This window comes from Notamacropus eugenii, chromosome 1, assembly GCF_028372415.1.
Source record: "Notamacropus eugenii isolate mMacEug1 chromosome 1, mMacEug1.pri_v2, whole genome shotgun sequence".
NCBI classification, from domain to species: domain Eukaryota; kingdom Metazoa; phylum Chordata; class Mammalia; order Diprotodontia; family Macropodidae; genus Notamacropus; species Notamacropus eugenii.
Window position 1 is genome coordinate 518,224,400 of NC_092872.1, and position 274,689 is coordinate 518,499,088.

The 274,689-nt window shown below is 42.3% G+C and overlaps 1 protein-coding gene across 2 annotated transcripts; it reads left to right on the plus strand.

The window, feature by feature from the left end:
• Positions 1-1,609: 1,609 nt before the first annotated feature.
• On the plus strand, positions 1,610-228,952 carry PREX1 (phosphatidylinositol-3,4,5-trisphosphate dependent Rac exchange factor 1). Of its 2 annotated transcripts, none has more exons than XM_072633625.1 (40): positions 1,610-2,008; positions 85,257-85,328; positions 89,937-90,059; positions 99,707-99,811; positions 103,042-103,143; positions 117,595-117,756; positions 123,836-123,969; positions 131,744-131,862; positions 132,535-132,684; positions 144,541-144,688; positions 149,467-149,567; positions 151,987-152,090; positions 153,433-153,482; positions 156,418-156,493; positions 173,178-173,250; positions 175,514-175,656; positions 180,122-180,214; positions 183,518-183,666; positions 185,733-185,818; positions 186,563-186,699; positions 193,585-193,726; positions 197,189-197,376; positions 199,435-199,596; positions 200,861-201,071; positions 201,835-202,111; positions 204,262-204,468; positions 206,060-206,148; positions 206,685-206,767; positions 207,986-208,076; positions 210,143-210,271; positions 215,652-215,693; positions 216,813-217,030; positions 219,656-219,755; positions 222,089-222,232; positions 222,332-222,455; positions 222,847-222,913; positions 223,951-224,120; positions 225,355-225,457; positions 225,992-226,059; positions 226,715-228,952. In XM_072633625.1, the coding sequence occupies exons 1-40, from the start codon at positions 1,775-1,777 to the stop codon at positions 226,755-226,757; spliced, it is 5,019 nt and encodes a 1,672-aa protein (XP_072489726.1). In that variant the 5' UTR covers positions 1,610-1,774; the 3' UTR covers positions 226,758-228,952. The 2 variants fall into 2 exon arrangements, with proteins under 2 accessions (XP_072489726.1, XP_072489727.1); XM_072633626.1 differs by lacking the exon at positions 1,610-2,008 and adding an exon at positions 77,171-77,185.
• Positions 228,953-274,689: the final 45,737 nt, after the last annotated feature.

Below are 274,689 nucleotides of genomic sequence, written 5' to 3' on the forward strand. Positions count from 1 at the left end.
ATTTCAATACTCCGTGGATTGGTCTCTCTGCCTCAAGTCTCTTCCCACTTCATTTCATTTTTCACTCTGTTGTCAAAATGATCTTCCTATAGACTGTTTGACACTGCATGTCAGCCTTCTATTCAGTCAGCTCCAGTGATTACTAATTACCACCGAGATCAAATATAACACCTGTTTGGTTTTTGTAGCTCTTCATGACATAGCCCCTTCCTAACTGTGTGGTCTTCTTACTCCCCTCCACGTGACTCCACAACCCAGGGCCACTTCCCTTTTGTTGGTCTTTGCACAGGACTCTCCATCTCCATCTCTGCTAGCTGCGCTGGCTGTTGTCTATGCTGGGAACTCTCCCTTCTCAACCACCTCCCGGCTTCCCTGGCTTCCTTCAGGTCTTAGACAAAATCTCATCTTCTACAAGAAGCCTTTCCCAGTACTCCTTACTCTTGGTGCCTTCCTTCTATTGGTTATCTCTAATTTATCCTGTATAAATCTTGTTGGCATGATAGTTGTTTGCATGTGAATCCCCATTAAACTGAGGTCCTGGAGAGCAGGGTCGGTTTTTTCCCTTTGTATCCCTATGGCTTGGCACAGGGCTTGGCCTGTAGTAAGTGCTTAAGAAATGGCTAACTGAGTTTTCTGCAGATAATCTGAGAGTAGAAACCCTAGGAAAACAGGATTTAGAGTTTGGGTGGAACTCCGAGGCCATGTAGTTAAATCCCCTTATTTTCAAAAGGAACAGGTCATAAAGGTAGCAGAGTCAGGAAGCAAAGCCCCAGACTGGTCCTGCCAGAACCCCGTCGTGGTCTGCTGTATGATGGAGTGGGACTGGGGAGTCCCAAGAACCAAACACTCCGGCAGAAGCCTTTCAGTCCAAGTCCATGGGCAGTTTTGCATTGGCAGCAGTCTCTAAAGGGCGACGTGTGTGTGTGGGTGTGTGTGTGTGGGTGTGGGTGTGTGTGTGTGTGTGTGTGTGTGTGGCGGGGGCGGGGGGAGGCGCGGGTGGGAGGACAGGCATCGCCACCTAGGGCTGCGGTGCTGGGCCCGGGGGAGGGGTGGGGTGTCTCCCGTTGCCCCCGTGGGCGCGTGTGCAGCCCCCGTGGGCGCGTGTGCAGCTCCCGGAGTTCTCCGTCGCCGGCAAGCCCTTCTCACGTGGGCGTCCACAGCTGAGACTCGGGCTTCACGCACAATTCTAACTCGGCATTTTGTATCTTTCCCGATCCCTTGGGCGTGGGGGGCGAGGGGTGCTGCTGGCTCGGATGCGCTAGCGAAGGTTGCCGTTCGGGCCTGGGGCTTCCAGGACTTTACACCTTTAAATCATTCCCAGCCACCCAGAGGAGAAGGCAAGTCGGAGCCCGGTGAGCGCCGGGTGTTTCGGAGATCGAGCCGCTGAAGACGGAGCCTCGGGCAGCGTGTGCACTAGAGCGCCGGAGAGATCGCTTCTACGGCTGGAAGTCGGAGCGGAACTTGGCAGACGCTCCCTCGGCGGCCGTGGGGGCCGAGCTGTCTGGGAGCCCCGAGGGCCAGCCCCTCTCCCGGGCCGCCTCCTCCTCCTCCTCCTCCTCCTCCTCCTCCTCCTCCTCCTCCGCCACCTCCTGTTCCTCCTCCCCCGGCCCGGGCCGCCCGCCCCCTAGTCTTGCTCGCGCCTCTGCCGCCACGGCACCATGCACTGGAGTAGCCGCTAGCCGGGCCAGCCGGCGCGCCCCGTCCGGGATGGGGCAGCAGAGCTCCTGACTTCTCCTTCGCTCCCCCACCAGGGCCACCAGCTTCCCGATCGAGCATGGAGCCGCCCTCGGGCGGGAGCAGCTCTTGCCCCCCGGAGCCGCCGGTCCCCGGCCCCGCGGCCGCCCCCGGCCCTGGCCCTGGCCCTGCTGTGGTCAGCGCTGGCCCCGCCGCCGCCGCTGCGGCCGCGGCTCGGGACTCGGAGCGCCAGTTGCGGCTCCGGCTCTGTGTCCTCAACGAGATTCTGGGCACGGAGCGGGACTACGTGGGCACCTTGCGCTTCTTGCAGTCGGTCAGTCGTGGGGCTGGGCAGGGCGGGCGAGGGACGTCTGTGTGTGTGTGTGTGTGTGTCTGTCTGTCTGTGCACACACGCGCGCATATGGGGACAGACAGGGCAAACACAGCGGTCCGGACAAGCACCTCGGCTGGTCCGGGTTGGAAGTCACGGAACTGGGCAGGGGACTGGGCAGTGGCAAAGACGCGAGGCAGAGCTGCATCTGGGCTGCAGGCTGAAGTGGGGTGGTGGTGGTGGAGAGGGTCATTGTGCCGCAGATTGGACTGGGCCCGGCACAGTGAGAAAGGTGCACAGGGGCCTGGGAGGTCATCGCAGAAAAGCGGGGAGCCGGAACCGGGAGATCGGGGGGAGGATCTGAAGCACTGGGTTCCCCCGGACCACATGGACTCACACAGTACAGAGCGGGTGGCTGTAGGGCAAGCCGAGCACGGGACACAGACCTTATCGGAAGAGAGGGGAGCGCTGCTTCCTTTAGGAGCCTGGGGCCGGGGTTGCTAATTCCCAGTCGGAGCCATCCCCCTACTTTCCCCTAGTCTTTGCTGCAGTCCTGTCTGGCTGTGGACTTTTATTGGTAGCAAAAGGCCGGGAGCCCCTGGAGGGGCAGGCGAGAGGCAAGCTTTTCTCCAGGTTTTTTGATCGTCCTGGTTTGTGTTTGTGATTACCTTAGGGTCATGGTGGAAATCCCAGGGGGGAAGGAGAGAGGAGGGTGGAACAGACTTTCTTAGCCGACTCTAGATCCTGTGGTTCGTATCGACAGCGAAAAAGACAGAGGTCTTGCTGAATATTTGACAGGATTCTTGCCTTTTTCTCTTTTCTCTCCTCTCCTCCATTCAAATATTTTAAAAATAGTCACATCCGAGAGGCCAGTCCTCACGGTTACTTCTTGGAATGGTGATTCAATGTAACCCTTTCATCTTACAGATGGAGAAACTGAAGGGGTGTGTGTGTGTGTGTGTGTGTGTGTGTGTGTGTGTGTGTGTGTGTGTGTGTGTGTGTGTGTGTGTGTGTGTGTGTGTGTGTGTGTGTGTGTGTGTGTGTGTGTGTGTGTGTGTGTGTGTGTGTGTGTGTGTGTGTGTGTGTGTGTGTGTGTGTGTGTGTGTGTGTGTGTGTGTGTGTGTGTGTGGTTGGTGGTGGGGCGGTGAGGAAAGTAACTCGTCCAAGACCACAGAGCTAGCTAGTGGTGATCCGGGAACTAGAAACCTCGGTCAGCTGGCTCTGAATCTCATTCACTCTGATGTCCTGCCTCTGGACGTCTTATGATTGATCAGTTCTTAGCTGCCCAGCTGAACGTTCTGAGTCCGGAGTTTGTTTAAGAGATCACAAGAGGGTACTTGTTTAGCACCCTGAGGAAGTATGTGTTTATGCATGAGAGACAGACAAGCCGACAGTAAATGCCTGGATGGAAGCTTTTGGAGTTTAATCTCCAGCCTTCCTGACTTTTCTGTTTGCACTGTTCCCCCAGCAGGGACCTTTGCTACTTTACTTCCCCCTTTACCTCCCAGGAAGCCTTAGTCTCTTTTAATGATGGGCTTAGAGGAGGTAAGGGGTGGGTCTTGCTCTTCATACCCACCCACCTCTTAGTTGGGTCCAGAACTAGGGAGCTGCAGCTGCAAGTTGGAAGGATGGTTTTCTTGGGGAAAAGCAAAAGACTTTCTTGAACCCTTGAGGCTTAGGTCTGAGCCAGTCTTGAATGAGGAGGCAGATCCTTGCTGCTTGGGGGTGGGGGAAGGAGGAGCAGTAGCTTTTCAAACCTTGGTATTGGCCATCTGGCAGGCAAACAACCTCCCATCCTTGGACCTGTTTTTATTTTCAATTCTTGACCAATCAATGCTAGGAGCCACCAACTTCTTCTGAGAGGCATGGGCTCAATTAAAGGCCAGGAGGGCATGGGAGTTGGCATCTCTTTCTCTCCAGAAACAACAACAACAACTCTTCTCAATTTAAAGTTGGCTGTTTCCAAATAAAAAATTCAGCCAAGTTTCTCATTAATGGTGAATTTTAAATCCCAGGATAGTTTTTGGAATTATAGGACTATAGAGGAAGAAGGAACCCACCTTAAGAGATGATTTAGGCAGTTCTTTCATTTTATAGATCAGGAAAGGGTCAGAGCAGGAACTTGACTAAGGTCAAATAGTGATCAATGTTGAGACTCCCCTCCTAGCTTTTTGATTCCTAGTCCAAGGCTCATTATATTTTAATATGTTGTATCTCTTGTGAAGAAAGAACAGGGAGAATTTTGAAAGGCAGTCTTGGACATAGAATTTAAAATTGGAAGGGATCATCTGGTCTTCGCCTTCTTATGGGGGGGGGGGGAGGGAGGAGGGGAAGAACTACTTAGAGTCTTGAAGACCTGAATTCAAATCCATTCCCAAGATACTTGCTAGTCCTGTGACCTTGAGCAAGTCACTTTACCTCAATCAGCCCATTTGTTCATCTGTAAAATGGGGCTAACAGCATGTACCTCTCAGGGTCATTTATGAGGATCAATGAGAAAACATATAAAGCACTTTGCATATCTGAAAGCTAGCTCTGTAAGATCTGGCTATTATTGATTTATAGATGGGGAAAACGAAGCTCATAGTGGCTAAGTGATTTATACAAGGCCATTTAGTAAGTTTGTGGCAGACCTCTCCTACAATACCAGTTTCCACCTCCCTGTCCAGTTTTCCTTCTCTGCCTCTCACCCTTTCCTTCTCTGCCATCCTCATTCTCCTATTCCTTACATCTCTCTAGGGGCCAGTCTGGAAGGAACCAGGGAACACAAACCAATTTCTAAATTCATTCAGTTAGCAAGCATTTATAAGGAACTTTTCCTATATGCATACCAGGCATTAGGGATGCAGAAACAAAGTGAGACAGTCCTTGACCTTACAGGGCTTCCGAACACACTATTAATTCTCAAGGTAGTGACAATAGCTACAAGATACTTGGCTTTTGTGTAATACTTTAAAGTGCAGGAGCACACTATACATTATCTCATTTGAGCCTGATAGTCATTAAACATTTATTGAGCACTAACTGTGTACTAGACATCATGATATAAGTGCTTGGGAATCACCCTGTGAGGTAGGGTACACTCCAAGAAACAAGCAAACAAAAACCCCAGATGGATCCCAGGTCTCATTGCTGTAAGTATTTCCTCCTGCAATTCATATCTCTGCCCACCCTTCCTGTCTACTTCCTTCCAGAAGTTAACTACAGGGAATCTATCTGAGAATCTGGGGTGGGATGAGAGGAAGTTTTCTTCCTCCTCTTTTTATGAGACCCTGATATCCTAATTGGTCTCTCTGTTGTCACACCACATAACCAGCCCCTCTTCTTTTTCTGATAGATTTCTTTGATGAAATATTTTTTAGCCTTTTCTTGTTTGTGATGTGTTACAGTTGGCTTAGCTCAACCTTTCCCCTCAGGCAAATATTCTCAACTTTAATTCTTCAGACATTTTAGTATTAGCATGTCATGTAGACACACCACCCCAAGAGTATTGCTATTAAAAATATTGGCCTTTATTTCAGAGGAGAAGCTTAGGATCATTAATGTAACTTTGTATTTTGGGTTTTACAGGTGTTATTATTCCCATTTTATAGAAGAATAAACTGAGACCTTGACATGGAGTCATTACACAGCTAGTAAGGGTCAGGATTTGAATTCAGATCCTTTATAGCTCTTAAGCATTCTGCCATGCTTGTTTTTTAATTTAGTTCAAGCAAAGCATAATTAGGAAAGTGAATTTTAACCTTTCAAATTTTGGAATGCTTTACTAAGGCAAATGTAAATTGATTTCTTGTGTAGAAGATCAGATACTTTTTATTTAAAAGGATACTTGGGTATCATCCTATCCATGTAAGTTATTTCCTCCATACATTAGATGGAAGAGAGGAAATAAATGATGTTTTTTTTCCCCATACCTTCCCTTTTTCTAGCCCTTTAAATTCTGTTACTCAATCCTGAATTCTCTCAGTCCAAGCTTTCTGAGCTCATTCCAGGGGTGGGGGGTGGGGGGAGTCAGACTGCATCCAGAACACCATTGCCAGTTGTTCTTAGCCAGAGAGATTTGCCCTTAAACCAACCTGCTCTTTGTCTTCATTAACGGGATTTTATTATCAGTCCTGCTAATTATGGTGGCTCTCTAATATAACCAGCACTGACTTTGGCCCCACTGCAAGTTAATTCCATTCCCTTGTCTCTACCCTGGTGGCTTCCTGGTCTTTATAATTGCTGGTGGCTGCTTGGAGGATTTGCCTTCTGTCTCCTGGTGTTATGTTGGAACAATGTATGGGTAATCCCTCCCTTTAATGACTGGGCAGAGATTAAAGAGCTGAACTGGTGTCTTCCAACTTCTATTAGCTGATTTTGTAAAAAATAGGTATTGATCAGAGATTTATTTGAACATCCACTTTTATGGAGGCCTCTGTGTTTGGTTCCACTTTGGGGACAGAGGACTGTGACATGGTCCTTACTATCAGCAAGCTGGGAATCTAATTGTGGAGGTATAAACACAGGAAGAGATAACTAACTACGTGAAGCTAAATTAGAAGGAATTTCAGGACAGTGAGTGGTATCATTCTTTGGGAGAGAGGAAAGAGCCCTGGGCTCTGGTTTAGACTAGGAAGACTTTGGATCACCTTCCAGTTGTATGCAGGGAGAGTATTCCTTGCCTGTCATATATTAGGTGCTTAATAAATGCTTGTTCACTTGACTTAGGTTGCTGTGAAGATCCCAAAAGATGTAGGTCTATAGAAATTCAGGATTACCAATTTTAGTGATGGGGTTTCTAAAGAGAGCATTTTTGGCTGATTGAATCAAGGAAAGCTTCACTGAGCAAGTGAGATTTGAACTGAGTATTGAAGGACTGGGCACATTTGTTTGGATTGGATGGATTTTGTGTGAGTGTCTGAAAGCTAGGTGCATAAGGACTAAGTTTGATTTGTCTCAGCATGGTACTGGTATCCACCCAAAGTTTGGTAGTCCATTAAGTCAAGACCTATTTTCCCCATTGACAGGGATGTGTGTGTATGTTTGTATACTTTCTCCTGTTTGTATATGCATTTGAGTCATATCTGGCTCCACAGAGTCACTCTGGAAGAGAATGAGGCAAACCTGCATCACTTAAATTCAGTTTGCTTGTAAGACATCTCCTCTTGATGTCTTTGGTCCTTGAAAGAAAGTTCCAACTACAAACAAAGCTCAGTAGAATAAAAGTTCCCTGAGGGCAAGAAGTATGTTATTTTTAAATCCCTTGACTTTCATATGGTAGTGCTAAATAACTGTTATTCCAACTGAATTGCTTGGAATTGAATTCTGACTTTTTATAATTTGAATAACAATCGAACAGACTCACACTTGAGTATAACTATACTAATAGGCTTTAAAAATAAAGTAGGAACCCAGCCTTTTTAAGTCCCTCACCATCAAGCACAGTCCACTGAACACAGACTATGAGAAAAGTGGACTTAGAGAATGGCGAAAGGGGCCACTCATTTTATAGATTTAAAAGTTGTGATCTGGAGAGGTTTACTGACTTGTCCATCACAGGAGGAAATAGCAGAGCCAGGTCTCCTGACTAAATCTAGTGTCTTTTGCTGTTGTACCTGGCTACTTCTGCCCAGTCAGTTGTTGAAGAGTCGTACAAATATTGCCAGTTGGTTAGAAAAAAAGCTTGGACTAGAGAGTTGCTTCTCCATGCTTTACCTTCAGGTTGGACAGTGAGGATGGTATCCTCTTAAGATAAATGATTAAAAAAAATTTTTTTGAATGGGATAGGAAGAGGGCAGTTTGTTTTTTATAAGTGAAGGTTCACAGATATGGGCAAGTGGGGAAATCATGAAATCCCAGAATGTCAAAATTGGAAGAACTCTTCGAATATTCTATGCTTGAACTGGAAGGGACCTCAGTAGGGGGTAACTGTAAGCCTTAGAGAATTGAAGAAACTTGCTTAATTCCCTACAGCAAACGTTGGCATTAAAATGGGACCATTTCTTTGAACAGTTTGGCAGGAGAGAAAAATGGAGAGAGGTGAAGGTGAGAGGTCATAGGTCATAGGTCCATGGAAAGATTTTCCAGTTTGAGGCTTGCTAAGTCCTTTTCAGGGATGCTTATCTACCTTTGATGTCCATCTATCAACCTACTCTTACCTGTGGCTCACAGAAGCTGTAGCACTTGCAGGGGTGGTGGTCATTGGACCCAGGATACATGGGAGGGTCTTAGCTGTCTTGGGGGGAATAGTTGAGCTTCTCTCCTTCCCATTTCTGTTTGTACTAACTGGGTTTCTGTCAAAACAAGTCACAATAGTGACAGGAGCACAGAGTGGAAAAGTCCATCCGTGCCCTTGCCTCTGACCAGGGCTGAGCCACAACCTTCTGCGGGAGTGCAGACCTGGGAGAATCTTCAGAGACATTGGCATGGAATAGTATGAGAGCTCAGGATCTGCAGGATGGGCAGGTGACAACAGAGCATCATAGGTTTACAGCTGAAAGGGTCTTCAGAGGTCATTTTATCTAACCTCTCCCATCCCATATTTTGTAAATGAACAGACTGAGGTCCTGACAGGTTTTTAAAGGGCATGTCCTAGGTCACATAACCATTAAGTGGAAGGGCTGGGATGGTCAGCTTCTCTGAATCCAAATCCCACACTCTTTCCATTGCATTATAAATGGGGATTGTAATGTCATTATTACAATGTAATAATGTATAAATGTGGGCAGTTCTAGTTCATGATGATAAGAAAAAGAAAAATTCAAGATGCCCAAATCCTGAGTTTGTTATATCAGTGGCAAACTTTCTTTATACATTTTAAAATTGTTGTTTTTAATAACAATATTAACAAATATATAACAAATAAATGATAAATATTAAAAACCTTCCCCCAAGAACTTTGTTCATGTAGATTACATCTATTGCTATTTGCCATATTAGAAATTAGAACATTTTAATATTATTATAAAAAAAATTTTGACCTGTAGGACATTTTGAAAAGGTCTTGTGATTCCCAGAGGTGTCTGGACCACCTTTTGAGAACCTTGTGAGAGGACTAACTTCAGTCTCTCTGAACTTGTGTTCTCATCCATAAAATAGGATATAGATACCTGTCTCAGGTTTGTAAGATGGCATACATGAAAATATTTCTCTGAAACTTCACAGTTTATGAAATGTTTTCCCTCATAACAACCCAGTGATGTAGGCAGGGTATCATCCCCAGATAAAGCTCACTGAGGCTGAGTGGTCAGCCCATAGTGGCTCAGCTGGGTTCCAGAGCTGGGTCTACAACTCCTGTCTTTTTGACAAGATGCTCTATAAATAGGCTCCCAACAAATGCTCTTGGAAGTGTTATATACTATAGGAGAGGAGGGAGTTCTTACTGTTCTTCGTTATCTGGGGAGACTTCCTGGAGGAGGTGGGACTTCACATGGGTGGGGCCCAAGGAGAGCCAAGCCTGTAGGTTGTGGTTGGGGTGTGTGTGGGGGGGTGAGGTGTGCCAGCCACAGGCCTGAAAAAGGGTTTGTTTACTTTTACTTTGGTCCTCCCTTCCTGTGTGGGGGTAGGACATAGAAGATGTAGGGTGAAAGGAAAGTTTTGAAGGGGTCATAGATCTCTAAGTTTTTGGTCCCTGTTTTGGAAGGACTTTTATTAAGAATCCCTCCTTGCAGAGCTCTGTGCTCTTTGCTGGGGGTGGAAAAGAGTCTGGAGCCAACAGTTGAGCACACAAGACACAAGCTCAGAGAACAAGATCACATAATGATAATGTTAGATTTAGCATTAGAGAGTTGAAGGACAAAGTACCTTGTGAGGTTATAGGAGGAAGGTTTTTATTTACCAGGAGGCTGAAGAAAGACTTCTCTGAGGAGTTTTGACTTTTAAGAAATTCATTAGATGAGTGATGGAGGCAGACAGGGCAGGCTGGGAGTGAGGGCATTCTAAGTATTAGGCAATAATGTGAACAAAGGCATGGGTCTGGTGGAGTGTAATGCTCTGGTGGTTGCCTAGCATAGGGAAGGTAATTAGATGAATTTGGAAAGGTAGAGGAGTTAGTGCAATTTCAACTTAGCTTCCTAGGTAGGTGATAGTGAGACACAGAATTTTGTAGCAGAAGAATGTTGTGACTAGATGAAGGATTTGTTATGACAACATTTGAAAGGTGGATTGGAGGGATTTGTGAGTAGGGGTGACATAGGTACTCAAAACCATTGTCATCAGATTTACTTTTTGATTTTTTCCTAAGCTCCATTTACTGGCAAGTATAAGATCATAGCTCTAGAGCAGGGAGGGACTTCAGACCTGATCCATCCCTCCCTACTACTACTGAAGCTCAGTGATGTTAAATGTTTGTAAAATGATGTTAGATGACTTGACTTAGGTCATCCCAGTAGAAAATGATGGCAGTGGAATTTGAACCCAGATCCTCTGACTCCAGAGCCAATACTTTTTCCACTGGCCTACACTACCTCCTTGAAGCATTGTAGGCTGATATCTGTTTGTAGTTCTTCAGTATTTTGTTATAAGACTTCCTGACCAAGGCAGTGGTGGGATGAGACCCACAGGACAAGAGAAGCCCCTCTTAGATCCCAGGTCACTAAAACTCTGATCTCTTTTGGGAACACTTACTATTATTTTTATTTTTTTATTCTGTTATTACCATCCCCTATTTTGCAGATGAAGAAATTGGCTCAAATAAAATACTATTAAAAGAAGAAGGAACAGACTCAGGGAAGTTTTAACTCTTTAGGGTTACATAGGAAAACTGAGTCTGTCAGGATTAAACAAAATATATAACTCCCAGCTTTTGACTGCTTGACTCCTCACCTCTTTTGAGATTTCAGTGAATCTACCTGAGTTCAAGTCCTGAGCGTGCTGCTTCTTACTTGCCAAGCAACTGGGCTCACATCAGGGAGCAAAATGAGTATAATGTTACCTGTCCTAGCTTGGAATGGTAGTGAGAATCAAATGAGATAAAGTTTTGGAAGAATTTTGTGCACTATGAAGAGCCATACAAATTCAGGCAGTTACTATTATTTGACCTATGGCTCTGGCTACCAGGAATGCACAGTGGAGGTTAGACCTGTTGAGTAGTTCTCGTTTGGTTTTGAACTTGTTCAAGTTGGAATCTTTAGATTTAGGGAGAAATAGAGAAGAAAAAGGGCCAAACTTTGATCAAACAAAACAGTTGTACTTCCTGTGGTCTTTGATTGTAGTTGAGGACAGATACACTTATGTAGGGGGAAGATAAGGTTATATAAAATGTTCAGACTGAAAAGTAACATAAGATTATGGAGGGATGGGAGCTGGAAAGGAGCCTTTAAGCACAAACAGCGTTACCATTCTATCTTCAGCCAATATCATTGAGGAAGATGCTATGCTGGGTGTTAATAGTGGAAGGGAGGTCAGATCATAAAACATAGAACGTCCTAAGCTGTTAAGGACCGGCCCTTGTCTAGTTTATTTAAGGGCACTAAAATTTGTTCAGCTGTTTTTTTAAGTTAATTCAGTTCAAGAAGTATTTACTAAGCATTGTATAAGGCATGATGCTGGGTGGCTAGGAATTGTTGTTCAGCTGGTTTTCAGTTGTGTCTTACTCTTGGGATTTTCTTTAGCATGTTTTTGTTGTTTCAGTCATGTCTGACTATTTGTGACCCCATTTGGGTTTTTTTTTTTTGGTCAAAGATGCTGGAGTGGTTCTCCATTTCCTTCTCCAGCTAATTTTACAGATGAGCAACTGAGGCAAGCAGGGTTAAGTGACTTGCCCAGGGTCACATAGCTAGTGGAATGTGTGAGATCACATTTGAACTCAGATTTTCTTGATTTCAGGCCTGGTGCTGTGATTACTGTCCCGCTTAGCTGCCCATAGGTTAACCAGACCAAGTAAAAGAAAGGTAGTGTAGACAGTAATAATATTCACATGCTAACAAAAATGAAAACTAATTCTTTTCTATCCCCTCCAAACCCGTCCACCCCTAAATGAACCCAATAACCCTAAAACTGAAATCTACCAAGGGGGCTCTTCTTCAGAATTTAATTTGAAAAACCCTGTGTACCTAAGCCTCAGGAAGCTGTTCCACAGTCAGTGATGACCAATATCTGATTAGCAGTTGTAAGTTCGACAAAACTAATTTAGTTCACTTTTGGTGGCCAGTAGGTATATCTGCTTCCTGTTGAGTCTCTAGATTAACACTGGTCTCTTTTCCTCTATGTTGCTCTGAACTCAGCTCCCTGAAATCTCCAAAGTCTATTAATGAGGGTCCAGGCCAAGGGATTGCATTGCTAATGAGGAAATTAGAGGGTCTCTCCTTAGGTAGCTTATGAAAGGGGTGGGGTGGAGGTTCAGCCCAGATTCTCTCCATGGGCCTCCTGCTGATACCTGCATCTGTCTGTCGCCACATTTCAGGAACCATTTGTCAACAGATGTTGCCAGATGTTGTAGGCTAGGTATGGGGGTGGGGAGCAAGATTGGGGAAGCCCTTCCTGTTTGCTTTGATGGGGCACTAGCAACAGAGTCATAAAGTGTAGGTCACGGGATGGTGTTTTCTCTTTAACTGAGACAGCTGGGATCAGGACCCAGCAGCAGGTCACAGGTCCTCTTCTTAATGCAGACCTTTAAATGGAAAGAGGGGAAGGGAGAAGGGAGCAACAGGGAATGAGGCTAGTATGGATCTTCCGTATTGGAGAGGGCTTGAGGGAGTAGTTTGCTGATATCCTAGGACTTGAGAAAAAAGTACAAATATTGCAGGGTTGAGGTGACCTAGTATTTGAATATTTCTTGAGGGTGAGGATAGGATCTTATTTAGTCTTATTTTGAGGAAGTGAATTGTGGTAGGGAGAACACTGGATTTGTAGTCAGAAAAAAGTTTAGTAGCTGTGTAACCTTGAGCAACTCACTTCAAGTCTTCAGGGCTCCAGCTTCCTCATTTGGGGACTAGATGATGCCTACAGTTTCTTGAAGCCTTAAAGTCTGCAATTCACCCCCTTCTCCAGCACCTTTCCCCACAGTAGGTGCTTAATAAATGAATTAATGGAGATATTCCTTAGTTTAGGCAACAAGGACTGCGAGGGTTCCCCATGGGGAGGGTTTAAGACAGTTCTATTTTCAGTGTGAAAAACCTCCCTTCTGTTCACAAACAGAAGAAAAGGAGAGGGAGTGAGGAATACAGGTAAGGCCTGTGGATAGATGCAGAGCAAGGGGATTATTTCATAGGTTTGTAGGAGCTGGAAACAAGTCTTAAGTGATTGCCTTGCCAAATTCTCCTTGCCCCTATTTTATAGATGAGGAAATTTAAGCTTGTAAAAGGGAAGGGACTTTCACACAGGTGAATTAGGGCCAGTCCTAGAACTAGAACCCAGAATGCCCCATTTCTTATTCCAGGGCTCCATCCCCCTGACATGGAGTCAGTCTAGAGTCTCTGGCTAAGCCTTATGGAATGTTAGGGACCTTAGGCACATCTAACCTGACCACATCATTTTACAGATGAAGAAATAGACTTATACCGGGGATGTGACTTGCCTAGGAGCACACTTAACCTGAGGTCTGTTAAGGCTCCTCATTTTGCAATGAGTGTTTGCAATTCAGTGTTCTTTTCCATTTCACCAATTCAGAGCAGTAAGGGATGAGGCTTAAGTCACATCCAGGTGGTTGGAATTAACCTTTTGGCACCAGGCTAGTCCCTGTGGCCCCTTCCTATTGGTTACTTTCTCTCCTTAGTTTGCTGGTGGCGGTAAGTTTTTCTGAGAAATCTGTAGCCAGCGGTTGGAGGGTGGAGGGGTCTGGTGTCTGGGAGAAGCCCCATTCTTTGACCTAGGAGTAGAATAAGGTTTGTATACCTGTCCAAAAGTGTCATAGGGATGGGGGGCAGGGGAGTTTAGGTAGCTTTGTTTGTTCCCTTTTCTCCTCTGGAGGGTGTGGTTGGGGGAGGGGGAGGAAAACAGGCTCTGACTGTGAAGAGGAGGAGGAAGAGGAGGAGGAGGAGTTAGTTCCTCTGAGTTCCTGTTTAAGTGGGGCAGAGGAGGACTATGGTGGGAAGCCCTTGCAACATCAGCTGCTTAACTGGAATTTCCCATATCTGTCTGTTCTACTTCCTAAATCTTGTATTTTTAACTTCTTGTAGGTTACTCCATGGATTTTTGTGTAGGGGAAAAGGTTTTGGAGTTAGAGGTCTCAGCTCAGCTACCTACTAGACCTCACTGTGAAATTGGGCTTCCCTAGGCTGTGTCTCATTTTCTTATTCATCAGATGAGAGGGGTTAGATTAGATGACCTCAAATATTCTTCCCAGTGCTTGATCCTGGGGCTGCCACAGATTGTCCAACCTGTTACAGGGTTGGGGTGCCACCCCAAATGTCACAGGACCTGCTTCAGCTCAGGTTTCTGCTGGTCATCTTATCACTTCTGTACTATCCATTGATCTTAGCTCAAACATAGGGTATCTCAGACTCTTCTGCCAGCTCCTTTGGTCAGTAAGTTAGGAAGCTTGAAAGGCAGGAACACTGCACTCTGTTTTTATCCCAGATTTGACGGCTTAAGTCTTCCAAACCAGACTCATAACCTGGGACCCCGAAGTAGTCATTGTACCTACACTTCTCCCATTCAGCTATGTCCTCATTTTTTTCTGCTGTTGAAATCCCTTTAATCCTTAAGTCCTTACCTGCTCTTGGAAGCCTTGAGTTACCCTAGACAATACTGCTTTATCTCTCTATTGCACTCTAATAGCACTTTTAGGCAGAATTAGAGAAGATTTGAGTCAGAAAGGACCTTTCAACATAGAATGTCAGAGCTTGGAGGGACTTGCAGAATGTCAGCACTGGAAAGGACTCTCCAACCTTGAATATAGAATGTCAGAATGTAGAATGAGGGACCTGGAAGAAGGATGTTAGAACCTAGAATGTCAGGGCTGGGGAGGGATATTCATATACAATGACAGAGCTTGGAAGAACACTGAAGAATTGAGAGTTAAATATAGAAAGAGTTGAGAGAGCTAGAAATGGCCTTATTATGGGTTGCATTATCTAACACTCAAATCCATCCTCTCCTGTATAATTCTCTGATGTTGCTACCTGTCTTGTCTCCCTGACTAGACAAGACAGTAAACTCTTAAGGAAGGGTTGGTGGAGCCTGGGATCTGAGATACTGCCAGAGAAGAGCAAGGAAGTCTTAGTTGCTTTGCCAGCACTCCCTCCAGCCCCCCGCCCCCAGCTCTCCAGTTCTGGTTCCTTAGGTTCATCAGCACCTTTTCCTCTTTCCCTCATCTTGCTCCCTTCTCCCATGGAGACCAACCCACTTTCTTCAGTGGTCATATAATACAAATCTCCAAGTGTAGGCCTGGTCTAAGCCCCAAGGTCAGGGTGTTTCATTCCACTATATCTCATAATTGTTCTCTCTTTTCAGACTGAAAGCACAGATAGTCCTAAACTTTTGGAGACCAAGGCCCCTGGGGAACCAGTTACTCCTTTTCCTGGAGTGAATCCAGTCTTCAGTATTGGAATGAGAGATCACAAATAGGAGAAAGGGAAAGGATGTAGGAAAAACAAAACTCATCTACTAGGTGTGGGTTCCTGGAAGGGGAGTTCTACTTCCTCTGCAACATCTAGCTCAGTAAATTAAGTAGGCATATTGAGCCAATTTGAAGGAATTTTTTCTTTGGGCTGGATGGACACCTGTCCTTCTGGGTGAGGGGTAGTTTTGTTTGGTGGCAGAAGGGACTAGAAGGAATATTTGTACCCTTAGGGAAAGGGCTGTAACCCATTTTGGTATCATGGACTCCCTTCCCTTCTGGTACTGCCTATGGACAACTTCTGAGAATGATTTTTTTAAATGCATAAAATAAAAAGGAATATTCCTCAAAAAGGAAACCAGTTACTGAAATATTAATCAGGATATTAAAATTTCCAGAGTCCCCTCTGAAATCTCTCTATGAACCCTGCCTTTGAGGGACTTGAATCCTTCCCAAATAAGGATTTCAGGATTCCCTCCAAAAGATTCAGTGAGCAGGACATGGATGCCACAGGAGAGGCTGTTGCTCAGTTCTTAGTAACAAAGGCTTCTCTGTCCCAGGGCCTGGTGTGAAATTTATTTCAGCAATGAATCTGGTGCTGGCTTAGGAGGGGTGTGAGAGTTAAGGGAGGAAAGAGGGAGACTGAGTTTCTCTATCAGTCCTACATCACTCTCTCATTAGGAGCTTGGTGACAGTCACCCTGAGGCTTGTGGACTAGTATGGCCGGTCATACTTAGGAGTGTAGAATGAATGTCAGATCTAGATGAGTATTTAGAACATAAAATCATGCTATGCTATAGATTTAAAGCTGGAAAAACTTTTAGGAGTCCTTCATTTAAGTTGCCTCAGGGTCACTGATGTCTTCAAGTATAAGGATTCCCCCTTTAAATGTTTTTGTAAAATTTATTTTGGCATCACCTTCATTTCCACATTTTTATTCTTTCCCCCTCCTCTGCCCCAAGTGTCATCCCCCATAACAGAAAATGAGAGAAAACAAAGCAGTTGTAGAACTAACCAGTATAAACAATGTTCTGCTCTCATAGTCTCCCACCTCTGCAAAAGGAAAGAGGGAGGTGCATTTTTTTATTTTATCAAAATTTTTCTTTGGGACCAAACTTGGTCATTAAAATTACTGAGTGTTGAGATACTTTTAAAAATCTAGACTTATAGTATGTATTGTTTCCATATTTCTGATTATTTCACTTATTTCACGTACTTTTCTTTGTTTCTTATTCATCATTTCTTGTAGTACAATAATATGCCTTACATTCATAGGTCATAATTTGTTTAGCTTATCCCCAGTTGTTGGACATCTACTTTCTTGTCATTAAAAAAGGTGCTGTTTGACATATTTTGGTGCATATGGGGCCTCTCTTCTCATCTTCAACCTTCTTGTGGTTTATACCTAGCAGTGGAATCTCTGGGGCAAAGGGCATAGATGTTGTAGCCATGTAGCATGAGAACCCCTTTTTAATATAGAAAAATTTCATGTATCCCCACATGATAACATGTTGTACTGTTGCTATTTGTTGATGGAGAAGACATGTACTGATGTGCACTATGAATTCAAGAATGAATTTAATTTTGGTTTGTTAGAATAAATGTCTATATATTTGAAGAATAGTAATCCATATAAATATAATGTGGAATGATTTAGTCTTTAGAATGTATGTTTGCTGAATGAAGATGAAAATACTTGGTATATATATGAATTTGTGAGCCTCTGCGGGCTCACAGTAGCAGCTTGACAGTTGGCCATTCTTCTGTTGTCCTGATCCCTGGTGTCCACTGCCCACTGGTTGGGAACTGCTGAACTAACAGAATCCCCTCATTTTACAGATGAGGAAAGAAAACCTAGGTAACAAGTACCAGAGTAGGGATTTGGACCCATGCCCTTTAATTATAAAATAATTGTCTTTTCCACCATGCCAAACGTATTACCTCTAACAGAGACTGTCAGTCAGAAGGTACTGTAGAATATAGACATAAGAATGTTAGAGTATAGGATGTTGTGGTTGTGTGGTTTGACCATGGCATCAGAGAGATGATGACATGACTTACAAGTGAATTGGATTTGAGTGAGGGAGGGCAGTGCCAAGTCACCAGTCTTTCTTTCTCCTCTCATAGGATGTTCATATTCATAGAAACCGTCAAACAGAACATTTTTAAAATGTTAGAGCTGAAAGTACCCTTAGAGCATATAAGGGACCATAGAACATAGACTCCCTGAATCTGCATGATGCTGAAAGAATGCAACCTGTATTCAAATCGTTGGCTCTGCTACTTACTGCCTGTGTGACCTTGGGCAAGTCATTTCTTCCCTGTGGGACTCACTTTCCTTATGTGTAACATGAAGGAGGGTTTGGGATTGGACTGGTTGACTTTTCAGGTCCTTTCCAGCTCTAATCTCTGATCCACAGGTGAAACTTCAGAGGTCTTCTAGTTGAGCCCTAACAGAAATGTTTTGTCCAACACACTCTGGACACATTAGTGGTCCTCCAGCTTCACTTTGAAAGCCTTCATTGAAAGAGAGCCTAGTACCTCCAGAGTCAGTCCGATCTATTTTTGGGCAGCTCTTAACTGTGAGGAATATGTTGAATATGTTTGCCTCTGAAGTTTCTCCCTCTTGTTCTTAGTTCTGCTGTCTGAACCCAATCAGAGCAAACTGAATTCCTGCTCCACACGATATCCTTTCAGATATAGTAATCATGTGTTCTCTTTCCTCATTCCATGATCATAGCTCTGACATAGGGTATCTCATAGAGCATAGAGTGTCAGAGCTGGAACAGAGTATAGAATGTTAGAAAGGAGAATGATTTTACATATTGTCTGGTCCAGGGTTCTTAATTTAGGATCTGAGACTATTTTGTAAAAAATACTTTGATAATGATTTCTGAAAATTTTATGTATATGTGTATATATATATATATATATATATATGTGTGTGTGTGTGTGTATATGTATATATATATATATATATAAAATTTAATCAGCAAGCATTTATTTCCTCTCCCTCCCTATCCATCTTCCACTGCAGTATTAATTAATATATTTCGATAAAATTGGCTTCCTTTATAATCCTAAGTATTTTATAGGTTTAAAACTATTCTTTTGCGAAGGTGTTCATGGTACAGAAACAACTCCTGGGCTAGGTCAGTTCTTTTGTCCTAGAGTAAAGGACAAACAGATGAAGTAATTTGCTGAAGGTTCCTGATCAAGTCAGTGGAGAAGTACCCTAGGGTCTGTCACAATTTCTCCTGTGGGTCTGCCTTAGTATAATTGTTGCCCTAATACCCAGCTGTTGAATAGCTACATATAATTGTGGTCTTACATCCTATGAAGGAGGGGTATGATGTGAGAGATCGTAGGAAGGTGCTGTATCCCCCATTGATGTTTGAAATTCCTCTGTAGAAGTTTATCATAGAGGAGGAAAGGACCTTAAAGTACATCAAGTCCAACCTCATTTACAAATGAGGAAACTGAGGCTCAGTTAGGTTAAATGACTTACTCAGGCCTGCACAAATAGTAAGTGCCTGAAGTAGGATTTGAACACAGGTCTTGATTTCCTATCCATTACATTCCGTTAGGTTAAGCATTGGCATCCTTGAGTTTTTCTTTTACAGCATTACTGTGCCCTGGGTTATGGCATCTATTGTCTTTAATATCTTTATGTGAAATAAATGATTTCCAGGGAGGACACAGTTGTGTGTGTATGTGTGTGTGTGTGTGAGAGAGAGAGAGAGAGAGAATGTATGTTTGGGGATCATGATAGCTAAGAAGGGGTCTTTTGGGACAGGATCCAAATCCTTGTAGTTTGTTTGCTTGGAGCTTTCTAGATGAAATGCAGAGAACAGGCTTGGAACAGAAGGGGACAAGGGGTGGGTGTGGTGATGATGATAAAGGAGACAAAATCAGAGAGAGTGGGTAAAGGGAGAGGAAGATGAGATGGCCAAGGGACAAGAGACCCATGCTGCTTCTCCCCAGCAATCTCTCACTCTATTATTTATCCTCGTACCAGGATCCTTCATCCATCAGTCAAGGAGATGGCTTCTGGCCAAGATACTGTTCACAGCTCTGCCTGGCCAGTGCTGACTCCTAGCTCCCCAGCTTTCTCTCCGTGTGTTATGTCTTTGTTGCTACTTAGCACCAGCTGCTGCAGACGCTGAAATTCCAGTTACTTTTTCTCTTTCAATTGTCCAGAGCTCCATGTAAGTAGTCACAGTGCCTTAGGACTCAGCGTTAGTGTTGAAAGTGAGCTGACAATCTAGAACCTAGAGTGGAAAATGCTAGAGCTGGGAAGAAGGTGTAGGACTGGGGAAAGAGCCTGACTAGACTTAGGAAACCCAGGCTGAAATCCTGCCTGGAGCAAGTGATCTGTGTCTTCCTTTGGCAAATGGGGATAATAATACTTAGACCAGCTGCTCTCACAGGAATGTTGAAAAGAAAGTACTTTATAAACTTTAACGTGCTCATAAATTGAGTTTATTTTTTATTTAAAAATATTAGAGTTGTGTAGGAGACCCTTGAATGGTGAATATGATCTTGTAAATGCCCTTAGAACATGGAACATAGGATATAACAACTGGAAAAGAATTTAGAACATTAAATGTTAGAAGGAAGAAGATCAATTTCTACCTTTTCATGCCATAAGAGGGATCATTAAATTGGTTAGTGGCAGAGCTGGCATTAGAATCTGAATTCCCAGGTCAGTGATTTTTTCTTTACTCTATAATCAGGAAGGAGTAAGGTAGAATAATTGCTGCCCTTATCACTGGTCCTAGAAACTTTCCCTGGCTGTGTTCCCAAACGTGGGGTTCTGGTTAGATCTAGTTCTTGGTAGGTTGAATGTGGAGGCAGATGAAGTGCTGGACCTGGAGTCAGAATCCAGTCTTATAGTTCCTAGCTATCTTACCCTGGGCAAGTCACTGAACTTCAGTTTCCATTTGTAAAATGGAGATAATATAGCACGTGCCACCCGCTGGTACTGTGAGGACCAGATGAAATAATATCTGTAAAATGCTTAGCTTAGGGCCTGGCACATAGTAGGTGATCAGTAAATCCCTGTTTCCTTTCTTGAACAACTTTGATGCCAGCCAACTGCAGATGACCTTGCTTCCTCCTTGGTAGAGGGTAGCTACCCTCTACTTATGTCCTTAGTCCCTTCCACACCCATCTCCTTTGTTCTGTCCATCTTCAATTTCTCCCATATGGATTCCCTTGATTTTGTCAATTTCTTGACCTATTGTCAAGAATTTTTCCTCTTTTCCTGTCATATTAATAGAATAATTTACACTTCTAGCATCCATATTCATGCTACCTATTTATTTCTTTCTCTTAAAATCTGGTTTCCATCCTTTCCACTCAACAGAAACTTCTTTCTTCAAGGTTGTCAGCAGTCCCTTTACTGCTGAATTCAATGGGTTTTTTCTTGTTTTCTTTTTTCTTGACTTCTCTAGCTTTAGACACATGTTGGCCACTTTTCCAAGATCAGGAATTCTTAACATTGGGTCTCCTTACTTGTTTTTTTTTTAGAAAATATTTAGGTAAATTTTAATAAATTAACTTCCTTTATAATCCCATTTATTTTTTTTTTATGAACTTAAAAACTTTATTCTGAGAAGGGTCTGAGAAAGGGGTCTATGACACAACTAACAATAAAGAGACACAGGCCTCGATGTTCTCTCCTAATTTTCTTCTTTCCTCAGGGTTTGTTCATTTCAGTTTGCTCTGCTATACCGTCAGTCTTTTGCCCCTTAAATACAGGTATTTTCACCTCTACCCTTCATGGTTCTCCTCAGGACCCTTTATTTTCTTTCCTTTTCCTCTTTGAGTTGGAGTCAAGAAGATATGGGTTCAAATCCCCAGGAACTTAACTAGTTTTATAAGCCTGGGCCAAACTCTTACAATCTCTCAGCTTCTTATTCCTTATTTGTGAAAATGGGGATAATAGTAGTACCTACTTGTAGGATACTCAAATGCGGATCAAATGAGGTCATAGGTATATAGGGGCTTGGAAACCTTTAGTACTGTATAAAATGCAGACTATTACTATCATCTCATTTTCTTCATCTTTTTGGATGGGGGTAAGTGGAACCAATCCTTGGGCAAGTCTGTATCCTATTACTTAATATTCTATGGACTGTTATACAGGTAGACAAAACATCTGAATTTTTATGGTTGAATAAAAGCATTAGGCTCCAAGCTCCTCTTCTGAAGGCTCACTGAGTGTATCCTCACCTTCAGCAGCAGACAGGTAACAGAGATGCACCTCCTTGGTCCCCGCATGCTTTTAATTGGCTTAGGAGAGAAAACTTTTTGTTTCATGTAGTTTGAAGATTATGAATATTTGGGTTGGTGGCATCTATTAAAAACATTATTGTTTCTCTTGTCTCCAAGTAGCTCTTTAAGAACATATTTATATCCACACTACCTAAGAGAATGCCTTTTATAGAATATGTACTTGTTGAAATTATATCATGGGCTTTTTGAAATGTTTAAATGAATGCAAAAGTCATATTTGGAATGAAGAGACATATTTGATGTCCTGTAACGTGTTGTTTGCACCACTCTACTGGCAGTGAGCACCTTTTGTTTCTTGATGTTATTATTTGTGCATATTTTATCTCCCTTTGCTTTGCAGCAAGCTTCTTGGGGGTAGAGACTGTCTTGTTCATCTCTGTGTGACCCCCAGTACCCAGCAAAGACTGTTACAAATAGTAATACCTAAGAACTGTTGAATGAATGAATTTGTATTCTCAACTGGAGGTTTCTGGGAATGCGAGCCTCATTTGGTGAGGTAAGATGGTATTCCCTTCCTGTGGTATAGTGGAAAAGGTGCTGGTTTTGGAGGCAGAGGACTTGGGATTCAAGTTCTGGACCTGCCATTGACCAGCAGATCATTGAGTAGATCATGTTTTCTCTTTGGACCTCAGTTTCCTACTCTGTAAAGTGAGATAGTTGGATGATATCCAAGGTTCCTCCCCTTCTTGCATTCTGGGATCCTGGGAGACAGAGGGGCTTTTGCTGTCATGGTCCATGGTACACCTGGGGCCAGATTCCCATCATCCTGCTTGCAGATTGGACTAAAGAACAGCTAATGGCTCTGACATTTTAGGAAAGGAATTGGTTTCTTTGCTCCCTGAGGGACCATGTATTGGAACTTGGGAGTTTCAAGTGGGCATTACATCTATTTAAACCACACTTCAAACAAAGAACAAAACTATATTATTTAAAATAACTTCTGTTTCAAAGCTGGGCTTAGGATCTAAACCTCTCTGGAAAGAAGCTCTCAAATTCTGAATTCTGGGGTTTTTGCTTTGTGTTAGTGCTGAAGTGTGTGTGTGTGTGTGTGTGTGTGTGTGTGTGTGTGTGTGTGTGTGTGTGTGTGTGTTTTCTTTCTTTTTTTTAAGACTACCTCTCTTTAGTAGCCATTCCCAGTTGTGATTGGCTCGGGAGCTTTAACCTTCTGTGTTTTGCCAACCTGAGCCAGTTTCTTTCCCCTTAGGCAACTTAGTTTTGTTGGTTTGTTTGTTAGCTTTAGCTAACATTTATTTATATGGAGATCCCTATGTGCCAGGCACTGTGCTAAGTGCTTATTTGAGCCTCAAAATAACCCTGGGAGGTAGGTACTATTATTGCCCTCATTTTGCAGTTAAGGAGACTGAGGCAAAGAGTTTAAATGATTTGCCTGGGGTCATACAGCTAGTTAAGTGTGCTGCTTACTGCAACTCTGCTCCTAGGGGCTGGCCTTATTGGTTCTCAGACCTAGTGTGGATACCTGATCCCTGATTGGCTTTAGCTCTAGGGTGGGCCAGAAGTCTCACATTCAGGCAGTCCTAGCCTTAGGACTAGTCTGATAGGCTCATAGTCTTAGCCTCACCTAGTGGCATGACAGACTCTGGAGTTCTAAGGTTTTTGCAGTAGGGTTGGGTATAGTGCTGGCACCACTGGAAGTTTCTGAGTGCTTGGACAAATCAGGATGTCAGTTTCCTCTGAATCTCTGAAGTCTCTTTCAGTTCTCATATAAGAGGTCACTTCTCTAGGCTCAGTTTTGCCCCTTGTATTCATATAGGGGGAATAATACCTGTTGTCGGGCTGCGGTGAGGAAGCTTTTTAAATGTGAGCTATTATTTCTCTCTGTGCCTTTTCCTTTTCCTGGTTTTGCCACATAGTATAAATATTCTGTTTTGTGCTCTAGCATCTCCCTCCTTCATGGCCCACCTTCCAAATGGGATGCAGATGGTGTTGCTCAGAGAGAATCTGCTCCTGAAATCTATCAGGTCTGGATCCCCCATCTTCCCTCTGCTCCCCCTCTCCTCAACATATGCCAGCTCTTGGCATTAGGGAGATCTTATTTCCAGACTTAGGGGGAGGTATGTATGATTTGAACCTGCTTACCTGCTCCTTGTTCTTCTCTGACTCCTGACATTTGGAAATTCCAGAGACTTTGGGTCCCCAGTCCTTGAGGATGCTCCAGGCTTTGCTGTTTATTTTTGTGTGGGTGACTTGGAAATTTCTATGTAAAACCCCCTGATGTTATCCCATCAGGTAGCCCTGATGCCAGACTCAGGCTGTCCAGGCATTTGAGACTCTCTACAATCTGGACTTCACAGCTGCTTGGGTTTCCAAGTTTTATGCATAGCTGGACGAGACTGTAACGTGTGTGGGGGCTGTGGTGTTCTCTGCTTTTTAGGGAGCTGCCATTCAGGAGAGACAAAACTAAAATCTTTTTTGGTCCTTGGAGAACTTCTGGGAACTTTGTTTCATAATTCTGGATTCTTTCTTGGGTGCCCCCATACCAATTCTCAGTTGCTGCCTCCACAGTGGACTTTTTTTTTTTTTGGTCTTGGAGCTAACGCTTAATGAGATGTCTGTGGAAGACGGAAAGAGAGACCTTCTGGGTTAGGCAATTCAAGTTCTGGGTTAGGCAATTGGCTCAAGCTTTCCTTGGGTGGTGACTGCCTTGCTTACTGTGCCTGGGTTTGTCCTCTGCATAGTTAACTGAAGTCTTTCTCCTTATTCACTTTTCCTTCTCGGATTTTCATATTTAAGGTTCCCATTCCATAGTTATCTGATCCAAGGTTGGAGTAGTAGACCAGTGTTCATTTTGGACAGGATGAGGAGCTCACAAAGACTGCCCTGCCTGGAACATTAGCTTTGGAAACTTCTACTATGGGAGTGGAGTTTTATATATATAAACAGACTGAGTCTTGCAAAATGTGAGCACCTCATGCCAGTAAGTTGTCTTTTTTTGACTCAAGAAATACATGAAAGAAAGATAAATACAAGGTGGCCCATACCCAGGAGTAGTGCAGTTCTCAGTGCTGGGGCCAATGGGTACTGAGAATTATACATGTCTTAACCTGTTAAATGTTTAGTTTAGCTATTGTGCTCTAAATGTGAGGGTCTTGTCAGGGGATTGAAGAGTAGATTTACTACTGGGTCATGTAATTTTTGACATTTGTTGAATCCAGAAGACAACAAAAAGTTGCCACTGAGTGGAAGGATGGATCTCAGAGGTAAGGTCTTTAGAAAGGCAAGTAAAGGGATTGGAGGAGTTGGTTTTATTATGCATTCAAAAAAGCAATCAGAAGTATTTCATGGGGTGTTTGGTCATTTCATATTAAAATGATCATGATAAGCCCTTGCAAAAAGTCGATGAGAATTGGCAGCTCATGCACCAACACCTGTTGCAGAGGATCTGGAGGCAGAGAAATTGTATGAAAAACTTGTTAAGACACTGTAAATTAAGTCACCCGGTGGAGAGGAGGGTGAAAAAATTTTATGCTTGACTTTATCTTGACTATACAGGAGATATATATATGTATGTATTGAATGATCTTCAGTTCACATAGCTTTTATCCCTATTTCCCCCAGCACCCCTCCCCAATATTGCAAATAGCTTCCTAATTGGTCTTTCTTCAAGTCTGTCTCCCTTTCCTACCCCAATCCAGCCTCCATTCAGCAGCAAAAATGGTATTCCTAAGGCATACTTCTGACTTTGTTATTACTTTGCTTAGTAAGCCCCAGCCACTCCCTCTTGCCTTTTCGGTGAGGCAAGGGGATTAAATGACTTACCCAGGATAACACAGCTAGTTAAGTGTCACCAGTCTGAGGTTGGATTTGAACTCAGGTCTTCCTGACTTCAAGGCTGTTCTGGTACTTTATCCACGGTGCCACCTTACTGCCCCTCCCTTCTTGTCTTTCCCATCAAATACAGACTCCTAGCATTTAATGTCCTTTACAACCTGAGTACGTCCTATTTTTCTAGGTTTATTGCACATTCGTCATTCTGTCATCCAGTTAATTTGGTTTTTGTTATATTCTCATACAAGGCATCCTGTCTTCTCTCTATCTTTTGACAACCTATTCCTTATACCTGGAATGTACTCTCACCTAACCATGTACCAGAAATCCTAGGTTATAAACTCTACTCTAAAGCCACCTACTCTATAAGGCTTCTTTGGATTCCCTCTAGATGTTGGTGCATACCCATGAAATCAGCTTTACATTTACTTTTGTATATAATTATTTGTCTACATGTGGCTTCTCCCAATAAAATAAAAGCATCTTGAGGGCAAGGGCTGTGTTTCATTTTTGTCTTTGTATCCCCAAGATTTAGCACAGTATTTGACACGTAGTGGCATTTAATTAATGCTTTTTGATTAATTAAATATGACAAACACTAAGTACATAATAAATGAAGTTGATTCTAGGCTAATAGACATGAAACATCCAAGTTACGATTGTGAGAATTATTTCCAAGTTAGATGTCTGTGTAGTCAGATCATTGACTTTTTAGAACGCAGTTAAATATTAGTACCAAATTGGAAGAGAGATTGACTTGACACCCAAAGAAAGGGAGATGGATAAATGAATATTGACAGAGCCTTTCATCATTTTCTAAAGTAGTTTAACTAATGTAAAACAGTTGCCAAAATGAGGGCAACATAAGAGCTTTGAAGCTTTCATAGGCAGCAAACCTTTATAATTGCCGAGCAAACAGAAGACAACCAAGGGCCAGACCAGTAAAAAAGATAAACTTTATAAAACCTTTCAAAGGAAGATGGTATGGTGTACAGTTACAAACATCATTGTTTTATAAAATAGTGGAGAGAAATAATTTTACTGAAAGCTTAGAGACTCAATTAAGCCAGATCTTTTCCAGAATGCAATTGGAAGAGGTCAAAGAATAAGTTATAGAAATGTTATTAACTATGTGAAAGACAACGATAGTGGACAACATGCCATCATTCCTGGTATGTAACAAAAGGAAACTCATTATATCCTATATGTTAATATAGATAACATAGAAAAAGGATTTTAATGAATTGAGTATGTAATAACAAATTAACCTAAGATAAGCACAAAAGAGGAAAATTTTAAAAATTAGAAGAAAAAAATCTAAAAGCTAATTGTTTAAATATAAGACAAAGTAAGATAATGCCATATAGAGATCTTAACCTAGTTTTAAAAAAGGAAATTGCACCAATTAAAGGATCTACCTAGGTTAAAAAACAAACCTGGTTTTAATTTGAATGTAAAACAATTTTTTAAAATCCACCTAAAATGTAAATTGTAGGAGAATTCATTCAAAATTTTAAAGACAAATTATTATTTATGTTAAACATATTCAAGAAAACACTCTACCAAATTTACAGGCCAATGATAATTAAATTTTAAAATCTCAGCAAAAGAAAAACTTATTTTACAAAAGTTGTTTATTCTAGTTGAGTTAAATGTAAGGATTTGGTTAATATTAGGAAAACTCGTTAAAAATACCATCCAAAACCATATAATTAATTATATTACTAGATGAAGAAAAGCCATCGACAAGGCACAGCTTTAAGTTATGCTAAAAACCTCACCGAACACAGGCATTTTTAATAAGATAAAAATATCTAACTAAAACCCAAAGCTGTATTTATATATGATGAGGAAATACTAGAAATTTTCCTAATAAATATAGAAGTAAAAGAATGATGCCCCTTTCCTTGCAGTTATTTCACATAGCTATTGAAATGCTATTAACAGCAATAAGATGTGAAAGAAATTAAACGCCTAAAGATAAACAAAGAATAGACAAACCTTACCTTATTTGCCACTAATATGATTAATGTGTTAGAAAATCCTAGGATATATGTGAAGAAACTAATTGAGACAGGAATTTCAGTGATTCAGTGGGTTACAAAATAAACTTACAAAAATCACTAGCATTTCTATACAGCAATAACAAAATTCAGGCGGTAATAATAGAAAGGGAAGCTCCACTTAGAATAGCTAGAAAATACATAAATATCTGGGAATAAATCTACTATATATACCTTTATGGATACCATTACTCCTTAAGGAAATAAAGATTATCAATAATTTTAGGGATATTCATTGCTCATGACTAGACTGTGCCAATATGATAAAAATGACAGTATTACTGAAATTAGTTTGCATATTTACTTCTATATCAAACCACTAAGATGATCCTTTGCAAAGCTAGGCAGAATACTTATTAAATTCATTTGTAGAAACATAAAATCTAGACTATAAGGGAAAACTGAAAAAACTAGGAATTAATGGGAAGAGTATTTCTAGGTTTCAATTTACAAAACTTTGGTACTGGCTTAAAAAAAACAAACTAGGTTACTGGGATAAAGAAAAATAAGAAAAAACTGAATTTAGTATCTGGTGTTGGATAAATTTATGCTAATCAAAGTACAAAAGGAATATGTAACAGCTAGACAAAATAATAAAAAAAATTTGGAGGAACAAAAACTGGAATATTAATGGAAATTTTTAAAGGGGGGCTAACACTGTTATTTGGACAAGTATTCTTAGTTTTTTTGGGGGATCATGGACTTTATTGAATGAACAAAATTAATGCAGCAAAAGGAAATCTACTGGAAATAATATTTCATAAGGGTGTGATAACCAAGATAAAGAGACCACAAACAAAAATACAGAAGACCAATAGATAAATAATGAAAGGATATGAACAGTTTCAAAAGAATTGCAATTATGAAGTCATGTGACAATGCTCCCTAATAACTAATAAATGAAATGACAAATCAAAGCTCAAAACTGGTAGAAATGACAAAAGATGGGAATAATTAATGTTAATAGTTAATAGGAAGAGATGGATAAAACTAATGCCTTGGTGGAGGTGTGAATTGTTTAGACTATTCTGGAAGGCAGTTTGGAATTATGTGGAGAAAAAAAGATTATTGCCTAGTTGGCTCAGAGGTTCCATTGCTAATCATATACCCTAAGGATGTTAATGAAAAAAGAACTATACCATAGCTTTAATAATACTTTTCGTAGTAGCAGAACTGAAAACAAAGTAGATGCCAGTCAAGTGGGGAAATAGCTAACCGAGTTGTGGCTAAATGAATGTCATGGAATATTACTATAGTAGCAGAGAACTGAAAACGAAGTTTATGCCCATCTGTTGGGGAATGGTTGACCAAGTTGTGGTGTGTGAATATGATGGAATATTACTGTGCAGTGAGAAACTATGAAGCTGATGAATTCAGAGGAAAATGAAAAGACATGAGGTGATGCAAAGTGAAATAATGAGAACCAGGAGAGCAGGAAGAGCAGTAATAAACACAAAGGTTAAAATTCATTGTTGTGGAACCATCAGGACCAAGCTTGGTGCCCAAGAAGCAGTTCCCTCCTCTTAGCCCATCTCCTTTCTTTGCAGTGGTGTGTTCTCTGGGTATGGAATAGGGAAAGGGACACTGGGAAGAACAGTTGGAGTAGCCCAAGTATATGTGAAGTAGGTTCTTGCTGGAAAAAAGTTTTGTGGTCATTGAGATAAGTGAAAGAAGAGAGACTGCCAGAGTAATAGATCTTATTACTGAAAAAAGACTGTAGAGAAGGTCAATAATTACATGGTTAGATATATCTATTTTCCATGACAACAAACTCTTTGAGAACAATCTGTACTCACACTGAGGGAATCTTCAATAAAAGTATGAGAAGGGAACCAGCAAGGAAGTAATTAATGTTTCCTACTTTTCTTATAGATCTTTATTAAAATAGCTACAGAAATGTTAGTTAAGTATTAGTGCAAGTACAATATATTGTGCATTGTATTGTACATTGCTATACACACACTAATATTTGCATAGCAAATTTAAGGGAAGTTATATATTATAACTTACATTTTTTGAGTAACAATGATCCAAGTAGAGATAGATACATTTTCCAATCTTAATAATTTTTTCTTTAAAATTTTTTAAAAAGACATAGTTCTGCTTTTTTTTTTAATATTAGAGTCATTCTGGATTTACTACATTCATCCTCCCACTCTCACTTCTAACCAAAGAGACCTTCCTTATCAGTTAATCAAAGTTAATCAACATAATGACAAAGGATTACAGGGGATCACACTTTTTATAGGCACATGTACTAGACTGAAAAGTGCAAAAGATGTACAATTCCACTGTCCTAAATGTTCAGGAATTTGGTATATAAGCAAAACATTGCCTTAAAGGGTTTCCATCCAACAAAGTATCTTTCCCATATTAATATCAGGAGATTTCTTGAATCGTGTAATAGTAACAATAACTCTGTTTGACCCTGTGATTATAATTACCAAGTGAAACATAAAAACATGGGGACATATGCTTGCCAAAGGTGTTTGCCACTATTATTTCAGATGTCTAGCTCATAGTCCAAATTGAAGGAGTCTCTCTGTAGGGTGGGAGTGCCTACAGATGCTCTTGTTTATGGGTGGAATTCTGCTGATTAACATCAAGCCTCAGCACTTTGTAGAGCCTCTTAAATGAGAGCCACAACAACTTAAAAGTGTTTGGCTTGGCTATCTACACTGTCAAAGCCCAGTAGTAAGCCTAGTAACTGGATCAGACCGTGCAGTTGGATAGATCACCCAGGGTCAGTTTTAGTATGCATATCTTGGACAGAAGCTGCTTCTGTGCAGTATGTTGGGTTCAGAATTGAAAATGGGAGGAGGAAGAGAAGGAGGGTAGACTAGACTGCCTTTGGAAAATTGTTCCGTACTTCTAATAACCCCAATTTTCTCCCTAAAAAAGACCCTTTTTTTTTTTTTAACGTTAGTATTCTTCTGATGATGCTGTGTGGCTGGAAGTCATAGAATATCACCATCTCTAAAGAATTAAAGTTGGGGGTTACCCAGAGAACAATGGGGAAGGCACATAGTGGGGATGAGTAGATGGAAACACATACCAGTAATGAATTATGCAGCAGTGGTGGTATAAAAGATGTCCTCAGAGAGTTATATGATTGAAAAAGGAGATGGACTGCATACAGAACGAGAGCTAGGATTGATAGACCACCTACTCTCCATTACTTATCCATGCAACATTAAGAGGTCTTTAGGAGGCATTTCAGGATGTTTGTGATGGATATATCAGAGGAGACTTAGGAAGACTTAGGAAAAAAAAGATACGAATGTATTGCATATCATTTGGAGTCATTGGAGTACCATGAGATCATTGGGTTTAATGAAATCAAAGATCTAATGAAGTGTTAAAGTGCAGTTGTTGGAAATCACTCTGCCTCAGTTTCTTCTTCAGCAAAAATGGGACCTTGATCGATCACCAAATGATCAATTTGTCTAGTACCAGGTATGTCCAAAGCTCAATGGTGGATGTTGTTTGTGGTTTTGTGGAAAGAGCACAGCCTGTGGACCCAAGTAAGCTCTTTGTTGGTGTTCCAGCTTGGACATTCAACAGTTTCTCCATTTCACAAATGGGGATTCTAGTACTTGCACTACCTGTCTCAGAACTTTTGTGAGGAAAACTCTTTCAAAAAAGTTTTTTTTTTCGATCAGCAAAATTCTGCCTTCCAACTTTCCCTCCCATCCCTCTTGAGAACAAGAAAAAAACACAACCTATTTATATGTCATCAAGCATCCTAAGTCTTCCTTTGCCTTTAACCTATTGTTGTCGCTGTATAAATTGTTTGAGGAAAGTACTCTGTAAATCTCTCTCTCATATATATATATATTATATATTAATACAAAATTGTATTAATATACACATATGCACATACATATACACACCTACATACACATACATATGCACATACACGTACACACACATACACACATACACACATAGTCATTTTTATTGCCTTTGTATATGATTGCTGCCCTTGGAGGGCTTATAGTTTGATAGCCATATTGGGAATGTTTTCCCTTCCAACTTTAGACTCCTTGGCTCCTTTGGCTCAATGATTGTCTCCTGGTCCCTTCAGTTGTTAATGACGTTCCTGCTAAAGTTACTTTCCACCCACTCTGTATTTCTCTAATGTTCTGATTTATAGATGTTATAGATGTCACTCATTAGAATGTAAGCTGTTACAGGAAGGGATAGTTTTCCCAGGGCTTAGCATAGTGCCTGACTATATTTAAGTGCCTAATAAATGCTTGTTTATTGATTATTGATTTATTGAAGCGGAATTGCCTCATCAAAGATCAGAGAATGGAGTATGACACCTTACAAAGCATGGTATCTCGAGGGCATTTATGGGTGGAACTGATGGGAGAATAATAAATTGAGAATGGAATGGATTTATCCAAATTTCTATACAAATCTGTTCCTTGACAATGGAACCCCCAGGCTTGGATTCCTAACCTTTCAGGCTTTGTTAGGATTTGGAAGTTAGAAATTAAAATTAAAACAAAAGAGGGAAGAGAAGTTATATTGAACAAAGAAAAGAGAGGAAATTGGTAGATATAGGAAGAGAAGGTATGAAAAGAATGGGACAAATCACAACATTAATACCCCCAAAAGTGTGTGGGGTTCTCAATAATTACCAGTCTGTGTCCATACTTAAAGGAAAATAGGGCCACACTGGGGAGGTTTGCAGTGGCATGTTTGACCCCTCTGCTTTGTAGTATATTTTTTTAATAGTGTATTTTCAGCATGACATGTGCGATATCCCGGAAATACATACTTAGAAAAGGGGTAGTCTGTTCATGCAAGAGGAAGTCCTAGAGCATTGAAGGTATTATCTACAGAGAATCTTTGGGAGATAGATCAGGGCCAAGGATCACGCAGGATGAAAACCCCCTTCTAATATTTATTTTCTCTGCCCTCCAATGATTCACTTAACGTCACTGGGCCTCAGTTTCTTCATCTCTTTAATAAGGAGATTAGACTAGAGGGCATCTGAGGTCCCTTCTAATCTAAATCTGTATTCTTTGAACCCATGGTACATCCATGGAGAGAATACTGACAACAATAACATTTTTGGTGTGCTTTTGAAAAAATGAACTTAAAAATCTACTTCCAGTGTCTCCTGGGAATAATTGGATACATTTCAGCTGGCTTGGTTATTAAAACTTTTTTGCCTCTGGGTCTTTGTTACTTATATAAGCTAATGCCAGATTTTAAATACAGAATATACAAATATTAGTCATCCTCTCCAATTTTGGTTTACTTCTAGAAATTCTGTACACAATCAGCATTTGATTATTGCACCAGATTTGTAAAAAAATTGCACATTTTTTGAATGGTAAGATAGCAAGTCATTTAACCTCTGTTTGCCTTTGTCCACTGGAGAAGGAAGTGGCAAACCACTTCAGTATCTTTGCCAAGAAAACCCCATGGATCGTGTGGTCCATGGGGTTATGAAGAATCAGATATGACTAAATGACTGAACTACGACAAAGCTAATAAATTCATTAACAAGATATAGAGGATGAAAAAAAATTTTTAAATTAGGTGGAGTAATGAATTAAAGTGATCCAACAAGATAGATAGTGGTAACTGGGAGAACTAGATTTGGATTCAGACTTTTGTCCAAATTCCTGCTCCAATGCCCACCTGCCTTTCTTTTCCAAATTGCACATCATTCCCCCTTTTCTGCGCTTTGTGGTCCAGTTAAACTTGGCTTCTCATTGTTCCTCTATTTCTAGTCTTTTCCATTGACTGAAGTATTGTGTCTAGAAAGCTCTCCCACCTCATTCCTTCTCGTCTTAGAATCCCTTATTTCAAAGCTCTGCTTAGGTGCCACTTTGTACATGAAGCTTTTTCTTATCCCTTTACCTGCCCCTCCCCCCTTTTTACTGGCTATTTTATTTTACATATATTTTATATATTCTCATTTATGTACATAAAGTCTCCCTCAATAAAGCACAAGCTCCCTGAGAGCTGGGGCATTTTCGTTTTTGTCTTTGTTTCCCTGATGCCTAGTATAGTCACCTGATGGCTTGGTAAACACTTGTTGACTGATTGATACGATCTTGGACAAATCAGTACATCACTCTGTGGCCTCAGTGTTTTCCTCATGCACTGAATTTAAATAGTCTTTCAGATCTCTCCTCACTCTAAATCCTGTGATGCTATGCTAAGAAAGAAGCCATCTGCTGATGCTAAAATGAAAATTACTGTCAAGCACTTTAGAAGGTACACTAATGTTGTTCCCAATAACAAAACACAGGGTTATAAGAGAGTCGCATCCTTCTCACTAAGTAAATTATTTGTAACATTGTTCATTCAGAATAAAACAAATGAAAATATGAGAGGCTTTTTTGGACCACTCTATCGTACTTCCTTGATTTTATTGGTGTGGGCAGACCCTCTATTACTGTAGATTGTGGTCCCCATCTGTTTAGTAGAAGGTCTTTGTGAGTTTCTGTGGCCAAAAAATTTGATTGGCTGACTGCCACCATTTTGGTGAAAAGCTTCTCTGGACTTAACTTGGCTGATCCTTGGATGACAGAATCCATTACTGGAACTGAACTCAGAGCTGGGCTTGGTTGGTCTTCCCCAAACTTAAGCTCTCCAAATTCAACTTTCACTTAGCTCAGGATCACTTCTGTGTACCCTTCCATGAGCCACCGGAGGAGGAAGTTGTCAGTGGAGCACTGTTAAGAGACCAGGCAATTAAAAGGAATCATTAGAAAAGATTGTGCAACAAGAGTCCTGCTGCAGTTTTGTTCAAGTGAAGGCTTCTGCTGCTGAAAAAGGTCTTCTGTTTGAGCACCATTAGACTCCAGTGGTGCCCAGAGGAAGGAAAAGGATGGCACACTGTGAAGAATTTTGATTTTATACCTACTTATACCTGTTTATACCTTTTATACCTACACAGTAACATCTTTGAATATCATTTCTGAGGTGGCCCAGGGGAGGGGACTTCATTTGACATTTCTAAAATGGGACTGTTAATATTTATCATGGATCTTTTGGCAGTCTGAAGCCTATGAACTCCTCAGAATAATGTTTTTAAATACATAACATTACAAAGAAAGCCTGTTATATTGAAATAATTATAAAAATCTGTTTTTTAAAAAAAAGTTCTCAGACCCTGAAGTGCTTATTCCAAAGAATGCCAGTTAATCATTCATTCATTTAACACATATTGAGGGTCTATTGTTTGTGTATATCACTAGGGCAACAGAAAATTTAGGTAAGTAATGAGTCTCTCATAAAACTTGCAGCCTAGTAGGGAAACTCTGGTTACTGTAATGTACAGTTGCATTTCAATAGGAAATTGTGGGTAGGGATATTGGGATGAGAGGCTGTGGAACCATCAGCTCAGTAGATCTGTAGAGCACTCTTCTTCCAGTTCCCATGGCTATGAAGTATTAACCCTCCAACTAGGGGATGTACTAATAATTAGAAATCAGATTGGAGCCCTGGAGTAAGGGTTTTAGACAGCCAGGACTCAACTGGGGTGGCATTGATTGTCCCCTGGGCCTGGAATGGGTTCCTTCAGCCACTCTGCCTTTTAATTTCCTTTTCTAGGGAACCTTTTCCTGGTCTCTCCAGCTGTGATCGTTTTCACTTCTGAGGTTGTCTCCAATTTATCCTGTATATTTCTTTTTTTAAAAATTAATTTATTTGTTTTCAGTTTTCAACAGTCCCTTCCATAAATCTTAGATTTTCTCCCCCTTCTTCCCCTGCTCCCCAAGACGGCATGTATATTTCTTCTACGTCTGTAGTAACGTGTATCCCTCATTTGAATGTGAGCTCCTTGAGGGTAGAAACTAGTTTTTTTCCTTTTTTCCCCGAGTGCTCAACAAAATGCCTGGCATATTCTACACTTTATTCATGTTTTTTGAGTAATTGATTGGGTGGCTGAGGTGTTAGACATGGCAGGGAGATGTTGAAAACAGGGAACAGGAATACTAATTCTTTTTGTGTTTTTTGACTTAATTTAACAGACTTAACAGACTCCAGCAAACATGAGTATTTCCATATGCAGAGAACAGAAAAAGAGGATTATATATGAAGCTGTGAATCTACATTACATAGTTTTTTTTAATAGTATATAATCCCATTCAGCAAGTTAGTTCAAAGCTGTCCTGCTTAGACTGCCAAGGGGTTAGAGAAGAGATTAGGCAGGAAACAGGAGGGTTTTTCAGACTGAGATGGAGCCTGATAAGAAACTAGGAATTTATTAGCCAAAACAAAACAAAACAAAAAACAATCCACAAACCTCCCTTCCCTGCCTCCCTTCCCTTCCTAAGTTTCCAGGGGAGTTTAAACTTGGGATATTTATTGACTGTGGTCTGTTGAAGGGGAAATGCTGGGGGGAGGACTGAGGAAAGAAACAGTGGCCAAATAAACATTTATTGATTGCCTCTAAGACCCCATAGGGGAAGCGAAGATCACTAAGTCAGTGGACAGAGTGCTTAGTGTGTTCCAGGTTCAGTGCTGGGGCTGAAAATGGAATAAATGAAGCAATCCTTCTTGGTGAGGAATTTATATTCTAATCAGGGAGATAACTGCATACCCATGGGAGGAAAGAACTAACAAATAAGGCCAGCTATGATAAGAGATTGAGAAGTGCCCACCAGTCAGTCAGTGATATAGGAGATCTGAGGCGGGAGAGATCTTTGTCTTTCTGGGGTGGTTAGGAAAGACTTCTTGGAGGAGGAGGATTTGAGTTGAGCTCTAAAGGATCTCCCATTAGAAGTTAACCTACCCCAGTAGCAACTAATGGGGAACTCATGGTTGGGAACCCAAATGGAAAACTCCTTTGAGTTGCAAAGGGTTAGGGTTCCTGAGAGCTTTGGGCTGGTGGTGGCTAATTGAAAGGTCATGGAGGTGGTGGGGAGCAATCTTCCTAGAAGCAATTTTTCCTGGTAGCCAGTTCCCCAGAAATGACATGTCAGGAGAGTGCCCAGAGAAATTATCAGGTCTTATCTCACATAAACTCCCAAGAGGCCTGGAGAAAGATTTAAGAACAGTTTCTAACATTCTAATTCTCCAACTCCATGTGGCTGACTTGTGCCTACATCTGAACAGGCCGGGTGCCTAGGCTTCTCCCATGGGGCTGCTGCCCTATGAAATCACAGAAATTATTGTCTTTTTAAAATAAATAATTGTTTAGACATGTACAGAGGGCCTAAGATGTCACATTTCTCTAGGACTTCAAAGTTTTCAGAATGTCTTCCTTAGAAATAATCTGTGAGTGGAGTAGTACAAGATTGTTATCCCTGCTTTTAAAAGTCAGAAAAACCATGATTCAGGGAGAAGTGTCATGCTTAGGTCCTATAACTATTAACTGTTAAAATCAGTATTTGAACCCATAACCCTCCTGACAGTCAGGTCCAGAGATTTTCCCACTAGTGTTTTGATGATGCCCTAAGGGAAAAGAAGGAAAAAACTCAAACATTTATTAAGTACTTATGATGGTCCAGGCACTGTGCTAATTGCTGGGTATACAAATACAAGCAAAAAGAAAGACAGATCCAGATCCCTCCCCTCAGTAAGCTCATATTCTTGTGAGGGAAGTATATGAGGGAGATGATGGTATGTAGCCCATGGACATGGTTTTGAAGTACAGAAGTCAGGAACAGAGCCTCCACAAATTGGAGGCCCTTGGAGGACCTAGTCTGGTGGAAAAGGGTATTCCAAGGTGAGAAGGCCACAAAAGAAGTTGGATGTTCCTGGGTGGGGAGGCCATCCCAGGTGCTGAGAGAGGTTCTGGGATGAGACAGAAGACAAAGCATGGTTTAAAATTCTCAGAGCAGAGCTGGGAGAGAGAGAATGATAGTACCTGTTGAAAACATAGGGGAGGAAATATCATGGCATTGTCATCCTTCATATTGATCCTTTTCTCCTTTTCTTCCCTTGCTTTTCTTAGCTTCACTCCCTCCATGTCAGATTGACTCATTATTTTCCCACATCAAAGCTCCACTGACACTGGTTCCAGGAAGGTCTTTTCAGAGCCTTCAGTTAACAGAAGGGACCTGAATCTCTTGTGTAGGGAGATTAAAATAGAAGAATGATGAGAGATGCCAGCAGGAGGAAGTGTAGGCACCAAGTGCTTGCTGATAAGGAGATCTAGAGGGAAACTGACCTTCAAAGTTCAAAGCGTTAATAGGTGCCTCTAGTCTTTGGGCAGTTCTTTGGACTTTTCTCTAGCACTGTGCTACAAATCTATAGGGGTACAAAAAAGAGAAGACACTCTAGATTTAATTACCTGTTCTGGAAGATCAGAGATCTTTTGAGAGAAGGCAGGATTTATACACATGAGACAAGTAGAATCCCATGAAACCTAGAATATTAGCATTGGAAGAGTTTAGAATGTTGAGTGTTAGAACCCAGAATGTTAGAACTGAAAGAGACAGCAAGTGACTTGAAACTAAGTGTTAGAATTGGAAGGGACGTTAGAGAATTGAGGAAGCTAGGTCTAGAGAGATGTCCATGACACATGCTCACTTAATGGCAGAATACTCTCAAGGACAGAATAACACAAGGTATAACGGAATCAAGCAGGAACTTGAATGTGATCAGACTAAAGTGCACATCAAATGCTGAAGCTGGGTCACATAATGAGAAGATGGGACTCTTTGGAAAAGGTTCTGAATGTTGAAGGCAAAAGGAGAAGGGGATGGCAGAAGATGAGATGGACAGAGTGTCATGGAAACAATGAACGTGAACCTGCACAGACTTCTGGGAGATAGTAGAGGCTAGAACAGCCCGGTGTGCTGTGGTTCATGGAGTCTTCAAGAGTTGGACACAACTGAAATGAATGAAGAGTTTGACAGAACTGAACAACAACATCACAGTTAAGTGCTGTAGGCTAGTTAGGAAGGGAAGGGACCAGTGTAGCTGGAGACACCTGTAAAGGCTTTTTGGAGTAGGTAAGAATCATAGACTTAGAGCCAAAAGGGATCTTAGGGATAATCCAGTCCAACCTCCTTATTGTACAAATGAGGAAACTGAGGCCCAGAGAAGTTACATAACTTCTTGAAGACCTTACAGGTGGTAAATGGTACAGTTGGAATTTGAACCTGTCAGCTGAATTCAGTTCAGGAAAATTTCTGCTGAATGATGCTTTGGAAAATGGTTATGATTGATATAATTCATAGAAGTGGAGTGGATGAAGGGAACTGGGGGTATGAAGTAGACAGAACTGGAACTAGAATCCAAGGTCCTCCTACTTCATTCCAGTCTCGGATGAGTTTAGCCCACATCCTTTTTCAGTTATATTGTGGAGAGATCACGGTCTTCCGGAGTAATAGTTTAATCCTACACTTTGTCATTTAGAACCTGTGTGACCTTGGACAAGTCACTTAATCGACTTGGACTTCAGTTTCCCATCTTTTAAATGAGAGAACTGGATGAGATGACCTCTGAGGTATCTTTCAGCTCTAGCTCTATGATCTCTTTGCACCACTACTTCTTTGAAGCTCTTTGAGGGTAATTCATTACAGTTTACTCTTGCCCATCATGTGCCCCTCTGTTGACTTTTTGGGATCCCCAGCTTTAATTCTTCAGAGACTCGTATTCCATAACTTGCAACCCTATACTTGCCGTCTATATCCTTTACCCTCTCTTGGTCTCAGTTCCTTCTTGTGTAAAATAAAGTGGGTTATATTTAGCAACTGGCCCTTCAGACTGGGGGAAAATGTATGAAGGATGGTTTAGACTGCATTATTGACATTTTCTCCATCATTTTCTTGAGTTTAGAAATCAACAAAACAGTCAAACCTTGATTTCTAGCATATGCCAATTTCTGAGGTGTAAATGCTCGTACTGAAAAATTAACAATCAGCTGCCTGTTGAAGCTGATTCTAGTTACACCCCTGGTTATACTAGATGATCTGTAAGATTGGATCCAGCATTTTACAGTTCAATTTCAATTCAGTTCAATTCAATAAACATTTATTAAGCACCTTACCCCACAATCTTAAGAATTTGCCAGTGACATCTTCTGAGAGGGAAGGCCTTGTAGGAATATTGGGAGAATAGGAGAACAGAAGTGTGTTTGGTAAGGTGTGTCCATTTTGTAACAGAGTGGATAGAGGACCTGGTCTTGGAGTCAGAAAGGTCTGAATTCAGATTTGATCTCGGACACTTCGTTGTAATACCTGTGTGACCCTGGGCAAGTCACTTAACCCTGTTTGCTTCAATTTCCTCCTCTTAAAGTGAGCTGGTAAACCAGTGCAAACCATTCCATTATCTTTGCCAAGAACACTCCAAATGTGCCCCCCAAAGGTCTGACATGCCATGTCATTTCACGACAATTGCAGATAGCGCTGAACACCAACTGAGGGTTCCACTCCTGGATTAGCTACCCACAGCTGTGTGACCATAAACTCTTAGCTCCTCGGTGTCCTCATCTGTAAAATGGGGCTAATAATGCTTTACTGTGTTGTTTTGAGGATTAAATGAGATGCTGGATAAGAAAGCTGAGTGAGCTATGTAAATGGCAGCTATGATTAACAGCTTCCACACCCCCTCTCAGCCCCAGCCAGACCTGGGGGCAGATTGGCTTTTTGCTGGGTGAGAACTAAAGGACTTGCTTAAAGGAAAGCAACAAGAGATTTCTTTTCTTTCTCTGCTTGGGGAAGATTGAGGGAGAGAGAAGGAGCACAGGGGGAGTGAACAGAGACCGAGCTGTTTGCCTCTTTCTGGGAAAAGGGAGCTAGTTCAGCTGTACAGAGCACTTAATACCCATGAACTTACAATTAAATGCGGAAGTAGGAGACAAGAGAGGAGCTAAAAGGAGATATTGTTCAAGGCTCCGGGGTAGAGGATGCCGGCTGAAACCCCTGGGGAAATGGCCAGGGCCCAAGTCATGAATGCGTCCTCAGTTTCCTGGGCTTTGCTGCTGCTGAGCCCAGGAGGGGGGAGGAACTGGGGCCTCCCTGATTTGGCCCCTTTGTGCCTCTCTGCTGGACCCAGCCTCAAAGGCTTGCTTGATTCTGTTTCACCCCCTTTTTTAAGGGGTTAGGAGGGTCCCTGCTAAGTACCGCCCTCACTGGGCCCCAGCAAGGAACCCTGGGAACCAGGATGGGCTGGAATTTGTTTTAGAAAATCTTTATCTCATCAGAGAATCATAGAACTAGAAGGATGTAGGATGTCAGGGCTGGAAGGAACCTTAAAACATAACTAGAAGGGATCTTAGAACATAAGATGTAGATCTGCACAACTGGAAGAGACTAGAATAACATAAAACATGGGGGTGTCAGAGCTGGACCAATGTCACCGATCATTTTGGTCCAACCTCCACATTTAAAAAAAATTTTTGTTGATACCTTGTGATTTTATCTCACTTGTATTTCCTGACATTACCATTCCTTCCCCTCTTATAATAAAGAATGAAAGGGGAGGGGGGAATATTTGGCAAATCTAATAATTGTATTTAGTGTTCTACGCCCATAGGCCCCCACCTCTAGGGAGGGGAAGGTCCCTTTTCATTTCTGGGGGTTTTGACAGTTTCTTTGGGGCTAAGCTTAGTAATTATAATTTCATAGCGTTCACTTTTGATCGTTTCATTGTTCCAATTCCACCCCCCCCCCCCAATTTCATCAGATCCTGAATATCTGATCCTAATTGCTTGTTCCTCAGTTTGTCATCACAGTGAAGTTGTTTGTAGATTAGTCTTTGGGAATATTAAAGATAGGTACTGCTGCCCTCCTAGGCCTCTCTGGACATTGACCCCAAACCAGTTTTCTAGATTGCTGCTGATTTCATGACTTTCTTAAGATCTAGCCACATCCTTCTATTTCTAACTGTATTCTTTCTTCCATCAGAAAACCTCTTGTCTGCTGGTCTTCCCTTGTGCCCCCAAAGTAGGCACAGTTTAGAGTTGGTGGGGCTTTAGACCTCATCTCAGTTGGAATCACGTGAGGAGAATCAGCTTCTTCACTCGCCAGGTGGGGAAATCTCAATGGATGAAGAAGATGTGACTTCCTTTCCCAGAACTGATGTTCCTATAATGTTTTAAGCTCTATGGCTTATTGAATCAGCATCGTAGAATTGGAAAGAACTGAGAGGTCATCTAATCCAACCCTCTTTATCTTATAGATGTGAGAACTGATACCTGGAGAGCAGTAAAGCTATTTAGTAGAAAAACTAGTACTCAGAAGTCTTAAGCTTTTGACACAATAATACTCCAGTTTCCATGGTCCTTTAGAGATAGAAATTGCTTGGCTTGGGTGTGGGGAGAGAGAGAGAGAGAGAGAGAGAGAGAGAGAGAGAGAGAGAGAGAGAGAGAGAGAGAGAGAGAGAGAGAGAGAAAGAGAGAGAAAGAGAGAGAGAGATGGATGGAATGTGTGTGTGTGTGAGAACAATGTCTGGTAGAGGCAAGGACTGTTTAGAGGTCAGGCAGAGGGAATTGTCCTTTCTGTCATGGGATGAGCATTAGGTTTGGGGCCCAGGGTGAGGGACCATCAGTCTCTCAGTTCCTTCCATTGTCTCCGTGTCCATGGTAACCCTGGGCTGATGGTTTGGAAGTGAAAACTCCAGTAGCCCTGGCCTTCTGCCTCACCTTCTTTTTTGCCAGATACAACTCAAATGGGCTCCAGCCTGTCTGAAGGCAGCAGCCGCCATGGGTATTGCAGGCCCCCTTGAATTTGCTCTCCTACCTCCCCAAGAACCGCTTCTGAGAGTTGTTCTGGGAATTAGTGTGGTACCTCCTGCTGCAGGTTCCCTTAGGGGTTGTCCCTAACTTCCATGCCTTTCTTCCTTCTCCTTTTCCTTCTTTATCCCCCCATCCTCCCCATTTTCTTTACTGTTCTTTGTAGAACCAGGATATCTCTGTTGGAAGTTTGGGGTTTTTATAATAGAGAATTGTAGAACTTAAAAACTGGAGGGGAATCTCAAAGGTCATATAGTAATATTAACTGATAACAGCATTTATGTAGGATTTTTAGGTTTGCAAAGCACTTTATATACTTTATCTCATTTCTTTGGGAGGTAGCTGCTCTTAATATTCCATTTCATAGGAAACAGACTGAGAGTAAATGATCATTCAGCTGCTAAGTCTCCAGGCAGGATTTGAACTCAATCTTCCTGACTCCAAGGCCAACTTCCCCAAGATTTTTGTTCTCATGGAACATTGATTGGTGTTGTTCCTTTCTCTTCTCCCTCCTCTTTATCTTCCCTTTGTATTTCATTTCTCTCCCCCTTCCTTGCGTAATACATTCTGTCCTGTCTCCTTCCCTCTTTCTTCTCCTTTCTGTTCAAGGACCTACTCTTGAGGAAAGGCTAGCCTGGATTTAATTGAAATGTCAGTAGAGCTTTGAGAAAAGTCTTGGTAGCAAATGGGGAGTTACCTACATTTATTAGAAGCCCAATGAGCAAAAACATTGGTGTTCATTTTAGAAGGCACTTGTGAGACATTCAGGCTTTGAGGATTTTGCTTTGACGAACTGGAAAATCACCTAGGCCGAATGAATCTGTTGGGGCTGAGCTCTGAGCCTCCTGCTTTCTCTGATGCTTTGAACATGCAATCTGAAAGGTTTGGATTTGGAATGGTCCTAAAGGTTTCTTTCCTCCTATTTGGAAGAAGGCTAGTTCCCATAGAGAGGTAATTATGTATTAATATTCATATTTATTTAAAATCATAGTTGTTGAAGCTGCATTGTAGATAAAAGTGCTGGACTTGGAATCAGGAGATTTGAGTTCAGTTCCTCTCCCATGGCAAACATGGAATTCCTTTGGACCTCAGTTTCCTCCTTTGTGATATGGGAATAGCAACACATACCACAAGCAGTAGGTAAAATTATTTATCTTAAAGTATATATAAATGTGAGTTGCCCTCAATGGGTGGCAAAGGAGGTAAAGGGAGAGAAATTTGAAATTGAAAATAAAAATTAAATTAAAAAAATTGGAAGCAAAAATATTAAAAATGAAATGGTAAACAGTGATAAAAATGACAGAAATTAAAAAATCGTCATTGCCTAATCTCTCCTTTGTTCCATTTTACATATGGGGAAACTGAGGTTTAGAGAGTCAGAGAGACTTGTTTAAGATCATATATCAAAGTAGTGGGAAAAAATGGAACTAGAATTCAGGTCTGATTCTCATTCCCACACTGAACTGTCCCTTGCAAAAGGGTGGGGCCAGGGTAGATACCCTTCTCTGTCTTCCTATTAGGTTGGGCTTGTGCAAACTGAATGCTATTTGCAGAGCATCTGGCAGTAAGCAGAAATAGTTCTCACTGCTAAGGTAACTGTAGTCCCTCTGGGTACCAGTGTGTGTCTGTCTCAGGCAGTGGTGTTAATATGTGCACACATGAATATGCATGGTCTACTTACAGGTCCATGGATGCCTGTAATTCATTTATCCTTTTGTGGAGAGGAGTGGGAGTGTATGTTTATACATATTAACACTATCTCCTGAAATAATAGTTGACATTTATATAGTTTTATTGTTAAAAAGTGCTCTATATCCATTAACTCATTTATTCCTTATAACAACTCTGGGAGGAAGCTAGTGCAGTTCAAGTAATATTATGCAGGTATTATGGTACTCTAATGGGTTAGAAAGTCTTCAAGCTTGGGTAGGTATATGATAATGAGAATTACAATAGGGGTATGAGTTGGATTTGGGCAGTTTGGTAGCCCAGTGAATAGAGCTCTGGGCTTGGAAACAGGAAGATCTGAATTCAGATCTGGCCTGGAAATGGTAAAAACCTGTGCTCAGATCCAGCCTCAGACACTTACTCGCTGTGTGACCCTGGTCAAGTCACTTAACCGTGTTTACCCCAGTTTTCTCATCTGTAAAATGAGCTGGAGAAGGAAATGGCAAACCGCTCTAGTATCTTTACCCAGAAAATCCCAGATGTGGTCAGGAAGAAGCAACATCATGCTACTTGGCCACTTAGTAGCTATTGACCATGGCCAAGTCCATTGTTCTCTCCAGTCCCTCAGTTTTCTTTTCTGTAATGTGGGGTTTATTTACACCACTTCTTGTGCTTGTGAGCAAAGTGCTTTGAAAACCATAGTCAAGTGCTATATAAATGTGAGCTAGAATTCACACTGACCTTTTCCCCTATATTGTGATTTTTATTTCTGAAGGAGGAAAACCTCCTGTTTTACGTTTTGACTATCTGTCTAGCTCGGGTTGATACTTTGTAGGTTGGAATACACGCTTGTGTTCATTTTTCTTGGGGATGCTTTTGTGCCCAGAGGGCCAAGGATCCGATCAGGCAGGGCATTGGATACCTTGGATATCGGCCTCTCCTGCCACTCCCATTCTCCTTAATCCTGGGACTGGTGGGTCTGTGATGTACACAGGTCTGTGCAGGTGACTTTGAGCAGTTTCTGAGTATGAATCTTGAGAAGCTTTAGAAAGACTAGGTGGTCACTGTACTTGAGTTTGGTCTTCAACCCTGCTGTCAAGTCTGAGTGAACTTGGGGAAGGGATTTAAACTTTTGTCTCCTTCCTCCAGCAGGAAAGAGTAAATAATTATTTAGTCTCTCAGACATCTCGAAAACATTAATTTGGGTGAAAAAGAACTCCCTAAACCCAGAAGAATGCAGATTGGTGGGATGCTGACACATAAGTCAGACCATTCTAGGGGAAGGAACCTAGGATTTGGAATCAGGAGGCCTGTTTTAATTATAATATGCATTTGGGTAAATCTCTATTATATACCAGTTCATGTAGTGAAAGTCAGGTGTGAGTTGAATTAGGAGAGGGGCAGCCTATCTCCCAAAGTCTGATCTATGCCCCTGTGGTACACTGGACGGCTCCTGATTTCCCTACCTCTTAAAAGGGGATAGCAATAGAAGACTAGGGAGGTTGCAGTTTGGAAAGGTAGGCACTGGGAGAGACTCCAACAGACCTGGATCCTTAGGAATGGGGTGGGAGTGGGAAGGAAGGGTTGGTGGGGAGGGACTCCAATGGGGAAAAGCTCTGCTACTCTGCCCTTGATATATTTCTGAATTGGGGCTTAGTGTAGATAAATTAGGGCATGATTACTTTAATTACAAAAAGATTATTATTATTTTTGTAGAAAGATGCCTCACTGGATCTTTGCATATAATTTCTTGAAGTAATTGCATGGGGGCTTTGTGTTTACCTAATAGGAGTTTCACCTATTGCAGTACTCCTGCCTTGGATTGAAGGGTGGGCTAGCTTCTCAGTCTAGGGAACATCCCCGTGGATCACATCAGGTTTCTAGCTTTCGCTATTTCCCTCCACAACCAAGAGGTTTCTCCAGCTGTTAGTGGAGCTGGAGGAGGTGTGGGGGAGGGGGCCTATCCAAGGAGCCAGAAAGCCCCCAGTATCAGCAAACCATTGCCTTTGGCACCAGATCCCTCAGCCCCTGAACAGCTGGGGCTCAGCTGAACAAGGCTTCTGGGAGGTCAGTTCTACTTGTGATGGCAAAAGGGTCAAGTGGCTAGTAGATGGGAAGCTCTGATCAGTCTCCCTGACCTCTTGCCCTCCTTATGGCTTTTTGGTTCTCTCAGTAGGTCTCTTCCCCTTCTTTGCTCCTCTTATCCCCCTCTCCTCTGTAGCATCCTGAAGCCCCAGGGAGCAGAATGGCTACCAAAAGAGCATTGAAACTGAGAGCCCCTTTCAGATAAAAGTCTTGGGAGTCAAAGATAGGTTGCCCTAAACTGTTAAAAGGTGTAGTAGATAAGAAAGGGGGACTCAGATACTGGCTTTGGCGGGACTGCAAATCCTTCAGCTTCTTTAGCTTCAATTTCCTTATCTGTAAAAATGGGGTTTTTGTGAGGATCAAATGACATTGTGCTTTGTAAGCCTTAAAATGTTATACAAATGTTAGCTGTTATTATGAATGAAAAAAGGAGGTAGGTAAGTGCCTTAAGTTCTAAGATGGGAGTTAGTTGTGTGAATGTTGGTGCTTTATTTCCTCTCCTTAGGCCACAGTTTTCTGATTTGTAACAGTACCTGTCTTATCTGCCTCATACCTGGATGTAGATGAGTACTACCCCTGAGCAGTTAACAATAACTGCTTACATTGCTAGAGCAGTTTTATTTGCATCCTTGCCAGAAGGTCCCTGTAACTGATAGACATTAGGTTGTCCTATCAGACTCCTTTGACTTGTATTTCGTCAGATTATAAATAATACAACCATTGTTTGTCTGTTTTCCATTTATATAACTTCTAGTTATAAGCGTGCTTTATATATGTATAAAAATATACATTATTTTGCCTCAGTTTCCTCAAATGTAAAATGGGGATAGTATTAATTCCTCATTAAGATTTTTTTGAGGAACAAATGATATTGGTTAAGTGCTTTGTCATTGTTATGAATGGAGCATGTAGGTATATGTATATGCATATAATTGTCATTCATTTTAGTATTTTGTTAGCTATTCAGGCTGTGAATTGTCATTTATTTAGATAAGAGGAGTAACTTATTTTATTAGAAAGATACCTGACTCTAGCATATCTTTTACTTGCTGTGTGACCTTGGCTAAGTTATTTCTCCTCCCTGAGCCCTAGTTTCAACAACTGTGTAGGCTAGGGGGCAGATATGTTTAGATAACCAAGTTCTCTGCTGTCACTATAGTTACGCCCAAAGAGAGGTAAAAATAAACATAAATAATAGGGGAGCACAGCCCAGAATGTGCTTGGTTGGTCAGCCTCCTACGCCCTTCCATCTTTCACTCAGTCACTAAAATGATTTTTCCAAAGCCCAGGTCCAGCCATGCTCAGTAAACTCCAGTGGCTCCTTGTCACCTCCAGGATCAAGCAGAAAATTCTCTGGCTTTCAAAGCCCTTCATAACTTACATGCTTCCCTCCCTGTGACTTTTCTAATCATCTGGAAAACCCTTCAAAACCTAGCTCTCCCAACCATGTAGTCTTCCACCAAGGAGCCATAGAGCCCACTGGCTTCTTGGCTGTACTCCACGCTTGTGCAATACTCTCCCTCCTGGTTGAGATTGAAGTAAAGTTTTCTGAATATTTCAAAACAAAACGAAACAAGTTCACTGAGATCAGGTCAGTCTCTGGATTAGATAATGTCTAAAGTCCTTAAATCATTGGCTCATAGAATGCAAAGGCATCATCTAGTTAATAGGATGAGAGCATCCTAGATTTGGAGCTGAGGTTCCCACTTCAACCCAAGAGAGGTTGTTAAGTGGTTACACCTTTAGAAAGAAACAAAGTTGGCATTCCAATCCAGATTGATAGACTGTCCACTCCCCTCTACACTGCACTGAACTGCTTTCCTTTGTGACAGTGGCAGCACATAGTAGGGGAAATAATGAAACTGAATTTTGGTAAAGGGGCTACCCAAGATCATACTGGTAGCAAAGTAAATGGCAGAACAGAATGGCAAAGCATAAGTCAGGAGGGAGCTGTGGTACAAAAGGGTACTGACTTCAAAGTCAGAGGATCTGGGTTCAATTCCTGCATTTTCCAGACCCTAGTCAGGCAGCATTTTAAGAAAGATATTGAAAAGTTGGAGAGTATTTGAAGGACAACCAGGATCTATGACATCCTGGTTGAAGGAACCAGGCTTACTTAGCTTGGAGAAGACAAGACTCTAGTACATAGCACAATGCCTGGAATATAGCACAGGCACTTAATACATGTTTATTGATTGATTCAATCAATCAACTTTCTTTGAAGTATTTGAAGGACCATCATGTGGACCAGATTTGTTGTGTTTGGCTCCAAAGGTCTGTGCCAGGAGCAGTGGGTGGGTATAAGTTGTTTAGAGGCCAATAATAAGAACTAAAATAATCAAAAGTGGGATGGGATTGGTTGGGAGGTAGTGAGTTGGAAGAGTCAAGTCTTCAGGCTTTGGGTAGATGAATGCTTGTCAGATATATTGTAATGGGGATTACTAGTTGAGCCTGAGATGGCTTAGAAGACTTATGATGCGATCTACCAGATCATCCTTTGGTGATTGAATCACAGAATAATAGATCTGAAAAGTGACCCTTGAAACCTTTCTTAGAAGACAACTTATCTCAGGTCACACAGGTAGCACGTGGGAATTTTGTCCCTTCTCTCCAATCGTGAGCTATTGGGGCTGGAAAGGGACTTTAGAGATCATCTTATCTCAGTTTCTTCACAAAGAAAATGAGGCCAGAAGAAGCCAGGGACATAGGCTGTTTTTGAAGTAGACCATGACATCAGAGAAATGATGATATGACTTGCACTTGACTTTGTTTTGAGTGAATGAGGGCTGTGTCACCAACCTCACTTTCTCCTCCTGAGCCATCTGGATCCAGTGACCAGATATTCATCAGGATGACTGGAGATGGCCCAGGATGCAATGGGAGATATTGGCCTTTTTAGGCTAAGGCCTTTTCAGGTACTCACTTAGAGAGAAGTACCAGCAGTGAATAGGCCTCTTTAAGAAGTAGTCTGGGAATGGCCCCTTTAATGAGCAAAAGAGAAAAATAATTAAATCAAGCTGGAAGGGAAGGGAAAACAGTTACTGTAGATAATCACCCTAAGCCAGGAGGGTCCAGAGAACAAGTCATTAAGTGGAGCTTGGGTGGGACCTATTGTTATCCAGTTTATGGGCTTCAGAGTGCACTGGGTTTAAGGTTTTGGGGAAGGAAGGAAGGAAAAAAAGGAGAGAGAGAGAAAGGAAGGAAGGGAGGAAGACATCTAGCTAGTAAACCCCAAGTTAACTGGGCAGCCTCTGGCCATCCAAATTTACCTTCGTGTGTGTGTGTGTCTCTCACACACACACACACACACACACACACACACACACACACACTATAATCTAGAAATATCCTTGATGAAGTGAAAGGAAGAGCCAGTTCTGAAAGAATTGGGGTTTTTGTCTGGACTCTTTTGTCAAGGACTTAAATGTACTAGTCACTTTTCATAGCCTGGCCTAGGCTTTTTGATACAAAAATACCTACAGAAGCTCAGTGTTTTGATGAATGTGTTGGAAGAAGAGATGATCCTGGAAGTGTAAAGAAGATGCGTATTTACCTCAGAGAGAAGGCTAGGGCTTGAGAGTGGGTCTCTAGGTTTTGAGCCAAGTGGCCTTTCCCCTTTCCACTATAACCTTAATCCTAAGACATCATTTCTGTGACTTCTCTAAAGGGAGAAAAAAAATTAACGTGTCAATACAAAGTAGGTTAATAGTGCTGGTGATAAATTAATGAATTGTTCTCGGTTCCGTCTGTGGAATCTCCCTTTAAATCCCAGGCATCTCTTGGTTTGGATTGCTCTAATGGGAGGGACAGGGACTGATTTATTGGAGTGGGAGTGGAGAGAAGAAGCTGGTGATAGCTGGTGGAGGGAGAAGGGTGATTCATTTCAAGCACAACCCCCTGAGGAATTGGAGAAGAGGGGCAGCTGTCTAGAATGTTTTTATTTAAAAAAAAAACACCCCCAAACCTGGGGTGATTAGGCTTGGGGTCAGAGTGGGAGAAGGTGGGCTGGATGATAGAAAGGGTGTTGTGGGATTTATAACCAGAAGAGACCTTAGATAATATCTAGGTCAGCCTCGCATTCTTATTTCATCATATGTTACAAGGATACCCACCTGGAGCTTGAGAGCCTGGGAAAGGTCTAGTGCAGTTTTAGGAACAGAGAATCTTTAGAAGGTTGGGTTTGGCCTAAAGAACTGGATTGTCAGGTCCCATGGATGAATTTCTTGATAGGGACCCAGACCCATCCAGCTTTCATTCCCTGTTCTCTCCCTTGTAGCTCCCTCTTTTGTGTTAATTTTTAAATTTACAAATCATTTTACTGCCACCCTGTGAGGTAAGGACCCCGGGGAAGAGAAGCAGAGAGGAAGGGCCTTCTTTGTTTCAGGCTCTATACAAAGTAGATACTTCCTTTATTCCCATTTTATGCATAGGGAAACTGAATCTCAGAGCAATTAAGTGATTTACTTTCTTGCCCATTAAGCTGGTAAGTGTTTGAGGCTGGATCTGACTATTCACTGCAGAGGGACACCAGCCACTTAATGAAAACATCCAGTGAGTATGGAGTCAAAAGATTCGGGTTTGAATCCTATTCCTCAGACACTAGCCTTAGTAACCCTGGGCTGGTCACCATGCCTAGGTGAGCCTTAGTTTCCTACTTGTCAAGTAAGGAGAATATTTGCTCAAACTTCCTCCCAGGGTTGTTTGGAGGATAAAATAAGACTGTGCAATGGAATTTGTAAGTCATCAGGTGTTAAATGAATGTCAGTGCTCTGCTTTTTACCCAGATGGGCATACTGCTAAGCCCACAGGGGTTTTGTGAAGTTCGAATGAGATTTTTGTTAGGTATATTTTGTAACAGTAAAAGCCTATATGAATGAGAGTGGCTCTTACCATTAAGCTAAACTGATTTGTACGTAGGCCAAATGACAATCCCAGATAACCCAGCACTTAGCAGGCTAAATGAACCTCATATTCAGTGAGTGGGGTAGATCTAACACTGCTTTGAAGGAATCAGTCCATTTTTACATGGCATGCAGTAGCATTCCCAAAACACCTCTGTGCTTTGGGTAGGACAAGTATGCGTATTACACTCATTTAACTTATTTAACAGATGAGATTCAGAAAAATGTTAAAGAAAGTGTTAGAGCGAGGATTTGAATGCATTCCAGTGTTCTTTTTACTACTTTGCCTTACTGTCGCAGAGAATAAGACTAATCTATACGTGGATTGAGATGAGATGCTATTGTAGAAAATGCCCTTGTGTTGTGTGCCCTTCCAGGAGAGTAGTGTCCAGTACCTGTGAGCTGCATCCTTGAAGAGATTTTTCTTGTGTCTATTTAAGTAAATTTAAGGTGAATTTAAGTAATTATTTAAGTAAATAGATACAAGAAAACTCTCTTAGCAGAGGGGCTGGGAAGGATGGTCAGTAGTTATAGGAACCCAGAATCTTAAGCAGACACAAAGCTTTAGGGGCAGGGAAGAAAGGAAGAGTGTGTCCTCCAGAGGGAGAGATGGAGGGAATGAGGCTAGGTTTCCTAGAAATCCAATATGAGAAACTGTTGGTTCTGCTGTTAACAGACCTCCCTGACAGCTGCTTCCCTTCTGGTCTTTTTCTTGAGCTGGCAGCCCCTGCTCTTTCTTCAGCTTTGGAGGAATCAGCTTCACTGATGGATCTGCCAGAAACCCTCAACTCTGAAAAGGGTTTGGGGTGCTGATGGTGGTGAAGGCAAGCAGGAACAGATGGCCCTGTCTGCTGCCCGGTGGGAAGGATGCTGAAGGCTTCATGCCCAAGGCTGGAGTCAGTATGAGTTGGCTTGTGGACCATGCTGGCTTAAAAAAACCCCCCAATAAATAATAACTTCCATATTCTGACTTGGAGTCAAAAGTTCTGATTGTCACTAGCTGTGTGATCACTTGGTAGAGTCTGCTTAGATGTAGTTAGGTGGTGTAGTGGATAGAATGTCGCACTTAGAGCCACAAGGACCTGATTGAGAATCCTCACTCAGTCACTTACACACTGTGTGATCCTAGGCAAGTCACTTTAACCTCATCTGTAAGATGGGGATGATAATAGCACCTACTAAACAGGATTTTTGTGAGAACAAAATGAGGTGAAGTGTAAAGTGCTACAGAAGTGCTAGCTGCCACTGCCACCGCTGCTGTCAGAGCAGAGGCAGAGTTCAATTCCCCGTCCGTCATTTAAGCTTCAAATCCAATACTCTTGCTCCTTCGCTGTGCTATCTGACTTCTTGTTGTTCAATCATTTTTCAGTTGTGTCCAGCTCTTTGTGGGCCCATCTGAGGATTTCTTAGCAAAGATACTGGAGTGGTTTGCCATTTCCAGTTCATTCTATAAATGAGGAAACTGAGGCAAACAGGTTAAGTGACGTAAGTGTTTGAGGCCAAATTTGAACTCAGGAAGATGTTTTCCTGCCCCCAGGCCTGGTACTTTATCCCCTGGGCTTCTGAGATGCTAATCAGATGATTATCATTTTGTATGCCTTTAAGTACTATATCAATGCAGACAGCATTATGTGTAAAATAGGGATTGGATTAAGAGATATTTAGGTCCTTCAGAGACTCTCACAAGATACCCTAGAGATTTTCTAGTTAAGCCGCCTCATTTTCTAGTTGAAGAAGGGTACTTGGCCATGAATGAAGGGGTGTTCAGAGCATCGGAGCATTTTTTTTTGACTTGGATCTATGATGTTATGCTTGTGTGGAGCTCCTTAGGTAAAGAAATTCCCCATAACTATGCAGATCATTGACTGTTTTGCAGTATATATGTACTCTTGAGTTGGCATGGGGCACTGGAAGTTGCATTGCTTTATCCAGGGTCCTGCATCTACTGTGTGTTAGAGGCAGTATTTGAACTCAGTTTCTCCTGTTCTGGAGTAGTTCAGTAAGTGGAGTACTGCTCCATTCTGATCATGTCAAGTTGGTGGCAGAGCTAGGACCCGGTCCAGCTACTCTCTAGGTGTGCAACTACCATCATCTCCAATGATCCTTATTTGTAGGTATTTCTTATTTATTCAAGGGTCTTTCAGTGATAACAATTATTTCACTTAAGCCCCTGGACAGCTCTGTGAATGGGTTATTAACACAGGTATCTTTCTTCTCATCTTATGGATAGGGAAGTTGGCTCTGGAGGCCCCAGAGGGTCACACTGTAAGCTAGTGGGAGAGTCTGGTCTAGATCATTTCCCATGTCTCTTGCCTCCTGGCTCCAGTTGTCTCTTCCTCAGTGTTTGGACCACACACGTACACAAAGTGATTTAATACCATGACAGAGTATTGGGTGATTAAATAAAAGATGGGGCACATGTCTCTTCCCCCAAACAAACATACAAACAAACAAATCCTCAACCTCTCCCAAAAAAACCAGCCCTAAATTATAAGGATTCTTGAAACTGAGGCTGGCTGGGTTTCTGGCTCTGGCTGTGTGGGAATGGGGAGAGGTTGTGTGGCCATGTGGTTAGGGTTAACCTCAGGCGTGCTGCTAACATCAGTTGGCTGGTGAGGGAGGCAGTGCTATTCTTAGGGGTCTTGCCTAGGAAGGATTGAACAGAAGCGGGGAGGAGAGGCACTGCCTGGATTTCAGGGGCCCCTCTCCCCTTTCTCGCCTCATGTGTTCACAGGCCTTTAGAAAGAGTATTAGCCCCTTTCACCCCTTTGGGAACAGCTGTCGCCAATAGGCCCTTTCCCAGCTCCTGCTTTGTATGTGTTGGCCTTTTCTTCTGTGCCGGGGCAGGAGATTGGATTGATTTGTGTCCTGGTCCGTGGAAGCCTGGACATGCTGGGCTCCAGGACCTCAGGGCCTATTCTGGTGGAGTGAAGGGAATCTGGTCACATGGGCAGCCCTGTCTTGTCCTAGGAACTGGCATCAGTTTTCCTTGTGGTCAGTCTTGTTGGCTTAACCCTGGTTTCTTTACAAAGTCATTAAATACCTGAAGAAAATCCTAAATGTTATTGGAAGTTTGGGGTGCACAGCGAGAGGGGTGATAGTCTCATTCCTCTTTGCCCTATCAGACCCCCTCTGTGTCAGACCCCCTTCCATTGTAGGAAAGATATTAAAAAGAAGGGGTACATCTAGGAGATGTGAAGAAGATGGTGAGTGCATTTGTAGAATGAACTGGGAATGTTTAGTTTGGAAAAGACATTTAGGGGAGACAGAGGATTGCAGATACTAGACCTGGAAGGGATTACAGAAGGCAATCTAGTCCAACCCTTTCATTTTACAGATTAGGAAACAGGGCATGGGAATTCAGGTGACTTGTCCAAGGGCAGTCAGTAAATACAGAGGCAGGATTGGAACCCAGGTCTTCTTGACTCCATAAGAAGTGTGTTCTTTCCATTGCATTGATGACTTCAATTATCTGAATCCAAATTGTTCTGATTCTGAAGGGTAGACCTACGACCTATTACAATGAAGTTTGACTTTTTGTTAGAGCTACTTACCTATAATTTATTTACCTATTATTTATTAGAGCTAGTGGAATGGGCTACCATTGGGTATAGGGGGTTGGTGATGAGTTCAAGTTCTCTGTCACTGGAATATTTATGGAGTCATAAATTTCCTACTTGGAAGGGGCCTAAAACAGTCATTTAGTCTAACCAATATCTGAAAAGGGGGTAGGGGTGAAGAGAAGGGGATATTATAGAGCAGCAGAAAGTAGGAGTTGGAAAAGATGACCTTAGAGGTCCTTTGAACACAAAAGTTTCTGTGACTCCCAAGTCAATCTAGCCAGTAGGATTTAGGAGAAATAGCAGCGTGTCTTCATTGCAGCATTGTGAGGGGAAGAAATATGGTGCTTTTGCATCCAGGAAACTTTTTGTGTTGAGCAGGGAAGAGAGGTGGGTGATGGAGGCTGCTCCTCCCCAAGCCTGGGCTGCTGGAGATGATGCTTTTATGTTTTTCAGAGTACTTTCACAGCCATTATCATAATGATAATGAGAAGCAGTGTGATTCAGTGGAAGGAACATTAATAATTAATGACATTTATATAGTGTTTATAATTTTAAAAATATTTTATATATTATCTCACTCAAACATCACAATCATCTTCTGAGATTGCTACCATAATAAGAATTCAATTTTTATTGATACATTTTAATTTTTCTTGCATCCCCCATTCATTTACCAACATCTCTTCCTCTTTTTTCCATCCCTTATAACAAAGAATTTTTTAAAAATCCAGTTCAGTAAAAGTAACCAACACATCAGTCAAGTCTGACAGCATCTGCAGTGTTCTACACCCACAGGGGTCCCCCTTTTCTCCTCATTCCCCACTCCCGCCACCCCCATACACACACTTCTGTAAAGAAGGGAGGTGTGTCCCCATCAACTCTAACTTTGGTTGTTACAATTTAACAGCATTCAGTTTTGTTTTTTTTTTCTATCCATTTGCCTCATTGTAATCAGCACATCCTGGTTCTCCTTACTTCACTTTTCAGCAGTTCATATAAGTCAGGTGTCATGTTCATTGTTTCTTGTGGTAAGTAATGTTCCATTATATTCAATTAATGGAGTTATTTTTAATTTAAATTATGTTAATATAGCATGTTGTCTTACAATATGTAATATCATATATGTAATAATGCATTGTTATACATTAATATATTATTACAATTGTACCCCAGTTTTTGCTGCAGTTTTAACAGACAGGGATAACTTCACCCCCCCCCCCCCCCCCTTTTCAATGCTAAGGAAGGAGAACTGATATGTAGTCAGAAGCTAGACAGCTTCCAAGGTCTCTTCTAGCCCTAAATCTTTACAGGGATGTTATCAGGGTTAAATGACCTTAGAGTACGATATTTGTGATCCCATTTAAGACTTTCTTGGCAAAGATACTGGAGTAGAGCTTTTGCCATTTCCTTCCCCAGCCCATTTTAAAGATGAGAATCTGAGGCAAACAGAAAAAGGGTCCAGTGACTTGTCCAAGGTCACATAGTAAATGTCTGAGGTTGATTTGAACTCAGGTCTGGAGGTCCTGACTTGAGGTACAGCACTTTATTCATCTGAGCTACCTAGCTGCCTCCAGAGTACTCCAGACTAGTGGTACAGTATATATGCTCCAGAGTAGTATAGTGGAATGAATGCTTGAGTTGGAGTCACATGACCTTGGTTTGGATTATAGTTCTGCTGTTTCCTAAGTGGATGACTTGGGCCAGTTTCCTCATCTGTCCTCTGTAAAATACCTTCCAGATCCTGATTTATGTTCCTCTGATTTGTTTCTCATTTGACCCAGCTTTGTGAGACAGGGCCGGTATTATCCTTATTTGACTCTGAATGGTTAGGCCTCTCACTTGACTTAATTTCTTATTAGAGCTGTCTACCAATGGAATGGCTATTGGGTTTAGTGGCATAGAAGGGATAAAGACCCAGGTGTTAGATGCTATTTATCAGGGTACCATGTTGGCTGTTCCTTTTTCTTTTATGCTTGGGGATCTGAGGTAGATATGACTTATCCAGTTGGTCCAGATTTTGGAGACCTTTGGTACCTAGAATTTTTAAGAACATTGGGTCAGCATCCTCAGAAATCAATGTAGGTTTTCTTAACCTATGTTTTCTAACAGCCAAGCTGTCACAAAAGTCATGTTGGGAGAAGGGTAGCTAACACCTGTTTGAATCATGGAACGTGGAATATATAAGTTGGAAGAGACCACACATACACGTAGCACGAAAAAGGGAAGGAAACTGGAAGGTTAGTAGATGATCAACTTTTACAGAACTTGAAACTGAGGCCCAGAAGGGTGGTCACTTAGCCCAAGGTTACAGAGTAAGTTATACACTTTCAGGATTTTGTTCTGAGGATACAATTTGGCAGTCTGTGTAATGAGAGTCTGTTAGGGTTCATCTGCACTTCCTTGGTCTTCCTTGCATCTCATTGAGTTTGGAGCTTTGGTGGATGATGGTAGGAAGAAAAAAAAACAGACATCTTGAAATGTTGCTTAGAAATTTTGGGAGCTTTTTTATAGAAGGATGTCCATGTAATTTGTATTCAAAGTATTTTGATTAAAAGGATTGATGATCTGACTCTGTAACTTGACTTTATGATTGTAAGTTACTCCCCTTTTTGGGCCTCAGTTTACCCATTTTTAAAATGGGGCTAATGTGTTCTTTTATAGTTTTGTTGCTAGGAAAGCACTTTAAGTTATGAAAGATCATACAAATGCACTCTCTGATATTTTGAGTGCAAGAGAGCTGTCTTCTTCCTTCCCATATTTCCCCCTTCCCCCTCTTTAGCTTACCGCCTCTTGGGGTGGCCCAGTGGGTTGCCATGGTGCTGTCCTGGCATCTAAGGGCCTGTTGCTAGGCTGGTGACAGAATGCCAGAAAGGGGCCCCCTTTGACACCTGAGTAATCAGTCCCACCCTGGTTAATAATCCTTTTCTCTGTCACATGACTTTGAACAGGGGGCCCTGTGCTTTTTGAGGGATGGGCAAAAGAGGACCTTGAGGTCTGTGAAGCATCCCCATGGAAATCTATCCCAGGGGGAGGGGTTGAAACATCTTAGGTTACCTCCACATCACACAGTTGGTGGGAAATAAAGTGTCGACATCACTGAGCCTGGGCATGACACAGGAAGGGAAAACAAAAAGCAGAGTTCTTCCTCCTCTTGATCATCAGAGACAGGTCATTGGGTCATCGATCTAGAGTTGGAAATGACCTCAGTCCAACTCCCTCATTTTACAGAGGAGGAAACTGATAGCAAGAGAGGCAGTTACTCTTCTATCCAAGATCACACACGTGGTTAAGAAGGACTAGGGTTTGAACTCAGGTTCTTTGTTCTTTCCAGTGTACTGTGCTATACAACCCCTTCATTTTATGTTTGGGGAAACTGCGGTTCATAGAAGGGTCATAGAGTAGGTACTAGAACCCAGCTCTCCTGACTTTAGGTCCAGGACTAGTAACTGTTTAATACATGTATGTTGCGTAGAATGGGATTCTGTCTCATTGCTGTCAGTCAGAAGGCTTAACGATAGCAGCTTTGCTATAAATGACCTGAAAATGATCACTTTCCTAGGAAATAGTAGGATGTGGCCAGGAGGGCTGCATATTTGTATGGTCAAGTTAGAGCACAGGGCTTCAGGACGGAAGGAGCAGGGCAAATGTGGACGCTGGACATGGGTCTACTCTGCCCCCCTCTCTGTGCCCTGGATTTTGTTGTTTTTCAACTCTTTGGGACCCCTGTTGTTTCTTTGGCAAAGATACTGGAGTGGTTTGCCATTGCCTTCTCCAGCTCATTTTACAGATGAGGAAACTGAGGCAAACAGGGTGAAGTGACTTGTTTGCATAGCTAGTCAGTGTTGGAGGCCTAATTTGAATTCGGATCGTCTTGCCTTTAGGTTCGGTGCTCTATTTACCGCGCTGCCTAGCTGACCCCAAGTTGGGCATACTTGTTAGGATGCTGTAATAGATGGTTCTCCCAACCTGAGGAAACCTTAATTAATAGACTGCTCACTGGGGGGTTGAGAGAGTTGGCACTGGCAAATACTGTGGCACTTAGGATGTTGACCAGTGAGCAAAGGGCCACACCATTTTCTAGTGCCAGCCCTCTCAATCCCTCGTCCCCATCAAACATCAAGGGCAAAGAAGTCCATACTCTGTGGACCACAAAGGTGTGTTACAAGTAGCTAGTCTTTCAATATAATTTTAGGTAGGAGCTGGGTGGGAGGAGGGGACCCCTCAGGAACTGAGATCGCAAGAGCAATTGCTTTTGGCTTGCTGTGAGGCTAGGAGAAGGAAGGGAAGGAGGACAGGAATTTTTAACAAGCATTGCTGCATCCTAGGAAGTAAAAATAAAATGAGTAAATGAGTCAAGGAACAGATTGTATATTGCTGGCCCCTCCCCTGCCCCCAGACCATTACAAAAAGGCAGGCTGGTATAGGGGGTTTAAATGGTGGATTTAAGACCTGGATTCAAATCTTGTCTCATACACTTACTAGCTTTGTGACTGAGCAAATCTCTTAAACCTCTCTGAAGTTTCCTCACGTGTAGAATGGGGTAGAGAATGAATCCAGTGAGATGATGCCCTTTGAGGTCATTATAATTTTAAGGATCAAGCCCCTAGTTTCCTGACCACCGTGGGATAATTCTGATAGTGAGCAGATTGATGAGGAGATAGTTCCCTTCAGAATGTGGCAGATCACCCACACACCCTTCTCCCCGACTCTCTCTCTGGCAAAGGTACAGTCAGTCACTTAACGCTTTCCCACGGGGCAGGTGGCCACTGGGCTGGAGAATGAGTACAGGCCACCCCCGAAGCCCAGAATAACTCTTTTCCCCAGTGCTGCTCCTATGAGGTGGGTTCTTATTTCTGTGGGGGAGACGTTGCCAAAGAGACAAGACATTCTCCAATATCACAGGGATATCCACACAAGGCTTTCGCTGCTGAACCCTCTGGGTCCTCAGAAGAGAGAGGGAAGTACAGAAAGGGTGACTTTAGGACTGGGCTGAGGTTTGTAGGGAAAAAGGGCAAAGTTGAGTAGATTTGGGAATGTGAACAGAGAACCTCTCTGCTACAGATGCTCTGCCTTTGAAAAAGATTGTCAGTGATTCAGGGACATGAAATGTTAGAGCTTGTGAAGAACCTTAGAGATCTTGCAGTCCAATTCGTTTCTAGTGAGTTTCTTAGGGAAGTGAAATTACTTGCCCAAGGTTACCCTGCTAGTAAGTATCCTGTGGTCAGTTGTGTAGCATGGACCCTAAGTGTTATATTGGGAGAGAAGATAGGGATGGGAATGGAGGTGTTTGATTTTATATAGGGGTTTAAGGTTTCCAGGTTGTTTCCCTCTTCTAACAGCCCCATGAAGTATCCATGTTAGGTAGTACAAGTATTCCCCTTTTATAAATGGGAAAACTGAGGATCTGAAGAAATGACTGACTGTAGGAGCAAAGTCCAAGCTTGAAGTAGAGAGGCTGTATGAGGTAACAACAGAGGATGATGACAAACATAATTAAATCATAGCTTTGTAGAACATTTTCTAATCTTTTAATCCACCTGTGCATAGTGAAATATGATGAAGAAACCGAGATTCTGAGAGACTGTTATTTACCTTTAGTCTCACAGCTAGGGAGTAACTGAGGTAGGATTCAAATTCAGGACTTTCACTCTGTTATGCTGTCTCTCAGGTATTGCATGAAGACATATAAAGGTAATATTGCATGTCCCTGTAGACATGAATGTACCTCTGTCTGTCTCTGAGTATTGCCCCATGAGTGTATTTGGTACAAGATTCCCATGCTCCCATGCCACATACATGGGTGTGCTGGAGGGAGCTCATGCCAGCTACTGATCGTTAAATTTTCAGTGTGAGCATTAACACTTCGGAAATCAGCCATGGCTACAACTTAGAGCTTGAGTACACAACCTGCGTGCTGTGTACATCCTGAATCTAGCTTTACTGTTTTCTCAGAACAAATGGCCCAGTTCCTCATTCTTTCATGGGAGCTTCCCCTAGTGACAACTGAAAAGGAAGTCAGAAAGCCAAGGAAAGGATTGTTGACAGCCGCACACACATCATTTCAGGTCTGGCAGTCTTGGGATGGGGGTGGGGGAGGGAAGAGGCCCAGGACCCAGAGGCAGATGGCTTGAGAAGACTTGGGTTTCTCTTAGTTTAGGAAGCCTGGGCATCAAAACCATAAGCAAGCCTGTGCTGCGTGAGCTTTGGAACTGGTCAGCTGAAAATGGGAATCTGAGAATTCTGCAGTCTCAGAGCCCCAGACCTGGAAGAACACTCCATCAGTCCTTCCTACCTTTTGCTTCCTCTCTTCCTTCCCTCCTGCCTCTTCAAATCTTACTTGTCCCTCAAAGCTCAGTCCCCTCTTCTCCCAGAAAAGCCTTTCCTGACTGTGACTCCTGTTGCAGATGGTCCCACTAACCTGAGCACAGATTATTAGAATGTAAGAGTTAGAAGGGACTTCAGCTGCCTTCCAGACCTAAGAAATTCCTAGTGTAGCTCACCTGATGAGACATTATTCCATCTCTGCCGGAAGACGAATGAATGGGAACCCACTGCCTCTCAGCACATTGCACTTTGGCATACAGTTCTAATTGTTAGGAGGTAAAAACCTCCTAATAGGATTTTTTCCTAACAGGAGAACCTGACAACAAGTCTGAAATTGCCTCTTACTGATCTCCCCCTCCTTTCTGTGCCAGAGGGTCAAACAGAACCAAGTCTAATCTTCTCCTCCATGTAACACCCTTTCAGACACTTGAAGACCATTGTCATGACCCTCTTGTCATGTCTTCCCTTCTCCAGGTTAAACATTCCTAGTTTCTCTATGTCATGGTATCAAGGACCTTACCAGATTTTTTGTTCTCTCCCTGGACACTTTCCAGTTTATCAGAATCCTTCATGGCTCCCAGAACTGACCACCATAATCCAAAGAGGTCTGATGAGGGCATCTTTTTATTTCTGGAAGTGATGGCTCTCTTAGGCCCTCCCAAGATGACATTTGCTCTACATCACAACAGGCACTGTGCTAAATCCTGGGAATACAAAAAGAGGAAAAGGCAGCCCCTCCCCCCAAGGAGCTAACAATCTAGGGGGAGATAATGCAAGCAAATATATACAAAGCAACTCTATACAGGATAAACAGGAAAACAGACGGCCTTTAGGAACTAGAATTAAGAGGGATAGGGGAAGACTTCCCTAGATGAAGGTAGAATTTTAGTTGGGACTTAACTTATACTGAGCTTGGAGTCCATTAAAACCCCTTGATCTTTTTCATAGTGACTTTCTATCTATGCCTTTCCCATCTTATACTTGCAAAGCTGTTTTTTTTTTTTTTTGAGGTTTAAATATAAGATTTTTAACATTTATCCCTGCTGAGACTGGATTCAGCCCCATACTTTAGCAGGACCTTTTGGAACCTGGCTATGTCATCCTTCCCAGCATGGTATCATTTGTAAATTTGATGTGAATACTTTCTATACTTTTATCCAAGTCATTGATAAAAATATCAGGGAGTCCTCCTGCCATATTGATCTTGACGCCCATTGTCCAATCAGCTCTGAGTCCAGCTGATTGTATGATAATCTAATGCATAGCCATATTTTCCACAAGAATAGCATGCACTACTTTTTTAAAAAGCTTTGATAAAATCCTGGTAAATTCTATCCATAGCGTCCACCTCATCTCCTAGTTTAGTAATCAATCCTCTCCAAAAAGGAGATGAAGTTAGTCTGGCAGGACCTGTTCTTGGTGAAGCTATATTGATTCCTGGTACTTATTCCTCAAATTCTTTCCTGCTTGAGTGCCATCTGTACAACAAATGAGCTTCCTAAGGAAAGAATCTTGTCCTGCTTTGTTTGACCCATAGTGCTTAATAATAACTTAAATTTCTGGAGGGATTTAAATTTTACAAAAGACTTTTCCTACAATACCTGTGGGGTGGTTACCGTAAGGATTATGATTCCCCTTTTACAGAGCAAGAAACCCAAGTGCAGAGAGACTAAAAATAGCTTGCCCCCAGGGGTTAAAACTAAGATTTGGATGCAACTTTCCCGAGTCTTTCCTGACACATTCCTGAAACTTTCTATTAGCTTAGCAAGGTCTGAGTATGGAGGAAGGATTTAGCATAGAATTGTTGTATAACTAATAGAGGTGCCCCTTCATTCCCCCTCACATTTCAGAAAGATTCTTAATCTGTCTTTCTCAGAGTATTGCCCCAGTGGTGTATGTGGTCAAAGACTCCCATACTCTCATGCCACATACATGTGCTGAATGGAGCTCACAGCAGCTCACGATTGTTAAATTTTCGATGTGAGCATGAACACTTAAATTGCTACAACTTAGGCCTCTAGCTATATTGCTTTCTTGATTGTCTGGACTTAAAAAAATGGAGAAAAAGTGAATAATGTAATTTAAACTTAAAAGTGTATATTGGATATTTCCCTGCCTCCCCCTACCCAAAAGGTTGTTGATCCAGCCACCACTTCCCATGAATGTAGTATAGATTCAGCAAAAATATGGCAGTGCTTCTGATGGACGAATTGTCAGGCTCTGTTGCAGTTTCCTTTCTCTCAAAAATATATTACGTAAAACAGCCAAAACAACCAAGTTGGGTTCCTGTGGGTGTTCTGACGGACAAGTGGACAAAGTGACTTTAAAAACACAAAGCTTCACAAATACTGTTTTTCTAATCTTGGGGTGAAGAAGCTCTGTAATTAAAAGAGGCAAAATTTTATAGTCCTTTTGATGAATTAACAAATTGCTTTGACAGTGGTGACAGCGCCTCCACAAGATCTCCTCCAACTTGTATTTTCAAAGGTTCTTTTTTCAGAGAAGGGGAGGCAGTGCTGCATAGTGGAAAGAGCTCTGGGTTTCCAGGGCAGAGACCTTGGTTTTCTAGTACCAGCTCTGCCACCACTATGTGACCTTCAGCCAGTTCTTTTTCTTTTCTGATCCTTGTTTTGTTTAGAAAAATATGTAAAGTAATGGTTGAACGGGATGTCTAAGTTCCCATCTATCTCTGGTATTTGATGTTCTATTGCAGCTGCTAGCTTTGACATTCGCTTTCTAAGATCCGCTTCAGGTTCTTTCATTCAGTGTTCTAAGAATCAAATGCTTGGGAGTTTTACTTAAGCTTAGTGGTGTGCATCTACGGATGTGATTGTATGGTTTTTATTTGTTAGTGTTATTGATATGACCATTTATACTGATAGTTGTCCTAATATTGAACCAGACCTTCTTGTATTCTTTATTTTTATTGTTTTATTTTTGTGTTCTTTTGCAGTATGACTAAAATGGAAATCTTTTTTCATGACCTTATATATAATGAAAATCAAATTGTTTGCCTTCTCAAGGAGAAGGGAAGGGGCAAGAAGGAAAGAGAGAATTTGGAAATCAGTATTTAAAAAAAGATTATTGAATGTTTTTGCATGTAATTGGAAACTATAAAAAAATCTAGTGGAATATGCGTGGGAGACAATGATGAGCCAAAATGACTAGAAGGTTCTCCCCCTCCCCCTCTTTATTCTGTCTCACTTTTGCACTGACCATCACCGACCTTCAAGCACAGCCTGACCTTTGGGTCTAAGATAGAGATACCGATGTGGTTTCTTTTCATGTCTTTTTGCACTCTTAGGTACCTCAGCCCTCTTTTCTTCTTTGGAGGTCCAGTCAGTTTCCCCCCACCCCCACCTTGCCTGATAAAGTGATCGTATCAGCTGTGCCTGGATGCTTTCTTGGTCTCTCAGACATTTTCAGGACCCTTGGAAAGAAGACTTTAGAGCCTCAGTGTTTGCCCAGAAGGAAGCACATAGTCCTTTCTGTTGTGGGAAATCTATTGTGCAGAGTTGGACTTTAATCATTTCCCTCCACCCATTCCTGGTCTTAGAATTCAGTCTAATCAGCCTAGGAAAGACTAGGGGAAAAAACCATATGGAGACTGTGGTTCTGTGTAAATGGGGCTGAGGCTGGAGGGCCCCACATGACCTACTAGACTGGAGGATCCCAATTACTGGTCTCTCCTTTCTTCCATTTAGGCACAGCCTTGAAGATGGAGTGACAAGGTAGATAAGGCCTTCCTTGATGGAGGTTTAGGTTGAAGAAGTGGACAGAGAGCACTGATCCTGAAATCATAAAACCCAACCACCTTAGGATTTAGACCGAGCTTTTCTCTGGCCATCATTTAGTACGCTATCTTCATTTTACAGATCAGGGAAACAGGAAAAGGTCCTCAGCTTCCCTGGGTCACATGGTTATAAAATAGCTCGGCTGAGGTTTGAACTGGCTTTTTGAACCCATTGACTTAACCACCCTGACTTTTCAGCTCTGTCTCCTATGCTTCTGACAAGCCAAGATGTTCTTTCCTCCTTCCTATCTATTCTTTCTAACCCCCAACAGACTGTATTCTCTTACCTCTTTGCCCTTGCTATCGCTGTAGTCTGTGCCTGTTTCTAGAATGTGCTTTCCCTGCTCAGTTGAATTCCCAACTCAAAAGCCACGTCCTAGGAAGCTTTCCCAGTTTCCTCTTTGAGCTTCACGTAAGTGTTCTTTATTTCTGTAATGCATTTATTATGTAATATTGCACATCATTGTTACCTGTCTTTGCATCTCCTCCTCTTTACACTATAACTTTGTGAGGACAGGGATGATGGCTTCTTTACATTTCATATTCTCCCTCCCTGCAGCATTACACTTGCTTACAGTAGTCACTCAGTAAATGTTTGTGGTCTTTCTCAGGCCTCAGTTTCATCATCTATAAAATGGGGGTAATATTCCTTGTAGTAGCTGCCTAATAATTGTGTGTGTGTGTGTGTGTGTGTGTGTGTGTGTGTGTGAAGCTTTGTAAATTGTGTGTTCATCATTGTTGGGATCTGGACAGAGGAGGAGGAGGAGAAAAAGGCACCAACCCAGGTATTTGGAGGGAAGAAGGAAGTGGACTGGACTGAAGAGAGGGTACACCAGGGAAAGAGGAAGGAAGGAAGAGGACTGTGAAAGCTAAGGGCATTGCAGAAAAGTCTTACGTGAGCCAGGATTGGGAGCACTTATGACTCATCTTCCCTTTGTGTACTCTGTACTGAGCACTAACAGGACTCCAGTCCTGCCTCCTTGCAGGACTAGGGGCCTATGGCTCTTGGCCCTCTTATAACCATCTCACCTTTTGCATAGGGTAGTGGACAGGACACTCTTAGACATGAGTTAGGGTTTGGGGCTCATCTAGTCTCATCTGGTGATAGGGAAACAGGTTCAGAAAAGTTAATTGGAATGATATGTGTGTGTACACACACATATATTTTTGGACATGGTCAGTATGGGAGTTTGTGTGACTTGATTAGACATGTTTGTAACAGGATTTTTTTCCTTGGTTTCTCACTGGGGATAGGAGAGGAAGATGTCTGATCTTGTATCTACAACTACCTTTCAAACTTCTCAAACTGGATGTCTGGTCGACAGCTTGTGCTGTTGTCCTTCATTCATGTCCCCATTTGGAGTTTTCTTGGCAAAGATACTCGAGTAGTTTACCATGTCTTTTCCCCAGCACATTTTACAAATGAGGAAACTGAGGCAAACAGGATTAAGTGACTGCCCAGGGTTACACAGCTAGTAAATGTCTGAGGCCTTATGTGAACCCAGGTCTTCCTGACTCTATGTGCGGTATCTACTAGGCCACCTGAGTTAGCTGTGACTAATAACTGCCAGAAATACTCATTAGAGGGAAAAAATTTAAAATTTAATTTAAAGATTTAAGAAACAGAGGGTGTTGGCAGAAGCAACTGGTTAAGTTTAAGTAAGTTGTTTATCTATAGGAAAATATTAGGTTACTGATGTTCACACTGCTTGTCATTATAGTACAATGGAAAGGAGACACAAACAAGGTTAGGGCTGAAATCCCTGCTCTGTTCCTTTGTGTGACCTTGTGTGCATGTTCACTTTTCTGTCCCTCATAGCTCCTCATGTGTCATTGAGGAACCTCCAAGGTTCCTTCCAGTTTTCAGATTTTGATCTCTTGATCCTGTGAGCCAGGCTTGACTTCTAGAAGAATAAAGAATCCTCAGCCTCCCCATTGTAATCTGGTATTAGAGGTTTGTGAGGAAACAGACCCAGGTTGCAGACCTGACTGTTATTTACCTGCCTGTATGACCTTGGGAAAACCTATGGCCATGAGGCTCAGTGACATCATCTGTAGAAGGTAATCTGCACCTCACAGGGTTGTTGTTAAAGTCAAATGAAATAATATTCTTTGACAGTGTTTGCTCCTATAAAACTTGAAATGATTTTTACTCTCAGCATCATCTGGAAAGACTTTCTCCTTCTTGGTTTTGAATTCTTCCCCAGGTAACCCCCAGTTCCTTTCCCACTCCCCCGCTCTGAGCTTCAGAAATTTCCTAGTAGATCTTCCTCTTTCCCCCTCCTTTACATGGTCTTTCCTCACTGGAGGAGGGAGTGGAAGTAGAAATAGACACTAAGTGTCCATTAGTTTTCTTGGCTTTGCTGTCATTGACCTGAGATGGATTCCCTGGCTTGGGGTTGTGATTCTCATATCAAGGAAAGGTACTAATGGATGGCATAGTACTTCTACAGTGTTGAGAGGTGGGAAAGGTTAGTTCAGGCTACTTGGAATATGTGAGGAGTTGCTCAAATCTTTATCCACTTTTTTGGTATACAAAGAACAGTATATACAGAGATCTTGGCGAGATATAAAATTGAGATAAGGACATAATTCCTGTCTTTTTGGAGCAGAGGATCCTGTGGGACTGAAAGGGGAAATTAGACACACAGATAATTGTAATGTGCTTTATTATATGATATGTGCATTAGACAGGGTCCGTACAAAGCCAAAAGGTCCAGAGAGAACATCACAGAGGAGACTTCATTTAAGGTAAAGTTGTATTTGAGGCAAATAAAGAGGTGGATGGGACCTTTCTGTCATTTTATGAATAAGGAAACAGGAAGATTGTCTTGACAAATCAAATAATGATTGAGGGAAGGGAGAAAAGGGGAAAGGAAAGGGGAGAAGTATAATTAAACACCCACTATGTGCCAAACACTGTGGTGAGCCCTTTACACATATTTGGTAGTAAAGGAAGAACACGGTCACATGGTGTTTTAATGAACCTTTTGGGGTTAGAGTAGGGAAGAATCAACAAGTATTTATTACATTTTATTAATTAATATATGGGGAAGAAGGGTTACACCTTCATCACCACTGGCAACAGTTGCTAGCTAACTGTCATCATCAGGCTGTGAAGCACAGGAGTCTTGTGAGGGTCAGCCAGGCAGGTCTGTCCACTACCACCGCCTTGGCTACCACCTCTTCTCAGAGCCTGATGGAGACAGCCCAGAAGCCTGAACCCAAGAGCCTTGGGAATGGCAAGGCTTTCTGTTGGGGTTCACGGGTCTCTGAAACCCCAAACCCAAGCTTCTTGTCCAGCAAGAGTCTTGATCTAGCGAGTAATGAATGAGGCGGGAGGCAAGGTGGCGATGAACTCCGTTTATTCGAGCTAGCTCACATACATATATAGTCTTAATGACATAAACATACCTAAGCATGTACAATGAACCTATCACCTAACAATCTTCCTTATATGGATGTCTTCTCCACCACGCACCCAGAACTGTACCCGGAACTGCCACGTTGCCAACAAGGACAAGACCCTTCTTCCTAGCGCCATCTAGTTCCACCCCTACCAACAAGCCCCTAGTTTACCTAGGCAGGCTCTCGGTGTAATGGCCTACGATGGGCAGAGGTCGGCTCTAACTCAACCTGTTACAGCTTTCAGTCCTGGGAAGCTGCCCCAGTATGGATGCAGCCTGGTAGCTGTTCTTTATAGATGTCATAGCTATATTCATTTGATAATGAGTGAAAAAACCTAACTGGCACAGTAAAGACAAAAATGAAAAACCTTTCCTGATGATTCTACTTGTTAACATTCTTTCTCTTCAAATCATCATTTATCTGCTTTCATATATATGTTGTGTTTCTTCAGTAGAATGTAAGTTACTGGAGAGGTTTTTTATCTCCCTAAGAGCCTGCTCAAGAAGTTCCTTGCAACCTGAAGGCAATTTATTCAATGCTCTTGGATTCTACTGGTTGCTTCTTTTCTGGTGAGCATTAGAAGCAGAAGGAGAAGCATGTGGGTGGTGACAATGGGTACGTTAAAAAAGGGTCAGATGTGATTGTGTAATTGACAAAATTTGATAATTGATTGGATATGAGAAAGAAGGAAGAGTCAAAGTTAAACTCAGAGGTTCAGACATGGGAGCAAGGATGGATGGTGAAGTCACAGGCTGAAATAAATATTGAAGTCAGGAAGAGGAAGAGGAGGAGATTCTGGGTAAAAGAGAAGACTTAGAATATCAGAACTAAAGAGACTTTACTTAAAAAGTAAAACTTAAAAGTGTTAGATCTGGAGAAGGGCCAGTAAATATTATAGAATCAAGATTTATAACTGGAAGGAACTTTAGAGATCATTAATTCAAGGTGTTGGGAGAGAAGAATATTTCCAGCAGCTCCAGGAGCACAAAAAATTTACATTCCCCATTGCCTAAAGCTGGCGTCCTTCACCTTTTCTGGGTCACGGACCCCTGAAGCTGTGAACAGTATGGACCTCATCTCAGAATAATGATTTTGAAATGCACAGACTAAAATACATAAGATTACAAAGGAAACCAGTGGTATTGAACTAGTCATCAAACTATTTTAAAAAATGTTTGTGGCTCCCAGATAAATCCAGTGCCTTTTCATTTCATTTTACATTGTAGAGGAGGGCTTAGAGAATTGGAAATAACTTACTTAAGGCTATAGAGCCAAGACTAAAAACCCAGGGCAGCCTTAGCTTAGGCCTGCTTTGGGTGGTATTCTCAATAGGATGAGCATATTCTAAACCCATTTAAGAAAAATTAAAAACTGAACAAAGTGGTTTCTTGGCTGTGGGAGGTAAGGAGCAAGAAAGGGGCTGGGGTCCCTTTGGTGGATAGCGCATGGACAATGACTGGAATGTGAGCTAGAAACAATGGAAGCTGACACTTGATGGCTGAAGACAATGACCTCCAAGTTGTTTTTGTTTTTCTTAAGTGGGAGAGTTTCTTTTCTCCTTTCTCCCCAAACAATTGTTTCTGGGATTGGTGGGTGAGTAATCCTTTTTGGGCAATAGGGGAGTGTGCTCTCTGCCCGGCAAACAATACACAAATGGGAGAGTATGTAAAAATAGTGCAGCTCTGCTCTGGGATCCCATTGGAGATTCCTTTCTGATTTTCCCAAAACCCAGCCCAGGCCCTGGCTTGGGAGCTGGGGCTTAGCCTGCTTCAGGAATGAAAACAGGAAAGAAAGGATAGGTTCTTATGTTAGGGGACATCTCCAGACTCCACCATGTTCAGTTATGAAAGACCCTCTCCTTCTGGGGACTGAAGAAGGGGGCAGGTTGTGGAAAGGAGTGGAGCATGGGTCTCATGGTAGAGCATTATTAGGTACAGGGTTCAAATCCTGATTCAGACATTAGCTTACTGTGTGACCCTGGGCAAGTCCTCTGGTCCTCTTGTTTTCTTTTCCATAAAATGAAGTTGTTCTATATTATCTCTTATATTATTCTCCTTTACAGCTCTTGCATTCTTTAGGGTCAGTCTGTGGAGTTGGGACTCCTAAATTCTCTCTCTTTCTTTCTTTCTTTCTTTCTTTCTTTCTTTCTTCCTTCCTTCCTTCCTTCCTTCCTTCCTTCCTTCCTTCCTTCCTTCCTTCCTTTCTTCCTTCCTTCCTGCCTTCCTTCCTTCCTTCCTTCCTTCCTATTTTCTTTCTTTTTTTCCTTCTTTCTTTTCTTTCTCCCTAGCGCTTAGCACAGTGCTTTTCACATAAGGGTCTAAAAATGCTTGCTTGCTTTCTTCCTTTTTCTAGGCATAACTCAGTCTTAACAAGTCCAAAGCAGGGCTCCGTATCCTCCCCCTCCACCTAACTTCTCTGTTTCTGTTGAAGGCACAGTTCAGTCAACTAGCATTTAAGCTAATATGTGTGTGTTGAGCTGACAGTTAGGTGTTGGGCCTGAAGTGGAAGAGAATTGTGCAGTCAGAGGAAGAGGAGACACTAGAATCCAGTCCAGTGCTGCATTCCCTGCATGCAGTCTCTGAGAAGAAAGGGGTTATTTGTGTAGGTTTTGAGGAGGAGGCCAGTCTCCAAGAATTCTCTCCTGGGGCTCACCACCTTATTAGGGACAAAAGACAAAGTGACAATTATAGATAGAGCCATGCACTATCTATAGATGTGTAGTAGATGCATTAGGAAACCATGGAAAGAAGAGATCAGTAGTGGGTGGGCTTGAGCTGGGCTTTGAACTGATATAGGAAACAGCAGTTGTGAAGCCACAGCCTCCTTTTGTGGAGGAGGAAAAGGAAAGCCAATTCTGGTTTTCATTAAGCAGTTGTTAATGGCCTTCTATAAGCAAGACCTGAGTGCTAAGTAGGGGGAGGGGGTATACAAAGATAAAAAGTGACAGATCCTGTTCTCAAGGAGCTTACCTTTTACTATCTACTTTTATCATATGATAACGTACTCAAATCGGTGACGGTGAGATCCAGACAAAGGTTCTACAGGGAAAAATTAAACTGGAAGGGATTAAGGGATTTAGGATATTCCTAGGAGAGAAATTATCCGCCTTCCTCTCATCTTTCCCCCCTTACCCCCTAAGTGGTTGCAACAGCCAGGCTCACAATAACTTGTTTATAATAAGATTTTCGCTTTATCACCTGCATTGGAGGAGGATGAGGAGGCCATTTTGTGTTGATCTCCAACCTTCCCCTTCTTGTTCCCCTTGTCACCCAATCTTGTGGGAAGCAACAAGGCATACTGGGAACAGGAGAGTTCTGTGAGGCAGGATACCTAGGCCAGGTAACTGCTTCCCTGTTTGAAGCACAAATCACTCTGCCTCTGTAAAATGAGATTGAACTTCCCCCTTGGCACCACACCCTTTCTCCAAGAATAGAAAAAGCCTTGCTGGCCTTTGAGGTACTTTTTGGTTCTAGAATAATTTGATTTGCTGGTCCTCAGTTTCCCTTCCTTAAAACTTTGTGTCTTTAGAAGTACTGAAGTCGAATGAAGTTACGATAAAATGCTGAGGAGGGATTAGTCCCATGGTTTCTGACCTTTTGATTCTAAAATTCTGACATTTACTAGCTTTGTGACCAGGGACTAAATCACTTTCCCACCCTGAGCCCTACTTTCCTTATTTGTATAATTTGATGCCTCTATTCTGCCCATCAACTTCCTTGCCTTCTGGTAACTGGGCAGTGAAATTATAATGACCAAAACTGGACTTGGAGAAGAGTTGAGAAAATACATTGATTGTAGAGGCCATTCCACTGTGATTGTGGAATCTTAGACATCTTTTTGTACATGTTCTGTTGTATCAGAAGTAATTGAGAAGCCTGTTGGTTGTTTTTCCCCAAGCTGTTTTTTTTTTTTTTTAATATTTTTGTTGTAAGTGTAAGGTTCTGATTTGGGTAGTGGAAATATATTCAGAAATGAAGTTGACAAAAAAAAAAGGAATTAATTTTTTTTTTAAAGCAGTGTGTAGTTTTTCAAAGGTATTTTCCTCTTCCTGTTCAGTTCTTGGTCTGGTAATTCCTTGATGTGTACTGAGATGGCAGTTCTATGGGTTATCCATCCAACTACAGTCAGGACAATAGATAACTAATTTGCTTTCTTTTTTCCTTCTGTGTGTATGGTTAGGACAAACTTTTAAGTGATATGGATATCGTTTAGGAGGCTCTGTCATATTCTGGGACTTGAGAAATCAGCATAGTGGCATTTACAAATAGCATCTGGAGGACTTCCCCTTTTATAGGGAATCCCTCTTTAGAATTTAGATTCTGAGTTGGACATTCTCCGTAACAGTAATAAACTACCTGAAAAAATTTTTTGGAATATCAGGCCACTGGACCCAGATGGCTCAGGAGAAGAAAGTGAGGTTGGTGACCTTGCACAGCCCTCCCTCACTCCAATCAAAGTCAAGTGCAAGTCATGTCATCATCTTGATTTGATGGTCCTCTTTGAGAACAAAGGACAAACACAACAACAGTAATAAAATACCTTTATTGTGTTTTGTGCTTTACTTGGCATGAATAATCAGAGGGTTGTTGAGCTGAGCTATTACTATTGTTACTTATTTAAAGAAATTTTATCATTTTATTGTTTATATGATTTTATATTTTATGTGATTTATATGACATGATACATTATCTATTCCACTATGTATATATTGGAAATGGAGTTTTGCTTTACTGAATCAAATGCATTTTTATGTCAACAAAAAAGGAGCAATGGAAGCTAATGTTTTCTACATATCTTTCAGACGGTTTTGTGATTGCCAAGAGTTGGCCTTTTGCAGAATATTGTTTTTAGTAGCTTGCTTATGTACTTTTTATTCCTTTATCAAGGATGCTGTTATAGATTATTCTGAGATGGGAAAGTAGGACTAATAGGTAGTTGTTGATATTTTCTACCTTGCCTTTTTTGCAGCAACACTAAAGTCTAGAATTTTTTCCTAAGCATTTGGTATCCTTCCCTTTTCCCCCCATCTTGAGTTAATCCTTTAGCATCCTCAAAATTTACTATCACATGAACCTCCTCCATATAACCTGGTGTAATCCAGCTGCTCTGCTCAGCTTTCTTGTTTTGTGAGTATCCTTTCTGTTTCCTCCCATGAGAGCTGTGATTTTAGAGGCCAAAATGTACTGTTTCTACTCTGTTGATAAGAGTGGTGGTTGTTGTTTTAAATAGAAACCTTAACAGTCTTTTCTGTTTTTAAAATCAGTTTATCTTTTTTTCTTGTTTTACTGTTAAATGTTCATGAGATATATGACTTAGAATGGGACTAAAGTTTCTACAAAGTTCTTTTTCCTCCTACTTCTTTCTATTTTGTGAGGCAGTACTGCCCATAATTTTCCATCCTCTTCTGTAAGATTTTGGAAATGAGTTTATATTCTAAATTCGTGTTGTTCTCTGCTTGGTAGGATTTTGCTGGCTGAGGTGTTTTTTAGGCTTTTTTGTTGGGGTAATTGATGTATATCAGGTAAACTTCATAAGGAAATGGTCATAGTCTGCATTGGTCATAATTTTATACCTTTCCAATTTTTCAACATTAATAGCTTGTTTAAATAGATCATATTGCGGTTATCTGAATTAAGTGCTTTATTTTCATAGTTTTTCTTACCTTCCCCTATGTCTACTTTTGCATTGAAGTCACCAATGTAATCAATGCTGATTTCTGTGAAAGGTTGTCATTATATAGAACCATTATATATGTGTGTGTGTGTGTGTGTATACATATATGTATGTATAGGCAGCAGACAGTATAAACAATAGGAGTTACAAGGAGAGATTGTTGTTGGTTAATTGTTTCAGTCCTGTTTAATCCAGCTCTTCTGACCCCATTTGAGGTTTTCTTGGCAAAGATAGTGGAGTGGTTTGCCACTTCCTTCTTCAGATAATTTTATAGATGAGGAAACTGAGGCAAAGAGAGTTAATGTGACAGACACTTGTCTTAGGCCTAACTTGAACTCAGGTCTTCTGGTACTCCACATACCATGCCACCTAGCTGCCCTTACAAGGAGAGATTACTTGCATGTAATGTAAGATCCTATGATTTAGAGTTGGAAGGAAACTTTGAGGTCATTTTCCAGAAGAAGAAACTGATACCCAGAGGGGACCTGAGTCGGGGTTCCAAATTTAATGATCTTTCATGTGCACCAGGGTGACTCCAGGACCAGGGAAGACTAATTGGAGGAGATTTGAATTAGCCCTAGAAACACTGTGTGTCTGAGAACAGCCCTGTCTATCTCAGCTAGTTTGATTTCTGGCTCCTTAAGTAAAAACATTTGATCTTGCTGTCTAGATAGATAGATAACAGGCATTTATGTGCCAAGCTAACAACAGCAGCTAGCGAGGGATTAGCGTAAGTGATATGAGTTGCCCAATGTCACACAACTAGTAAGTGCCTGAAGCTGGATTTGAAATCAGATCTTTCAGACTACAGGCCCAGTACTCTATCCACTTTGTCACCTAACTGGTAAGTACTTTAGAAATATTATTTCATTTGGTCTTCATAACAATCTTGGGAGGGTAGGATTACTGTCCCCTTTTCATGGTCTGGCAAACTGAGGCAGGCAGAAATTAAGTGACTTGCTCAGGGTCACAGAGTGATTGGCTGCTGTTAGATTTGAATTTGTCTAGGGCTCTATCTATTGCACCAACTATCTACCTCTATAGGTCTATAAAACTCTTGGTCATTGGTAAGGATGCTCACATTGGCAGTGTGGTATATTGAAACCACCATGGGACTTGTTTATGTAATTTTGTAATTAATCTCTTCATCTTAACTGTACCTCGGCTTTTTCATCCTTAAAGGAGGGAGTATTACGATAATTATGCTTCTGTGAGGATCCTATAAGATAATATATAAAACTTTGTCCTTACATCTGCAAAATGCTGTGTGAATGACTCAGTAACAACAGGTAGCCTGATAAAGTGGAAGGAAATATTGGAATAGAAGTCAGAAGAGTTTCCTGCTCACTTACTGAGTGACTTCGAGTAAGTAATATGTCCTGTTCTTGGCCTTGTTTCCTCAGGAGCAGACCAGATATGTAGGACCAGATGATCTCTAAGGCCCCTTTCAATGCGGACAGTACAGTGAAACAGACTCTCACTCCCGCTATGGTGTGTAGATAGCACTGTGCTAGGTGCTAGGGGAGATAGAAAATTTGGGTATTTATAGTCTTAAGTAGTGTTGCAGGGAGCCATTTTAATTTTTGTTAGGATGAAGATGGGGCAAAATGGAGTCCTCTTCAGGAGGGAAATGAGGGAACTAGAGGGTTGTGTCAGGAGTGTGGAAAGGGGACAGTTGCCCATTGAGAATACAAGTGCTTGTGGCATATTGAAGTAACGTTTGTATTAGGAGACAGTAAGACGGTAGTTTTTCCTTTGGTTGACTCATGGGATTCTACCCTAAACCAATTTGGCTGGTACTTTAGCTTTTCTGAAACTAATTTTTTATGATTTTAAAGGGCGTTGCATGAGGAGGAGGGGAAGGACTTAGATCAGGGTAGAAGAAAGAATCTAGGAGAAAAAAATAACAGTTATTTAAACCTCCTTGATCCACAATTTCCTCAGCTTTATCATTGATGGGGATTAGATTCTAAGGTAATTTTTAGCTCTAAAATCCTATGACAGCCTTGGAAGGATGAATTTTAAAAAGCATAAAGCTCTCAGTGTGACCTTTGGCAAGTTCCCCTCTCTTGTCTCAGTTTCCCCACATACAAAAAGAGGGACTCGTCCCTTCTGTCTCTGAGTTCCTGTGAAATTCATGTATTTGAATTGTTAGTAAGAACAAAACCCCAGGAGTGAAAATAGTATCTGCCAGAAAAGATGGATAGCTTTGAGCTAGGAAGATTCAGCATTTCATATTGATAAAGGGAGAAGGACAGGCCCGGAGGTCTGGCCTGGGACTGTGGAAAAGAGAGAGGTAAACAGACCCATTCCCCAAGGATGCTGTGGTTTGCAGAGTAAATAAGGAGGGAGCAGACCCACCTGGAGCCTCCCCCTACGGGCTGAAATCTTTCTGACCAGCTGTTTGCTTTGTCTGGGCTCCCAATCTCCAGCAACCACTATTCCCTTTCAACTGAAGACACACATAATTGAGAGGTAGGTGGCCCGTGGCTTGGTGACCTGGTGTGTGCTTAGTCGTGACTGGCATTATCAAGAACACCGTCTTGGCTTTCCCCTTCTGCTTCAGTTCCTCCTTACTTTCCTCAGAGCAGTGTCTGTATGACTAGTTGGCTGAGTCATAGAGTCCCTGCCTCCATTCTGTGGCAAAGAATTTTAGACCGATAAAAAGTCAGAGGGAGAAGGAACCTCTAGTATGTAGAATATGTATTAGAGCTCGAAGGGACCATAGAAATAGAGATATATGAAAGGCCCCCTCCCTCCCCACTTAAGTTTTTCCTAACTTTTCAGTCTCAGAAGTACCCAAGCCTTGCTTTCGGATAGGAGGAAAATGGAAATTCCCTCCGTGAATTGCATTGACTAGTGAGTTCTCCTTGAACTTGGGTGAATGATTTGTAACATCCTGCAACATCCCCCTTAGATTTCTTGTTCTATAAATATTATGTGTGTGTGTACATGTACACGTGAGTCTCTGTGGGTATGCGCACGTCAAGGGCCTATGGTCTTTTAGTGAATTATCTACCTATTACTGTCATTTGAATTTCTCAGTTGTTTTTCTTGGCATTGCTGTCTTGGTTTGAGGAACCAAGCAGGAGTGAGTACCTTGGATCCCCAGAGCCCATTTGGCCTTCAACAGAAGGGGAGGCAGAGGAGGACAGAGAGCAGAGGAGGAGGGGAATCTCTGATTCACCTGTGGACAGCATTTATGATGTCACTTGACACAGATAGATCAGACTGTTCTCTTGGCCTCTTCTTGGGGAAGGCCCCCACTCTCCCACACTGTCTGTAAAACAACACCAGCTCTCTCTTGACCTCACCCTCTCTCTTCTCAAGTCACTTTTCTCCCCTCAAATTTGGCTTCAAGAAAGCTTGTTTAGCTTCATTCAGTTAAGGAACGTGGGGGTCTTGATCACTGGCAGGGATAGAAGGTTTCAGAAATAGGAGACGCACACCCTTTCTGTACAAGATCAGCCTTTAAAGGTCAGTTGGTAACCAGTTCACTGGTGGGTGAGCTGGCCAGACAGCCTTGCTTTTGTTCTTGCTTGGAGAAGGGTTTTCAGATGTTGAGTTGGCTTCAGTGAAAACAGTGGAGACCTAGACACTCATTGTCTGAACTGGAAGAAATCTTAGAACACAGAAGCTTGGGGCTGGAAAAACCTTAGAACACAGAAAGTCAGAGCTGAAAGTTACCTTAGAACTTAGAATGCTGGAGATGGTAAAAGGGACCTTAAGGCTGGATCCGTTCTAAGCACTGCCACTGTGGTCTTCATGTTTACCTGGCAGAATTCCATGATCCTTGGCTGGTTACTTGTCTTCATTTTGACTGCAGCCTGGGAAATCCCCATGCTCTGCCTTATTGGGGTGGCTTGAACTAGGGAAGGTAGTAGGACATTGGTGCAGAGGCATGGCATAGCCTCAGTGCCCCCTCAAGGGAGATGCTGGTATTTTTGATGACTCATGAGATCATAGCTCTAGAATTAGAAGAACTTTTGTGACCATTATATATTCACCTCTCTTCTTTTGTCGAAGAACAACTGGAGAACCAGAGAAATTAAGGGATTAGACCAGGCTCCCCCAGATAGAATGTGACACAGCTACTATTCAAACCTAGCTCCCCTGAATTCAGGTCTGATTCTCTTCCTACTGTATCATGTTGCCTCTCAGTAACTGAGTAATAAATGGTGAACTGTATAGTACATTTTAGTTTCCAAAGTATTTCAATAATCATTATCTACTTGAATTCTCTCTCAGAGACCTTGAGGGGTGAATAGAGGGGAAAGAAACAAGCATTTATTAAGTGCCTACTGTGTTCCAGGCCATTTTACTCATTTTATCCCCACACCACCAATTCTGGGAGGTGGTATTATTATTCTGTATGAAGGAATTGAGGCAGGTAGAGGTTAAATGATTTGCCGAGGATCAGATAGCTAATAGCATCTCTCTAAGATTATATCTGAACTCGGATCTTCCTGATTCCGAGTCTCAGTAGAGAGAAATTGTTGATTTATCATCTCCGTTTGAGAGATGAGAAAACTGATCTTAAGATGCCCAAGGTCATGCAGTAAGTTGGGGACAAAACTGTGACTAAAGCTCAGGGGGTTTTTCTTTCTACTGCATCACACTGAAACAGAAGTATGCAAGTAAATTATCATGCACAGTGAAAAGTCTACTGGGAAACCAGAGTCTAGTTCTCAGTCTTACTGTGGGTGAGACTCAGTTTCTTGATCTGTAAATAGATAGGCATTCAGTGCTCAGTCATTCGTTGTTTTCTGGATTCCTTCCAGCCCTGGAATTCCATTTCCAAAGGCTTTTCTAGTTCTGACATTCTTTGTGCTATATATACAAAGGCTCCTAGCTAGGTGGGTAGAGTCTTGGATATGAAGTCAAGAAGATTTAAGTTCAAATCTAATGTTATACACTTACCAACTGCATGACTCTGAGGAGGTCACCTCTGTCTGCCTCAGTTTCTTCAGCTGTAAAAGGGGGCTAACAAAAACACCTTCCACGGGTGGATCAAATGGGACAATATTTGTAAAGTGCTTAGAACAGTGGCTGGCGCTGTTTTCCTTCCTTCTTCTAACATTGTATACTCTGAGGACCCTTGTAGCTCAAACATCCCATAGTAAGCTATTTGTCCTATTCTAGAATTCCCCCCTGCCCCCATTTTGGAGTATCTCTTCTTTCTTGACTTTGGATTTTAATGACTCAACCCATCACTTATCATATATTATTTAACAACCAGACAGTATCTTCTATTGCAGTAGCCTGCTAGTGGATCTACCTGTCTTAAGTCTCTCCCAACTCCAGCCCATCCTTGATTCAGCCATCAAAGTGATTTTCCTAAAGTTGACCATGTCACACCTCTACTCTGTAAACTCTCACCCCCAGGATCAAATGCAGAAAACCTCTGGTTCAAAGCCCTTCATGACCTCTTCTCCCCCTCCTCCCACCCTCAGGCTTTTATGCAGCCTGGGACCCTACAATCCTGGGACACCTGCCTTTTTACTGTTCCTGCTTCTTTTGGCTTCCATCAAGACTGAGTTCAAACCCTGCCTTCTCTTAAAGACTTTTTATGGTGTATCTACTAGCGCAGGTCTGTGCAACATAGGATTTCGGGAGACTGTCCCATGACTCCTCTGGCTGCCCCACATGCCATATGTTGTGCAGCCTTATCCCTGAGAGATGTGCTGGAGGTAATTGTTTGGACATGGTTGGGTAAGGAGAGTGAGGAGTTGGTGGTCCCCCTCAACAGAAATAGTCTAATGCTGCCTCTCTGAAACTTAACACATATTGCTTTTAGTTCTGCCTGCAGAGGCCGGGGAGAATTGAACTGTCAACATGATGCCCTTCAAATGCTTGATGAGAGCTAGGCTTCTCTAGGTTTAACATCTCTCTTTTTTTCAACTGACTGTCATGGTATCCAGGCTTCTCAAGATGCTAGTAGCCTTTCACCTTTTCTATCTTTACAATGCTTTTCCTAAAACGTGCAGTCCAGACGTGAACATAATGTGATATAATAAATATATTTAGTGACCATCACCTTTCATGTTCTGGTCACTGTGCCTCTCTTATAAAAGATCACACAGAAGATCAGATCTATGAGACCGCATTAGCTTTTTTTGGCTGCCATACCAAACTTTCAGTCCACTAACACCCATAAATCCTTTCTAGAGAAAAACTGCTTTCTAGCCATCCCTCTTCTTCCCGTACTTGCACAGCTGATTTTTTTTCCAGTTCAGGTATAGGACTTTACTAGCTTCAGCCCTCATCCTGGTCTTGTTGTTCAGTCACACACAACATGTTTTAGTCTAGTAAAGTATCTGAGGATGGATTTAAACTCAAATCTTCCTGACTCCAGGCCTGGCAATATCTACATCACACCACTGAGGTGTCTGCCTTAGTATATGGATGTATTTTTGCATTTTCCTTCCTTCTAGCTTTGTGTCTTCTATAGATTTTATAAGCATGACTTTATATAAGCCATTGGTGAAAATTTTAAACAGTCTAGAAGAGACAGTTCATAGGAGTAGTTCACTAGATACTTCTTTCAAGGTTTATATTGATCCACTAATGACTGCTCTTTCAGTGAGCTCTCTAGCTCACCTTTCTAGCCTGTCAGTGAGGATGGCATGAGAGATTTTGTCAGAATTTTAGCTGAAATCTAGGTAAATTATATCTACTGTGTCTGCAGTGTTCTCCTGTCAGAAAAGGAAATGAGGTTAATTTGGTCTGACCTTTTCTTATCATCTCTACTTCCGTTTCTATACCTGTCCCTTTAAAAATAAATTCTAGAATTTTTCCAGGAATTATAGTTAAGCTCACTAGCTTACATGCCTAGGATGTACTCGTTTCAACTTTGTCTGGTTTTGCTTTTTTATTTGCTTTTGTCCTTTTCAGCTTACATACTGCCTTCTCTGATTTCTCCTGATGAAGGTGCTCTTTCTAATGTTGGCATGTAACATGTTGTGCTTTAACGTTCGCAAAACGTGTCACAAATCATTTCATTCTCATGCTAACTTTGAGGAGTAGGTACTTTTACGGTCTCCATTTTACAGAAGAGGCTGGATCTGAACTCAGCTTTCTTTTCCTGACCTCAGCCCTGGAACTTTGTCCAGTGTACACCGCCTAATTTCTCTTTAACGCTATCTGGGTTTCTTCCTTTTATTTTATCTTCTCCATTTTATTTGAACTTATACAGCACTTGAATTTGTGCAAGTTGTGTTTCTTTAACAGGCTTTCTCATCCTTGGGGCCAAGAACTGGGTCCACTTCCATCTTTGTGTTTCCTAGCACCTAGCGCAGAATGGATATTTGGATAAATATTTAATGACTTGCATTGATCAAAAATACTTTGCACTTATTTACACGCTCTTTACCCCATGAGCTTCTTCAGGGCTGATTTTGTCTTTTATTTTTAGCACTTGAAACATAGTAAGTACTGCTTATTGATACATATTTGTTTGCCATATACTTACATCTGTCAGCTCTCTCAGCAGGCCGTAAGTGGGCCTTGTTGATATACTCACATTAGTACAATGCTAAGGGAGAGTTATAAAGGTGAGTGAGCCTTACTGACTTACTGTCAGCAGCTTGCTGTTCAGTAGGTGGATAAATAGGTTGAAATTTACAAATTGACAGATCCTGTGAGGTCACATGAGGGAGAGATCCCCTTTCAGTAGGGGTAAGGGCAGAGAAGGCTTCATGGAGAAAGATGGCCTGTGAACAGAACCTTCAAGATGTGGAGCCATTGAGCTGTCAGAGGGAAGGGAAATAGTTTTGTGACCTTGACAAAGTCTTTTCTTCCTTCTGGGCCTCACTGACTCCATCTGTGGAGTAAGGAGGTTTGGCAGAGGTGAGAGTAGCTGTGGCAGATAGGTCCCTGTCTCGTCTTGTTCAGGAGCACCAGCACGGGGTGTTGTTGGAGTAGGAGTGAGACTGAGCATTTTCCTATTAACTTACACTGCAGGGTGTGGGCCACAGCTGATAGACCTATAGAAAAAAACAATCTGGTGTTGGCTAACATAGAATGCTTGGAGGTGACTCTGGCCACCTCTTCTTGCAGGGCCCACAGCTGGCAGCCTGGGCTACCCATTGTCTCCTCACAATTGCCTTGGAAGGGACAGGCAAGAGCCCTGGGATGTGCAAAGCCCCACAACCAATTTCAGAAAATGGGGACAGGAAACCAGAATCTAGGACAGCAAGTGGGTTATACAATTTCCTGTCCCTTTGTGCCCCTTAGCCAGCTTTGGTTTAGTGTTGACAAATACTTTAAGCATGGCCAGTTTCCTTAATATTCTGGTGGCACCCCTCCCCCACCAAACTTTCACTCCCGAAGGTCCTCATCAGCATTGGTATCACTCACCCATAGGATTGTTTTGAAGTCTTAGAATTTTAAGCCAGCGATAGAGTAGGAATAATCCTTAGAATATAGAATAGTCAGTTTAGAAGGTACCTTCTTAGCACATAGAATTGCAGAGCTGGAGGGGGGAATAGAACAGAATGTTGAAACTGGAAATGCTCTTAGCATTAAAAAATGTCACCCTGTGCAGGGGCCCTGTAGGGTGGTATCATTGGAAGTCCATTAAACTTGGATTCAGAGGACAAGGCGAACCTTAGGTCTCTGCCCATTAACCCCAGCAGATGAGTTTTGCCCACTTCTGTACTGTTCAGATTCTCATTACTCATAGAAAGACCATGTAACAGAATGCAGCATTTGAGCATTGAAAAGTGTCTCAGGTCATAGAGTAGAAGAGACTGCAGAACATGTAATACAAAGTTTGAGTAATGGAAGATGTTCTTTAAAATGTAGAATGTTGGAGTTGAAAGGAATTCACATAGAATATTTGAGCTGTGGAATCATAGGATTTGATATGAAAGGGACCTTGGAGATCATTTAGGTCAAACTTCCTTATTTTGCAGAGGCCCAGAGAGGTTAAGTTTCTTGCCCTGTGTTACACAGCAGATCTAGCACATTTAGTGCCCCCTACTTCCTGATTATGCCTTTTAGAACAGAGAACATAGAGTTTTAGAGCTGTGAGGAACCTTAGAGCATAGACCTCAGAATGTTACCATTTGAAAGGACTTTAGAATTCTTTGTCCAACTCCCACTTCCGATTGTAGTTAGCTTTCCAGTGGAAATTGCGGACCAGATATCTCAGGGTCACATAGCAAACTGTGAAAGACATGAGAGCAGACCTCAGATTCTTACCTTCCCCAAGCCCTCTGATCCCTTGATTAATGTTAACATTGGCCAGGCTCGTGAATGTGGCCTTTAAGCTGGACAACAGAGCATTGGATGCCTTGTGCATGCACAGGGCCTGGCACATAATAGGTGCTTAATTGATAAATTGCCACATTTATCTAGCAAGGAGCAGGGCCCTAAGAGTTGTTTCCTTTTTTCCTAACTTCAGTTTTGTCCAGGACTAGAGGGTGGAGAAAATCTAAAAGGAGCTGATGCCTTTACCATCTCTATTACCTGGGAGTGTTCCCAGCAATCTCATGGTTCCGAAAATCATTTGCCAGGAATTCAGGGCCCCCAAACCATCTCTTAATGAGCGTGACAATGAGCAGTGACAGCTGAGGGGCTCTCCTTGATAGCCATAGAAAAACCTGCAGACATTGGAACAGATTTGACAACTTGTCTGGAAAACTGTCTCACTCCTCCCTTCTCCCCTTCTCTCTCTCTCTCTCTCTCTTTCTCTCTCTCTCTCCCTCCCTCCTTGTTCCTTCTCCCTGCTGTTCTCTTTCAGTGAGAGTCCCTCTTTGTCTCCCTCCCTCCCTCTGACACGCAGTGATCTCCCCAGACAGGCGTCAGGAGAGAAGCTGGTTTTTAAATTAACACATGGGCTCAGCTCTCTGATGGAATTGACTGCCAGCTAATGCGATCTGCACATCTCGCTATGGGCTTGTTGCTATTATTAGATATGACACGCATGGTGACTATAATGCCGGTAAATTTTAGTCAGCAGCCTTCAAGCTGCTGATTGTGCCCATCAATTAAAATAATATTAATAATGATAGCTGACATTTATACAGTGCTTTCTGGCTTACAAAGGGCTTTGCATACATTATTTCATTTGCTGTTGCAACAACTCTGCTAGGTGCACTGTGCAAGTGCTGTCTCCTTTTACAGTGGAAGAAGCAAGCACCGATAAGACACCAGCTCTTAGCTTTAGAGCTTGAAAGGACCGTAGAGACCGTCTAATCCAATCCCCTCATTTTATAAAGTGACTTTCCTAAGGTCACATAGTTGGTAGCAGAACTGAGATTCAAACCTGGGTAGGTGGTTTGGCCTTGGTCACAAAGCTGGGAAATAGGTGAACCTTGATTTCAACTCAGACCATCTGATTCCAAATTCAGTGTTCTCTGCACAGTCTGTCTCTTTCCCCCTTCCTCCCTCTCTTTCCTTCCCCTCTTTCTTCCTCTCCACCCCACACATGACAGTTATATAACACAATTATTCCAGTTAGCCCACAACTAAGATTATAAGGCTTTTACAGCTGGAAGGACAATTTACTAAAAAGCTGGAGCCTAAAAAGGGTTAATGACTTTCCCAAGGTTAATCAGCTAATTAGTGGCAAGGGAGCAACCAAGTTTCCATCTCCCAGTTAACTGATATTTTTGTTATGCCGTGCTTCTTTTGTAGTCATCCCTCATTTTCCATCCTAAGGCAAACTCCTCCTTGTTGCTTTTTCTTTCTCCCTTTTTCCAGAGTTCCTCCTTTGAGGTGATGACTAGGACTGTGGGCCTGGAGTCAGTAAGACTGTGTGATCTCTAGCAGATCACTTAACCGCTGCCTGCCTTGGTTTTAACCGTAAAATGAAGATAGCACTAGCGCGCTTACCTGCCAGGGTTGTTGTGAGGATCCAATGAGGTGTTTGTAAGACATTCAGCATGTAGTAGGTACTTAATAAATACTTGTCCTCTCCCTTCTTCCTCACCCTGCAGGAGCTCATCTCTCTTGACCTTCCCGATACTAAAGGATCCAGAGTCCTGGGGTGCCTTAGCTGGGCTTGGGAGTAGGATTTCTCTGTTGTGGACCCATTCATCGAGTTATCTTTCTCTCTGCCTCAGCCCTCCCTGGCTCCCTTGGGGTAGGATTAGGAACAGCTGGCTCTCTCCCGGCCAGAGGGGAGAGGCCTGGAGGTGTCCCAGAGGAGAAATAAATTACCTCCCTGTGATCTAGTTGAAAGATTCACTAGGGCTCCAAAGGGTAAGCTTCCTTAGGCCCTATCCTTTTGTAATGTCTTAAGCAGTGAGCTGAATTATATCTCAGTGTATACATTTGGGGGTGACTTGGTTACTTTCTGACTTTGAGTCCTGTTAAGGAAGCTAAGGGAAGATTGGGACATTCTGCCATATTAGACAGATTGTCAGGAATGGGAAAGAAGTTTGAATTGATACACACTGGTGAAAATCAGACCTATGGCCCAGTTCTTTCAGGGCCTTGTTGGCCCATGCCCAGTTACTACTGCCTAGAAAGAGCAACCAAGTTAGGCAGGTGTGAACATTTGAGCTCTAACTGTCTTTGTTTCTTTTCCTTTACCCCCTAGGCTTTTTTGCATCGCATCCGGCAGAATGTGGCTGACTCAGCAGACAAGTGCATTACTGAGGAGAATGTCAAGGTTTGTATGTCTGGGTCCTGGACAGGGAGAATAGTGGGTGCTGAGACAGGGGAGGGAGGGAGGAATGCTTTTTCGTCTGCTTCCTCATGAGGAGTGGAAGATGAAGGATGAACTGAGGCCCCCTTCCCACCTGAAGGAGTCTTAGCATCCTGCCTTGTGGACACCCATGTCTGTCCATCAGCACCCTTTGGAGCATCCCTCCTTCTTTCCCTCCCACATGTACTTTGTGGTGCTCGTTGGTCTGGGCCTGAACCAGAGTATTCTCCCATCCGTGGAGCCTCAAATAAACAAAGGGAGAACACACAGTTTGTAGTTGTAAAACCTATTTTAAAATCCTAATTTTGCTGTTTTACCAGTTGGAATGACACTGGGCCAGTCACTTCTCTCTGTGTGTTGGTTTCCTTGTCTGTAAAATAAGGTTAGCCTAGATCCAAGGTGTCAGTAGAACAGGGAGCCACTACCTTTATAGGTTCACAGTGACTTAGATTGTTAAATATTGTCCAGTTATATTTTAATGTGTTTGGGCCACAGTTCTGTGGCCTCATGCAGCCTGAGGGCTGTGTGGTTGACACATCCTATGTCTTCAGCTCTAAGTCTGTTATCCTATGAATTAAGAGCTAGTCATTACAGCCCAGGTCCCCTAAATATCTCTCCTAAGATGCTGCTTCTTTTATGCCAAGATTCCTTCCTTAGCTCCCCCAAAGGCTCTGGAAGATACAGCCTCCACTGCCATCCTTACTTCACATAGGGTCAGATTCTGTGTCTGGCTTATCTCTTTAACCTCCTTCTGAGTGTGTGCTTGTGTGCCCATGATTGAAAGGACAGATGAATATCCAGGCCTCAGTTGGTCCTCAAGGGCTTTGGCCTGTGGAGTTTCTGGAAGGAATCAATAATCCCTCCATGTGGACAGAAGGCAGCTTGGATTTTGCCCCACCTCCTTGGGGAATGGAGTAGCATCCAGCTCTGGGCCAGATGAGGGGAGCCAAAAGGTTTTTTTCCAGCTCCTGCCTGACTCCTGGCTTACATTAATTCTGAGCTCTAGCTTGAGTTCCTTTCTCAGGATATCTAGAGTGGATGATTCCACTTTCATTTAAAGTTATCAGCATTGAAATAATTTTTTAATTAAGAATTTTTTCTTGCTATTTTTTGCCTATCACTGATGTGTCCAAATAAATGTCTCTTCTCTCTAGAGAGCTATCTTTTGTTACAAAGAAAGGTGGGAAATTAGTTGTTCAGTCTACTAACTTTTGATAGTATACGCCATGTTCCACGTCCATATTTTCCCATTTCTTCCCAGAAGGCAGGAAGGTACATTTTTTCCTTGAGGCCAAAGCTTGCTTCTTGTAATTACACAACATCGAGTTCCTTCCTTTTTCCTTCTTCTCCTCCCTCCTTTCTCCTTTCCCAAAGTTATAGGCACTTACATGTTATTCTCTGGGTCCTGCTTACTTCTTTTTGCATCGCTTCACATAATTCTTTCTGACAGTGAATGTTTATTCAGTATCTCATGAGTACTCTACAAAGTACTTGGGGAGATATAAAGTTTAGCTAGATTCAGTCTTTGCCTTCATGGAGCTCATGGTACAGTAGGGAACTATGACAGATATGCACATTAATAAAATGCAAAACAACAATATCCACTAAAGTTCTTTTTTTGTAACACTTTCATGTTTATAAAGTTTTTTCCTTAAAAATTCTATTGTGAGATAGTACAAATGTGATTTTCATTTTCCACATGAGGAAACTGAGGGCCATTTTTAAAAGAATAATATTTTATTTTCTCAATTACATGTGAAGATGATTTTTAACATTCTTTTTTAAAAAAAAATTCCAAGTTTAAATTTGGAAACTGAGGTTCATAAAGGCTAACTAGTGGACAGTAGGTCTTCGATATGGTATTCTCTACTATATTACTCTGGCTTGCTCCAAAGAACTAGGTGAGATTTCAGGGAGGAATGGGTATTGCTAATTTGGGGACAGGAAAGCTTCAGGGGAGAAGTAGTACTTCAATTAAAATGTTATATTACATGCTATAAAAAGCATATTATGCTATCAAAGGTGGACATTCAAGGCCTAGAGAATAAAGTGAACTAGGCTCTGTGGATAGCAAAGCATAGACAATGTGTGGGAATGGCAGGCCGTTCATTGTATGGGCATAGAGCTAGCAGACAGGGAGATGGACTTGGGGGGCTAGATTGTGCTGGGACATGGAATGCCTTGCTGGGGTGTTTGAACTTTCTTTGTAAAGTAGTAAGAAACTTTAAGGGTTCTAAGTAACGAGGACTGACATGGCCAGATAGGTAGATAAGGAAAATTCATCTGGCATAGATGAAGGATAGTTTGTTCTGGGGTGAGGAGGAGGAAAGGAGAAAGGGTTAGTTAGAAGGCTGTTGGAGGGAGTGACTAGGAGGATGGCAGTGGAGGTCTGACTTAGGATGGTGGCTGTGGGGATAGAGAGGAAGGGGGATGCCAGCCCATCCCTCCTACCTTACTGTGCCTTTCAGATTCAGCTGTCCTGATGTCTTTTCTTTTTCTTTGCCTCATTAAAGGGGCCATCTCCTGGCTTCTTCCTAAAGAAGTATTCACTGAATTGGGCCTTACCTCACCTAAGTGAGTACCTGAATAGACCTTGGTCTAAAGGGGCCAAGGTCTCCCAGTGCATCCTGGGTCATCTCCAGTCATCCTGATCACTGATCTGGTCACTGACATGATCTGGTCACTGGATTCAGATGGCTCTGGAGAAGAAGTGAGGTTGGTGTCCTACACAGCCCTCCCTCACTCAAAACAAAGTCAAGTGCAAGTCATGTCATCATTTCTCTGATGGCGTGGTCTTCTTTGGCAACGAAGGACAAACACAGAATCTCCTGTGTGCTTGCCTCTCTTATAATTCTTTCTCTGTTTCATTTTCTGGTTCTTCCTCTTCCTAGCCTTTTAATGTCTGTGTTGCCCAGGGCTCTGTCCTTGGTCTTTTCTTTCTCTATCTGCCTCTTTATCTTTCTTTTGCTCTTTTTCTACACCTCTGTTTCTCTTTTCTCTTTCTCTCTGCCTCTGTCTCTGTCTCCCCATCCCCCTTCTTCCCTTCCCTGACCATCTCAGTGACCCCTTCTGTGCAGGATTCCTAGATCTACAATTCTAAGCCCTGGCCTGTCTTCTGAATTCCATTTAGATAGGAACCAATAAATAAACAAAAAAGCATTTGCTAAGTGCTTAATATGTGCTAAGCACTACGTTCAGCAAAAAGAGTCCCTGTCATCAAACAGCTTATGTTCCCAAAGCGGGAAATCACATACCTAGGCTGAATGTTGGCCAGGGCCAGGGAGAGGTCATGAAAGGGTCCATTAGGAGGTGATTTGTGTGCCCCTTCCAGAAACAGGTAGCAGGGCTGCCCTGATTAAAATTCCAGAACTGGAAAGGGGAGCACAAAGGGGATAGTGAAGTCACTAAGATGACTAGAGAATAAGGAGTAAAGGGAAGCATGGCTAGGACCTGCCTAGGTAAAGGGATTGGGAATCTAAGGGTTGGAAATTCTGGAGATAGTAGATCAAGTTCATCATGTTCCAAACTAAATTTATTACCATTCCCTCTAAACTCCTTCCTTTGTCTTTGGCACCATTGCCTTCTCTGTCTCCCATGGTTGTAACCTTGGTGCATCATTAACCCTTTCTTCTTTCTCACCTCTCATATATTCAGTTAATTACCAAGTTCTGTAGCTTCCACCATCCATCATCTCTTTCTTCTCTCATCTTGTCTCTGTTCCTACACTCATCACCAAAGAACAGGCCCTCATTATTTCTCTCCATATTGTTGTAACAGCCTTTTATCGGCCTCCCTGCTTCTTCTCTCCCTTAATTCATGTTTTCTACTGCTGCTGGAATAATGTTTCTTATGCATGATCATGTACTTCTCTAATAAAAACCAGTTGCTCCCCTTTGCTTACTGAGTAAAACATCTTCAATCTAGAATTCAGACCCTCCCCAAGGTCTGACCACCATGGTGTCAAGTCAGTATTTTTCCAGAGTAGCCACATATTATTGCCCTGCATGAATCTTCACCATGCTGCCCCCCACCCAATACATTGTGCTCATACCCTTGCTCACATTGTTACCTATGCCTCAAATGTCCTTTCTTCCTTATCCTTTTTTAATGTTGTCCCTGTCTACCATTTAAAGTCCAACTCGGATGACTCTTTACCTTTCCCGCCTCATTGTTTTAATTTGCACTTTGCTCTTTGTCATACCGCATCTTTTGGGTATCTAGGTTTATGCTTTTTTTTCCTTACCCAGACAGTAAGGTTCATGAGGGCTAGAACCACGATTTGTCCAAAACTTTTTATTTAGTTCAATCTCTTTACTTTAAAAAAATAAAATGGAGGAAATGATTTCTCCATAGATGCTATATAGTTTATTCAAATTTCCACTCATTCAGTCTCTCTTGATTTGCATTTGGAAACATGTGGATTTGGAGTCTTGGTTCTGGAATTAGAAAAGACTCTATTGCTTAGTACCTGTGATCTTGGGCAGGAGGCTCAGGAAATACTTGGGAATTTATTTGGATTTGGACCTCTACTGTTTTTGACCCCAACTAATGTGAGCTTTCTGTTTTCCGCAGATTCTCTTTTCCAACATTGAAGACATCCTAGAGGTTCATAAGGAATTCCTGAATGCCTTGGAGTTTTGTTTACAACCTGAGCCTCAGTCTCAGCATGAACTTGGAAATGTATTCTTAAAATTTGTGAGTAAAGTTCAACAGCTGGGTGGCTTATAGCTTCCTTCCTGCACCCCACCCCCCCTTCAGCTGCCCTTCTCTTCTTCCCCAAGGGCAGGCAAGCAGGTCTTTTCTTTTCTTAGGGATTGGAAAGGTCTGGAAAGGGGGGGGGGGCAGAGTAGGAGATCCATTCCCAGGCTAGAGACTCTGGAACAATAGATGGGGCCTCAGGTCCACCTCAGCAAGGATGTATTTTTAGAAAGTCTACCCTTTTCCCTTGTATGCAGAGAACCTGCTCTCTTTCTCCAAAGGTAGTTTGCTGAGTGCCAGCTTCCTGGATTGACTCAGAACAGACTGGGATCAGATTATCAAACAAAGACTATCTCTAGGGAACATGGCTATCTTTAGGCTCCAGGGGAAAGTCCAGATGTGGCCACTTCCCTCAGGGAGCAAGAGAAGTCAAATAGAAGTCTTGCTCCTTCTGTCATTTGCTGAGACTTGACAGTCTCACCTCCACAAAAACTCTGCTCCCTTCTCTCTTCATATAGCTACCACCCCAAAAGCTTATCACTTCTCTCCTTGTTTCCACTCAGCTGCCAGAGTGATATTCTTAAAGCATAGGTCTGATCTTATTATACATTAATTCTCATCAAGAATTTTACGGTCTAGCTAAACTGATCTTCTAAATTTTCCTTATGTTCATTCTTTTCCACAGATTGCCCCTTCTACAAAAGTGTACTCCCACTTCATCTCCATTTCTTAGAATCCCTAATTTCAAAGTACCTTGTGTTTAAAGAACTCAGATTCAATGGAGGAGAGGACATATAAAGAAATAGGTGTTTATGAGATATACAAGGATAGATGGAAGGTTTTCTGAGAGGGGACAGCACCAGCAGATGAGGGGACTAAGAAAAGCCTGCACAAAGTAGGATTTGAGTGGAGTCTGAAAGGAAGCCTAAGAGGTCGAGTTGAAGAAGGAGGGCATTCCAGACATGGAAGGCTCAGAGACGGAGATGGAGTTTCATGTTTGAGGAACAACAAATAGGCCAGTGCTGTTTGAACAGCAGAGTGGAAAGTTAGGTTATACAAAACTTTAAATGCCTAACTGAGGATTCCGGAGGTCAGAGGGGGCCATTGAGTGTCTGGAAGGGTGACCTGGTTAGACTTACACTTGCGAAAAATCACTTTGGCAGCCAAGTGCAGGATGGAGACAAGTTCTATTAATCCCAGCTGATGAAAGACTCTGATCAGGGTGGTACCTGTTGTAGTCCAGAGGAGAGGAGGGGAAGGGAGGAGAGAAGAGAGCTATATGAAGATAGAAACAAGGCTTGGCAGCAGCTTCTATTTTTGGGGTGAGTGAGGGTAAGGAGTTGCAGGATGATACCAGGACTGGAGGCCTGGGTGCAGTTGGGAAGGTGATAGTGCCCTTACTAGCAATAAGTTAGTTTGCAAGGGGAAAATGTTTTTGGGCAAGCTGATGATTTCATTTTTTGGATATGGAAGAGTTATGTCCTGTAGGAGATACTGACAGGAATATTTTGTTTGAGATTGCCAAAGGAGGTGGGGGGACTCAGGAGAGTGTTGGGACTGGATATATAGTATTTATTTCATGTGTGCTTCTGTGTGTACAAGTTGTCTACTCTTATAGAACATAAGCTGTTGGAGGGCAGGGACAATTTTGTCTCTTTATCCTCAGTGTATAGTGGAGTGCCTGGTGCATAGTAGGCCCTTTAAATATTTGTGGCTAATTGATTGAGCAGAGTTAGGATCATTGATTTAAAATTATAAGGGACCTTAGAGGTCATCTAGCCCAGTGGTGTCAAACACATATATAAAGTCACATACTGACTTAGAAAACCACAAATTAACATTATCTATATTATGTTGTTGTGTGTGTGTGTGTGTGTGTGTGTGTGTGTGTACACACACACACACACACACATTTTAAATTCCCAATTATATTTTAAGCTGCTTTGGGTGCTCTTAGGGAGCACCCAAACTCCTTAGGGAGTTTTTTCTGGTGAGTTCAACACTTATGATAATGAAATTGAGGCTCAGAGAAGTTATTTTATTTGCCCAAGGCTAGGTAATACATCAGAGCTGCAATTTCAAAGCTCTTCCAAATCCACTGCTCTATCTGTGGAATCTTCCTGGTCCCTCCTGACTTTGACATTCTATATTCTTCCAGTTTTGACATTCCTTATTTGAAGGTCCTTTCCAGTTTTGAAAATTCTATGTTTAAAAGTCCCTTCCAGTTTGATCCTTTCAGCTCAGATGATTCCTGTTGGCTTGCTGAATTACCTTTTGCTGGAGCCTGGAAGCATTAAGCATGATAATGGCCCTTGGGCCTTTTCTTAGTGCCCTGAGTTCTTTCCTGAATCCCTTCATAGGCAACTTGTCAAGTCAGATCAGTGCATTAGCTAGAGAAAAGGCATTTACTTCATTCAGCTCTTTGATTCCTTGACCACACTGTCAAGTGGTCTTCCTAAGACCTTGTTTGCCCAACAGACGTCTCTGCTCTGCTCCTTGTGTCTCCTGATGCATCCCATAATCTTTCCCCAGCCTGGCAGGAACATCATCCTGGGGCATCCATAGGGAGAAAGGAGAGTACAGTCAAAGCTTCATGGTTTATTCTTAGGTTTCTCCACCTCTTCTTTCTTAGAGAAACCATTTTAGGGCTTAATAGCATCTTAGACACCAAGTAATTCCACTTTAAAAGTGTCTCATTTTATAGATCTTGAAGCAGGTCCAGAGAGGAGGACTCGTTTGCCCAAAGTCATGGTTGTCATTATTTTCCCTGCTTTGAATACTGCATCCATTTTGCTGGGTTAGCTTGGGCATTGATGGAAGATATTGAGAGGAGTGGTGGGCAGGAGAGGCACTGGGGCAACATGGGGGAGAAGAGCCATTGGGGATGGGGTGGAGGCCCAAAGGTAGGAGAGACAAAATACATCCACATGGACCCTCCAAGGAAGGAGTCCGTGACTGTTTAGTTATGCTTGCATGAGTAATATCCAGAGACTGGCCCATATTCTGTGAGGGTGGTCTAGTGGGTAGAGAAAGAGGAGGGAGTGGATAAAAGGGGGCCTCTATTCCTCTAGATTCTGTGTGCCTGTGCTATGGCAGCTGCTTCTGAATATGTTTGTACCAGGCCCTTCATGTCCTGAGCAAGACCAGGCCTCCCTCTTCCCCACAGCTGTCCCTCATCAGCAGCTGCAGCCTCTTCTGCTCATCTCCCTTATTTTTTATTTTTGTTTTTTTTAGGCCCAGCCTCCTTTCCCAACCCCCATGACCAACATCTGTCATTATGTAACTGCTAGTTTCCTCATGAGGGAAAAAAAGAGAAAACAACAGACCCATGCAGGGTTCCAGGGAGGAAATTAAACACTTGAGACACTCAGCCGTCAAGAGCGTAGTTTTCATATTTGTGGGGGTCTTCTGCATGAAAAACAGTTGGAGAACGCTCAGTAAAAGAGCAGCAGAATGTACATAATTATTGTGTTGGCTTGGGTTTAGCAGAGGGTATGTTGTCGGGTGATAAATATAACTTTCTTGAGTCTCAGAAACATTGGCTTCTAGTGGCCCAAGTCCTGAGGTGGGGGCAATACTATTTCATAGGATGTCAGAGCTAGAAGGAACATTGGAACTTGGGATATTAGAGCTGAAAGTGACCTGAAAACTTGGAATGTCAGAGCTGGAAGGAACCTGAAAGCCTGGATTATCAGAGCTGGTTCTAGTACCTTTGGACCAATAGGAATGTTAGAAATGAAAGGGACTGTAGAACAAAGAATGGCCAAGCTCAGACGTTCTTTGTTAGCAGTGTCATAATAGAGTGTGAGAGATGCAAGGTGACCGTCAGAGACACTGCTTATTTTATAGATAAGAAAACTAGAGGGGGAAAAGACTAGTGTCTCGCATTTAGATAGAGGGCATTTCACTGTGTTCGTTTTCTTTTTTCTTTGGGGGGGGCAGTTGGGGTTAAGTGACTTGCTTGAGGTCATAGCTAGTAAGTGTCTGAGGCTGGACTTGAATTCAGGTCCTCCTGACTCCAGGGCCAGGGTTCTATTCCCCTGAACCACTTAAATGCTCAACCATGTCCCCCAGCCTCTTGTGGAGAGAGAGAGAGAGAGAGAGAGAGAGAGAGAGAGAGAGAGAGAGAGAGAGTGAGTGTGTGTGTGTGTGTGTGTGTGTGTGTGTGTCTGTGTCTGTGTGTGTCTGTGTGTCTGTGTGTGTCTGTGTGTGTCTGTGTGGTTTATCATACCTCTTTGGGGGCTCAGCACCTTCCAGAAGAGCCAGTGCACAGAAGGCAAGGTGGCAGGTGGTGGGTGTGGGGAAGGGGGCAGAGGGCAAAGTATGTGTCTTCTGATTTCAGTGACTTAAGAAGTTATGGCGGCTGCTTCTGAGTTATCAGCCTGGTCTGTGCCTTTGGGGCAGTGGGCATCAGAGGAGGAAGTCCTGTCTTAGGTTTTAGAGGTAGCTCAGTTCCTCCTTTCAGTCCCACCATTCTGCATCCCCTTCCTTTTTTTTTTTCAAGCTCCCTTTTGTGTATTAACTTAGCCAGTTAGAATGAGGACCGGCACTGAGTTTCTTTTTGTAGTCATATTCCCAGTGCCTAGCACGGAGCCTGGCACATTTTGTTATTATTGAGCTGATTTGGCATTTTTCTTCAGCCTGCTAGGGTGAGGATCAATATTACAGGTGGCATCATGGTGACACCATGGTGTTGTTAACTCTTTGTTGACCTCATTAGGGTTTTCTTGTCAAGGATAATGGAGTGGTTTGCCATTTATTTCTCCAGCTCATTTTACAGACCAGGACACTGAGGCAGTGGGGTTAAGTGACTTACCCAGGGTCATACAACTAGCAAGTGTCTGAGGCTGGATTTGAACTCAGGAAGATGAGACTTCCTAACTCCAGGCCCTACTGTAGCTGCCCTTTCTGTAAAATGAGAGTGTTGTTACTCTATCCATTGCACCCCCTTGCTGCCCATAGCTGGCAAATAGTAAGCATTTAATAAATGCTTGTTGCTAACTTGTCCTTTCTCTGCTTCCATCACCCCTTGTCACCTTCAGGTACAGGTGTCCGTCTACTGTTAACTTACTGCTTTTTGCTCCCCAGACTATGCTAGACTCAATAAGTACAAAAACAACAATAATAGAAATTTAGCTATGTGCCCAACACTGTGCTATTGTCCTCATTTTGCAGATGAAGAAATGGAGGCGAGAAGATTGAGTGACTTGCCTTCAGTCACACAGATAAGTGTCAGAAGTCAGATTTGAACAGATCTTCCTGACTTTAGGCCCTAAGCTTTATCTACTGCACCAGCTAACTGGTTATGCTCAGGTCTCCCACACTCTCTTCCTTTTAGGTTGTTGTAGTGAGAGGACACCTGGATTAGAAGTGCTGAGAGCTGGATTCAAATCCTGGCTGCTACTTACTGCTCTCTGACCTTCAGCATATCACTTCCCTTTCCCCTGGTCCTCAGTTTTGTATTCTATAAAGTTAGAATAATGATACTTCACCAGAGTCTTTGTGATGAGTACATGGATATAAGGTACCCAAGAATGGGGTAGAAATGTAACCTTTCATTATTATTTTCTCTCCCACTGAACCCTGGGCTCCAGCCCTTCAGGGAAAAGCAAGCTAATCCTATGTCACTGATAATAGGATTTAGAGTTGGAGGTAGCTTTAGAGCTCAGCCAGGTCAGTCGCTTTATTTTCTAGCTGAGGAAACTGGCCCAGAGAGGTTGTCAAGGTCACTTTTATTGTCAAGGTCAATTAGATGGTAGTGTAGACTCTCTTGTAGAGAGAACCTGGAGCCTCTGACTTGAAATGCAGTGTTTTTTTTCTCATAGTGCTTAGAACCATAGGATTTTAGAGATAGAAGACCCTTTCACTTCATTTGGTCCAATTGCCTCATTCTACAGATGGTTTCAAGGACTTTTCTAATGTGAGTGGCAGAGCTAGGATTTGAACCCAGATCTTTTGTTTCAGAATTGTCAATTCAGTATTAAGGTGTTAATGGCTGATTAAGGCTCAATGTATAACTGAATTTTTTCACAGTGGTTTTTCAGGACTGACCAGTGGTGGGAATTTTAAGGCATTCAAGTAGGCTAGGGAGGGGAAAATTTGAGGCAGTTGGAGCCATCAAATATATTCTGTGATAGGTGTGTGTTTATAGATCTAACCTGGTGAGACTTTTAGGAGCTGAAAAATCAGCTTCTTTTACCTTCGATTCTGTTTGCAGCATCTAGACACAAGGTCAGTCTCTTACCCTGTTTTCCCTTTTTGTTTTCTTATCACAGGATCTCTTCCAAATTATAGGCCATCATCCTGTCCTTTTTTCAGCCTTCTGGTTCTTCTCTACAGAGCACTGGTCATTAGGCAAAGTCTTGCTGTTGCAGATCCAGATGTGACTGGAAGTCATGTATAATCTGGAACATCTGGTGGCTGATTTCTTACTTTGTACCTTGGCTAGTCTTGCATGTAGTTGCCCAGGTCTAACTTTTTTTGCCCATGTCCTTCCATTTTTCCCACTTCATCCCTGTGGACCATGCTCATGCTAGGGGAGATCAGATTGATTTGACTCTTTGGTCTTGGCTCTTGGTCAAAATATATGGGCGAAAGGAGATTAGATTTGTAATGAGATTTAAGTTAAAGAAGGGTGATTGACCTGAAGGTTAGTTGATGACTGGACTGGATGGATGATGTGGAGAAATGAGGGCAGCAGAAGGTCTTGGAATGTTCCATAGTGGATCAGATCAGACTAACACCATAGTGGCATCAGTCTGATCTTTCTCCAAACACTAAAAAGTGAATTGTTGTCTACATATGTATGTAAATATATATGTGTATATGTATGTATATGTGTATCTATATTTATTTATCTATCTATAAATATATCCAGGTTTAACTGTAGTCTTGCGAGGGAGGAGGGGGAGGAAGGGATAAAGAACAAAGTAAAAATTTCACCACAGAGAACAAAAGAGAACTTACAAGGAAGCAAAGATGGACAGCTCTCCACACAATGTATAGTATTTATTATATAGGCTTTCTTGAAATGGAAGTTTATTGCTGTATATTTTGACTCTTTTTGCATGTTCTGCTGTGCACATGGCAGTGCTTTCTTTTCTTTTCTTATTTTGTATTATTTTAGTTTTAGTATTGAAGTTTGTTTCTTTTTTCTTTATTTTGTATTTAAGTTTAAAATAAAACAAGGAGCTGAGGAAGCAAAGATTGAGTGGGATATCTGGATCAGTAATATACCTGATGATTAGGTCCTGAGAGAAAACCAAACACTGCTTGTTGCCAGTTTTTTTGTCCCAGTCCTAGAAGGTGGGGGATGACACACATCCAGGATACTTGATTCCAGATCTTCAGGCTGTGAGGTCTAGGTGTGGTGTTGGTGAGAGACTTCGTGTCTCTGACACTGGTTCTATGCAGGATCATGGTGGTGAAGGGCCTCGTGTCTGTCTTATGGAAGGCTAACTTGGTGGTACTTTACACACTTGTTTTCTGGAACATAATGTAAGTAATATCTTGACATGGGGTGGTTAGGTTTATGTGTAAGGAGGACTAAAAATCCAGCTGCTGGGTTTGGAGGAGCCGGGGTAGAGGTCCCAGTCTAGTAATGGTGAAGATAATAGCAGGATCTGGGGCAGTCCTCCCCTGCTTGGATGCTTGGTGGTTATCGAATGTTGAGACATTATTTTCTGAGACTAGTGGCAGATATAACATGGCAGAGTCGATGCCACCTTCATATTTGGTAGCCTATTGCCATCTCCCTGACCCCATCTACCAGACCAGCTGATGGGAACAAGGCTTGAGATCTAAGCATTTTCTCAGGTTTTGTGACATAGTGCAGAGTAGGAACCATCTTTACACATAGCAGTAGATTCAGGGCACAGCAGAACTCCCCATCCAGTCCCTGAGAAGGATTGAAGTTGGTTCCCCACCTTCTGGGTGCAGAAATAGCATAAAAAGGAACAGGTCTTTGGTCCTAGGGCAGAGCCTGGTGCCAGAGGTCACCCTGTTGGACCTAGTACTTTATTACCTTTCGACCTTTGGTTGTTGCTACCACCTCTTGGTATCTAATTCAAACATCTATAAATATTCACAGCTTTAATATTTCGTTTCTTACTCTTGTTTCTGAATATTCTAAACCAAAAAAGTGTGTGTATGTGTGTGAGAGAGAGATGTGATGCTTTTCATGATAGCTCGTATTCCTGTAGTTCTTGAAATTTTACAAGCAGTTCCTAACAGTCCTATGACTATGCCATCTTTATCTCTATCCATTGGTTTATTTTACTTTTTAAAAATAAATTTTATTGGTGCCTTTTGTTTTTATACCATAGTCATTTGCAGATTACCTCCCCTCTACCAATCCGCTTACTTTTCCCCTCACTAACCCAATTTTCTTTCCTTTTCTTTTCATTTCCAACTATTGGGAAGTCATGGAAAAAAAAGCATTACAAATATGTATAGTCATGCAAAATAAATTTCCACATTAACTGTGTCCGAGAGAGAGAGAGAGAGAGAGAGAGAGAGAGAGAGAGAGAGAGAGAGAGAGAGAGAGAGAGGAGAGAGAGAGAGAGGACTCGCTCTTGAGTCCATTTCTCCTCTATCTGGAGATGGGCAGCATGTTGAGTTCCCTGGAATTATGGTTGATCAGAGTTCCTAAGTCTTTTAAAGTTCATTACCTTTACAGTATTATTGTTGTGTATAAATTGTTCTCCTTATTTTCCTCACTTACATCAGGTTTTTCTGAAACCACTCCCTCCATCCTTTCTTACAGCATGATAGTATTCCATCTTATTCATATACCATAACTTGTTCAGTTATTTCCCAGTTAATGGCATTGTGCCATTTTCGAAAGATCAGAGAGGTTAAATGATTTATCCGTGTTCACACAGCTGGTAAATGTCAATTGGAATTTGAATCCAATTCTTTCCACAGTTTATTCACAAGAGATAATGAATATTCAATAAGGAAAATTCATTGGAAGCATGGAAAAAAGAAAACTGTCTTGTATCAGAATCTTAGGCTGTTTTGTATAGCTAACAGTGTTTTAGACCTAGATTGGCCAATCTTGATTGAAGCCTCTAGGCTGGTGTGTTTGACCTATGTGAGGCCTCCAGAAAGATGAGAAGATTTGGGTTCTTATGTTGCATTTGCCATTGACTTAACACTGTGAAAATCTCTTCCTCACTCTAGGTATTCTTTCTCATCTATATAATGAGGAGGTTAGAATAGGTGATTAGAAATTTCCAGCTCCAGATTCTGTATCTTTTCTTCTTACCAGATCATTTTTGAATTTGCCCTCTAGTATACTCATAGGTCTGTTTTATAATACCAGGCTCATTATCAGCTAATTATTAAGCTCTTATGACTACATGATGGGAATTTGATGTTCTTCCCTCCAGGTGGCGGGGATAAAAGAAGAAAAATGAATAGGTGCATATGGAAGTAGAGTAGTATGCTCAGCTACTGTCTGGGCCTCAGTTTCCCTTCTGCAAAATGAAGAATTTGAACTAGGTGATCTTTAAAATTCTTTCTATCTCCTCATCCCATTAACCTTTTATCTTTCCAAATCAGAGGAATCCATTCTGACTCAGAGACCATCCCCCAAAGATTACCCTTCCCTTTTCTTACAGAAGTGTACTATTTTCTTACAGAAGGACAAATTCTGTGTGTATGAGGAGTATTGCAGCAATCATGAGAAAGCTTTGAGACTCCTGATGGAACTGAACAAGATACCTGCCATCCGAGCCTTTCTCTTGGTATGTAAACTTGTGTTTTGCTCCCTTTCCCTCACACTTAATGGGGTTCCCTTGACCCTCTCAGGGCACCCTGGGTGGGATGGGGGTTGTCTTGTTCTTGTATCCTGCCAAAAGGCAACACAGATAATACAGAATTGGATGGATTCCCTATGGCAGAGTAGGCAGATCTTCAAGGTACCAGACCATACAAGGGCAAGTTAAAGGAATGGAATGTATAAATCTCTAGAATATAAGCTCCCAGAGAGCAAGTACTTTCATTTTTGTCTTTGTATCCCTAGTCCCTAATAAAATACCTGGCACACAGGAGGTCTTGAATAAATGTTTTTGATTAATCAAGTGATTGATTGCACTGATGATATTTGAAGGGCTTTCACATGAAAGAATAATTAAATGTGTTCTACTTGGCCCCAGAAGGCTGAACTCAGACTGTTTTGTAGATGATTTTATTTAATATTAGGAAGAGCATTTGAATAATTAGAGCTGTTCAAGAGTGGAATGACTAACCTTGAGAGTCAGTGAATCTCTTATCACTGGAAGTATTAGAACAGAAATTGCCCGATCACATAAGGGTATTTTCTTCTCATATAGGAATTGACATCTGAGGATCTTTTTAATTCTGAAATTTGATTTTTGTTTCTCTAAATATCTTCCCGTTCTCTTCTCCCCTCTCATATCTTTGGAGAGAAGTCCCCTGAAGGACAGTGATGCCTAAAAATGTAATCTGGATTTTTGGGTCTCTTTCAAGAGTGGAATTGGGAGGGGCAATAGTGTCTTACTCTCTCCCTTCCTCTATACACTCTACCTCATGACCTGTCATTCCTGAGCATTGACTTGGCTCATTTTGGGGAGGTTACCCCTTTAGACTATGCACTCTAGAGTAGTCCAAGCATGGACACCTAGCCCATTTTAGACAAGAAAAGAGTGAGGTCCACATGACTCAGGATTTAAAGAGCATTTATTGTAGGGTTTAGTTTGACTTGAGTCTGAAAGAGCTCCTTTAGTGAAGTTGCCCTTTGAAATAAGGGCCCTATGGGACAGCTTGAGGTCTGTTTTTCTTGTGTCCTCCTGCCAGGGGTCATGATTCTGTGAGGCACTATTGGCCGCCTTTTTCTTTCCCTTGGGAATCCGGATGCTAGTTGGGATCATGTCCATGTGGGAGGGGAACAGTGCTAGCTTCACAGCTCTCTTGATTTTGCTTCTCCTCTTGAGGCTTCCATGCCAGCCCTCCCTGCCATTTGCCAAATGGCAGCTTGGGGCAGATGACTGAAGGGGGCAAAGGGGGGAGTTAGGGGAGATTGTGCATCCTCGAGGGGGAACTGAAGCCCAAGCCATCTGTTGAACCTCCTGGCTTCTCTGCTACCGCTTCTCATAACTAGATGTACTGAAAGAATCCTGGATTTGAAATCAGATCTGAGTTGGAACCTTGACTTTGCTACTTACTATTTGAGTGACCCTGGCTGACCCTCAAGTTTTCTTACCTGAAAAAATGGGGCAGTTGAATTATATGATATTTATGGTTTCTTCTGATTCTTACAAGGTTATTATAGCTTTAATGGCATAAAATGGAATTACCACTCAAAAGGCAGAGTGATCATGTCTGGGCTTTTGGGGCAAGATTCCTTGAATTTCTTTAAGCTGGGAATATCCCCTCTCTGCTCAGCTCTTCTGTGGCTACTGCACAATCCTCCCTGATTCTCCTTCCCCCTCCCTACCCTGCTTTGAGCTGGCGTCATAGTTGCCATTTGGAACAAGTGATTTCCCTCGAGCACAAAGCCTTTGCTGTCCAGCCAGGGTCTGCCCCAGCATTCCACAGCTGCTGTATCCTCAAGGGCAGGGTGCCCTGGACCCAAGGGGATCAGAGGGTCCTTATTGGGTGATGTAATTGAACCTAATACAACTGTCCCTGTTTTGTCATAGAATCTTAAACTATCAGATCTGGTAGGGAGCTGATAGCAGAATATAAAAGTCTCATTGCTGAATGAGTTCTTAGAAAATAGAAAGTCAGAACTGGAAGGGACCTTAGAACACACAATATTTGAACTGGAGGGGATCTTAGAATAGGCATTGTTGGAACTGTGTCCTGGCTGCCATAGAAAGAGCATTGACTCTGGAGTGGTTGAAATCCCACTTTTGATGCTACCTATACTTAACCTTCTTGGGCCTTGATTTCTTCTACTATAAAAATGGGGGGGGGGTTTGGTACTTTGGGGAGCGGTTTGGAACTGTTCCCAAAAATCTATCAAACTGTACATTCCTTTTGACCCAGCAATACCACTACTAGGTCTGTATCCCAAAGAGATCAAAGAAAAAGGACCTATTTGTACAAAAATATTTATAGGAGCAAAGAATTGGAAATTGATTGGGATCGAAGAATTGAAAGGGATGCATATCAATTGGGGAGTGACTAAACAAAGTGTGTTATATGATTGTGATGGAAAATATTGTACTATAAGAAATGACAAGCAGGATAGTTTCAGAAAAATCTGGGAAGACATACATGAACTGATGCAAAGCGAAGTGGACAGAATCAGGAGACCATTGTACACAGTTGACAGCATCATTGTGTCATGATCAACTGTAAATGACTTTAACTCTTCTCTGTAATACAGTGATCCAAGACAGTTGCAAAGGATCTATGATGAAATATGCTATCCGCCTCCAGAGGAAGAACTGGTGGAGTCTGAATGTAGATAAAAGCATACTATGGAAATTTTATTTATTTCTCTTGATTATTTGTTTTTGGTCTGTGTTCTCTTTTTCAGCATGGCTAATATGGAAATATATTTTGTATGATTGCACAGGTATAATCTATATCAAAGTGCTTGCCTTCTTGAGGAGGGGGAATGGAACTTGGAAATCAAAAATTATTTAAAAAATGAATGTTAAAAATTGTTTTTACTATGAATTTAGAAAATCTTGACTAATTCTTTAAAAAAATTTAAAAAATGAGCAGATTGGGATTAGATGGCCTCAAAGGTCCTTTCCATTTGTACATCTGTGATTCTTGAGGGGACCGTAGAACACACAGTGTTAGAGCAGGAAAGAGACTTAAAACACAGATTGTAAGAGTTGGAAAAGGATATTAAGAGTCTTAGGACAGAACGGACATCGTTGAGGAATGGAGGAATACAGAAAAACTGGAAGGATCTATTCATTTATTTGTTAGTTATTTTACTATTTTTTATGATATTATTTATTTATTATTTTTTAACTTTTTATTTTTATTGCAGAGCTGTATGCTTTTAGGTGGCCGAAAGACTACAGACATCCCCTTGGAAGGCTACCTGCTAACTCCCATTCAGAGGATTTGCAAATACCCTCTGCTTCTCAAGGTAGTGTGTAAATCTTTGCTCTTCCCTTGTCCTGTTTCTTCACAGACCTCCCAAGACCCTGGTACCTTTTGTACTCCTGGAGTACCATGGGCATGCCTGATAGACTGGAGAGATCAATTAGACAGGGGTTGAGGATGAGGGGAGCAAACAGGGTGATGGGAATTGGCTCATGTAGAGCAGTTAGGTCATAAATATCCCTTAGACTCAGTGTCTTCTCCTTGTCTGATTGTCCATGATCTCTATCCATGGGGAAGGGAATTGGGTCTTGCTTTCCTAGGATCATTAGGCTCTTCTTCCATTCGTGAAATGAATTTCTTTCCCACCTCTACCTCTTGGAATCCTTAGTTTTTCCTTCAAAGCTGCTCCAGTGCTGCCGCGTAGGAGGCCTTTCCTCATTCCTGATCCCCACAGTTGCTTGTCCCCAGCCTGTTTTGGGATATGTTGTGTATACACTTGTGTGCAGGGATATTCTAGCCAGCTTGTACTGGCTAGCAAGAGATGATTAATCTGTAAATGCTGCTGGGCAGTGCTTGATTTTATTATTACTCTGTGGATTGTTGAGAGTTTAGAAAGTGATAGAGAAATGTTAATACTGCAGATTAAACGAAAAACTGTGTCCTGGGCAGATTTTTCTTTTTTGTAGAGCTGGTTGTTAAACATTTAGCAGCACAGCCCTGCTTCTATGTGTCCCTGTTGTTTCCCTCAGTGGAATGTAAGCTACCTGATGGCAGTGTATGCCTAGCAGTGTTGCTGCCACATAGTAGGTGCTTAATAAATCACTGATAGATGATGCACAGGCAATTCCTATTCCTCTAGGAATTGGACTAGCTGTTGCCTGAGGGCTCTTTCAGCCCTGCCATGCTGATATTCTGAGTGACTAGGAGAGCCTGAGAACTGCCTGGCAGGAGGGTTGGGCACACAGCCCACAGGAAGCAGCGATTAAGCCTTGGGGTCGGTTTGCATTCTTGACAAAGCGCCTCCTCGATGTTTATAGTGTCCGGCTTCCCCTCAGTGGCTGCTTCCTTGATTTCTCAGCTTCCAGCTGTGTTTATTGAAGACCATAGAGGGCCAGGCATCGTGCCCTGGACACCAGGGAGAACCTTGGGGAGACATGCTGTTCTCCGCTTCGGATGGATTTGCTCAGGGCTCCCCTGCTTCTCCCTCTCACATGCAGGGCTGTTGCATGAGAGAACTGTTGGTGCTGTGGAGGATTTCATCTTTTTAAAATTCTTGGGCTTTTTGGTAACATTTTCCAGTTGTGGGTCAAAGGCCAGCAAAGCCCAAAGTACTTTTGTGATGCAGCTGGAGGTCGAGAGACCTGCCCCTTTATTATTGACTAGCTGTGTGACCTTGGGGAAGTCAGTTTCCTCCTTTGTAAATTGAGGAAGTTGGGTTAGATGATTTTGAAATGCTTTTTGAGCTCTGACATTCTGATTCCATCACTCACTACCCCCTCCCCCCCTTTTTCCAGTAGATTGCTCATGTGATTCTTCTTCTCTGGGTTGCAGTTTATTTATCTATACAGTTGGGCCTCAGTTTCCTTATATTAAAAAATGAGAGGCAGGGGTTAGGGGAGATGATCCCTTCCAGCCCTCCCCTCAGGGTCTTTGTTCTTGGCCCCTCTTGTCTAATGCAGGCAGCCGAGGTCGAGGAGAGCGGTGGCTGAGAGCTGAAAGGGACCTTAAAATGAGCAACACAGAGTAGTTGAGTTGGAAGAGATCTTGGAACACACAGTCTTAGAGCGGAATGGAAACTTAGCATTTAGAATGTCTGGAATGGAAGGATCTCTAGAACAAATAACATAGCATGTCAGAGCTGGAAGGGACCTTCAACCACAGAATGTTAGAGCTAAATGGCATCTCTAAGCTGAAGAGGCAGCTAGGTATTACAGTGGATGGAATGCTAGACCTGGAGTCAGGAAGAAATGAATGCAAATCTATCCTCAGATACTTAATCACTGTGTGACTTCAACGCTTTCTGCCTCAGTTTCCACATCTGTGAAATGAGGATTAATTATAGTGAAATTCTTAGCAAGTCCTAGATGCTTAATAAATGCATGTTTCCTTTTCTTCATCTTTTGTGATTCTTGTCCCTTTTCTTTCTTCGGATCTTTCACCAAGAATGTCAGATGAGCTAAAGACCTAATTTGGTTTTCTTATCTATACCTGTGAGACACTTGGGTTGTAGACTCCTTAGACTGTGAATAGGGAGAATTTTTTACCTTTCTTTTTATCCCCACTCCCTACCATGGAGCCCAGCATAAATAATAAATGCTTGTTGACTTTCCTTACCCTTTCTACTTGACTGACCCATCTACTTTATCTGTTGTAATTTTGTTGGTGATATATTTTCCACCACTTTTTACATGTACATTTACTTCTTACACTTACCTGGGTGATAAGCTTTTGCTTACTTACTCCCTCCACAAGCTCTTGGATCACCTGAAGTTTACATTCTTCTGAGACTGTGGTATTTTGTGATTTGAAGCCAGAGAGCACACTGTTGGAATATTGGAATTGAAGAAATAGGATTTTGCTCTGGGTAACAGCTTGAGATCGTTGGATGTACTTTGCAGTTTCCCAAATATGATCAAATCCTTCCTGGTATCTTCTTTCTGAGCTCTGTATTCATCTTATTCGACATTAGCAATCCCTATCCAAATATTCATGCTGATGGATTAGGTTTTCCTTTTGATTGAATTATATAATCTGCATTTTTCACTCACTTTATTTCTTCACTGATTTCTGAACTGATTTTTTTTTTTGAATGATCTAGAATTTCACTAAAAGATTTGGTACAGTGTTTTGGTACAGTGTTGAGTACATAGAAGGCACATAGGCATTTATAAATCGCTATCAAATGAAGGAATAGGTCTCAGTGAATTTAATATCCTAGGCAAACAAGAGCGTATGGACAGTCTCACCATCTATCAGGAATCTTTATACTTGAAATTTTAAATATGTGTAGGATGACATTGACTTAAGTGATACTGGTTATTGATTCAAGTTATTTATTTTTTTTGTGGGAAATACTTTATTTGAAGAAAGCATTTATGGTTGCGTATTCCTCTACTGATCAATCAATCACTGATACAGTAGGAAGTTATAATTTCTATACCTCTTAGTCAACTGTGTAATTATGGAGATGTGGCTGGTTTAGGAAATTGAATATGAAAGTCTTGTCTATTTCATTCTTGTGTTTTCCTTCAGAGATATCAATGATGAGTTCAGAGACCATTTTCTTAAGAATTTATAGTGATGAGAAAGAATGCATATATGTAGTTACTAATATCTTTTCACCTGCCTTAAATTTGTTAATATTTCTACTTGTACAAAAGTATGTAGTGTATGTGTCTTGGCAGTTCATCTGAAAAAGAGCTTGAATTTTAAAAATCTGAATCAGATGTGAATCAGATTTAGCAGAAAAGCTAGTGTGATGGCAGGCTACAGAGAGAAGGGTAGTGATCTTACTAAGCATGGCACCTGGCGGTGATGGGTGCTTGCTAAATACCTGTTGATAGAATAACTGACTGATTGACCAAGCAGATGATAGAGTACAATTAAAAATTGTACTCCCTCTTGTTATCCAGGATATTGTATTCAGTTTTGGGTGCCACAGTTTAGGAAGGCCATTGACAGTTAAAATCATTCAATGAATGGATCTGTTATAAAAGAATTGGAGAGATTTGGCTCAGAGAAGATAGTGGGTGTTTGACTTCATGTGTTTGAAGGACTGCCTTGGGGGAGAGAGATTAGGCTTGTCTTGTTTGACTCCAAAGGCTACCGTCTTAGATCTTTGAAGTAGCAGGTAGATGATGTGGAGGCAAATGTAAGCTTGATGTAAAAAACAAACTTGTTTAAAATTGGAGCTGTCCAAAAAGTGAAATGAGTTTTTATATGTATATACATACATCTATATGATGGGAAGTATGATGCTCTTTACTGTAAATCTTGAAACAAAAGCTGAATGAACACTTTTTGGGTTTGTTAGGATGGGATTCTTATTCAGACGTGGTTTGGAGTTGATGGCATCTGAAGCCTCTTATGTGCTTAAATGGTCTTTCTTTTCTTTTGGAATCTTCTTTTTGAGCTATTTTAGAAATGGATCCCTGATTACTTTTGATATTATGCTGCTTGCAGCACAGATTTCTTTGGTATATAATTAATTAGGTCCGGTCCAACCACTCTTCTTGAATTTCTTTTGTTAGTTGTCATTGTCAGTAAATGGGAACGATTATTGGTTCATTCTAAATGTCCATCATCCTCACTGATGAGAATAGATGACTGTGAAGACCCCAGCATATCTGTGCCATTTCACATTTATTTGTTATCTTCCTAATTTCCTCTCAGGATTATCTGGCTTAACAGTGTCTCTACAAATTCTCTGCAGTGTCGATAACTGTATTGTTCTGGGAAGCTACCAATACATAGTCTTCCAAAATCTTTCTCCCCAATTTTATTTACTTACTTGACTTATTTGTTTACTTATTTATACCCAAGTTAAGTATTGCCCTTGGCTGCTGTTTTTCCCCTCTTGTGAAGGACTTGTTTTCATTCTTCTGGTTTAGGCCCTTGGGTCACTTTACTGTGAGCCACAAGAATTAGAGCAAGAGTCCTTGTTAAATTTCCGCGGTTCAGTTTTTCAGAGAGAGAGTGAGTGTGTGTGTGTGTGTATGTGTGTGTGTCTGTGTGTGTGTCTGTGTCTGTGTCTGTCTGTGTCTGTGTGTGATGAGCTGCTTCTCCTCATGGCTTTTATGGGTTCTCTAGGAACTTTTGCAAGCAAGGCCCTGGTGTTCAGACAGAGGTGCCAAGATGGCGCCTTGGATCCGTTCAACCCACAGGATGCTAATCCAGTCTTCTGTTCTGTGTTCTGGGCTGCCCTTCATCTTTGACGTTTTAAGATTCTTTGACTTCCTTCTTGATCATTAGTAGTGCACAGGAAGTCTTCAGCTTCTGTAACCTTACTTTGTTGTCCCCAGGATGGCCTGACCACTCCCTTGCTTCTCCCCTGTCAAACCACAGTATCTGCCTCTCTGTCTTGCCTCCCCCGGGTGAGAGGTTGTTTTTTTTAAACATCCTGCCCACTGCCATTGTATAATATTGGTTGGGTCACACCTCCTGTTTGTCAGTGGTGAGCAGGTAATAGGTTTATGGCCAGAGTGTGAAGCAGCTCATCCCCCGCAGCTAGGTGGAAGTGGGAGGGAGATTCTGAGTTTGATGATGAAGAGTTTTTAATCAGTCCATCAAAGATATACTGAAAGTTTCCTCTGTACAAGGCACTGACTGGAGGAAGGAGTTTTGCACTGTTAGAATGTTAGCACTACGAGGGAACTTGACCGTAGAAAACAGAGTTTTATATTTGGATAGGACTTTTTTACACACATAAGGGCATGGTGGGCAGGGAAGGGGATGAGCATTATTAAGCCCTCCTATGTGCCTGACACTGTGCTAAGTCACATTTCATTCGATATTTTATTCGATCCTCATAACAAGCCTGGAAGGTAGGTGTTATTATCCTCCCCATTTTACAGGTGAGGCAAAGGAAGGTTAAATGACTTTCAGGGTCATACAGTAGTAAGTGTCAGAAGCTGCATTTGAAGTCCTGACTGTAGGCCCAGAACTCTATCTGCTGCACCAATACCTGACTCTAAAAAAGAATAAAATAGATTATTAGAGCTATAAGGAAGCCTTAGCTTGCAGATCCGAGAGATCCCTCTGTTATGCTCCAGGTACTCCTGGGGATCCCTGAGACCCTTAAAGGGGGTTTGTGAGGTCAAAACTTTTCTTAATAATACTAAGATATTTTAATTTCCAATATGGTAAAGGTAGATAGCTATAACTCACATAAACAAAAACTCATGGAGGGTAGTCTTCAGCAATTTAAAAAATATATATATATAGAAATCTTGAGACTAAAAAATTTGAGAACTGTTTGCACTCTGTGATGTCTTAAGTACCTACCCTTCTAGCTTTAAATTCTGTGGTACTATGAGTGCAAAACTGGGAGTTAAACTTGGAGATGAGAAATTGACATTTGCTCAGACTCTAAACCTATGATCCTATTTGTCCTTGGCTCATGGAAATGACTAATCTTAGGATTTTTGCCTGTTGTATCCAGAATAATGAAATAGCCAAATCATTTGCATATGATCCACTTATAATTGCCATACTATGGATCTATTCCTAGACAGTTTGCTTTTTGGCAGATTTCAAATATGGCAATGTCTCGTTCCTCCTAGAAATAGATGGTTACTGGACTTTTTTTGGGGGGTGGAGAGGGAAAACTTAATTAGGAAAATCCACTTAGTTTATTTTATTTTGCTTCTGAAATAAGTTCTTGGTTGTATGTTTACTGGGGATGCTTAACCTGATCTTAATTTCTTATAAACCTAGGCCTCTTGGTCGGGGAATGTATCTTTGGAGAATTATGTTTAAGACCAAGTTGAGGTCTGGGCATTTTTTTGTAAATATTTGGAGGACAGATAAGTCATCTTGCCCACAGGCCCAGATGAATTGGTGTAACATCCTCTGCAGTGAGGGTACATCCTCTCTTCTTGGAAACCCTAATATTTAGCTGCTCTCTGAAACCACAAAAGTTAGTGAGGCCGTTTGAAACAGCACTGGATCTTGGTATTGAGAGATCTAGTTTGTGATGCCAACTCTGCCATCTTTGGACAAGTCACTCATTCTTTCTCATCAGTTTTCTCCTGAAAAGTGGATTGAGACCACATCGTCTCTGTGGTTCTTCCCAGCTCAGAGAGTCTATGTTCTATGATTCCATTGGGAATACATTCTAGTATTTAATGAATGCCATTATTAGTTCTTTTATGTAGCTGACTTACAGCCTTCCTGCTGCTATTGGAGCCCAGTTCTCCATTCTTTCTGCCTTAGTTGGAGCTGTAGAACAGTTGGCCACTTCCTTCTGTTTATTTTCTAAAATTAGGGACGCTACTTCCATTCAAAAATCTTTTGTCTGGCTCCATCAGGAGCCTAGCCAGGATGTGGGTGGTGGGATTTCGGTCGTTGTATGTATTGGCTTTTCAAATAGCATTCTGAAGCAGGAAATGGGTGGACTTGAGGAGACATGACTGTCTGGGGGCATTTGGGTTCTATTTCCAGCTTAGACTTATTGTGTGTCTTTGAATAAATCACCTAACCTTTGGAAAACTAATGCCTCTCAGCTTCTCAGGCATGCTGGAATCAGTGGATTTGATCTCTTGCAAGAGTGAAGATGGGATAAAGGGTCAAGTTGTTGTCCTTGGAATTAGATGTGGGAAGGAGGGACTTGGTTTGGTGTTGAAGAAAACCACAGTGGGAACAGATCTCCTCTTGAATAGTTGGCCCAAGAAGCCCTCTTTGGGTCAGCTTCAGTGGAGTTGAAAGGACAGGTGGACTTGGAAGTCAGAAAACCTGGGATCAGGTCCTTGTCTTCCCACTGTTTTTCTTGGGGCAGGTCACCTTCTCTGAACCTCAGTTTCCTTATCTGTAAAATGGCTGTTAGATATACTACCTACCTCACAGAAGTCTTATGAGGAAAGCACTTTATGACTGAAAAGCATTATAGGAATATTCATACCTTCTTCCTCAAAGGATGATAGTATGGAAAGGGGTAGTGGGTTTGGAGTTTAGTCTTGGGTTTTAATTCTGACTTTGTTACTTCCTTATCTACTGAGCAAGTCATTTAACAATGTTAGGCTTCAGTTTCCTCATCTGTAAAAGGAAGGAGTTGGATTCAATGATTTTTAAAGCACCTTCCAGGTCTAATGATTAATTACCTCACTTTCCCCATCCTCAGGCAAGTGTTTAACCTGGGTTTGGAAATTCTTGCTCTCTGTCTCCACCTACTGGTCACTTGGTACATTATCTGTGTGTAGTAGTTAGGGTGGTCTGACCGCAGCCACTTCATGTACTTCATCCCTTTCAGGTGAGGATGGCTAGAAACTGTGAGCAAAGAAATTCATTAGACTCCAGGACAGATGTATCCTTCCAGAGGATCATAGATGTAGAGCATGACAGGCCTTTGGTATAGTATAGAGCTCTCATGTTACAGATAAAGGTCCACTGAGGGGTGATGACACCCCTGAGGTTACACATTTTGTAACTAAAAGAACAAGAATTGGAACCTAGGTCCTCTAACTCCTCTAATCCAACTCCTTTCCTTCTTCCAACAAGGTTGCTCTGATCCATCCTAGGGAGGCCTTTGCTGAACTCAGCAGCTCTTAAGAATAAGAAATACAGTTTCATTCTTGACTGTTCTTTTTGTGAATTCTGTCTCCACAATTTAGACTATAAAATTGTGTAAGAGGAGAACCTGAGGAAACTTGGTACTAGCTAGATGATCCTGGGGCTGAGTTTGTCATCCTTTTCTTTACTGAAGCTAGAGTCTTGTTGGGATCAGACTGTGGAGGTTCCCATGTATTCTTGAGTCTCAGATTTCTTCTGAGAAAAATGTGGCTTCCTTCTGTGAGTTATTATTTATGCTTCAATGTGTGATGCAGAATGGAGTTTTGAATCTCTTCCCACTTGGCCCTCAAGGCAATAATAGCCCATTATGTTTGCTATTCCATTTCTAGGGTGGTCCCATGGCCCTTTATGAAAGAAAGATTGTAGAATAGGGATATAGTTTTACCTAAGGTTAGTGGTAAGATTGGAACTCATGACTTCTGGTCCAGTGCTCTGCCTGTCACTATATTAAAGAGTGAGAGATGAGGCTCGATATGTAGTTTAGAACTAGAATTTGGAGATCCTTTGATGACATTCTGGTCTTAGTGGTTTGGTATAGGGAAAAGAGCATCTTGGAGTCGAGATTCTTGGGTTGTAGTTCTGCTTTCATGTTTACTAGTTAGGTGATCCTAGACAAATCATTCGAACTCTCTGAGACTTAATTTCCTGGTCAGGAAATTGGACGTAAGAATTTTCAGCCAGTTCCCTTCATAGCATTGTTGTGAGGGAAGTACCTTGCCAAAATGAAAACAATGTAGAAATAGGAATTATTCACCTCATTGTTATTCTCTGGTTTGGTCTGGGGAATCTCATCTTCTATGCCAGGCAAATTCATAGTACTGGGTGTGAGGTGTCCTCTGTACCTAGCACAATGCTTGGCATGTAGTAGGTGCTCACTAATGCTTATTGACTGAAGACTAAGGAGAAGAGGGAGGTTGTGTGGTTTAGTGGTAGTAGAATCAGAATCAGAGGATCTGATATTGCATTCCTGCTCTGTTACTTTCTGCCTGGGTGAAGTTGGGTAAGTCACTTCCTCTTTCTGGGTCTCAGTTTCCTCCTCTCCAACATTAGTGCTTCCAGGAGATGCCCTCCCAAGGCCCCTCAGAGCTCAAACATTCTATATGCTAAGGCTCCTTCCTGTTATTTGTTCTATGAACCAGGTGGGGGTACAGAATGGTATCACACTTGTATCAATGGCTATTATTTTGTTCCTGGATTTAGTTTTTAAAATTTTTATTTTTTTAATCACTTAACAGACTAATCCAACTTCCCATGCTTGAACTGTTTGTGTTTTCAGTCCTTTAAGAGCAAATCTCTGGAGACCACATTCAGTTTCAGTTCCCTATTCTCTATCTTGAATCTTCTTGACTTGATTGCAGCATTTGACATCTTACACCCTCCACTCACTCCCTTACTCTTTTCTCTCAGTTTTGAGACATTGTTCTCTCCTGTTTTTCTCTCCTGTTGTATCTCTCTTTCTCAGACTCCTTTAATGGTTCTTCAACCACGTCGCACCCACTAACTGAGTGTCCCTCAAAAGAGGACTTAATGTATTTTTTTAAAAGTTAAATTGTATTTTTTTCAATTAATAAGCATTTATTTTCTCTTCCTGTCTCCTCCCTCAACTGAAAAAGGAAAAGAGAAAAACATAGACAGTGTAAGGTAAAACAAGTATCTGTAGACTCATATTCCAAAAATGTGTATCTCATTCTACATACTTACATCAGCTTGGTCAGGAGATGGGTAACATTCTTCATCATCAGTTCTTTGGAATAATGTTTGATCATTAGTTTGATTAGGGTTTGCTTTTTAAAGTTTTCACAGTATAAATTGTTTTCCTGGTTCTGCCAACTACATTCTGCATTAGCTCATGGCAGTCTTTCCACATCCTAGGTCCTCTTCTCTTGTCCCTTTATACTATTACATTATATAATCACAATCCTAGTCAGGCCCCTACAACCTCTTGCTTAGATTAGTGAAGTAGTCTTTTAACTAATAGTCTAACAGTTCTAATGGCCTTCCTGCCTCATCTTCCCCCATCCAACCTATCCTCCAATCAGTTCTAAGGTGAATTTTCTTAAGGGCAGATCTGACCATGTCACCCTTTCTGCTCAGTGAACTCTGATAGCTCCCTGTTACCTTTGGTAAAAGTCTCTCTGTTGAACCTTTAAAGCTTTTCATAACCTAGCCTTTCATACTAAAATTTCTAGTCTTTTATTTTCCTTCTATTTACACTATCTTTACGTTATCCTGCTACATCGGTCTATTTGTAGTTCTTTGAACACATCATTCCATCTCTCCTGTGTGCATTTGCATTGACTCTTCTCTCTTGTATAAGCACACTGGGGCCATGGTATTAGAGTTTAAGTATGATGGCTTGACAAATGGAAAAACAATTTGTTGCAAAATATTTAAAGATCTTTTTTAATTCATTTTTTTGGTCTATTTTTGTCTTCTTAGTTTCACCCTTTTCCGTTCTTGGCATGATCTGACTTATTTGGCTTTCTCATTAAGTTTTCTTTAAAATTCTTTTCCCTTATTCAATTTGCGCTACTCACTTTTTGCTTTTTTATGAGTCAGTATTGCTCATGATCTTCTACCAACCTCCTCTGTAAACACTGACAAACGAGTTTCTATTCTAAAGCAGTGTTGCCCCTTGTCTGTCACATTTCTCTTCTTGGCAAGGAGCTCAAATGTTTGCTGGCTGATGTGGTATCTAGACTGTTTTGGATCTCCTTTATTCTGCTGAGTGATTTGTATTGGGTCAACTTCCTTAGGAAATGATTATAATCTGTGGTAATATCTGTTCTTTTATCCATTTCCCATTTTTCTGCCTTGAGAGCTTAATTTTATTGGTCAGATTGGAGCTGTTTTAATTTAATCAAAGCATATGTTAATTTAATTTGGAAGATTGTATCAAATAGAAATTCTCTGCCTCTTTATCTTTGCCTACAGATGTCCTGCATGAGTGGCTTAGTAGTATTTTTGAAAATGCTCCTCATCAGTACTGCAATATAAGAGAACCATGTACCCCAGGAAGTGATTCTTTCTTGTTGCCTTTTAATGCATGATACGACTCCACCAATTCCTTCTCTTTACTTATCTCTCCAAGGAGAACCTGTATGGTCAGATATCTGAAGTCCTTTAAAACTCTTTGCCCTTATATGTTTATTGTGAAACACCTTGTGCTACAGAAAACTGAATCTCAGAACAACTAAATGACTTGCCTAAGCTTACACAGATAGTAAATATCAGAGGTGGGATTTGAACCCGGATTTTCTGTAGGTTCCCCCCCCCCCCCCCCCCTGCCCCATCAGGCCTCCCAGGGGTGTTCTGAGGGTCAAATGAGATGGTATGTAAATCACATAGAGATGACGTTGTTCATTACCTTAAATAAAAACTGCATTGTGTATGGTTCATTTATTGAAAGTCAGGATTGACTGACTGTGTGAGACCCCTTATTCCAGGTGGCAACATACTCACTTGCTGCCATCAGCTTTATTGTTTTCTGCAAGCTCTCTCACTACTCCAGCTCTTCTTTATGATCTGATATTACAATTTGGCACTTGAATCTCCTTGGTCTTGTGCTATCCTTTAGCTGTTTAATGGGTGTGTCCTGAGGATCCTTCCAGGAGCTCAGTTTTTTCCAGCACAGGTTTAGGGACACGCTCTATATTCAGTAAATGGGTCTCATCAGGACTTGTTATGGTTTCATAGCTTCTGGCTAAAGACCGTTGGAAATGTTCAAAGCAAAATTGAAGTAAAATGTGGCCTTCAGATGTGGTCATAAAGCTTCAGGCTGGGCAGAATGAAAGGGATTTTCTGAGTCTTCCAAAGGAAAACATTTTGGAGTTGTTTTTATGGAGGGAATCATAAGACCAATAGATCACTGTGATGAATCAACTGAAGTATCTACATATCTTAACCTTTTCTGTGTCATGGACCCTCTTTGGCAGTTTAGTGAAGCTCTGTGTCCCTTTTCAGGATAATGTTTTTAAATGCATCAAATAAAATTCATAAGATTATACAAAAATCTAATTATAGAAATATTTGAGAAATGAATTCATGGACTACTCCAGGTTAAGAATTCCCAATCTAAGGAAACCTCAGCTCCAATGAAATCTCAGTTGTCTACTGCAATGAGACTAGTAAAGATATGTATGTACCTACGTTAGACAATGAATAATTTACCTTTTTTTTTTATTTTTTAATGTTTAACAATCACTGCCATACAATTGAGATTTTATCCCCCCCATACCTACCCCCCACTACCCCCCTCCCTCCCCACGACTGCATACAATTCTGTATAGGTTCTACATATATTTTCCTATTGAGTATATTTTCACTATAGTCATGCTATGTAGTCAGACTAAGATAAATGAAAGAAATCGTATAACAAATCAGAACATGATACACAAACACATACACATACACAAACATGATCTGCTACATTCTGCGAATGACTTCCATATTTCTTTCTCTGAGTGTGGAAGGCATTTTGCCTTGAGAACCACCTTTGGGATTTTTTTTTTTTATAAGAAGTTTTTGCGTTATTACAAAATTCCAAGTCTACCAGAAAAAACTCTCACACACTGTGGTCGTTGCTGTGCACAAAGTTCTCCTGGTTCTGCTCCTTTCACTCAGCATCAGGTCATATAAGTCCTTCCAGGCCTCTCTGAAGTCTTCTTGTTCATCATTTCTTATGGCACAATAGTACTCCATTACATTCATGTACCATAATTTATTCAGCCATTCCCCAATTGATGGACATCCCCTTGACTTCCAGTTTTTGGCAACTACATAGAGTGCTGCTATAAATATTTTTGTACATGTGGGGCCCTTAATTTACCTTTTTTTTTTTAATGGCATTTATTCATTTAGAGGGAGGAAGGCAAGGCAGTTGGGGTTCAGTGACTTGCCCAAGGTCACACAGCTAGTAAGTATCAAGTGTCTGAGGCTGGATTTGAACTCAGATCCTCCTGACTCCAGTGCTGGTGCCCCAGTAATTTACCTTTTCTTGGATGTTTCCTGAATGGTGGCAGATGCTTATTGGTTCATTGCTTTGAAAAAAAGGAAAGAGAAAAAGGAAGGTAGAAGTCTTGGTCCTTGGGACTTCACATTTTTGCAGGTGTTCCCAAGGCAGGTGACTTCTTCAGCCCTCTGATTTTTGCAAGGTTGTTTAGCTAAACATCTCCAAGGTCTTGTAAGTCTTAGTTGGGCTTAATGACAGGTAATATTACTGGAGTGAAATGGCTTCTGCCCTTGGCCAGGTACCTCCTTTTGAGCTTGAAACTCACTCATTTCTTGTCTGATAGCCTGCACTGATGCCGTCATCATCATCAGCATCAACGTTAGCATCTAGCCAACGTGTGTGTGTGTGTGTGTGTGTGTGTGTGTGTGTGTGTGTGTGTGTGTGTGTGTGTGTAGTGTCTACTGTGTGCCAGGCCTTGTGCTAAGTGTTTTATAAACATTATTTATCTCATTGGATCCTCACAACAACCTTGGGAGGAGGGTGCTATTATTAACTCCATTTATAGTTAGGGAAACCGAGGCGAACAGAGGTTCGATGACTTGCTCAGCTTTACACAGCTAAGAAGTGTCTGAGGTCAGATTTGAACTCAGGTCTTCCTGTCTTCATGCACAGTGTTCTATCTTCTGGGTCACCTACCTGTCTCTAAGGTAGTGCTTTGCTCCTTCACCTAGACTGGGGGTGGGGATTTGTTCTGTGAAGTTTGGACTCAAAGGTCCACACTTGAGGACCTAAAGGACCACACTTGAGGACCTAAAGGACCACACGTGGCCTTGAGGCTGCTCCCCACCCCTGACCTAGATGGTGTTTCCTTTGTGATCTGCTCATGTGTGGAGTGCACCTGTGTGTGCTGCTTAGCCTCTTCTAACCATGGGAGTTATCAAACATTTATGAGCATACCATGCTGTCCTTCTCTGATCCGTTCTGTTTGCTCATACCTTTGTAGCATAGCACACAGACCTAAAAGAGTAGTTCTACCACAGAATTCCCTTCCAGGGTTCACTTGCATTGCTAAAGGGATCCCTTTCTAGTTCTATCATTCATGCAGTTTTTCTTCACTTTCTCAATTAGACTGGAGACTCCATGAGAACTGGATTTATTTTTCTCTCCTCCCATAGGAACTAGTAGAGAGTTGACTTCACAATGGGTAACTTGAGGAAGCTTTGGGGGTAATTTGGTTAATCTTTTTCTCTGCCTCAGGAACTGGCAAAGAGGACTCCAGGAAAGCACCCTGACCATCCTGCTGTCCAGAGTGCCTTGCAGGCCATGAAGACTGTCTGCACCAATATCAATGAGACCAAGAGGCAGATGGAGAAATTGGAGGCCCTGGAGCAGCTGCAGTCGCACATTGAAGGATGGGAGGTAGTGGAGTGAGCTTACATGGCGGGGAGGGGAAGGAGAGGGCCCAGGATAAATCCAGTCCAGGTGTAGGGGGTTAGGGGATGAAAATAATCAAGAATAACAACAATCCCTTGTTAGCCTGACATTTTGCAATCATCACCGTACCTCCTCCACTCAAAACAATTTTAGGAAGAAATTTTTAAAAATATTTTATTTTTTCAATTTTCCAGGCAGTATTTTTTCACTTTCATGTGACTTTTAAAGGATTAGTTGGACCAACAAAATATTTTTCATGCCCAAAATGTTTACTGGCTCCCTATTGCCTTGAGGAAAAATTCACCAGTTTGGCATTTAAAGCTTGTCGTAGTCCCGCTCCAGGAGAACTTGATGCATTCTTCATGAGTGCCTGTTTACGTCTCTTGCTTCCATGCCTTCCAGGCTGACCAGTTCTATGTCAGGAAGTTTCCTTCAAACTTTAAGTACTCCTTCCTCTAATCCCCTCAGTTGTGGGTGCTTTTTTCTTCCTTCTTAAACTGATCTGTTTACACATTGAATCCCCACCTTCTCCCTCTTCCAGCAAGCTTCTAGAGGGCAGGGACTTGGCATTATAGATCAGCTGTAGCCAAAATAAGAAAAAATCAGGGTTTCTCTTCTTTGTTGGAAGGGAGCTCCCATTCCGCAAAGTCCTTTGTCATATAGCTGGGAGTGTGTCAGTTTGGAATCTCATTTCCACCCAGCACTTTGGACCTTGAAAAGATCTCAAGGATCTCTGGGGAGGGAGGGCTTGCAAATCTGCTTGGTTTATCAGAGTGCACTTAGCAGAAGTCCTTGGACTCAGCACTGAAATTCACAGGGCCCTCCTGTAGTCACAGAACTATCCTTAGGCCCCTATACCTCTAATGCAGTTTCTCCCCAAAGGCCTGTGGCTAGAGACCAGGGAACAGCCCAATTCTTCTAGCTCTGTAGTGTGGAGTCCATACTAGCTTCAGTCTCACCAGACACCTCTCAGTTTGTATCAAGCTTCAAAAACCATTTGAGGGCAGGGAATGAGGAAGCTGTGGCAGTCATCTGGACATGAGGAATGTCACAAGCTTGAATGTTTCCAACCCTTGGGCTGTTTGCTTGATTGTTATGAAGTCATGGCTAAAGAAAATAAACTTCTCCATCTAGTCTGTTTGAAAAAAATCTGTCTTGAGGCAGGAGCAGATGCTGAGGGAAAAAGTCATATATGGGATCATAAGGGATCTTAGGACATTTAGTCCCACATCCTTACCAGGATACAGGGATAAGAATTCCAGGGTCATCCAGGTGCTTGTCAGAGGCTGACTTTGAACTCATGGCCTCAGACTGCAGAGTGAAATGATGTTTCCACTGTACCCCATTGCCTCAGGGTTTATCATGGAATCTTAGAATTCAAGCCTCTGAGCTAGAGGGGAGATGAGAGATGATCTAATCTAACTCTCCCTCGTTGTATTGTCCAGAAGAGGAGGCAGAACCCAAAAAGAGTAAGGGACTTGCCTGAGATTACATAAGAATTTGACTCAAACCTCCTCGTTTCTATTTTAGAACGCTTTTCATTGCATCAAATTATCTGTTATCGATGAATTGATTAAGTATCTACTATTATAAGAGATTTGTGCTGGGTTCTGGGCAAACCGATTGAAAAAATGACAGTTCCTCGCTGGGGACTCTACCTGGTAAGAGATGGGAGATAAGCAACACATACAAGATGCAGATGATTCAGGATAAGAAGAGTCAAAGGGCAGGAGGAAAGTTAAGGAGGTGTAGATGTCTTTCAGCTAGCTGGCTCAGTGGATAGAGTGCTGAGCCTAGAATCTGGCCTCAGACACTTATTAGCTGGGTGGTCCTGGGTAAGTCACTTCACCCTGCTTACCTCAGTTTCCTCATCTGTAAAATGAGGTGGAGAAGACAATGACAAACCACTCCAGTATCTCTGCTAAGAAAACCCCAGATGGGGTCATGAAGAGTTGGATGTGATTGAAAAACAGCTACTTGGCTGTGAGAGAGGACTCAGGGAGGGCATGGTGGAGGAAGTCAGACCTAAAACTTTAAAGGAAAAGGATTTCAGAAGGCAACAGGAGGGGGAGTATATGTTCTAGACTTAGAGGAATAACCCATGAGAATATATAGAGGCAAGAAAAGGTGGGAGGAATCAATAAATCAGCAGGCATTAAATATGTGCCAGGCTGGAGATAAGTAAAAAAAAAATGTTAGGCCCTGCCTTCACAGAAGGAAGCTTGTAAAGGTGGGTGGGGCAGGTGAAGGTTCAGTGGAAGGATGATGTTCCAGTAGTCTAAACCTAACAAAGCAGCAGATTAGCTGGAAAGTTCTGAGCCCTCTAGAAAGGAAGACTTTGGGAGTTTATTGCAGCGCAGCTGGGAGGGTGTTGAGTATCAAAGCTGAATCAATGTCCATGATGATAGGATTTCATTTGATGATTAGCCTGAGGAAGGCATGATGTCTGTAGAAGAACTGCAAAGGAACTGGAGATTGGGCAAGGGCTAATTAATCTAGCTTTGTTAGAAGGCTTGAATGGGAGTAGTGGGAAATAAAGCTAGAAAGATAAGTTCAAGATAGTTTAAGGAGTCCCTTAAATGCCAGGCCTAGGAAGTTTATAGTTAATTCATGATTCCCAGACCAGTACACCGTTACTTTATCACACTGTCCTTAGACATTCTGGAAATGTTCCACGAATGTTTGGAACATTGAGACTGAGCCCTAATCTCCTGAACTTCTGGTCCTTCTCTGCTTTCGAGGTCTCATGGGAGGGTCAGTGTTACATTTTGTCTTTGCCCGCTTCCCATATTTCCTATAGGGTTATGGCTTAGTTCAGTCCCATTGTGTCCACTGAAGGAATGTTAGAGAGGTTTGAGGGAAAAGAGAAAAGATTGGAAAATTTCAAAATCAGGCAGAGACAGTAATGCCTAAGACCACCTTTTTCTCTGTCCCAACTTTCTTCCATTTAGTCAGTAAGCATGATAGTGGACTGGGAAGGGCAGTCATCTGGCCATCGGGAGACCTGAGGGCTAATACTACCACTGTCAAAATAACTTTCTGAGTGACCTTGGATGAGTTATTTCCTCTCTCTAAGCTTCTGTTTTTTTTTTTTTTAAATCTGTAAAATAGGAGGGTTGGACTAAGTCTTCTTATAGTATTCTCTGATTTACTGAATGTTTGTTCTCAAAGCCAATAGGATGAAGTGTATGGGGTGGGACAGTGGAGATTGAACCGCGATGGAAATGAACTTTATTTAAATGAAATCTTTCTTTTAATAAATGCACATATTTTTAGCATCATAAAAGTCTGCTCTCTGTGGCCTTTAGATATATATTTTATGATAAGGAAGAGGGTGTACATATTTAAAATTGGGAGCCATTTTAGAGATCATCTAGGCCAATTCCTTCATTTGACAGATGAAGAAACTGAGGCTCTGAGAGGGAGGATTAAGTTGTCCACAGGCTGTTAGTAAAAGATCTGAGATTTGAATTGGCTTTAATCCAAGTCTAGTGCTCTTTCCACTTTTTACTTGTCTTACAGTGGAGCCTCAAAGCCTCTTACATGGTCCCTACCCTGGAAGAACTTACAGTGCTGTTAGGGGAGAAGTAGGATTAGAATCCTAAGTAGAAGGGGCAGAAAGCACTAGGAGAATTTGGAGTTCTATACCTGCCCAATGGTAACAACCAGCCACCCATCCGTCTGGTGTCAGGGCATTTGGCTATTTTAATGGGCCTCTACATTTCTAAACGGCCCCTGTGGTGACCAAAGCAGTTGGCTTAAGAGTGTTCTGTTTACATGCTGTGGTCTGGTTAGACTGAGGCTGGAAAATGGAACTGCTGACAAGGGCGTGTTGCTTGTTGCTCATGGTGATGGTGGTGGGATTGCCTCTAAAGACCCCTTCAGATCTGATTCCATGATTCTCCGACTCTGTGGTGTTGCTGGCTGGAGTTGAGGTTGTCTCTAGTGGGAAGTTCTCCAGCCCTTGGCTAGCAACAACTGGAATTCAGCTGAGGGTATGATTTCTTGCCTTCAAAATCAGTTCTCTTTTTCTAGGAATAGTCAAATCAGCAGATCACAGTGGTGAAGAGACTTCCTTTTCACTTATGTAAACAATTGGCTGGCTAGGGAGAAGACCACAGACAACTTCCCCTCCCTTTATTTTCAAAGGGAGAAACACATCATGTCTCTTTCCCTCTCTAGTTCATCCTGCACAGACTATCAGATTAATCATGTTTTGCTTTCCTCACGTTACTTCCTCTGGTCAAAAACCTTTAGGGACTGCTTTGTTCCTGCACAGTAAATTTGTTTGGCATTCAAGGCCCTCCACAATCTAGTCCTAGTTTACCTTTGTAGCCTGAATGAGATTGGTCTCTGTTGTTTCCTATTTCTCGTATGGTTACAGCCTCTACTTGGAAAGCTTCTTTATTCCTCTGTACTTATAACAATAATGATAATAATAGCTCCCGTTTATATAATGCTTCCTATGCACCAGGCACTATGCTAAGCACTTAATAGTCTGATCATTGATCCTTATAACAACCCTGGGAGGTTGGTGCTATTATTATCCCATTTTTACTGTTGAGAAAATTTGAGGCAGAGATTTAGTGATTTGCCCAAGGTCACATAGCTAATAAATGTCTCAGGCCAGAGTTGAACTCTTACTTCAGGCTCAGTACTCTGTCTACTGTACCACCTACTTAGCTGAGTTCTATCCATCGTTTGAGGACTAATTTACCATATTTAGAGTATCATACCCAGTTCTGCATTGAAATACAGGAGGTCCTTTAATGACTTAGAGCTTTCTAGAGGACATGATCAGAACAGGAAGGAATTGCAAAACCACACCACATAAGGAATGGATGAAAGAACGAAGGGTGTTTAGCCTGCAGAAAAGGACACTGTTGGGGATATAATAGTTGTTTTTCAAGAGCTGTCAGGTTGAAGGCTAGATTTCTGCTTCACTCTGTGGGGTAGATTTTGATTCCATACAAAGATGCACTTCCTAGAAGGCAGAGCTTCCTGCAAGCAGAGTAGATGCCCTCAGGCCTTTTCCCTCTCCCTGTCATGAACCTTCTTTGTGCAAAGGATCCTTGAGCTTGGGAGTCCAGAGAACCTAGGTTTGAGTCAGGACTGCGATACTTACTGTGTGACATCTGACAAGTCCTTGTCCCTTTCTGAACCTCAGTTTTCTCATCTGTGCAGTGATTAGATATTATTTGCTTATTTGTGTTGTCCTCCTCAATGAAAGGGAAGTTTACTTTGATGTTGGGGGTGCCATTGTTGTCTCCAGCACCATGCATGATGCCTGTCACATAATAAGTACTTGATAATTAATTGATTTTCAGTGATTCCTTGAGTGAAAGGTTGTGGGATAGCTTCACATGAAGGATTGTGGGGTCAGAAGCCTTAGATTTATTTCCCAACTCTGACTAGTTGTATGACTTTGGAAAATCCACTTAACCTCCTAGTTTCTTCATTTGTCAAATGAGGAGAGTTTGCGTTCCCTACCTCACAAGGCTGTTGTGAAATAAACTCTGGCACTATAAAGAAACTCAAAGCACTGTGGCTGTGCGAGTTATTATTCCTCTGTATGAATGTCATGCTCCTCTTGTATAAAATAGGAATATTTCTTATCGTACTTTTGCGAGAATCCAATAAAATGACCCATCTATCCATCCATTTACCCACCCACCCATCCTCCAGGCATTTATCAAGCACTTACCATGTTCTAGGAATCCAAAGCAAAAAGTCCTTGCCTTCAAAAGCAGCTTACATTCACAGTGACATCAGCAGCATAGAAGTAGGCCTAATTCTCATAAGCCTCATGAACGTTGTATTTTATCATTTTTTAATAACTTGGTCAGTTGATATGAGAGATGGGCAAGTATTTTATAACCCAAATGGGCTTCATACCTGTGAGCTGCTTTTTTTGCTGTTATTTTTTTCAAACTCTTGGGGTGTGTTCCAGGCCACGGATAAGGGCCTGCCATGAGAGGTTGTGGTTCCCTTTTGAGATGAACCCAGCCAATGGGGGCCTTAGGATCAATTCCTTAGAATGTCCCCTTGTTTCTTTCCCACCCAGGGCTCTAATCTCACGGACATCTGCACCCAACTCCTCCTTCAGGGGACCTTGTTAAAAATCTCTGCCGGCAACATCCAGGAGCGAGCCTTTTTCCTGTTTGACAACCTTCTGGTCTACTGCAAGAGGAAGTCCAGGTGAGCCCCACAGGCCACTGATCAAATGGGTCTCAGTTGTGGTGACAGTTTTGGCTAAGGGTATTTGGGGGCCATGTTATAGAAACAGCATTGTCCTGGGAAAAGGTCCTGTGGGAGAGATCCAGGCGCTGTTTTGTAATTAACTCATTGTGCAACATTGGTCAAATCTTTTCCCTCTCTGGTCCTTCGTTTCCCTGACTGTAAAATGAAGTTTTCTTTCTGGATCTGTGATCCTTTTAGTACTGAAATTCTATGAGTCTTTGAGTCTAAACATGGGGACTATGAAACTCTTGAAGAACTTCTGTTAATTCCTTTTTGACATTGGGAGCTCCTTGAGGGCAGGGAGAGTATGTATGTCATATTCAATTTTATTCCCTTGTGGTGCTGAACAATGGTTGGTTGGTTGTTGTCTTTCGTCTTCGAAGAGGACCAAAATGACATCACCATTGTAAAGTGAAATTTCAGCGTGTCCGACTGTGGCTGATCAGACCAATATGAGCTCGGAATGCTCTACCACAGGTTAGGCACAGATAGTCAGTATGAATATTTGGGGTGAATATCCCAAATTTGCACATCCTGTGTTTACTTTGTGCTGTCTCAGTTCTGCTTTGCTCAAAGAACACAGCACCTTTTCTGATGTGGGTGCACCATGCTGAGTGGTCCTGTGCCAGTGTCTCCCATGTTGCACAGTCGAATCCAAAGTTCCTGAAAGGGACCTTGAGAGTGTCCTTGTATCGTTTCTTCTGACCACCATGTGATTGCCTGCCCCATGCAAGTTCTCCATAAAATAGTCTTTTTGGCAAGCGTACATCTTTTCCATCTCCGCTGATTCCCAGCCCACGTCCAGGGATTCTGGATCCCTTCACTAAAGTCCTGTTCAGATGCTGCATGACATAAGGAAGGTGACTCTGTGTCCTTGAAGGATATGCCAGAAAACTTCAATCTCTGATGGATCCTCAACTAAAATTCTACCTTCTACAGGAATAACTCCTTAATTCTAGTGCCTTCCCTCTTAATTTTTTCCTATTTATCTTGCATGTACATGTTTTGTCTATATTTCTTTGCGTGTGTTTCTCCCATTAGTTTGCAAACTCCTTGAGGGGAGAGATTGTCTTTCGCCTCTTTTTGTATCTGCAGTGGATAGAGCGGTGCCTGGCACATAATAGGGTCTTTGTAAATATTTACTGACTGATACACACATAGAAAGGCTTCATTTTGGCCTAGTAGGGGACTGTCTTTTATGTCTTCCAACCATGCCTTGGCTTAATCAGGTACAGAGAGGCTCGTCACCAGAAGGATGGCCAAATGTTGATTTTTTTTTTTATTTTGGCCTTTGCTGCTCCATAAAACCATTCATTAAGGCATGGAGGGGCTGCCATCTCTTCCAGAAGAGGGAGCAACCTTACCTTGAGTGGCGGTGTGGTACAGTGGATAGAACACTAGACTTGGAGTCAGGAAGATCTGGATTTGAATGAAGTCTTAGGACAGTACTGTGCAATTCTGGGCAAGTTATTTCTCCTCTCTGGGCTTCAGTTTCCACATCTATAAAAACTGGACTTGATGACCTTTAAGGTCCCTTCTAGCTAAATCTTTGAACTCATTTATCTTTGAAGATAGATCCTAGGGCATGAAGCAAACTGAGATGAGGCAAACTGAGTTTCTCTCATAGTTTTTCTTCCATTTTTATAGGGGAGGAAATTAAGTTGAGAAAAGGAGTTGACCCTGAGGGTTTGCAGTTCAAATGCTCTGTCTTCACTCCTTTTCCACCTCCTACCCCCCAGTCTCTACCTCCTGGCAGGACCAGGCACTTTTCCCAGAACATCAACGTCTTCAAAACAGAATGTTCTGCCGACTCTGATCGAAACCTCTCCCTGTTTTGACTGGACAGCTCCTCCCCAATCTGTCTGGCCCCTGGTTAGGAATCAGCTGAGAGTTTGGCTGACACTTGCCAAAGCCTCTATGTTGGCATACCACTGAGTGGTTGTTGAGAATGGAAGGTTGGGATAGAGCTGGCAAAGCCCATCCTCCAGTACCTATTTCGAGTCATTTCTCCATCCTCATGGCCCAGCACTGTGGGAGGGTAAAATGAACATCTGTATGCTGGCGGAGGCTGGCAGACTGGTAGCTTTCCTGATTCTAGCACAGGAGCCAGAGGGCTGGGCTCAGGGAAAGTCAGGGAAATGGTGATGATGGATCTGAATGTGGAGTTCATGGCAACGTGGGCCTGGGAAGTGCCAGGGGTTGCTAAATCTTCCCTGGTTTTTATTTTGATTTGTTCCTGGGGCCCCTCCTTTCCTGGATCTTTGGTTGAGGTCTGTGTGGTTGGGAGTTCCTCATGCCTATGGGAATGGAGCAGTTTGGAAAGCGGAAAGCAAACCAAGGTTGTACTCAGAAGACCTGGATTCAAATCCCAGCTCTGCCACTTACTACCCATGAGACCTTGACCAAATTCATTCCCTTCTCTGGCTTTTACTGTCCTCTTCAGTAAAATCATCTCTAAGAGCCCTTTCTTTTCTAAATCTATAAGGCTCTGTGTTTTTGATTTAGTAATCGGGTAGCACCCTGGCTAGCCAGCCCTTATCCTTTGTTCTTGTTCTGAGCCTCGCTGAACTTGTAATGCTATCATACAGTTCCATTTACTCTTTATTTTATGTACCAGGATGACTATCACATGCACACATAAGTAGAATGCAAGATAGAATGTGGTGGCTGAAGGCAGGAGTTTGGAAGGATCACTTTGATCCCGGGGTATAAGAGAAACCAGCTAGGTAGTGTAGTGGATAAAAGTAGTTGGCCTGGAGTCAGGAAGACCTGAGTTCAAGTCCAGCCTCAGACATTATTAGTTGTATGACCATGAGCAAGTCACTTAACCTCTCTCTGCTTCAGTTTCCTTCCCCATAAAACGGAGATAACAATAGCGTCTACCTTCCAGGGGTGTTCTGTAAGGATTGAATGAGATATCGTTTGTAAAATACTTGGCTAATTCCAAATGCTAGCTGCTCTTATTCATGGTTGCAGTGGATAGACCCCTGGGCTCTGGCTCTAGCTGTGTGAACCTGGGCAAGTCATGCATTTTGCCTCAGTTTCCTCATCTGTAAAATGAGCTGGAGAAGGAAATGGCAAATCACTCCAGTATCTTTGCCAGGAAAATTCCAAATGGGTCATGAAGGGTTTGGACATGACTGAAAAATGCCTAAACATCAGCAGCAACGTTATCATTTATAGAGGAGTTGGCACCTGAGCTGGGCTTGAAGGAAGAAGAGGTTTCCTCTAGTCAGATGAGTGTCAGGCTCTCACTGTCTGCTGCTATACTTCACTTGGTTTCTCAAGCTACAAGACCAGGAGTGAGCTCTAAGCTAGGATACTTCCAAAAACTGCTTGCTGGTTGGTTCACTGATTTAGTGGCAAGTCTATCCTTTGTAGATTTACTTAATCTCTCTGAAGTTCAGCTTCCTCAAGGATGTGAGTTACTTAGAGCCTCTTAGAGTATAAACACCTTCTGGTGGTGCTGGTGTGTTCATGGCTTTTGCCTCTAGGAAAGGAAACACTCCCTGGAGAAGGAGCTCACCTAGTCTGCCTTTGAATCTTCCCTCCATCTAGGGCCTTTGGTCTAACAACTTCTCAGCATTTTGCTTATTAGCATCTTGACTTTCTTGACTTTTGTGGTCCAAGCCACCAGAGAGCATCCCTGAAGCTGGTACCCACCATGCCCTGAGAGCTTTCGACCCTAGTGATCACTTCCTCTTCACAGTGTTGGATCTCTTTATCTGATTCTATGCAGAGACGTGAACCTTGTAATTGCAAGGAGTTCCCTTAGTGTAATGAAAAGACAACTGGAATTGGAGTTGGAAGTAAATAGTTTTCAGATACTGTCTCCAGCACTTAATAGCTCTTGGACTCTGGTTACATCAGTTAAACTCTTTGAAACTTAGCTATAAAAGGGGGAGAATAAAAACCAGACAATCTCCCTCACAGGGTTGTTGTGAGGAAAATGCTTTGTAAAACTTAAAGTAGTTTATAAGTCTGGGCTGCTGTTATCCCAGACTAAATCAGTTTGCTAAGTGATGTAGGCCATTTAATTTAACAAGCATTACTGAGAACCTACTCAACCTTGTGTTAGGTGGGTGGACATCCATCACTAACTAGGAATTCCTAGTCAATAGGCAGGATGCGTTAGTATCTTATAAAGATGAATGTGAGAGTGGAGCAGAGGGGAGAGCAGACAAAATTGTCTAGTTACATTTGAGGATGAAGAAATCAGTTAGCTGCTTGGTGGTGAGTATATTTGGCCAGAGACATTCATAAAGATTTCCCCAGTGGAAGACAGGGACTGTGCTCTGCTTTTTTGAGAGAGCCCCCCACCAAAGTCAGTGCTTTGTTGGCATTCACATACATGTGCGGTCAGAACGTGTTTTCACATGTGGTCTGTCTTTGACTGTCACAAATGGACCTGGAGGTAGGCAGAGAAGGTCTTATTTTGCTTGGTCTGTGATTTTTATAGATATAAGCAATTCCCAGTGGGGAAACTTCCTCATGAAAATCAGCACCTGCTCTTCCACATAATTGTAGAATTGTTCGGGGCCCTGGGAGTTTAAGTGACTTGCTCAAAGTCTTACCAGTGTGTGTCACAGGTGAGACTTGAGACTTCCACACTTTGAGGTCACTTCTCTATCCCCAGTTGCCACACAGCCTCTGAGCCTAGGTCATGCAGAGTGGGAATTGTTATTGCCCAATTACAGATGAGGAAATCTACCCATGAGGAAAAGTAAATTGGCCAAGGTTACACGTGTCAGTTTTGAACCCAGGTCTCCTGACTCCCTCCAGTGTTCTTTTATCATCTGTAACATATATAATTGCTTCCTTAGAGTTTGGGTGGTGGGCACCTACCTTTGACTTTTTTTGTCTTTATTGGCTGCCCTCTCAGACCTTCTGGGCCCTCGATGGGGGATTCACCTGATGACCTGGGTGCTCTGGAGCATTTGATCCCCAGGTGGTCCTCAGTGCATTACAACTGAGCCATTCAGGTATGCTAATTGAAAGTTCGCATCTCAGTGAAAGAAAGCTTCATGTAGTTGCCCTGTGAGACCTGTTGTTCAGGAGACAGCAGGGTGTAGTATGTGAACATGTGGACTTTATCTTGACTCAGTTGCTGTGCATCTTTGTAACCTTCATTGAAGTCTCTTTACTCCCTGAGTAGGGGATAAATACTTGTGCTGTTTCTGTCATAGAGTTGTTGTGGTTATGTAAACCTTAAAAAAGCTACAGTTATCATCATTTTCCCTGGAGATCTAACAATTCAGTTTGACCTCTTTTTCGAACTTTACTCCTTCCACTCTCTCCTCCTCACCTACAGCTTCCTCCCTAGTCTTTGGTACCATTGAAAGGCAGAAGATTGGGATGAACCTTAGAACAGAGAGTGCCAGAGCTGAAAGAAATCTTGAGTTCTTCTGGTCTGAGCCCTTGTTTTTTAGATAAAGAGGTTGAGGGAGATTTATTTTTCTCAAGGCTACTTGGATAGACAGTATTACTGCCATTAACCAAGGACCTTCAGACTACCAACCAAATCTTTGCTTTTGCTTGTAGCTGGAGCAGATGCCTTGAGTTTGAAGGCCTTTCCCACACTTGGCCCCAGGTGATTTAGATGGTCACTGACAGAAATGGAAGAAACCTTCCCTTGCTAGTGGGGTCTTCCAGGGCCTTACAGTACAATACCTTGGTCTCTGCCAGTCCAGGGAATGTTTTGCCTTCCAAATCTGTCTGAAAACAAAACAGCCACCTCCTCCTGGGTAACTAGAAAGTACCACAGGGGTGAGGATTGCATTCCTTTCTGTGTGTATGTATGTGTGTGTGTGTGTGTGTGTGTGTGTGTGTGTGTGTGTGTGTGCGCGCGCGCGCTTGTCCTTCATTGCATCCCTAGTACAGTAGTTCAGTTTATGCTCAGAAATCTTCGGTGACTTGCTATTGTCCCTAGGGTAAAATGCAAAATACCAATCTATCCTAATCTATCCTATTTAAGGAAAGTCCTCTCTAGAATGGCTTCAGATTCCCTTTTCAACCTTTCTGTGCATTTTACACACACACATACGCGCTCTCTCTCTCTCTCTTTCTCTTTCTTTCTTCCTCCCTCTGTCTTTGTTTCTCTTCTTTCTTTTCTCTCGTTTCCCACTGGTTGCTAGGGTTGTAGAGTCTCAGGTTTTTCCCTAGGTTCCCTTTCCCTAATCTTTTAATTCATGTTTCCCCTATGCAGACAGTTCCGTAGACTTCAGACTTGCAAAATATCTGTTCTCTTGAAGTAAATTATTGGTTGGAGAGCATGGGAGGAAAAGAGTTGTGGGCCATGAGCCAGGTAGAAAGCTAGAGCTAGGGGGGAGAGGAGCATGATGTCGTGAAAGGAGGATGGGAAAAGTCTGCTTTAAGAGCTGATAGAATCAAGACCTGGAAGGGACGATAGACAACGTGATCCAATCCCCTTGTTTGAAAAACAGGTACACCAAAGTCCAGAGGGGTTAACTCATAGAGAATCCCTTCTCCATTCTCTTATAGCTTCAAACAACCAAATCACACAAGTTGGCTGCAAATTATGTGCTCTCTTTTCTGCTGTCTGCTCTTTCCTCAAGTATTTGTTCTATTTTTCCAATGTGACTGTTAAGGTCCTGGATGTATTTGTTCAGTGCTTACTTTGTGCTCAGTACAGGGGATACAAAGAATACAGGGGAGACAACATGTAAATAATAAAACTGTCTTTCCATATCTTTCTCTGAAATCCCAAATGGCCTGCCATATACTCAGTGAATACTTAGCCCTTGAACGACAGATTTGGGAAACAGCTGTTTGGAGATTATAATGTGAGAATGGATGAATTTGTGAAGAGGGTCTTTCTGGTGAGTTCTGTATCAAACAGGCTACCTGACCACTTATGGCCTACATTGGAGGTGGGATTTGCTTCTGGGTATGAATTGGGATAGATGGTTGCTGCTCTTGTCCCTTTCTTTTCCCAAAATCTTACGGAGCATTATAGAGCAGTTAAAAAAATTTTTTTTTTCATTTGATCTTCACAACTACCCTTTAATATGTCTTATTTCAAATTTTCCCTCTACTTTTATCCCCTACCTCTCATCACATTTTACCTTCGACCATCCTTATTTCCACACTTGTCGATCATATTCTCCCCTCAGGAGTCTGTCAGTTCTTGGAGCGCAGGGATTATGCTCCTTTTCATCTTTGTGTCTATAGCACTGAATACAAAGCCTCAGACATTGTAAGACATTAAGTTTTTGTTGTGAGTTAAAATGAGTTAGGTATTGTCCATGGCATGGTAGAAAAAATGTGGGATATAGAGTCATAAGACATGCTTTTTATTCCTTTTGTGATTTTGGGGATGTCATTTAACCTCTAGGCCTCAGTTTCTTCATGTGTGGAAATAAAGGGATTATATTAATGTCATAGCTAAGGTCTCTTCCATTTTAAATCCCACAATCCCTCATGTATTATGGATTCTTTATTTACAAAGCTGAAACTCAAGAGAGATGAAGAACAGTAACATTGTTAATCCAACATTTAGTGAAGGTGAAGGCTGGTTTCTCACAGTCTCTGTGTTACTCTTCTACCCATTTCAAATACTACCTCCCATTTGTGTGGCTTTACCTTTTTAGAAATGCCTCCATCCGTTGCTTCCTCCAGTCTGCACTAGAAGTTTGTGGGCAGGAATGATTTTGCCTCAGAGAGGGCCAGTGAAGAACGATGTGCTCATTCTGCCTTATCTTCACCATTGCAGGGTCACTGGGGGAAAGAAGTCAACCAAGAGGACCAAGTCCATCAATGGATCCCTCTATATCTTTAGAGGTCGGATCAACACTGAAGTCATGGAGGTGGAGAATGTGGAAGATGGCACAGGTAACTGCTATCTCATTATGGTAGCCCTTTCTCTATGTGGGCTGCCTTATCCTTCCCTACATTAAAATGTGCTCTTATTTCAGTCTGAATAGGTGGGCTGTTAATTTGGGGGCACCTTGGGCTTCTGACTAGTCTCAGCCTTCCCTCACTTGGATCCACTTCACTTGCACGTTATGGTATCTCCTTCCTGATGTCATAGTCCTTTTTGAGAATGAAGGACAAACAGCAGCAAAGCAGCAGGAAATGGCCAGGGCTTGGTCAGGCTTTCACTCTATCTTCCTCAAAACATGTTATCTTGAAATAGTTCTTCAGAATGGGACTGACCATACTCTTTGTGCTGGGTTGCCTGACCTGGCTTTGACTGTGCCAGTTAACTTGGGACTCAGTAATTGGAAAGGGGAAGGAAATAAGGCAAGGGCTAAAATAACTTAGATTTCTGGAATGAGTCAAGATTGGAAGGAGTCAGAAATCTGACCTAAAAGTCATATTGGTGGACTAGGTGAGCTTATGGCTATCGGATATCCTGTGATTCTGGTACTGGTAAGGGGAAGGCCTTATAGAATAACTCTAACTCTAGCATAGCAGTGGGAGAGAAGGCAGGTTTGCTCCTTTCTTCCATAGGCAGATTCCTTCCTCACCAGACTATATTTTTCTCTCTCTATTCCTTCATAGCGGATTACCACAGCAATGGCTACACCGTCACAAATGGCTGGAAGATCCATAACACTGCCAAAAACAAATGGTTTGTTTGTATGGCAAAAACGGCAGAGGACAAACAGAAATGGCTGGATGCCATCATCAAGGAGAGGGAACAGAGAGAGAGTGAGTATTTGGGACTCCCTTTCTTGTCTGTTTTCTCTAGCACCTGGGAGCTACTTGATTTGGGTACCAGAAGAAACTTTGTAAATGAATGAAAAGAGTATTAAGTGCTCACTACGTGCCAAGCACCATGCTAAGTGCTAAGGATACAAAAAGAAATATGAAAGTTAAAGTTCCTGTCTATAAGAGAAGAAAACATATCTACAGCAGTGGTGTCTAGGGACCTTTGTTGTGGTCTCAGGAGTGATGAGTGGGGACATGAGAGAGTCTTTTCCAGTAGCAGTGGGAATCTTGATTTGATTATGGTTCCAGAGCTGGAGCATGGACTGTATGCCTACTGACTGACAAGAAGATGGCTAGGGTGTTAAGTGAGGTACGTCTGTGACTGGTTAGGGATTGATTAGTAGAAGGCACTCACAAATCAGAAAGATGGGAGCTCCCATCAAAGCATGGTGTCTGGTCCAGAGGGTATAGGATAGGGAGGCAAGCAAGAACATGAATCAAGTGGGGTGAAGGGTTTGAAACATGTTCTTCTGAATGCATAAGAATATTGGGAACCAGCTGTATGAGGAAGGAAGAGCGTAACTGTCGTGAATTTGGTCCATTGAAAGTGTTCGTCCTTAATTGCTGAAGAAGACCATGTCATCAGAGGAATGATGACCTGACTTACACTTGATTTTGTTTTGAGTGAGGGAGGGCTCTTTTGAAAGTAGCACTGGATTAGAAACCAGAGGACCTGCTGCATTCAATGTGAATCATTTGGAGATGATGATCCTATGGTTGAGGGTTGTGAGGAGACATGAAATGGGAATTCACCTGGGAAGAGTTTTCTCCCCTTGGTTGGGCCCCTTCCCATCTGCATTTGAGTTCTCATTTATAAAATGTGGGGAGATAGTACTAGCAGGACTCTTGATACTCTATGTTCCAGGTATGAGAAAGTCAGTGTGAAGTGGAGAGAATGCTAGATTTAGAGTTAAGAGAGTTATATGTTTGAATCCCAAGTCTGATACTTACATGATCAAGTCACTTGACTTCTAGCCTCAGTTTTTTCACCTGTAAAAGGGGAATAGTAATAGTGCCCAATAGTACCCACCTTCTACGGTTGTTGTGAGGAGTGAATGAGACAATATACATAAAATGTTTTCCAAATATCATACTAGTAGTACCAGTAGCCCCAGTAAAAGCAGCTGGAGTAGTTGTTACTACTCTAAATCCTATGATCTCAGTAGTCTGGGGAGGCTAGACCTTGATATTTTCCCCTGTCTGACCCCATTTCCTTATTCCCGGCTTTTTGTTGAGTATAGTGAACCAAGAAAGCTCTCTGTTTTAAGAGGGTAGAATGATTTAGTCCAGTGGTGCCAAACTTAGATAGAAATGGTGGCTGCTAAATCACTCCTTAAGGATCCTGGCAGACCACATATTGACTTAGAAAACCACATGGCAACATTATCTGTTCTGTTTTGTATTTTTATTTATTTTGTTTCCCAATTACAGTTTTATCCAATTTGGGCCAAATGCAGCTTCCAGACTGTGTGTTTGACACCTGATTTAGGAGAAGATGTAGTGCTATACTTATAATCAGGAAACCTTAGTTCAAATCACTTATCCAGGATTTATTATCTCCCTGTGCAAGTCATTTCTCCTCTTGCCTCAGTTTCCTCATCTGTAAAACTGAAGGTGGTTGGACTCAGTCTCCTTTAAGGTCCCTTTTAGCTGTAACTCTATAAACTTATAATTCTTTGGTCACACTAAACCACACCATTGGCCATTCTTCTCTCTTCTCTGTCTAAAAAAGTTTTTTTCTTTGAGGGGCATTGATTATTAGTTATCCTACTTTTAGAACAAGAGTTCTTAAACTGGGATTCTAAGACCCAAATTTCAGGGCATCTCTGAACTTTTCTCCCTATTTCTCCACTCAGATTTATTTTTACCAACTTTTTGTTTCTTTTTATTTTTATACATGTTATTTTATTCATTAAAAAATCATTATTCTCCAAAGAAGTCTGTAAGTTTCATTAGAGTGCCAAAGCAGACAGTGAAGGGAAAAAAAGGTCTAAGGGTCAGGGATTCCTACTTTGGACAGTGGTGAAGTCTTTTTTTGGGTTACCTACATGCCTCTCTTCCACTAGCCCATGTCTCTTACATCAAGTCCCTTTTACCCAAGCAGCTTGTTGGAAAGATTGAGGGAGGGAACTGTCTCATGCTGAGTATGGCCTCCATATGGGTTTTATTGTTAAATTATAATCTGATGAGCTCTTTCCAAAGTTTAAGAATGTTAGGTTCCAAGAACTTGAGAGCTGGAAGGGATCTTTGCTCTGTCATTTACTGTGTTTTTGATTTGGGGGAATGATTTAGCTTTCTGGGGGCTTAGTAGTTATCTGTAAAATGAGAAGGTTGACTCAGTTTCTAAGGTGCTGTTCAGCTCTAAATCCTATGATCTGTTGTCTCAACTTCCTTATTTTCTAGAAGAGGAAACTGAGACCAGCCAAAGGGAATAGACTTGTTATATCATTGTTTTTATCCTTCTGCCAAAGCCCTGTTCCATGGTCTTATTATGGTGTAGATACAACTCTAGGTTCTTAAATGCTCTGTCTTGGGAATATCAGCTTACAAAAATCTCACCAAGGAGAAAGGGTTTGGATTATGGGCCCTGTGATGGACTGCATTGCAAGGTCCTAACCAACTTTGGAGAAACTCATCACTAGAAATATGGTGGCAAGGGGACTGAAAGACACAGCAAACTCGTTAAACTATCTTTTGAGGGTCTGTGATCCTGATGAGTAGAGGGAGTTCCAGAGCTGCTGGATACTATTATTTTCAGTCTGCACAGTTTAGATTTTCTTCATAATGTTATCTGTCCCCTAGCATTCCTGGAATTGGCCTGTCAAGGACAGGTAGTAGCATGGATATTTTAAGGCAAATCTTCTTAAACTTTGTGTGTGTGTGTGTGTGTGTGTGTGTGTGTGTGTGTTAGTTATGGACCCTTTTGGCAGTCAGATGGAGTTTTCACAGGACATAAAATTCATAGGACTACAAAGGAAAGGATTGATATTTCTGAAATATTTTTATCAGAATTAAAAAGCAAAAATAAATAAGTCTGTGGACTATAGTTGTGCTGTAAAGGAGGGTTAGGAGGACTTGTTTGCCTGATTGGAAGGATGATGTTTCAGACAGGAACAGGAAACAGTGAGACAGTGGTAGTTCTAAACTGCTCTTGAATTATTAAGCCTCTGAGAGTGTAAATAGCTGCTTGATTTCATGCTAAGAGGAATCTAAGATTTTTTGGCCATTGTGAACTCTATTGCCATGGTCCCTTCTGTTGCCTGGGTTGACTTTTAACTCTGTTGTTTGCCCTGAGCCTAAAGGAGAAGAGGTGGGGATGAGGATAGCCTCACTGGCCCAAAGAGGCTTCAATGGATGCAATGGAAAGAGCTTTTGATGGGAAAGCAAGAGAACTGATGTTACAGATGAGTTTTGATCTTGGGCAAATTAGACTAGCTGGTCTCTAAGGTTCACTCAGTCCCTTATATCTGTTATACCTCACAAGGTGGTTACTGGGTACATACAGGAAAGATAATTGGTTCGGTTTTTTTTTTTTTTGTTGTTGTTGTTGTTGTTGTTGTTGTTGTTGTTGTTGTTTCAACTTTCTCCCCAAATCCTCCATGCAGTTTAAGGGAAGCGTAACTTGTTTAATAAACTCCAGTGTCTTCCTGTTACCTCTGGAATAAAAAATAAACTTCTGCTTAGCTGTTAAATCCCTCCACAACCTGTCCCTAGCCAATCCTTTTAGCCTTGTTGTCCAGTGATCCCCCTCCCACATGGCCCTCTCTGTTCCTCCCCATGCAGGGTTGCTATGCTTTTGCACTTGCTCTCCCCCATGCCTGCCATATATTCCCTTTTCCCTTCCACATCACATCATCTCTCTCCTTTTCTGTGAAGATTTTGTGGTTGCCTTAATTTTTACTGCTCCCTTACATCCCACTGGATTTATCTATGTCTGTTAGATAGGGATAGTTTCATTTATTGGCCCACTCTATGAGTATTATAAATACTTGATTGATTTTTACCTAGTTGGGGAATCTTCCATCACTTTGCTTGCATTGAGATGTGAGCCAATCCTCTGTATACTGCAACACAGGAACCATATATACATGTATGTGTGCATTCATACATCTTGATTTTCAGAGCTTGTTGAAACTCAAAACCCATAATGTTTGTTACTTGTAGTAGTGAGATCAGTGCTTCCCTATGACCCTAACTCAATTCACTATGAAGTAGGTAACTTGGTGTAGTTGAAAAGCCAGTGGACTCTGGGGTCATGAAAACTGGGTTGGAAGCTAGTTCTACTGTTTACTAACTGTGTTCTTCACTTTTTTGACCCTCTGTTTCTTCATCTGCAAAATGGGAATAGTATACTTTGTACTACCAAATTCATGGGATTATTATGAAAAAAGCATTTTGCAAACCTTAAAGTGTTACAGAAATGGGAAATGATTAACACAAAGTTTTTCAGCTCTTGGTGCCGAATCATGAAGTAGAGGAGAAAGGTCATGATCGGAGGTGGTGACCCAGGCCCCAGGCCCCCGGCCTAGCAATCCTCCACTGGAAGTCACAGCTGTGCGGAGCCAAGGTGGTAGAGTAAAGGCAGGGAGTTTTCCCCCCAAACCCTCCAAATATCTTTTAAAAATGACTCTAAAAAATTCTAGAGCAGCAGAACCCACAAAAAGATAGAATACAACAAATTTCCAGCCAAAGGAAGTAACAGCTCGTCCTCCCATTTTTATTAGTCATTCTCCTTTTATTTATTTATTTTTTAGTATAGCTCCCGCATGTTAACTCATGAAAACATTACAAGCCTCGGCAGCATAGTACAGCAGTTATCAGACATTGTGTGGGTACCATTAATGTTGTAACCCTTGTCCTTTTAAGAGTACAGAGGGTTCTCTTGATAATGGTATGGAACCTTTGTACTCAGGTATATCAGAGTGCTTCTTTCTAAAGAGAGAAATCTCCTGGCGAATCTGACAAGCATTTAAAAGCATCACATAAATAGGATTGCTGCTGCTGCAGTATTGTCTTGGTTAACCAGAACTCAGCTACTCAAAATCTCTATTTAATGGATTTTTAAAGGACCAAGAGTCCCCTTCTATGACAGGAAAAGTTTCCATCAGCAATTTATATAAGAAGCAAAACAAAGCACAAGAAGCCAAACCAGAAACTAAAAAAAAGCCCCAACTCAGAATTTCGATGTTAGAGGCACTTAGAGCTAGAAGAGACTTGAGAAGTCCAACCAACTCATTTCACAGAAAAAGAAGTTGAGTCCCAGACAGACAATTCCAGGTGACTTGGCTGAGATGAAGTAGTGAGGTAACAGCAGAGGTTGAGCTAGAATTCAGGTGTCTCGACTCCCAGGCCTATATTCTTTGCCCCATACCACATTCATCCCCCACCTGGCCTCATTTTACTCACCTTTTCCTTTCTTTTCATCTTCATGCATATTTATCTAGAGTTTCCATTATGTGCCAGGCATTGTGATGGGGATATATAGCCCAGTGAAATAGTCCCACTTCAAGGAACTTGTATTTTGTTGAGGCAGACAATATATTTATTTATTTTTAATTTTTCAACATTTTTATTTAAAATTTTGAGTTCCAAATCCTATCCCTCCCCCCTTCCCCTTCTCTGAGATGGTAAACAATCAGATATAGATTGTATATATGCAGTTACATAAAACATTTTAATATTAGTCATTTTGTGCTAGAATTGAATGAAAGAAAATGAAAAATAGCATGCTCCATTCTAATGTATTCTAATTTCTCTGGAGGCAGATGGTATACTTCATCACCAGTCCTTTGGAATGGTCTTGGATCACTGTATTGCTGAGGATAGCTAAGTCATTAATAGTTCTTCGTCAAACAGGATTGCTTTGACTGTGTACAGTGTTCTTCTGGTGCTGTTCACTGTGTATCAGTTCATGTAAGTCCAGATCTTTCTGAAATCATGCTGTTAATCATTTCTTATATAGAGCACAACAATATTCCATTACATTTATATACCACAGCTTCTTTAGCCATTCTCCAAGTGATGGGTGAGTTGCTATAAATATGTTTGTACAAATGGGTCCTTTTCCCTTATTTTGGATGTCTTTGGGATATATACGTAGCAGTGGTATCGCACAACTTTATAGCTCTTTGGACATGGTTCCAAATTGCTCTCCCGAATGGTTGGACCAGTTTATAACTCAACCAGCAGTGCTTTAGTGTTCTAGTTTTCATTGATCCCCTCCAACATCCAACATTTTCCATTTTTGTCAGATTAGCCACTCTTCTAGGTGTGATGTGGTACCGCAGAGTTGGATAGCACATTTCGATGTATGTGTGTGTGTGTGTCTGTGTGTACACAGACATACACAGTAGATAAAAGAGGATTTGGGGGAAGGGGATTAGCAGCTGGAGGATGAGAAAAAAGCATCAGGTAGAAGATGATTCTCTAGCTGAATCTTAAAGGAGAGCTGAAGGTGACAAGCTTGTAAATACTAGCCATGGGAGACATTCACTCTAAAGGCACAGACAGCAGAGCGTGTAAGGGGCGGGGTAATTTAGTGTAATAAGACAGGAGAGGTGGGTTGGGGCCAGGTTATATAAGGATGAGTTTATATTTGATTCTGGTGTGTGGGTGTGTATGTGTATCTGCAGAAGCAGACAGAGAGGAGACACGTTATGGAAGGTAAAATGACAAGATTTGGCCACTGGTTGGGTGAGTGAGAGGTATGACACTGAGATGGCAAATTTATGTCATTATTGGTGTACTTGGCAGGAGTAGGAAAGTTGAAAAGAGGGGCAGTTTTGGGGAAAGATGCTTTGGACATGTTAAATTTGAGATGGGATTTCTAGTTTGAGATGTTACAGCAGAAAACTGGAGGTATGGGAGTGAGGGGGAGGGCTTGTGGAAAGAGTGAATTCTGTTTTGAAGTGAGTAGCTTAAGTCCTACATACTCAGAATTGTACTCTGTGTGTTGTAAGCACAGGGGAGGAAATGAAAACTAATTCATCTACATTTCAGGAAGAAAAGGGAAGCTAGGTTCCATTTTTAGTTCTTTGGCCATTTGTATTTTTTTTCCTCCCAGCTTCTTATATTTCAATTCAATTCAGTATTAAATGTTTTCCTTTTTCAGTACCTTGTGCTTGGTGATAGCTCTCTTAGAATATGGAGTATGAAGACAATGGGGAATTGGAAGAGTCATACTTGTCCTGGGATCAGATTGACAACAAGGGTCTTAGTAATTCTTAGGAATCTAGAGCCATTAGGAACTTTGGGATTGCTTAATCAATAAGCATTTATTAAATTCTTACTACATGCCAGACACTGAGATAGGCACTATAAGTCCAAAGACAGAAAATGAAATAATTCTTATTTTAAGAAAGTCATTAGGGAGGAAATAGCATTTGGAGCATCAAGAGGAGCATTATGTTTTGAAGTAAGTTAAGGATTCTAAAGGAGAAAGAAGGAGGATTGTCTTCTAGGCATGATGGACAGTCATGGCAAAAACAAGGAGATGGGAGCCATGCCATGTACAAAGTACAGAGAGAAAATCAGTTTGGTTTTTAGTGTTTTAAACACCAAAAGGAGTTTGTTGTTTTATCCTGGAAGTAGTGGGAACCACTAGATTGTATTGAGTCAGGGAGTGACATGGTCAGCTTTCCTTACCTGTGGAAAGTCACTGTGGCAGTTAAGTGGAGGATGGATTGGAATGGGAAGGAAGGCAGGGAGACAGGTCAGTTAGGAGGCCGTTGCACCAATTTCTGTGAGATGTGATGAGGGTCTGAGCCAAAGGTACAGGTGAAAGGCAGAAATGAAAATATTTGACAATTGATTGGCTGTGTGGGGTGAGTGAGAGAGAAGAGTTAAGGACAGACCTAAAGTTATGATTCTGGGAGACCAGAATGTTGGTGTTCCCCTGGGTAGAAGTAGAGGCTAACATTTAGCCTAGCCCTCTCATTTTATTGATGAGAAAACTGAGGTGCAGGTTGCTCAAGGTAAAGTAAAACTGAGATTTGAATATGGTTCCAAATCTCATACCTTAGATAGGCATCACAGTCATTCCCTTTCTGGGCCTGGTTCCTCATCTGGAACAAGGGGAATGGTCATATGTGACTTACCTCACTTATAACAGCTTTGTAGACTGTCAACCCTTACAGAAAAGGAATCTCTTATTATAATTATTGCTGCTTTCTGATGAAAGTTTCCAGGAGGCAGGAGAGGGACTTCACGTGAATCCACTCTGCCTAAGACAAGGAGGGAACATATTGTCCTGTCTCTGAAATAAACCATTTAGCCCATCATTCTGTGCATGAACAGCCACCAATCACTGAGGAATAAGGAAGAGAGCCCCAGGAAAGCTGAGATGTCAAAGGAGATGATCCCTCTGAAGAGGAGTTCATTTTGAAAGCTTTTTCCTCCTAGAATGTCAAAAAGGAACGTTGAGCACTGGGAAAATCTGAGACCTTGCTCATATTTCAAAACAACATAATGCCTCAGACTGAAAGCAGGGGCAAATATGAGAACCTAATGATTTTCTATTACAGAAAATTGAAGAAATATATAAAATAATGCTGCTTTTCTCTAATTTTTTTTGAAAATATAGTGATTTTTCATAAAAATGTTATTTGTATATTTGTTATTATAAATCTTGAAATGCTATAGAAATGTGAGCTATGTCTGGACTGTTTGAGGATATAGGCATATACTGTTTTGTCTTCTTCTTTATTTTCCCTGAGAAGAATCATGTATCAGACTTACTGTCTGTCTACACTTCTGAATCAGATTACAGTGTAATTGGGAAACGTTTGGCAAACGAAAATTATAATACAACATAGATCATGTTAATTTGTGGTTTTTAAAGTTAATATGTGGCTGAGATCCATATGAGATCCATACCACTAGTATAGGGGGATTGAGAGCTGTCCAACTGAAAAGACTCAAGTTCAGATATTGTCTCTGACCTATACTGGTCACATAATGTGACTCTGGGCAAGTATCTTAACTGTCAGTTCTGAGACAGTAAGTTGCAGAGGAGGTACTGGTGGAGGTAGTTGCTTCTTCTGAGAGTTCTCTATAAAAATGAAATTAATTAGAGGTCTAGTCCCTATGCTTTGCTCCTATTAGTGTGTGAGTGATAGAGACAAGTTCAACTACATGGTCCAACTGTGGAGCTTCCTGCCCAAGGACCATAGCTTTGCTAAGTTTCATATAATTATAAATTTAGAGATGGAGTCCATCAGTCAGCAGGCATTTATTTATTGGAATATTTCAGCAAATTATTATACGTATTATTATAGAGAAGATACTTTAGAGATTATCCAGTCCAACCCCCAAAACATAAGTACAGCTATACATTTTGAGTAAGTTTACTAGGGAACAGAGGATTAGCCTAACATTGAGGGACAATATTTGAGACTGGAGGGTGGGAGAGAGTAAAAGAGGAGCAACCTTCTGCCTCTTCTTTTGGATGTTTATATTCCCCTCTTATTTTTTAGGATCTAGTAGAGGTCCACTTGGAAGTTCACAGAGGACCATTTCAGGGGCTCTCCTTTGGCCTTCCTTCTTAGAAGCTAGGAAAACCTTTGGAGATCATATAGTCCAAGCTCCTTATATCATAGAGGAAGAAGCAGTGGCCTGGAGATTTGGAATGAAGCAATGTCACCTGATATTTTAGTGACAGAACCTAGAACTAGACCCTTCTCTTTTCTCCCACTGTGTCTTGAAACTCTGCCTTTGTCACAAAAGCCTCTAATGGCAGATCCTCTGGTTGGCAGGCTTGGCTTCTGGTTAGTCAAGAGTACAGTTAGAGGATCATCAGGGAATGTGATACTGACTGGGGTGAAACATCTAGCTAAGGCATTTAGTAAAATGAAAATGGTCAGAATTGCTCTGTAGGATAACTGGGGTGTGTGTGTGTGTGTGTGCGTGTGTGTGCATGTGCGCGCTCATGCATACTCATGCTTGTACACACATTCATGCCCACACTTGCATAGGCATACCAAGTTGAGATGGAAAATAGTAACAGTAGGAGCTGTGATTGGGGTGGCAAGTAGCAAGGATTAGGCGTGTCATTGGAGTGGATATTGGTGAGTATTAGATGTGTTCTCAGTCTGTGTCTGTGTGCATTCATACATGCACGCACACTTGCTGGTGATGTTTAGGAGAGTGAATAGGCTTCATATTTGAACTAGAAGACACTGGAAGAGACCTGTTAGGACACTGAGTCCATCGCCTTTATTGTGTGAATGAAGATACCAAGGTCCAGAGAGTTTAAATAATTTACCTAAGGTTACACAGCTATTTAACATTTTAGGTATGGTTATAGTGGAGAATGGGCATTGTTAGAGGGTATGGTTAGAATGGAGAATAGTCAGTATTCAAAGTATGTTTGGGGTGGAGAATGCTCAATGTTGGACTTTGTGGTTTTGGCTTAGGGGATGTAGGTTATATTCAGGGAGAAGAATCAGTCAACAAGTACTTATTAAAGATATGTGCCAGGCATTGTGCTAAGTGTTGGTATTACAAATACAAAAAAGAAGCAGCCCCTGTGCTGAAGGAGCTTATATTTTTTTGGAATGGTCATGTTTGGAGATATGACATGTATGGGTGGTGGAGAGTTGTTGTTGATGATGTGGTGGAGAATGGCCAATGTTGGAGTTTGTGTTCTTGGCCTAGGGCTTTTCCATCAAGTTTTGGGTTAAAAAATGGTCATTATTTAGAGGTATGGTGGAAGTAGAGCATGGTTAATTTTGGGGGTTGTGGTCTTGACTTAGTAAAAATATGAAGTTTGAGGTATAGAATAGATATGATGGAGGTTTGGTTGAGGGTTGTATTTTGGGATCCTGGCCTGTGACTAGAATTGATTGGAGCTAAGGGCAATTCCATCTTTTCCTCTACTTTTTCAATTCAGGTTTCATTTCTAGGACTTGGGACCAATCTTCCTTGTATACTTCTGTCCTTAGATGCTTCATTTTGTGGTTTTTTTATCATCTTCTTTCTGCGTTCCCTCTCTCCTTGTTCCCTTTGAGGGGAGTGGTGATGGTAGTGGGGACTGTTCCAGTCCCTGAGGGTATTGGCTCTGTTCTTTGGGGCCTTTCTTTCTTCTCTCCTTTGCCAAGTCCTGCTGTTTCTACCTTCACAATATCTCTCATGTGACCCTGTTCTCTTCGATACTACCTTCACCCTTGTCTGAGCTCACCTCATTGCTGGGCTGTTGCAGTAGCCTGCTGGTGGGTCTGTGCCTAGATCTCTCCTCACCCCATCCATCTTTCACTTAATTATCAATTTGATCTTTCTAAAGTACAAGTTATCCCTTGAATTCAGTCAACTCTGACGGCACCTCCACAATAAAATTTAAGCCATGGTTTGACTTTTAAAGCCCTTTGTGGCCTAGTCTCTTTCTGCTTTTGTAATCTTATACCTTACAGTGTTCCTCTCCACCACTATTCCCTAGCATAGCTGTGTGATCCAGGGATTCTATCTTCTTTACTGTTCCTTGCACTTGACACCTCCTTTTTCATCTCTGAGTATTTTTCTTTGTTGTTCCCTGTGCCTGGAACTCTCTCCTTACTCATCTCTGCCTATTGGCTCGCTTGAGACCTACCTTCTACGAGAACTCTTTCCCAATACCCTTTAATCCTCTTATATACTTAGTTCCTAGTTGTCTGTATGTTTTCTCCCTTACCTGGCTGTGAGCCCCTCTAGAGTGGGGAACTATCCTTTCATTTTCTTTGTATCTTCATCATTTACTGTGCAGTGTTTGGTACATAGTAGGTGCTGCATAAATGCTTGTGGACTGACTGATTGACTTTGTGCCAGGTCTCAAGCTGGGCATGGAGCGGGATGCCTACGTCATGATTGCTGAGAAAGGAGAGAAGCTGTACCACATGATGATGAGTAAGAAGGTGAACCTCATCAAAGACCGGAGGAGGAAGCTGAGCACTGTCCCCAAGTGCTTCCTTGGCAAGTAAGTCCCAGACCTGTGACAGTTGCTCCTCTGTCTCAAATCTGACCCCATGCTCTTCACTCTTAGAGCCAGTGTTTGTAATCTCCTCAGCCCTGGTCAGAGTGTGTCCCTTAAAGAGCCAGTATCCTCATCACGCTGATTCCAGACATCAGGTGATTTGCTTAGGTTTTAGGGACTGTAGACACAATCTGGTCTGTTCCTCTTGTTTAACAAATGAGACAACAGAAGATATGACTTGCCTAAAGTTACAAGGGCAGTTAATGGGAGAGCCTGAATTCCAACCTATGTCTTCTAACATAACATTCAGTGCTTTTCCCTCTCTATCATGCTACCTTTCAAGAGATGTGTTAGATGCTGTGTCTTGGCAGGGGTGTCATGGAAGGGACCTTGGAGAGTGTGAGGCAGTGTCCTGTCTTACTCTGCTGGTGAGCTGCCAAGTGACTTTGGAGAAGTTATTTCCTAAGTCACCTTTCCCAGGCTTTGAGCCAGGTGCTTTCTAAGGCCTTTTCCAGGTCTAATGCTTTATGATTGTGTGATCTATCGAGTACCTTGTATATACAGACATGCAGGCAGACGACCATGATCTAAATGGGAAGATAAAACATGACCCATGAAAAGACCACAAACAACTCTCAGGTAGTCTGAGGTTAGAGCTCAGTCTACACATTTTCAATGCCAGGCCATTGGAGGTCAAATGAGAAAGTGTTCACTTTGTGCTGGGATGATCAGGGGAAGGATTATTGGGGCTCAGCCACAAGCCTTAGACCTGATCACTGCAAATATACCTCCCATCCTGTTCTCCATCCCATCTCTACCTTAAATCATCAGCGTAGATACTGATTTAAACTACTCCTAAAAGGGTAGGTTGTGTTTGGTTGAGAGAGAAGGGAGACTTTTAGGGTGAAGGAGCTGGGCTGTAGAATAGGGGAGGCAGTGTGATATAATGGAAATGGGACTGGAATTGGAATCACAGAACTTGCATTTGAATCCTGACTCTTTCTGAGTAAGCCTTCTCCTTTAGGTCTCTCCATCTGTATAATGGGGGGTAGGGTTGGACTTAGTTTAATTAACTACCTGTTATGTGCAGGGCACTGTGCTAGACTCTAGATACAAAATGAAAAGTGGAATGGCTCTGTCCTCAAGGGGCAGATGCTTTCTTCAAGGTCTTTGCCAACTTAAAAATTCTCTTCTCTGATTGGTGATCTTCTATAATGCAGAACTTTGTATCTTTGGGTGTGGCATTAGTCATTGCACTGAAGCCTATAGTCCCTTCTCATCAGAATGTTTTTAAATAATTGAAGGAAATGATCTATTTCAGTTAGATGTTAGTGAAAAATAAAGATGGAATTTATGGGTTTCCTGAAATATATCCACTATATATCCACAATATATCCACAGACTCTTCAGAAGACCTAAGGTTAAGAGCTCCTTTTCTAAGACATGTTGAGATAACGGTGACTAGATCGATGTGATTTTTGTTTCCTGGGTGTAATGGTTTAAATGAACTGCTCAGGTATTTCTCATAGGTTAAGTTAACATGATCACCAGGGTCACCCTCTTCTTCGCTTTGGAGACTCTTAAAACTTCATAGAACCAGAGGTCCAACTTCAGAGTTAGAAGGGAACTCAGAGGTCATTTAATTCTACCCTTTCCAGAATAGAATGGTCTCTACAGTGTTATTGACTAGGGATTATTTAGCCTTCCCTTAAGACCCCTTGGGAGGGCAAACTCCCTGCCTCCCCACTAACTTATTCCACTTTTGGAGAACTCTACTTGTTAGGAAATTTTTCCTTAATCGCCACTTGACTCACCAAATAAACGCCTGTTCTTTAGTCTGGGCTCAAGGGCTTGTCACAAGGTCAGACAGAAACATAGGCCATGTGATGGACTGGCCTGTGCCAGGCTTATCCAGCCAGCATTGAAGTGCTCCCCTCCACCCTCTGCTGGACCTGAGGCCTGTGAATGATCCCAGACCTTGGCACAGAATGGGGCAATGTGGGGGCAGCTGTCTCCGGTTCACTTATGTGGGTGAGAAACATCTGTTGTTCTCTGTAGCTGGCTGCAAGAAATCTCTCTCTCCTCTGTTTTCTTGGACTTTAAGAAACTACTAGGGGACTGAGGCTGGGTGTGGGCAGGAAGCCCGAGAGCAATTTATGTTCCCCATGGGGCTCCTCCTCAGGAATAGAGTAATTTTTATCCCCCCCCAGGTTTAGTCTGCCCCTCAAACACATGCACCTACAGATGGATGAGTCAGGCACTCTACTTGAGCAAAACATTGAAAGGCTAAAAATATTTCCAGCCCCAGTGGAGGGAGGCTGGAATGCTGCTCTTGATAGGCAGCAAACCCTTTTTGATTTGGCAGCAGCGGCCAGGCTTTATTGGACCCAGATTTCTTGGAGACTGACTGACTCTTAGCAATTCCTTTTGTTCCTGGTAACAAAGTAAGCTCATAGATGGGCTCCGGCCTGGGGAGTGCTGGTAGAGGCCCCATCCCACCCGGAAGGTTGACAATAATTATGGAGATGAAGCATCTACTCAAGGAAACCATCTCTGTTCCTTGGCTCTGCTAGCTCTTGGTCCTCCTTAGAATCATCCCCCTAGATTCAGTGCAAGTCATTCTCTCTCTTAAACCAGAATTTTGAGCCAGATTTTGAAATCTTAGAACTTTTTAGACTCATAAGAGTCCCAAACTCATAGAATTATAGATCTGTTTAGAGAAGTGTAGTCCATCAGGTTTGGAGTGTCAGCTTCTGGGTTTAAATCCTCGCTCTGTTCTCATCTACCTGTGTGACCTTGAGCAAGACACTTAGTCTTTGGACTTCAGTAAAATGAAGGTGTTAGATTGGATAGCTCCTTTCAGCTCTTGATTGATGTGAGCTGTGATCTCTGTTTCTTTCCAGCTTTAAATCTCTGATCTTATAACCATAACTTCAACACAGAATTTCTTTTAAATTCCCAAGAGTCCTACAGTCTTAAGAGTTGGGACCTTAGAAGCGACCTTAGTCCAACTCCTTGTCTAGGAAATCCCTGCAAATTTCACTTACTCTAGGAAGTCTTCCTGAATTAACTTGTCCACTTTATTCCGTGTTCCACTGTTCTCTGCCTTACACTTACATATTGCTTTGTAAAGTGTCCTTTAGTGACTTGTCTGTGTGTGTGTGTGTGTGTGTGTGTGTGTGTGTATGTGTGTAAATATTTTTAGGGATACTGTCAACTTTGACTTTTCATTCAGCTCAAGACCTGAGTACAAATCCTACTGCAGACATTTAGTGGCACTTTGATCCTGGGCAAGTCAATTTTCCTCATCTGTAAAATGGAGATATTCCTAGCACCTACTTTTCAAGGCTTGTTATGAGGATCAAATGGCACAATAGATGAAGTGCTTTGTAGTTCTTAAAATACTAGGTAAATATTAACTCTTGGTGTTAACTGTTTTCCTATGGGCATCTGCTGACTCATATCATCATGAAATGCTAGAGCAGGAAGGGATCTTAGAATGTAGGATTCAGAGCTCCCTAGAGATCAATGAATTTAGTCTTTAATTTTACAAATGAAGGCCTACCCTGAGGAATTGACTTGGTCAGGGTAAGTCAGTGAGTCCATGTCAGAGCTGGGACATGAACCCAATTTCATGACTCTTGTTTTCTCTACCATGTTCCCTCCGTACCAGGGAACAAGAAAAAAAGCTGTTGGTTCGTGAATGAATAAATGAGCCAAGGGGCAAGCATTGTGCAAAGCTTTGAGGAGATACAAAAACAAAAAAGTCCTTGCTTTCAAGGTATAACACACCTAAGAAGGTGGTAGCCCCCAAAGTGTTGTTTTTTTGTAAGTCACAAGATGGTGGGTAAAGTCATGAGAGTCACATGACATTATTTTAAAGAAGCGGTGGCATTGACTTGGCCTTTCTACCCCAACACACACACTCACACACACACTCACACACTCTCTCTCTCTCTCTCTCTCTCTTCTCTCTCTCTCTCTCTCTCTCTCTCTCTCTCTCTCTCTCTCTCTCTCTTTCTCCCCCCCCATTATACCACACCTGTTTCCTTTTTTTTGCTCTAGGAACTGCAGTTATGAATGTCTTTGCAGGGCAGACAGCAAGAAGGTGGCCTTGGAAATAAAAATAACCACAAAAACAATGAATAATTAGCATTTATGTATTGTTTTAAGATGAACGAATGTGGTGCATATGTTATCTCATTTAATTCTCATGACAACTCTCTTAGGTAGGTGCTGTTATCACCTCTATTTTATAGGAGAGGGAACTGAGACAGAAAGACTAGCCTAGAGTCTCACAGCTTGTAAGTATCTGAGACTGGATTTAAACTCTGGTCTTCCTGACTCCCAAGGGTAGCACTCTTGCTCACTGTATGACTAGGTGGCTGGGGTGGAGGATTGGATGTGAAGCATGATATGGGTTCTGGGACTGCCTAGGTTTAGTGAGCCACATGTGCTTGTACTCTGGTTTCATAATCAGGAAAGCAGCGTTGGCCGGAAGGTATAGTTTTAGGGAATCCTGTGGACCAGAAGGTGTTACGGTGAATGGCAAAGGAAGAGCTGTTTGGGGTGCGTGATTGGCTGGGATGTGAAAGTGGTCTTATTGTGCATTTTCCTTAGGTGGTAGGAGACCTCTCCCCCTTTTCCTTTCTTTTACCCCTAAGAGATGATGGTATATCAGATGATAGTAGGTGAGGAACGTACCTTTTCTTATATTTGTCCTGAAGCCCTGGGCACATGGGTAGTTGACTTGATTCAACAGATCTGTCTCCATTCTGCAGTGAATTTGTTTCTTGGCTCATTGAGATTGGAGAGATAAGCAAGACAGAGGAAGGGGTCAACTTGGGCCAAGCCCTGCTGGAGAATGGGATCATCCATCATGGTGAGTACCTGGTACATAATGGGACTTCCTGTCCGTCTCTAGCCAGGTTTGGAGTCTGACTCTTAAAGATTACCATCGATCCTTCCGTTGTACAAGTCTAAAGGGTACACCCTCCCCTTCCACCCCTCTACTAAGCTAACCAGTCATCTTCCAATGAGTTATAGAAAGTTACTTTACATAAGGGAGTGAGAATAGCAAAGACCATTGTGTAGAAATCCTCAGTAGCATGGGTTATACTGATGGTATGTCAGGAGGCTCCTCTCCTATCGGATTTAAGCAAATTATTTTTGTCAAATTCCCAACCTCTTGTTCCTTAGTTGACTTTGGGAGCATGGGGAAATGATGGAGGTTGAAGATATAGGGGACTCTGAGTCCCAGAATTTTTTGAAATTGAATGAGATAATGGTTAAGTACTGTGTAAAACTAAACACATTGTATAAATAGGCAGTTATTTTGATTATGGTTCTAGCCCATGTGGCAGGTACATGGTAAGTGCAGCCAGGGCTCACCCTGAAGGACTTGTGGATAAATTAGACAGTTTTTAATGCAACATTTTGATTCTTTTTTTCAGGAAAAGAGGACTCAAAGTAGGTATTTCAGGTCCTCTGCTCTGTGGCAGAGGCCCTTACTCTTTTCTATGTCATACATGTCTTTGGCAGTCTAGTAAAGTCTGTGGACCTTTTCTCAAAAGAATATTTTTAGTAGCATAAAATAATTCTGATTACAAGGGAAACCAGTTATACCAAAGTCTGGTGCAAGTCACTTGACCACAGTTTTCTCATGTAAAGTAAAGTTAATAGTATTTGTATTTCAAATCCTGTCTGTGCTACTACACCTATGTGACCTTGGGCAAGTCACTTCATTTCTTCTGGTCCTCATTTCCCTTCTCTGGAAAATGAAAGGGACTTAACAACCTTCTAATATCCCTTAATGCTCTCCATCAGTCCTCCTCTTAGGGTTCTGTACGTAGAGTTAGAGACAGATTAGCTCTTTGGAGACCAGCTTGTCCAGTCTACTTGTGAAGAGATGACTTTGTTGGCCTTGAGATTCTATAGAAGTATGTGTTGTTAGTGTTAGACTCTTCGAACTTCTAAATGCCCTCTTTGCGCTCTTTCTGGCTGAGACCTTTCTGTCATCTTTAAAGTGGAATTTCTCTGGTGACTAATTGCCTTCTCACAGGTCTTTGATCTTTAATTCAGATGCAGGGAAGCCTTGCTGAGTCCAGTGCTAATGTTGAGAGCCTAAATGTTGCAAGAAGTGCTCTCTCTGTCATCACTTGTTGCTTAGTCATTCTGATTCCTCATGACCCTATATGGGGTTTTCCTGGCAAAGATATTAGAGTGATTTGCTCATTTACAGGTGAGGAAACTGAGGGAAATGGGGTTAAGTGACTTGCCCAGGGTTACACGTCTAGTAGATGTGTGAAGTCAGATTTGAACTCAGGTCTTCCTGACTCCAGGCTAGGCTCTCTATCCACTGTGCCACTTAGCTGCCCTCTGTCAATGTTATTGTTACTCAAAAGCACAAAGCTCTTGCACACATAGATTCAGACTGTTAAAACTTAAAAGAATTTATAATGTCACAGCTAAAAGAAACTTTAGGACATAGAACATAATGTCAGAGGTGGAAGGAACTTTAGAACATAGGTTGTCACGACTTGAATGGACCTTAGAACATAGAACACAGCTCTAGAAAGAGGTCTTTTAAACTAGTGATGTCAAATTCAAATAGAAATACACTAAACCAAATATAGGGATCCCTGTGGGCCACATGTTGTCTTAGAAAGCAACACGTTTATATATTTCTTTTTTATTAATACATCAACACATTAAAAGTAGCGCATGTGACTCATAGCCCACTTGTTTAATGCCTCTCTTTTAGAAGTAATCTAGTCCAGCCCTTTTACGTGACAGATAGAGAAATTGAGGCCCAGAGAGGTAACCTTGTGCCCCAGGGTCACATAAATGGTTGGTAGGTGACAGATTGTGAGACTAAATACAAGCTTGACTTTCTTATTCTGTCCTTAAATCTGCCCCCCAGAGCCTAGTAGGTTGCTAATCTGGGGTATCAGCCTGTTTTGACTGTTTATTGCTTTCATTTTCCATATTTGGGAAAGAGACCCACTAAAGTTGATTCCCAAACAAGATGACTGCTCTGTCCTAGGATGATTGTTTTCTACCATAGTTGTTTTACATTTTAAAATGTGGGTTATGACTTTTTTCATCAGGTATGTACTCATATAAGAACCTAAACAATTCTCTTTCAACAGACTGAAGAGTGGCCACTTTTCTGTAGACCGAATGAGCAGCAGGAGATTAGGCTGGGGAAATTAAATTTCTGCTGGGAATTTTGGATGGCATGGTTTGGGTCTCTGAGGACTTAAGTTTTCCACTTCGTTAGTTAGTGTCTTGTGTTTTAGTTTCAGACAAACATCAATTTAAGAACGAACAAGTAATGTACAGGTTCCGGTATGATGACGGTACATACAAACCGAGAAGTGAGCTGGAGGACATCATGTCTAAGGTACCGGGCTTCTGGTGCTCAGCCAAGTGGGCTCCTTTTCAGCTTTCTTTGAGTGAAGGGCTTTTTTCCCAGCTATCCTTATGGGTCCTTATGCTCACCTCCAACAAGTCACAGTAAGTGACACAACCTTAGTAAGGTAGGATATTTCTTCCCAAAGCAGAGGCTGGACAGAAGACAGACTTTCAAATTCCGTTTAAATAAATTGAAGTTTCCTTCCCGCCTTCCTCCAGTGGAACAAACTCCTTGAGGTGACTCCTTTGTAGACTAAGTCACTAAGGTCACTGTTTTTGACTCAGGCCCCTGTGGTGTCTATAATTTCTACCTTCTGGACATCTGTGAAATTTGCCTTTAGTAGCGCTAACTGCCCTCCCCCACACCTTGATGCGTTCTCATGGCAGTCTCCCATCCCGAATCTCATAGGAACAGCCTGTGATGACCTTTCCAGGACAGTATTCTGTGCTCTGGCCTTTACTCTCCCTTCTCTTAATCCAAACTTGTTTGTCTCATTTCTCCGGGGCTGTCTTTCAGTCATTTGGTAAGACAGCACCTGATAGCAGCCTTTTCAGACTAATGTACGCAATCCCCAGAGTCAGGTCTTTAGCCACACAGGAATTTCATGCAACTTTCACAAAGTTTTCATTCTGGACAGTGTACTGTACTTGTGGAATGGAGCTAAAAAGGCCAGTTAGAAAAATGTCCCTTCCCTGGTAGAGTTTACTGTTCAGTAGAGAAGAAAAAGACACAGAAAGACTGGCATAGCAAATCTGTAAGAAAGAGGCAAACACAGGAGACAGGTGACCTGAAGCCAATGTTCCACTTCAGACAGATTTCCCTCTGCAATGGGCTGCCCCTTTGGGCTCCCACGCTGTTAATCAGCATGTGCTCAGTGGGGCCAGGCTTAATTCAGTGTTCCCTAGGCAGAAGAGAGTTAGAAAAACTAATCAGGCTTAATTCCCAAGGCAGGCATAATGAGCTGTAGAATGACTTAATGTTTTCAATTTTCCCTTTCTCCAGCCACCCCCAGTTTCTCCTTCCCTCCTCCAAAACCACTTTGTTACCGAGAATGGTAGAGATTAGATGGTGTTTTGAGAACCTTCATTTAGGAGATGTGCATATTCTGGGTGCTGGTTACTGAAGCACCTTGATGGCAGCCGTGTGACCTTGGGCAAGTCACTTAACCTTCGCCTGCCTCAGTGTCTTTACCTGTAAAATGGGGAGCATGATACCCCTTACCTCAGAGGGTTGTTGTAAAGATCAGATGATACTACTTTTCATAAGCCTTAGCACAGAGCCTGGCACACAGTAAGCTCTTAATTAATTTTTGTTCCCTTTCTTCCCTTAGGGTGTGAGACTTTACTGCCGACTGCATAGTCTTTTCACTCCAGTGATCAAGTAAGTCTGACTTGGCATTCCTTCTCTTGGACCATTCCTCTGCTTTCTTCTTTGAGCTCCCTTCCATAATTGTGGGGCTTCCCTTGTGATCTGGCTCACCTTCTTTTCTGGCTTCCCCAGCCCTGTGTCTCCCCTTCTGTTACTAGGACTACTGTTGTTATCCAGGCTAGAGATTTCAGAGCTGTAGAGAACTCCTGGGAAGGAAATGCCCTCTATCTACCAATGCCCAATCCGTAACAATCCTACTATAAATTTTAGACTGCAGTCCGTGGTGTCCAAGGGTCCCAGGGTCATTCAGGCAATAGGTGGCAGGATTTGAGGCCAGACTGGAATCCAGGTCTTTCTGACTTTAAATTTAGTTCTGTGTCCACTATTCAGTACTACTCCCTTTTCTGCTGTTGCGGAGTGCTTCACTTTCTCCTTTGGTCCCCTCAGCAGTAATATTGATGAGTACTTATCCTGTAAGATAGGTAATCATAGGTATATTATCCCCATTTTGTGAATGACACAGGTTAAGTGACTTATATAACGTCAGAGAGCTAGTAAGTGTTAAGGCTGAGATTTGAACTCTAAATCTGACACTCCACCTGGTACGCTGCACTCCCTCTCCCATAGAACGTGTGAGTGGTAAGGGACCCAAGGACATGGGATATCAGAGCTGGAAGGGGCTTTAGAACATAAACCTGAAATATAATGGGGCAAGAAGTGGCCTTATGACTTAGAACATAGAATATTAAGAGTTGGACAAACCTTAGAGAGCATCTGGTGTAATCTCATATTACAGAAGAATAAATTGAGGTCCAGAGAGTGGAAACAATTTGTAGGTCATTTATGGAAGTTCATAGATGGACGAATTGGGATTAGAATCATGTAAATAAGTAACTCTTGACTCCTCCCTGCTGCTGAAATTATAACACATACAAGTTAAACCTAAATGCCTTTGTTTTTGAATGGAGAATTAGCCTCTGGAGCCCCAAGGTGAGTCCACATGGGGCTAGTCAAAGTATTCAATTCTCATTCGTCTCTGAAAGAGAGAGAGACAGAGACAGGACAAGCTTCACTGAGCCTCAGAGGGCCTGGAGGAAAGAAGCAGCTGGGGAGGGATGGTGCCCATATTGTTTCACCCCATGACAGCCGACAGGTATATTCAGAGGACAAAGCTAAGCAGCTTCCATAGTGTATAGCCATGCCTCATGTCTTTCCTGAGAACCTTCTGTGAGTCTGGTCCTTTTCTCAGGGTGAGGGACAACACACTAGGAGCAGAGATTACTTTTCCTCAGGATGATTACAGTGTGGTTGGAGAAATGCAGATCACTTTCCTTTCTGGGCCTCAGTTCCCTTATCTGTTAAATGAAGGAGTGACATTAGGTTTTTTTTCAGGTCTTTATATTTTGTGTTCTAGTGACCCTTCTAGCTCTGACATTCTGTGTTCTGTGTTCTAAGATTTTTCCCAGCTCTGACAGCCTGTGTTCAAAGGTCTTTTCCAGGTCTAATATTCTAAGGTCCCTGCTAGCTCTGACATTTTACATTGTGATCGCATCAATATCAGTTCTAACTCCTAAGAAGCAATGGGTCAGGGCACATGCCTATGTATGACAACTTAACTTCTTTTCTTGGATATAGAGAAGTATCCCCCTTAGCCTAGCTTGCTTATCCCAGTTATTAGACATTATAATTAAGGGATTTAGTTGATACTTATATTACCGAGAGGAAGAGGAGTTTGAACTTCATCTCAGGGCCTCCTGAAATACTCAAGACAGTTTTATGTCTCCAGCATCTCCCCGTCTTTCTTCAGGAGGTTGAGCTCAAAGGCATGAGTCTGATGCATGGCGGGGAGTGTTTCCTTGGGGCACTCAGGTGCTGTTCTGGATAGATTCTCCTGGTGCTCCTTTCCCTTTATTTCTTGCCCCTGCCATTTGGAGTTTGACAGTGGACTAAAAAGAGAACTAGTTCTAATGATTGATTACCCGCTAAAAGATGCAGAGTAAGGTGGGAGGAGGAGGAGGAAAATTTTACAAATAAACAATATTAGTTGCCAAGAGGAATATTTTGGCCCTGTGTGAGAAAGGATTTCGTAACCAATTAGGGCTGCCTGAAGGTGTCGGAGGCTCCCTCAGTAGGAGGTAGAGGTTTAAAGATTGGTTAACCATTTGTTAGGGATGTTGTGGAGGAGATTCCTGGGGCAGCTAGGTGGCACAGTAGATAAAGCACTAGTTCTGGAGTCAGGAAAATCTGAGTTCACCTCTGGCCTCTGACACTAGCTGTGTGACCCTGGGCAAGTCATCACTTGACCTTGTTTTACAGATGAGGAAACTATCCACTGCACCGTCTAGCTGCCTGTTGCAAACTATATAAATATTAGCTATTATTTGTAAAGAGAAAGGTTTGGATTAGGTTTCACATGGGGTCCCTTCTAGCTTAGATGTTGAATCCTATGTAGTGGTTATAGTGCCTTCCCTTGAAGGAGGAAGAGCTGAGTTCAAATCCTACTTCAGACACTTATGTGTGTTTTGGGGTGACTTAAACTCTCTATGCCTCATGGAATCCATGGCCTTGTGAGATCTCTTCTGATTCTCAGTTTTTAATTCTATGAAAATACCACCTTTTAGGGCTGTAGAACTTGGTGAATGTGAAGCCGAAGGTCCTATTTAGATTCCTGTGATGGTCACTGACTAGACACCTATGGATAGCCCAATGACTGTCTCTCTGAACTTAGTTTGTTCAAGTGTATGATGGGGATAATGATACTGCTTAGGGCTTTTGACAGGACCCTGCTTTGTAAACTATTAAGTATTGATAGAAATGAGAGGTGGAGTCATCTATCTGTTTGTCTCTCCATCTGTCTATATTTCTGTCTATCCATATATCCATCCATCATCTTCCTTAACCCTCCTGCTCCATCTTTGTTTACATATATATATTTTTTTTAATGCAGAGACAGAGACTACCACTTGAAGACCTACAAATCTGTGATTCCTGGGAGCAAACTTGTGGACTGGTTACTTGCTCAGGTAGGCTGTGCATATGGGACTGATTGTTGCTTGCCCACCCTGAAGAAGGTCCTAACTCTCTTGGAAAGCCTCCTACTTCCCAGAGGGCTTGCTTACTTGCCACAGACTCTCACTTTTATTTCTTCTCTGTTGAAGGAGATGATAGGAACTTTTCAGTGCCTAGCATAGTGCTCTGCATTTAGTAGGCACTCAATAAATACTGCCTGAATTTAATAATTGGAGAGCTGGGAGGACCCTTAGGATGACTGTGTTAGAAGACTTCTTAGATCATAGTGTTTTAACATAAAGGGAACTGATGCCCAGAAGGGGGAGAGCTGCCTTACTCAAGATCTCATAGCCTTTTTGCTGTAAGGTGGGTTAGATGGGTAGGATTCTGGTGGGTAGGAAAGGGAGATGAGCTGGTAGGGACAAGATTAGTACAGGCGGATGGGAAACAGCATTATCGAGACAAAGAGGTGGAGTATTTTCAAGGAGCAGCAAGTGGCATCATTTGACTGAGTTGTAGATATAATAAATCCTACCTTATGTTTACATAGCACCTCATCATTTTCAGAATTCTTCCATGTGCCTTCTCTTCTAGCCCTCTGAGATTGGTAGGTCAGCAATTACCATTCCTGTCTGTAGATGAGGAAATAGAGGCTTAGGGACTGCAACCTCAATTACAATCAACCCATCAGCAATCCTTTATTAAGAGCCTTCTCTGAGCTGGTCACTGTCAATAGGTACTGGTGTCAGAATGCCCGAAACCAAGCAGTTGCTGCTTACGGGGTCCTGGCTGATAAGTGTGGGGGCTGGGATGCTGCAGAGTCAGAATCATGTGGGAGGTAGAGACTTGATCCTGAAGTCACGAGGCTTGTGATAGAATTCTACCTCAAATACAGTTAGAACAGGGAGCCCCTACTTCCTCCTCTGTGAGATGAAGAGGAGAGGAAGGGGGACATAATGGACAGAGAGTCTCCCCAACTTCCTTACCCCCCTTCCCCATTCAGGAGGCTCGGGGTTCAAGTCCTGCAGCTGCCCTATATTGCCCGTGTGACTTTAGGCACAACGCTCAACCCTTAAGTGGCCAAGACACCTCTCTTCAGGCTGAGCTGTGTAGAAGGTGCAGAACTGTATTGTAGAGGAGGTCTCTCCCTCAGGAGTGCCCTATACCAGTGAAATCGCTCATGCTGTGATTCCTCCCTCCCAAAAAAGGTGGATGTTACCATGTTACCTACATGGCAAGGTTGTTTTGTGGGGAAAAACTTTGCTAACTTAAAAATGTAGTGTCATCGAGGGATTCTTTGTTATTATTACTGAAGACCAGTATGTTCTCTTTCCTGTCTTCCTCTTGGGAAGGGGAGTATTGAGGAGGGGAGTTGGAGAGGTTGAGTGGCACTTTAGCTGTTCAGGGAGTTGACCTCATGGTTTATGCTGTCTGTGGTCTTAACCCCAGACAGACAGATAGGGACACAGGATTTAGAGTCAGAGGACCTAATTTCAAATCGCTGCTCTCCTGCTTACTAGTTGTATGACCTTGGCTAAGTCAGTTCTCTGGGCCTCAGGTCATTCAGCAAGTGTTTATTATTATTATTATTATTTTTTTTAATTTATTTATTTAACTTTTAACATTCATTTTCACAAAATTTTGGTTTCCAAATTTTCTCCTTATTTCTCCCCTCCCCCCACCCCAAAACACCAAGCATTCTAATTGCCCCTATCACCAATCTGCCCTCTCTTCTATCATCCCTCCCTTCTCTTGTCCCCATCTTCTCTTTTGTCATGTAGGGCCAGATAACTTTCTATACCCCATTACCTGTATTTCTTATTTCCTAGTAGCAAGAACAGAACTCGACAGTTGTTCCTAAAACTTTGATTTCCAACTTCTCTTCATCCCTCCCTCCCCACCCATTCCCTTTGGAAGGCAAGCAATTCAATATAGGCCATATCTGTGTAGTTTTGCAAATGACTTCTATAATAGTCGTGTTGTGTAAGACTAACTATATTTCCCTCCATCCTATCCTGCCCCCCATTGCTTCTATTCTCCCTTTTGATCCTGTCCCTCCCCAAGAGTGTTGACTTCAAATTGCTCCCTCCTCCCACTGCCCTCCGTTCCATCATCCCCCCCCACCCTGCTTATCCGCTTCTCCCCCACTTTCCTGTATTGTAAGATAGGTTTTCATACCAAAATGAGTGTGCATTTTATTCCTTCCTTTAGTCGAATGTGATGAGAGTAAACTTCATGGTTTTTCTCTTACCTCCCCTCGTTTTCCCTCCACTAAAAAGTCTTTTGCTTGCCTGTTTTATGAGAGATAATTTGCCGCATTCCATTTCTCCATTTCTCCTCCCAATATATTTCTCTCTCACTGCTTGATTTCATTTTTTTAAGATATGATCCCATCCTCTTCAATTCACTCTGTGCACTCTGTCTCTATGTGTGTGTGCATGTGCGTGTGCATGTGTGTGTGTGTAATCCCACCCAGTACCTGGATACTGAAAAGTTTCAAGAGTTACAAATATTGTCTTTCCATGTAGGAATGGAAACAGTTCAACTTTAGTAAGTCCCTTATGACTTCTCTTTGCTGTTTCCCTTTTCATGCTTCTCTTCATTCTTGTGTTTGAAAGTCTAATTTTCTTTTCAGCTCTGGTCTTTTCATCAAGAATGCTTGAAAGTCCTCTATTTCTTTGAAAGACCATTTTTTCCCCTTGAAGTATTATACTCAGTTTTGCTGAATAGATGATTCTTGGTTTTAGTCCTAGTTCCTTTAACTTCTGGAATATCATATTCCATGCCCTTCTATCCCTTAATGTAGAAGCTGCTAAATCTTGTGTTATCCTGATTGTATTTCCACAATACTTGACATGTTTCTTTCTAGCTGCTTGCAATATTTTCTCCTTGATTTGGGAACTCTGGAATTTGGCCACAATGTTCCTAGGAGTTTCTCTTTTTGGATCTCTTTCAGGAGGTGATCTGTGGATTCCTTGAATACTTATTTTACCCTCTGGTTCTAAAATCTCAGGGCAGTTTTCCTTGATAATTTCATGAAAGATGATGTCTGGGCTCTTTTTTTGATCATGGCTTTCAGGGAGTCCCATAATTTTTAAATTGTCTCTCCTGGATCTATTTTCCAGGTCAGTTGTTTTTCCAATGAGATATTTCACATTATGTTCCATTTTTTCATTCTTTTGGTTTTGTTTTATGATTTCTTGTTTTCTCATAAAGTCATTAGCCTCCATCTGTTCCATTCTCATTTTGAAAGAACTATTTTCTTCAGTGAGCTTTTGGACCTCCTTTTCCATTTGGCTAATTCTGCTTTTGAAAGCATTCTTCTCCTCATTGGCTTTTTGAACCTCTTTTGCCAATTGAGTTAGCCTATTTTTCAAGGTGTTATTTTCTTCAGCATTTTTTGGGTCTTCTTTAGCAAGGTGTTGACCTGCTTTTCATGCTTTTCTTGCATCTCTCTCATTTCTCTTTCCAGCTTTTCCTCCACCTCTCTAACTTGATTTTCAAAATCCTTTTTGAGCTCTTCCATGGCCTGAGCCCATTGAATATTTATTTTGGATGTGTGGGATACAGAAGCCTTAACTTCTGTGTTTTTCCCTGATGGTAAGCCTTGTTCTTCCTCATCTGAAAGAAAGGGAGGAGATATCTATTCACCAAGAAAGTAGCCTTCTATGGTCTTATTTTTTTCCCCCCTTTTCTGGGCATTTTCCCAGCCAGTTACTTGATTTCTGAGTGTCCTCTTCACAACCATCTGGCCTCCAGATCCACCCAGCCAGCGCTTGGGGTCTGAGATTCAAATGCTGCTCCCTAGCCTCAGGGCTTTGGGTGGGGGCAGGGCTGCTATTCAGTGTGAGAATAAGTTCATGTGCTCAGGTGGAGGCAGGGCCGCCACAGGGGGCTCAGTTCCCTCAGGAGGTTTATGCAGAGACCTTCAACAATGGATCCAAGCTCCTGCCTGCTTTGGGAGCCCCTGTCCGTGGCCACCTCTGCTGCTGCCTCCCGAGGGGGCCTGAGTTATGGGGACACCCCATGCCCCTCTTTCTGAAAAGACCCTCTCACTGACCTTTGGTGCCTGTGGGTGGAGGGACCTGCTCGGCCGCTGGAGATTCTGCCCCTGAAGCCTGCTGGGATCTGCTCCTCTCAGTGCTGAGCGGCCAAGGCAGGTCTGGGCTCTGCTCCAGTCCAATGTGCGACGTATCTTTCAGGTCAGTTTTTCAGGGCTCTCTGGAACAGAAATCTCCTCTGCTCTGTTGTTCCATGGCTTCTGCTGCTCCAGGTTTTGTTGGGAGTTCTTTTTTACAGGTATTTTATGGGTTGTGGGTTTGGAGCTAGCATATGTGTATCTTTCTACTCCGCCATCTTGGCTTCTTCCCCCACAAGTGTTTATTATTGTAGTGAGGCCAGACATTGTGATAGTGGCTGTGGAGAGAAATGCAATGAATGGAGCAGCCTCTCTTTGTGAGAGTCTTGCTTTGTGATAGGGGAGAGAGCAAGGATATACACACATACCCCACTGCGCTCCCCCCCCATACATCCATATCATGTACATACATACATATACCACACATACCTATACATCCCTATGTATGTGTATACACATGCTCATACATATGTACATATACATACCACATACCTATATATCCAGACATATATATATATGTGTGTGTGTGTGTGTGTATACATATACCCATACATACATATATGCACATTACATATCCATCCATGTATATGTGTGTACACACACACACACACACACACACACACACACACACACATACACAATTATTTCCACTTTACAAATGACAAAACTCTGTTAAAAAACTATAACCTCCAAAACATACTTTCTTGGAAGAAGGTTTTGGGAGGCACTGATATGTGCTGTATACCCAGATGTGGATGAGTGCCTTTGGAATTCAAAGTCAACCTCAAAACTTTGATCACTGTGCTATTATCAGACCTAAGATTGTAGTAGGGGACATGAAGAAAGGAAGAGTGAAGGAAAATAATATTTAAATGCTTTATTGATGTATTTTGTTGAGTAACGCTGGAGAGAGCACTGGGCCTGGAAGATCTGAGTTCAAACCTGGGCTCAGATGTGTATGCTGTGTGACCTTGGGCAAGTCACTTAATCTCTATTTGTCTCAATTTCCTTATTTTAAAAATGGGAATATTTATTTCTATATTATATATATACACATATTTATATGTGTGTACTTAGTACAGTGTCTTAGCAGGTGCTATGGAAATGCTCGTTTTTGTTAATTACTGTCAATATTGTTATTATTCCATTTTTATTTCCAGTGTATTCTTTCCCTTCCTAGAGCCAATACTTTATAACAGAGAATAAGAAAGAAAAAAAAAGTTCAGCAAAATGAAGTAGCACAGAAATCAAACCCAACATTAAATGAAATGTTCCATCCTCATGGTCCCCTGTCTCCACAAAGAAAGAAGGGATTGGCATTCTTCTATTTCTTCTTTGAGGACAAGTGTGGTTGTTATATCCTAGCATAGGATAGCATTTCTAGAACATTTTAGGATTTGTAGGATGCTTTTGTTACAGCAACCCTGTCCTGCAGTATAAGTGCTGTTTTTCCATTTTACAAGTTGAAGTGACTTGCCTTGAGTTCTCGTAGTTAATAGATTTTCGAGATGAGAGTTGAATCCAAGCCTCTCCTGACTTCAGGGTTAATATTCTATGATGCCACACTGCCTTTCATTGAGAAAGAAAAGACGGGGAAGAGATGGGGAAAGAAGGAAGCCAGAAGGGTAAATCTGAGTCCTGTCCCCTCCTGAGTAACCAAGGAGATAGGCTAGAGTAACTCCATGAAATGGAGAGGTACAGGCAAGAATCTAGACAGGGATTGCAGTTGACAGTTTTTTTTTTTAAACAGGAATGAGGTCCAGCCTTTATGATGCTGTGGCACAGTGCCAATTATCCCATATTGTTGAGGAGATACCCTTCCCCCATCAGCTGTCCCGGTGGGGGTAGGGGGTGGGGGGCGGCACGAGTGGATAATTGGAGCTGAGGCAGCAGAATGACTTCCATGTGGCTGTTTTTACAGCAGCTGGAGATGAGATCTGTGTTAGAGGCAGGATGGGGCTGAGGGGGAGGTGGGGAGCCTGGGACTGGGGCTGGGGAAAGATGGGGATGACTTAGTTCTCTGTGTGGCTTGGATTTTAAATTGCTTCCAGACTTGTTTTCAGAGTAGAAACTGATGAAGAAGGATACCATCCCACGATAGCAGAAAGTTCCACACGCATAACATATTCATTCAGCAAGCATTTATTAACATTCGGCTCTGTACCAACCACTGTTCTAGGTTATGGGAATGCAAAAATAAAAAGGAAACCATCCGTGCATTTTTGGGGGGAGAAGGATGTATATATGCAAAAACAAAATATATAGACCACAGTAATTGCTGAAGGTTGGGAATTAGGAGCTCCTTTTCATTTGGGGTGGGGGTGGGGATCCGAAAAAGCCCTCCTGTGGGAGATGGCAAAGCTGGGCTTTGAAGTCAAGTATTGAAGGTGAAGCTGGAGGGTTTTCCAGCGACCAGGGGCACCTTTTGAAAAGGCGTGGAGGTCTTGTGAGTGCAGTGTATGTGAGATCACAAGTAGGACAGTTTGATTAGAATGAAAAATGTATGAAGGGGAAAAATGTATGAAGGGGAAAAATGTGGACTTAGCCTGGATAAAGTAAGCTGGAACCAGATTATGAAGGATTTTAATGCTAGGGGTAATGGGGAACCAGTGGAGTTTGCACTCCTGTTACATCCTTATGATAAAGATGTGAGTCTAGTTCACCTAGCCTCCTAATAGGAGGCTCTGCCAGTGGGGAGGATGAGCTTTTGGCTGATCCTGCCAGCCTGGTGAAAGAATTTGAGTAGAGGCTTGGGCAACAGACTGTCAGAAACCAGCCTAGAAAACAAGTTTCTCATCAAAAGAAAATTGGTCAGCAGGTGATTTTTTTTTCTCCCACCACAGCCCTGCACTGAAGCATGGAGGGCTCTGATCACTGTTGGCAGAAAGAATACTCAGAACAATGAAATTGCAGAACCTTTACGTATTTTAGATTAATCCTTCTCCAGCAGTGGTGATTGTGCTATTAGTATCCATTCGCTGAGAAACAATATAATGATAAAAAGGTGCTAAGAATTCTTTTCAGTTATCCCTTCCCCATAGCAGGGGTTGAGGGTGCAAAACCCCTGTAATCTAGACCATCAATGTAAAATTTTTTGGCCTTCCCTTTGTACCAGAGAAGAAGTTTGAATTTTTTCTTTCTCTTTTACAGGGTGTTTACAGCCTTATTATAAAATTTGGGTTAAGTATTACATATGTAGGTCAGTAGTAAAAATAAGAACTTTTTCTGTGTTGTCTTCTGGCCTTTATGGGTCATCTGTGGTGTCTGCAGAACTCCCCCGTATAGTTTTTTATGCTGACCCACAATATATTGTAACCATGATTTTAAATGAATTCGTATTGTTTCAAAAGCATCAATGACTAGCTATATTTGAAAAATAATAATACATGTGAGATATTAGTTAGGATGTTTTCTCATTTTTTATGTAACTTGATAAACACCAACAAACAGAAAAGATTATTTATGAAAATGTAAATCTCTTACATAGAGCTTATATTTTTAAAAGGATATGATCCAACACATTGACTTTGAAGCTATTTTGCTATCTCTGTCTTTCTGTGAACTTTTTTCTGTTGTCTTCTGTACAAACAAACCCTTTTTTTAAACAATGATGTATAGTATTCTCACATGGGACCTCGCCAACAATATCCCATTCTGTACCTTGACCAAATCATCTTTCTGTCAATGGCTGTAAATTCATACTCATCTTTCTAGAGTCCTTTACAATTGGCTGCACCTTTCTGTCATAGCGATCTCATGAAGGAGATGATGCACATTTTATGGAAGGAAAAGGTAAAGCTCCGATTGGTTACACGACTTGGCCCTTGGGTGACCATACATGGTAGTAAGTGGTAGTTGGGATTTAAACTAATGTCTTATAATTGTGAATGAGGTCACTTCTAAGTCTGTGAGCCTTGAGAGTCACAGTCCAGTTCTTTTTCTGAGAGGTCATTAACTCTCCAGGGGAGCCTTCTGGAGTTCTTGTGTTTGGATTCCTTTCCTCTCTGTAGTGGTAAATGGAATAACTCCAGTTCCAGCAGGCTGAGAACACGCAATTGGCTGTGGGTATTTCTATATGTATTTGTTTCTCTCATCAGAAAGTGAGTTGGGATTGTTCCCTTCTTGAGGACCTAGAACAGCACCTGGTGCAAAATAGGTGCTTAAGAAATGTTTATTGATCAATCAGTTGACTGCGTGGTTGTTGCAGTCTGGCTTTCTGCTTGTTCTCATTCCCCCAGTTTCCCTTGATGTCCTCTGACTCCTTTTGCTGTCAGGACTATATCATATGTTCCTGACCTGCCTGATCCACACCTGCCTTCCCCAGCATGGAGAAACCTAGGCAGATTTCTGCAGATTTAGCACGAGGAGAGGAGGGAAGGTTACTTTCTAGGGGAAGAAAGAGGCTGCGATCTAAGTCCTGAAAAGGCAGAAGGGGCAAGCAAGAACAGAGACTGAAGTAATTTCATTTGTTTTTATTTTCACATCTTATTGATATCTTGTCATATCATGTTCATTTCCAAATTCTACCTTCCCCTGCTTAGAAAAGTCATACCCTGTAGTGGAATAAATTAAGGAAAAAAAAGGTAGCTCAGCAAAACTAACCAACATATTACCTCTGATGCAGTTTTCACTGAATCCGTAGTATGCTACCTCTGTGAAAAAGGGCAGAGAGGTAGCATCGCTAGGGGACAGGGCATTGAATAGGAGTTAGGAAGTTCTGGTTTCCTATCTCAGCTCTGCCTCTTACTAGCTTTGTAACCTTGGATAAGGCTATCTGCTTTAGTTTCTTCACATGTAAAATGAGAAGTTTGGAATTTACGGACTCCACGGTCCCTTCCAGCTCTAAATCTGTGATCTTAGGATCATCTCTGGTACCAACCTTAGACATTCTAATTAAATAACATTCAGTACTCTTTATTACACCATGCCATCTTCAAAGAGTAAGGACATTTGAGTTATTTTCTTAGTGTAATTGCAAAAGTAATTCAATTTGAAAAGTGTCAATTAAGTATTGTTACTCTGTAAAGCTCTGTGCTAGATGTAGAGATGGAACACAGGCCTTGCTCTCCAGGAGTTTGCAATCTACTTGGGGATGGGAGGAGTGTACACAAACACGGACAGACGGACAGACAGACAGACACACACATGTCATGATATAAAAGAGAGTGAAAAAAAATGCGTAGTGGCCAGACATTTAAGGAAGTAGATATCATTCTCACCTCTAGAGTGATGGAAGGCTTTGTGGTAGAAGTGGCCAAGAACTAGACCTTGAAAGAAGAGAGAGACTCAACAGCAGGAAAAAGGAGCGACTGTTCTAAAGATTTGGGATGTCATGGGCAAAGACGCAGGGACAAAAAGAACAGGCAGTAAGAATGGGAGATTGAGTGTGGTCTAGTTTGGCTAAGGACAGGTAGTCTGTAGGAAGACTGTGGAGTGACTTCAATGTTAGGATCTAATGATGATGATACCAAATACCTATTTTATCCTTACAACAACTCTGGGAATAGGTACTATTATTATACCCATTTTATAGCATATAGAAGTTAAGTGACCTGGTCAAGGTGACTGCGCTAGTAAGTGTTTAAGACTAGATTTGGATTTCAGGCTTTTCTGATTCCTAGCCTGGCGTGCTTATCTCTGCTATGCCATCTAGCTTCTCTATTTGATAGGTAATTGTCAAATATTGAAGGTTTTTGTGTGGAGGAGTGATGGCTTTAAAACAGTCCATTTAGAAAATAGAGCCGGTTGGGATTAATGACAATTTAGTTCTACTACTAAGTCATCCACCCATGTGAATGTGTTGCAGACAGAAACTACATATATACGTTAGTCAATAACTGTTTAATAAGTAATTATAAAACAATTATTGTGTTCCAGGAATTGTACTAAGAGCTGGCAGAAACACTGTTCTTACCTTCAAGGTGTTTATAATTGAATGGGGAAAACATTTCATCAGTTGTGTACATAGAAGATATATATGGAATAGATGGAAGGTTATCTCACAGAGGAAGTCATTAGGAGCTGCAGGAGTCTGGAAAAGTCTTCCTGCAGAAGGAATTATTTGAGCTGAGTCTCTGAGCAAACCAGGGAGCCTAAGAGAGAGAGAAGTGAGGGGGGGCAGAGCATTATGGACATGGAGTCCATTACAACCAGTGTAATAGTCAGGAATAGTCATAAGATGGGATCTATGGGATTCCTGGACTCTGTGCCTTTTGCCTGGTACTCTTGCATATTCTTCTTGATTTCTGTGGATGATTGTAATTTGTGATCTCGAGAAGAGGCAGGCAGCACATTCCCCATTGCTTCCCTCTCAGTAACTTTTGTCTTGTGAATGTTTCATCTCTTTACCGAGAAAAGAAAGAGATCCTGGGTGGACTGCAATGACTTCTCTTTTGCATCTGTCAGTAGGCAACATTTATTAATTATTAATAAATAAGGATTATTTTAACTAATTATTAATTAGTTAATAATTAAGGATATGCCAGGCACTGTGTTAAGCTTAATGAATACAAAGGAAAACAAAGCCAATCTCTTCCCTCAATAGGCTCCCATTCTTACAGGGACTTAGTCTCATCACACTGAGTTCTGGGAAGGAGAAAAGAGCTTCTGTGCCTTCCTAGATATGTTTGGGAACTGGCTGCAGACTAGGGCAGAAATTGAAGTATGGACTGAATGAATATGGGAACTGTAGGGTACTGCCCAGGAATTCAGCCTTTTCCCATGCTCAGGAATTCTTTAGACATAGTTGCAGGTTTCACACCTGATCTAGGGCCTTTAGGAGCAAACAACTTGTAGCAATGGTGGTAGGGGACCATGGGCAGGCCACTGTACAATTATCATCGCTGACTTGGATGAAGGCATTGATGGCAGACTGATAGATGGGAAAAATAATGGAATCAGAACCCAATTCAATTCCTGATTCTCCTACCAACTATTCCCAAACGACTTTACATGGAATTACTTGTCTTTTTTTCTTTATATATACATATATGTATATATATTTCTTTATATATTTAGGTATATACTCTCTGTCCTTCCCATTAGAATATTAGCTCATTGTGAGTAAGGACTGTTTCATTCATTTTCTTTCTATCACTAGTATACAATGCCAGGTTCATGATAGGCACTTTGATTCAAGAAGTTCTTGATAAGTTGGAGCAGTGGTCCAAATCTAACACGATGAAATTTAATGATCCTAAATTTAAAGTCCTGTCATGTTTTTTACTCCTGTTAAATAAAGAAAAGCAACTGTGTGTATTGGATGGGAGAGTCATGACTTAGTAGTTCATCTGAAAAGCACCTAGGAATTTTAGGGGACTTAAAACCTTCGTATGAGTCAGTAACATGATATGGTGCCCAAAAACTCTAATATAATCTTGAGTCAAATTGTGATTTTGTCAGTATGGGCATTTTCTCCTCGGATGCATGTCTCAACCCCAGTGTGTTTTAGTGGAGGGTTTTCATGATCCTTTGCCTGTGGATAACTTTGTGATGAGGTGCCTTTCTGAAATGATCTTCCAGTAAGCATCCATTTTTTCATTCAGAGAAGCTTTTGCATCTTGGTAGGGCTGCTGAAATTGCTATTAAGACCGTTCCAGAACTCATGATCACTTCCATGAATAACTAAACGGCCATGTTTGGAATGGCATGATCTTGGGCTACCTTAATAGGGGTATAATGTTCAGGACAAGGGAAATGATACTTCCGTCTTTTGGTTTGGCATTCCATTCTATGGGGTTTATTATGCTGGTCAGATTTCAAGAATGGTGATGACAAACGAGTAGATCCAGAGGAGGATATCGAGGCCATACCCTGCAGGGCTCTGCTGAAGGAGTTTGGAATGTTTGGTTAGGAGAACAGACTTAGAAGAGGGGGCATGGCATCTATCTTAAAAGGTCTACTTGATATACCCCTAAATACTGGAAGGGCTATCCCATTCTGCTTGGTCTCAGAAGGTAGAACTAGGAACAGGGGGTAAAAGTTGGAAAGAGATCAGAGTAAGGAAATTACAGGGGCAGTTGGGTGGCACAGTGGATGTAAAACCTGAGAGAGAGTAGAGTGCCTTTCCTAGAGTCAGGAGGACCTGAGTTTAAAGTTAGCCTCAGATACTTACTAGCTGTGTGACCTTGGATAAGTCACTTAACTCTGTTTGCCCCAGTTTTCTCATCTGTAAAATGAGCTGGAGAAGGAAATGGCAAACCACTCCAGTATCTTTGCCAAGAACACTCCAGATGGGGTCACAGAGAATTGAACATGAGTGAAACAACTGAACAAGGAGAAGAAATTACTCGAAGACTTCAAGTAGAGCCTGTGTTACAGAAAGGATCACTGTATGCCTCCTGAGATCTCTTCCACCTGGGAGCGTCTGTGATTTTGTGACAGAGTGGGGAAGATTTTAGCTTAATATTGGACCACATGTTCTCTGAGGCTTTTTAGCAGTGACGTTCTGTGGTTCTGTGTTAGATCTTCATAGCAGTTAGAAATGTCCGTCTTCATTGTAAGGAAAATATTCCCTATAATCAGAACCAACTAAAAACAGGCTGGCAGTACTTTGAAAGATAGTGAGTTTCCAGTTAGTGTGGTGGTATTCAAGAAGCCAGATGACCTATTCTCATGACTGCTGATTGCCTCTCAGCCCCGGTTGGGAGCTTGACCTAGAAGATTTGGGGGTACTTTCCTGTTCATATTGTATTCTCTCATTCTGAGAAGTGCAGCAAACAAATCAGCAAAATCTTGATTAAGCAGCAACTCCTTGGAGGAACATGGGACGTGAGAAAAATTTTAAGTCACAGTCCCTGCCTTCAGAGAGCTCCCAGACTAGTTTAGAAGACGTGATGTGCGCTCTCTCTCTCTCTCTCTCGCTCGCTCTCTCTCTCTCTCTCTCTCTCTCTCCTGGAACCATAGGGAGTTTCCTTAGGTGTGTGTAGGGGAATTTTCCTTTTCTTTAGGTAGCTATTTCTAAGTAATTTTTTCACTCTTACAGGCATCTCTGATGAAAGGTGTTGCCTTGAGAATCCAAAGGCCTATTTTTAGCATACTTTCTCTTTCCTTGCCTGGCCTTCCTAGGGCCCTTTGGCAAAGACTTAGATTAGGAGCCTTTTCCACAGGCTTCCCAGAGTCAGGTGTCCTGCAGACACCTTGGCTTCCTTGGCTTTAGAACATTTGGCTGTCTGCCGCGCCCCCCCCCCCCCCCCCCCCCCCATCCTCCTTTGCTTCTTCCCCAGGGTCCAGGAAGGCAGCTCTTCATCACTGGTCAGTTGTTTCACAGCTGGACCAGGGGAAGTGGGAGGAAGAGCTGAGGTGAATTTGCAGGTCCCTGGATGCCCCAGATAAAGGCTTGCTAGCTTCCCCTGGAAGAAGCTGAAGGCACACACATGCTAGGATGCTGCCTCTGAGGAGAGATTTGTCAGACCCAGGGATCAGCTGTGGGAACAAGTGTGGCCAAATGTTTACAGAAACCATCTCCCTCCCCAAGTGCAGTTTGTAATCCCTGATACCTCTTCTGTAATGTTTTGGCTGTGAATACCAGTTGTCATTTGGGGCCCAGAGAGCATGTCAGAGGCAGGAACACAGTCTTCTCGGCCAGTGGGAGCTGAAGTAGGATGGAATGGAGACTTTTCTCCTGATCTTCCCCAGAAGGAAACATCCTTTCCTTTGCAGAGCTTTTAAAGGAACTCATCAAGCTGTATATAATAGAGAAAGAAATCTGAGTCTAGAGTTAGAAAGCTTGGCTTATTATTTAGGCTTTGACACTTAACTAAACTGTGGGACCTTGGATAAGTCCATTTTCTCCTGGGGATTTGTGTTCCCTTATCTGTAAAATGAGGTCATTGGACTATGCAGTCAATTCTGAGATCTCTCCTGCTCCTTACATTCTAACATATTTGTATCATTTCTATGGCACTTATTAGCTGGGTGACCTTGGACAAGTCAGTTCTCTCTTTCAGATTGGATTTCCTTATCTGTGAAATGAGGGAGCTGGACTGCATAGTGAACTCCAGGATGCTTTCTATTCCTAACATCCTTGGAATGTCTGTATCACTTCTATGGCTTTGGGGATGCCACTCCTAGTCTGGGGACTTATTCCAAAGACTTATTCAGACTTTCCAGTGATACATTGACTTATTCCAGTGCTCCCATGGGGTTTGTGGTCTCTAACCAAGGTGAATCAATTCAGAAATAAAGGTACATCTGAACCCATGTTTAATTCATGTTTGTTTCTTAAGAAGGAGAACTGTTCCCAGCTCTTGCTCTGTGGTGGTAAGGAAGTAGGCTGCTCACAGTGGGAATTCCCTGGCCTGTGTGGAGCAGAATTACAGGACAGGAGAGCAGGAATGGCATCCCACCCCCCAACCCCTAAAATCTAAACTTGAGAAATGAGTGTTTTGGGGATCCACCTGGTTATCTGAGGGACAATTTCAAGCCTCTTGGCATTTTACTCCTTACCAAAAATCTTTCTAAATTGTTCATAGCCACAGTTCCTGAGGCAGTAGCTTTTATTGACTAGGAGGTAGTCTTGGTTTGCTGACAGAACTCAAGTTTAATAAATACTTTTTAAGTACTGCCTTCTAGGTTTGATGTTCTGTTTTTGAGATGTTACCTTCCCTTTAGGTGGCACTGTGTCTGGTGCTGGGAGGACAAAGATTAAAATATTACGGTCCCACTTTATAAGGCATTTATAATTCCCTGAGGAACATATTTGATGATCAAATGAGACGTAATAGAAAATCTTTGGGTGGTTTTGAATTCTTCTCTCCCTGCCTTCTTCTGTCTAATCTGCTGCCCAGCTCTGATGATCCCACCTCTTTATGTCTCTTTTGTCCCTCTCATCTCACTGCTCTCACCCTGGTCCATCTCTCACCCACTGGGACTATTACAGTGCCCCCATTACAAGTCTTTCCTCCTCTACTTTCTTTCCACTCTAATCCATCCTACTGCCGCCAGAATGCTTAATTTTTTTTAACCACATACTGTATTTACTTCCATATGAACATCTTTTTGCTCTCCTGTTAAATGTAATCTCCTTTAAGCAGTGACTGATTTGCTTTTGATTTGTATCCCCAGTACTTAGCACAATGCCTGACATGGAGCAGATGCTTCAGAAATGCTCTTAGGTGAATTGAGTGATCAGTCAATTGTCAAATGTTGTCAGTTCTCCCTCAGGTTTATTCCCTTTTCTCTTCCTGTTTTTTGCCACAGCAGTTGTCCAAGTCCTTATCACATCTCCTTCTAGCCTCCTAAGTGGACTCCTGCTTCCCCAGCTTGCTTCTTCTGGAATCTCTCTTCCATATAGCTGTTGAAATAATCTTCCTAAAGCACAGATCTGACCAGGTCATACCTTGGCTTGAAAACTTTCAGTGGTTCCCTGGGATAAAGCACCAGCTCCTCAGCTTAGCATTTAAAGCCCTTCACAGTCTGGCTCCCACTTAGCCCTGGCCATTGCTCCCCTTAATCTCCTCCCTCCTTGCTCCCCATTTCCTCTTGGGTCAAGTCTAGACTTCTCTCCTTGTAATTCAAGGACCTCTTTGTTTTGATTCCACATTTAAATTTCTATCTTCGGCTCTTGTTATTCCATTCTATTCCTGCTCCAACTAATCTAGACTTCTCTTTGCCTTGTGAATTTCCCATTTATTCTTTCACTCCATGCCTTGGGGAAGGCTGATCCCTCATACCTAGGCTATCCTTTTTTTCTCATATGGTTTATCGATGTATAGTCATGTAAAACATATCCATAATAGTCACGTTGTGAGAGAAAATAGACAAAAAATCTCAAGAAAAATAAAGTGAAAAAACAAAAGTTGCTTCAGTCTGTATTCAGACACCATCAGTTCTTTCTCTGTAGATGGGTAGTGTTTTTCATCCTAAGTCCTTCAGAGTTGTCATAGATCCTCATATTGCTGAGAATAGCTAAGTCATAGAATGCTTTCCTTTTTAACCCAATCACATGCTGCCACTGCTGTGGAAGGAACCTTTCCCAATACCCTTGTTACCAACATCCTCCAATTTAATCCAGTTCGTTTACACAGACATCTATCAGTGCCTATTTTGGTACAAAGCTCCATGCTAGAAGCTGGGGGAGTAATGTAGATGAAAAATGAGTGAAAAAATGCCTGCCCTTCAGGGCTTATAATGTCCTAAGACTCCTTGGACCTCACAGCATACTTGATTTTATACTTTTCTTATTATGGATTATTTGCTTCTATTTGATTCTGAGTAAGTCACCTTTTACACTTTGAATTTTAGAGAAAATGTCAACTTGAATTGATAGAGGGAGCTTCTTCATCCAAGAGATCCTCAGAACAATGAAATCACAGGTTTAGTTGCTATCTCTAGTTCTGTTTGTGTAATTGGTGGGCCACAATTATCCATCCTCTTTGACTGTTAGTTCCAGAAGGGTGGGGTTTATATCTTTTCTAAACTTTATTTCCTCTGACACTCAACCCTGTTCTCTGTGTGGAGTAAACACTTGTTGAATTTTTTCAAAAGAATAATATGTACAAATCAGTATGTAAGTATAATCTGTTTATTTATTTGTATTAATGCTATCCTCTCCTTACTAGGGAGACTGCCAGACAAGGGAGGAAGCTGTGGCTCTGGGTGTCGGACTCTGTAACAATGGCTTCATGCACCATGGTAATTCTCCTGCCTCCATTTCATTGACCTCAACAAGGTTCTGGGTTGCACTGGTGGAACAGCCTTCTCAATGACTACTTACCAATATGAGGCATCTTGCTCCATCCCTTCACCCTTGTCTTTTATTTCAAGCACATCCCCATTAAACCAGGCCCCATCATTCCAAGAAACAGTCAGATTGCAGATTAACACATTCGCAAATTACCTGATGATTTTCTGTGTATGCTTCTTAGATCCATTGTCCAGATCTGTCTGCTTCTAGAATATTTTGTTCTTTCTGAATGTTGCGTTTTAGGAAGGACATGGAGAGTGAGTCTAGAGTAGGCCAGACATGGAGGAAGGGCCTCATCTGCTGGAGTGTTGGAGACCATGCCATATGGAGATTGGTTGAAGGAACCTAGGAATGAGTACCCTGGAAAAGAGATGAAGTCTTGGGAAGAAGGGAGAAGGGATGACCATTTTTCTGTAGTGTTATCAATGAATATGGTTTGGGTTAGATGACCTCTGAGGAACCTTCTAATGTTGAGATTTTGCAGTCAGGTTGCAGTTTGGGTTAGACTCTAGTGTAGTTCTTGGGATGCTAGAACAGTGAGGGGCACCAGACCAAGCCACCATCCTACATTTGACACTCAGATACCATGGATACAAGAGATGAAACAAATTCTGGGACCGGACCTTAGCAGTTGTATGATGATAGCAAGTTTTCTTTTGCTGACCCTTCACAGGTGTAATGAAATGGTCATTGAAATGAGAGTATGAAAATTTTAATTCAGCCTTGGCTCTACCCGTTCCATGTTATGTGATCATGGGCCTCTGTTGTCTCAGTCAGTGAAATGAGAAGCCAATCTCCAATGACCTTTTTGCCTCTGACATTCCATGTTTTTAAGGTTCCTTCGTGTATTACTATTCTATACCCCAAGAACTGATCTTTCCAGCCTTTTTCTGTGTGTTCTCTATTCTAAGACCCCTTCTAATTCTGAGACTACATGTATCTGTTTATTTATAGGTATTAAGTATAAGGCAGGTTCCCTCTTGGGAAGCAGGACACACCCAGGCCAAGATAAAGCATGATTTCTGAATGTGTATGACATGGTCATAGAAGGGAGAGTGAGTGGCCAATGCCTGTTCTTCCCAGGTTCTACCCTATGTTTTGAGGTTGGGCCTCACCCTTCTGTTGGGGCTTCGACTTTCTCATTTTAGGTTGTGTTTGTGGCCTTGGGGACAGTCTGTCATGAGACAGTTCCTATAGCCTGGGGCCAATCATCCTGCCATTTCATCCCTTCTGTTTCCCAGGGATCATCAGGGTGCATTCTGTGGGACCCACCCCCTCAGAATGTCCTCAGCCCAAAGGCATCCCTGAAATAACTGTTCAGGACAGGCCTATAATTTTTCTGGTTGCCACATACAAAGGGAGCTTGACTTTGATTGGTGGGAGGGCCCAGGCTCTGGGCAGAGCTGTCAGGAATCATGACCTAGATCAAAGTGGGGTCTAGGAATGTCTCCCTGTGGGTGCTATTTGGAATGAAGGATGTATTTGGGATTCTACCACATAGAGCATTTCCCTGAATTGGCCTGGCTTTCGCAGTCTTAGATTAGGTGGTCTTGACATTCTTTAGACCCACAGACTGTGAGAGATGGAAGGGACCTTAGAATAGAAATCAGTGAATACTTATCAAGCACCCAGTATATATCAAGCAGTCTGCTAAGTGCTAGGGGTACAAAGAAAGGCATATGACAGTTCCTGTCCTCAAGAAGATCACAATTTAATGGGGGAAAAGAACACATTAAAAGAAGCTGAAAAGTGGTGGAGGGTAGGGGATGGGGTTACCCAGCATATAGAACATGGAAATTTACAGTTGGAAGAATTCTTCAAACATAGAGCTTAGAATGTCAGAGAAAAGGAGAGAGGAACAGTGTCATTCAGAATGACTCCCTCCTGCTTTGATTGTATTAGGAAAGCTGTGAAATTCCAATCTCCTATCATGGCTCTCTGAAATGACTCATTTTGCCTTCTTGAAAAGTAGGTCATTAATGTCTCTGGGCTTTGGTAGACCAGCTTGTGAGACTAGGGGTACAGAGATCAATGAGAATTAAAGCATTTTTTATTTGGGGTGTTGCTACTCATTCTAGGGATAGCAAGTCCCATTGTCTAGATGGAACAGTGCTTGTCTGCAAAGCGTGAGTTATTGGTTGTGGGGCCCCTAAAGGCTTCACACACATGCCTAACTGTATTCTTTCCTTGTGTGTGTTCATATGGGTCCAGTCCTAGAGAAGAGCGAGTTCAAAGATGAGTCCCAGTACTTCCGCTTTCATGCTGATGAGGAGATGGAGGGGACCAGCTCCAAGAACAAGCTGCTTCGAAACGATTTCAAGCTGGTGGAGAACATTCTGGCCAGGAGCCTTCTGGTAGGAGCTCTGTGTGCATCAGTGTTTCTTAGTCTGATCCTGGCATTACACTTAGCCCCCAGCTCCACTGTTAATGGGGGCTCTCATTCATTTTATTTCAAAGTCGACCTAGTGGATGCCCCTGAATTTTCCATTCACCTTTTTTAAATAAAGCATTTACTGAACAGCTACTCTCTGCATAGAATGGTTTTAGATGCCATCTTATATACACTACAGTTCTAGATATCATCATGTAGATGGCACAGTCCTGGGCACCACTACATATAAAACAAAAGCTTAGGTGCTGGCATATGGCATGACACAATTCTCTATACCCCTGTGTATGCAGCCATAGGCTGACTGTCACCACATACAAGATCCAGTTCTGACTGCCATTACATAATGAATGTCAGTGTACGCGCAGCATGGTTCCAGGTACCATTACATTTATGGTACGTTATTGTTGTCCAGTTATTCTGGTTGTGTCTGGCAGTTTTTTTGGCAGAAATACTGGAGTGGTTTGTCGTTTTCTTCTCTTGCTCATTTTACAGATGAGAAAACTGGGGCAAACAGAGGTAAATGACTTGTCGAGGGTCACAAAGCTAGTAAATGTCTGAGGTCAGATTTGAACTGAGGTCCTCTTGACTCCAGCTCTGGCACTCTATCCACTGCACCACCCAGCTGCCCACATATATGATGTACATGTAAATGCACACACATGCACCATGCATATGTAACACCTCATCATGTACACACATATGTGGTATATGTTTATGTACATGGCAGAGTTCTAGAGGCCACTATATGTGATGCAGTTCTAGGTACTACTGTGTACAGGACAGAAATCAGGAGGAGGGTATGTGTCTTCATGTCACAGTCCTCCTGCCACTATGTTTATAGCATGATCCTAGGTACGTTGCCACGATATAAACTGTTGCTTCTACACACTGCTGGATATGTAACAAGGCTGTTGGTGTTACTATGTGTGTTACTATAGCCTGCATTCAGTCATCCTGCTATTTCATCCCTTCTGCTCCCTGAGGAAAATCGGGGTGCATTCTGTGGAACCCACCCCTTCAGAATGTCCTCAGCCTTAGCTAGCTAAGTAGCAAATGCTGGCAGTTATTCTGGCTGCTAAATAAGATGGGAATGTGGTCTATGTCTTGAAGTAACTTCCCATTAAAATTGGGGAAAAGAAAGGTGAATTGATATCATAACTAATTCTTGCACAAATGAATTCACAAGTAATGGTATGAATGTAAATGAATGACTGGTTAACATGTGCTCTTAGTGGGGTAGATATGGAGACCACAAGGGTTTTATGGAGTGCTGACATGAGGCTCTGGAAAGGCCTCCAGGAGCAGATGATTGTCTAAGGATGGAGAGGAAATAATGTGACTGATAGGGGTAAGGTTCATAATGGAAAACATGATGAGGGGTCTCTTGTTTTTCCATCTGTCGTCACAAACACTGGTTGTCTGACTGCTTCTACCCTCCAGTTTCATTTAACAAACATTTATTAAGGATTTTCTGTGTGTACTATGGATATAAAGATAAAATAGATAGACCTTACCCTCAGAGAACTTCCATTGTAATGTGGTGGGGGAAGGTTATTACATATATACAGATAAGTACATACAGAGTAACTTTGAAAGGGAGAAGGCCTTCACATCTGCAGGGATTAGGAAAGGCTTCATATTCATGTAGCAGGTAACATCCAAGCATCACGTAGAGGGAGGATAAGGATTCTGAGAGGCCATACATTCTGCAGTTGGAATGAGGGCTCTTTGGATTTGACAAAGAGACTTAATCAGTTTTTTTGCCCATTTTATCTCATTTGGTGAGAAATGACCCTACAAATAAGTGATTATGAGCACCCAAGTGTCCACACTACGCAGGGGAAAATCAAACCTGTGCACAAGTTGGTTGCCAAAGGACATTTACTAAAAGGATATTTTAATTCAACTATTCTTTTCTGCTGCCTGGAGATGGGACTAGGATACCTTGGGTTTCTGAATCTGCTTTTAGATTGGGATGTTGGTGTGACATGTCTTCAGATAACAGTGGTGACACAGTTCCAGGGATGACTTCCTAACTTTTTTTTTTTTTTATTAATTTTTTTATTCTTTTAATGTTTAACAATCACTGCCATACAATTGCGATTTTATCCCTCCCCACCCACCCCCCACTACCTCCCTCCCTCCCCACGACTGCATACAATTCTGTATAGATTCTACATATACTTTCCTATTGAGTGTATTTTCACTATAGTCATGCTATGTAGTCAGACTAAGATAAATGAAAGAATCCGTATAACAAATCAGAACATGATACACAAACAGATACACATACACAAACATGATCTGCTACATTATGTGAGTGACTTCCATATTTCTCTCTCTGAGTGTGGAAAGCATTTTGCCTTGAGGTCCACCATTGGGATTTTTTTTTTTTTTCAGAAGTTCTTGTGTTATTACAAAAATCTAAGTCTACCAGAAAAAACTCTCACACACTGTGGTTGTTGCTGTGCATAAAGTTCTCCTGGTTCTGCTCCTTTCACTCAGCATCAGGTCATATAAGTCCTTCCAGGCCTCTCTGAAGTCTTCTTGTTCATCATTTCTTATGGCACAATAGTACTCCATTACATTCATATACCATAATTTATTCAGCCATTCCCCAATTGATGGACATTCCCTTGACTTCCAGTTTTTGGCAACTACATAGAGTGCTGCTATAAATATTTTTGTACATGTGGGACCCTTTCCCATTTTTATGATCTCTTGGGGATATTGTCCTAGTAGCGATATTGCTGGGTCAAAGGGTATGCACATTTTTGTAGCCCTTTGGGCATAGTTCCAAATTGCTCTCCAGAATGGTTGGATGCGCTCACAGCTCCACCAACAATGAATTAGTGTTCCAACTCTCCCACATCCTCTCCAGCATTTCTAACTTTTTCTTTTTGAGTAAGAAAAGTCCCAGCCGTGTCTGATGTGTGTTAGAATTGCTCTGTCCTTTTCAGAGATTCTTGTATGGTAATTGTTGGAGAGCCATGTGTTATCTGTGGTCTCTGCTCATCAGTGTAGACAGAGGGATCTTTGAACACAGTAATTGGTTGAGGAGAATGAGGTTAAGAAAGTGGAATTTCTCTTGATTTACTCTAAGTTGACTAATGAGGGATATTCTGAGGCATCTACTGACCCTTGATACCTGCCTTATCTCTTTAAGGTTATCATTGGGCAACAAAAGGTAGACTTTGATAGATTTTCTGAGTAAAAACCAAAAATTAGGGACAATGGACACTTAAAGGATGCATACCAATTATCTGGGAAGTGCCAGGAGAATGACCTTGGGTTACTGTCTCACTTAGGAATTAATGGCCTTAGAGAACTAAAATCCTACCTTGTACAGGAAGCCTTTCCTAATCTCTCTTAATTCTAGTGCCTCCCTCTGTTGATTATTTCCTATTTTTCCTGTAGAAAGCTTGTTTGTATATTACTGTTTTCTTCCTTAGATTGTAAGCTCCTTGAGGGCAGGCTATTTTTTGCCTTTCTTTGGATCTCCAGTGCTTAGAATGGTGCCTGGCACATGATTACTTTCTTACAGAGGTCCTTTATTTTATTTTATTTTATTTTTTATTTTTTAGTTGGGGCAGGAGGGCTTCTACGGTGAAGTGCGTAGAATTCCATGGGGTGGGGTTGAATCAACTCCCCATACACAAAGATCCCCAGAAAGGGATATAGGATAAAGGCCTTATTTATTAATATAGCTATGATTATATGTACGTATATAACAAACACTAACAATTAATTTATTTTCCTCAAAATGAGGCGTTCCAGAATTCTAATAAGCAGAATCATAATTTTATATATAATTATGATTAGATGTTACATATACACATATATGTATGTAAACACATAATATACACATATTTATACACACATAGAGGGGTACAGAACTACAGAGAAATTATGGAAAGCATTGCAGAAGTCAGAGCTAATGAGGAGGAAGTACATTCCTGTTATGGGGGGATGGACCGCAGAAATACAGTTTTAGAATAAGTTAGCAGTTCAGATTGACTGAAAGGGAGCATTGGAAGTGATGGATTATTATGAAATAAAAGTAGGTTGGAGCCAGATTGGAGAGGATTTTCAATATTGCTCCATATTTTAATATGACATAAAAATAAATATGAAATAAAGGTACAAAATTTAATATGTAATAAAAGTAGGTTGGAATCAGATTGGAAATTACTTTCAATAAGTTTGAATTTTATCCTAGAAGCAATAGAGAATTTCTGAAGGCTTTTTGAGCAAGGGTATAATGTGTTCAATACAAGTGATGTGACCAAGGTGGTGACAGCTCTGGTTTCTTTTCTTAGATCCTTTGTCTTCATGGGCTTGGGAGATGCTTTCTGGGTGTTATGGTGTCAGGGCTGGTGGTGGTAGTGAGTGGCCTCATTAATTTGTCTGCTTCTTTGACTTCCCAGATATTACCTCAAGAGGATGATTATGGCTTTGACATAGAAGAAAAGAGCAAGGTGATCATGGTGAAGTCGGTCCAGCGAGGTTCATTGGCTGAGGTGAGATATTCCAGGGTGGGTGCAGACAACTAGCTTGCCTTAGGAGGGAGCCAAGGAAAATAACTTCCAATGTGATCTCATGACATAAAAGGAAGGGGGAGGCTGTATGGAGTAATGGAAAGAACCCTGTCAGGAGAGCTGGTCGGAGTCCCAGCTCTGTCCCTGACTCATTAGTGACCCTCTGGTTCTAGTTCATTGAATCATAAGATCATAGAGACAGAAGGAGTCTCAGGAGGTATTCTAGTCTCATTTAAACCAGAGGAAACTGAGCTCCATGGAGGAGGAGACATAACATACAGGATGCAAGTACTATAAAAGATTTGAAATCAAGTCTCCTAAATCCATATTCAGAGCCCTCTCTACCACACAGATCAAATCTGCTACTGCTTCCATGTATATGATGATGAGTGGGGAGCAGTGGGTGATTTGTAGGTGCCACTGGATTGGCTGTGTCTTTTAGCTTTCAGTTTTCTTATCTGTATAATGTATACAATCCCTTGTTCTTTACCTCAGAAGAATGTTGTGAGGACAGCAATTTGTAAACCTTAAAGAATTAAATAGATTTGAATTTTAGCAATGAAGACCTTGGGCTAGTCGCTAAGTCTGTGTGACTGAGGTACAGAATCACTGAATCCCAGAACCTCAAAGCCGTACAAGGCTTTTCAGAAGGCTTGTATGGTCCTGCTTGTTTGTATCTCCCCAAGAACTTCCTTCTGTTCATTCTATACATTTTTTAGAAAAATGTTTCATCGACAGTCTTTTTGGCGTTGCTATCACTAGGCCCTCTTCTCAGCCACACGTTTCCTTTCCCCTTCCTCCTCCCCAAAATCTTCCCTTGTAACCAATAAGCATAGTCAAGCTAAGCATATCCACAAATTAGCTATGGCAGAAAATAAAATGTCTACCTTAGTGGTCTGTACCTCTCATTCAGAAGCATGCTTCATCTTAGAGTTCTCTAGAATTGTGCTTTGCCATTACCTTGCTCAGAGCTCTCAAGTCTTTCAAAGTTATTTTCTTACAAAGTTGTAGTCATTGTATAAACTATTTTCCTGATTCTGCCCACTTCATTTTTCCTGGGTTCATAAAAGTCTTGCTGCATTTCTCCAAATCTACCCCTTTCTTCATTTCTTATGGTGCAATATATTCCATTGTATTTACATAACACAATTTCTTCAGCCATTCAACCCTAATTGGTGGTCACTTCCTTAGTTTCCAAGTTTTGTTTCAAAAAAAAGCACTTAGATTCTTTTACATAGAGTTCTTTTCCCTCTTTCCTTTATTTCTTTAGTGGTGTTGCTAGGCTGAAGGGTATGTGTGGTTTAGTGATATTCTGAGTTTAATTCCAAAATGTTTTCAGTGATAATGGACCATAGAAATTAGTATGCCTGTCCTCCTACCTTCCCATCAGTAATTCCCTCCAACAATTCCAAACAAGAGAACAAAAATCTATGCCAGTGTGATAGATGGAATCTCAAATTTTTAATTTACTTTTCTCTTATTGCATTGTTCATAGGGTTGGTGATATTTTGTTCTTTTGACAAACCACCTGTTCATATACTTTGATTACATATATACAAGGGAATGGCTCTTCTTCTTGTATATTTGAATCATATCCCTATATGTCATGGATTTTAGAACTTGATCAACAAAGTCTGCTGAAAAAATTCTTCCCAATGAACTGTAAAAATTAGAAAATTTTAACTGTAGTGATTGTGCAAAAGCATTTCAATTTTTGGTGGACCTGTGATTTTTCTTTTATACAGAGAACTCCTGGATCTCTCAGTATAGGGCTGGCACCTTATAGTCTACAAATTAGAGTCTTTTAAAAGAGTTGCCTGAGGCAGTGGTGTGGAACTCAAATTAGAAATGGACTTTTGTATGCCACATATTAGTCTGGTTCAGGCCATATTTGCAACCTGTTTGATATCTCTGGCCTATTGCACTGCGACATTAAGCAATTTTCCTAGGGTCACACAGCCTGCATGTATCAGGGGCAGAACCTGAGCCCAGCTATGAGGCTAGCTCTCTCTAGACTATACTATTTTACCTCTCCTTTTAATTTGATGCCATTAAAATTGTCCATTTTATCTCCTGTCAATTTTATCCCTTCTGTGGTTAAGAACTCTTTCTGTGACCAGATTAGTAAAAAAGGTTATCCTTCCTTGCTTCCAATCTGATTATGATATTACCTTTAATATCTGTGTCATGAATCCATGGAGATTATTATGACTTATGGTATGGGAACTTGTTTAAACCTAATTCTGCCAGATTGCTTTCCAGTTTTCCCAGCAGTAATCTGTAACATATTATTTTAGTATTGACCACTTTATTGTAAGTTTCCAATGTGGTATTACCAGCTTTCTTACTTAGTATTTTCTTCTACCATTTCTTGATCTTTTCTTTCTCCAGATTAATTTCCCCTGCATTCTGAGCAAGCTCTGAACCAGATCAGCTGAACTGGGCTTCTGAGAAACTCTTTCTGTTTCTTTCTGGATGAAAGTTAGGCCTGGGACATTGCTTAAAAGAAGCAGGTCATATTGGGGAAGTGGGTCACTGTGACTATCACCATTCCAGGCATGTCCCTTCTTTTGACCAACTGCTCTCAGGGAGGGACCAGCCACTGTTACTCTTCTTAGCCTGTTCACCCCTTTCCCATCCTAGCCAGTCTTCTTAAGACGTTAAAGAGCACTGGACATTAAATCAGATGCTCTAATATTTTTTACTTTATCTTCAGGACTCTGGGAAAGTCAGTTAACTTATCTACATATTGAAAATTCTGAAGGCATTTTTGTGAGAATCAAAGTTAGCAGAATGTAGTGGAGAGAAGTGAATTTAGAATCAGAAGACTTGGGCTCAAATTATGGCTCTGCTACTTAATAGTTTTGTGACCTTGTCATATCAGTTCATCTCCCTTGACATCAGTTTCTTCACCTGTAAAATGAAAGACTTGGACTGGATGTTCTAAATTTGTGAGCCTGTGATCTTCTGCCCTCATTGGCTTGTGTAGTGGAAGGAGCACAGAATATAGAGTTAGAAAACCTAGATTCACATGCATTCAAATTTTTGCTCTATTGATTAATTGGGAAAGTCACTTCTCCTCTCTGGCCCTCAGTTTCTCCAGCTGTAAAATGGAGAAAATGATACTTGTCCTACCTTTGGCACAGGATTGTTATGAAGCAAGTACTTTGCTAATCTTTAAAATACTATAGAAATCTAATGATTATTTTCATTATAAAGCACCATAGGAGTATCAGATAGTAGTTGGACTGTCTCTCCATAACTAAGTGTGTCTGTTTTCCGTAGATGGCTGGCTTGCAAGTAGGAAGGAAGATCTATTCCATCAACGAGGACCTTGTATTTCTACGACCTTTTTCAGAAGTGGAGGCCATCCTCAATCAGTCATTCTGTTCTCGTCGGCCCCTGCGCCTTGTTGTGGCCAGCAAGGCCAAAGAGTAAGTGTCAGAGTTTACTGGGTAATGCTGCCAGGTGGTGACTTTCTGAGAGCTTGGTTAAATAGAGGATTGGGGGAATGAGGGTCATGGTGACGATGCTATAATGTAATATAACAATGTAATGTAATGTCACACACCACATAGTAAATAATATCTAACAGCATAAACATATAATATGACAGTATAATACCTGACAATATGTTACGGAAAAGAAAACCACCAAACCTCAAACATTTTTTGTTTATCTCCACTTTTCTGCCTCAGTAAATAGGATTGCAGTCTAATGGAAAAGGGCACCAGGTGGGATGTCAGAAGTCTTATTAGCTTTGCTGTTAATTGATTTGGGGCAAGTTACTTTCCCTCTCTGGGCCTTGGTTTCATTATTTTTAAAATGAAGAAGTTGATCTGAGGGTTAAGATCTCTTATGGTTTCTTCTTAAAATTCCGCAAGATACACAAACGCACAACCACACACACATTCATGTATGCATTCTTTCACACATCTGTCTGTCTGTCTGTCTGTCTATCTATCTGTCTGTCTGTCTGTCTGTCTATCTATCTATCTATGTATCTAACTTCTTTGCTACCTGACTACTTACCCACATATACACAGAGATATACGCTAAAACTTCTAGGGCATTAGGGTCGTTGTTCCGAAGGTCTTCCTAAGTCACAGATTGGAGGTGGAGGGTATGTAGAAGATTGGGCTGGATAGGAACAGATGGGTCACTCCCTGGATGTTTCCTCCTTTCTCACTTTTACTCTTTGTGACTTTGAACTAGTAAATGTTTAACAACCAGCTCTTTGGAGAAAAAATGTGTATTTATGTATTATGTAGATTTGTTATAAATTTTATTGACACACAGCATGTGTAGCATTCAATTTACAAATAATAGAATGTGTAGTATTCTATTGTAAATCCCATATAGCTGGATGATTCTGACACATTTTTTTATTTTTTATTTGTATCTTTGTAGCCAACTTTTGAAACTTTGTCAACTCCTTTGGTGAATTGGATAATAGATTTCAGATGCTGGAAGACTATTTCCAGTTTTTTTGTAGTATTCACAGTGTAATGGAACAACTTTTAAGTTTCATCTGCATTATTAACTTTTTCTCTATCACTTTCTTAAGTCTAGACCAGGGACTGGCAAATTACTGCTGAGTTAAGAGTGGTTTTCACATTTTAATATAAAATTTTATTGGATTTAAAAATGGAAAAATCATTCTTAGCCCTTGGACTGTACAGAAAGAGGCAGCTGCTTCTGTTTGACCCTGGGGCAGTAGTTTGCTCACCCCTGGTCTGGACAGTCCCCCCACTGGGGCAGATTTCAAGATACCAAAGTGACACCGTTGAATTGGGAGTTGGGAAGAGATGTGCACCACTTTGTAACCTCTCCACTGTACAGACAACATAGATATAAATGGCTGTGATAACATAGATGAAATGTAGTAAAGTAATTAGAAAGGGATGAGTTTTTAATATTTATTACTTTTATTTTAAAGATATTTTAAGTTTACATAATTTGATTGTTCATAATGACCATGTTTTAGCAACTGATTTGCAGAGTTTCTGACCATGTAGCCATTTGTGCTTGTGAGCTAATAGGAGCTGTCTCCAGGATCCCGCTGGCTTGTGCCTCAGTTTCTTTGTCTGTAGTGTGTGTGTGTGTATGTGTGTGTGTGTGTGTATGGAGGGGGGTGAGTGTTAAACTAGTTGATTCTAGCCCCTTTCTTCCCTCTGATCTGCTTCTCCTCGTTATGGGGCACAATGTAGTGAAAATGAATTTGGGGTTCAAACGTATGAATATTTCTTGATCATCTACTATGCACTTACTTCTAAGGGGGATACATGAAGATGATCCTGAGCTAAGTTGGATCTACAACTAATTATAACACAAGACATGACAAGGGCAGTATGGTCTTTATTGTGAAACATTTAAACTAGGGCCAGGTTGAGTGGCTTGTGAGGAGGACAAGTATCTTTGAGGTCTGGCTGTAGGTGCTGGGTGGGTGACTTGTTCCTGTGGCTAATGGCCCCATTTTTTCCCTTCTGCTTTTTCTCAGAATCATCAAAGTTCCTGATCATCCGGAAACTCTGTGCTTCCAGATTCGCGGAGATTCCCCACCTTATGTCCATGCTGTGGGGAGAGGTGAGCCAGGGAGAGGCCTGGAGAGGCTGGGTCAGCCTTCCATGGAGGTAGTACTGGTATCCTGTAATCAGATGTGGTAGGTTTTGAAGGACTTAAGGAAGCACCCTTAACCTAAACATCTGCCTCCTTTGGAGTCAGCTAAGTGGTGCAGTGGATAGAGCAATGGGCCTGATAGTCAGGAAGCCAGCTGTGTACAAACTGGCAAGTCACTTAACTTCTATCTGCCTCAGTTTCCTTAACTGTAATATGGGGATAATAGTAGCACTTGCCTCATTGAGTTATGAAGATCAGATGAAATATTTGTAAAGTGTTTAGCATAGTCCCTCATACGTAGGAGGCAGTTAATAAGTGCTTGTTCCTTTTCCTTTTTCCTCTGCTTCCCCTCTTGTCCTCTAGACCTGCTTTGTCCTAGACTTTCCATCTTCTAGATCCTTTTCTATCTTCCAGGTTCCATTTTCTCTTTTAGAAATTCTCCTGTTTTAAGATTGTCCATATTTCTAGACTGATCAGATTTTTAAAGTAGAAGACCTGGATTAAAATCTGTGTAAATGTTTTGGGAATATAGTTTTTTCATCTTTTTTTTTTTTTAAATGAGAGGTTTCAACTAGATTATCACCTTTCTAGCTTAAAATCCTATGATCCTTGTTTAGGATCTACCATCCTTCTGGCTGGTCCCCTTGGTCTTTTTTTGATTCCTGGATGCCCTGTCCTGCCCTCCCCCTCACCCATACTTCTGTCTTGTAGGCTCTGAGGCTGCAGCCGTGGGACTGAATGCTGGCCAATGCATTTTGAAAGTCAATGGGAACAACGTGATGAACGACAGCTTTGCAGAAGTGTTGGACCACTTCCTGGCATACCGAAGCAGGCAGCAGGAGGCACTGGTGAGTGGGACCTGTAGGATATTAGGGTCTGGGGGGACAAAGGACTGCCATCTTTCTCTTGTGTCATGTAGTACTTGAGGCACAGCTGACCTGTCCTGGTCATCAGGCTACTCTCCAGGAAGGTCAAAGAGTCAGTTTCCAAGCTGGGGAATGGAGTGTCAGATGCAGAGCCAGGCTCGCTTTGTATCATCTTGCCAGGGGCACACAGAGATCCAGGGACCAAGACAGGATAAAGACCTGTTGTCAGGCAGAACTTCGGAGCTAGGGAAGCTCAAGATTAGGAAGCCAGAATGATGTAAATTTGACCAAGCAGACAGTTGATCATTTGTTCTCCTCAATCTGATGTTCCCAAATTGAGAGTTTCATTGTGGTGGCTTGCACTTGCTGCCTTTGGCTGGTGCTGCTCCACTTGAATGGCTGTGATTGGAGTCTAATAGATCTGCTTCCAATTCAACAGCTTCACAGAATTTCAGAGTTGGAAGGGACTTCAAGCCCAACTCCTATCTGAAAAAAGAATCCCGTATGCTGCATTTGAGATCAGTGGCCATCCACACATGGGTTGAACACTTCCAAAGAGGCAGAAACTCACTCACTCCAGAAGCAGCCTCTTTTGCTTCTAACTACATCTAATTAGTAATTCCCTCCTTCCCCCAATCAAGTCTAAACCTGTCTCTTTGTAACTTACACCCATGCTCCTAGTTATGCCATCAGCATCCAAACAGAGTCAATTAAATTCCTCTTCCATGTGACCATCCTATCTATCTCTTCCCTGCCTCCTCCTCACCCTCTTCTACAGGCTGAATAACCTCAGTTCCTGCAGCTGATCTGGCCAGGAATCTGAATCCCTTCACTCTCCTGCTTACTCTTCTTTAAAACCTCTTTAGCTTAGGCCTTCCTAAAATGTGGTGCCCAAAATGAACACCGCCCTCCAATGTTGTTTGGCCAGGGCAGAGTAGAGTGGACCCATCTCCTCCTAGTTATTAGAAAACTCTGTCCAACCATTCTGGAGAGCAATTTGGAACTATGCCCAAAGGGCTACAAAAATGTGCATACCCTTTGACCCAGCAATATCACTACTAGGACTATATCCCCAAGAGATCATAAAAATGGGAAAGGGTCCCACATGTACAAAAATATTTATAGCAGCACTCTATGTAGTTGCCAAAAACTGGAAGTCAAGGGGATGTCCATCAATTGGGGAATGGCTGAATAAATTATGGTATATGAATGTAATGGAGTACTATTGTGCCATAAGAAATGATGAACAAGAAGACTTCAGAGAGGCCTGGAAGGACTTATATGACCTGATGCTGAGTGAAAGGAGCAGAACCAGGAGAACTTTATGCACAGCAACAACCACAATGTGTGAGAGTTTTTTCTGGTAGACTTAGATTTTTGTAAAAACACAAGAACTTCTTACCAAAAAAAAAAAAAAAAAATCCCAATGGAGGATCTCAAGGCAAAATGCCTTCCACACTCAGAGAGAGAAATATGGAAGTCACTCACATATTGTAGCAGATCATGTTTGTGTATGTGTATGTGTTTGTGTATCATGTTCTGATTTGTTATACGATTTCTTTCATTTATCTTAGTCTGACTACATAGCATGACTATAGTGAAAATATACTCAATAGGAAAGTATATGTAGAATCTATACAGAATTGTATGCAGTCATGGGGAGGGAGGGGGGTAGTGGGGAGTAGGTGGGGAGGGATAAAATCGCAATTGTATGGCAGTGATTGTTAAACATTACAAAATAAAAAAAAAAAAAAAAATTAAAAAAAAAAAAAAGAAAGCTCTGCTTTCCAAAGTGCTGCCACATCATGCCGTTAATCCCTGGGGCTTGCCATCCTATTAAGCTCCAGGCCTTTTTAGGCAAACTGCTGTCTAGCCCCATGTCTTCTATCTTTTGTACCATTAGTGAAACCAATTTCTAGCGTTCAAATGTAAGACTTCAGATGTATCCTTATTAAATTCCATTTAATCAGAGTCTTTACTGTTTTCTAGCTAGTCAAGAGCTTTTAAAATGGTGACTTAATCATCTAGCTTGTTAAAAGTAGCTTTGGTTCTTGTGCATATCTGATAAGCATGCCATTAACTCTTTAGTCCAACTTATTGATAAAGATATTCAACAGTCTAGAGCATTCCATTACCTCTCAGTGTCACATTAAACTATTAGTGAGTTTTCTTTGGGTCAAAACAGTTTTGAATTCATTGAACTATACAATTTTATTGTCTAGCCCGTATCGCTTTGTCTTTTCAACAGGATGAGCCGACTTTATAGAGGCTTTATTAAACGCTTTGCTGAAATCTAGATATATTTAATCTATTTGGCATCATTCAGTTGTTTCTGTCATGTCTGTGATCTGAATTTGGGGTTTTCCTGGTAAAGATACTGGAGTGATTTGCCATTTTCTTCCCCAGCTTATTTTATAGATGAAGAAACTGAGGCAAACAGGGTGAAGTGACTTGTCCAGGATCACACAGCTAGGAAGTATCTGTGGCCAGATTTGAATTCAGGAAGATAAGTCTTCCTGAGGCTGGGCTTGGGCACTCTATCCACTATTACCCCTATTTAATCTATAGAATTGTAGATTTTGTAGATAATTACAGGATTATAGCTGTACCTGACTGCCCCTAGTTAGTCTGTAGAGTTCTCATAATAATCAGATAAATAAACTTGTCAAAAACAGAAATAAAGTTGATATGGCATGTGTGGTTCTTAATGAAGCCATAGTGGCTCTTTTTGATCAGTGATTTCTTTCTAAAATGTTTATTAATTTTCTGTCTAATAATTTTGCTAAGAACTGAAAGTCAAGCTCCCTAGTCTGGGGTTCTTAGATTCCTTTTTTTTTTTCCAATGGTGGAGTAGCATTTGCCCTTCTCTTGTCCTGTGGTGCTTTTGTCTTCCATGATCTTTCAAAAATTCCTGACAGTGAGTGCAGAGTAATTGCACCTGCCAGTTTTTTCACTACCTAGGATATTGTTCATCTTGGCCTGGTGACTTATTATGCGAACACTTATTATCTCCCTACTTATCTTGGGTTTCAACTATCATCCATTTTTGTCCTATCCTTTCCAGTCCAAATGTCATTTTCTTGGCAGGAGAGTCTTGTTGGGATGGAGACACATACAGACTGCCAGGGAAGGGTTAGGGTTAGAAGGAGATGGTTGCCTATGTGGTACAATCTTGTCATGAAAAGGAGAGGGAGAAGGAGGATTTCCCTAGGGCTACCACCATAATTGTGGATCCCCCTACATCAGGGATGGGAAACCTGCAGACTCCGAGGCTACATGTGGCCCTTTAGGACCTCAAGTGTAGCCTTTTGACTAAATACAAACTTTAAATCCAAACAAATCCCCTATTTCTTCTGTGAAGTTTGGATTCAGTCAAAGGGGCTGTACTTGAGGTCCTAGAAGGCCACATGTGGCCTTGAGGCCACAGATTCCCACCACCTGCTCTAAATTCTATTCCCCACGCCCAAGGCCAAGGCTCAAGGGCCTGTGAGCCAGGTACAGAGGCTGGAAACTGGAACTGCCTGATTCAGGATGTCAGGGCACCTTCAGACCTTCTGTCCAGATAACAGTGATAAGGGTATTTTTATGGCATTTAGAAATCTGAAAAGCACTTTTCTCAAGCAACTCTATTAGACAAGAATATAAATTGTCTTATCATCATTTTACAGGTGAGGAAACTGATGTCAGGTTCCCACAGCTAATGTTGGGGTAGGATTTGAATGTATAGGTCTCCAAAATCCCAAACTAGCATTGTTTATTAACTCATTCTGTCTTTTAAACCACCAGATTTCTTCTAATGAGAATTTGTGTCATATATTTTATTAGTTAAAAATAAAACATCTTCCCTACCACTCCACCTTTAGTATCTCCTTTAGATTATCATATCTAGTGCCCTTGTTAACTGGAAAGAGTGACACACTAACTCACTATTTTCCTTAGTAAGATCTTGAAGGACTGGTAGTAAAAAGGTAAGGTGGGGGAGGTCCTAGATCATAGGGCCCTTCCCAGGGTCAGTAGTCTTGGATAGGGGACTATTGGCCTCTAGGTGCCATCATCATGGCCCCAGATATCTTGAGGCAAGGTGGAGCCACAAAGGAATTGGCCAGTGCCTGGTTGGGGTTGCAGGCATTTCAGACAGATGTTGTTTCCTCTCAGATTTTTTCACAGGCCAGCATCCTTTTTCTTCTTGAACTTAGCTTGGTAGCCCCTATGAAGGATGAGAAAGCTAAGTTTTGCAAGTCCTTTGCTCTTACTCGCTGTAGAACCAGATTTACTCATGCTACTCATCTGCTTGGATTAGGATGGGGAGCTTGCTGTGTAGGGCTGCTTTGGACCTGGAAATCTGGGCCCATCTGGATCCCATACAGCCCCCACCTATTCCTCTCTCAGTCAGAATTTGGGGTAGCAGCTCTTCTCAGAGAGCTTAGACTCAGACAAGCCTGAGGTTAATGTCCCTCCAGCTGAGCCTCCTGCACCCTTGAGAGTCCTGAGCCCATGGGAGCAGTATGGTACTCATCACCTGCTGTGAAGCCCTCCCTTCCCAGATTTCCTTCTTCTCTGCATCATCTACCATCCCTTCTTTTTTTTCATTTTCTCCGTCTTCTTTGTGAGCAGAGTGGAGCGAAATTTGTTCACAGTTCTCCTCTTCCCTGCTTTCCTCTACCGCCTTCTCACCCCAATACACTAATTCCTCTGGCCATTTGCCAGTGGAGAGTTGGACAGGTATGCCATTGATCAGAATGGGCCAGGGATTCTTCCCTTTTCTCATCCTTGTTATTCTGTGGTTTCCTTCTTCATTCTTTTCATTTGATCCTCCCCTCACCCAGAGCAGGGGAAATCCCCATTTTCTAGGTCAAGAAACCAAGGTGTGGAGAAGTTAAGTAGTAGTGTTCAGTGTTGGGGGTGGCCCCAGGGAGACATATGTTTCTATATGATTCTTGTCCTCATGCACCGTAAAGTTTATCAATGGATAAATAATATGGCAATAATAATATATAATAATTACAGTAGGGTGTCAGAATGATGATAGAGTGAAAGTGAGTGACTTGCTCATGGCTCCATCGGTAGTTACTGGCTAGATGACAGGATGAGACCTGATTCTCTTGACTTCCATCCCTAGCCCTCTGTTTTTACTGAGCTGCCTTACCTGTAAGAAAAAAGTATGAGTCAGTCTTTCTCAAAGGTGGGGAAGTCTAGACAGTGGAAAAAGCCTTGGGTTGGGCATTTGGAGACTTGTGTTTCTGAAAACAGATGATAGATTTGGTAATGACAGCTAGCTTTTCTGTAGCGTTTTATGGTTTGCAAAGCACTTTATAGATGGTATTTTATACTTGCAACAGCCTTGTGAGGTAGGTGCTATTATTATTCCCATTTTACAGTTAGGGAAACTGAGGCTCAGAGAGATATAAGGGATTTTTCCGGGGTCCCAAAGTTAAGTAAGTGTCTTCAAGGGAAGGCACTCTAACCTTGACCAAGGATTCAACATCTAGAGCTGGGAGGGGCCTTCAACATCTTCTCTTTACAAGTAATGGTTAACATTTGTGTAGTTTGAAACAGGCAGCTAGGTGGTGCAGTGGATAGAGTTTCCATATCTGGAAAATGAGCTGGAGGCAAATAGAGGTTAAGTGACTTGCCCAGGGCCACACAGCTAATAAATATTTGAGGTTAGATTGGAACTCATTTCCTCTTGACTCCACCCACTGCATCACCTAACTGCTTCAGAGGCTATAGAGTCCAGCCTTTTTATTAGGCCCAAGGGAGGTTAAGTGACTTTGGTAAGGTTACACAGGTAATAAACACAAGTGGGGGAATTTGAATATAAGTCCTCTGGTAAGGTGTAAGTGCTGCTACGCGGTGGCGCAGTGGATAGATATCTAGGCTTGAAGTCAGGAATACTTGAGTTTACATCGGACCTCAGAAACTTACTGAATAACCCTGGGCAAGTCATTTAATCTCTATTTGTCTCAGGTTTCTCATCTGTAAAATGGGGATAATAATAGCAGATCAAATGAGATATTAATTGTAAAGCCCAGCGCCTGTCACATTATAAACGCTGTGTGAATATCGGGAAGACCTGGAGTCTGGAAGACCTGAGTTCAAATCTGGCCTCAGACACTTCTAGCTGTGTGACCCTGGGCAAGTCACTTAACCCTGTTTTCCAGTTTCTTCATGTGTAAAATGAGATGGAGAAGGAAATGGCAAACCGCTCTAGTATCTCTACCCAAAAAACCCCAAATGGGCTCCCAAATGGCCGAGCATGACTGAAAACAACTAGACAGCAGCAACATGGAATGTCAGCTATTATTATTCCCACTCTATCTCCATTGCTTTCTAGTCTTTTTTGGGGAAGCCACTCAGCTCTTCTGTTCTGTTTCTTTTTCTTTTGTTAATGAGAGATAGATAGTAATCCCTGTCCACTTCAGAACTGAACTAATAGATATTGGAATGCTTTGAATTATAGTAGACGTATTGATTGCTTTAAAGTGTACTAAGCACTTTGCATATATTATCTCATTTAACTTTTATTATAATTCTCTGACATAGGTACCATAGGTACTTTACAGATGAGGAAACTGAGGCTGAGGGAGGTTCATCAACTTGTCTGTAATCAAGCAACTAGTCAGTGTGTGAGGCGGGATTCTGATGAGTGGCCTCATCTGACTCCAAGTCCAGTGGTCATAGTGCTGCCTTTGGGAGCGGGGAGTGGATTAAGAATAATATTTCTGATGTTGCCAAGGGACAGAGTGAAAACCTTTGGGGATCGTTGCTGGAGGCGGTGAAGGTGGCACCTTTGTGGAGGTCAGCCTCTCCTTTTGGCTTGCCTAGCCTTGTGTACCTGTCTCTTCATGCTGCTTTTTCTCCCCCAAGGGTGTGTACCAGTGGATCTATCGCACTCATGAGGATGTTGAAGAGGCTCGAGCCAAGCAGTGGGGTCCTGACAGCTACCTCAATGGCAGCCTTGATGAAGCCAGGGGACATGGAGTGCTGGACGGAGGCCAAGATGATGAAGGTAGTAGTGCAGGGGCTGGCTGGGTGGGTGGGAGATAGGGCCTCAATTCAAGTCCCTAACTAGGAATGGAAAGATTGCAAAGTGACCTTGTGATAGTTCCTTTGAGGTGAATGACTTCTCAGAGGCCCCTGCCCAATATGAATGCCTGGTGGTTTTTGTTTGTTTGTGCTGGATGGAGTTAGAGGTAAGAATCACCTAGCTCCTGGCAACCCTGTGCCAAACTAGGGAAAGATTGTAAAGGAAGAGGATCCTAAGATTTAGAACTCAAAAAAAGAACTGAGAGAACATCCAGTTCCATCCTTCTCATTGTACAGATGAGGAAACTGAGGCCCAGAGGTTAAGCCTACAGTCAGGGAGCACTTGCACTTTGAAGTCCGGTATCTTCATGCCCGTTGCTTCCCTTTCTTGCTGCTGCTGTTTTAAGGATGGGCACCAGAGTCAGATTGGGCAGCCAAGTGGCACAGTGGATAGAATTTGGCCTGGAATTAGGAAGACTCATGTTCCTGAGTTCAAATCTGGCTTTGGACTTTGACTAGCTGTGTGACCCTGGGCTTGTTGTTTAACCCTGTTTGTCTCAGTTTCCTCATCTGTAAAATGAGCTGGAGAAGGAAATGACAAACCATTCCAGTATCTCTGCCAAGCAAACTCCAAATGGGATTACAAAGAGTTGGACATGACTGAGATGGCTATGTACAAGTCAGATTGTCCTATTTTCAGCTGCTTCGTGGAGGAAGTTATCAAAATGAACAGAATGGTTACTGTTTAGAGGTGGGCTCAGTTTGAATTATTGCTTAGAGTAGATCCTAAGCTTCAAAGGAGGAACCTGGTTGGGATTATAATTGAGTGTTGTGGATGATTTGGAACCATTTTTTGAGAAGTGGATCTACATTCAATCAAAAGCAATAATTATATTAATTCACATTTCTGTATCAATTTTAGTGTTCATAAAATGAAACCAGTGAGGTAGGGAGGTGTCAGTATTACTATGTGTCTTTTATAGAGGAGGAAAATCCTTTATAGAACGCTGGGCAGCTGAGACTTGCCCAAGGTCACACTAACTCTCATAAGAGTTGAGATCATATATCCCCTAACTCCAGGTCTGCCACTGTCTCCAAAACTCCAAAATACATTTCTCCCAGTTGTGAGAGTTCTTCCTTTTGTTTATAACTCTTTCCCCTGCTTTTTTCGAATTGAGGCCTTCCTTAGCGGAGAAGGAAGCTCTGATGTCATCTCTGGCAGGAGGCATCTAAACCCTCAGCTGCATGTCACCCGATGAGCCTTAGGGACAGGAAGAGGAGAGGCTTGGGGAAAATGCGGGGCGGGAGTAAGGGGGGGTAAAGGCAGGCTATGCCAGGACAGCTGGGCTCCATTTGACACGTGTCAGTGCTGTTGCCTACAAGCAACAGTTTAGCTCTGTGAAGGACCCTTCTCTTCCCTGAGGGCTTGGACTTTGTGCTCAGGGACTGAGTGCTGGTAGGCCATCGGTACATACCACCGAGTTCTCAGGTTTCCACTGCTTCTCTCCTCCTTTCTGTAATATTGGGTGATGTCATGAGGATTGGGACTTCAAAGCTGGGGTGACTGCAGAAATTGTTGTTTTATGGCTTTTTTTTCCAGGATGATTTAGTAGAAAGGGTGCTAGATGTTCATGGGATCAGATGGACATGGGTTTGAGTTCTGCTCTAACCCTACTTAGCTGTGTGATCCTGGGGCCATGGTCTTTCTGAACCCTCAGTTTTCTTATCTTCAACATTAATTTGTTTTGAGAGTTTGTCTAGCATGTCTACCCACCACAATCCTGGATGCTATAAATAAGGAATGAAAAGACCGTCTTTGTGTTGTAGTTTTATAGAAATAGTAAATGCTCCTGGAGTACCCCGGAAGGCTTGTGTTCAACATGTAACTTTGATACTTAGCTGTGTGATCTTGGTCCAGTCTGACTTACCTCACCTACCTGGGCCTCAGTTTTTCCTCCATAAAATGAGAATAGTAGGATATTTGGATAATAATAGAAATAGTAACTTTCACACTCAAGGCTGCTGCAAGGGAAATGTGTTACTCTACTTTCCCCTCACCCTGGGAATGGGACACAGGATAAAGGGAATGAAAAAGAATTGGCACTCTGTGGCACGTGTCCATGAAATCAGTGACCTGAGGTAGAATTATAACTTCAGATTTTTTCGGCTGGAAATCAAATAGGAACCAGATGGTTTTCAGGACCTTATGCTTGATCCTAGCCTTTGGGATATGAATCACAACGGAGGACCTAATGCAGACTTGCAAATAAACATGCCAGATTCAGCAGCCTCCACACTTTCCCCCCCCTCAAATCATTTAACTCCGCTTAGGAGGGAGAGAGGTGGTAAAACCTGAGCTTCTTGTGCAGGAAGGAATTCCTGCCTGGACCTTCCTGTCCATGACCTTACCTGGAGAATGGTTATTAGTGTATCTTGTAGGGGGTACTGGTGACATGAATGCTGATCATTTGGCTTCCCTGTCTTCCGGGAAGGCCCGAGTTTTAACTCTAACTTTGTCATTATTTAGCTCTGGAACCTCGGCCTAGTCACATCACAATTCCTTGGCCTTAGTTTACTCTGTAAAATAGGGGTATAAATAACCTTGTATCCTGCTGTGCTTGCCTTGCAGTATTGTTATGTAAAAGTCTGGTGGTGTAACAAGTGAGGAAGGGCTTTGAAAAGTTAATTCAGTTCTTAAAAGGGTGTGAATGGATACTTCTATCACAGAAGCAGATGACAGCTTCACAGTGGACAGGTTTATAAGTTCCTTTCACCAAAAAATCCATCCTTTTATGCTTACTGGTGAGGCTTCCTTCACTCAGCTAGATTGGTCCTTGGGTAACAGATAGATCATCTATTACTGGCCCCATGATCTAAGCTTGGCATGGTTGTGTTCACTGGCGCAACCTTCAAGGCTAAGATTTTAATCTGGAGGCCTTTGAAAAGTACCAAATTTTTTATCCATGCAAGGAGTTATTTCATTTTCCTTGTTCGTTTGGTTGTAAAATTTACCAGAAATTCCTTGGACTTGGTGACTCCATCCATGAAGTGGGTATGGCTTGGATGCAAAGGATGCTATCTTGGGAAATACTGAATGAAGCGTTTAGGAGTATTTTTAGTCTGAGGCTCCTTTGGTCTTGTGGAGAAAGGTAGTATTTCCTATAGGAGATATATAGATGCTGTGATGGGGAAGGGCAACTTAGGGTGGGTCTAAGATCAGGCCTATTCCCATGAGGCTAGCCCACCAGCTAGAGGAGTGAAGACAGATGAGAGCCAGGCAGGCACACAACCAGGGCCCTTTTAGGGGATCGCTCTGTGAGGTCAACTCCAACCAAATTGGGATCCCAAATTTGAGAGGTCACCATAGTTAAGTAAAATAGAACATAGTCCCCAGGAATGGGACAGAATTGACTGTTTCCTTAATCTTTGTGTCTCTGGCTTCCAGATTTCTCTTTACAGTCTATGGGTCCCCAGCTGACCATCCCTGAGGGCAGCCCTTTGATCAGCCTGACTGTGGAAAATGTCCACTTGGAGCATGGAGTAGTGTATGAATACGTCAGCACGGCTGGGATCAAATGCTTTGTTGTGGAGAAGATTGTGGAACCCAAGGGCTGTTTTGCTCTCGCTGCCAAGGTTTGGGATTTCTTGTGACCATTGACATAGGTACCATAGGTAATTAGCAGTCTCTAATCTGGCTGCACTCCTGTTATTCCCTCCAAAATGGTAGGGAAGAAAGAGCTCACAAGGTGTTATCAAGGTTGCTGTTGCTACACCCTATAGCACAAATCATTTTTGTTCAGCAGCTGATATCATGGCCTTCTCCCAGACACAAACACAACACAAGGGAACACACACACACACACACATACACAGAACATCCAGACAACATGTTTCTACAGCTTCATTGCCCTGTTGTGAAGAGCCTACCTCTTTCTCTATTCATCTCCTAACATGACTTAATTCTGAAGCCATTTTTCAGCCCCAGTCTGGGAACAATAATCCAGAGGCCTGGGCTGTTCTTGCTTTCTTTTATCAAATAGAGGCAGTCTCTGGGGGAGAAGCTGAGGCATTTTAGCAGCAACTGCTCACCAGGGATTAGAACACTGGTTAGAAAAACCCTGTATCTCATATACATAAGCATCACTGAAAAATTGCTTAACCCCTGTGGCTCAGTTTTCCCCATCTGTCACTCAATGGGTTTGGCCTCTAAGATCCTTTACAGCTCCAAGTCTGTTCCTATCAGACAGATAAATTTGAGCACCCTTCCTCCTTGGTTGTAAGTGAGACTTTGCCTGCTGCCTTCTTCACTTGTGGGCCCCTGGAGACTGGGACTTTTGCTTACTCTGTGGTGACTTTCAAAAGGCCTTTTCTGTGTCTGAAATTGAAATAAAGGATGGAAGGATATTGAGGTTTGAGCTGAACCTGGGGGAATGGGTAGAACTTGGAAAGCTGGAGAAGAAGAGGAAAGGACTTCAGGCACGAGAACAAACATGAGGGAGACACCAAGGAGCCAGCTTGGATAGAATGAAAGATTCAGGTGGAGGGAATAGTGAAGGTTGTGTGGTAGAAAGAGTCCTAGGGGAGGAGTCAGAAGACCCAGGCTTGAATATTTTGAGCCTTGGCTCCATTATTTTCTGCGTGACCTTGGGTAAGTCATTTCTCCATTTGGACTCTGTGACAGGAAGGGGTTGGATAAGACTAGTGATTTGTCAAAGGGTTTGCTGGAAATTTTGGATGTTATGTTGCGGTAGAGAAAAGAAAAGTTTTATGTAGTTTTGTTTAGCATAAATTGTATATTTTAAGCAGCATAGTCTATTGGATAGATAGTTATCCTTGATGCCAGGAAGACCAGGATCAAGTCCCATTGTCTGAGTGATCTCGGACAATCTCTTGCTTCTCTAGGCGTTCTTTGAGCGTATAAACTGTAGAAAAGATGCTGACCTGCATTGGTAATGGGAATTTCCTCACTCAGGAGTCCATGCTACCAATTAAATCACAAGTTACCCCTGTCTCTGTCCTACAAGTTCTTCTTACCCAGCATACGTAGCGTGGTCGCAAAAAGGAAAAAGAAAAGATAACAAAACAAAACAAACTTGCCTATTACATGTATATGTTAACCTCAAAACATTAGACTTTAGATTTGCGAAGAACTCAACAAAAATGGCTGCTTTTACTAACATAGCCATTTGAGTGTACATGTACAAGTCTTCTGACTCCTGGTGTCATGGGGGATAGAGCACCAGACCTGGAGTCACACACACTTCCTAGCTAGCTGTGTGTCTTTAGACAAGTTACTTAACTGTTTGCCTCAGTTTCCTTATCTGTAAAATGGGGATAATAGTAGCACCTACCTTGTAGGATTCTTGTGAGGGTGAAAGGAGATAATAATTGTAAAGCACTTAGCACAATGCCTAGCCCATACTAAGTGCTACACAAATGTTAGCTGTTACTATAGTTCCTTGCTGCCACATACATTGGTCCATGAGAAGAAAAATTGTTTGAGTTATGGTTTTGAGTCCAAAACAGTTTGAACTAGGTCGTTCTAAAATCCTTTCCATCTCAGATGCTCTGTGATTCTTTGAGATGAAAGTTGGAAAGGGAGGTCATGTCCAAGTTGGGTTACGGGGCTGAATGCCAGGGTACAGAACCTCAGTCTTCCAACCAAGTGGTCCCCCTTTCTCTTCTTCCCAGATCTTGGAGGCATTTGCTGCAGATGACAGCCTTTTTGTGCAGAACTGTGGGCGGCTCATCTCCCTGAGCAGTGCCATGGTCACCATGTCGCAGTACGAGTTCCGGAACATCTGTGAAACCAAGCTGGAACGCATCACCAGGAGGATTGCCAACTATCAGGAGGTAGCCACCCTGCTTGGCATGTGCCCAGACTTCCCCATTCTCCTCGTCCCCCAAAGAGCCCAGAGGTGGAGCTAGCAAGGATCTTTGAGATTCACAAGCTGTGCTGATTTTACTCATTGGCTTATTTATTCCGTGTACGTTTATTGGTCACCTACTATGAGTTAGAGGAGTGCTGGAGCGTTCCTTCCCTGATGGATAGAAAACTGTGATATGGAGCATTGTATCTGAAGCACATTAGAGGACTGAATTCAGTTTGCAAACCTTTATTGAGCACGTACTATTCTGTGCACTGGATTAGGAATCAAAGGATTCTTCCACTTAATAGCTGTATGTACCAGGTACAAGAATCCCCTCTACAGCTTTTCTGTATTAAAAGGAAACTAGCATCCTCTTGAACTCTTCTAGGGACAGAAAGGTAGGTCAGTATCTCATAAAGCTTCTCATTGTCCGTGGATGGGGCAACTCTTACTTGTTAGAAAACTCTTCCTTATATTACATCAAGTCAGCCTCTCTGATGTCCCTCCACTAGTTCTGGGGCTGAATTTGCTGTCTCTGCCTAGTGATATTTGAAGACAACATATTTTCACTAAACGTAGTCTTCCCCAGGGCAGACCCCTCTACTTTTCTTCATCGACTTCTCACATAGACAGCAATAGAGGTGCAGTGGATAGAGATGGCCTCAGTCTAAAAACCTGAGTCCACATCCCATTTCTAGTACATCTAGATGGCGCTGAAGAAGTCACTTAAGCCTGCAGTACCCAGCCAATTCTCTAAGACTATTAAGTTGCAGGGAAGGTGCCCATCTATTCTAGTAGAGGGAGTTCCTCATTAGGAACAAATCCGATGAAATCCTAGGTCCTAAAAATAGTTTCTTCTCCCCACCCCAATCTGATTTCTTCCTATGACACCATTTCTGGTCCCTTCATCATTCTAGTCACTCTCCTTTCCTCTGGTTCTTATCTGTTAATCTCTTTCATGTAATGTGGTGTTGAGATCTACACAGTCTGTGGTCTGGTTAGGGGAGGGAGAGGGAACTCCTGAAGACTGGGAAGTAAGCAGGGCATTGTTGTTAGCACGGGCCGGTTAGGCAGAACCTCCTTTCAATTAATGGTCATCAAGGGAAGGGGATGATACCTCATTTTCATCCTTGAAAATTTGCAAGTAGATTTGTTTCTGGAAATTTGGGAGCAGTGGTAGCAGAAAAGGTCTGGGACGGTTACCAAGTACCAGGTGTGCCAGATTAAAATCCTTTATCCTTCCTCAGTTTGCAGAGCAGCTAAAGACCAGGGTGAGCCCTGCCTTCAAGCAAGCATCCCTAGAACCTCATGCCCTCTGCAGCCTGGACTTTTGCCCCACCAACTGCCACGTGAACCTCATGGAAGTGTCTTACCCCAAGAACACTACCTCAGTGGGGAGGTCTTTCAGTATCCGATTTGGGCGAAAACCTTCTCTGATTGGCCTTGATCCTGAACAAGGTGCAGATAAGTCCTCAAGTAATCTCCTTTTGTACCTATTGTATACTTATGTAATTTGAGCCTCTGTTGGGTAAGAAACAGAGGATAGGTGTGCGCAGGGGCCACATTTTTGCCAGTGGGGACAATTTTATTCTGAGTCACAATCGTTGTTATGATCTGGTTTAAAAAAAAAGAGCTCCAGAATGGAAATCAGATTTGGGTTCTTGCTCTGGCTTTGGAAAGTCACTATGTGTATCTGAGGGGGTTTGGCTAGATGGTCTCTGTAGGTCCCTTTCAGCTCTGTCAGTCTGAGCCCCAGGGTTCTGTGTTCTTAGTTCTGAAGTCCCTTCTAGTACTAGCATTTCATATTCTAAGGTCCCTTATAGCAATGCTGAAGGGGTTGTGAGTGGAAAAAGTTTAAGAAACTGTCTTATAGCACTGGCATTCTATGTTCTGAGATTTCTTTCTTGTTCTGCTATTCTGTATTTTGTATTATAAGGGTCTCTCCAGGTATAATATTCTCTTAGTGAAAATATATATATATATATTCTCAGTCATGAAAACCGCTCACATTCTATTTGGGAAGAAAAGATTCACATCTAGGAAATATAAAAGTGATATAAAATAGTAGAGAATTCTCACTCATTCTCTCTGCATTTATGCATGTATATGCTTATATATGTGTGTGTGTATATATATGCATATATATTCCTATGTATTATTAGATGTTGTCCGTAATGGGTTGTTGGGTATTCTTGAACACCTATTTCCCTTCGTCTTCTAGGTCACATAAACCCGATGTCCTATACCCAGCACTGTATCACCACCATGGCTGCCCCATCCTGGAAGTGCTTCTCCCAGGAGGACGGAGAGTCTCATGACAGAAGCCTGCTGGATAGTACCCTCAGCCAGCAGAATGGGGGGCCAGGTCAAGAGGACCGAGGTTTGAGCTTTCTACTGAAGCAAGAAGACCGAGAAATTCAGGATGCCTACCTGCAGCTCTTCAACAAGCTGGATGTGGCTGTGAAGGAAATGAAGCAATATGTCATGCAGATTAACAAGTGAGACTGGGAGGGGTGGGTGGCTAGGACTGGGGCATGCCAAAAGAAGGCAGAGAGACTGGGAAGAAGGAAGATGTGCAGGATGTGCCAGAGGTGGCCTCAGCATTTGCTGCTGCTCATTGATTTAGTTCAGCAGGCATCCCCAAGGTCAGAGGCTGTATGCCTCAAGCTCTAGGAATTTAGAGTTAATACTGAGTATTATAAATGCGGGAGAAATATTTTATAGTTGAAAAAGTTTTAGACTTAGAAGTCAGGAGATCTGGGTTTGAATATCAGCTCTGACTCACACCAGATATATCATTCTGGGTGAGTCATTTCCCTTCTTTGAGACTAAGTTTGTCCATCTGTGAAGTGGAGGTAAATAATACTTAATGTCATTTGCCTCAGTAGATTGTTGGGGATGAGAGTGCTTTGCAAGTTCAATAGATGTGCTTTGATGTTCTATAGAACTATGTCTCTGCTGTTACTGTTATTAGTAATAGTAGTCAATAGTCTGCCAGTCAAGCATCAGGAGCCACATGTCCTGAATGGGAGTATTCACTCTGCCATGTTATGGGTCCTGTTTCTTTGGCCAATAACATTCATTACTGAGCAGTACGTATTAAGAATAATAATGATAACCAATGAACAAGTATTTATTAAGGGCTTACTATATTCCAGGCACTGTGTTAAGGGCTGGCAGGCACACAAAGGTGAGGTGATCACTGCCTTCGGGGAAATGTTACTGGGAAGATTCTAAGAGATTTATATCGAACATTTCTCTATCACCTTTCTCACAACTTCCTTGTGAAGTCAGTATAATTGTGGCCTTATGAATTCCCCATTAAATCAACAAAAATTCTAATTCTTGTACTACATGTGGAAGAGAAATGTAGGCCATATGACACTGTTGATAGAAGAATGTACCAGAAGTCAGGAAATCTGGAGTATAACATCATCTTTCCCGTTAACTCATTGTGTGGGACCGTGGGCCAGTTGCTCGCTGTCTTGGAGTACCAGTTTCCTTCTCTGTAAAATGAGGGGATTAGAGATGGACAGTTTCGAGAAGAGTGAGGAAGGAGCACAAGCCAATGGAACAGCTTGATTACTTTCTCTCTCTCTCTCTCTCTCTCTCTCTATATATATATATACACCCACACCCACCCACACACACCCCCCCCCCCCCACACAGAGACACATGTATGTATACACACATTTTCCTTATACTAATAAGAGCTAACATTTGTATAGCAATTTCGTTTATATATTTCTACAAATTGATAAATATGCAAATTTTATTATATAAATTTATATATATTTGTAAAGTATATAGTAATTTCAGGTTTGCAAAATTAAGATGTTATTTCTTCTCATCTTCACAACAACCCTGTGCAGTGTAGTTACTCTTATTATCCCCATTCTACAGATGAGGAAGTTGAGGCTGAGAAAGTTAAAGTGACTTGCTCATGGTTACACAGTCATTAAGTCTTTGAGGCAAGATTCAAACAGGTTTTCTTGACTCCAAATGCAACACTGTTCACAGGGTTTTTATATCATCTTCTCACTTGTTCTTTGTTATGTTTCTGTTTGTGGATGATTGTTAAGTTTTCTTAAGGCTAAATAATCAATGAAACAATGCATCAAGTTTGAATTTGTGTTGTTGCCCAGTTTCTGTGTTATAAATGCTCACACTGAAAATTTAACATTTGACTCTCAAACTTTACCCCTATATGTCAATCTCTTTTGACTTACAAGCCAGGGGATTTTCGGGTAGAAACGCCAAAGGATTCTGAAGTGTTTGAACTGGATGAAACCTTGGGAATGCTCAGTTTTAGAGATGGTAGAGATCTTAACAAATAGAGCATAGAATGTTAGTGATAAAAGATCTCCTAGATGATTTATTCTGTCACTTCCATTTCACAGAGAAAGAAAACAAATCTAGAGATGGGTTAAGAGATCTGTCATGTGTCACCCAGCTGGTTAATAGTGGAATTGGAAATGGCAATGATTTTAGAAGGGAGATTGGGAGAGGGAAAGATAAAGCAGCCATTTACTGTTTGTCAGATCACAGTCTCAGTGTGAGATTGGGGCATTTTTCAGAACCATCATTATTACAGGAACTGAGCATTCTCATCCCACAGCTTCACGTTAATATCTTTTGTTTTTTCTAGATTACTGTCCACCATCACAGAACCAATGAGTGATGGGTCCTGTGAACCTCCCTCCACTGAAGAGGTCTCTGCTTCTTCCCTGGTCAGTGAAGACAGTGAGATTGACAAGGTAGACCATGGTGGTATCAAGAAGGTGTGTTTCAAAGTGTCAGAGGAGGATCAGGAAGACTCAGGACATGATACAATGAGCTATCGGGACTCCTACAGGTAGGATCCGAGGTTGAGAGTGGAGGGGCTTGGTTGACCTGCTGGGAAGTCTTGTCTCTATCAAATGCTCTGGGTCAGGGAACCTGGGGTACAGCCCTGTCTCTCCTACCCTAGTTGGCTGTAGAATCTTAGACCAAACACTCAACCTCTCTGAAATTCAGTCTCTTCATCTGCAAAATGAGCATAATAACCCTTGCCTCTCTCATGGGGCTGTAGTGGGGAATGGGGTGTAAAGCCTCAGATGAGCAAGTAAATGTGAAAAGGCTTTATAAATGGTAAAGCACGATAGGAATATGAAGAGTTAGGAATAGGAAGTAATCAGATTGAGGTATATTAGAAGTAGCATTATTAGGCATTATTATTATTATATTTTTGTATTACCTAAATTTCTTTTGATATTAAACTTGTTTTCCTCCTTTCCAGGGAGAAATCCCTTATAATGAAGAATTTTTTTTAAAAAAGAAAATGAGGATAAAGGAAACAAAAATTCAGTTGAGCTAGTCCATTTTTTCAAATATTTATTTTCAGTTTTCAGCATTCACTTTCCTAAGTTTTAAATTTTCTCCCCTCTCTCCCTGCTTCCTCCCCAAGATGGCATGCCATCTGATATGGACTGTACACATGCATTCCTATTAAACACATTTTCATATTAGTCATGTTGCATAGAAGAATTATAATGAATGGGAGAAACTATGAGAAAGAAAACAAAACGAAAGAGAAAAGAGTCTGCTTCACTCTGCAGTCCAGCTCCATATTTTTTTCTCTACATGTGGATGGCATTTTGTATCATGAATCTTTTGGAAAGTTTTAGGTCCTTGCATTGCTGAGGAGGGTTAAGTCTATCGGAATCAGTCCTTGCACACTGCGGCTATTTCTGTGTATAATGTTCTCCAGCCAGTCAATAAATTATATGCATTATTCCATAACCATGGATACCCTACCCCCACACATATGGCATGGCTGGGTATCTATGAGAAGAAAAGGGGGCAGCAGCATCCTTTCATATCTAGAAGGCATTGTAATTAATCATGTGAATTAATAATATTGATAATATGAAGTAATAATTTTGGAGTGGAAATAATTCTAGCACTGCATCCAAGCTTTGAACCTTGCTAACTGTGTGACTATGGGTGAAACTGCTTCATCTCTCACAACTTCACTTTTATCATGTATAAAAAAGTTAATTCCATGTGCACTGTGAAAGAAATGCCAAAGGTTAAGGTCTGAGTTCCACACATATCTTGGATCTAAGTTGTTCTTGGTGACCTTGTGTGTTCCTGCTCAGTAGAATCCAAGCTTGAGTCTATATTCTGTCCTCCATAGCTGTTTTCCTGTCTCGAGAGTTGATGTTGGTATTGACTGATTTCGAAATGTGAAAGAAGCCACACCCTTCTCCCCCTCCCCTCACCAGTACTTGCGTCATCAAACCCTGTGTGACCTGGAATCCACCTGACACCCTCTCTGTGCATGTAGTCCATCTTCCTCTTTCTGAACGTCTTTAACATTTGTTAGGCTTCTCCAAATAGAAATGTGGAGTTCCTGTTAAGACCTTGGGGAGTTTCTCATCATGTCCTTTCTGTATTTTTTTTAGTGAATGTAATAGTAACCGAGACTCCGTCCTTTCCTACACCAGTGTCCGTAGTAACAGCTCTTACTTGGGCAGTGATGAGATGGGATCTGGTAAGTAGGATAGGGCCATTTTCAAGATGAAAGGGAGAGGATGCTACGCAGACATTTAGGGAAGATCTGGTGTACATCCTTTTTTGTGTAGCATTGTCAGGTGGAAGAGGGTCTTTGGTGGGGAGGATGAGCATCGTTTCAGGCAGAGACAGTAGTATGAGCAGAGGCCCAGAAGGTGGACTAATTTTGAGGGAACAGTTAATAGTATAGATTGATGAGAGAGTATGCAAGGAAATTAATAGGAGATAAAATTGGGAAGGTAGAAGACAGTCAAATGGTGGAGAACCTTGGCAAGACAAGCTAAGGAGCTAAGCTATTCAGTAAATAGTAGGGTGCTGCTAAAGATTTTGTAGGTGGGGAGTAACATGATCAGGTCCATATTTTAAAGAGATGACTGGAGGTGACAATGCTTGGCCTGCCTACTTCGCAGGATTCTTGTTAAAAAAAATGCCAGATGAGATACTGGCTGGGAAAGGACTGTGAGAAGTAGAAGGCACTACACAGATGTGCACTGACTCACTTGTTCTCTCTCCCAGGAGATGAGTTACCTTGTGACATGAGGATCCCATCAGACAAACAGGACAAACTGCACGGATGCTTAGAGCACCTGTTTAATCAGGTACAGGCATTCTCTTCTGATGGCTACCAGTCTTCTGATTTCTCTCTTGGGGAAACAGAGGAGTGTGGACTCACAAGAGGTGAAGACAAATACTTTTTAGCCTGTAAGCCAGGGGTCATGGGCTCCTGTGGCAGTCACATGAAGCCTTTGGACTCCTTTTCAGAAGAATGTTTTTAAATGCACAAAATAAATATGTTGGATTATAAAGGAAATGAATAGATGCCACTGAGATAAATTATCCATACATTTTACAGAACAAGTCATGGACCCTAGGGTTCAGAACTGCTCTAAGGCATCCTTGACCTGGTCCTTGCTTTCCAAGGCTGTGTTCAAGATCCTAGGATTATAGATTTAGAGCCAGAGGTGACCTTAGGGGTCATTGAGTTCAATCCCCCCATTTTGTAAATGAGTAAATTGAGGCCCGGAGAGGATAAATGACTTGCTAGGTAACTCCATAGATAAAAGTGCTGGATTTGGGGGTTATAAAACCCTTAGTTCAAATGCAGCCACTTTGTGACTCTGTGAACCTGGGCAAGTCATTTAACTTGGAGCCCTGGTTTCTTTATCTGTAAACTAGGGATAGTAACAGCCCTTATTTCACAGGGCTGTTGTGAGGTAATATGTGTAAACCATTTTACAAACCTTGAAGTATTAATTCTAGCTATGGTGATGGTGACAGTTATCACCACTCAAGGTTATCTGTTTAGTATCTGAGTCAGGGTTTGAAGCCTGCTCCTCTGACTCCAGATCCATAAGGCAGATACTTACTGGCTTGAGGCTATGAAACATAGCTAGAATTCTCTTTCTCAGCACCCTCAGCCTGATTGCTTATAGTTTGGGGACCTTCTTTCAATAAAGAGTTGTGCTGATATGTCATTGAGTCTGAGAGCTCCTTGGCATCTCAGGGCATCCCAGCAGAGTCCAGATTTTGACAGGTCCTGCCAAACTGAGAAGGATTTGAGAACAAGCCCCAAGACCACCTGTATGTCTCTTATTCATGGACCAGCTTATATAAATTCCGAGAACTTCACTACCAGAATATTGGCTGCTAAGGGAGGCACTTTTCTGGTCACAGAAATTCATGTAGAAGGGCTATGATCTTCATTACTGGAGGGATTATAGTCACTTGGAAAATCTTGGATCTTTTGAAGTATTGAGGGACCCTTGGCTCACCAGGCATGGCTTACACTAACCAAAAGCCTTTTGTTAAATGCTCAGGTGGACTCCATCAATGCACTCCTAAAAGGGTCAGTCATGAGCAAGGCCTTTGAGGAAACGAAGCATTTCCCCATGGAACACAGCTTGCAAGGTAAGCCTGTAGGTGGGGAGAGGTTGAATAATTTGGTATATTGAGACCTCTGCATAGGTTAGGCACAGTCAGGAGCATTGAGATGATGTATCTGTTGTGACCCACATATATGACCAGAAGGAATTCTGTTGTGACCTACATATATAGGCAGGAGGAATTTTTCTAGCAACCAGGCCAGTGGTGTTTGGAACATCCCTGAAAGGGTAGAAGGCCAGATTTAGGAGATTAGTTTGAAGTCTTTGCCCTGCTTCCCTCCTTTGGAAATTCCCCACTTAGGGTTTTTTGTCTAGTGAGAAGACTTATCCTTCCTACTTGAAGAAAGTGTCCTGAACCTACTGCTTGACTTTGGCCAAGATATCCAGTGTAACTGCCCTCTCAGCCCACAAACTCTCACCCGGTTTTCCCCAAAATGGTGCATTTCCCTTGGAGAAGGATGGTGGCCAGAGCTGACCATAACCTAGAATTGCAGCTGCCTGTTCTCCTCTACTTCCCAGCTTGCTTACCCAAAGCAGAGTCAACAAGGCAATGTTCTCTCAGCCTCCTGGAAGGGCCAGGTAGGCATCTAGGGTGAGGCTTCAGGATGAGGATGGGGCCAGACAACTACCCCTGCAGAACTCTGACCCTGGCTCTCTTTTCCTCCTGGTCTGCTCAGAGGCTGCTGGTTGTAGTCAGTACTAAGGAAGAAAAGGAAAGTCTGTAGAAACTTCTCTTGTGCTATACACTGACTTGAATTCTCCTTTCTTGAAAATATCCTTTTGGCCAGGGGGCTCAAGTGATGTTTGTAGGGAAGAAAAAAGCTGTAGGTAAAAGCTTCTAAGAGCCTGAAGAACAGAAATTTCCTCCCTTAGGGTTGATGTGCACACAGGTGTCCAGCCCAACTCTGTTACCCAACACATTCTCTGGCTGTCTAGTAGCTGGTGACAAGGTCCTTTTTCTGCTCATTTTCCTTCTCTTACCCTTTGAAGGGCAAAATTGGTATGCTAGAAAGAACTGAAATCCCTCCTGAATTAAGGGGATTTGAGTTCATTCAGATGCAGCCTCTGATGCTTAACACCTATGGACAAGTCACTTATCCTCCTAGAACCTCAGTTTCCTTATCTGTACAATGAATGTAGTAGGATATGATATCCACTGAGATCTTTTCCAGCTCTTGATCTGTGACAGACAGGTCTGAGGATACAGACCTGTGGGGCTGAGCACGTGTGGGGATGGACAGATGTGTGTAGAGGCAGGGCGCTAACTCTGCTCCCTTTTTCATAAGTCCATGTTCCTAACAAAATATTGATGGCTTTGTGATGTCTCTAGTGTAGGACATTACAAACTAGCCTGTCCTTTGAGAGGTGAGGGGTGTGTGTGTGTGTGTGTGTGTGTGTGTGTGTGTGTGTGTGTGTGTGTGTGTGTGTGTGTGTGTGTGTGTGTGTTTTGCAGGTACGTGCTTTGAGTGATTTAACCTTGGTCTTCTGCTCTCTACTTTCAATGTCAAGGTTTCTATTCTCAGCCACTTCTAAGGAAGAAAAAGCTAATCTAGAGAAATCCCTTCTGTTAGGCATGTCTTACGTGAAGAGTCCTTGTAATAAACAAGGGAGAACCAAGAGGTCAGGATCACTTGGCACCTTCAACCTGTGCCAAAGATTGAGTCCCAGATCCCTGGCTGTTGCCTGCATAGATGTGGTCATTGGGACCCCTCCCAATGAGGGAGGTGCTCGTTGAAAGTGCTGCTTTCAGCTTTTGAACCACCTGGTACATTGAACAAAGAGTCAGGAGACCCAGGTTGTCAGCGTGGCTCTGTCACTAACTCACTGTGTGATAGGATTAAGTGATATCAAAGGTCCCTTCCAGCTTTGCATTCTGTGAGCCTATGGGACTCATGGCATCAGTGTCCCTTGTGATGATGGGGTACTGTAGGGCATGTCTCTTGACCTTCCATGACTGAGGCTTCCCAGTGCCAAGTACATTGTCACAGAATGGGAGCTGTCTTCACTTCCCCTTTTCCCTCATTCTGTATTATTTTTTGTTGTTGCCTGTCTACCCATTTCCTCTCTTTTAACTGGCTCTTTCTACTGCAGACTTTAAACAGAAGGAAGAATGTCCAATCCGTGGCCGGAGCATGATTCAAATAAGCATTCAGGAAGACCCTTGGAACCTTCCCAACTCCATTAAGTCCTTGGTGGACAACATCCAGAAATATGTGGAAGGTTTGTGCCCAGGATGGGTTGGGGGCCATGGGACAGGCATTCAGGATACCAGTACTATTCAGCAGGGGCTAGTCCAAAGCTAAACCAATGCCTTGGTCATCCTGATCATCCTAGAGGATGAAACTCAGGATGGGCCAATCTGGCACGTGCTCCTTTCTTGGACAGAAATGGTCAAGTGGATTCTCAAGAAGGTAGGTGTTTGGCAAGAGGGATAAATTTTTCCTGTCCCTTCACACCTACCTTCTAGGACATCATAACAGATGTGGTCTCTTGTATGTCTGTAGTCTCTTGGATGTCCAAAGATCTCAAGAGTATTTCAGTGTAACGAAAAGGGCATTAGACTGGAACTCAAGGTAATGACCTAGGTTCTTATTCTGGCTGTACGCCTTCTATCTCTGTGATCCTTGTGGTTGAATAAGGGAGTTGGATCATCCCAAAATCTTGTCTAGTTTTGGTAGTCTATTGTCCCATGTCCTTTCAGTTTTAACAACATTCTGTCTTCTTTGTTGAAAGCCCCTTTTAGTTTTGACATTCCATTTTGTAGGGTTCCCTTCTAGCTCTGTCATCCTGTATTCTAAGGTCTCTTTCACCTCTAAAAATCTAATCTTACACTATCTTTATGAGCTTAGACAGGGAGGGGTGGACCTTATTTTCAAGACTTTGAATTTGGCCGCATGTCTCCAGACCATCTTAGGAGCTTAGGTCTCTTTCAAGATAAGAATCTCTCAAAAGACCAAGTCTAAGCATAGTATTCCTTTGTACCCCTATGCCAGTCTTTTTGCCTTTACCATGTCTTAAACCCAAATCACTCTGGCTCTCATTGATCGGCCAACAATGGGTCCTAGCCTAAGCCTCACTTGGTCATTGTTTGGGTCCTGATGGCTATTGTGTAAATAGCAGTTGTTTTTGTTTTGACCAGGAACCCTGAGAGTTTTCCCCTCCCAGACTGATTTTTTTTTTTTGGACCCTGGTAAAAGAGGCCATTTTTTACCTCATTTCTTACCTAGTCTTAATCACTGAATGGGCATTGCTTTAGACAAACTGAGACCTGGTCTCCCACTGTGTAGGGGCCATCTCCAGTCATCCTGATCTATATCTTGCCACTGGACCCAGAGGGTTCCAGAGGAGAGAGTGAGGCTGATGACTGCGTGCAGCCCTGCTTCACTTAAATCCAATTCACTTGCATGTCATGGCATCACCTCCTGATGTCATGGCCCTCTTCAAGAACAAAGGATAGACAACAACAACAGTGTCTTTCTGCAGTCTAGGTGTTCTTTGGCCTTTTCTTTCAGGTCAAGAGTCTCTCAGAACACCCAAGGCTAAGCACAGTGTCTCTTTGTGCCGGGTGCCCTTCCTTTTGGACCCCAGGGCTTCTGGTTCCAGGAAAAAGTTTAAGGCAGTTGAAATTTGAGGAGGATCCTTGTTTGGATCTATGCCAGGCCTCCGTTTCAGAGAGCACAGGGATTTCAGGTTGTAGAGAAAATAGGTGTGTGTGCACATGCATGTGTGTGTTGGAGGCAGGTAGGTGGTGCAGTGGATAGAGTAGGGGGCCTGGACATCATTATGTATCAGTAGAAAATCTGGGAAATGCTATTAGACATAGAGTTTGCTTAGATTTCCCCAGAGAATCTAATAGTCCCCCATGCTGTTCTTGTGGATGAGATGGAGAGATGGGAGCTAGGGGAGAGACGGATTTGGGTTTGGTTGAATGACCAAAGAGTAGTCAGTGATGGGTCACGGTCTCCTTGGATATGGCCATCTGCAGTGGAGTAACCTAGAAACTTGTCTTTGGCCCTGTATTCTTTAAAGGTTCTGTTAATGATTTCGTTAAGGACAGAGAAGGCTTATCTTTCAGATTTCCAATGTCAGAGCTGACACACTGGATGACAGACTCGGGATCCAGAAGGAGTCAACATGACGGAATAATGGTCCAAATCAAAACAGATAAATGTCAACAGAGGCAGAGGGGCAGTCCTACATGGGAACTAAAGTATACTACAGTACAATACCGTCTAACATAGCATGCTATAATATAATAGTAGTATAATGCAATGACATATAATATACAATATGCTATAATACTTACATACAGTGTAATCTGATGTAATGTAAGACGAGTGGTGTGGTTAAACTGCACTCCCATCTGTAAAGGACAGGGATAGTGGACTGTAAGTTCAGCATGAATTAACATTTCTAAGATCCATACAATTCAACAAGTGTTTGCTAAGTACCTTCGATTGTTCACAATTTGTTGGGCATACAAGGAAAGAATTTAATTATGTACACTAGGAGCTTGTATTCTATTTACATTCCATTCTGGGATAAGTAGGGAGGGACGGAAGGGGAGAGAAGGAGAGGAGCTATAGAGGGGGAAAGGAGAAAAGAGATTAGGAGAGAGGAGGGAGGGGAATAGAGAGCGGGAGAGGAGAGAGGAACAGAGAAATGGAGAGAGAATATTTACAACCAAAGTGCTGATGAAAGGTATCTTGTAGATTCACACATGAGCCTAACCTTATAGGAAGTTAGCCTTCTGAAAGTGCAGGTAAGTTGAGAGTAAATGCTCAGCCTCAGGCATAGCCTGAGAAATGGAATGCTGAGTTCAGAGGACTGGGAATAACCTTGGTTTGACGGGAACATAAAGTCTGTGAAGAGATGAAATGTGAAATGAAGCTGGAAATGTAGACTAGAGCCAAATTAGGAATTGTTTTAAAACATCTGTTTGTTTTTTGTCCTAGAAATAATAGGGATCTGTGGAAGATTCTTGAGGAAGAGAGTGATATGTTTTGGTATGAATTTTTAGGAAGATGATTTGGATATTTGGGTGGAAGATGGTTTGGAGAAGGGAGAGTTTGCTGCCGAAGTAGTTAAGTCTTAGGGTATGTTTACAACATAGGAAGCAATAGTCCTGATGCATGCCCTCTGTCCTGGTCAGAAGCCATCTGGAACATTGTGTTCATTTCTGTGTGCCACATTTTAGGAATGCTATGGACAATCTGGAGCGTATCCAGAGGAATAGGATTAGGATAATGAGAGATCTAAAGACTGTCTCATAAAAGGATCAGTTAAAAGAACTGGGAATGGTGAGCCTGGAAAAGAAAAGACTTGTGATAACTGCCTTAAAGTATCTGAAGCATTATGATGGGGAAGCAAGGTCATACTTGTGCTCACCCATAGCTAGCAAAGGGGCAGTTGTCTAGAATTTCAGGGGTGAAGGCTTGGTCCTGATGTAAAGGAAAACTTCCTAATAATTAGAACTGTTGTTCAAAAGTGGGACAGGGCTGTTTGAGGAGGTAATAGATCTCCTCTCACTAGACATCTTTAAACAACTTCATTGATTAGGGATGTTGCAGAGGAAATTTCTCTTTAGGTACGGGTTGGCTTGAAAGAGCTTGGAGACCTCTTCCAGATATCAGTTTCTTTGCCTTGGTGCATCTCTATGAACTTGGGTATATTTGTGCATCTTGTGTTGTTGTGCCTTTGTATCTGTGTGTGTCTAAGTGTGTGTGTGTGTGTGTGTGTCTAAGATTCCTGTCTACTAGAGAGGAAGCTAAATCAAGTCAATTGAGCACACATTTTTTTAAGCATCTGCCATGTGCAGACATGTGTCCTGTACTGGGTGATAGGGATACAAGGATGAAAAATGGAATAGAATTTTTCCTTATAGAGTTTATAATCTACTGGGAGCAGTTAGCAGGTACATAAAGAAGTGGGCTGTGATGGGGACAAAGGAGAGTTCCAGGTAAAGTGCTTGAAGTACATGCAAGGAGGGAAGAATACTCCTCTCTGGTGTGGTCAAGGGAATCCTACAAAAAGAGGTGACACCTGCCTGAATGGAGCCATGAAGAAAAGAATGATGTTCTGAGGCAGTAGTGAGGAGGGCATGCATTCCAGGCAGTCCGGATGACTTATGCTAATGCACAGTTATAAATGATTTCTTACCAAGGCAGGGATTCTGTCTTATTCGTCTTTGTTTTCCCCACAACACCCAGCATGGGACCTTGCACATAGTAGGTGCTCAGTAAATGTTTGATGAATGAATTAATTGTGGTATCTGTGTTTATATATAGGGATAGGGACGGGATCTATGATTTCATTGGTATAGGGAATTCCTAGGTGGGAGATCTCCCATTACCACTGCCGATTGGCTTCTTCTCTGCAACTTTAGAGACTTAGAGAATTTCCTTGAGTACCGAGAAGTTAGGTGAATTGTCTAAGGTCTCATAGCCAGCATGTGTCAAAGGTTGGGTTTGAACCCAGACCTTGTTGCCTTCAAGGCTGGTTCTGCATCTGCTACACTACACTGCTTCTCATCTGTGTCTGTGAAAATCATAAAATGTTTGAGCTGGAAGGGGTGTAGGCATGTGAGGGAGGAGAAGGTAAGGGCAGGGAACTGCTCAGAGGTATGATTTTGCTCCTGTCTTATTCAGGTAACATCCCTGGGGAGACTTCTGTTGTAGACTCTTCTTCGTCACCTCCCACAACCCCAAGCCCAAGTATGGGTGGGGGCCTTGTGGGAAAAGCTTTCTTACAGTTCCTCCAGGGAAAGGGAAGCCTTGGGTGTCAAAAAGTGGCTGAACTGGCATCAGGATGCTTATGCCCGAGGTAGTTCCCCCTTTTCCTCACACCTCAGCCCAGAAACAAGGAGTCCTACTTTGGAGTCTTGTTATGACCCAGTTGGAACAAGGAAGCAGTTTTCTCCATCCAGAGAAACATCCTTTAGTGTTCCTTGGGGTGGGTGCCTGCTTAGCAATTTTCCTAGCACGCTTCCCTTTCCCTCTCTCTCTGTATATCCCACTATGTCCTTATTGCCTGTCAAGTAAAGTTCAAAGTCCTCTGCCTGGCATTCAAGGCCCTCCTCATGGAGCCACCTTGCCTTTGCAGCTTCATCTCATAACAATCCCCTCCACGTACTCTCTGCTTCTGCCAAAAAAGGATGATTTTTGTCCCTCTCTGATGCTTTTACTGACATTGTACCCTCTGCCTGTGTTGCCCTCCCTCTGCACTTTGCTAGTTGAATTCTTAAAACTGCCCTTCCTTTCATGAGGACCTGGAATACCCCCCAGATGTTTTTCTTGATAAAATTTCAAGTAACCATGTAAATCTTTGGGACTCTTAATGTAGTTTCCTGTATTACCCCAGTCCTTCCATGTATATCTTATCCCCCATTAGACTAGAAGATTCATAAAGCCAGGAATGGGTCTTATCTAACCTTTCTGTCTCCCCCTGTGTTGGGCATAGTGCTTAGGTCTGCACCTTGATCCTTAATACATGTCTTTGTGTTATAGTATACTGTCTGATGTTCCTAGAACTTCATTCTAGAGCCTCAGACATCCATCAGCTTATGGCTTCAATCTTATCTCCCTTTCCTTTTTCCTTCTAGATGGGAAGAATCAGGTGTTGCTGGCATTACTCAAAAGCACAGGTAATGGATTGGGGAGGCAGCCTGGTCCAATGGAAAGGGCACAGGAGGTTCTGGGTTCAGATCTCGTATCATATTTTTGCCCTACTTTTCAAACATTTTTACTCCAGGGTAAAGAAAACTTCAAGGGGAGGTTAGAGGGGCGAAGGCTGTCTCCAAGGTTGGCATGTGGGAGATGCGGGTGTTGGGAAGGATTTTGCCTTGTTGGTATTTTTGGTGGGTTTATAAGGCTGATTTGTATGTATGTTATCCTTTGGTCTTTTTTGTAAGTACTGGAGCCTGATTCCTCCCTGCCAAGCCTCAATTCATCACCCTATTTTTCATAAATGAAATGTAGCCTGTGGGCCACATGTGGCTGAACATCAGGCTTTGAGTTTCCTGTGTTTCTCATCCAGGGCTTGAAGAGAGAACCGCCCCCCTGCTATTTGATACTCTCTCATCCTGTCGCTTACAGGGTTTGAATATGGGCATTTCTCTCTCCCCCTTTAGCTGAGCAGCCTCCTAACTCTACCTAGATATATCCCTTCCAAGGCTCATCTAAGAGCATCCTGGTCAGTGTCTGAGCTAACACAGCCGCCCTGCCTTCTTAGAGAGCCTTCCTCCTGAAGTTTAGCGTGCACTGTCAGAAACTGGAAGCAGGAAAGTGGGGTGTGTGGTTTTTCTGAGAAGAAATTGCCTAATTTTCCAGAGTTGTGAGGATTAAATGAAATATTTGTCAGGTGCTTATTATTAGCATAGTGCCTGACACATAGTATAAAACAAAATATAAAATAATGGAATAAATAAAAGAGTTAATAGTATAAATAAATGGAAGGGAATAACCTTCTCCCCTTTCCTTGGACCTGTAAAGGAATTTCCTCCGGGTTCATAGTTTAGAATTATCATGAACTGAAACTCCATAAGGATGGCCCACAGGGAGAGGAAAAGTGGCAAGAATCTGCCACGCCCCTTTGTAGTTTCCCCCAAAGTAAAATGGAGGGTTTGCATCCCATCATTAGATAGGTAAAGAGCCCTTAGGGCCATGCACAGCCTGCTTCCTGCCCAGATGTAGTCTGTAATCCGGAGGCCACTGGAACAATGTCAGGTCAGTTTAGCGCTTTCTCTCTCTTTCTCCTCCTGCAGATACGGAGCTGCAGTTGAGGCGGGATGTCATCTTCTGCCAGTCTCTGGTGGCCGCCATCTGTACTTTCTCTGACCAGCTGCTTGCAGCTCTGAGCTACCGCTACAATAACAATGGCGAGTATGAAGAGAGCAGCCGAGATGCCAGTCGCAAGTGGCTAGAACAGATCGCGGCCACAGGGGTTCTTCTCCACTATCAGTCCCTGCTGTCCCCTAGTGTGGTAAGAGCCATTGGCTGGGGGATGGGATTGGCAGCCACAGACGTGTGGACCCTGAGGCAAGGCTCTTCTTGCCTGAGATATAGAATACTTGGTGTGGGTTAAAAAGAAGAACCTTCAGTTTACTTCCAGGTCAGGGGATTTCAGTCTTGGTTCTGCTGCTACAAGCTCTGGCACCATTTTAGAGAACTATTTTAGAACTGGAAGAGAACTTAGGGGTTCTTGGAGAGTAACCCTCCTCTGTCTAATACTAAGGAATGATGACCCATCTTTTGCTGATGAGGAAGCCTAGTAGAATCTGGAATGTGAGGACCTGAGTTTGAATCTCTTCCATGCTGATTCAATAAGAATTCAGTGGCCCACTTTATGGAAGTTAGGTGGTATTGTGGATAGAATGCTAGACTTGGGAGTCAGAAAAACCTCAAATCTTGCCTCAGACACTAAGCACCGTAGTTCTGAGCAAGTCACTGAACCTCTCTGTGCCTCAGTTTCCTTACATGTAAAATGGAGACATTGAAATAGATGGCCCCTGAGATCCGTTCTAGCTCTCAATCTCTGATCCTGTATTGGGCAACATGTTAAGCAGTAGGTTATATAGAGAGACAGAATTTAAAACGACTCCTCCTCTCAAAGAGCTGATTTTCTCCTGGGTGGGATGGTAGGTAGGGAATACAACATGTAACCACTTTTACGTAATAATTTGATGAGGGAAGACAGTGTTAATAACTAGAATAACCTTCAAGCTTTGTTGGGTGACAGAGCAAGTCCCTCACCTGAGACTCAGTTTTCTCATTTGTAAAATGAAGGGCTGGAACGGTCATGTCCTTTCCAGATCTAGATTCCGTGGCCTCCAGTCCTGAGACAGTCACTGTCTGTACGAGGCCTCCTGTTTCATTACTGGATACCACCAGTTGTAGCAATATTCATCAGGTCTGCCACCCTTCTCCCCAAAGCCCTGCATCTGCTCTCTGGGGGGGAGCAGAGCAAGTTCCTCCAGCTGACACAATGATGGCCCTTCAGATAGTGATCACTTTAATAAGAATTTAGAGATGAAAGGGACCCTAGGCCCTCAGATGGAGGAGGTTATCGATGCCCTGATGTGAAATGACTCACCGAGCAGCTTCTACTCAGCAAAGCTGTCCTATTTACAGGCTTTACCACAATTAATTACTCCTCTCATTTGTCTAGTCTGTTATACTTTTGAGGTTGTACTTTTCTAGCCTTGATCTTTTTTGATCTTTACAACCTAATGTAGAGAGGTGGACTAGGGGGTTATTGCCTTCCTTGTGCCCATTTTCCAAATGAGGAAACTGAGGCCTGGAGAAGGTAAGTTAACCGTGTGTGTGTGTGCGCATGTGTGTGTGCATCTGTGTCCTAGATCAGATTACAGGCTTTTTGACTTTCAGTCCAATGACTTCTCCTTCACCAAGGTGCCTCCCCAAGAAGCATTTGGGTGTTTTCCTGCTAACATAGTACAGCACTCAGCCCTCCTTCACTCAAAAAAAAAGTCAAGTGCAACTCATTTCATTATTTCTCAGATGGCATGGTCTTCTTCGGCAGTGAAGGACGAACACACAGTAGAGCAGTAGTACACTGTGGGAGCGCATAATGAGCGAGTGTAGACCTGTCCCAGGCATCTGTCCCTGCACCACGTGTCTTCTTGTGACCTTGATCAAATGGTCTCCACCTCGGGGTCTTTGCTTCCAGATTGAAAGATAATTTTTTCACCTTATTTTTCTTGTCTTTTTTTTGTAACATGGCTAATTATGGAAATATGTTTTGCATGATGTCACGTCTAATTGACATACTGCTTGTTTTTTCAATGGTTGAGGGAGGGCCTGAAAGGGCAGAGAATTCGGAACTCAAAACAAAAAATAAATGGTCAAAAATCAAAAAGTAAATTTATTTCTTTAAAAAATAAAAAAAATTGAAAAAGTCAATCTTCATAAGGTCCTTAAGGTCCCTTCTAGCTCTAACATTCTGTAATTCTATCCTGACCTCCACACAATGAGTGTCCTACCTATGTCACTTTTTTTCCATACGGTATTGCTTGCTGTTGTCTCCTCAGAGAATGTTGGTTCCTCTGACACAAACCACCAATAGTCTTATGTTCAAGAGGCAGGTTGTGGCCACAGGGAAGAGGGAGATGGGGAGCTTCTGTTGTTTACCGAGATATTTTAGTCCTTTGATGGAGAAACAGAACTGGTTTATTTGTAAAGTGGGATCATGCTGCCCTCTACTGTTGAGACACTACATGCCATGGGCTTTGCTTCTTTTTCTTATAGCTGGCAAAACAGGTCTTAGAAAACAGACTGTCTTTGGCTCTCTGTGTTGTCATCTGTGAAATGAAAAGCTTGTACTAGATGACACTTAAAGTTCTTTCCAGCTCTAAACATATGGTCTTTGTCTTTGGGTCTGGAAGGCACCAGAGAAAGTAGAATACCAAAGCTTCCTTAGAGGCCATTTAGTCCAATTTGTCAGAGGAAAAAAAAAAGGTGGATGCTGTGTGCAAAGCAGGGTGGATCTGTGTTCACGGTGGCAAACGTAAAAGATTGAGTATTCCAGCGCACCATTTTCTGACTCTGAAAGAAGTTTCTAACAGTTCATCCTTTCTTCATTCATTCTTAGAGGGAAGAGCGCATCATGCTGGAGGATATCCGGGTCACTTTGTCAGAGCTGGACAATGTCACCTTCTTATTTAAACAGCTGGATGAGAATTTTGTCACCAGTAAGTGTTTTCTGGTTGCTTTCCCCTGGCTGGGAGACTTGTGTCCCTTGGTTTTGTCTCAGAATTCTTTGACTGGCAGAGTCCCCCAAAAGTCATCCTCTTTATCACTTGGGTTATAAGATTTAGAGCCAGAAAGGAACCTTAGAAATCTAGTCTAATCTCCTCATTTTGCAGAGGAAGAAATTTGGACCTAGGGATGTGGTGCCCAAGGTCACACAAGTAACAAGGGAAGAGACCTATGTTTTGAACCTCAGTGTCCTTGCTGGTATTCTTTGTGATCCACCAGGCTGTGTCTCTCCTCCTGCCTCAAAGCATGATAGGACCTTACCTGTCTGAGATGGGTGTGCATCTTCTTCTTCCAGCAAGGACAGTGTATAACTATTCCGTGTAGTCATAGATCCATCCTGGTCCAGCCTAAAACTAACTGGAGTGGAAACAATGGTGGCTTTCCTGTGGATGAGCAGCACCTGCCCCTCTGTAACCCAAATACCTCCCTTGCTCCCCACCCCCCAGCTGTTCATTGGTGCTTGCCATAGTTAGAGCTTCATTCCTTTATCTTAGGCGTTCTTAATCATTTTGATACATTGGATTCCTTTGGCATTCTGGTGAAGTCCATGGACTCCTCAGAATTATGTTTTTTAAAGTGCATTCCCTCCCAAAAAAAAGATTCAGAGGATTACAAAGGAAACATTAAAAATAACAAAGTCACTGATCCCCAGGTTAAGACCCTTTACATTAGATGATCTTTAAGGTTGCCTCCAACTCTGAAGAGTCTAAACAGGGATTCGTAATCTTTTTAATGTGTCATGGGCACCCTTGGGCAGTCTGGTCATGCCTACGACCTCCTTCTCAGAATAGATTTTTAAAAAAATTCATAATTGGAGGAAATGCTAAATTTCAGCTAGCTGTTGGTAAAAACAATGATGTACTCTCCCCCCTCCATCTAAGTTCATGGAACCCCTGAAGGCTTTGGTCCCTGTCAAATTTTAGAGCACTGTACACTGCCCCTTTTCCCCCAAAGGATCCTCAAAGTGTTACTCCTTAAGTGTTCATGATTTGAAAGGGTTAGACTTGGTGGTTACTGGGTGCTAGGGGTGGGGCAAATGGGAATAGAAGAAATGGAGCTTTGGGGGGGGGAAGGCATGGAGGTATGAATCTAATCAAGGCATAAGCATAAACTTATTGCCTAGAAGCATTGAGGTTCTAGGTCCAATGGACCATGACAGACTCTCTCCATCCAAAGCTCTTGGCTGCATAAAGGTGCTCTCATACACTCGAGAGGCAGCAAGGGAAAGACCAGTGGTCTTTGAGTCAGGAGACGTAGGTTCAGATCTTGACTTTGAACTTGCTATTTGACTTTGGACAACTCACTTCCTCTCAGTTCCTTATCTGTAAAATGGGAGTAATAATCCTTATGCTACCTACTTCATAGGGTTTTTGTGGGGAAAGTGCTTTGTTAAACCTGTACGCTTTGTAGAAATTTAAGTTGTGAGCTACCTTCCCAAGAATGGGCATCCACACTAGGAGGCAGCATGGTAGAGGGGACAGAACATGCTGGCTCTGGAGTGAGAGGACCTGGGTTCAGATCCTGCCTGTAATATTAAGCTACCTTTATGTGACTGTGGGCAAGACCCTTCACTTCCCTGGGCCTCAAGTTTCATTTGTAAGATGAGGGGGTTGGATTTGATAGTTTTTGGAGTCCCTTTCAGCTCTGAATCTATAATCTTATGACTGTCTAGACAGAGGCTGCTTGCCCTGAAGGATGAATCCATCAGTCACAAATTTTTTTTGAATCCCTCCTATATCTGAGACACTGTACTAGGTGTTGGGCATAGAAATACAGAAATGAAATTGCCCCTGCCTTCATGTAGCTTGTGTGCTAATAATCTCTGCCTCAGTTTCCCCAACTTTAAAAAATGGGGACAATAATAGCAAGCCCCCCAAGTTGTTGTGAATATCAGATGATATTTGTAAAGTGCATAGTAGGTGCAGTATAAGTGCTGTCTATTGTATATGTGCTGTTATGATGGTCACTATTTAGCACACACAAGGGATATCTGGGGCTGAGATGGGGCTGTAGGGCAGTAGATCTTCAAGCCCTTCCCAGAAGTGATGATCATTTCCATTTGGTTATTGTTCTAAGCAAAAGATGTGGCCGTGGATGTCAGGGCATGCAGTGGGCTCTGGGGACTATGGGGTGTGAAGCCTGGTCTCGAACCAGCTACTTATGGGGACTGAAAATAGAATCCTTTAGTTGTTCCTCTCAGTCTTGGGGACAAGTATTCCAAACCTCACCCCCCACTGTTTTGGGTTTTTTTTTTTTGTCTCTCCAGACACTCATGTTTTTTATCACATTGAGGGCAGCCGCCAGGCCTTGAAGGTCATTTTTTACCTCGACAGCTATCACTTCTCCAAATTGCCCACCCGGCTGGAGAATGGGGGCAGTCTAAGACTGCACACGGTCTTCTTCACAAAAGGTATGTGCTATGACAGTGGTGGGGGTGGGAGCGGGGGGTTAGGACCCATTTCCAGGGTAGTTAGGCCTAGGTCTCACAGTTGCCTTGGTTCTTCCATAGCCCTGGACAATCTGGAAGGGCAGCCACAAGCTGGGGGCTCGACCACCGCCCTCCTGGAGGAGCTGCAGCAGGAGATCAATGCTCAGTCTCTGGAGAAAGTTCAGCAGTATTACCGACGGCTTAGGTAGCAACCCCTCCTGCCCTCTTTACCCTCTTTGCTCGAGGTGAAGTAACTCTTGTTGGAAGGTGGTTTGGAGTTAATAGGAAGCAGAGTGATACAGTGGATGAGACTTTGGACTGGGACATTAGGAGACCTGAATTCTTGTCTCGGATCTACCACTTACAGGGTGACTCCTCTGCGCCTCACTTTCCTCCTTTATAAAATGAGTAATATGAATTAGATCATCTCTTAGGGTATGTGTTGACTGATATTCTGTGTTCCTGTGACATGACCTAGAGCCAAGATCGGGTGGGAGTGGCACAGACCAGTAGCATGCTGGGAGGTAGATATGCCTTCTAAACATCAACTAGATCTGGGTTCTAATTTAGTGATGTGTGATGTGGTTCCCTTTCAGGACATTTTACCTCGAAAGGTCCAACCTGCCCACAGATGCCAGTGCGACAGCTGTGAAAATTGATCAGGTACCTCCCTCCTCCATCTTGGCTTTTATTTATTTTTCTTTTCCTCCTCCCTCCCTTCTTCTGGTCTTCCTGTTTTCTTCCCCTCTCTCCTATGGATTTTTTTTCCCATGAGGGGCAGGAACTGTGTACTTCTATAAATATTTGTTGAACACCTGCTTTGGGTGATAGAAAAGAAGGATCAGTTGTGGTCCTTATACCCTCAGGGAGTTCACAAGTTTTGGAAAAACGAGACTTGTATAAATGAACACCCAAATGTTAGTACACTAAGATATAATCAGAGGGTCAGAATGTCTGGTTTGGCCAGTCAGTGCTGATGAGTGATGGCTAGAGTTACCAGGGAAGGAATAAACCAAGGCACAGAAATGGGACTAAATTTGGCCTTTCTCACTGGGAGAGTGGAAATAATGCAGCCTAGCTGGAGTGGAAGGATGTGAAAGCAATAGTGGGGGATGAGGTTAGGTACACAGGGTAAGATTAGACTGTAAAAGACTTCAGTTCTCAGATAGGGAAGTGGTTTGATTGTGGAAGACCTGGGAAACCAGTATAGGGAATGGCACTGGGGAGTCAGTTAGAATTTTTGAGCAAAGTGCCATTTTAGAAGAGTAATATGGGGTATATGTGTATGGTATCTTGAATAGGGGGAGAGACTGGAGGCAGGGAGATCCATCTCTGAAGAGCCTGATGTTAAACAATGAGGTTAGGGTCAGTAGCCATAGGGATGAAGAGAAGAGGGATGGATATATAAGGCATGATGATACAAGTTGAGATAGTATGATGCAATTGGAGCATTGGTTTTGAAGCTGGAGCCTCGAATTCTGACTTGGGGCCTTACTAGATGTGTCACACCTGTCAGAGCCCTGGCTTCTTCATCTGTAGAAGGAGGATGTTGGATCAGGCAGCCTCTGGGGTCTTTCCCAACTCTGGAGCCTATGAAATACCCTATGAAATAAGAAAGTCCCCCTAGGACACAGTCATAAACTGGGTTCAGGGAAACAAGGGTCAGACTTTGGGAAGCTCAGTAACTGACTACTTTGCAGCTGATCCGTCCCATTAATGCCATGGATGAGCTGTGCCGCCTGATGAAGTCCTTTGTCCACTCAAAGCCTGGCACCAGTGTGCCTGGTGCAGGCCTGCTGCCCATCTCCTCTGAGCTCTGTTACCGCCTGGGTGCCTGTCAGGTCACCATGTGTGGCACTGGTATGCAGAGGTAAGTGCTGGCTGCCCCATCCCCTGCCTGCCCCCTCCTCACCCTCCCATCACTCATGGGAGATAGAAGCTGCTTAAGTGGACCTTCTGTCCTGGAGTACATTCCTCTTGGGACTTGAGATGCCTTTGAAAACAGCTTTCTCCTCCAAATCCCTTAAACCTTGACATTTTCTATTAGTGGGAAGAGTGCATTGGCCTGATTCTGATGTTGACACTACAACAGTGGGATTGGAGGCAGAATGAGATCACTTTACCTGAGTTGGTTTCTCTAGCTGTAGAACAGCATTAATAATACTCATACCATCTCCACCATAGCGTTCTTGTGAATCTTAAAGTTGTAAAGAAATGTGAGCAATTATTGTTATTACCTTGGGAGGCAGCAAGACTCAGTGGAAAGGACATTGGATTGGGTGTCAGGAAACGAGGTGGTCACCTTGGAAAAATTTCTTTCTTTTTCTGAGCCTTAGTTTCCCATCAAGGATTTGACTAGATGGTCTTTAATGTCTCTTTCAGCTCTGGTATTCTGGAATGATTTTCTTCCACACTCCTTTGTAAAATGGGGGTGGGGAAAGAATGTGTTATGAGTAGATAGTCTTTAAGGCCCTTTCTTGCCAGCGAGGCTTTTGGAAGTAAAGTGCTACCTTCACCCCAGGCACTTATTTCATTATCCTCTGTCTCCATGGATTCCTTCCCCTTCCCCCCCATGCCTGTAGGCTGTTCCATGAGTGTCCAGGCAGTGACCTCAGTGCCTGTGGGTAGGCCTTATGACTTCCCAGGGAGAGGGGCCTTCAGGCAAGGTCAGTTTCTCTCTGTAATGAGAATTCTAGACTCTGGCCTTTTGGATCACCAGAGGACTGCCCTAGATCAAAGGACTATTTTAGATTAATCAGAAAAAGAAAAAGGAGGGTGGGGGATAAAAGCAAGCCTGGTATGTGTTTATTTCAGAATTTAATGAAATGGGCCCTATCCCCTAATCCAGGTTAAGCCCCACTAGAATGCAGGAAGCTTGGTGTACCTACAGGGCTGCTCCAGGGGACTGAGTTTCACCACTGGAGTTGAGGTTGTGAAAAGTCCTCAGAGGTAGATGCAGGGTCCTCTGCATATTCCACCTCAGTCGTTGCTGAGGGGAAAGGGGGTAGGAGGGGTACCCCACCTGTGTCCTTATTCCTGAGATTACATGAAAGTCCCTACTCTGAGAGCTTCCCATCGACCTTTCATTTTTATCCTGTTCCTAGGAGTACCCTGAGTGTCTCCCTGGAGCAGGCAGCCATCCTGGCTCGGAGCCATGGGCTACTTCCCAAGTGCATCATGCAGGCCACAGACATCATGAGGAAGCAGGTAAGACCCTAGACCTGGCAGGACAAAGTCAGCAACTAGACTTGGGCACAGGGCAGTAACCCAGGATTGCTTATGACATGCGTCAGCCACGCTGACACCTTTTTAGTACTTATTTGTGTGCTCAGACCCAAATCACTTGCTGTCAATCTCTCTGCACATAGGTTATGTTGCTATCAGCAGCTATCAAGAGAGGAAGGGAAAAGGGGACCAGTGGGAGACTATACCCAGTCTGGGGCTGGTACCATTCACCTCACTCCCACCAGACCTGACTCATCCTGAGGGAAGCATTGTCAGCATTTCATGGGGCCACAAGTCACTACTACTTAGCCTACTCCCTGCCTGTTTGAATAATGCCATTGTAAATCCAGGGTTTTTACCTGGTTTGGGCTTTGCCAGTCTCATCTTCCCTCTCTTCCCCATCCAATAGCTCCAGGATTGATGTACCCAGCCTCACTAATCTCTCTCTCTCTCTCTCTCTCTTTCTCTCTCTCTCTCTCCTGCTCTCCTTTCTGCTTTTTCTCTCTCACCCTCCAGGGGCCCAGGGTAGAAATCCTGGCAAAAAACCTCCGGATCAAGGATCAGATGCCTCAGGGAGCACCTCGGTGAGTACTGTGTGCAGTAGAACATTTTTCTTCAGAGAAGTCTCAGGCCATGGATCAGTATTAGCCATTGGTCAGTCACTACTGAGCCTAATAGCACCAGCTTACCTGTGCCATATTCCTGATGATTTAGTACATTTGCATACCATGTGTGGGACATCTGTTTGTTGATTCATTAACATGAAATATTTGCTGTATTAATCCAAACTTTTCCCATATTCCTCTCTATCTGCAGTTTTGCTCTCACCATTCTTAGAATATCCTAAATATCATTTCATGAGAGCATTGTACTAAGAGTCAGAAAACCTGAGTTCAGGTTCAGGTTCTGATACTTACTACCTCTGTGACCTGGGTCAGCTACTTTAGCCTCTCTGAACCTCAGTTTACTCATCTACAACTTGGGAAATCCTGACCCTATCTACCTCGTAGGAATGTTACAAGGAAAGTTCCTAGTGAACCTTGAAGCAATGTTGTAGCAATGTAATCCTCTTCTATCCTCCCCTAGTATCTGATACTCAATGAACAGATATTTGTTGAATTAAGCATTACCCAGTGAACAGTCCCCTATGCTCTAGATCCAAAGGATGGTACCTGGGAGCAGTTAGGTCATTTGTGTCTCTGGGTTGCCCTTTGACTCTTTTCCTGTTCTGTCCCCCAGGATCTATCAGCTATGTCAGCCACCTGTGGATGGAGACTTGTAAATAAGAAAGGACAAGAACCCTTGCTTTGTTGGAGACCCTGGAAGTGTTCAGCAGAGAGTCAACTCTCAGGACCTGTGGTGTACCTCACTCCCCTGGCTGGCAAACCTCTCCCCTTGCCCCAGGGTATAGGAGATGAGAGCCCGCTGCCAAGAGTCTTTTCCTAAGACAGGCCAGACTACTTGAAAGCTGTCCGGTCCCCCTCCTCATCCCAGAATCAGCCCCCATGCTCATCCTTGTCTACATGTGTTTGAGCCTATTGCTTCCTCTCTTGGACATAGCTGGTTGGGAGAGATTGCTGACCTGGAAAATACAACTGGACTGGGACTGGATGTCTCTGGTCAGGTGCCTGCAAAGGATGGTGGTCACTTGGTGCAACGGAGAATCAGAACCTAGTCCTGCCGCTGACCAGTCATCTTAGATGTGGTTGCTGTCCCTAACTCTTGTAATCCTGAGTCCCTTTTGTATCCATGGAGCTATCAGGGTCATGTGGGCCATTGGCTTGGAGTCATCAGACCCCTCTTGCAAGACACCGCTTTCTAAATTGATCAATCTGCACTTTTGAAACCCAGGTCTGGCACAGATCTTGGGATTCCTTCTGATATAAAAAGAAATATTTATTCTGGAGCTCTTCGCCATCGCAGATCCCCCAGAAAAAAAGTTCTTTCTATGCCTAGAGCATAGCATACATTCCGCAATCACTGCTTGTCATGGGTCTCCTTTCCTTAGTGTTCAGGGGTAGTCATTAACCCTTACTGATGCTGTCTGTTATATCCTGCAGAGCCAGTCCTGATTGATCTGGTTGGCATTAACAAGCCTGAAACGAGGATGGAAACCAAGGCCACTTGATGGTCTGGTCCATTGGACTGTACCCATTTTCCCTATAATGGAAGAAGAACTATGTTGTGCCTATTTATGTGGAATGACACTTCTGGATTTTTGGGTGTTTTCTTTTTTTTATTGTGTGATTATATATTTGAGATTTTAAATTTTAAAGAAAGATATATTGTTTAACATGGGACCAACACAATGTAGCTTTCACATTTCCCAGTTCTACTAAAAACAAAACTAAACAAAACATTGGAAAATGAAGGTTTTACTTTTTTAATACTAGGATTTTAGGAAGACAGTTTCATGTCAAGAAAAAAGCATCAGGTGCCTCAAATGGATTTCTTTTCCTCCACCCCTGTATCAACATGGTTTCAGTTTATCAGTATTAGATAGATTGCCGCAGCTTAATTTGAAAGGCAAAAATAGGTTGAGAAATGCCCAGAGTATCAGCTGTGTGCTTCTGTGGAAGCCCTGTGATAGGCGAGATCTAGGCATCTTTTTAAAAAGTTTCAGCAAACAGAGGGCATGCACATGGTGGGCATGCACATGATGGGGCTCCTCCCCCCACTTTGCTAACTCATCTTCACATTATATCCTCTAACATCTCAGTCTTGATCAGGCCATAAAGCAGGTGGAGAAAAGCTTGTTCAGGAGGAGAAAGGCTTCCCAGGTGCTCTTGTTTTTATTTATTTTTAATTTGAATTTGCCTTGAGCAGGGTATTTGAGGCCCTCGGTCAGCCATCTAGCCAGGAAAGCTCCCAGAATTGAGGAGCTGTCCACTGTCCTAACTGTCCCCATTGCTGCCCTCCCACCTTCAAGAGAGCTTGCTCCAAACCTGTGGCAAATCAGCTTCATGGATTGTCCCTTTTAATAACTATACAGGGTCTGAAATGCTGAGGCTGTGTGAGAAGGAAAAGTAAACTTTCCATTTCCTTAGCCAATGGCCAAGATGAACAGCGTGGGTTGTCCTTGGGGTCTCAGGTCTTGTCTCAATGCTTCAGGTCAGAATAGTATGACAGAGCAAATCATTGCTTGGAACATGTACAGACTTCTTGGTTTTCTCAATGTTGTCTTGATAGGGATTGGGAGGAAAACAGGTCCTTCTTTTCCAGCACTCACTGGGAAATAAGTGATGGCCCTTTCTCCAGAAAGGAGAGAGAGCAAGAGAGACCATCCAGGTTGCCCACCACAGTGGGCATGTGTTTGGGGTGGGAAGATGGTTGGGTCTCATTGAATGGGGAGCAGAAGTTGGCTCTTGAGAACATGGGCCTTGTGCACTGGTTTACATGGACATGTACATAATATTCTCATTAAATTCCTGATAGATTTTTTATTATTAAAAGTTGGTTTATATTATAAGGAAGAAAGCTGTGATTTTCATTGGAACTGTTCTTTTCTTTGGGGTGGTTGATTCCTTCCATCACCCCAGAGAGACCCAGAGCTGCGTGGGATAAAAATTTTCAGCAAGGGTTCCTCATGGAATCAGTTTATTTGTGAAACAGATGAGGCATCCCTTTGTTGTTTCTCCAGACTTCGAGGCATTCAGTCCTGGTTGTCTAAGGTCCCTTACTACGACATGATCCCCACTGGAGCACCAGCGGATGGACCTTTCCTCTTCATTGCTATCAGAAGTTAACAGAAAGAGCATTGGAGTAACAGCCGGGAGGGAGACCTGAATTGTTAACCTAGCTCTGTTACAGTTTGCTCTTTGCTCCTGAATAAGTCACATCTCTCTGGTCTCAGTTTCCTGTTTTGTAAAATGAGGTTGGATTGGAAGATGTCTTAGGTTCTTTCCTGCTTTAAATTCTGTGGATCCTACTAACACTGTCCAATTCCATGTTCAAAGCCCCCTATTCTGACATTCTGTATGCAGTGTTATATCATATGTAGCCTGACCACTGAAAAATGTGGTAGTGGATAAAAATGTGGCCTTAGAGTCAGGAAGATACCACTAAAGTTCTCAGTAATGCTGAGCAGTTCTCGGAGTTTGCTCACCAGAAGTTCCCTATGAAAAGGAAATTGCAGATCCAAACCTCCTTCCCCAAATACATACATACATATATATACATATACATACACACACGTGTGTGTGTATTTTGATGGCCATGTCAGGCTGGTGTGGATTAGATAAGAGAGAACCTTTTAGCTCTAAATCCTCTGAATGGCTGATTCTTATTGATCTTAGTTTACCAAAACACCCAGGTCTTTTTTTCCCCATCAACTGTTGTCTGGCCATACAGATTATTTTTGAACCCAAGCAGAAGACAGTTATCCCTATTAAATTTCATTTTATTAAACTAGATAGCTAACTCACTAATGGGTAGAGCACTGGACCTGGAGTCCAGAAGACCCCAAGTTCAAATCCTGCCTCAAACACTAGCTTTGTGACTCTGGGCAAGTCTCTGTCTGCCTCTTGTTTCCTCATCTGGAAAGTGGGGATAATAATGACACCTACCTCTCAGGGTTGTTGCAAGGATAACATGAGATTATGTTTGTAAAAAGTTCTTTGCTATATAAAAGTAGGCTATTACAGCCCTGTATTCTAATCTGTTGTGATCTTTTTGGAATTTGCCTTACCCAGTATGTCAGCTATCTCTTTTAACTTTGTATGACCTAGAAATTTGATCTATGCTTTTATCTGAGTCATTGAAAAATGCCCAGTAGCACAGGACCAATGGCAGGCATTTGAGGCACTCAACTGGAGATTTCTCTTTAAGTTGACATGGGCCCATCAATGGGAATGGCTTGGTAATATAAACATTTCTTAACCCACCTAAACTCTCCATCCCTTTCTCTTCATAAGGATGAAGGCTTTTTGCAAATACCTTCCTAATGTTTGGGTTCTACCTTTATGTTAGTGCTTTTGATTTGGGTTCTAGGAACTTAAAACTATTCTGTTGACTAGTTAGGTAAAATTGGTTTCTTTTGTAATTATATGCATTTTATTTTATGCATTTTAAAACCATTATTCTGAGAATGGGTCCACAGGCTTCACCAGACCACCAGAGGAGTCCATGAAATCCAAAAAAACGGTAAAGAATCCCTACTTTATTATGCCAACTCTAGCAATCTTTTGAGACCAGGTAGGGGAGGTATGGGGTTGCAGGTTTAGCCTGACTTCTTTCACCTGGCCTCTAGCCTGAGGCAGAACTGGGTTGCTTTCTCTGCACAGTTTGTCTGCCCTTGCACCCTCGCATCCTGCCTACTCCCCTAGAAAATCTTTTCCTCTTCTCTCCTTACTACCTGTCACTGCTATGGGCATCCCTTCCCTTGAGGTCCAGCAGGTGGCGATGATTCCCTACCTATGACCAGCAGCACTCTGTCTTCTATGTGCGGAATTCAAAGGACTGGACTTTCTTCCATGTTTGCTCTGCCATCTGCTCTATTCTGAGAAGCAAAATTCCCTCTCCGTTGTGACTGCCCTGCTCAGAAATGGAGGACTAATCCTTCTTCCCCAGGGTCCAAGAACGTTCATTACATAGAATGATAGAACTTTACATCTGGAAGAGACCTTAGAACATTGACAAAGTCAGAGCTAGAAAGGAGTGATAGAAGCTGGAAGGGACCATGTTCTAACAAGGAATGTTAGTGAGAAGAGACCCTATAATTTGTCAGCCTTTGAACCTAAAATACCAGAACTAGAAGAAAACTTAGGATATAGAGCATAGAATATTTGAGCTGAAAGGGATTGTGGGGCTAATTTGGCAAATGAGGCTGAAACGAAAAGAGGAAGTGACTCTTCAAAATATGTTATATTCCAGAATACGTAGTGAATTAGTAATAGGGCTAGCATTAGATCCCTTCAGACTACTGTGCTTTCAGTTTGAAGATTTAGTTAAACATGCCCCAAAGTGGGGAAGGGGACAGTGGGAGAGAATCTCAAAGGGGTTGCAGCTGGCCAAGATGACTGTATTCCTTCACCAAAAAGCCTCTTATGTTAGGGAGGACTTCATGATAAGAGCAACTGATTTAGGACCTATTTCAGCACTATGCAGATCATGTAGAGAACTGGATCCTTTGACACTAATTAGGAGTGGCATCCCAGAGACCCCGAACAATTCTCCATGACCTTTGTGTTCCTCAGTCTGTCTCTGTCTTTAGCTGCTGGATTGTCCTGAAGGGATTTCGCAGAGAGGAGAGGAACCTTGGGATCCCTGAGACCCAAGACCCAGAAAATTAGTGGGACACAGATTTGACATGTCAATACAACCCTTAGGCTGAACTCTGAGTTGTTTTGCCATCTGAAGCTGTAGCCACAACCTTCTAGATGGGGATTTTTTAGGAATTCCTTGCTGGAAAATGAGTTGATGATAGCTAATAATATTATTGAAGGTGAAATTGAGTTATTATTTTTCCGCAGTTACATGTAAAAAATTTTTTTAACATAATTTTTAAGGCTTTGAGTTCCAAATGCTTTCCTTTCCCTCCTCCAAGTCAGTAATATTTTTAAGCATCTCCTCTATTTGAGGACAGCTAGTTGGTACAGTAAATAAAATGCCAGGTTTGGAGTCAAGAAGACATCTTCCAGAGTTCAAATCTGGCCTCAGAGTTCGGATCTTGCCTCAGACACTAGCTGTGTGACCCTGGCTAAGTCATTTTAACACTATTTGCCTCAGTTCCTCATCTGTAAAATGAGTGGACAAGGAAATGGCAAACCACTTCAGTATCTTTTCCAAGAAAACCCCAAATAGGGTCACAAAGAATTGGACATAACCGAAAAGCAACTGAACAGTAGCTTCTATCTCTGCTTCTCTGAGTTTGGAATGCAAGAGGACTAGAGAGTGGGAACCAAGTACTGACTGAATCATCCCAGACTTTGGTAGGCCTTTGGCCTGATTGGGTTTCCTTCTAGACCTCCATTGTGCATGCACGCCTCTCCAGTCATGCTGTCTCCACCCAGACTGTCATCTCTACCCTCTCCCTACAGAGACTCCACCCCAGCAACTACCAGGGCCTTTAATAAACCAACTTTGGCCTTCTATTTCTTAGTTTCAAGCCTCTGTACAGCTTTATGCTGTTGGGTATATATTCATTACCCTTTTCCAGCTCCCTTTCATTGTAGTCTTTGCCCATTAGAATCTAATTCTCTTTGACGGTAGGTACTTTCTTGCTTGTTATTTCTATTTTCAGCCCAGTGGCAAGAACGCAATGGTTAACAAATCCATTATTCTCTGGAGGCACCTAGGTGGCCCTGTGGGTCAAGGGTGGGATGTAGAGTTTCTTTCTCAGTCTTCTTTGCTAGATTCTCATCTAAAGCATGCCCACTAGTCACAGGTGTCCCTCTGGGTTCTGTCCTTAGCCCTCTTCTCTTTTCCCTCTATACAACTTCACTTAATGATCTGTCAGCTCCCATAGATTTAATTACCATTTCTATGCTGATGATGCTTGAACCTGCCTCTCCTGCCGCAGACTCTGCTGACCTTAAATCTATTTCAGATATCTCAAACTGGATGTTCAGTAGACATCTTAAACTCAACATGTCCAAAAACTGAACCATCCCCATCTCCAACCTTCCCTCTTACTGTAGAGGACAACACCATCCATTCCCTGAGGCTTGAAACCTAGGAGTTATCCTTGACTCCTCATTTTCTGTCACCATCCAGATCCACTTTGTTACCAAAGTCTGCTGATTTCACCTTTCCAACATCTCACGAATAGATCTTTTTCTTTTGATACTGCCATCACTTTGGTGAAGTCTCCAACGTCTCATTGAGAGATGTGCTGGACCCATTGTGCTGCCCTGCTGGTGGATCTGCCTGCCTCATGTCTTTCCCTATTCCAATTCATCTTTCATCTACCAAAGTGATTTTACCATAGCCCAAGTCTGACTGTGTTACCCCATTCCTACCCAACGAACTCCTGTGGCTCCCTTTCACCTTCAGGATCAAATACAAAATACTTTGGCATTTAAAGTCCTTCATAACCATTACCTTTTCCAGTCTTCTTACACCTTACTCCCCGGCAGAGCCAGTGACACTGGCCTCCTGGGCCACTCCATGAATAAGATACTACATCTCTCAGTTCTGGGCATTTTCTCTGACTTTTTCCCATGCTTGGAACAGTCTCCCTCCTCTGATCTGACAACTGGGCTCCCTGGCTTTCTTTTACATCCTGTCTAAAATCCCAACTTTTGTAGGAAGCCTTCCCTGATCCCCCTTAATTCCAGCACTTCCCCTCTGTTGATTATCTCCTATTTATCCTGTGTATAGCTTGCTGTGTCTTCTATGTTTGTTTGTATGTTGTCTCCCCCATTATATTGTAAGCTCCTTAAGGCAGGGACTGTCTTTTGCCTCTTTTTGTATCGTCAGTACTTGGCACAATGCCTGAGACATAATAGGTGCTTAATAAATGTTTATGGACTGATACGTAATAGGTACTTGATAAATTTTTGTTAACTGATAGTCTAACTCAGAGGAAATGATGTGCCCAAGTTCACAGACCTAGAAAGTGGCAGAGCTAAGACTTACCCAGGCGTTTTGACTGAAGACTGCTGTCATGACCTCCCTTGATTATCTCCCAGTTAGATATCCCCCCAAATCATCCATTTCTTCTACAGCAAGCCTTGCAATCAACCAATCCATTAACATTTATTAAGTGCTCCTGTGTGCCAAGTACTGTACTAGGTCCTGGGGCTACAAATAGAATAGATGAAACAAATCCCACTTTCAAAGAGCTTACATTCTATTGGGGGAGACAACTAGGATATAATAAAGAGAACAAACGCAAATAAATACCAAGTAGCTAACCACAAGGGGAAGGGGACGAGAGGATCAAGAAAGGCTTTGTAAAAAAGGTGGTCCCTGAGCTGTGTTCTGTATCCAGTATTTAATCTCCCTATGCTATCTCTCAGCTCAACATCCTAGTACCTTTAGCCTCCTTTATACCTGGCCTTTCAATCAATAAACCAACAAAGATTTTGAGAACTTTTCAACCATCTAGGCCTTTCCCTGGGAACCCTCCAATTTGGCGATGCTTTTCTTAGAATGTTGTATTGAGGACTGAACACAGGGCTCAAGGTGTGGTCCGGACATGGCATAGGACCATCCTCTCCAGACACTATTAATATAGCTTAAAATTTCACTGGCATTTTTAGCTGCCATACCATACTGTTGTTAATAATCATTGTATCTATGTTTCTGGGCATGGCTATTGTGCCAATTTATTTGGTTTGACTATGTTAACTTGTTACAAAGAATATATTTCATTTTTTTTAGAGGGAAGTGATTTGGAGAGAAGGGGTTCTAGTGATGACAATGCCAAATAGAAAAGAAGAAATCAAAGAGCATCCAAGAAATGTTTAAAAGATATGCTCAGAAGAAATCAGAAGGAGATCCAGAGGGCGACACAAACAAATGAGATAGTTTTGGAGCTAATATTCAGAGTTGAGTGCATATTACATTTTTTTCGTATATTTAAAATATATGAAATATATAGTATCAATAGTATTAAATATTAATTAAATTACTTAAATATTATTAATAATTAAATATTACATTATTTGTTTATTTAAATATATACTTAAAAAGTTGCATGAAATGAGATTTATGATCTCACAACTTTTTTTGTTCTTTGTATAATTTGCTGGTATTTGTGAAACTCAGAATAACTATATACATAAACATATAAAAATAATTTTTAAACAAAATTTTTTAAGTATTAAAAATTATATTGATACAGTGCTTTAAGGTTTACAAAGCAATGTTATCCCATTTGATTCGCATTACAACTCTGAGAAGTAAGTGATATTATTATCCCCATTTTATAGGCGAGAAACTGAGACAGGTTAAGTAACTTGCCTAGAGCCATATAGACACATCAGTGTTAGCAGGATTTAAATTCAGATCTTCCTTACTAGAGGTCCAGCACATTATCCACCGAACCACCTCACTGACTAGATGTTGAGTTTATAGCCTGCTAAAACCAGGAAATCTTTTTTCACATAACCTTTCCTCTAATTATGCAGATCTCTTCCTGTGCTTGTGCAATTGATTTTTTGAACCCAAATATAAGATTTTACATTGATTTTCATTAAATTTTATGCTTATTTTAAAAAGAAGTAGAGAGAGGCCTCCGCACTTTGAGTGCATCCTTTCTGGAAGATTTCACAGAAAGACATGTATGAGAATAATATAACATGAAGAGGTGTGGAAAAGTTTCAGCCCAAACCAGGGCTAGGTGTGCCCACATAAATGAGATTACGGATCCATTAAGTCAATCATGCATAAATTTTGTTATTATATCTAGCTTATTGTTTTAGCCTGACATCTTTTGGTATCCAAATTCTGCCCTACAGAGTGGTAGATATCTCTCCCAGCTAAACATCATCCATAGATCAAATAAGCTTATGGTTTCTGCTGTCACTGCAAGGAAAACAAAGATAAAAAAGGCACAATACCTTCCTTTAGGGAACTCCCAGTCTGCTAGTGAGCTAAGACAAAACAATATCATAAACATTTATTAAGTCTCTACTGTGTGAAGGATGTTGCACTGTTCTCTGGGGGAAGACACAAAGCATTGGGCTGTATTCCTGCCCTTGTGAAGCTGATAGTGTAGTAGGGAGATAACCACACAGAGATGGTTGTGATATACAGTATTACAGGGTAAAATGCACTAACGAGGTGCAAAGCAGTTCTCTGAGAGGTTTGACGGGGAAAGTTATTGCTGGGTGTTGAAGGTGTTAGATGGTAAAAATCACATTAATACAAATGGGAGGAGATAAGGACACAAGGGAGGGATGAACAGTAACTTAAGGGCTTTGAGAGCCTGGAAAAGGGGGAGATCTGGGATGGTAGTTATCTTTCTCTGGACCATCTCCAGTTCTCTGTTCCTAAAGTCTATGGCTTCTTGAGGAGGTCTTCCTTCTAAGGCCCAGTGCCCTTTGAGATCATCTGTCCTGGTTCTTTGTGATGAGGATAAGGGAGCAGGAGTGACCCATGCTCTGAATACTTCCTTAGCCTGCTTTCACTGAGGAGCTGGAATAAGCATAGGTTAGTTCTGGAGTACTCAAGAACCCCAAGGAGGAAAGATTCTCATCATGTTCTCAGTCTCAGCAGTGAGTTTCCAACTCAGTGGTTCTCACTTGGTCTGGTCACCTCCAGAAATCAACAGCCCTTCTATTTGCCTGCTGTGCTTTTTGCTCCAATTTTATGGGGTAAAAGTCCAAATGCTGCCAGCTACATCTCCTTTCCTCCCCCAACACACCTCCCACTGTTCCTTGGGACCTTATTTGGAGCAGGGAAAGACAGGAGTTGCCACTGATGGAAAACTACTACATAGATACTTGAGTGTTAGCTGGACTCAAGGATCTGTTGGGAGAAGATGAGGTGGCTGGTTGTGACTGATAGAGCTTCTCTATAGAAACTTTATATAACTAGGGATAGGCCAATGAGAACCCAGCTCTTTTGAGCATGGGCAGCACACTTGGCCTGATGCAATACTGAAATATCCCCTGTGGACTTGTAGCATATGCAGGTACATTTTGACTGTTTCCAATCTGCTTAATACTTAATGAGAACAGGCTTTTTGATTGACTTCTAATCTGGAAATGAACATGTATACAAAAACACCATCTTGTTCTTTTTCCTTCCTTGTTGTTTTGAGTGAGGAGGCAAGAACTACCATAAGCGCCCAGATGGGGAGGAAAAGCAGGTGCCAGTCTCTTGCTCCTCCCAAATCCTTCCCCCTTTGTGTGATGTCATGAGCACAAAGTTCCATTGTTGTTTTTATCCCCATTGTGTCTATTCTTTCCTGTCATAGGTGAAAGAATGCTGGAGAAAGAATAGACCACCAGCAACCTCATGAGCCTGAAATGGTTGGGAGAGCATCAATGCAGCATCCAGGAATGGAATCTGTGCCAGAGTTTGCAAGAAGTAGAGCCAAGTGAAGAGAAAAGCCCCAAGGAAATTACTTAGCCCAGCACAGTAGTGGATCAGAAGAGATGCCACCTCCCTGGGATGCCATATCCTTGAGATGCCCAAGAAGTTGTCCCCAAGATGTTGTGTCTCACTGTAGCCACAGCTTGGCTCCATCTTTCAGCTGGGTTGTATTCAGAAGTGAAGGGCAGCTAGGTGGTGCAGTGGATAGAGCACTAGTGCAGGAATCAGGAGGACCTGAATTCAAATCTTACCTCAGACACTTGACACTCACTAGCTATGTGACCTTGGGCAAGTCACTTAACCCAACAGCCTCATCCTGGGTCATCTCCAGTCATCCTGATGAATATCTGGTCACTGGATTCAAATGGCTCTGGAGGAGAAGTGAGGCTGGTGACTTGCACAGCCCTCCCTCACTCAAAACAAAGTCAAGTGCAAGTCATGTCATTATTTCTCTGATGGCATAGTCTTTTTTGGCAATGAAGGACGAACACACACACATTCAGAAGTGAACTGGATGGAGTGAATGCCTTGGAGCATAACCTTAAATCTGAGCCCACTCTCCACCAAAGATTAACTAACAATAATAGCTAACATTTATGTAGCACTTCAAGGTTTTCAAGGGCTTTATACACACGCACACACACACACACACACACACACAAGATCTCATTTAATCCTCACAACAATTCTATGAGATATGTTATTAACCCCATTTTTAGTAAAGATGAGGAAACTAAGGTAGAGACATGTTCAATGACCTGCCCAGAATCATATAACTAATACATATCTGAGGGGAGATTTGAGCTCAGGTTTTCCTGATTCCAAGTCCAGTATTCTATCCACTATGCTAACTAATTTCCTGAAGGATAGAAAGGAGAACATGGCCCTCAGGTGCTGGGGGTGGAGAGATGCTTCGTGTTTCTTTTTATTTTATGTTTTCATCTTCTCAGTAAAGACCCCTTAATAAGCTCATTAGTGATACTGGGGTGATTATGGTATTGACGACAGGAGCTATTAACCGACATGAATTAGATAATATTTAGAGATGACAGGCCACTGGTATTGAAGGAACAAGCTGGAATGGAGTCTTAAGGTGATACCATTAGCATCATGGCCAGTGCCTCATTCAACATAATTGACCCACTTCCTTTTTTTCGGTTATATACGATTTTGATTATGCCATTTATGTCCCTTCTAACACCCAAATCATCACTGGTAACACTCAGCATTTTCCTATACTCATCAGGTGTCTTTCCTTTGCTCTTTGGGTCATCCATAATTTTGCCAGAGAACAGCAGTGGGTTTGATGATCCTGGTACTTTTGGAACATCTGCCCCGCCTCCCTTCCCACCAGTCCTCCAGGCCTGAATGGGGCCAGTCAAGTCCCTCAACAACCCCTTTGTCTCTGGGATTCCCTCCCTAGAAGAATCAAGCCAAGCAACCTGGAGGGGTCCTCCTCGCCCCACTCCTCAGAAAGCATTCTGTACCCTTGCCCTGCCTTTCCCTCATCCCAGGTGTCTGCTGTATTCTGAGCACAGCCCAATTCGCCAGCTGGTAACTCATCCTGCTGCAGTGTACTAAAGTAATTAAGGTCCTAGAGATAAGGTTTATGGAATGACCCCTCCCAAGAGGATCTGTGTTTTAATAGAGTCCTTGAAAGCCTGAAAATCCATCAATACTCAAAGGAAAGAAGCTTTAACCCTAGGGCAGGGTTCTCCATGTCTTTTGGACTAAAAAATCATCAGTGACTCCTAATTGCCTCTAGGTTAAATACAGACTTCCGAGCCTGTCATTTAAAGTGCTCTCCAAATTGTCCCAACACACCTTTCTGAAAATTTCCTATTGCTCCACTTCATATCCCTACACTCTGGCCAAACATGGCGTATTCCCTCAACTAGGGATGTCATTTTGGTGTTTTTACACCAGCTGTCACCCATTCCTGGGATTCCTTTCTTTTCTCCTTGGCCTCATACAGTCCTTAGCTTCCTAAACCTTGAGCTCATCTCAGGTTTCCCTGCCTACCTGAAGTCTTTCCTGAGCCACCGGTATTTAGGAATTTTCCCTCTTTAAATTACCTTGTTTTTATTTATTTATCTGTGTCAAAGATTACCTTTTATTTACTTAGCTGTATTTCTCTTGTAGACGTAGCTGGGTAATGCAGTGGAAAGGGTACTGGACCTGGAGGCAGGAAGACTCATCTTCATGAGTTCAAATACAGCCTCAGACACTTACTAGCTGTGTGGCCTTGGGGAAGTCACTTCACTCTGTTTGCCTCAGTTTCCTCATCTGTAAAATGAGCTGGAAATAGCAAATCACTCCAGCGTTTTTGCCCGGAAAACCCCAAATGGAATCATGAAGAATTAGATGTGACTGAAAATGATTGAACAACAATGTCTCTATTGTATCTCTTTAGTACAATGTGAGATGCTTGAGGCCAGGGACCATCTTTGCTTTAGTCTTATCTCCAGTACCTAGCACAATTCCTTACACATAGCAGACTACTGGTTTGAATTGAGTTGAATTTATGATGAAGGATAGGTAGGACATACCTTCCCAATTTGGGCAAGGTACCCAGCCTGGTATTTTATCAATCAATCAATTAATCAACATTTGTTAGGCATTTTAAAAAACATCAACTATGTGCCATACATTGTGCTGGGCATTGGGCATGTGTTTGTTCATTGTTGGTCCTTTCTTCTTAAAGAGGACCATGGCATCAGAAGGGGATGTCGTAACTTGCAAGTGAATTGGATTTAAATGAGGGAGGGCTGTGCAAAGTTACCAGCCTCACTTTCTCCTCCTGACCCAGAAGGGACTAGTTACAAGATATATATTGGGATGAATGGAGATGGCACTGGATGCAGGCAGAGACCATGACCTTTTTAAGCTCAGGTCTTTCCCAGGTCTCAGTCTGACTGAGGGTATTCCCATTCAGTGATTAAGGCTAGTGTTTTGTTTTGTGTTGTTTTTTTGATTGGGAATGCAAAAATGAAGACAAGGAACTTCTGATTCAAAGGAGTTTTATTGGTCATTTTAGCTTTGTATATATGCCCCAGGCCTTCTACCTGCTCTAACAATATAAAAGCTCCCATTTTTATAGAGCTTCTCAGTTCACAAATTGCCTTACTTTCAACAGCAAACATTACTATCCCCATTTTATTGATGAGTCTATTACTTCTCTCTCAGGAGGTGGGACACATGCTTCATCACTGATGCTCTGGAATCATGGTTGACCACACCATGGATCAGAGTTTTTAAGTCTTTCAGAGTTAGTTCATTTTTACAGTATTGTTGTGGTCTCATAACTTGCTCTCTTGGTTCTGCCCACTTCACTTTATATCATTGTGAGCCTTCCCAGGTTTTCCTGAAATCATCTCCATTGTCATTTCTTACAGCATAATAATGTTCCATTACATTCAAATGCCATAACTTGTTCAGTCATTCCTCACTTTGTTGGTATGTCCTCAGTTTACAGTTCTTTGCCACCACATAAAAAAGATGCTATAAGTATTTTTGAACATGAGACCTTTTCTTCTTTCTGTGATCTCTCTCTGGATGGCCACTTGTCCAGGGAATCATAGAGGACATTCCTATTTAGACATAGGTTGGACTAGGTACTCTCTGAGTTTTCCTTCTAAGTCTGAGATTCTGTGATTCTGTGGTCTAAGGCTCCAGTTTTAATGCTCTACATGTCATTCTACACTTTACTGTTGGCTGAGAATGTTAGGTAGGTGGGCAAGGCCCAGACTCTATAGGGAATACAGATGCTAATCTTCTAAAGAAAGGTCAAAATTTGGTGGAACTGCTTATTTGAAATGTAATTGCATCAGTATCATGGAATGTGGGTGCCAAGGAGGCAGGAAACTCTAGGGATTGGGGATTCTCTCTTGGTCATAATTCTGTGGGAGGTTATATCCCATATTAGTTCCCTCTCTGTGCCAATAGGTGCTGCTGTCACTTCCTCTCTCAGAGTAGCAACAGAGTTAACCTCCTCATTCTTAGCAACTCAGGCCCTAGAGGGGGTGGGGTACAGGATTCTACAGTGAGTGCTTGAGTCATTTATGGGGAAGAGATAAAGCATGGAACTATGGAAAGAATGCTGGGTTTGGAGTCACAGGGCCTGGGTTCAAATCCAGCTACTTGTTCGTAGGTTATGTTACCCTATATAAGTCACGTAACCTCTCTAGGCCTCAGTTTCTTCATCTGTAAAATGAAGGGGAAATAAGATGAAAGGACCCTTTCAGCACTGTCTAGGATAGAAGTTCTCAAAATGTAGTTTTGGGACCACTGAAAGCCCTCAAAACCCTTGGAGGGGGTCTGTGAGGTCAAAACTATTTTCATAATTGTAAGAGGGTTTAATTTCTAATATGTTATTTCTTTTCAGTGTGAGTATTCATATCTTGGAAATCAGCAAACACCACAAATTAGGGCTTGGTTTATTGTTTTGTTGATTGTCTAGATTTGAGAACATGATGGAGAAAATGTTAATAATGCAAATGAAACTTCAAGTTTTGGGGAGCGAGCTTTAAAAAACATTGACTAGAACACTGTTGGATATAACCCACATAAACAAGAGCTCTTTGGGGTCCTCAATAATTTTTTAATAGTGTAAATGAATCCCTGAGATGAAAAAGCTTGGGATCCATTGAGCTGTGCTTTTGTGACTTCAGAGACTGAGGAAACAAAGAGAGAAGGCAAAAGGCAGCCCAGAGGAAATAGCAGGGAACAAATGGAAGGACTGCTATATCTGGGAAGAGGGTGTCCATCCTTGGTTGCCAAAGAAGACCATGCCATTACAGAAATATGACATGTCTTGCACTTGACTTTGTTTTGAGCGAGGGAAGGCTGTGCAGGTCACCAGTCTCACTTCTCCTCCAGAGCCATGTGAATCCAGTGACCAGATATTCATCAGGATAACTGGAGATGACCCAGGATGAGGCAATTGAGGTGAAGTGGCTTGCCCAAGGTCACACAGCTAGTGAGTGTCAAGTGTCTGAGGTGAGATTCGAACTCAGGTCCTCTTGATTCCTGCACTAGTGCTCTATTCACTGCACTACCTAGCTGCCCCATGGAGAAGAGGGACAGAATAAATGGAGGAACAAGACTGGACAGCCCACTATCTTCCCCCCAGGTAAGCACCATAGATGCAGGGTGTGGAATCTGAGCCTTGTACAACCACATGAGATTCATCAGAAGAATGGAGACTGTCCATGACTTTCAAGTTCCAAAGTGTTCTGAGTTTATTGATTATTACACAATATTTTATGCCTAAGAAACTGGAAAGGGATTTAATGAACTGCAGGAAGCTCCTTGCATGAGCTCAGATCCTTGCTTTGACTTGCCTGGGTAGAAGGGGGTTTTGGACCCTTACTTCAGCTAGGGCTCTTGAGTCTATCTTTAATATTGGATTCCACTTTTTCCTACTCCACACCATCCTTGCTATCTATACTTTTTGCCTCACACTTTTTAGACAGTTGAAAATATGATCGTAAGATCAAAGGATCATAGGAATTTGAGTTGGAAGGGACCTTAACTGAAGGTATGCATTGTAGTGGGTAGAGTGTTAGACTCATGTCAGGAAGACACAATAGATCCTGCCTCCAACATGGGTGACCATGGTTAAGTGACAGTCTGAGTCTTAGTTTTCTAATCTGTAAAATGGGGATAATAATGCCCATAGTACCCACTTATAGGATTATTGTGAAACTCACATGAGATGATAGAAGTAGAATGTTTTGCAAACTTTAAAGTAGAAGTGGACATAAATTGAAAAGGGTATTGGCTCCAGATTGAAGACACTGCTTCAAATTCTGCTTCTGATGCTTACTACCTGTGTGACCTTGGGTAAGCTTTTTAATTTCCCTGGACCTCAGTTCCCTCATTTATAAAAAAGAGAGGGTTGAACTAGATGACCTTAGAGTTCCTTTCCATCTCTAGACCTATGATTCTTTGAAAGAGCTATACATCAATGTCGGTCACGATAATAATGGTAATGATGACAGGTGCAGCAGAGACATTCAAGGGGGGGATCAAGGAAGGCTTAGGTAGAAGGTGGCATTTGAGTTGGACTTTTGAGGATGGGTAGAAAAAGCTGACATTAATAATCGCTGACATTTATATAGAGCTTTAAGGTTCACAAAGTGCTTTACACATATCTCATTTTAACCATACAATGGTCCCATGAAGTAAGGAGGGCAACTATAATTAAGTCCATTTTAAAGAGAAGGCAGCACAGGCTCAGAGAGGTTAAGGGGATTAGCTTATACTAGAAGGCTATGTGTGTTTTTAAGACCTGGTTTCTTAAAGATGTAGTTTGTTGAAATTTGGGAACTGGACACCGGCAATGGATTTTCACGATTCCATAAATATGCTTTCTCTCAGAAAAGCTGATTCTATTAGAACTTCTAAATAGACCACTTGATTCCACGACTTACTTCGAGGATAGTTTTGGAAGGAGCTCTTCATGTTGGTTTGGAGTCTGGAGAAAGAATTCTGCTACTTCTTGCCCAGAGTAGACTGCATTACCCTCAAGGGCTGTGGCACTGCTCCAGAGACCTTGTCCCATCAAGGGATTCTACTGAGCCCCTGGTTGCCATTGATTCTGTGGTCACCCAATGACATCACCTTCAAGGCAGTATAATATATCACATGACTTTCAGGTCATTGCTCACTGTTCTGACACAGGCCAGAAAAAAACCAACAACCCTCCAGTATAAAAATCCCATGTCTTTGACATGTTGGAAGCTGTCACTAAACCTAACAAATCCAATTCGGTTAATTCCTGCCAGTGTGATTGCCTTGAATCCATATGCCCTGGATCTGCTATTCTTTGTTTTCACTAAGGATTGAACAAATGAGAATCAATCCAAGTTTCAGTGAAATGGACTGTAGCTGGGTAGCCAGTCTTCAGCCAAGTATGCCCACCTCACCATAGTAATAATGGGCAGGGGGGAGTTGGCTTTCAGTGACACTGTGCAAAGAACTGTTGCTCTTTACTTATTTCACCTTCTTTGAGCAAGTCAGTTAACCTTTCTAAGGTTCCTCATCCATAAAACAAAGGACCTCTAAAGTCCGGCTCTAGATTTATGAAGGGAGAGGACCTAGGTTCAAATTATATCTCTGATGCTCATGACCTTAGGCAAGTCACTTTTATAATTTTATAAGTGTCATTTATATGACACTTGAGGTTTGTAAAGCACATTACATATGTTATCTTATTTGATCCTTAATACAATCCTGTGAGATAGGTACTATTCTTATTTTCATTTTCAGATGAGAGAACTGAGGCATACAGAGGTCAAGTGACTTGCCTAGGCTCACACAAATATTAACTATCTGAAGTGGGATTCTGAATGTACATGTTCTTAACTCCAGGCCCAACCCTCTATCCACTGTATGACTTAGTTACCTGAGAGGGGCATAGAGAAGAATATCTGTCAGGAGTAAGGCTTGAACCCATCCATGTCTTCCCGAATGAGACCGGTGGGCCTCAGTTTCCTCACATGTAAAACTGGTTAGACTAGATAGCCTCTGAGGTTCGTTTCAGACACTTGCTAGCTGTATGACCTGGTCAGGTCACTTGACTTTTGTCTGCCTCAGTTTCCTCAACTATAAAATGGGGATGATAATAATAGCACCTACCTACCTCCCAGGGTTGTTGTGAGGTCTAAATGAGATATTATTTGTAATTCGATTGGCAGCCTTTAAAGAGGTATATATACATGCTATCACCTTCACATCCTTAGCAGCAGCATTCTCGATCTAACAACCTGCAAACCCAAACCGTGTGTGTACTGGGGCATGTCAGCGGGCGTCATCAGAGGGGGCGAGGTGCGTCTTGAGACTAAATTGGGAGAGGATTCTCCCAGAGGCCTCCGGGTCACTCAGAGCAGCAAGGAGGGGTGGTGGAGAAAGCCCAGGACCCGATCAAGTGGCCCTCGGGAGCTTGGTTCTGGGCCACGCCTGTCGGGTGCTCCCCTCACTCTGGAGGTGGTGCCAGCCCGGGGGATGGCAGCTACAGCTGGGGCCTCTGGCCTCCGACAGCCGGGGAGGATTTTGTGAGCCAACCCGCCACATTAGCTACAAGCAGCCGGCCGCCGGGCCGGGCCACCCGCCGGGCCGGGCCACCCGCGTCACGGCGCTCCGCGAGGCACCCCCGCCCCCGGCCTTCCTGGGATGCATGCAGATGAGGAGCCCTTCGCATTCAGCCTCGGTGTGCCTGAGTAGTCATTACCCTGTGACAGAGATTAGTGCGGGGCTTAATCAAAAGCAACAATGATTGATCCCCTGTCACTGGGGCCCTCAATCAGCAAGCGCTTCCCTGGAAACCGCTGGGGCTAAGTAGCCTCCTCTCGCTGATTGCTTTGGGGGACGTGGCCTCGATCGAAGGGACAGACGAGCGGCTGCCCCGGCCCGAGGAGAGGGGGCTGCCAGCGGAGGGCTGGGGCTGCGTGCCCCCGCAGGGGTGGCGGCGGGAGCGGGTGTGAGGAGCGGAGATGAGGCACCAGGAGAGCGGGGCGGGATTGGGTACCGGCGTGTCATAGGGAGTGAACTTCCCCATCACAGAGCTAAAGCCACCCTTACCATCGCCCCTTTCTGTTTGGATGGGCATATGAATATGAGAGGGTCATAGATTTAAGGAAGGAAAGGAATTTAGAGGCCTCCGAACTTAACCACTCCCTTGTAAGGATGTGGAAATGGAGGCCTAGAGCGGCTAGATAACGTAACACGAGAGGATCGTGGACTTAGGCTCATCATATTTAACCCCCTTCATTTTACAGATAAGGAAAGTGAGGTCCAGAGAGTTTAAGGGACATGCCCAGGGTCCCGTAGCTCTTAAATGTCTGAGGTGGGATTTGAACCCAAGGCTTCCTCACTCTGCCCAGGGTTACACAGGTCTTCTGACTCCAAATTCAACAATTTTTTTCCACTTCAAAATATAGTCCCTACCTTTGTCTCAATTCTGTCAGGATACAGGCTCACAGAGGCATAGCCCTTTAAGATTACAGAGCAGTTTGCCTTGCTCTGTCAAAAGGAGTCCACAAACGGCTTAACCTTGCTCGTGGACAGCTTGTCTTAGTCATGACCAACTGTATTCCTCCTCCGTTTTTTGATCTAGGCTTCGCGTTTTGGCAGCCTTCCTTCTCTCTTGGCTGGTTGGATTTGTCATTGCTTCTCTCCCATCTTCCTGATTTCTTTGGCCAGAACTCTGGTGCCTGGTCGGCTTCTTGTCTATCCTGCTCAGATCTAACACTTTGGTCCCCCCCACCCCAAGTTATCACCCCATATTCCACCAGGTTAATTCCACCAGGTTGTTAATGATGGACCCTTCCTTTGTTCCTCCTCCCAGGTCACCCTCAGCTACAAGTAATAATGACCGCTGTGGACTCCTGGCCCAACCTAGCCAAGATTCTGCTGACCTATCTGTCTCTTGCTCGTCCTTTCCCCTCCTCGTCAATACTGTTAGTTCTGTAGTATGAGAGCCAGTTTTTTGTGATTCCCGATAGCTCACATTATATAGTGCTCTAAGGTTTGCAAAGAGCTTTACATATGTTATCACAGTTTAGAAACACTGGTCTATAGTAAAAGCAGCCTCTGCTTTTACAAGCTGGCAGCCTCACAAGGAGAAGGAGGCTGTGAGCCCTAGAGGGGTTGATGGATAACAGCTGCTGCCTTCCTGCCCCAGAAAATCAGTTGCCCTGACTTCCTATTGTTGAGAACAGCAGTCAAGATGAATGTTAAGGAGTTTGAGGCAGGCAGTTTAGTGAAAAGACCTGGGCGTGGTCCTGGCTCCTTGAATTCTTAGCTGTATGACTTGGGTAAGTAATTTCCCCTCTTTTGACCTTGGTTTATTCTTTTGAACAATTGGTGCAATGTTCTTTTGTACAGGCTCCAGCGGGCTGGACCTAGATGAGCTCTAAGGTCTGTTCATCTATTGTTACAAACCTCTGGTACGATGATTCTAAATCAGTGTAGCAGACAAGGGGTTGGAGAGTCAAACTCATGGGTGAACTAAGTTGTCTGCTTATCCTACTTTAGTATGAACAGGATTGTAAGGCCATGTCTGATTCTATTAGGACTTCTAGGTGGAGGCATAGGTAGACCTGAATTGTCAAATGCAGGTGTGTGATTTTATTCAATGCAGCAAACATTTGTTCAGCACCTGTGGGTAAAGCACTATGGTAATTGCCTCAGGAGATGCATTGGTCATTGGCTCATTGGGCAGCCGTAGGCAGGACCATCTCCCTTCTCTGGGCTTCCGTTTATTTTTCTTTCTGTTTATTTTTCTGTGAAATGAGGAGGTTGGACTAGATATTCTTTGATTGATTTTTCCAGTTTAGAGAGTCTATGATTCTGTGTCATTGGATGTGATCTTTGCCTGGCCTTTAAGGATCTGGCAGTAAATGGTGGCTTACCTTCTCTTAGACGTGGTTTTATCTCAAATAGAACATTTGCACCAGAGTTATTGTTATTGTTCAATTGTGTCCGACCCTTTGTGACTCCATTTGGGGTTTTCTTGGCAGAGATGCTGCAGTGGTTTGCTGTTGGCTTCTCCATTTTATTTTACAGATTAAGAAATTCATGCAAGCAAGGTTACCCAGGGTCGCACAACCAGTGTCTGAAGCCACATTTGAACACAGGAGGATGAGTTTTACCCCAGGCTTGGTTCTCTGTGCACTATGGTGCCACCTAGCTGTCCTTCGCACTAGAGTAGTTCGGTGGAAAGAATACTGGCTTTGGAGTCAGAGGGTCCTACTTTGGCCAATTACTGCCTGTGTGACCTTGGGCAAATTGCTTGACCTCAGTGGGTCTCGGCATCTTCAGCTGGAAACTGATATGGTTGGATTAGAATGTTTTTAAAGTTCCTTCCAGCTTTAAATCTATGATCCTATGATGTCCCTCACAAGAGGTTCTGAGCTATACCTTATAAATACTTATAGAATGGGAGTTATTATTGTGCCATGAGTAGAGTACTTTGTGGGTATTCTGTGAGACATTTGAGCTGCTACAGTAGCAATAGGAGCTCACAACAGCTAGCTTACTATCTATAGGAAGACAAGTCACCTAGTCAATTAATTAGTAAAGGGTTATAGTATTTAATTTTCCCAACAGATGGTGCTAGCCTCTAACATAGCAGTCTCATCAACATCTTTCTGATGCATATACTTTGATCAACATATGCCTGACTCCTACCCTGGTAAGCCACAAAACTCCAAATGACTGGAGAAGAAAGAAACCCTCATTGACAGGGTTCTGAATTCTAACCTAGAGGTTGGTGTAAAATGTTGCTCCAAAATAGAAACATTTGAAAAATCTCTATGGCTTCACCACTACTGCGTCTGGGAATTTCTTAGTTCATTCTCATATAATTTCTACAGTTATATTATACAAACAATCAGGGGGAGCTGCATAATTTGGTGAAAATGCAAAGGAAGTATTTCATCATAGCTATATGGACATTCTATTTGACAGTATCTCTGAACCTTCTGCCATACTGGCAGGTATTTGAAAGTGAGTAAGGAGGTGATGGTGCTGTTGACATGGGCTCATCTCTGGGTCTCAGACTAAGACAGTGAAAGCAAGGGAGAAACTGAGGGGAATGTTGGGAGATGGAACTGTCTCCCAGTCTTCCCGCTAGTTACTGAAATTTTAAGAAGTTGCTTGTCTCACCACCTAGTCCAAGCTCACCTCTACTCATTGGTCCTGATTGAGTGGTTCCTGGGTCTGGGATGATTTGCATTCTGGTCTCTTTTCTGGCTCCTGGTCTAGTTTCTATCCCGAGTCAGTCTCATCCCTACACTTGCTTGATCTCCATCATCTACAAAATGATTTCTAAGGTTTGTCTTAGCTCTCTAGTTATCCCAGCTTGAACAAGTAGCCACTGTTGCCACTATGGTCCTCCAGAGGAGTTCTTCTTTCCCTCTCCCTCCCTCTCCCTTCTCTCCCTCTTCCTTTTTTCACCTCTCTCCCTCTCCTTCTCTTCCCCTCAAAAGAAATGACTAACAGGAAGTTTCTTTTAAGGGCAAAAGAAAATCAAATTGAATTCCCCTCTATTTCCAATGTGTCATCATCCTGATGAGGAAGAGGGAAAGTATGGAGCTTGTTAGTGCTCTACTTCTTTCCCTTCTGTTCTCTAAACCACAACCACCTTAGGCTCTGGAGCACAATAGTAATTTGAAGGAGATTAGAAGGGGCTGTATGAGCAACTGGTTACACTTTCATTATTATTTCCCTTTTTTTTTTGACATCATTTTTCAGTCACAGGAAATGGATGACACTTTGTGATCCTGTTTGGGGTTTTCTTGGCAAAGATACTGGAGAGGTCTCTTTTTTCCTTTTCCAGCCCATTTTGCAGATGAAGAACAGGGTGAAGTGACTTGTCCAAGGTCACAAAGCTAGTAAGTATCTCAGGTCAGATTTGTACTCAGGAACATGAGTCTTCCTCATGATAGCCCTGGTGCTCTATCCACTTCACTACCTACACATCCCATTCCCTCCTTTATATTATCATAGATCTAGAGTTGGAAAAGTCTATAGAAAGTCATATCTAGTTCATCTCTCCAATTTTAGAAATAAGGAAAATGATGTCTACCTTCCTTAAAGAGGCAGAGAAATGGAAGTTATGACCATTCTGATTTCCTCTTGAGTAAGCCAATGGTGCTTCACAGGAGAAACAGTGTGCTGGCAATTTTTTAATAGCAGGCTGTCTGAAAAAAAATGTACACAGGGCAAACTTTCAAGTTTAATCTTGATTATTAACATTTTTCCATCTCTTTCTCGTCTAGACAATCAACAAAACAATAAATCAAACCCTGATTTGTAGCCATTTGTTGATTTCCAAGGTGTAAATGCTCCTACTGAACATTTAATAATCAGCTTGTGTGAGAGTTTTGAGCTGGAGTGAGCACACCCCAGCCAAATAGTTCAAGAAGTTGTCACTGCCCGTGCTCACAGAGCTCATAGTCTCATTGAAGAGCCAGTTACCCAGCGAATAAGAAAAGACAGCATGGAACCACTTGCTCAAGTCTGGGGTGTGGCAAGAATTAAGAAAAGAGAGAGATCAGCGGAGGCTTGAAGAATCAGGGAAGCCTTTCCGAAGGAGGGGGACTTGTCTAGGTGTTAGGTATACAGGAGCCAGTACATGGGGAGTGATGTAGCATCCACTTGCTTTTTGCATTGACGTCTGTGTCCCTATTATAAAAATGATTCTAGAATCTCCAGAGTTTCCCTTCCCCCATCTGGCTTTTGATAAATAACAGCATCAGCCAACCCTAAATTGGATTGTCAGGCAGAGTAGAATAATTACGCAGTGGCCCTCACAGTCTGATTTGATGTATGGGGAAGCTGGGAACCACTGGGCAGTCACTCTATAGCCGGAGCTATGTGGCTGACCAGAGGAATGATAAAAATAAAGAAATAAAAATGAATTAACTTGGAACCCCTGAAGTCCGCTGTCCCACCCCTCTTTCACAGCCTCCTTCCCAATGGCCATGTTATGGATGAGTGGGAAGGAAAGTTCAAAAGTTTCATAAATGTTCTCTAGTCTGCTGCCAGGAGTGACAGTGATTAGAAAACAGCCCAGGCTTCCCAGCTAAGTTTCCTAAAGGTTTTTTAGTCATTTTTCAGTCGTGTCCTATTCTTTGTGACCCCATTTGGGGTATTCTTGACAAAGATGCTTGAGTTGTTTACCATTTCCTTCTTCAGCTCATTTGACAGATGAGGGAACTGAGGCAAACAGGGTTAAGTGACGTGCTCAGTGTCACACAGCTAGTAAGTGTCTGAGGCTAAATTTGAATTCAGGAAGTTGAGTCTTTCTTACTCCAGGCCTGGTGCTCTATCCACTGAGCCACCTAGCTGTCCTTGCTGTTGCTAAAGACTGGCGTGCATATATTTGTGTCATTCATTTCCTATACTTTAAGTTCCATTACAGAATTACAGAATCAGAGATTCTAGAGATGGAAGAGACCTTGGTCATTCAGGCCAACTCATACTCAAAAAAAATTGCTGTTCCCTACCCCACCCTCCAACATACCTAATAAATGATCCTCTAGCCTATTCTACACTTGGGCAGCTGTAGTTGTATGGAAGCTCTTTAATATTAACCCTAAAGTGTCCTTTCTGCCATTTCCATCCTACTCCTGACTGTATTTGTATTCTGCTCATAGTAGGTGCTTCAGAAAGAGTTTGTTGAATGATTAATGGGCATTGACAGAGCATTTGTCCAGCTGTCTTTTCCTGTTGAGCTAGACAGTAGAAGAAGTGAAGGTGTGGAATGATGAAAAGATCTCTGGCCTGAGAATCAAGGGCTCTGGGTTCTATGCCTGAGTAAGTCTTTGATCTTGGTTCAATCACTTCCCTTCTCTGGATCTATGAGGGAGGTAGCACAAATATTCATCTCATTTTACAAATGGGAAAACAGACTCAGAGGAAGTGATTCACTCATGGTTAAACAGTCAATATGTGGGAAAGCTGAGATGTAAACTCCAGGCTTCTGACTTCTTAGTCAGGGTTTGGCTTCTTTAAATTATTATAGGAGGCCTTAGAAGACAGTGAACCAAAATGAGGGGAATCTCCACTCATTGATATGATTTTCTGCCTGTTTTGCATTAGCACAAGTGACATGGATTTATGACTCTGGGGACCAGAACAAGGTACCCTGATATGAGTGGTATAGCACTGCTGAAACATTTCTTGTGGTTATCATTTTATTACTTGGTTTCATCTCAGGCTCCAGCCATGCTGTGTGTTCTTATGGCAATATTAACTGTTTCTAGGAGACTCAGTAGGTGAAATGAAACTCTAATAGAGAAAACCTTGGTCTCATGAAGGAGATTTTCCTATATAGGCTCATAGAGTGTCAGATCTGGAAGACATCTCCTTTTAGTCTGATCCCTGCCTAAGGGTGAATACCCTACACAGCATTCTTTGCAAGGATATTTCTCTTCTTGGCAGGTTGTATTTATTTATTTGCATGCATGTTGTTTCTCCCCAGGGAAGTGTAAACTCCTTGGGAACAGGGATGCTCTTGTTATTGGCTCTATATCCACAGTGCCTAGCACAGTGCCTGGCTTATGGGAAGTACTTTAAAAAGGCTTGTTGAATTCAGTCTCTGCTTGAATATTTTCATTGACAGGGAAATCATTGTCTTGAGAGGCAACTCTTTTTCCACTTCTGAGGACGTCTAGTGGTTAGGAAGTTCTTTACATTGAGGGGAACTTTGGGTCCCCATTGGTTTCAGTTCTGTCATCTGAGTTCAAGGAGAATGGATCCTCTTTCAGAGGACAACTCATCAGCTATTTGAAGACCATTCACGAGTTCCTTTTCCTTTGTCTCCAGCAGGGTTTCTTTGCTGGTGTTTAGATATTGGGACTTAGTGTAGAGTGGTTGTCATTAAAAAGAGTGAGAATGAAAGAACTGAATGACACCTTTTCATGCAAAATTGCATAGGTTAGTTCCTGCTTTTCTTTTCCATGAAATCTCTTTAAAGGCAGCCCTAAAAAGCTGGCTTTGGGAATAGTGGCCCCTTATCAGGCTTCCATGATTACTTGCTGTCAGTCAGGGTTCTGAAACTTTCGTTAAGAACCCACTCAAGGGGCAGGCTTAGAAGGCATTGTCACAGACGTAGTTCTCACTAACCCTGTGATACGCATCACCTTTTACAATCCCTGTGCCCAAGACCTGGGCAGGTAGCATTAGATTTTAAACTCCTTGTGAGTAGGGATTACTTCATTCTTTGCATTTGTAATCTCCAGCACCAAGGACAGTACCTGGCATGTGGTAGGCATTTAATATCTACCTATTGATAGGTTGATTGGTTGAAACATGGCCTGGTGCACAACACAGGGAAATAGAAGCATAAACATACAGGGAAAGGCACCACCCAACAGCAGAACCCTCCTAGTTACTCTGTTCCGTGGCAAAGATATCCCACCTGGCTTTTCCCCTCTTCTTTCAAGAGCAACCAGCTCTGCAACAGCAGTTGCAAGGGCCAGCTTACATAACAATGATAAGAAAGTCCTATTTCTCCCATCTTTTATGGGAGGCCACACATCTTTGCTATAGGTCCCCCCAGTATATAAAGGAAGCTGGTTCCTTCTTCTCAGTTATTGACAGCAAGTGATGCATTCCTCCCATTACAGCTTAACTGTCCTGGCTTCTTTTTTGTAGCAACACCTCCTATAACTTGTGACAATTTTAGCACCTGGTCTGATTGTTTTCCAAAGTTCCTCTGTTGGTTGGGGATAAATGGCAGCGAACAGCTAGGTGGTGCAGTGGATAGAACACTGGACTTGACATCAGGAAGACTCTTCTTCCTGAGTTCAAATCTATCGTCAGACACACACTAGCTGTGGGACCTTGGGCAAATCACTTAACCCTATTTGCCTCAGTTCCTGATTTGTAAAATGAACTGAAGATGGAGATGGCAAACTACTCCAGAAGGGGGTCACAAAGAATCAGACACAACTGAAAAACACCTCAACAATACATGGTCTGAATGGTTAGGGTAGAGAAGAAGAGAGAGCACTGAGGTATGTGCTAAGATAAGTTAGAAGGGAGTCTCAACATTTGACCTGGCCTCCCATAACTGGAACACCTCAGAAAAACCCTCTGCCTCGGGGACCGCAACTTCTGATTGGAGGGCTCCTCCCTGAACATCCATTTAAGGAGCAAGCCCTGGCCAGCCATGTCTTCATTTCTTACCAGACTGTACTCCCCTGGTCTTATCTTTCATGCCCACCTTCTGGGTACTTTTTTCCTCCCAACCCCCTTCAAGTTCCTTTTACATGTTGTCTTCCCCACTAGAATATAAGATCCTTGAGAGCAGGTACTATCTTTTCTTTTGCTGGTATTGGTATTTCTAGCACTTACCATAATGCTTGACAAACAGTAAGTTCTTAATAAATGCCTGTTGACTGGAACTTCCCACCCTTTTCAGCTTATAGACAGAAAATAAACTGGAATTCCCCTCCCCTGCAGCTTTTGGAGTCTCCAGAGCATCCTGAGGATTCTAGGACCAGAGATGGAAGTCATCTTAAAGTTCACGTTCCCCAGTTCCTTCAGGTGAAGTAACTTGCCCAAAATAAGACTTGGGATTTCCTTGGTGTAGGAAGCCCCTTCTACCCATGTAAATCTACAACTACATTGCAACTTCTGGTCTCAGTTGCTTGGGGTACTGGGAGTTTAGACAACTTACCTACCCAGGGTCCAAAGTTTGCTGGACTAGCTAGAATTGGCTCTTGAGAGCTGATTATTAAATTGTTATTTTGACTATTTATATCTCAACAATTGGCAAACAGTATAATTCAAGCCTTTATTTATTGTCTTGTTGATTTTCTGCACCTAAGGAAGCAATGGAGAAAACATTAATATGCGGATTAAATTTAAAAGTGTTTCAGGTGAACAATTCCCTCCCCACCCCCCCCAGCACCAACCAGTTGTTAAACATTTACCAGCACATCTGCCCGTGTGCTATGATCAGAAGGTGTTAGAGTTCACATCTGAACCCAGTTCTTCTTAACTAAGTATGACTTTCTGTTCTCTTTATCAGGTTTCATCACTATTCAAGGTCATACAGGTAGTAAGTAACAGAGCTGGGATTTGAACCCAGGTCTTCTGACTGATCCAGTAATCTTCTTATTACCACATATTATCTCTTAGGACTTTGAGTTATAAGAGCCACTGCTCTCCAGGACAGGTTAGAAGTCAATATATTTTTTTTTAAATACAAGAAGAAGGTGCATGGTCTCTTTCTGCACACTCTAAATCAGAGTGAGATTAATTAAAGCAAAAGCTGAACACAGAGACATGGAAAAGGATCAATGTCTTTGCTAATGAAGCCCTTTTCACAGTCTTGGGAAGCTGGATAGCATCTTCACCAGAACGTGCCTGTGGTGACAACCACGCAATGTTCTTGCCCTGAGCAGTGTCTGGGGTGGCACGATCACCACATTGGAAATTAACAAATGTTCTCGGTGATTTGACCATGTAGGAAATGTGTCTTAAACTTTCACTGTGTAGAGCCTTGGTGACATAGTACATAAAGTACAGGCCTGGAGTTAAGAAGACTCATCTTTCTGAATTCAAATCCGGCCTCATACACTTACTAGCTGTGTGACCCTGGGTAAGTCATTTAACCCTTTTTGCTTCAGTTTTCTTATCTGTAAAATAAGTTGGACCAGGAAATGGTAAACTACTGCAATTTCTTTGCCAAGAAAACACCAAATTGGGTCATGAAGAGTTGAACATAACTGAACAACAACAAATATAGAGCCTTATGCTGTGGAGCGAGGTCAAGCATAAAGATAGAACTTAAGCAATTACTTGGGGTCCTGAGAATGGACAACTCTGCAAATTCAACTTTATGTAAAGAATTTGAAAGAAATCTGCTTTTCCATAAAACACCTGTTAACTTTACTGTACAGTACTGTGCTTTCTGTCTCTGTCTCTCTCCTACACACACACACACACACATACATACACACACACGCACGCGCGCACTCTCTCTCTCTCTCTCTCTTTCCTGTCCCTCAGCTTGTTCCTCAGTCTTCCATCCTCCCTCCCACCAACCCTCCCCCCCCCCTGCAAAAAAACCCAAACAAACCCCAAAACCCTAACCCAACAAAACTCCACCAAGTGAGAGCAGAAGAATGAACAGGTAGGGAGATTGCCACCACTGCTAGTGCCACCTGACCAGGGGCTTGGCTTGAGAGAGGGCAGATCTTTGCTTTACTTATCCTGCACTTCCAGCCTCCACATGTCTATCTTCCATCAGACTGACTGAGTGCGTGTCCCCAGCCTCCCTGTGTTGCCTGCCCTCTCCTGTCTATGTCCAGGCCCCAGTGTTCCTGGCCCTGGCTCCCAGGTGTTCTTCCTCTTGCTTTCATTTATATGTCCTTGGCCCCTACATGTCCCTGAACCCTGAACCTGGTCCGCTTCTTCCACACGTGGGTAGCTCCCTTCCTGTGTCTTTCTTTCCCTCTCTCCCTCTCCCAAGTCACCTGGCAAATTTGCATTATGCAAAAATTGCTTTATGTAGAAGTCTATAGCACTGTTTGTTTATGTAAAGTGAAAACTCTCTATATGGAGAAACATATACATATATTGTAATTTTTCTAGTTTAGGAATAGTTGGGCCAGTTGTTGGAAAAAGTTGAAAAAATAGTTGGGAAAAAGTCCCCCTTTCAGTCCCTTGTTGCCTTCTGAGGTCTGGGGAGGTTTTATGTCATGGGAAGGAGAACATCCAATATTTTAATTCATCTAGAGGTATTGGGGACTAAATATATTAGGAAGTTAGGTGGTTCTGGACCTGGTGTCAGGAAAACCTGAGTTCAAATATGACCTCAGACACTTACTTAGCTTCATGACCCTGGGCAAGTCACTTAATCTCTGTCTGCCTCAGTTTCTCCATATGCAAAATGAGGATAATAAGAGCTGTTACCTCTCATGTTTGTTGTGAGGATCAAATGAGATATTTGTAAAGCACTTTGCAGACTTTACATATACATATGTATGTGCATATCTATATACACATAAGTATACATAAAATATTTTACATACACATGCATGTATATATTTCTTCCTCCTTCTCCTCCTCCTCCTCCTCTTCTTTCTTCTTTCCTCTCCCCCACCCCCCAACCAGGACCATTGGCATTTTTCAAAGAGACTTTGTGGAGAGGATAATGGCTGACTGAGAAGAAAGAATCACTAATTGTGAAATTTCAGGCAGGAAATGGCAGGAGGCAACACAATAGAATGGAAAGGACATTGGACACTTAGGTTCCTGATTCTGATACTAACAGGCAATGTTATTGATTGATTGTGATGATTGCTTAATCTCTTTCAGCCTCAGTTTTGCCATCCATTAGAGGGGTATAATAATACTTGTCCTATCTACCTCACAGGGTGGTTGTGAGAAAAGTACTTGGTTAACCATGAATGGGATAACAAGATGACCTGTTTCTCAAATCCTTCTGCAATGCTTCACTGTGCACTGGGCTCTCAGATGATGCATCCCTCTGGAATTCAAGTTCTGACAGGTTCTATCAACCTGGAAGCACTTTGAGTATGGCCCAATTATGGACTGTATTCTGCAGACCTGATACTAAGGAATAATTGGAGTTAAGTGACTGGCCCAGAGTCATACAACTAGTAAGTCTCTGAGGCCAGATTTGAACTCAGGTCCTTCTGACTCCAGGACCAGTGCTCTATCCACTGTGCCACCTAGCTGCTCCTACTAGTGATTTTTGTACCAAAGGTAAGAAATATGAAATACTTATAGAATGAAGTTTAACAAAAAATAAATTTTATTGATATCTTTTGTTTTACATCATCCCTCCAAACAGGAAACCGTCCCCTGCAACAAAGAATGAAATCAGTTCAGCAAAACTAACCATCCTGTCAACTGAGTTTGACAGTACATACAACATTCCACACTCGCAGTCCGTCACCTTTGCAAGAAGGGCTAGAGTACATGAAATGAACTTTTTAAGCTGAATCTAGTTGAGAGAGGTAGGGTTGACTTCTTTGGGTAAAGACTTTGGGATGCTGGGAATTCCTCCAAGGCTGGGTCCCAGATTGTTCCCTAATCATGGGAGGAAGTAGGGAATCTGGTAGCTTCCTATTTTAATTAATTATTCTTTTTAATAAGTAGTTAAGAATTGCTCTCACCCTGATGAAGGACTCCAAGTGCTATGAGCCCCTGTAAATTTGGATACCCTAGGACACAATCCTATTTTCCCCTCCCTGGTTATAGTTTTAATACACTATATGAGGACTGTGCTGTCTGCGTTTGGAGATGTTCATCACTAGTTTAGCTACAAACTGATGAATTTTTTGGTCCTAGAAACCCACAAAGATTACCTTCTAAGATGTAGTGGAGTTATAATTAACTTAGAAAGAGGATCCACACCATTGCCATCATGGGTCCTCGAAACCCTGAGGGATTTTACCTTGGTGGCTCTGTAAGCCCCTTCCCAGGCTCTACTTGACCCACTGTACTTTCCTAGGTCCTTTTAAAATTTTCTCTCTTTTCTTCACTCTTATTCGCATCCCAGCAAGGGTTGTAGTTTCTATTATCTGCCCCAAATCCAGCACAGAAGGGGCTCTCAGTTCTCCCACAGTGCTGCTGCTTCAGCCCCTCCCTTAAGAAAAATATCTTCTCAGACGAGCTGCAGGGGCCTTTGGGTGAGGTTGGCCTGTTTTCATAATGGATGGTGTAATGCATTAGCCAGTTTTTCCTATAGACCTCAGAGCCTGCTGGCACAGGGGCTGCTGGCAGTCACTTGCTTACTCTGATGAAAAGTCTTGCTAAGAGCCCTGGAAGGCTTACGGGAGCTGGGATGCCAGGTCTTCCTCCTCCACCTTTACCTTCTCCCACATTTGACCAGGGTCCTATTAAGGGCATTTCGTGAGGTGACACAAAAGGGGCCAGCCTGGAGAGGGAATTCATCATGTTCATGGTGACCTTCCAATAACATTTCTGTGGTTTTTATTTTGAAAACTAGAAAAAGAAGTCTGAATATCGTTTAACCTATTTTGTATCATGATATCCATAGAATTATTGTATTTAGAGCTAGAAAGGTCTGTAGAGATCATGTACTTTAACCCTTCATTTTACAGTGGAGGAAACTGAGGCCCAGAGAGATTTCATTCTCACAAGGGGTAGAGATAGAAAATAGATTTGTGACTTAATTTCTGTAGGAAACTCCCTCTACCCATACAGACTGTACAGTCTTGGGAAACTTAAGAGTCTTAGCTACTTAGAACATTGACATATCACATGACTTGTCTAGGGTCTCATAAAATTACTGTGTATTTAGATTTTTCTAGGCCCAACAGAGACAAAACCAAGACAGTCCCTGCTCACAAGAAGCTTACAAGTTAAGTGACTTATCCAAGATCACACAATCCAATACAATGAATGTTTATTATGTGGCTAAGATGTGCCAGGCACTGTGCTGGAGATACAATTAATAAAAAAGAAATAGTCCCTGCTCTCAAGGAGCTAAAAGGGGAGACAACCCAAAAATGAGGCAGGAAAGTTTGCGTGTGTGAATGAGACACCATGGGGTACCTAACTCTGGGGCATTTCGAAATTGGGAGTGCGTTGAAACTGGGCAGAGCCACAGATACAAAGTGGAGGGGCTGAGAATCCAATTTCTGCTCTCTATGAAGGAAGGCATTGAGAGGAGGTTGGTACTCTGCCCTCCAGCTCTCCAATAAGAGGGAGAGAAGGTTGAGGGAGGTGGAGTTGGTCAAGGTTTGGGTTAGCAGCATGATGGGGATCACTACCAAGAAAGGATTCCAGCAGAGGTAGCCTCTAGATCTAATGATCTTGCTAAAGACACTTGCCTGTTGAAGTCTGATACTTCTCACACAATACTTTATTTTTCCCCCAGATGGAACACAGCACAGTAGTAATAGCTAGCATTTATATAGCATCTACTATAGGCTAGGCACATTTACACATATTCTCTTCTTTGATCCTTACAGCAATGGGTTATTCCCATTTTACAGTTGAAGAAACTGAGGCAAACAGGTTAAGTGACTTGCTCAAGCTAGAAAGTATCTGAGGCTGGATTGGAACTCAGGTCTTCATGACTTCAGGCCCAACATTTTATCCGCTATGCCACCTAGCTGCCTAGGAGGAAGAGTAGAAAATAAAGATTTCTTTTGGCACAATAATAAATAACAGTTCATATTTATGTAGTCCTTTCCTCACAATAATCCTATGAGGTAGATTGTGCAAATGTTTTTATCGCATTTTACAGTTGTAGGAACTGAGGATTCAGAAGGGGAAACAACTTAATGGATGTCACTTGGGTAGTCCCTTCCACATCATGGGGTTAGAGGCATGGTAGCCCCTGTGATCTAGAAAATCTTGAAATTTTTTGGCCCTCCTTTTGTACCATAGAAGTCTGAATTTTTTCCCTTTTTCTTTTATGGGTGTTTACAGCACTATACATAAATGTTATGCATTTCTGAGTTTCTAAACTTTTTTTGTATCATCTGTAGCTTCCACAAATTCCCATTTAATTTCTGAAGCTGACCCATGATATATCGAAATCACGATGGGAAAAGTTGGGATGTGGAAGGGATAACTGTGGATACTCAGTTTTCTTAATGCCTTGAGCTACATCACCTTATACCATACCACCCCAGTTAAACACAAATGGGCCTCAGAGACAGAGAGATTCCTCTGGGAAACCTCCCCACATCTGCTCTGGTCCCTATGAAACGACCAGTGAGAATGGATCTTTCCTCCATCCTGTTGCCTTTGGAGTTGCCTCTGGGACTCTTTACATTTCCACACCGCCCCCCCCCCCCCCCATCTTTCAGCACTCAAACTCAACATATTGCCTGACCGCAGCTTACAGATCATGCCCATTTTTAAAGAGCTTGATGTATAGATCCTCAGACAAGGAGGTAGGAGACCTGCCTTCTAGTGCTGGTTCTCCTTCCATGATATGTGACCACATGTGCATCATTTCTCTCCTTTGGGCCTTGGTTTGCTCATTTATAAAATGGGGGAGCTGGACTAGAAGCCCTAGAGGGTACCTTCCAGCTCAGATATTTCATGTTCTGAGATTCCTTCCACTTTGCACATTCTACATACTAACAGTCCTTCTAGCTTGGATGTTTGGTGTTCTTTGCTTGAGTCCTACTGTGTGCCAGCCATTAGAAATATAAACCCCAAAATGCTTATATTCCCTTGGGAAAAACTCATGAACACAGATAAATGAAGAGGAAGCATAGAACAGTGGAAAGAGAGCTGGGTCTGGAGTCAGAGGACCTAGTTTCAAGCCCAAAGTCTGCCATTTACTTAGTCTGTGAGACCTCATCTGTAAAGAGACCTCTAAGATTCCCTTTCAGGTGGTTAGCTGGTGCAGTTGATAGAGTGCTGGGTCTGGAGTCAGGAAGGCTCATCTTCATTAGTTCAAATCCAGACTCAGATACTTACTAGCTGTGTGACCTTGAGTAAGTCACTCATCCCCTGTTTGCTGCAGTTCCTTATCTGTAAAATAGAAAAGGAAACAGGAAACTACTCCAGTATCTTTGCCAATAAAGTTGGACATGACTGAACAGCAGCACCTGGCACATAGCGGGTGCCTAATAAATGCTTGTTTCCTTTATTTCTTCTGAGCAATGGAACATATTCACCTCCAACATTCTTTGTCCTGTGCTTCCAGCTCTGATATTCTCTGAATCTGGGTTACCATTTCACATAATATTAGGGTATCAGAGAAGTTTATGGCATATGTGAAACTCAGGGGCAGTCTCACCACTTGCCACCTGATCTCATCATTTCTGCCTTCATTTGTTGCATAGCCCTTTGCAACCTACACCAGTGATCTGGGGGAAGTTGAGGTTCTTGGAACAAGAACTCACAAAGTGACCCTTGTGTTGGTAATGGTTGGGAGATAATTAACTCAATTACCAGCGTATGCATAGGGCTGAGACAGCTTCAGACACTCTTTCCTGAAAATTGCAAATATGATGACACTTTAATTTTATTATGGTTTTTTACTTTTTACTTATTTTATTTTTATTATTATTTCTTACAAGTTGTGCCTTAGCACAGCAGTGCATAGGAGAGTGAATATTAACTGGGAGGAAGTGGAGGGTTGATGTCTTCAGCTGGGCTCTTGGGAAGCTTCAGGGAAAAGAGACCAGAGGAAGAAAGATGGGCTAGTCTATGGGAAGTGGACTCTTGACTGCTGTTAATAATTTCAACCATTGCACATGACTTTTTATATGGCTAATTCTGGTGCAGGGGGCAGGGAGGCTTGTGTAGTTGATGAAGATCCTAGATTCATTCCTTAGTTTGTTCATTCATTCAATCAATCAACTTAATTGTTGAACTTCTAAGTGGCAGCGTAGATAGAAGACTTGGAATTAGGCAGAGGAAGGAAACAAACCTTCTCTGTATTAAGTGCCTACTATTTGCCAGGCTCTGTGTACACTGTGCTAAGCATTTTACAAATGTAATCTCAGTTGGTTCTCACAATAAAGTGACTTGTTGAGGGTCACACAGCAAGTAAGTGTTTGAGACTGGATTTGAATTCGGGTCTTCCTGACTATAAGTTCAACTTTCTGTTATTTACTGTGATATCCAGCAGCCTTCAGATCCTACCTCAGACCCTTACAGACTATGTGACCCTGGGCAAATCACTTAAGTTCTCTAAGTCTCATTTTCCTCTGCTGTAATTGGGCTAATGGCTCAATAGATAGTGCTGGACTTGGAGTGAAGAACGAGTCATCTTTCTGAGTTCAAATCTGTCCTCAGACACTAGCTGTGTGATCCTGGGCAAGTTACTTAACCCTGTTTGCCTCAGTTTCCTCATCTATAAAATGAATTGGAAAAAGGAAATGGCAAACTATTCCAGTATTTTTACCAAGAGAACTTCAAGTAGGGTGTCAGTCAGACACAGCTTAACAACAAGAATGGGTCTCATAATTACACCCACCTCTAGAGATCTTGTGAGGGTAAAATAAAATAATGTACACAAAAGAGCTTTGCAAACCTTTGACTTGCTGTGTGTGTTAACTATTCTTATTCATTCTTTCAAAGACTTTACTGAATATATGTGCCTATGTGCCTACAGGCTCTGTGTGATTCCTACTAAGTGCCTACTAGATCCAAAAAGATAAAACATTGCTTCTAACCTCAAGGAGTTTATGGTCCATTGGGCTAATGTATATATATGAAAGCAACAGTAGAAGAGTTAAAAAACACAAGAGTCTTAAAAGTTAGTTCAGGAGAAGCTCTTAGGCCACAGAATGGCAGAGCTAGAAGGGGCTTCAGAGATGACCTAATCCAATCTCCTCGTTTTACAGATGGTGAGACTGAATCAAAAAGTAGAGGAAGTGATTGCCTAAGATCACACAACTAATAATGGGCAGAAACCTGATCAAAGGCCACATCTCTTATTTATTAGTCTAGAATCTGATGCTTTTTTTCTTTTCTTAAAAAAATTAATTTTGGGGGGTTACATTTTAAGTTCTGAACTGTCTCCCACACCAGAGAAGGCCACCATCTGACACAAATAAACACAAAGACACACACACCCATCTCCATACTAAGCATACTTCAGTTTGTCGCTACTTTCTCTGGAGGTGGATGGCATCTTCCTTTGTAACTGATTTGAGTATTTATAATACTCAAAATAACTTAGTCGATCTCAGTTACTCTTTGAATAATATTACTGTTACTGTATACAGCATTCTCCTGGTTCTGTTCACTTTACTCTTCATTATTTCATGCAAGCCTTTCCGTGTTTTTTCTAAAATCAATCAGCTCTTTATTTCTTACAGCACAGTAGTATTCCGTCACAATCATATATCACAACTTGTTCAACCATTCCCCAATGGATGGGCATCTCCTCAATGTCCAGTTCTTTGCCACCACAAAGAGAGCTGCTATAAATATTTTAGAACATATAGGTTCTTTCCCCTTTTCCCTGATCACCTTGGAAACAGACCTAAGAGTGGTACTGCTGGGTCAAAGGAAATACACAGTTTTATAACTCTTTGGGCATCATTTCAGACTGTTCTCCGAAATGGTTGGATCAGTTCACAGTTCTCGTGTGTTTGTGTCCTGATTTAAAAATCAAATTGCTTAAAAAAAAAAGATTTTTCTTTTGGCAAATTGGGGTAGGGAGTCCTAGACTTTAGATTTGATTAATGTTGAGAAACTGTTAATATGAAACTCCCTCCACTGATGTAGATGGACAATTCCTCTGCGGTTTAAAGCCTTAGAGAGTGGCTTTGGGGACTGAGAGGTTAAGTGACTCGCTCATGGTCACACAGTCACTACAGATCAGAGACAATTCAAATCTTTCTAATTCTAAAATTGACTCTCTAGAACATCACTCTGCCTCCCAGAAGAGACCTTTCATGATTTGCCTCATCACCCCCAACTGCTAATCTCTCTCCCCGACCCCAACTGCTGGTAACCTCACCAGAAATTACCTTGTATACAGTTAGCATATGTTTTGCGCATATTTACATGTATACTTGCTATTTTCCCAGATAGAATAAAACTTCTTGAAGGAAGCTTGTATTCTGTAAGGAAGGCATCATTGTGCATAGAGTACTAGGTCTGGAGTCAGAAACACCTGACTATAAATCTGACCTCAAGACACTATCTGTGCTACCCTGGGCACAGATAACACAGTCTGCATCAGTTTCCTTAACTGTAAAATGGGGATAATAAAAACAGCTACTTCTAGGGGTTGTTATGAGGATCTAGTGTGATGAGATTTGTAAAGTACTTAGCACACTGCCTGCACATAGTAGGTACGTAATAAATGGTTGTTTCTTTCCTTTTGTTTTTGCCTTTGCATCCCCAGTCCTAAATGCAGCACTCAGCACAGTCAGCCACTAATCCATGCTTTATGATTGACTGATTCCTACGCTCAAGGTCACACCTCTTATTTGTGCAGCCAGGAATCAAACTCAAGGTCTTCTGATTCCTTTTACAACATTCTACTTGGAATTGAGGAGGAACCCAAGTTTGAATCTTGCCTTGACATCACCTGTGTGACCATGGGTAAGTCCCTCAGTTTCCTCATCTGTGATATGGGAATTATAATGCCCAGAGTCTGATTTAAGGATCAAATGAGAAAATATGTATAAAGGGCTTTGCAAATATTAAGTACTACATATAACCACCTCTTATTTGAGACTGATTAGTTAAACTACCTCAAATACTAACAAAGTGCTGGACCTATTTTGCATTATAGTTATTTGAGTATCTGCTTTATCCCAGCCCTAGTCCACTCCCTCCCCTTATACTTAAAATCATTTTTGGAGGCAATTGAGGTTAAGTGACTTGCCCAGGGTCTCATGGCTAGTAAGTGTCTGAGGCCAGATCTGAACTGAGGTTCTCACTCTAGGGCCAATGCTGTATCTACTCTACCACTTTACAGTGCTTCCTCTTTCATTTCTAATAATCTGCAGTTACACAGAAAGATTAACAGTTAGAAAGTGCTTTCTATGTTTATTATCTCACTTAAATTTCACAACAACCCTGTACAGTAGCTGGTGCAAATCATAGCCCTTTTTATAGAGTAGGACATAGACTCAGAGGAAAAGGGGCTTCTCTGAGGCCCACACAGTTAGTAAACAGCAGGACCAAGGCTTGAACCCAGGCCTCAAGACTCTCAGTCTTTCCACTACATCCATTCCTTAAAAACTGGGCTTACTGTTCTATGTGTTTTCACTAGCATCTAGTACAAAGCATTGCACAAAGGACGTATCTAATAATATTGTAATGGAGTCAAATTTCCAGGTGATGAGTTTGGCCTTTTCCATCTGGATGCAAGTTGTGATGTGCTGGAGAATTTTAAGTCTGGGGCTCTCAGATATTTCCTTAGGGTCAGGGGTGAAGTCTCTGAATAATCCCTGGATCAGAAATGTACTTTAGGCAGGATCTGAATGACTTTATAAATCACAGATTCTTTCTTACCAGAATGAACCCCATGCCCCAAGCATGGTCACAACACACAAAATATCTGTCATGGAATCATTGATTTAGAGAGCACAACATAGATTGAATCCTTCATTTTAAGGTTGGGGCAACTGAGGTCCAGAGAGGTTATAACTCATCCAAGGTTACACAAATGGTTAAGTGACGGAGTCAGTTTTTGAACCCAGGCCTTCAGAATCCAAATTGAATAATCTTTTCAGGGCCCAAGGAAGGGAAATTGAGACACTTTTCTACCAGCTATTTTCCAGTCAGGAAAAGAGAGAGAGGCATTTAAATGTACCCACGTTAGAGATAAGTCCTGGAAATCCAGGAAGTGTTGCTATGCCCTTCCAGAGCTGAGAAGGCTAAGCCCTGCTCTGCAATAGCCAAATCCCCCTAAATGCACGGAGGTGGTGGCCAGCCTAGTTATTTGCCAGTGACCAGTAATAACCATTTCTACTCTTTAACTGCCCCAGAAAATGCCATGTCTGCCTGCTGCCAAAACACAGAGACAGTGGCTAACAATATATTTCACCTGGTTGCTGTGTCTGGGGGGACTTCTCTAATTATGATGCTAACAGAGAAGGGGGGGAGCAACAGCATCTTGGAGAAACAAAACCCACCACAAAGAATGAGAACCTGGCAAGGGGCTGGCATGCTAGGAAAATTCTATGGTTAAATCCATCCCCCCTGGAGAAGGGCTCCTCTTGCCTCCCGCATCTTGATGGATTCTTAATAAACTCCATAGCTGGGGGACCTGGTGGCAAATGTGTTCTCAAAGCACAGCAGGTTCCTTCCCCAGTAAGTGATCGCACTTGGGCCTAGTCTGGGCTGATGGGGCATGTTAAGCTCTTCAGAGCCACCACAGTGGTCGATCCACCGCCAGGCCTCAGGCTCCCTGGCTGGTTCAGAGGTAACTCTTCCAGCACAACACTTTCAGTGTAGCACAAAGAAAAATCCAGGACAAAATGCAATCTTCAGGCTCCACTGGGGGAGCTTGACCCTCCATAAAGCACCAGGTTGGTTAGAGAAATGCTGTTGGTCACAGCACAATTAGGTTTCTATTTATTTTCTTCCCTGGATTCTCAGAAGCTGCAGTCACACAAGCATTGGAGTCATTACTCACAAACTACCGCTCTGCTGCTGGCTATAGGCATCGGGCACCTTGGAGGAGGCAGGCAGGGGATCTTTGTCCTCAAATTGTCTGCTTTTAAAATGGTAGAGATTGTTTCCCACTCCCCTACCACCCCCCTCAGGTGGGTTATCTTGTTCTAAATAGGCAAGGGAAATTCCCAGGGTGCCGCAGGAAAGACGTGGTCTTCCAGATGTCTTCTTCTAAAAGTAATAAAAAATAGCTAATATTTCTATAATGCTTACCATGTGCCCGGTACTGTGCTCTGTGCTTTAATCTCATTTGATCCTTACAACAATCTTGGGAGGTAGGTGCCATTATTAACCCCATTTTATAGATGAAGAAACTGAGACAGAGGTTAAATGATTTGTCACATAGCTAGTGAGTATCAGGAAAAGACAGGAAGTCAAGGCTGCTCCATAGAAGAGGAGCAAAGGCCCATTTTGCCCCCTGGCCTAGTTAATTGCTGAGCTAGCTGAATCACTGGGCATGACTTAAGTCTGAAACTGAAGCAAAATGATGTAATGGCAGGAACGCCAGACTGGGACTCGAGAGATCTGGGTTCTGAGATTTCCTGACTCTGCTTCATATTTAGATTATGGTATTCAGGTATCTGGCCCTCAATTGGACTGGATTGAGGATAATTAATCTGGGATCCACAGTCCATAGCCGGGAGAAGAGACTTGCCCAAAGTTAGGCATTTCCAAGGGGCCAGTGAATTTATTTGGGGGAAAAAATTTAACCTTTATTTTCACTAATGTCTAACTGAAATGTTGCACTTGCTTCAATTATGAATGAAAACAAAACAAAACATTCTGAGAAGAGGTTCACAGGCTTCACTAGATGCCCACAGGGGTCTGAGACACAAAATAGGTGAAGAACTCCTGGGCTAGATGATTCCCTGATGCCTTTCCTACCTCTGACATTCTCAGATCCCATCAGTGAGTGTCTGATTGTTGAGACCACTCGGGAATCACCTCCCTTAATCCTATACATCAGCAAGGATGAGATTAGGACTGTAGGATTCAGCTCTGAAGGAACCTTGGGCCTTACTGACTCAGGTCAGGTAATCATTTCCTCTGGAGGCATAGAAGGCAGGTGTTGTGTGCATAGAGGGCAGAAGCCATAAGAAGGAACAGCAAGTGGAAAGCTGTTAACCAGATAGTGCCCTTGGGACTCAGCTAAAGAAAAAGGACCCTCTGATGTCTGGGTATTTTCTGGGGGATGTCTGAAAAATTTTTCTTGAGACCACAGAATTTAAACTTCAACCCAGATATAGTGAAGGGGTCATCTGATGAAAAGCCAGGAGACCTGAGAATTGGTCTTAGCTATGCTATTAATTCTATATATGACCTTGGCTGAGTTACCCTCTGAACCTCAGTTTCCTCCTTTGTCAAAATGGACTAGTAATATCTACCCTGTCTCTGTCACTGTGAGTAATCAATGAAAGGAAGGACAGGAAAAATGCTTAGAAAATATTCTGTGAAATGTATACAAACGGGAGGCATAATTATCAGGAAAGTTTTTGTGGTCTTGTCTTAGACTAGGGTTTTTAGTTGGGAGGTCTGTGCTTGAGTCCCAGCTCTTTTGGTAGTTTGCCATGTGACCTACTACAAGTCCTTTTCCCTCCCCTTTTGGGTCTTCCCTCTGAGGTTATCTTCCATTTACAATATTTGTATCTACGTATTGTATGTTTGTCCGTCTGTCTGTCTAGTTTGTGTGTTGTTTTTCCCATTAGAATGTGACCTCCTTGAAGGCAAGAACCACGTTTCTGACTTTATATTCCCCATGCTTGGCACAGTGACTGGCACATAGTTAGGCTTAACAAATATTTGTTGACTGACTAGCCAACTGATCCACTGTTGTCTAGGTTAGACAGCTAGAGATATATATTAGTTGAAGTTATGCTAGACACTTCATGATGTGTGAATAAGGCACAGTCTCTGACCTGGAATTCATGATGTAGTAGGGGAGAGAAGATACATACTCAGATGAATACAAGACATGATCATGTCTGTTGATATGGGATGTGATTACTTTTATAGTAGAAATAGAAATAATAAATCATGGGATTGCAACAGAGAGAGTGGAGTGTGTGTGTGTGTGTGTGTGTGTGTGTGTGTGTGTGTGTGTGTGTATGGTGGTGGAGAGGGGGATGGAGAAAAGGAGGAGAATCTTGGAAGGCTTAGTGGTGAAGATGACATTTATGGTAGGCTTAAAGAATGCGAAAGGATTTCAACAGGAAAGGAAGAGGAGATTCCAGGTAGAGGAGACCATGTGAGCAAGGACCCCAAAAGTCTTAGAACTGAAAAGGACCTCGAAGGTCATCTGGTGTAACACTCGCCCAAATCATACATCCTTCCCCACAAGTGGTTTTTCAATTTTCACTTGAAGCACTTTACTGATGGAGAGCTCACTTGCTGCCCAACTGGTCTGGTCTCATCGGGGAGGGTTCTGATTGTTAGGAAGTTTTTCCTTTTATTGAGCCAAAATTTGGCAAGCTCCTGGCAAGTTCTACCCACTGACTGTGGTCTTTGATATGGAGTTCAGTAGACGAGCTTAATCCTTTTCCCACATGACAGCCCTTCAAATCCTTGAAGATAGCTAGCATGATTCCCTCTTCTTCCAAGTCTTTTTGCTTAGCCAAGTCTCCTGAGTTCCTTCACCCCATTCTTGTATGGCATAACCATCTAGATTTCTAATTAAGTTCCATTTCCCTGGTCCTCACAGCGGAGCCTTAGACGTTCCCTTCACATGAGCTCATTTGGACTCCATCCTGCATGCTAAAATGGTGCCTACGCTAATGCCAACTCTCCTGGAGCCAAAGGCCCCTCCCACCTTCCCCATTAACCTGACGCCAGCCTAATCATAATTTGGTCCTTGCCTCCCAATCCTCATCTGTCTTCCTTGCAGTTCTGATGCTGGCCCTGTCATTAGCTTGTCTAGTGACCTTGGCCTTCACTCTCTGGCCTTAATCACCTCTGGCACAACAGCCTAAATAACCCGAATTGTGGAGGTCTGGATCTGTTTTCAGTTTGAATGATGGGTGGAACACTCTTTAATGTTCAAGACCATGCTGGGGAAAGCCTGATTGCTTTTCTCTTCTCACAGGGTCAGGCGCAGAATGATCACTTAATAGGAAATTGTTAATTGATGTTTTTTTCTAATTAGTTGAAGGAAGAGCTCTGGACTAGAAGTCTAGAGTCTTGAGTTCTATTCTAGCTCTAACTAGATATGTGACTTTGGGGAAGTCATTTTCTTTCTCTAAAAACAAATTTCCTCCTCAGTAAAATACAGGGGAAGGCTTGAGCTAGAGTATGGTATGGTGTTAAAATGGCTCCTGAGTCACAGAATCTAGGTTCAAATCCTGGCCCTGTTGTTTACTCTCTGTGTGACGTATAACCACCTTGACCTCAGTTTCCTAATCTACAAAATGAGGGGCTTGAATAAAGTGGCCTCCGGCCCCTTCTAGTTCTAATATTCTTTATTCTATGGTCTAAGACTCCCTCTAACTCTGATATTTTAGATTCTGTATCCTAGGGACCTTTATGGTTCTAATATTTTATGTTCCAAAGTCCCATTCAGCCCTAACATTCTAGGATTCTATGATATAAGTCAGGGTCCCAACCTTCTCTCAGCTGAGAAACAGAGCGAGGAGGATTAATTATTTTTTTGGAGGGGAGTAAGCAGAATCTCTTCTCATGATCTTTTGCATTGTGGTTTTCAGGAGCTGCAATCTCCTAGCTTCCTCCCCCTTTTTTTTACAGAAGATGGTGGTGGGCCATGTGCAGGGAGGATGAAGGAGTTTTCCATCAACCCCTCCCCCCAACCAGGTGAAGGGCAGGGCTGGCTTGAGTAAACATCTAGTCAGTGGCATTTCACTGTTCTCTGTGCAAAATGCTTCTGGGAGAGTAAATTCCATGGCAAGTGAGTGTGAGCCATGCATTTAGTCACTTGTGGAGCTGTCCTGTAGAGGATATGGCAGACCAGGGATAGAGGAGTGGGGCTGCTATGAATGAATTAATCTGATTTCCACATTAGACATCTAGACTTCAATTATGGGACTAAGTTATAGGGCAGGACTGGGACCAGGGCCCACTGTGAGCCACTCAGGGAGGTAGGGGATGGTTTGGGCCCATGTGTACCATCTCTGTGCCATGAAGAACATGTAGGAGCATGCCCCCGGGCACTAAAGTCTCAAACCCAGAGATGTGAGCCAGGAAAATGGTGTTATAAATCAGTGAGGTGTAATATAAATCTTGCCTCTGGCTCTCTCTTGCTATCCCCTATAAAGCTAATTCATGGCAGAATATTCAGCATGATTTTGAAGAACTGAGACTTCCAACAGGGTGGGGGGTGGCCCTCCAAAGAAGGAGGCTTCTCATGTCCTCTTGGGCATCAGCACTGGGCCCTGAATTTCAGCAATGGCTTTCAGGGTTTTCCTAGTTTGGTGCCAGGCCATGAGGTAACCAGTGGCAAGAATCCTGGAGAGACATATGGGGACTCAACATTGACCACACAGTTAATGAAGTTGGCCTGACCCTTCAGAGATACTGAGTCCTTGTATGGTACCCTTAGGGCCTCCTTAAGCCAACCCCAGGGGGTGGGGGAGTAGGGCGTACAGAAGAAAATAAGAAGGCATTAAAAAAATTCCCACTGGATTTTTTTTTTTTGGCATGTGTTCTATTGATTCAGTGGGGGGAAAGGAGCAACTTGCTGAGAGATTTAAAACCTCATAATATGTTTAAGTCTCCAGATGTGAAATATAATATTGTACAGGGCATGGAAAAAATAGCTTAGCTAATAATTCCAACTCTACCTGCGAGTTAACTGCAGTTTATCTATAAAGTTAAGAGAACTTTCCTGGGAACAGGCTGCTTTAGTGCACACTTGGATTGAATTGGTGTGAAACATTTTTGGAAAGGGTCTTAGTGTTTTTCCAATGTCTAGGGGGTCTCCAAGCTGCTGACTTTTAGGGGTAGACTTAATGGCTTTCTGTCTCGGCATTGGTTCTGAACGCTGTACCCTAAGTGTTTGCACTGATGACTGGTAAATCTTAGCTTCTCAAAGGGAATGATTTCTCATTAAGGCATGGCATCCTGGGAAACTTTGTTCAGCTGATTGAGAGGGGAGGATATTTTCCTACCTCTCTCTACCTCCTCCTGAGGTTTGAAGCACAACTACTCACTTTTTGTGTGACCTTGAACAAATTATTTCTAGACCTCTGACTTCTCAGGAAAATGGGGGGATTGGACTTGGTGATCTAAAGTCAAGTCAAGAAGCCTTTATGGAGTGTGCGTTGTATACAAGGCACTGTGCTAAGTGGTCAAAGGTCCCTTCCATATCAGACATTCTATTTTCTAGGGTCTATTCCAACTCTAATAATCTATGTTCTGAGATTCTTTCCAATTTTAATATTCCATAACTTTTCAGAGTCTTAAGTTGCAGTTCTGATGCTGGCCCCTTCGTTAGCTCGTCTAGTGACTCTCTGGCCTTAATCACCTTTGGCAAAACAGCCCAAATTACCTAGATTGTGGAGGTCTCAATCTGTTTTTAACTTGAATGATGGATGGAAGACTATTTAGTGTTCAAGACTGTTCTGGGGACTATTGTGGGTTCTGGGGAATTACAGACTATATGCTTCAGAGTGAAGAATATAGATATTGATTGTTTTACATGGAGGGCTTCTCAGGGAGCAAGCTGGCTTTGGATCCATGGTGGAGGGGACACATGTTCCTGCCCCTGGCTAAAAGATCGGCTTGTCTAGGGGCTCATTGGATTATCCCTTCATCACAGTGACAGAGAGTGTGTGTGTGCGTGCGTGTGTGTGTGTGTGTGTGTGTGTGTTTGGTTGGTCTCTTTTCAGGATGCCTCTTGTTGGGGCATAACTGATAACAGTTCTGGGGGGGGGGTAGTATGGAGGAGGGAACTCTTCTCCTCTCCCTATAGCAGCAAGAAAAGAGTTTAGCTAGGTGAGCCCAAGACTGGGCCTCATGAACCTGACTGACTCTTCTGCTTTGCATTACATTCCCTGATCATGAGTGAATGAACAACAGTCTAGAGAGGTGGTTGTTGCCAACGCTGGCAAGTGCATGGTGAATTTGGGAGGTTGGGAGTTCCTGGGTGTAGCTTGCCAGTGAGAGGTGCTTCCTGCAACTGAACCGCTTCTCATAGGAAGAGATAAATACTGACAGGCCCCAGAGACCTAAACCTGCATTTGGCTGCTTGGAGAACACAGCATGAAGTGGAAAGCAATCTGTTGAGTAGCCTCATGAGGCTCCAGGGAGACCTTTCCACCTATTGGGAAAGTTGTAATAGGGGTGATAGATTGTAGTTTATATTTTAAATATGTGTTAATATGCACTTACGTGTCTTTGTGTGTTTTAGGCATTTCTTTTGCGGTGGAGGAAATAAATAACTCTCCTATACCTGATATCAGCTACTTTGTAGTTGAATAACATTGACGAACTCTTCTACATGTGACCCTGATAATTCCTTTTAGACTTTGGACATGCCAAACCTTAGCTTTGAGATATTTTCCCTGGGACTCCAGAGTAAAGATATAATGAGTCAGAGATGATAAGAAAAGCTGGATCCTTTCTCTCTGGAGCCAAATTCTTCCAGGATTGAACTTGAGTCTATATGAGTTCAACACTAGAGCCTCTTTTGGTGGGGAGGAGTGCCCCCTGGACCATGGAGGATGTAGGGAAACAGGTCCCTTGAGATATTTTTGTTTTGATTTTAAACATTCTACTGCACATTTAGTTCAGAAAAAGTTTTTACACACACACACACACACACACACACACACACACACAACTGCAGAGAATAGTGTTTGGGTCACATTTGTCTTTCTTTGTCATGTTTTTTCCCCTCTCAAATCTACTTACCACAAAGTTACTAAAGGGAGATTCCTAAAGCAGAGGTCTGGTCATGTCATTGTCCTGCAGAATAAATTCTTGTGACTCCCCATTTCCTCTGTGATTAAATGCAAACACTCCTGTGCATAGGCTCATAGACAGAGAGCCAGAAGTGACCTCATCTCATCCCGTGGCCTTGTATTACAGCTGAGCGTCCGACACCCAGAGAGATGAAGGGATTTGACTATAGTCATACACAGAATAAATGGCAGTCAGGATTTGAACTCAGAGCCTCAGAAATTGGAAGCCCTTCACAACCTGCCTATAACCCACTTTCTAGGTTTATTACAAATTATTCTTTCTATGCATTCTATAGTCTAAGTTGGATTTATTTTTTTTCCTTCTTTTTATTTTTTTTGGAGGCAGTTGGGGTTAAATGACTTGTCCAGGGTTACACAGCTAGTAAGAAGTGCCTGAGGCAGGATTTGAACTCAGGCTCTCCTGATTTCAGAGCCTGTTGCTCTATCCACTGTGCCACCTTGCTGCCCCTAAACTGAAATTCTTGCTGTTGCTCTTGTATGGCATTTTTTTCTTTTGTTTCTTTGCTTTCGTATAGGTTGTCCCTCATGCTTGTAATATACCCCCTTCTCATCTCCACCCCTTACCGTCTCCAGCTTCCTTCAAAGTTTAGCTAATGTTCCTCCTCCTACTTGAATCCTTACGTGATCCTCTCAGCTCCTAGTGTTTGCCCACTGAAATTCCCTTTTGTT

Coding starts and splice junctions, on each gene's coding strand:
- PREX1 (XM_072633625.1), top strand. CDS start 1,775: ATGGAGCCGCCCTCGGGCGGGAGCAGCTCTTGCCCCCCGGAGCCGCCG. Junction 85,329..89,936: donor TTACTGAGGAGAATGTCAAG/GTTTGTATGTCT, acceptor TGTTTTCCGCAG/ATTCTCTTTTCCAACATTGA. Junction 117,757..123,835: donor CGCACATTGAAGGATGGGAG/GTAGTGGAGTGA, acceptor TTTCCCACCCAG/GGCTCTAATCTCACGGACAT.